Genomic DNA, 258,231 nt, shown 5'->3' with positions numbered 1-258,231 from the left:
CAGGACTTCTGACTGAAGAACTTTTCTGTTCTGAGCCAAAATGGTCATCACCTCACTGCAGGTCATATGTTCTAGTAGCATCACTCTTTTTCATGGCCACAATCATATGGGTCCAAAGACTGGCAGTCAACACACTTCCCATTCCACTACTCACTGTTTACATAGGTCTTCCAGATGACCCTTGGCATTCAGCTCAATTACATTTGTTTTTATGCAGTGTTCTTCTCTCCAAAGTGACACAGAGCACTGAACAAAATTAAACAAGGTTACTGAAAATAATCCAAAATTATAGTTCTAATACATATAAATAAATGACAATCAAGTAAGACAGCTTGCAGCATGACTGAACAGCTACAAAGACATAATTTAGCATATACTGCATATTTCGTGGGGGGTGCAGTGGCACAGCGGGTTTGGCTGGAGCCTGCTCTGTGATGAGTCTGGGGTTCAAGTCCTGCTTGGGCTGCCTTGCGGTAGATTGGCATCCCGTCATGGGTGTGTCCCCTCCCCCTTTGGCCTTGCACCCTGTGTTGTTGGGTTAAGCTCCGATTTGCCACGACCCCACTTGGGACAGGCGGTTTCAGTGTGTATGTGTACGTATTTTGTTTATGTAGAGATCATTAGTGAATTGGATTACTCAGCCAATAAATTTCTGAAAATTATAGCTGTACTGTCAAGACAAGGTACTCAGCCTCTTAATATTAATTAACCAGCAAATTGGCTTAGCTGTACCTTCTGCAAAACTTGGAATAAAGTTATTAAAGAGAATTGATTGAGGACGAGAAACACAAAACAGATACATTTACTCAACACTTTTCTCCAAAGCAGCTTACAGTGTTAATATTACAATTTTTCACCCATTTATACAGTTGGGTAACTTAGGGTAAGTACCTTGCATAAGGGTACTACAGCCAGAGATAGGGATTAAACCTGCAACCTTTGAATCCAAAGGCAGTAATGGTAACCATTACACTACCAGCTGTCCACTCACATGCCTTGCAGAGAGCTGTCAGGTCTTATACACCTATACTATATAAAAAATCTAAAAGTTAAGGATTTTTTTTTGTTATTAGTGTCCTAGTGAACAGGTGACACCTCATCTGTGAACCAACAAAGCATCTGAATATTGAATTCTTGAGTTAAAAATGTTCTAATTTACAAACAGGGCTATATGCTGATCTTATTTAATTATTTATTTATTTGGTCTATACTGTATTCATTTCATCACCAGAGGGCAAACTCAGCTCATGTTTTACTCTCCCTTTCAAAATGTATGATCCATAGTAATGTCACCATATAATTCTTTATGTGAATACATTTTTCTAATGTGTTTCAAAGATTATATTATTTGCTGATCTTTATGTGCAATGTAAGTTTTCACTTATAGCTGCATGGATGTGATTTGCTTTTATGGTTTCTCTTTGAACTTTTTTGTGCGCACACACACACATTTTCAGAACCACTTGTCCCATACGGGGTCATGGGGAACCGGAGCCTACCTGGCAACACAGGGCGTAAGGCCGGAGGGGGAGGGGACACACCCAGGATGGGACGCCAGTCCGTCGCAAGGTACCCCAAGCGGGACTCGAACCCCAGACCCACCGGAGAGCAGGACCCGGTCCAACCCACTGTGCCACCGCCCCCCGATCTTTTTTGTGCAATGAGCCAAAAATGTTAAATCACATGCATCATGAGCTAATGCGTGACAGCCACTTTTTCAAAATGATCTTACTTCAACAGTCTTTTTCTTTCAGGAGGAACTTTTTAAACCGTGCCATTCTCAAGAATCTTATTCTGTTTTGTCAGCATGAATTATGAGATAGTTTCATGGTTGTCTGCTTTAGTACAATGTACTTCCTTCAGGACGTGTCTGCCTGTGACTCACAAGAGGCTTTATTTTGTTTGTCTTGTGACGTTCAAAGAAATCCAGTCTATAACTGTGAATATGTCTGTACCTGTTACTCAGCTTGGACAGTGAGTAGTCCAATATACGCCTGTCAAATACATTTTGCAATATGAGTTAAAATACATATAAAGGTTTTACACATAGGAGGGGCGTGGGGGTGCAGTGGATTTGACCGGGTCCTGCTCTCCAGTGGGTCTGGGGTTCGAGTCCTGCTTGGGGTGCCTTGTGACAGACTGGTGTCCTGTCCTGGGTGTATCCCCTACCCCTCCAGCCTTGCACCCTGTGTTGCTGGGTTAGGCTCTGCTTGGGACAAGTAGTTGTAGACAGTGTGTGTGTGTGTGTGTGTGTGTGTGTGTGTGTGTTTTCTCCATGTAAGTATTCTGGTAACTGATCACTTATAGATTCAAAACAGCCAGGTGGAAACTGTGAATTGAGACAGGAAAGACATCATAGAAAACCAATTATACAGAATCAAGTCCCTTCATTTACTGATACTTAAACTGAGTTGTGTGAATAATGAATTATGATGCTAATTGTTTATAGAATATTTATTACTTGGAACTAGTACAAGCTGCTTTTATGCACCGTACATGAATGTAGGAGAACAAAAAAATGTTGGAACATGTTTAGAGTGAAATCTACAAAATGTTGCTGGAGAGGTGTGTAAATCACTGTGTTAAAAAGTGATCAGTCTTGTTGCGTAGCTTCAGAAACCCTTGTGACTTACGATGAAGCATAAGTATGGAATGTGTTAAGGGCTGGAAAGTAACAGGTGGAGCAATGAATGTAAATTGGATGATGAGAATAATAATGAGAACATATCAAATCTGACTAAATTCAAATGGCCAAAAAAGGCACTGTAAAGTGAAGTATAGGGCTCTTTGATGTAACTGACCTTTATTTAGCTAACATCATTTCCCATGGAAAATTAGAATGCAGCGTGTGTAACTTATCAAGCAAGGCCTTTTCACACTCAGTTAATTAACAATAGGCACCCCCGATCAGAGCACTGTATTAAGAGCGAGGCTCGAAGCAAGATCCTTTCCATTCCCAGCCCACAACCCGCAGCTGCACAGCTCCGCACATCGCACTTCCGCCCAGCCTGTGGATCCGCCAGCGCCATTTTGGCTCCCAGCGCGGCTTTGCTCGCCGTCGCTCGCCGTCGCTCGCCGTCTCTCCGTTCCTCCGCCCCGCAGGGTTTCGCTCTCGCTCTTCGCGCTCGCGCTCCAGACGCTGCGCGGGGAATTTCCGGGTCCTGTTCTCCCCATCTGCAACGTCAAGCCCTCGTGACTCTGCGCAGCCATATTGAGGCAGGACCATTTACGGCGCTTTGCTTCTCTTGTCTTTCCTTCTTGTCATTTCAGTACGGTTTTGTTTGCGGTCTAATAATTATTTTGATTAAACACTTATTCAGCGCGCGTTGATATCTGCGGGAATCCCGCTGCTGGGCTGGCCGTGTCACGTGTCACGCGTTAGCGTCGGTGTCCGTGTGTGAGCGGGCAGAGGAAGAGCAAGAAGAGGACTCGTCGGTCGGCAGAGCCCGTCGTCGGTGAGTGCGTGGGTTCGGCGGCTCCACATCAATATGATCCACATCCAGCTCTGAGCAGCGCTGCGGGTTTATACAGTTCTGTATACAACACCGTTACATGATTTCCCAAACGGTGACTGTGCGGAGAGCAGCCAGTAGTTTTGAGGAGCAGGAGGGTGCAGCGAGAGGGGGAGACCGAGAGAACGAACGGAACGGTACCGTGAACCTGCCGCACACTGACTGAGAAGACGGTGCACTTGCTGACTTCGCCGAACTCCTACGTGTACAGTCATACATTTATTATGTATATCTAGCCATATCCAGGCTCTTAAAAAGTCCGGTGGCTTTGTGTGAAACGCCCGCTCCTACCGTAGCCGGCGGGAGTCCTAGGACCTAGCTAAGTTGCTAGCCTAGTTTCACTTTCAGATTGAGAAGACTGTGTTGTTCATTTCACACAGCCTACCGGGCAGGCTTTCTTACTTTACTGTGTGGAGGGGGTTTTTTTTTTTTTTTTTTTTTTTTAAGGGGAGTGCAAGTGGTTTTGTGTTGAAACTGCATGTACTTGTTTGTCTTGTGTCCCTCAGCTCCCACCCACCGGTCCAACATGTCCTCTCGGAAGAAGGTGCTCCTTAAGGTCATAATACTGGGTGACTCGGGGTAAGTCGGTGCCAGTTGAGCTCTGCTCACCTTCACCTTTGTTTTGCTGACACCTCCCTCGTCCAAGACAACTTGCGCTTTATTTATACCCTAAATAAGTGTGCTGATGTGAAAATAAGTATACGATATTATTGATGTTCACTTTTCTTGTACAGCATGGTATTTAAGTTCCTGTTTCCATTGAGTCAGGGCAAGTACTTTATCAGCGGTTCCATGGCAACAGGGTAGTTTGAACTGGGGACCTTAGATTGCTGGACAACAGCCCTAAACGCTACACTCGTAGCTGCTACTAGCGTCTGTTTATCGGTTACAGAAAGGTTGTGTCGAAGTGATTTGTGCTATAAGGCTGTCACTATGTAATTTTAAATGTCATTTTGCTTAGGGTCGGTAAGACCTCTCTGATGAACCAGTATGTCAATAAGAAATTCAGCAACCAGTATAAGGCTACGATTGGCGCAGACTTCCTCACCAAAGAGGTCATGGTTGACGACAGGCTGGTCACTATGCAGGTTTGTCTGTCTTCTTCCTCTTCCTGACTCTATCCCAGGTCAGATTTTCTGACTTTTATCGATATTGACTCACTTTGGTGACTAATAGATTTTTCTCTCTCCAAAAACATCCAAAAGGAATTAAATTTCCTTCATCTTTCTAAGATGTCATCCTGTTGACGGTGTTCTGTTGGGTAGCAATGCAGTTTTTCTTGTCAACACCTGTGATGTGCTTTGATCGTGTAAGACTCCGAAAATCTTTCTCGTGGGTCAGATCTGGGACACGGCAGGTCAGGAGCGCTTCCAGTCGTTGGGAGTGGCCTTCTACCGTGGAGCAGACTGTTGTGTGCTGGTGTATGATGTGACCACACCCAACACTTTCAAGACCCTGGACAGCTGGAGGGATGAATTCCTGATTCAGGCCAGCCCCCGCGACCCAGAGAACTTCCCCTTTGTGGTGCTCGGCAACAAAATTGATTTGGAGAACAGACAGGTTTGTGCCCAAAGGCAAGATTCTGCCAGGCAGCCTGCTTGGAGGGTGTTACCAGTGTAGGGCAAAAATTTGATTGTAACTTTGCCAAATGTACAGTGATCCTAAACAATGTCCTTGACTTAATCTTGTTGAATTTGTTTGTACTGTGTTTTAAATCATATCTCCATAACACTGCATTTGGTGATGTGCATTATGCTCTATAAATGGTTTATCCACATGGGGATTATGGAAGTGATTCAACAAATGGATAAAGTTACTCTTGCACTTCAGCCATCAGTTATGGCAGTTCACACTAAGCCAGGGGGTCTCTACATTTGGCATCACCGATACATTTTTCACCATACTAGGTTCAGAGCACTTTTTTGTTGACACATCACTGCTTACTTTGCTTGGACAGGTAACAACAAAGAGAGCTCAGGCCTGGTGCCAAAGCAAGAACAGCATCCCTTACTTTGAGACCAGTGCTAAGGAAGCCATTAATGTGGACCAGGCTTTTCAGACAATCGCCCGCAATGCCCTCAAACAGGTATGTGGATTTTAGCCCATCCTATTTGTATTAACCCATGTAGCACTTGCTCACCTCCCAGGACTATTTACAGAAAACTTTCCCTCTGAAGAAAGTCTTGCGCTGCCTTTTTCTTCCCTCCACTGCAGGAGTCAGAGGTAGACACATATGATTTTCCAGATCAGATCAAACTGAGGGATGACAAGCCAGCCTCAACCAGCGATGGCTGCAGCTGCTGAGTATGTGCTGGGAAAACAGGAGAATGGAAGAGCAGGGAGAGGCATGAGGGGAGGGGCTACTACACAGGTGGACATCCTTTTTCATCTGACATGATTCTGGATCAAAAGCAAAAATCACTAAATATACATATGTACATTCACACTTTTTTATCTACAGTGTTCTCCCAAAAGACTTTAGGCTTAGACAAACGGAGCAACATTTAGAAACCAACAAAAAACGGTTGCATAGTCTTTGCTTTCCAGGCATCACTATTTTATTGCTACTTCTGAAATGCTGATAACCCAACTCCAATCATTTTATGCAGTTCTCATTTGTAGCAGATTTTTTTTATATATTTATAAAACCTTTTTCCCCTCTTTAGATTCTGTCCAGGGCACAGTCATGCACACCAGTGTCTTATGAGTATGTCTTTCATTAGCGTGCCTTGCATCATCCTCAATCTTGGATTTTTTTTTGTCACATTATTGTTGTGGCTGAAAGACTGATTCTGACTACCTGAATCATAGCTGATGCATTAGAATAGTAGTATCTGCCCTTAAACTGTACACATCTGTTTAATTGCATGTTGTAAAGGAACACACAGGAAAGTTTGTTTGGCAAGTTGTATGTAAAAACCATGATAACATGGCATGTGGGAGTAGCAACTGAACTCCCCTGGGAAGAGCTGGAGATGGGTATTGAGGAGGGATGTGCAGTCTTTGCTTACACCATTATCAGAAGTACAAGTAAGGCAACATACACACTGAGAAAAGGCTGGTATGTGGAGTTATTACAGGCATGTCATTTGCCAGTCAGTTTGGCTTATGCCTCATCCATTGCCTCTGCTTTCCCTTCACCCTCATTCCTTTGCGGTAACACCTCAAAGAACACAAGCAGGCTTTTTGCCAAATTCTTAGAAACCACTGCTATTCAAGATTATTTCTCCCCCCCATTTTGCTTGTCTTAGTTTGACACAAATACAAAGAGGAATGTGTGATAGAATATCTGTTGCTGAACTCTAAGCAAAGAGCAGCATTTTCATTCCACACTGCACTTGCAAGCACAGCCTTTCCTCCTCTCTCCTTGTTTTGTATTTGTGTATCTAGTTACTGTATATCAATATCTGTATTGGTTTTATATATGCCTATATTAAAACAAAATGAACTTTATTGTATGTAGTATAATGCCATATCTTTTGGCAAAGCTGCCATATCACCTGTTAATATAATTTCCATGGAAAAAAGCAAGTTAAATAAAAAAAAATTTATGAACAACTGCTTCTGAGGTCTTTTTACAGACAAGTCCAGTTTTAACCACTGCTAGCTTCACTTCAGGCCAGTGTTGTGTCTCTCTGTGGGCATGGGCTATGTACCTCTGGGACTAGAAGAGACTATAAGGTATTGGCTGTTTACTCCTGTTTACCTACTAGCTTTTCACAAGTGGGAGAACTCTCCAAAAGCAATGTGTATACTTTATACAGAGTAGGACAGGGCTTTTAATTCATTGTCATGGAATACAATCATTTGTATTCCATGACATGTCTTTGGTAGGCTGGTTGTATTTGACTGGACTGTGTGAAGGAATCTTCTGAGCAATTTTTGTGATTCATAACTCATAATACAGTCATCTTAACAGCCAAGATATTGCATTTTACCTTTGTAAGGTTCCAGCTGTGTATTGCTGACTACATATAGTCCTTGCTAGTAAAAACCTGTAATAGCTAGTTGGTTACTGAAGATTACCTGTGATAATCTTTGATTAGTTACCTTCTTGTAACTGAGTCACTGGGGTTTGAATCCCTGTTCCTGCCATAGCCCCCTTGATCAAGGTTTACCCCAAATTGCTCTGGCAAAAATGCTGTTGTATAAATAACACACCATTAAATGGCTGAGTAGCTTAATATACAACCATACCATTGTAATGGGTCAATGGGGAGACAGCTAAATTTCAGTGCACAGTAATTACAATTTAAATGTCATCAGTGCCAATAAAGTTTTGTCCTTATAAGGAACTCAGTTTTACTTATGACCAAGCATAACATGATCTGGGACTCTGTGCTATAATTAGCTCTGTAGTTGATCTTAGATGTATATTGTTTTAGAAGTGCACACATTTCCTAGGAGTGGTAAAACTCATGCAAGCTGAGCTGTATCCTATCTTTCAAAAAAAGAAATCAGTAAGACTGGCATACTGGCCACTTCACATTTTAACAAGGATCATCACAGAACTGGTCTTTTACAGCACTGCTGGAGTGGCATCTTAGGAATCTTAGACATCAGGAAGAAATGTAAGACAGATGGGGTGGGGAACAGCACTGCAACATAAGGGCAACCTTGTTGACAATATTGTGCCCTGCACAAAGAATCTGGGCGATGGGTGCAAAAACAAAGGACAAGAACTACTGAGGTGAGCGGGCAGGCAAGCTCCTTTCTTAACGCAAGTGCCTCACTCTCCATGTCTCATCATTTGACTAACAGCCATTTTTGCTGTAATAATTTATAAAGAAATGAATAAAATGTAACTAAGTCACAATCATTCAAGCACAGATCTATTTTGCAGCAGTTTGGCATCAAGGTCAGCACTAAGAGTTCAAAGCTGCATAACTTGCATGCAGACACATTGACCAAAACCACTTGTCCCGAGCAGAGTTGCGGCAAGCCAGAGCCTAACCCGGCGATGCAGGGTTGGAGGGGGAGGGGACACACCCAGGATTGGATACCAGTCCGTCACAAGGCACCCCAAGCAGGACTTGAATCCCAGACCCACCCGAGAGCAGGCACAGGCCAAACTCACTGTGCAGCTGCATCCCACCAACTTGCATGCAGTTCTAAGGATTTATAGCCATGCCATTTTTTGACAAAAAAGGTGGGGGGCTGCTTTGCTGAATTGTTACCTGGCTAGCAAAGCTACAAACCCGTTGCACCATACCACTGTGAGATCTGGATGTTATTACAGATGGTAACACTGGACTGGTCAATTTAATTTTAATTAAAAAAAAATCACTAGACAGGATGTTTTATAATGTGTGAGAAGTTAAAAGTGTGACAAAACATGTAAAGGTTTAACTTACATGAGTTTCTTGCTCAATGTAGGAGGACTGAGCTTCAAATCAGTGAAAAAATGGTGTTGCGCATTCACAGGTAGGTGCTTTATCCCCCGCACTAGTTAATAATGACATACAATCATCCTCCAAACACTTTAATCTCAAAGGAGACAGTTCTCTATTTTTTTTTATGTATATAAACAAATACAAAACATAAAGGGACAGCTTGTGCCACCAGAAAACACATAAACCTGTGCCATTACATGCGAACTGCAGCTTTATCGTCTTCGTCTTGCCTTTGTCTTCTTCCTACTTCAACTTTTTTTTTTTTTTTTTTTTAAAACATTAAGTTAAATTATACTTCATGGATGTAGTTCAACTGATCATGGGACATACTTATCAGATTGTGACCAGCTCTGTCTTCTGACTATCTGGGAGTCATCTTTGATCAACAGTAGTAATATATTCTTGCAACACTGGATTGTGGGTTGAAGGGTACAGCTTGTATAGTGTACAAGACCAAGAACCCTTGCACTGGGCATAGTGAGGTGCTCTGCAGTGTTCGCAGCTGAGCAAACCATACTCCTCTGTGCACATTCTTTTTACATTAAGCTGGTACAGATAAGACTATATGCCCATCTCTTGTGATTAATAATTCAAAGTCCATTTTTGCTGCACTGTCCCCTCCCAACCATTCTCGGCAGTTCATCACAACTTAAAGTGGACAGTCACAGCCCCAGATCAGTATCCCTCAGTGAGATTTAGTCCATGTAAGAGGTGTCCATGCCCTCTGCGTCAGGGTGCAGCAGCCGGTCAGCCAGGCGCTCGATGTCATCCAGACTGAGCTGCCGGAGCGAGCGTTCATAGTCCTTGGGGAAAAGCAAGACACTAAGTTAGCCCCATGCACACGTACCCAGGATCACTAGTTCTGCTCCCTATGCCAAATTATGGTGTAATGAGAGATATACTGTAGCATGAAGTGTTCTTAACATTCTGAGCCGATAGCCAGCGTGGTGAGACCAACACTGAGTATGGCCATCTCCACAGCAGTAGGCTGAGTGTCTGTGGAGGCAGGCAGTTGTGGGCAGCACGGTGTTCCTTCCGGAAGTTCTACCTTAATGAGCTGCTCCTGCACCCTGGCTGCATCTGTGGGGCTAAAATGTCTGGCCAGCACTGCTGAGAGAGCCTGCCACACCCCCACACTACTACTGCTGCTGCTGTTGCTGCTGGCTCCCCCTGCTGCTCCAGCCTGCTCTCCTACTGGCCGCACCACCAGGTTTATCTTAGCATCCGGTCCAATGGAATAGTCGCTGAGTCTGTGTTCGTCTGGCAGAAAAGTGAACACGTTATCAACATGCCGAACACTGAACTGCAAATTCTGAAAGGTATGGGTGGCAAATGGCAGTGGCAAGAACATGGGTCCAAAGAGCTTCTGATTATGGTTTATTTTTAGGTGTCCAAAACTGTACCTGCTAGAGATTTCCCCTTGTAAAGAAGCCGCTGTTGACTCGGTGGTATGTTCAAACGATCCGAGACCAGCTCTTTTACAGTTGATACCTTCTCATTCTCAGTTACCTGCAGATGAGAAATAAATAAATGTCCTTGATCGAGCCTTTTGTAGTAACATCTGCATATCCCTCTCACAGTATTCATTATGTATACACATTTTAATCTCCCTCTGTCAGAATGTCATAACAGACAGCTTTCATAAAATAGATTTTTGTAAAATAAATCAATATGGTAAATAAAGGTAAAGTTCTATGCAATAATAGTAAGGTGAAGTTTGGTTCATTTTTCAAAGTCCAGCCATTTAATTTGGTTCTTATCAACTAATGACTTTTACAGATGTCTTCAGTAATTAACCAGAATGATGAATGTCTTTATGGAGATTTATTCCACATAAAATGACCCAGTTATACCATAATTTAGCAACAGCACTAAAAGTCTTGCAAAGAACCAAAACTACTTCTGCCTGTAAACTCAGTTTAGTAACTCATGGCTCTGCATAACATTTTAGAACGGCCAAGTCTTCTATTGAAAATTAAACTGCAACCAAGAAAACATTTTATCTACTTGCCACAATCCTCCTTGTCTCTGCTGATTACAAAATTTACAGGTAGGAAAAAAGTGGAGTTCTACATTTCTCACATCCAACCTCCCTAAACAGCTATCTTGCATCTATTTTAAATAACCTCACTAAAAGCAGATTAATTTTCAGCATTCAAGGGTGTGATGAAAGTCAGCTTACATTTATTTAATGTTAACCATTTTTAACAATCTGTCATGTTTTCTACTTGAAATCTGGCAATATGAGTTGGATATATACATATAAATGAAATTTTTGATTCAGATCATCTTTAGCACATGGAGTACAATGGATTTTCTAAAAGTGAAGCACACTGCAAAGGTACTGCTGTGAGGCAGGTCTTAGGTAAATGGACTCAAAATAATGTAGTTTGTCTATGCAAATTCACCTTTAAAACTGTGGATTTTATGCATGAGATAATAAAGTACAAACCTCATGTACTGTGGCTTCTTGCACTCCAGCGATTCCTAACTTATTTTAAAAAAGAGCAGTGCATTCAGTTCGTCTACTGCTGACATATTCCAACTCTGGATTAGAAGGTTAAATTGATTTCCGAACCAAATATTTACATGAATGCATAATCAACAACTCCTTAATTACCATCTTTCTTGAGGTACTGGAGCTGACGTAATTGTAGATATTTTTCTGAACATCTCCGTAGACATCTTTTAATAACCCTTGCAGTGTACTCTAGACAAGCAGATTTGCATAACAAAAATAAATTCAGCATTTCAATGTTAGCAAAGAGGGATGACAAGGGTTAAGTTGGCACAAGCTCAGAAAGTCTTAAAGCTGTTTCGCTAATCTTGCACAAGTCTTCTAAAAGCAAGTTCTGAAATAAACAGTGGCTTGAAAAAAGCATGCACTGCCAAAGTGTGTCTACAGAATTTTGTGGCACAAAATTGCTATATCCAGTGCCTTAAAACCATATGACGCTTACAGTTGCTCCATGTGAACGATCTGCATATTAAGGATGGAATCACACCATTCATGTAAATGGGGGTGAGGTCCACATAATTTATGTACCAAGTATGAGCACCAGTTTAAGTTTCAAAATGTATGTCAGCCTCTAAATTCTCTAATCCAAGATATCCAGTGTGGAAAGCTATTGCTGGAAAAATGTTGCCTGCATGGGAAACCTGTTGGCCACAACATAGAAATCATAAATTGCTTTTCTTTAAATAAGTAAATAAATAAATAAATAAATAAATAAATAAATATTGTGGATTAAGTTACAAGCTGTTTGGTCTTTTCCAGCAGCAGTGGCGTTAATTACACATTTGTGCTTTTTAAATACCAGCATACATTAAAATTACATAATTTGACAGACTTTCAGCAATGGAACTCTTTTAGAAACATTGCACTGCAATTGATGTAAGTTCTTATATACATTTACATGTTAATTTTTCAATGCAACATCAATCAGTTTTCAAAAAATTAAGTATAACTTTCCACCACGGATGCAGACCTGCAGATGAGGCAACTAACACGTTACAAGAAATTTATCAAAATTATCCTTCTCCCTCTGTTCAGTCACTGCTGTCAATGGACGAAGTCCTGCTGAATTTATAAACCTTCATTAAACTTGCGATTTAACCGTTTGATGGTTCACCCACACAGCAGTTTACACAGCAGGGCCATCTTAGCATATATGTATTTATATTTATTAATTTAGCTGATGCTTTTCTCCAAAGCAACTTGCAATGGGCAGCATGGTGGCACAGCGAGTAGCGCTGCTGTCTCACAACACCTGGATGGTAGGAGAGGACAGGGGTTCGATCCCCGCTCGGTCTGTGTGGAGTTTACACATTTGCATGGGTTTCCTCCCACCATCCAAAGACATGCTGTTCACCCATAGAGTGGGAGTGAGAGTGTGTTCCATGGATGCAAGTAGTGTATCTAGCAGTGTAAGTCACCTTGGTGAATAAGGTATGTGGGTTCGTAACACTACGTAGACTTCATTGGAAGTCACTTTGGAGAAAAGTACCCACTTGTACAGCTGGGTAATTTCACTGGAGAGACCAGCTATCCCATTTAAAGGTAAGGGCACTGCAGCAAGTGGTAGTGTACTGGTGAGAGCTGCTGCCTTTGGACCCAAAGGTGGTAGGTTCAAAGCCCACCTCCAGCTGGGTATAGACCCTAAATTGCTCCAGTAAGAACTGCCCAGCTGTATAAATTGGGGTAGCTCAACAATGATTGTGTAAGTTGCTTTGAAGAAACACATCAGCTAAATTAATAAAGTAAAAATGGGATTCAGACTAAAGAACTTGGCTTCAGACTGGAAGATAAAGAGGAGAATAGCTGGAAACGCTCAAGACCAACGTTACAGAACTGGAGAAAGCCGGAAAAGAACTCGGGTCGTTGATCATGAGCTGCGACCGAGATGTTGTCAACCGTCAGTCAGTGAACAGCACAAGCATTACTGTGTTTAACTTCTCATGCAGTAAAATGGCATGTTTATGTTAAGTGGCTCAGAAAAACAGCAAATAACCTTGTTGATAGTAGGGATATAATAAGACCCAGATCATGTCTGACACTGCGGAACACGAGCCTGTCTGTCCTCTGCGCGAGGATCACTGAGACACACTGCGCTCCTCGCTAAACCAACCGTTTCAGTTCACAAAATTAGAACACCTGCATGATGACATGTTTCTTAAAAACTGCTGAACACATCGTTGACAGATTTGTCAAGCAGCTTGGGTCGATCGTGGGACATGCCACATGTCATATGATCATGGCATCATGGTTAGCTGTATTTTTTAACACCTCAAAATTACGACGCCATGGTGGTAACATGATAAAAACAAACGAACACAAATACACGATTGTTTGAATTTGCTTAAAGTACAGAAGCACAATGAAACTTGCTAAATTTACAGATTTTACCAGCCGTACAACACTCCTACAGGGGTAGGCCGCTCATCCCCGCTCTTTCCAGTGCCTTCGACCCAGGCGCGAAAGGCCTCTTCCCCCCGCTGAAAGGCAGCAACGGGGTCTTGCGACTCTGGCTTACCTGTAGGCTACACTCTTTTCCCTGAAGTGGCTTCACAGTGACTATCATTTTGTCATTCGACCTGCTTTAGGAATCTTTCAATACTGTATAGAAATGAATAACTGGACTCGAACGGATAAAGACGCTGTACCCACTAATAACGTGGCCTGTAACTCAGTTTAGCGGCCTGTTAGCAGAGCCCAGGACAGCGGCACTTGGCGCAGAGTACGTGACGTGTGTGAAACGTCACGGCGCTGCTTTTAAAGGGACAGAGCGACATGCGCTGCGCTGCGCTGCCCAGCGACACGGTCGAGCCCATGTGTCAGAGTGTGCGGAGGTGAAGCACCGAGATACCTGTGGAAGCACATGTGCAGCTGGACCTCTTATTTTAGCGAAACTGGACGACTTGTTTGATTATTTTCGTCTATCCGCAAATCGCTGAATTATCTAGAATCATACTAGAAAGACAAAACAACGGAATCATGATAACTCTGCTTCACATGTAAATCAAAGAAACTCGTGTATGCTGTGTGTTGTCCTACCGTCTGAAGTATAGTGGAGGGATCATGATTGTAAAGTTAAGTAGGGTCCTGAATACCAACTTACATCATTTCATGTAACACAATATATTTTAAAATTCCTCGCCTTGCAATGCCTGTTTTTTTTAATGGGACTGTCACGTCTTGACATAAACAAAGATATTTTTAACTGAAATTGAATCTTGAGTCTACTTAACGTAAGATGCGTGTTTAATTAATGTGTACGTTTATTCATATGCTTTTTATTTACATATAAAGGTTTCCGGGGGTGCGGTGGCGCAGTGGGTTGGACCGCAGTCCTGCTCTCCGGTGGGTCTGGGGTTCAAGTCCCGCTTGGGGTGCCTTGTGACGGACTGGCGTCCCGTCCTGGGTGTGTCCCGTCCCCCTTCGGTCTTGCGTCCTGTGTTTCGGGGATAGGCTCCGGTTCGCCGCGACCCCGCTCGAGAGACAAGCGCGGTTGTTGACACCTTACGGTTGGTTAGTTTTCAGTCTGCAAACTAATCAATGAACAGCTTCGTTAGCGCGTTTCCGAGATCATTTAGATTTATGTTTGGCGCTCATCTGTCATACCACATAGAATCAACGTGTACGTTAGCGCTCTTGAGCGTGTGTGCGGTCCCTCATGTGTCATATTCCAGGTACTATCCACAACCACAGGGCGTCGCGCTGTAGTGTGTGTGTGTGTCCTTTCCCTCACTCTCCGTCGCTCCTTTCCCCCCGTGAGATGCGCCGAACTACAGCACTTCGTTCGTCGCGCATTCCTCCACCGCCCCGAAGACTAAGTGCGTGAACTGCTTCGTTGTGGAGCTCCGCCGGCGCGTGTATTGGGATATTATCTGCCTGTGCGAATGTGTTCAAAAGTATAACAGCATGGACACACGGAAAGACGCCAAATTACCGGTGCGACCGGGGACAGAGAAGAAAAGCCCTTTCCTCTCTCCTATCTACTACACGCGTCAGTAACCGAGCCGGAGGGAGCGCGCGGCGGCGCTCCGCGTGAAAGGCGTGACTGACAGTCAGGACTCAACCTGAGACGGAGTGGACCAGGGTGGTGTGTGAGGCGTGTGAGCTGTGTGTGGTGTGTGTGTGTGTGGTGTGTGTGGTGTTAGGTGCTCCAGCCGGCTCTGCGCTCTCTGACCGCGGCGATGGGCAGCGAACGCAGCAGCTCCTGCCTCTTGGACTCTGCAGCAGCCCGGAGCAGCGTCTCCGGCCAGTCTCCACCTGTCCGCTCTGAGGTGCATGAATAACATCTCATTTTCTCATCCTCGTTATTTTATCTGTATCTGCTGGAGGAGCTGCTCCGTGGGATCGTCAGGAGTGTGTTCTTCTTGTATCCCTCCGAAAACACACGCTGTGACTGTACAGTAAGCGAGGTGTGTCGGCTCTGGATCCCCGAAGGTATCCGACACAGGACACACAGGTAAGAACTGCATCTCGCTTTTTTATGCTGTGTTTTTATTTACCGTGCCGCGAATTAATTCACTCACCTGTCAATGAAACGCAGACTTATTAAAAGAGCCCGAATGGATTTGTATAGGAAGCCAGAGAATGTGTGGGAACTCCTGTACCATGTACTCTACTGTACTGTACTGTACTGCTGTGGAACTTGATGCAGAACGATGTTCACCGCCTCTTCATCTCCTGCCTCAATGACAAACCGTTATTTTAATGTCACGTATTATTGCTGCTTTACAGTAACCAACCAGGCACAGTGAATGTCCATTGATCATGGCAGCTGCTCCACCTGACTGCCGACGCAAATGCAAAGTTTTACAAATGCAATGCCAGCCCTGTGTTCCCCAGTCAAAGTTTCAAAAATGGACCAAAATTGTATCTGCCATGAAATCCATACCTCAACATATTAATGTGCATGCTGGAATGAAACTCTACATAGGCTGCAGAAATGAAATCATTATTTCCGTGGGCATGATTTTTCAACTCCCACATCCCATGTAATGCAAATGTGTGATAAAGAGCCCCTTTTGCCCAGTGTCCACACTGCTCCTCTCCTTCCTGTGCTCCTCAGACAATGGGCACACTGCGGGACCTCCAGTTCGCCCTGCAGCTGAAAATCGAGGAGCTGCGGCAGCGGGATGCCCTCATCGATGAGCTGGAGCTGGAGCTGGACGCAAAGGATGATCTCATTCGGCGGCTGCAGGGAGAGCTGGACCGCTACCGGGCGACCCTCGGTCCCCTAGGGCCATCTGCAGCCTGCCACGGTAGCTTTGCAATGTTCGCTGTCTGAACAGCAGGTCCCTGGATGCACAGTAATCTAGACTCCACATTTTCTTAGTAGATGCTCTTTTTGGGCAGACTGACGACTACGTTATGATTTCTCTTCTGGGAAACATTATTTCAGTTTTAAGCTCAGCTTGGCCATCATTCTATTAAATTCAACGTGTGCATTACATTACGAAATTGTAATATGGTATGCTTGTTGGTTGCATAATCATGGTTTTACTAGTGATATTTTGAGAAAAGCCAATACCCAATACAAGGATACTGCATAATGGGAAATATCTGTGATGTGTCTATTGCAGGACCATCTAAAGTCTCAAATGAGCCCCAGCGTACCAAGAGACTGGCCATCTCGGCAGAGCCCGCTGCCCTAGACCCCACCCAGCTCCCCAATGTCACCCTGACCAGCTACACCAAGAGTAAAGCGTGAGCAACTATTACTGGGACTTTGTTCCACAGGCAGCTGATGATACTATGAAACAACTTAAAATTTCCCAAGGTTTTCATTAGATGAATAACAGACATGCAATCATCATGCCACACCTATAGCTCAACTGACAGAGTATGACAGTTAGTCTTTTAGACAGTAACAGGCAACATCTTCTCCGGTTAAGGTCATTTGTCTGACCATACTAATACCACATTAATACCACACGGCATATCAGGACATTTTGTGCCTTGTAAACCTTATGAAAGGGTTTTTTACTGGTTTTTACTTTTAGCTAGAGATGATTATCCATGGCACGTTACCGACAATAACCCTTATGTTAACCCTCTCAGCATTCACCCTTAGTCCCTTTACAGTAATCGGTGTCAACAGTGTCATATAACTGAATTTCAATGGACTCAGTATTTCAAAGACTTGCTTTTTTCCCCGAACGGAACAGCTTTGTGGGAAAAATCCTTCACTTTAACCAAATGACTGTTTTCTAAATAGTTCCTAGTCTAATCAGGCTTGCGAAGATTAAATTCAGCCACCGTAATTTTCCACTTCTGCGACTGCCTCGATAGCTGATATTGTGCTGTTGCGGTGAGAACTAGATGTGTGTGTCATAACTTGTGGATCTCTCGTTACTTCATTCCCCAGGTCACAGGAGCTAATTCAGAATGCTCTGCTTGAGAATGACTTCATGAAGCACCTTGAAGTTGGGCAGATCTTGGCCATTGTAGATTGCATGCACCTGACCACCATCTCCCAAGGGTGCTGTGTCATTAAAGAGGGTGACGATGGTTCCCTGGTGTACGTGCTGGAAGGTGAGAGGCCAACAAATAGAGGAAATTATTATTATTATTGTTATTATTATCATTGGTGATGATGTTGTTGTTGCTGCTGCATAAATTACACTTTTATTCAGTGTGACTTGGATCCTCACCAATCTTATAACATTTTTTCAAGGGTAAAACAACAAGGTCCCACACGAGTACACGAGCGACCTTCAAGTTTCAATGACATCTGCTTAAACGAACCTCCATGACCTGCAGCCATTAATCATTTTAATAACGTTAATGACATTTTAAGTGTTACAAAACTGGAGATGGCTGGTTTAGAAAAACATTGCCTGTTTTATGGTGTCCAGGTTGTACTCATGGCCAGAGGCATTCTGTGCAAAACATGTTAATGATGCATGGAATGTCCAAAGTGCAAACCATTGCTTTGCAATATTATTAATGTATTCTGCTTATCGGCTTTTCAGCCAGGGGGTCAGATATACTCCTTGTGAGTCTAACTGTAGCGCTACCTCTCTTCTCTCACATGCTGACATTACAGGTGCCAGCAGCTAACACTGTGAGGTCACAACGGAAGAGGAATGTAAGAATAGCATGTTTGAGAGAGGAGAGATTTAGCAGCGACAAGACAGATGTGCCAGACCCATGAGTGACGGAGAAACAAGGACACGGAGCATGGCCCCGTGCAGGTTCTGCTTGAAAATGAGCTCGCGTACCGGCTTGCTCACTGTTCTGCGACTGGGGACAGACGTAATAACGTCCCCCCCCGCGGTGCGACGTGACATGTGCAAGCAAATGCTTACTCACTGTACTCCTAGGTGTCCTGATCCCAGGGATGTCCTGCTTGATCGCCGCTGTCTGTTGCAACTCTCCTCTTTTGGTGGCTGTGACAGTCAGGTGTCATTAACCTCTATGCTTCTCCTGTTCCTGTGAAGGAGAGCCGGAGCAGCTGGATTGGCAGCCGGCTGTCATCTGCTGCTGACACCTCGCTTAAGTTTCTCTTTTTTTTCCCCATCTTATTTCTGTTAATCACTGTCACCCACACACTCATACACAGGCACAACTCAGACACACACACACACACACACACACACACCAGCCCACACACTCATTCACACAACAGTGGGGACAGCACTTTTTCTCTCACTCACACACCTGCACAGAAGCACTCTCAGACACATACAGTAACCTACTTACTGTCTCGAAAGGCAATGCTACAACACACTTTCCCTCACAGAGATTCACAGACTGCAACTACCCACATACAGGGTGAAATGAGACTCCTTGCATTTTTCCAAAGCAGCTTGCAATTATTTGCCCATTTATACAGCTGGATAATTTTACAGGAGCGGTTTAGGGTAAGTACCTTGCTCAAGGGTCATTTGGAGGCAGGGACCAAACCTACAACCTTTAGCTCCAAAGGCAGCAGCTCGAACCACTCTGTTATCAGGTGTTCCTCTTCTTTCTGCTGCTTCTGCTACACTCTTGCAGTGATGTATGTTTTCCTGCCTAGCCCTGATCTCTGTGCTTGTGTTGTGGACCAGTGTAACACTTTTGTGATGTGTCTGTGTTCATGCAGAGGGTAAGGTAGAGGTGACTAAGGAAGGCCACAAGTTGTGCACCATGGGGCCGGGGAAGATATTTGGAGAGCTAGCGGTCCTGTACAACTGCACCCGCGCTGCTACAGTCACAGGTAACGGGGAAACCGTCCAAACCTGCATGGGGGCTTTCCGAATCTCATTCCGATATCCTTAAATAATCATAATGCATTCATTACAAATCCCATCGAAACCACTGGCAGACGACTGTACATCTTCCATGCTGAGGTGTTTGAGCTTCTCACATGAGGGTGAGTCATAGGCATAGACATGGGGGGCAGCACCCTATCAGAGCAAGAAAGCAGTGCACTGACACTGAAAAAACTCAAAAGTCAAACAATTATTGAGCTCTTGCTTGTCTGAAGACAGAGGAGATCAATACAGTTTTAAATGCCTCTTTACTTTGGGCTGTAGAAAAAAAAATCTGCGATGATTTTATATCGTAAAAGATTTATTCCAAAATGCACTTTTTACATGTGCGCAGACACGCACAGGCTCCTTCTGCACCAAAATCACCAATAACAATAGAATTCTAATAAGTCTGCTTACATTCTGTGTCTAAAATGGGCACTTTTTCTCGCTCGCGAGGGGGGAAATCGATGCTGGGTGTCACCTCAGGAGAGTAAGATCAGCAAGGCATCATCCTCAGAGCTGATGGGGGACAGTCGATTTTAGTTTCTGGCACACAGAGACTCATACTGTAGTATTAGGCTGAGCTCATTTCTCTGACTTATTGGTATTTAAGCCCATTTCTCCCGAGTTTCATCCAACGTCTTGCCTCTTTTCTACTTTCTCTTAAGTCTTATAGCCCGAAACATGGGGTATTCCAGCGCTTGTTATTTTGTGTAGTCAAGGGAGGATAAGACAGCCTGCAGGGAACAAGTTAATGTCACGGGCAACAAGCACCGGGGCAGCATAGGGTGAAGTTAAAAGGGATTTATCCTTCGGAAAACAAAGAAGCTCTGGAAAAGTGTCACAGCATTGTAATCCCTCACAGCCCTTAGTTCCTCGATTAAGAGGCGATGGCCAGCTGCGCCTCACTGGGGAGTGGCTCCGCTCTGTGTCACCAGACTGTGGGCCTGACAGGAGCGTTGAAGGCCCACATGAGTACTGTCACCTTGTGTGAGCGTGATTTACCCTTACCGTGGCCTTGGAAATCAGAGTGAATGACTGCTCTCTCAGTGACCGTCATCACTGCTATCAAGTAAGCAGAAGATGTCATTGCTTCAACATCCACGTCCATAAATTAGCCCTAAGTGGATTACGGTAGTGTTTCCCTTCAGGGTTAACGATCCATTTAAAAGTAATCTTTATTGTGTTTATTTACCACTGCAGTTCCAGATCGTATGTACCATTCATCTGTAGCACTTAAAGCATTCCCAAAACCATGACTTTTACGTTCACTCGGGCAGCAGGTGGTATAGTGTTGCCAGCTTTGGCCACGAAGGACGCAGGTTCTAATGCCACCTCATGCTGTAATACCCATCATTCAAGGTACTTGCAATGAATTGTTCAAGTACAAATTGCCCAAGTGTATCAATGGGTAAATATTTGTGAGCAGCTTAATGATGTAAATTGCTTTGAAGAAAAAGCTTTTCCTGACTTGAGACTTCGGTCAACTGCTTGTCTTAAAGAGAAAAGGAGGAAAGACCATTGGAGGCATCGAAGAGTTCGGAGTGCTGTGTAAGGTTGGGTTTGGCATCAGGCTGTCTAGATAAAATAAAATAATTGATGAAGAACAGATGCACACCTTACATGCTGCTGCGCAGATAATATTCCATGTTATGATGCATGGCTACAGAAGTCTCTCATGCAAGCGTGGAACATTCCTGGCTATCATGCATATTATTCTTCTTACAGATCTGCGGAATTTGAAATCAAAGTAACTGTCAAGGTTGCCCACTTCAAACGTTTTCCTCTATGAGTCAAGAAAAAAAAACGCTTGGCTGTGTTGGTGGTGGATTTTACCTCGTGGCGTACTGACCACCTTCACATGAATATTTTAGTCTGTACTCATTAGGTATCTTTTGTCCTGCTTTCACTGTTAAAAATCCAGTCGCTGTTGTCTGAAACGAACATTTTTTTGATGGCGTTAGTAAGTTGAAGATAATGAAAAGGTAGTTGTCGTTCCCTGTTGGCCATCAGCTCGCCGCTGCTGGATTTCTCCTCCTGGAGGAGCCCAGGGTTGCTTCCCATGAGCCCGGCAGCCACATCTACTGCCTTGCGGAGAGCTGAGCACCTCCTCTCACAACTGACCTGCTTTTTGGTACGAAAAACTAGGTTGAGTGTGCTGGTGCTCTCGCTGGTGCCGAATCGTTGCACGTACAGGGCCGGCTCGGAGCGAAGAGAGCGCCTTCTCCGCTCCGCCCCGCTCTCCCCTCCGTCTCACGTGTGACAGCGCTGGGTCGGCCCTCCGGCTCTTGGCGTCGGCCGGAACCCGAGTCGACGCAGAGCCCGGAGAGCCCTCGTTCCCGTAGCGGCAGTCCCGCGACACTGCGGAATCGGCGGAATAACTCAGAGAGAATTCTTAATCTCTTTCTTCATCTCCCTCTCTCTCTTCTGTCTGTCTCCCTCCCCACCCCCACTCCAAGAAATCCTGTTTTCTCCCCCTTCTTCATTCTCTCCCCCTCCCCTTCTGGCTTTACACGGCTCCTGTCTTTAGCGATGACCTGGATTTCCTTTCACTGTTTATTTTTCCAGTCCTCCGATCCTTCTGAGTATCGTGTAAATAAATCTTTTTTTCTTCTCCATCACACGTAACAGAGCCTAGGAGCAAAGTGCAACGGATGGAGGATGGCCGCGGTGTGCGGCGCGTGCGCGTGCGCTTGGGCGGTGTGCCGGGGTCACTTTCCGCGCAGGTGGGCACAGAACACGGAACGCATCCCTGAGATCGCCCCTGTCATCGGGCTGTTGATTGCCTGGAGGAATCCGTGTGGCTTCTAGCCTATTTGAAATAAGCCGTGCTTCTTCATCCATATAAAACATGTGCACTTGTGACTATATCAAGTGCTGCAAAAGTGCACGCTAGCTGTTAGCCTGTTTGAACTATGGTAATGAGGTACCATACAGTATATTACCTTGTGGAGTAAAACATGACGGGTTAGAATGAATATTTACATTAAGCGACTGCATAACCCCGCAATTACATAATTGCGTTTATATTAGCTTTAGTTAAAACCGAACGCTCAAACGGTGTCGCGAATGTCTCGGAGTATATCGGCCGGAAATGGAAATTTATGCAAATATTGGTCGAGGTACTCCAGTAATGAAATCAATAGCGGCTGTCAGGTTTCAGGAGTGCCGCGCTTTGCGGAGCGTTAAGTGCATTCGGCTTCCGTGCGGCCCGCTGTTGCCCGCGTGGGTTTCGGCTCTCCGTTGTGCCATTATTGCTTCTCGGCTGAAGTTCGGAGCGACGGAGCGAGTCTCCGCAACCGCTCCCGTTGTTCTCGAGCAAAGTCACGAGGGCGGTTTGCGTACTAAGCTTCATCTTTTCCGTGTTTCGCGGCATCCGCCCCGCACTTGTGTAATTCAGCTGCTCACGTTGCTGCTTCTCCAACTGTTCCGTTTTACTCGTGTCATATTAAAACTTACTTTTGCCTGCAAACATCTCTCAAGCGCAGGTTGCATGGGATTGTGTCTGTGGTTCAGAAGAGAAATTATGTTTTGAATGTATTCTATTCTCAGGGCTCTTTTGACTTTTGTTATAGCTGCGGCGATTCGCCACCGTGGTACAGCTGTAGACAAATCCTACCAAAGGAGCGCGTGATGTTGGGTCAGCAATGGGCTTTAGCCTCTCGTTTCCAAAAAGAGCAACTGAATCAATTAATTGGGTTCATTATTAATTCACAACATCTCTGCTAGAGTTCTGCTCTCCTACTGCCCACAGCACAGAGGAACGGAGAGAGGGGGAGGCGGGAGGAAGGCAGAGACGGAGGGAAAATAGCCTTGAACCTTTATTCTGCGCTCAATTATGTGCAACGCTGACACAGAACAGTCCCCAGATACTCAGAAATACCACTCGGATTGAAGAGAATTTCATTTCTGTTAATGTGTCTCTATCGATAGCGAAAAATGTTTCTCACATGGCTTTCGTTTTAAACACAGAGGTGTAAAAAGACCGGAATGCCGTTACTCTGCTGTTACTTTGTTTGACGGTGGTACCGCACCGCACTGGGTACTCAAGAATGCCCGTATAAGTTGGGCGCACAAAATCTCGATGGCAAGAAAACGCATCTTGGTCACAGCAAGTCCACATCGTGAACCTGGGGTACATGTTGAAAGTGACGATCTAAAAGCAAGAGAGATAAGAGTGAAATGTATTCAGGTTAAAGAAACACACACACACACATGCAGTTGCATAAACAAAACGAAAAAAATCTCCTTTTGACGGGCAGCTTTTTCTGGTTTGCTTTATGTACCCTATGTTTGCACTCACAGAACTACATACCGTTTCCTAGTTTTTGTGTCTAAGTGACACATATGATTTTTTTTTGTTAAAAGTGACATTGCAGGCAGTTTCAGTTTATCGGTGTCTCTCCGCCTGCCTTTAACTTCTCCCTTTTTTTCTTTTCTTTTCACTCCTCAGCCTTGACTGATATCAAGCTGTGGACGATAAACCGGCAGTGCTTCCAGACGATCATGATGAGAACGGGTTTAATAAGGCACTCGCAGCACATGGAGTTCCTGCGCAGGTGAGCGCCGCGACGGCTCGTGCGGCAGTGCACGCGTGCGTATTTAGCAGCGTCGCTCAAGACCGCCTCGTCTTGTGCCAACAAATATCTCACGGCCTTGCGGTCAACCTCTGCGTGTCTCCAGTGTGCCGTCCTTCCAGTCCCTGCCGGAGGACGTGCTCAGTAAGGTGGCCGACGCTCTCGAAGAGGTACGCCGCTCTCGCACCCTCATACGCGGGTTGTCACGGAACAGCTCCTTATTAACTCTTGTCTGCAGGCCGCTGGGGCAACAGCCGCCACGCGCCATCTGAGCATGTAAACAGTAGCAGCCTCTCACCATCGCATTGAGCTCACAGCCAGTGAGTCCTTCCAAGAACACAACATGTCCTCACGCTGAAGATACGTGTCGTTACTGTCAAAGGCCGAGCTGGAAGAAGCGCTGGCAATTCCACATGCCGCTGACCTCTCTTTTTCCTAATCGTATCGCTCCCACCACCCTTCATATCACTCTGACTCCTAGGCCCGCTACGCCGATGGTGATTACATCATTCGCCAGGGTGCTACCGGGGACACCTTCTTCATCATCAGCGAAGGCCAGGTGAGCATCCCTGTGGGGAGAAAGCTTGACCTCGCAGTTACGCAACGCACAAATTATTCATCCGACTCACAAAAGCAGAGGTGGGTGGTAGCGGGTTATATTTACTCCATGATGTCTGATGTGGATTTCACAAGCTGTTGTCAGCTGTCAGTCACAGCCTCTTTTCAGGTGAGTCATTAAAAGTGTCTCCTCACAGTCAGCTGACGACTTTCGTTAAGTTTATTGGCCAGATTTACTAGCGGCGAGGACAATCCGAGTTCAGCGCTGACCGGTCAGCGTTTAGTTGAGCGTCGTCCCGCCTTATTCGAAACCTCGTTCGTTCGCTTTCAGTGACGCGAACTCAGGAAAAAGATATGAGTTTAAATATGTTTAAGAATTTTCATTGTTCTCTTTATTGAGAATTGAATTGCAGTGTCAAACAGGTCTTTATTCTTGAAATAAGTTACTCGGTGAATCACTCCATTTTCTTTCTTTAAGTGTATGGACTGACATTTTTGTCATAAATGTCACATTAAGCGGGATCACATGTTTGAAAAGAACTGAAAAATTATCCAGGTTGAAAAATAACAAATGTATTGATATTGTCAGTGTTATTGGTATTATTGGTCTGAGGTATCTCGGTTTACTTATGATAAGTGATGATATGATGGTATGTGAACTTTTGTGAATGAACATCTGGTTGTAGTACTAAGGACTGGGAAATAATTGTTAATGTTTACTGTTTTGTCCATTAATACACCAGTTGGAAGTGCCAGATAAACCAGAGAATGTGGAAGTCACCAAATGCAGTAAAGAGATATTTTTTGGAGATTGACTTTATTTCAGCTTGGTGTATTATCTATTTCCATTTGCTAAAAGGCAGCACTTAGGGTAGTCTGACAAACATTCACTTTTGATAATGTTAAAACAAATGAGTACTAATTCTATGAACTTACTTGCCATCTACTGTAATCTAATATTGAATGTAACTTTCGAATGGTGTCAACACATTTTCCTAATTTTATAGTAAAGCTATTCCGTATGTAACCGAAACGTTATATTGAATTCACATTCATGTACACTTGACACGTGCGGTGTTGTCCAGCAGCAGATCTCAATGTCAGATTGAATAGAAAGTGAAATGAGCACCTTGTGGGTTTGGAATGTAAGTGATGTAACTGGTGATTTGTTCATGTAAACTTTCTGGCCCAGACATTAGCAGGCGGAAAGGACAACGAAAAGCTAGGGTTAGGGTTGTCGGTGGACCCAACAACAGGGTGTCTGTCTGTACTAATAAATTTTCAGGACACACTTTCCTTTAAACTAAATGAGGCTCCTAAATTAGTGAGAATTAACTGGAAGTGCAGATGTAGCACTCATTTATAGCTTGTCCTCAGCAACTGGCCCATCGGTCCATTATACCCTACAGTTACTGGTTAACCTTATTTCGTCCACTTTGAAGATACTTTACGGGCAAGAAGGAAAAGCGGAGTAATAACTGAGCTCAGTGATCTAATATTAAATTCAGATAAGACAAGGAGAAAAGAAAATTGTGAATCTTTGTGCTTAACTAATTTGCATTTCAACAAGGAATAGTAGTTTTCTACAAAAACTTATGTGAAATATCAATATATTTCTGTGCAGTAACACTTGGAAGCAATATTACATTACCAATGACTCTCCAACATTGCATTCATTGTACTTTGTGAATGTCCTACCAAAATGTCATCTTAGTCACCTGCATGAGTATAGCTTAAGATAATGAAGAAAATCCCATTAAAGTGAAGTAAAACTTTTTAGGTAAAGTGAACTATGAATGATCTGTCTGTTCTCAGAGTTTTGATGGAAATTTAATGTAGGTGACATACTAGAGGGGAGCAGGGTGGCACAGTGGGTTGGACTGGGTCCTGCTCTCCGGTGGGTCTGGGGTTCAAGTCCCGCTTGGGGTGCCTTGCAACGGACTGGCATCCCATCCTGGGTGTGTCCCCTCCCCCTCCAGCCTTGCGTCCTGTGTTGCTGGGTTAGGCTCTAGCTCCTCGCGACCCTGTATGGGACAAGTGGTTCAGAAAGTGTGTGTGTGTGTGTGTGTGTGTGAGACATACTAAACCAAAACTGGTTTCTTGTAGTTCTGTTTTAATCTAATTGATTTGACAGTTAACAACTACTGTGATATGATTTTTTTTGCCAAATCATGTCAAAGCATTTATTTTACATGGAAGCCTTAGTTGCAAAATCAGTTGGGTTTATGATCACAAATCTGCTACTGTATCTTGAATGAAAAAAGGTACACAGAAAATGAGGAAAAACATTTTTAATTCATATATAGTACTGGAGTGTTAAAAGAAGTGGAAATATTAATATTTCAATGTTCTTTTGCAGGAAATTCTTATGTGATGGGGGGGAAAAAATAACATTTAATTTTTAAAATGAGCACACAAACTGCAATATATTACTATCAATCAGATAATGTTTTCAAAGTTCCAGTTTGCAGGGCTGTGAAAAAAATTAGGGGAATTATAATAATGAAAGACATGCTGGAAATAATAAATTTAAAATAAAAATTTTGCACCTGCACTACCTTGTAAAAATTATTTAAGAAGGTTCTTAAAACTCACCTCTTTTATACTCAGTTCTCCCCTGATCTCGTAAGTTCATGATTAACTTTATAAACATAAAATTTTGTTTAATAATTTTTTTTATATGAAATTGTTGAATAATGGATAAGCCTTTATACAGCTACTCATGTAATATATACTGGTTCATATGGTGGAATGTGACAAATGTATTGTACTAAAGAATCACGTGTCTGCATCCAAATCTCTCCTAGTGTTGATGTAATTCCGTCTTCTATTGTTCTTTGAGATGTACGTTGGTTTGGAGAAAAAGCATCTGCTACACGAATAAATGTAAATGTCAATTATAAAATACAGGTTTCCCTCACATAATGAGAAGAATTTCAAGTTTCCCAAAATTTAGCATCATAAACTGTCAACTCTGACTTATGAGACATGCCTTAGGAGAAAATACAGTGCTGCTGGAAAGTATGTGGAGCCCTTGTGTCTGTTACTTAGTTTTACCACGAAATGGTTATTTAACGAGAAGCAATGTTTCTCATGTGATATAGTAGGTGTGTAATTACCAGTTCCATATTTTGCTTTAGAGGAAATCATGCGTGTAGTAGAGAAACGGTGGGAAATAGTGCAGGTGCAAAAATGTGAATAAATCGAATTGTTCAAGCTAAGTAGGTAGAATCAGGTGTATATATCATAATCATTTCTTCGTTTTATGAGTTTAAGATTTAAGATGTAGAGGTTATAAGTTAATAATTTTATATGTTTAATGTTTTTCTTATGTTATATTTTATACGAGAATAACAACCATCCCTACAGGGTCACATACTTTCATGCAGCATTGTACGTACAGCCTCACACCTAGGCGAGTTTAAAATCACAAGTTCACCTTAAACACGTGTCTTTGGACTGTGGTAGAAAATTGGAGCATGCAGAGGAAAGGCATACAAACATGTGGAGAACGTGCAACGTATCGGGTGAGGTGAATTCAGATTCACATCCGACGAACTGTGAAAAGCTCCGTGAAGCTTCTCCCCTAAAAACAGCACGGAAAAAATAATCCCTCATATTTTGTGCTTTTTTGTATCGTGAAAATTAGAATTTATTCAATTTTTTAACATAATAGCAGCTCATCCTCCCCCAAAAAGTTCAAAGGGCCTCAACCCAGCTCAGTCACTTGTGCTGTGGATGTTTGTGAAATCTGAAATAACATTGTAGGAGAATAAAAAATGGAAAAGTATAATAATAGTATGATTATTATAATAGCACAATAGTTATGTAAATGTAAAAAAGGGGATATAAAATGAGTAAAGGCAATTTTGAGCATGTCAATCATAAGATTGGATTTAAAGGTATATGGAGCAGCTCAGTTATTCTAGACTGTTTTGAATCAGATCCGATGAGTGCAGCACTAGATTTACTCTAGCGTTCTACTCATTTAGCAGCTTTGGACTGTAAAGAGGGAAACGTAACACAGTCGCACTATGCACCATGTTGCTTCGTATTTTTTGTTACATCTATGTATTTACTGTCAGTTTTACATTTATCCATCCAATTTCAATAACCACTTGTCCTGAGCGTGGTTGCACTGATCCTGAGCCTATCGCAGAAGCACTGGGCACAAGGCGGGGGGGTGCGCTATGTGAATGTGAAAGCAGTCCGTCGCAGGGTAGCATCCGCCTTACATACTAAGGGCACTTTAGCATCACCAGGCTACCTGAACAGCATGTCTTTGGACTGTGGGAGGAAACCCGGAGGAAACCCACACAGACTGAGAAGAGAGCAAATGCACATTGTCTCACGCTACCCAGGCGCTGTGAGGCGGCAACGCTATTTGCTGTGCCGCCATGCCACCACATTCATGTTTATACGTATATTTATTGTATTGCATTTCCAAGCTGTTTCGGTTTCTCTGTATGTGTCTCTATCCTGCTCTCCAGGTGAAGGTCACAAAGGAGAAATCAGGCGATGAGGAACCAGTGCTGCCGTCTACTTTGTCCAGGGGGAATTGGTTTGGAGAGCAGGCGCTGAAAGGGTGAGAACAAATGATGTAATCATGTTCAGACTTAGTGAGATATTCATACTCAGCTGCAACACTTTGAAACTCATCACTGAAAAAAAAAACGAGTGTTATGCTTCAAGATGATTGAAATTGCGGGAATTGAACAAATACCCCCTCGCCCCGTACGTCTGCGGTTTCGCCGCGGGTGCAAATGTAGAAAAAAGGGAGAGCCCTGAAAGGCTGAGCACGCAGGGGTTTGATGTGTACAGATTAGTCCATCTGCTTCTGTGACATATTCTGTCGGTCTCCGCGGCACCTGTTTGATTTCCGGAAGGCTGGAGGACGCATCATGTAATATAGAGTGACGCTCCCCTCCCCCTGGCCTTTGTCCAGGGAAGACGTGCGGACAGCCAGCGTCATTGCAGTGGGGGATGTGACGTGTCTGGTTGTGGACAGAGAGTAAGTACTTCTGTGGAACCGCAGTGACATCCATCAGAGGTGATGCCTGCAATGACCGTAAATTACTGTAAGTCAACGTTTATGAAGCATTTTAACAACCCGCCTTTCACTCTCTTGCTCTGTTCTAATTCTGTTTCGTCTTTTGATGCCTTCTTTAAAGGACTTTTAAACAGTTGATAGGGGGTCTGGAAGATGCTAGCAAAAAGGTACACGAAAGCAATGAGACTAAATCCAAGTAAGCGCCCATTTTCGTTACGTGTCGTATTGTAGGTGCGCTCTGACACTTTCATATCTTGTAGCGCTTCTTAGACACATGTTGTTCTGAACCTTTCCTAGTATGAGTTGACCCAGCCATTCTTATCGGTCACCTCTCGTACAGTATTCTCCCAATCATTTAAACCCATCACCTGATTTTTTTTTCAATCTGGGACCAGGTTAGAAGCAGAAGCTGCCTTCTTCTCCAGCTTGTCTCTGAGTGACTTTAAGGTGGTCACCACCCTGGGTGTGGGGGGCTTCAGTCGTGTTGAATTGGTGAGTAGGTTTTTCAGGGGTCGGGCTCATCCCAGTGTGGTTAACCTTAGAGGAGGCTATCCCATGCCTTCCTCTTCCTAGGTGCAACTGAAGAGCGACCCCAGCCGCTCATTCGCCATGAAGGTTCTGAAGAAGCGCCACATCCTAAACACCAACCAACAGGGCCACATCCTGTCGGAGAGACAAATCATGATGGAGGCCCACTGCCGTTTCACTGTCAGGTCTGCACACAGCACCAGCAGCCCTCAGCACCAGCACCCTTTAGAGGAGCTCAGACACAACATCAAAAATGATCTCATCTTCATCTCTAATTCTTGAAATACTAATTGCACCTTGGTATTACAATGACATTTTCAAACATGCTAGGTCACCAGTGATCCTCAGAAGTTCATAAACAGTACATCTCCTGGGCTGGTTTTATTTCAGGCTTTACTGTACCTTCAGGGATGCAAAGTACCTATACATGTTGATGGAAGCCTGTCTAGGTGGAGAGCTATGGACCCTGCTGAGAGACAGGTATTGTCAGTGATTACACCTCTGTCAAGAAGAAAGGTCTTCGTTGCTCCTTTTTCTTCTGTTTGTATGTGTGGACCATGTTTGCATCTCTGAAGAGTATGCGCAACTCAACTATGTGTGTACATACTTATGTATGTGTCCATGGCGCATCTACGGTGTGCTTATGTGAGAGGGTCTACCATGTGTCTGCTGTGCGTGTGTGTTTAGGGTGAGTGCCTAGAGTGTAAGTGCATTAATTCCAGTCTTTGCCTTCCTCAGGGGCTCCTTTGATGAGGCCGCCACACGCTTCTTCACAGCCTGCGTGGTGGAGGCTCTGGCCTTCCTGCACTGCCAAGGCATCATCTACAGAGACTTGAAGCCAGAGAATATCATACTGGACCAGCATGGATACGCCAAACTGGTAACCACGATGAGTACAAAGCAACTGTGTGGCACCGCAGAGGACAGGCACTGAAATCCCAAGGAAAAGAGTAACTCCTCAGCCTTGAAGTGAATGATTGCGCCTCTTTGGGGGAGGTGGTGTGTAAAGGCACTGTACACCACTGTGTAACACTAACAGTCAGTTAGTTACTGACACTTACAGTCAGTAACGACTAGTTTCATGCAACGAGTGAATTTATGCATTTTCACTGCTGGCCCCACAACCACACCAACAGTTCTTTTAAACAGTACTCCAACCCTGCTGCCTTAAACACATCCGAGTGTAGTTAAATGCTCAACGCGGTAAGCCTTGGTAAGTGACGTTCCAGGCACCTGTTGCTTTTCCACAAATGTGAACTGTAATGAATAAGGAGCAGCATGGAAACCATGGTGTTTAAAGACACCTGTTGAAAGTCTGACAGGTGTCGTGTTTAATAAATGGGGGGTTTGCCTTGAGGAAGAAAGAGAGATGTATTGTTCACTCTTTTCTTCCTGAAGATTCTAAACTATATCAGAATTAAAGAAAACTAAATGGCTTGAATGTACAAATAAATCTGCCGAAGATTACAGGCAGAAAACTGCAAAGGTTATTTACTAACCTTTTCTGGTTTTGCATAATGAGTTCTGTTTCATGTTTTGTGAAAGTAATGGTGTTTTTACCATTGGGCTCTGGTCATTATCAGCACTTTTTACATCATTTCTGTTCATTCAGACAGAGCTACATTCAGTGTTAATTTTTTATTGACGATAAAACGGTCATCGGCGTGATCAGTTTACAGTTAATCCACATGTGATCCCTGAATGAGCAATAAAGCATTATGCATGCGCAGAACTGGGAAATATATTTAAACATTTTTTGGCACGTGCTGCTGAAAACAATTGACTTCCGATTAGGTTTATTTACTACATTTCTCCTATGTTCCTAGTAAATAAAAAATGATTAATAATTTTTATTTGAGGAGACTACATGGAATTCAGTGGGTTTTGCTGAGAGTCTTACATTGCACAGATCACGATTACAGCATGGTATCATTGTATTTGCTGGAGATATGTCTCTATATTTTCTCCATGTGCTTTTCTCAATTTCATCCTTCTTTTTTGACTCCATTCGTTTTTTGTGCTGTCATCGAAAAATGTGAGATGTATGTGATGTGACCGTGCACTATAGCAGTGAGTTTGTTTTCTCTGGACTGCCTGTGATAAAAGCCTTTAGATATAAATGTTTGTGATTTAGTCATTTGGTTTTTGATCATCATTTTAATTGCACGTGTGCGGTAAAATCTTGCGTTTACGTTTATGTTTACACTTATTAATTTAGCAGATGCATAGTAATGAAAACAATGTACAGATTATGATTATGATCTTGTCAGGTCTTGTCATTTTATCTTCAGAAGACAGAATTTTATAAAAGACCCCCTCACTGTAATCTGCCATATTTACATACCTTTCATCTTCTCAACATTTCTCGACCCAGTCTTTAACTCTGTTGTGTAAATGTATTTCTTGAGCATCTTGCAAGTTAACTAATGTTATTGGCTTGCTGGGACGAAAGAAGACATGTTAATATTTTTTTTATTAATCGAGACTGTAAATTAAACTAGATTTGTAGCCAATGAGGGTGGAGAGAGAGGCCAGGAAAAAGAATTGTTTGTAGGGTGAATCATTCAGTAAAATGTTTTGCTTCATTTTTTTATATGTGAAATATATCTGAAGAATAGTTTTAGATATTTTCAGATGCAATTAAATTATGTAAATACCCTCAGTTTTTCAGATATATTGTGGTCTTGGGCTGAATACTCAGCTTCTTTAATGGACTTTTGCCATTTATATCTTCTGCCCATATGTGATTAAACAATGACCACTATTTGTATTACATCCTTTAGTGCTGTTTTGAAACTTTCCTTCTTTTTTTCATGTTATTGATGCTTGTCCATCCGTTTTCTCTGTTGAATTGTGCAGTGTTCTTTCAAGTTGAAATTTCAGACACATTTCTGTTTGTTTTCAAACTGGGGGACTTTGGATATTTGTTGATTCTAAAAGCTGGAGCATTGTAGATTCCTTATGGCTACTTAGAATCATTACCATACCATCTGCATTCATGCCACAGTGCAGTTTTGACCCTCACATGAAGTGCAAGTACAAAAGGTAACACAGAGGGCAACCAGGCAACCGTTCTTCAAATACAAATACAGAGATGTCGCTTTATCAACCAACAAACACACAGAAGGAAGAACTTGAATCTGTGTGTGTGTGTGTGTGTGTGTGTGTGCGCGCGCGCATGCATTCTCATCCTTCACAGGCTGATTTTGGCTTTGCAAAGAAGGTGGGCTTGGGGAAGAAAACCTGGACTTTCTGCGGAACCCCAGAGTACGTGGCCCCTGAGGTCATCTTAAACAAGGGCCACGATATCTCTGCAGACTGCTGGTCCCTGGGAATCCTCATTTTTGAGCTGCTGATCGGAAGGTAAGACTGAAGGGCAGCTGAGGATGATCGCAGTAGGTTTCAGTGTCTGTGCTGGGACATGGCATGCAGTCCAGCTATGGTGCTTCGCTTAGACTGGTAATGTTATAATGCTTCTTCCTCTTACACCCACATGTCCCCACTCCCCCACATCATCCTCTAACTCTGAGCTCATCCCTCTAGGCCTCCATTCTCCGAGTCAGACCCCATGAAAACGTACAACGTAATCCTGCGTGGAATCGATATGGTGGAATTTCCTAAGAAGATCACCAAGAGTGCGATCAACCTCATCAAGAGACTGTGCAGGTCTGCCACTCAGATGCACAGGGGATGCATTCAGCATTCCCGTGCACTCGGCGCAAGTACTCTGTACGTGCGTGTACGTGCGTGCTGCGGTTTGCGTGTATCATGGTGCCTCCGACTTCCGTCCCCAGGGACAGCCCAGCAGAGAGACTTGGCAACCAGAAAAATGGAGTGAAAGACATCCAGAAGCACAAGTAAGATGCATAATGGATACCAGTAAAACCATCACAATAACCTCTTTTATTATGACAGCATGGAAAGCAGTAAGAGGTAACTGGGACTGTTGTTGTTAAAAAATTGCCCTGTGAAATTTTCAGAAGTAAAACACTTAGTTTATCCTTGAGGGAGAAACACTAACCTGATCAGTCTCAACAATTGTCCAGACACCATAAATGTAAAAAACATCATTTAAATGAATAGAAAGAATTCCATGACAACTGAAAAAAACTGCAATTGTTTTTTATAGGTGGTTCGAAGGATTCAACTGGGAGGGACTTTGCAAAGGCACCTTAGCCCCCCCATTCATTCCAAATGTAAGAGAGATGGGGGAGAACATGTGGGTGATGGCATTATTTACTAATTATTGTCGATCGAACCCATCTTTTGTGCTACAGTGTGTGTTAAATTGATCTCAGTGCCGATAATCAATTCCACATACCTGTCTGAGGTGTACAAGACTAAGTTTAAGGTATGGACTCCATACATAAATAAGTAATATATATAAATAGGTGAATTGTCATTAGCTATTCTGCACTGAAAATCCTTTTTACTCCAAGACAAGGCTTCATCTGCATCTCAGAAATTGGCCACAAATATTTCTGGTTAATATTTGTATTTGAAGAATGCATACAATAGTTAAACACACACCGGCTGAAACCCCTTGTCCCCAGCGGGGGGTCGCAGCAAACTGGAGCCTAACCCGGCAACACGGGGCGCAAGGCTGGAGGGGGAGGGGACACACCCAGGACAGGATGCCACTCCATCACAGGGCCCCCCCCAAGCACGACTCGAACCCCAGACCCACCAAAAAGCAGGACCCGGCCAAACCTGCTGCGCCACCACGCCACCTTAGTGATTTAAGAAGTCACTTTTAAAAGATTCAGTGATACATGTGGTATCGCTGTGAATGAAGTGGATGTCAAGTTCAGGTTTCACGGTCATTTGGTGTGTATGGTCAGTGAACAGTTTTAGTGAAATCCAGAGGATGCAAAAGCTGTGTATCCCAGCTGAGATCTCGGAGTGGAACACTTTCAGACGCTGATGACGTTCATGTTTGGGGAAGTATGAGATGTTGCTGCCCTGTGAGAAAATACTACAAAGAACTTGTGAGAAGAGCTGGCTGCCTCGGGTTCTAGGGGGGGAACTAGCGTTTGTCAATACCTGTATCAGCACTGCCAGCTTCACTGTGAAAGTAAGGCTCCAGGTTCGGCGACCCAGTGGCTCACTGCAGCTCTTCATGTGTCCCAGGTGAACGGCCCCCTGGACACCAGCAATTTCGACTGCTTCCCAGAGGACAACGAGGACCCGCCCCCAGATGAGGAGTCTGGCTGGGACATCGACTTCTGAGCGCGATCATCTGAAAGGCCTTGTTGTGGAGGGAATGGAGGCCAGCAGGGGGAGCCACTCCAAGAAACCGAAGTGGTCCCCTGCGAAAGAGGACAGCATTTCGGCGTTGTAAACAGACCTTCGGGAAAACAATGCAGCGTTTACATGGCAGCGCAGTGAAGGGCTTGGATTTTAAAGTCCCCCAAACATGGGGAATGTTATATAAAACATGTACATGTTTTATAACATATCTTATGGCTATATTTAATGCTCTTATTTTATGCTTTTGGCAATACTAAATATTTTAAAATGATAAAATTCTACTTTTTTTTAAATCAAACAATTTTTGTTTTGGCATCAAAATGTAAGAGCCCAATTATTCTGTGTAACTGGCTTTGTACAGTAAAGTATAAGCTCTATGCCCCTGGAAGTATTTACAAAATCGGTTTACATTTTAATAAACTTCACAGAGTACCCTGTGATGTCCAGGGTGTAACCTCCTCAGCGCTGCGCTCAGTGTTTCCTGGATGGGCTCTGGATCACTGCGACCCTCATCAGGACAAGCAGGTTCTTGACCCTGGATGGATGGATGGATGGATGGATGGATGGACTTCACAGAGGCATTTTGAACATACAGTAAATGAAAGTTGCTGCTTTTTCATTTCCATGATACAATACTCCAAGTTTCTCACTCACTATCAGGGTCAAACTACTTTATTTTTTGTTAAGATATTGCTATGCATAATAAGATTGAATAAAAAGTACAACATATTTAAACCCCTTCTTCACTTATATGTATATTCTGTATTTTTTAGTCTGGTACAGGCAGACATCATTCATTCATCCATTATTAATAACTGCTTGTTTGGATATTACAGCTGATGATTTAAACGGGGAGCACATTCTGCAATCTACTATTTAAACTGCACACCGGTTTAATATAAATGTATAATAAGTTGCCAGTAATATTCTTTTGTATTCTGTGTTATTTGACTGTGTTTCTTTCTTCATTTCACATAGCAAAGACAGAATTGGTCTGTAGGTGACATAGCTAGGCACTGAACACTTACCAGTGAACATTACCACACATAAAACCATATGCTGGAATGCTGGGGCCGTTGCACATGTTCAGATCCCCGGACACACTGACAGCTCCATTCGGAGCCCTGCGGAGCGTGAGGAGAAATTCTCGGTGGGATCATGTGTCTTGAGTTCAGTTCATCCAACCGTTATCAATAATTGTTTGTTGCAGGGTCTCGAGGACCAGAGCCGATCTGGTACAAGGGCTCATGAAGGTTATTCAAAGGCACGAGCGTTACGTGGGCACAAGAAGGGCATGCAGCGGCTACCACCGGAAGCATAGTGCAATGGTGCAAAATGGACTGTTTGTGTTGTGCTCCTCACCAGCTGTCAGTGTGTACCCCTTTGTATTCTGAGCAGAACCCCACAGGAAAACAAGGCAATGGAGAGGAAGTGCTTGTGTAAAAGGGAGTAGCAGTGAGTGCGACTAGAGAGTAAACGGCAGGATATCGCAACATCACCTAAGGATCCAGCATCATCAGCACCAGACGTGGTACAAACCAGCAACAGCGATGTAGGGGGCAGCTCATAGAGCTCATAGTGTAGTGGTTACAGCTACTGCCTTCGGATCCGAAGGACACCCGCTGCTGTTGTACCCTCGAGCGAAGGCTAAATTGCAGCAAAAAAAAATAAAAAAATACCCAGCTATATAAATTATAAGTAGCTTAACATTGTAAGCAGCTAAATGTAAAAATATGTGTCAGGAGAAACCAGCACATCTGGTTTCCCCCTTGCTAGAGGGTGTGTTCATATGGTTAAAGACAGAGGAAAATATGCAAGTCTTTTATGTTCAGACCTTGTGATCAGATTCAGTGTCATGTGCCCGTATGACTGATGCACAGCCTCTGCTACTTTCATTCTGTCTGTTGTATGTTGGTGTGGTAACGCTGTGCCTGAGACATCGGTGAAATCCTGTTACAATAGAGCAGTCGTGGGAGAGGATTATGCAAGACACAGGGAAAAAAACCCAGAAGTTAGTCTTCTAAAATACAAAAAAGCATATAAAGGTTTTGCATTAGAATGCTGGAGTGCAGATTCAAGGGTTTTGAACAAGATACACGGAAAAATAAAGATGTGGATCAAACTGTTAAGAAAATAATATTTAGGAAGGAAACATGTAAAGAACTCTATTTAAAATATTAAGTTCCTGTGATCTTAACACAAATAAAAATCTAGAGCACTGGGTGCTAAAACGTTTGTTTTTATCCAAAGTAATATTTTTATGTTCAGCATTTCCTCCAACTAAGAGATTTACTGAAAAGATTAACAAAGACTTGCTGAATAATCCGGGCCACAGAGAAGTAACCAAGCGTGAGTTATTGGTTAAAGGGCAAGAAAGAATGAGAGCACCAACAATAGGGATTAACCTCTAAAATAGTGGCTGTTAAGTCATTACAAGTGGCATGAGACAGAAAACATGGGCTGAGGACTGAGGACAGGGGCTGTGCAGAAAAGGCAAGGGACGGCGGTAGGAGACATAAGGCAGAAGACAATGCCAAGAAGGACACGTGAAATAGTGCAAAGATACTGGTTGCCAAGAGATACTAAACAGATGTGAATAAGTATGATATTCCAAGAAATCAATATGAAGATGTGGGAAAATAACAAGTAAACCAAATTTCATGTAAAACAGAACTTAATTTTCAACCCATAACACTGGTGTACAGCCAAAGTGCTTCCGAAATAAATGTAGTCACACGTTACTAAATCTTTGTGAGTGAGAACAAAAATTATGCTTAAAAATGTTGATTGGCTCTAGTTTTCAAGATATACTACCGGTTCAGTATATGCGACCCCTGAACTGGGAATGGCGAAAGATAAGCAAGTTATTGAGGGAAGGATGTCTATTTAAACCAGAAATGACTGAAATACAAAATGTATAATAATAATAATAATAATAAGAAGAAGAAGAAGAAGAAGAAGAAAATCTGTGTCTGGGTTTGAACAGTACCTGCTTTGGCAAAACAATGAATAATGCAATATGAAGATATTATTTACATGACATAAATTGCATTAGTTTTATTAAGTAAAATGTGTCAGTAGCATTTGGACTGTGAATCAGTGTATATCAGTGTTTCATTTTTCTTTGTAATCACAGCGGGCAGAGAGGGCTCGTACTTATGTGAAGAATGCACATCGCTTCTGCTGTGTTTGTGGTGAAGTGATTTTTGCATCACAAAAGCAAAGTATAACCATTGTTCTTAAGAAACTCTTCCACTTTTACTTTGGCTGCAAAACTGGAGATTAGGACAGAGTTGAGCCCCACACATATGCTGCAACACTTGTGCAACAAACCTTCGCCTCTGGTTGAACAGAAAAAAAAGGAAGTCCATGCCTTTTGCAGTGCCAATGCTTTGGAGAGAGCAGTTGTTACTTCTGCATGGTGCCTCCTGTTGGAAAAGGTTTGTGAAAGAAGAAAAAGTGGACTGTGCAGTATCCAAACATTCCATCAAGTATACGCCCAGTACCCCAACAGAGAAGGACTGCCAGTTCCTGGTGCACCAGGATCATTCTCACTTGAGTCAGATGACAAGGAGGAAGAGGATGAAACTTCTGGTCCTGAACCATCAGTGTCACATGACCCAAATTTTCTTGTTTCCTCCTCCTGTGAACCATACCGCGTAACAGAGGGTGAACGGAATGACCTTTTCAGGGATTTGGAACCACCCAAGAGTATGGCAGAGCTGTTGGGCAATGCAATGCTACCACAATGGAATCTCCTGGCAGGTGATGTTTCCATGTTCAGGGAGCATCAAAAGGATCTTGTCCCATCCTTTTTCATATAAGGTCACCTTGTAGCCTGCGACAAAAATTGGTGGCCTGATGGCAGTCCTCAACATCTTTCATAATTCAGATGAGTAGCGACTGTTCATCAGTTCATCAAAGACAAGTCTTAAAGCTGTTTTGTTGTATAACTGCAAAATTTTGCCATCGAATCCAGTTGGTCATGCAGCCCATATGAAGGAAAGCTATGACAACATAAAAACCACTTTTGAGATGCATAAGCTATGACCAACATCAGTGGCATCTTTGCAGCGACTTGAAGGTTGGTGCTCTCTTGGTTGGTCTGCAGATGGGATACACGGATTTCCACTACATCAAGAGAGACTGGCCACTGCAACAGTCATTGGAGCCTGGGAAGAGAAGTGTCCACCATCTGCCACTTGTTGAATCAAGGAAGATTTTGTTACCACCTTTACACATGAACCTGGGTCTAATTAAAAACTTTGTGCAGGCCATGGACAAAGCAAAAGCAGCTTTCAAGTATCTCTGAGAAAAATTTCCAAGGCTAACTGAAGCTAAGATAAAGGAAGGTATATTTATTGGTCCTCACATTTGTGGACTTCTTGGAGATTATGTATTTGAATGTGCACTGCATGGCAAGGAAAGGATGGTGGGGGAAGCCTTCAAGTTAGTGGCAACAGATTTCCCTCGGAAACAACAAGGCAAAGAACTACAGGGAGTTGGTGTGAAAACTCCTCAAGGCATACAAATTTATTTTACAGAATAAATTATACATGCTGTTATGGGATTAAATTATGATTAATGTAAATATATTATAACGGTTCCGGTGTTTAAATATTTCCGCTTTACCTGGTACTCTACAAGTTCTGCTCCTTTCTGTAGAAAGCAGCAGCTTTGTTATGCAAAATAACTTAATAAGTGTCTTTTAGCAGAGGGTGTGGTGGTGCAGCAGGTTTGGCCTGTGCCTGCTCTCTGGTGGGTCTGGGGTTCAAGTCCCACTGGGGGTGCCTTGCAATAGACTGGTGTCCTATCCTGGGTGTGTCCCCTCCCCTCCAGCCTTGCGCCCTATGTTGGCAGGTTAGGCTCTGGTTTGCTGCTACCCTGCGTGTCTTTTAGCAGTATTTTGAGGAGAAAGAAGTACGTTACACTGTTATTCGGCTGCGCTGTAACACATTGTAACACTGTATGGTGTAAAGTGTGTGCTTTCTAGTGTATAGTGATCAGTGTGTGGTGTAACTGTAAATTACACAGTGTACAGTATACACCAATCAGCCAAAACATTAAAATCACTGAGAGGTGACGTGAATAACATTGATTATCTCATTACAATGGCATCTGTCAAGTGGTGGGATATATTAGGCAGCAAATAAACAGTAAGCTCTTGAATTTGATGTGTTGGAAGGAGGAAAAATGGAGAAGCAGAAGCATCTGAGCGACTTTGAAAAGGGCCAAATTGTAATTCCTAGGTGACTGGGTCAGAGCATCTCTGAAACAACTGATCTTGTGGGGTGTTCCCTGTATGCAGGGGTTAGTACCTACCAAAAGCGGTCCAAGGAAGGACAACCGGTGAACCGGTGACTGTCATGGGAGCCCAAGGCTCACTGATGCACGTGGGGAGCGAAGCCTAGTCCGTCTGGTCCGATTCCACAGAGGAGCTGCCGTAGCACAGATTGCCAAAAACCTTAATGCTGGCCATGATAGAAAGGTGTCGGAACACACAGTGCATCGTAGCCTGCTGCGTATGGGGCTGCGTAGCCACAGACCCAACAGAGTGCCCATGCTGACCCCTGTCCACCGCTGAAAGCGCCTACAATGGACACGTGAGCATCAGAACCGGACCATGGAGCAATGGAAGAAGGTGGCCTGGTCTGATGAATCACGGTTTCTTTTAGATTGTGTGGACAACCAGGTGTGCGTGTCTGTCGTTTACCTGGAGATGAGATGGCAGCAGGATGCACTATGGGAAGAAGGCAAGCTGGCAGAAGCAGTATGATGCTCTGGACAATGTTCTGCTGGGAAACCTTGGGTCCTGGCATTCATGTGGATGTTAATTTGATATGTACCACCTACCTAAAGATTTTTGCAGACCATGTACACCCCTTCTTGGCAACAGTATTCCCTGATGGCAGTGGCCCTGCCATACTGCAAAAATTGCTCAAGAATGGTTTGAGGAACATGACAAGAAGTTCAAAATGTTGACTTGGCCTCCAAATTCCCCAGATCTCAATTTGATCGAGCATCTGTGAGATGTGCCGGAGAAACAAGTCCGATCCATGGAGGCCCCACCTCACTACTTACAGTATTTAAAGGATCTACTGCTAAAGTGTTGGTGCCAGTTACCACAGGACACCTTCAGAGGTCTCCTGAAGTCTATGCCTCAAGGGGTCAGAGCTGTTTTGACTGCATGAGTGGAACCTACACAATATTAGGTGGTTTATCATGTTGCGGCTGATCGAATGAAGTCTGGCAGCCGGCGGACTGCTGCTGTACAGTGTGGGATCCAGAGCTGCAGGGAGCCCGGGGTGGTGGTCGGAGGGATGAACGGAGACTCGCCGCAAGGATGACTGCAGGGATGACCGAGTTCTAGTCGGGGGGATGAGTTCGGGGGCGGGCGCCGTTTCAGGACGGAGGAGGAGAGGCATTTTGCTACCCCACTCCGGTCTGCAGGAGGAGCTGTAGCAGCTCTCTCTCTCTCTGAGTCTCTCTCAGTCTCCCTCCCCGTCACACGGCGAGTCGGACCCGCAGCAGCTCCTCACTCGCTCAGGTAGGAGTGTTCGTCCCACCGCACCGGAGCCGGGAAACTTTGCGAGAGTAACTAAGTTTCGCGCGTACTCTCCGTGTGTGTGTGTGTGTGTGTGTGTGTGTGTGTGTGTGTGAAAGACAGAGAGAGACACGACGTGTCTGAAAACTTAAAGCGCGGCGCGAACAATTCGGAGTTCGAAGTACGTCGTGCGGCTCTGACGTGAAGCTCGGCACACAAAGTCTCACTGACTCACACACACCGACCGAGCGGGTCGCTGCTGACGTGTGTTTATGTCGTTGCGCTCAAGTTTGCGTGCGAGTGTGTGTGTGTGAGAACTGAGTCCGCGCAGAAAGCCGGGGAACTCTGCCTGTATTCATATTGCATTCGGAATAGTGTTTAAAATGTAAAAAAGTAAAAATGGCCACGTCAAGTCGTGTGTAACGAGATACTTTCGTTTCGTGCGGTGAAGATGAGGGCTTTGGGGGGCTGCAGGAGCTCTGTGTGTGTGTGTGTGTGTGTGTGTGTGTATATATCCCAGATCTCGGTCCCTACACCTTAGGGGATACACACAGGTTATGGTTCCCTTGGGCCTGTCTCATCATGCAGGACACACCACATGATCTGTGTGTGTTGTTGTTCCCCTCCCTCCTGCTACCTGTTAGTGAGCGTACGCCGGTAAAGCAAGGTACTGTAACTGCGCTCCCCTGCCTTCCTGACGAAAGCGTGGAGCGCACTGTGACGGCACAGCTTCGGAAGGGTGCGGAGAGAGGAGTTCTGCGGAGTTCGCCGATAGATGAGGAGCGCGGGACACCTCGGATGTCCAGGGTGAAGAGTGTCTCCGTTGGCGTAGCTGCACACGCTGGTCAGCGAACGCAAACCCGTCTCTCGCCCGTCTGCTTCTTTCTAGCAGGCATCCGATCTTCATCTTCTTCTAGCCGACCCTTTCCAGAGCGACTTGCGGCATCAGGTTTGCGTTCCGAGCTCCACGAAGTTACTCGCCCCTTTATACAGCAGGTCGGGGTGCGAGCCTTGATCGGAGGTACTACGGCAAGGCAGGAATTCGAACCCGCGTCCTCCCACGTCAAGGCAACGCTCTAACTGCTGCGCCCCCTGCTGCCTTGACGGTGGCTTGCGGTGGAGCTGTTGTGTTTTATTTCCGTAATCTTGGGAGGAATTTCGGTGAAATTTGTACGCTTGGAGATTACGGGCAGCAGTGCGTGTTGGAGGAGGGGCTCCTCAGTCCCACAACGGTTAACGCTCCACTCCGCAGCCCTTAATCATGACGCAACCCCAGTCCTCCGTGGCCCCCCGGCCCCTCTCCTCCGTCTTTATTGTGACCGTTTTTGTGCTCTTCACGGTTCATTTAGGAATCGCAGCCGGAGAACACCCGGCCCATTCACTCCCCCCCACCTCCGCGGCCGGACTCGCTTGCCAACCTCCTGCGTGCTCCTTTCACAGCTCAGCCATCAGCTTCCACTCCCTTTGCCGACCATCCTGTGCCGTTTCCGTCTCACACGACCACTTTGCTTATGTTTTTGGTTATGGATCCAGGTGGTGTCATCCTCTTCCTCCTCCTCTCTCCGGGATGCGGGTCGCCCCTCTCAAAGCTCACCCCTTGTGCCTTCCCGCCCCCCCAGCGCACCGTGTTGTTCCTGACATTGGGCTGTAGTCATAGTCAAGGGAGGCTAACTGACCATCAGTGTGTGTTGCAGCGTTTGGTCACCGAGCAGGATGCACCGCGGTACACTGTAAACTTGCAGTATCCCCTTCTCCTCCCCTCTTCACCCCCCAGAGCCCATCGCTCTGGGTTGGAGGTCCCAGTCGCCCGTCCCCCACCCCATCAGTAGACACCCCAGTAGACAGACAGGATGGGTCCCCACCGACGTGGTCACATGGGTGGCTTGGTGGTGGGAACGCAGGAGCTGATGCAAGCAGTGTGTACTGAGAGCTTCTTGTTACCTGTGTCCCAGGCGGGGGCCTTGGGGTGCGTCCGCTGCCCGGACGTCCACGTGCACGAGGACCAGGGAGGAAACAAAGTGCTCTTCTGCATACTGATCTGCACGCAGCTCGTGTTTCTCACTGTGCGTGTCTGTGTGTGTGTGTTTCCCTGCGTGCAGAGAGGACTTGTTTGTCGGCACAAGAGCTGTAAACCCTGAAGAAGAGACGAGGGAGGGACGTACCCATAAAGGAAATGCCGCTTGAAAAAAACCAGTCTGTAGTCGACATTCACGTTTTCCGATTGCTTTGGGCCGTCGCCAAGGTGACTGTTTAACCCCCGGGGGCTGTTTCTGTTATTTTCGACATGTGTGAACCTGCGCGGTCAGGGCAAACTGCTCCCAGGTCCCTTTTTACTGTGTGTCGTTTCCTGAAACCCAACTTTTGCTGTCACCTTTCAGATCTCGGTGCTTTCGCGCTACAAGAGGAGACCCCGCTGGCCCCGCGGGCCCTTCTCCCCGCCGTTCTTCCCGCTGTGTAAATTTGCACTTTGAACTGATCTCCGTGGAGTCGGTACCTGTGACCATGAGCAGTAAGAGCTGCTCGTCCACATGCGTGACCCTTTGATCGCAGAGAAGTGCAGCTGTCTGTAAACATTGGTTTCGTGCTCAGTAAACCTGTGCGACAATATGTTTGTTTAAAAAAAAAAAAAAAAAAAAAACTGCATACAGCTACTCATGGTGGTTTATACTGTGGTATGTGACAAATGGACTGTACTACAGAATCAGGTGTCTGCATCCAAATCTCTCCTGTTGCGGTAGTGCACTCTTTGTATTGTTTTCTGAGCTGTACGGCACTTTGGAGAAAAGCATCTGCTGGAGTCAATCATACGTGTTAAGGTGTAGAATCTGCCCTTTTTCACCAGTGTGTCAGCTTCCTCGCCTACAGTGGCATGTCTGTCATCAGCCCTCGCACCCTGAGCACTGCTGCCGCCGCCACTTTGTCTTGTAGAAGGCAGGGAGGAACGTCCTGCTTGATGGCTGGGAGACAGGTCTGTTTCCATTAGTTGTTAGTCAATAATGAAGGCAGTGTCTCTCTCGTTCTGAGTGATCTAGTGTACCCTCACCCCCACTGAGGGGCCTCGCACTCTTCCCTCCAGTGCCAGAGCCACACAATGGGGCCTGTTGGGCCCTTACAATGGTCAGTGTGCACGGCAGGGTGGGGGAGCCTCGCCACAGAAACAGGGAAACATCTTCTGCGGCCTTTTTCAATAAAAATATACGACTCAGCCCACGTAATGTTTGACTCGATTATAGCCCCGCGTCCTTCTTCACACAGGAGAGGCCCCCGTCAGAATGTGCATGAAGTTCTGCGGGGCCCGAGGTGAAGGGCCCATGGGTGCAGCACCCTAATGCTGCACAGGGACTTCTGTTCCACCTTAATCAGGTTACTGGCACTGTGAAAGGAGCCTCAGGGAGCTGCTCGGGGGATTTGGCGGGGGGGGGGGGGGGGGGTAATGGGAACAGGCTGCCGGGCTGCGGGTGCGGAGTGACTGAGGGAGGGGGTGACATCACCCTTTATTCTCTGTATTTATGGAGCTGGGGGAGGGAAGTGGGTGAGAGTTGAAGGGGGCGTATTTTGTGTGTGTGTGCACGCAGTCGGAGTGGGAGGGGCCTCCTCTAGCGCAGGGGATCGAGGACCAGTGGGGGCAGCAGCCGCTGGCAGGATGGCTCCGTTTTTCCGTCGGGGCTCATTCTCCTCCCTCGCGGATTCTGTGCGGTTCCACTGGGCCCTCATGGACACAAGGGGAACATGGAGCAGTGGGCAAGCGCCCCGTCCTCGGCTGCCCCTCCCCCTCACCCCATCTCGCCACCAGGCTGGGCCCGAATGGCATCGCTCGCCACCCCTTGTCCCTCCCTGTGAGCCTCTTGCTCTGGTTCTGCCACTGTCTCTCATTCCCTACTTCTGCTTCCATTGCCTTTCTCTCACCTACCCCCAACACACACACACACACACACAGAGTGTACAGAGCGTACAGAGTTACTGTTTTGTGACTGTCCCCGTGTGTCCGAGAGTAACCTTAACGCCTGTTCCTTCTCAGCCAGTTGGATTCATCCCTCCGCCTCCTGGTGCCCAGCCAGAGCCCGCATTCATTCACTCGCTCATTGACTTCATTCATTCATTCACAGGCTGCCCTTCTCATCTTTCTGTGTTTTAGAACTGAGAGATGCCCGGCTTGTCTGGACGGTTCTCTTTTCTCCCGCTTGTGGGAATTAGAGCCACGCAAGACCTCGGCTGACAGGTGTCCTACTTTTTACTTTTGTGTCTCACTTTACTGTAATCTAAAATGCCCCCCAGCGTTTGTAGGAATAAACATGCATAAATAAAGGCAAAGGGGTCCTGTATGAAATCTTTGCCACTGTCCCCACGGTTTCCTCCAGTGTCTGCTTGGCAAATGGCACCGTTCCCTTGGGGACCACTGCCCCATATTGATCACCATGGGCTGCGCTGTGAATGGGTCTGTGCTCTGTCACTGACCCTGGGGCAGCAGGTGGTGTAGTGGTTTGAGGGGATGCTTTTGGACTTTGAGTTTTCAGATTTGAATCCCACCTCTTGTCCTTCAGTAGGATTCTTACCTTGATTGCTCCAGTACAAATGACCCAGCTATATGGGGGGGGCATGGTGGCATAGCAGATTTGGCCAGTGCCCACTGTGTGGCGGGTCTGGGGTTCGAGTCCTGCTTGGGGTGCCTTGCTTGCAACAGGCTGGCATCCAGTCCTGGGTGTGTCCCCTCCCTCTCCAGATCTGTGCCCTGCGTTGCTGGGTTAGGCTCCGGCTCGCCGCGACCCTGCTTGGGACAAGCGATTGTGGACGTTTGTGTGTGTGTGTGTGTGAGTGAGTGAGTGAATGGGTAAATAATTGAGGGTAGTTTAACACTTTAAGTTGCTTTTGAGAAAAGCGTCAGCTGAATGAATAAATGTACATATAACAAACCTTGTGCTCCACTTGTCACTGGGTCTTCCTGCATGGTGGATTCCCGTCTCACCTGCTCACCTCTCCTTGTGTCTCCTTTGGGTGCCCAAAGAATGGCCCTGTGCTCAGGGTGTCTCTATGTTTCTGTCCCAGACATGCAGCTCCAGGAGTGGTTGCGCTCGCTGCGCCCCAGCGGAGGGCTGCGCTTGCTGGAAGCTGAGGAGCTGCGGAGCCTCCTCCCCGCGTTGCCCTCTCTCTCCTCCCTGTCCCTGTCATCCTCCTCACTGCTGGGCCTAGGGGCTTTGGCCTCCCTCACCGCTTACTGGCTGGTCACCCGTCCCCGGCCCATCCGGCCACCCTGCGACCTGCATGCCCAGTCCATACCTGTCCAGGTGAGCAGGGAACACTACACTAACTAGTCCAGTGGAGGATTTGCAGTTCAGACTCAGCCAGTGGAGGATTGCATAAAGCAGTGTGTGTGCAGTGTTTGGAGCATCACTGCACTTCACTCTGTGTGTGTTACAGGCATGGAGAGAAATCCGCATTTGCAAACAGCTCCTATAAGATGTGTGTTTGTTGCAGGGAGACCCCAGTTGCAGGCGCTCTGCTCTGCTTAATGATGAGACTCTGCTGGACTTCTACTATGAGGACACCAGGACCGCCTACGACATGTTCCAGAGAGGACTCCGAGTGGCGGGTGGGTGTGGCCAGTGTGGCTGGGGTAGTACAACTGGGTTCAGGTGTGTGTACGTGTGTCTGTGTACGTTTGTATCCAGGGCCATGGGCTCTGCAGTAGGCCTGGCTGGTGTATGGCGGTCAGCCCCCATGTGAGCTTTCCTACATATGCTTCATTCCCATGGTATCCCTACTGGCAGTAAGAGAGAGTGTTAAAGTGCTACTCCCCTCTGTCCTGATATCCTACAACAAAGTGTGGTCAAGGATGACTCTTGCTGTAGTGCACAGATGTTATAGCAGTTTCTGCAACATGTTGCCCTACTGGGTGGCACAGTGGTGCAGTGGCTAAAGCTGGTGCCTCACAGCTCCTAGGCTGTGCATTTGGACATGGGTTGAAATGAAGCTCAGTCTAGCTGGTGTTTGCATGTTCATTGTGGGGTAGTTCCACATGCATTCAAGTTTCCCCCTAATCCAAAGATGCCTTGCAGGTGGTTTGGTCACTCTGAACAGCCTGTGTGTGTGATGGACTATCTTGTCCATGGTGCACCCTGCCTCATACTCTATGCTGAATAGGCTCTGGATCACTGAAACCCTACTCTGGACAAGTGGCTTCTGATGGTGGATGGATGTGTGGGTGTTGTTCTGTGTCACGTACAGGGGGTGGACAAAATACATAATGAATATCAATTGATGGGACACCTTCAGTCCTGCTTGCAATGCTGCCATGCAAGCCCTGAACTGTGTGCAGTGGGATATTACAACATTCTTCAAGACGAAAAGCCTCCAGATCTGTGAGGGACGAAGGAGGGAGAAATATACTTTGCATTTTGCACTCCAGAACTTCCGAAAAAGGTTCAGTGACGCTTACATCTGGTGATTCGGGGTGGCTAGGGAAGGCATTTGACTTCATCCTGGTATTTGTGAAACTAGTCATTGGTTTTGCAGTCAGTGTGGGGGGCATTATCACAAGGATATGGGAACATCATGCATGAACAGTGCTTACACCACAGAGTGCACCTGGTGCTGTAAAATGGCCTCATATTGCTTGGCAATTATACTATATGACCATGCAAAGCAATAATGAAAAGAATGAGTGCCATGAGATGGCTTTCGAAACCATTACAGATCCCCCACCATGTTCAACAGTTGGCAACAGACATTGTAAGTTGAAGGCCTCCTTTGGCTTTCTCCAAACAGTTAGACCCTGTTCACCACCACAATAGATCTGAAATTAAACAATCAAGGTGTGCTTCAAGTGTAGACTTTCTGCTTTAATTTGAGGGTATTTACATCCAAACTGGGAGAATTATGTATGAATTGAAGCACTTGTTATATGTGCCCCCCCCCTTTTTTTTTTGAGACAAAAGTATATGGACAATTTGCTGCTCAGCTGTTTCATGGCCAGGTGTTATTCCTTCATTATTTCAAGTACGTGTAAGCAGATAAAAGGTCTCGAGTTGATTTAAAGTGTGGCATTTTCATTTGGAATCCGTTGCTGTTAACACTCAATATGAAGTCCAAAGAGCTATGGTTGCCAGTGAAGCAAGCCATGATTAGGCTGAAAAATCGAAACAAACCCAGTAGAGAGAGCAAAAACACCAGGTGTGGCTAAATCAACTATTTGTTAAATTGTTAAAAAGAAAGAACAGACTGGTGAGCGGAGGAACACCAAAAGGCCCAGGAGACCATGGATAACAGCTGTGGTGAATGACAAAAGAATTCTTTCTCTGGTGAAGGAAAAACCCCTTCGCAGCAGTCGGCCAGATCAAGAACACCCCCATGAGGCAGGCGTGTCTGTGTCAAAGTCAAAAATCAAGAGAAGACCTCAACAGAGTAAATACAGAGGGTTTACCACAAGATGTAAACCACTTGTAAGCCTCAAAAACAGGAAGAGCAGATTAGAGTTTGCCAAAAGACACCTACAAAAGCTTGTACAGTTCTGAAAAAACATCCTATGGAGAGATGAGACAAAGATCAATCTGTACCAGAATGATGGAAAGAGAAGACTATAGAGAAGGGAAGGAACTGCTCATGATCTGAAGCATACCCCCTCATCTGTGAAGCATGATGGAGGAGGTAGTATTATGGCGTGGGCACATATGGCTGCCAGTGGAACTGGTTCCCTGGTATTTATTTATGACATGACTGCTGACAAAATAAGCAGGATAAGTTCAGAAGTGTATACAGCTATATTATCTGTTCAGATTCAGCCAAATGCTTCAAAACTCATTAGCGGAGCTTTTACAGTGCAGATGGACAATGTTCCGAAGCACGGTGCGAAAGCAACCCAAGACTTTAATGCAAAGAAGCAGAATGTTCTGCAGTGGCCAAGTCAATGACTTGACCTGAATCCAGTTTAATATGCATTTCACTAGCTGAAGGCCAATCATCCCAAGAACAAGCAGCAGCTGAAGACTGTTGGAGTGAAGGCCTGGCAGAGTATCACCAGGGAAGAAACCCAGCGTCTGGTGATGGCTCTGGAATCCAGACTTCGGGCAGTTATTGACTGTAAAGGATTAGCAACCAAGTATTTATAACAATATAATTTGATTGTTACTTTGTCCAATAACTTTCAAGCCCCTAAAATTGGGGGGGCTCCATCTATCCATCCATCCATTTTCTTGCCTACTTGTCCTTCTAGGGTCGCGGTGGCAACAGGGAGAGCAGAGAGCCCCAGCCGCCCCTGTCCCCCGCAACTTCCTCCAGCTCAGGGGAATCCCTAGCCATTCCCAGGCCAACTGGGAGATATAATCCCTCCAGTGGGTCCTGGGCCAACCTCGGGGCCTCGTCCCAGTTGGCCGTGCCTGGTATACCTCCAAAGGGAGGTGCCCGGGGGCATCCTTATCAGATGCCCGAACCACCTCAGCTGGCTCCTCTCAATGTGGAGGAGTAGTGGCTCTACTCCGAGTTCCTCCTGGATGTCCAAACTCCTCACCCTGTCATGGAGAGTGAGCCCCAACACCTTGTGGAGAAAACTCATTTCAGCCGCTTGTATCTGCAGTCTTATTTTTTTTGGTCATTACCCAGAGTTCATGACCATAGGTGAGGATAGGAACGTAAATAGAGAGCTTTGCCTTATGGCTCAGCTCCCCCTTCACCAATACAGTCCGGTACAGCGACCGCATTACTGCTGCCGAGGCTCCCAGTTTGCGGCCGATCTCACACTCCCTTCTCCCCTCACTCATGAACCAAGACCCCAAGATACTTAAACTCCTCCACCTGGGGCAAATTTTCTCCCTTTACCTGAAGGGGGCATGCCATCCTTTTCCGTGAGAGAACCATGGACTCAGACTTAGAGGTGGTAATCCTCATACCAACCGCTTCACGCTCGGTTGCAAACCATTCCAGTGCGTGTTGGAGGCAACCATGTGATGGTGCCAAAAGGACATCATCATCCGCAAAAAGCAGAGACATCACCTTCCGACTCTCACATAGAATGCCCTCCTGACCTCTACTGCACCTTGATATCCTGTCCATGAAAACCACAAACAGGAGTGGGGACAAGGCACAACCTTGGCGGATTCCAGCACCCACATTGAACAAGCTTGATTCAATGCCGAGGTTGCGGACACAGCGCTCGCTCCGTGTGTACAGAGACCGAATGGCCTGTAGTAGTGGCCCCAGCACCCCATAGTCCCGAAGCACCTCCAACAGAATTTCTCAGGGAAGAGTTGTAGGCCGTCTCCAAGTCCACAAAACGCAGGTAGACTGGATTAGCGAACTCCCATGCCCCCTTAATTATCTGTGAGAAGGTAAAAAGCTGGTCCGCTGTTCCATGCCCAGGAAGGAATCCGCATTGTTCCGCTTCAGTGCAAGGTTCAACTATCGGCCAGAGCCTCCTTTTCAGCATCCTGGTATAGACTTTCCCAGGGAGGCTGAGAAGTGTGATATCCCGATAGTTAGCACACACCCCTTTTTTAAAGATAGAGACCACCACCCCAGTTTGCAAATCCAAAGGCATTGTCCCCAAGGTCCATGCAACATTGCAGAGGTGTAGGGCTGTCATGGCTGACACAACATCCAGGGCCTTAAGCAGTTCTGAGCAAATCTCATCCACCCCTAGTGCTTTGCCACTGTGGAGCTTTCCAGCTACCTCAGTGATTTCCACCAGGGAAATGAACTCTGATACCGTGGAAGCCTCTGGCCCTGACTCCTGTGAGGCAGGCATATCTCTCGGGTTTAGGAGTTCCTCAAAGTGCTCCTTCCACCTCCTGTCAATGTCCTAATCTGAGATCAGAGTTTCTTCACTTTTGCTGAGCTCAGCTTGAGTGAAGATCCTCCAACCCCTCCTGAGCTGTCAGATGATTCTCCAGAACCTCTTTGAGGCCAACCAATTTTCCATGGCCTCTCCAAACTCCTCCCATGCTCTGGATTTTGCTTCTGCAGCTGCTGCCACCCTTTTTTCCTGCAGGTACCTATCTGCTGAGTCTGGAGTCCCCAGAGCTAATCAGGCCCTAAAGTCCTCCTTCTTCAGCTTGACGGCTTCCCTCACCACCAGTGTCCACCAGTGGGTTCTCGGGTTGCTGCCATGACTGGCATCAACAAGCTTTTGGCCACAGCTGTGCCTGGCTGCTTCCACAATGGAGGTTTTGACCAGGGTCCATTCAGACTCCATGTCCCCCACCTCCTCCAGGAGGTGGGAGAAGCTCTCCCGGAGGTGTAAGTCAAAATTATTCTGGACAAGGTCCTCCGACAGTCATTCCCAGCACACCCTCACTATACGCTTGGGTCTACCAAGTCTGTCCATCAGATTTCCCCGCTATCTGATCCAACTCACCACCAGATGATGATCAATTGACAGCTCAGCACCTCTCTTCACTCGAGTGTCCAGAACATGTGGCCTCAAGTCAGATGAAATGACTACAAAGTCTGTCACTGACCTTTGGCCCAAGGAGCTCTGAGCCCAAGTACACTTATGAGCATCCTTATGTTCGAACATGGTGTTTGTTATGAACAAACCATGACTAGCACAGAAGTCCAATAACATTTCACCATTCGGGTTTAGATCGGGCAAACCGTTCTTCCGAATCACCCCCCTCCAGATTTTCCAGTCATTGCCAAAGCGAGCATTGAAGTCTTCCAGCAGGACTATGGAGTCTGTAGATGGGACCCTGTCCAGAACCCCACCCACCCTTTCCAATAAGGTTGAATACTCTGAACTGCTGCTTGGTGCATAAGCACACACAACAGTCAGTTTTCCTCTCTACGACCTTAAGTCACATTGAGGCGACCCTCTCGTCCACCGGGATGAACTCCAACTGTATGGCAGCCAGCCGGGGGCTTGTGAGTATCCCCACACCCGCCCGGCGCCTCTCGCCCTGTGCAACTCCTGAGTAGGAGAGAGACCACCCTGTATCGAGGAGTTTGGTTCCAGAGCCAACACTGTGAATAGAGATGAGCCCAACTATATCTAGTTGGTATTTCTCAACCTCCCGCACCAGTTCCGGCTCCCCCCAGTGAGGTTATATTCCCCATGCCAAGAGCCAGTTTCTGCCATGAGGGGAAGCGACACCATGCGCCACCCTGTCCCCTTATGCTGCCTGAGAAGCATCACACCCGATATACTTATGGATCTAACAATAAACTTGCCTGAATGCAGGAATTACAATGAAAGGTGGCTCATGAGACCATATTCTTTTTCCATTGGCTGGGGTCCAGGTTTTGTTTTTCCCTTATAGTAAGCTGTGTCTTTGTGCGCTGGCTTTGTATCCAAGAGGTGTCCGAAAAGCAGTTCTGCCATAAATTCCAGCTTTTTGAAGGTTACAGCATATAGTTTCTGGTGAGACAAATTGTTCTTTTGGTGCTGATTCAGTTCAATGGTCATTTTTGAGGCTGTAATTTTGGGGCATTTAGCAACCATCCTGCAAAGTGTCCATCTAGCCCTATCAGTGAACTTTGACTTGCAGCCGCTGTTCCTCTTTATTGACACTGTTTGTCCATGTTTGGCATATGCTCTCATTATTCTTGAGACCATTCCCCTTGACACATTAAGTAAGTTTGCAGTGTTTGTGACTGATGCACCTGCAATTGAGGCATTGGCTATTTGGCCTCTGTAGAACTCTAATCCAGAAAACTCACATATCAACATGGTAATTGTCAGACACCTCTTCTATATCTGACACGTACTGCTAGTTGTCAATCAACCAAATAAGACTCACCTTTGCCGCTGAATTTGTAATTGCGATTTATTGACTTCAATTTTAAACTAGTTTTCCATGTGGTGTTTCTCAGATTTTTGTCCACCCCTGTGCCTGTGTGAATTGTTCAGCTGTGTTGCTGCACTGCTGTGTGACACCACACCAGATTGCTGGGTCCTCAGTGAAACGCCACTGATGTGACCTAGAAAACTGTGTTGCCAAGATAATCCCCACCGTAGTGCCTTGTCTTGAGCTCAGCTCTTGTTTTGGGCAGGCACTGGGCCCTGCCTGGGATACAGGAGAGCGGGGGAGCCGTACCAGTGGATCTCCTACACTGAGGTGAGCCAGGATCAGGGCCACCCCAAACATCCATAATCACTGGTCGGTATTTAGCGGATTTTACACAGTGTCTTGCATCACTTACAATTCCAGCTATGCGCAGCTTAATCAAGGCTGTTGAGTGCGCTAACACACTTTCGGAATAGTATCCCATTACTGCCAGGCAACGCTGACACTCCCATCCTCCATTGTCTTCTTCTTTCTCAGGTGTCTGAGCAAGCGCAGGTTCTTGGCTCTGGCTTGTTGGCCAAAGGGTGTGAGCCCAGCCCCCACCAGTTCATTGGGATCTACGCCCAGAACAGACCCGAGGTACGGCACCGCTCACCGTGCCGCACGCAGCCACCTGCCTGCTCTCTTAGCTACGGGCATCACCAGGCAGCTAGAAGACTGTTCCTCAGACAGTTTTAGGCCACATAGGCGGAGCGGTGACATAACAGATGTTTTTGAAATGTAGATTGAATTTTGTGCGTGTGTGCGTTCCTTTGTCTCCCCCTGCTGGCTCCAGTGGGTCATTGCGGAACTGGCGTGCTACACCTTCTCAATGGCCGTTGTGCCACTCTATGACACACTGGGCCTCGAAGCCATGGTGCACATCCTCAACCTGGGTGAGGAAGAGAAAACGCCGCTTGCCTTCACGCTGTCGTTAGGTCACGATGGGCTCTATGTAGCGATGGACCATCACAAGACGCTTCCCTTTCTTTGGTGTCTGTATCATAAGAATGTTCTTGCTCACCCATCCCAGCTGAGATCTCGCTGGTAATCTGTGACCGGGAGGAGAAGGCGCAATCGCTGCTAGACAACAAGGAGAAAGGTGTGACCCCCAAGCTTTCCTGCTTGGTGCTCTTTAATCCTTTCAGCGTGCTCCTTGCGGAAAGGGGGAAGAAGTGCAGCGTAGAGATATTGCAGCTGGCCGAGATCATGGTGAGAAGGATGAGAGGAGGAACGAACTGCTGGTTCTCCCATTGTTATTTACCAGTGTGGTGTACGCTTCAGAGCACTGTGTGCTTTAATAGCATTAGTAGTGTGTCTAAAAGTAGCATGTGGTTTTTTGCACTCAAAGCCTGGTAGTAAGTTATGTTGCATTTATGTGAGAGTGTGTTTTTCTGTGTTTGCGTGTGTATTGCAGGATCTCGGACGGCAGAATCTCAGAAACCCTGTGGTGAGTGTCCTGTGTCTCGTGCTCCCTCTTCCTTTCACCCCGATCCTTGCCTGTGAACACTATTGGACGTACTCGCCTTCCGGGAGCCCATCCCTGAGTATGTGTCTGTCTCTTACAGCCACCCAGACCTGAAGACCTGGCAGTTGTCTGCTTTACCAGCGGTACCACAGGTACACACACTTACCCAGTATTTTCTCGGGAAACACACTCCATACGTGAAACAAACGTGTGCGAAAGACAATCCGGCGAAGGCCTGAGGTTGACGCCACCCCCTGGGTACTGCTCTCCCAAAGCCTCCTTTTCTCACATTGTCCGCCAGGAAAGCCCAAGGGAGCCATGATCACCCATGGCAACATTGCGTCCAACACCTCATCTGTCATCAAGATCCTGGAGGTCAGTCCACCTCGTCTCTGAGGATTGATCCTTAATCGCTTGTCGCTCACGCGCGTCTCTACCCTCCTCCTCCTCTCTGTGGTGTCTGTATCAGCGCTGATGCTCAGGTCCGGGCAGCACATCAGGGGATCCTTTTCATTTGTGCCTTCAGCTCATTTTGTAATTTCTTTGAGTCCCTGTGTAAAATCACTCTATGGAACTTTGTGATGACCTGTACAAACGTAAGCTCTGACTGGCAGTATTTCTTTATGCTTACATGGTATTGTTAAAGCCTGTGTTTCGCTGCCACTTGTCTCCTCACAGGTAAAGAACGGTAAAATCGGGGCCTTTCTTTCTGTTTCCTCAGGGGTCCTTTGTGATTCGGCAAGAAGATGTTTCCATCTCCTACCTGCCCCTCGCCCACATGTTCGAACGCATGATCCAGGTATCTCCACCCCCCTTCTCCATCGGGGGTGCTGTGTATTGTCCAGCAAGTTGTGGTTCTGCTATGCTTCTCGTCCTCCAGGTCTCCATGTTCTGCCACGGCGCCAGGGTGGGCTTCTACCAGGGGGACATCTCGCTGCTCATGGACGACATCAAGACGCTGAGGCCCACTTTCTTCCCGGTGGTCCCACGGCTTCTCAACCGCATCTATGACAAGGTGGGGCTGTAATGGTGGTCCTGGGGTGTGGGGCACAGCAAAACTGGACTCTTCAGTTCCATTCAGCTGAAGAAAACTTGCTGAAATGGATCGTGCAGTGACAAACATGCTTTTTGTGGGTGTAGATCATGGGCTCGGTGACGTCCCCCCTTCGGCGGGCGGTGCTTCATTACGCCGTGCGGAGAAAGCAGGCAGAGCTCAGCAGCGGGGTGGTCCGCAACAACAGCCTGTGGGACCGACTGCTCTTTAACAAGATTCAGGTGGGACTCTTGAGCTGCAGTATGGATATTTGGGCTTCACGCCGGGGAGAAGCATGTTGACAGCACACAGCCCTGGGGAGAGGAGCAAGTACACAGTCACTGTTGCTCTGTGTGTGTGTTTGTTTGCACAGGCCAGTCTTGGGGGAAACCTGAGGTTCATCCTCACCGCCTCGGCGCCCATCTCCCCCACCGTGCTCTCCTTCCTGAGGGCCACGCTCGGCTGCCTGGTGAGAGAGACTCCGGCTACTGGCCGTATCCATTCGTCAGTAACGACACGCAGGGGAATATTCTTCACATCTAGTGTTGGGGACAGCTGGTAGTGTAGTGGATAGAGCTGCTGCCTTTGGAGCCGAAGGTCACGGGTTCGATCCCCACCTCCAACTGTAGTATCCTTGAACAAGGAAGGTACTTACCCTAAAAAAAAAAATTTGCGCCAGTAAAATTACCCAGCTGTATAAATTGTAAATATCTTAACATTTAAGTCACTTTGGAGAAAAGCATCAGCTAAATGAATAAATGTAGTGTCCCACTCTAGTATTTTTATAATGCCTGTTTTTTTTGTGTTGAGTCACTTTTAACGTTTAATGTCAGGACAGAGCAGGGTTGCAGTTTAACACTCCCTTATACAGACCAGGGGGATACCATGGGAATGAGCATAACGTTTTAACTTAATCATTGTGGAGTGGATGGATTTTAAGAAATTTAAAGTTGAGTTTGACGGATTTTTTGCTTTTCTTCAGCTGCAGCTGTTTTGATATTTTCTGATAATCAGGTCAGTTTGCATGTCCTAGAGATGGCAAATGAAAGTTTGTTTTTGGCTTTTGCATTTCAACATTTATTTTAATGAGAGGCTGGATCTTGCTTGTGTCTGAACATGTTTTTGTCATTCATTTGTGGGATTATGTTGTTTCTGAGTATGGAAGTACATCTCATTGTGATACGTAAGAAGTGTTGGCTTTTTGGTGGCCTGTTCTGTTCGGTATGTATGTTTGTGTTTTAGGGGAGTAATCGTTTGGGGAAAGTCATGCAGTGTGCTCTCTGCTCTGTCCCAGATATTTGAGGGCTACGGACAGACTGAGTGCACGGCTGGCTGCACGTTCTCTATGCCGGGAGACTGGACGGCAGGTGAGGGAGGCACTCCAGACAGTTCCCCGTTCTGCATTGAGATCAATGGTTCTCACCAGAGACACACTCTGGATCTAACGCGCTACAGTGTACTGCACTATGGTGGTTCTTGTCCACGCTGGTTACAAACCAGTGGACCACATAGGGAGCAGCCTGCAATACCGTCCAAGCTGCCTGCCCTCCTGGTTTGGACAACCTGATGTTTTTCCTGAAAGAGGATTACTGCTCAAAGCTCGTTCGTACCCTGTCTCCTAGTAGTCACGTAGATGAATGAGTGAATTCATGGTGGAAGGGGGGTACTGTTTATGCCTGGTGTTCCTATCTCTCTCTGACTGTGACCCTCTGTTTGCCCAGGTCATGTCGGTGCTCCCCTCCCCTGTGCTGTGGTGAAGCTCGCAGACATCCCCGACATGAACTACTATGCTAAGAACGGCCAAGGAGAGGTAGGGGCACAGGGAGTGTAAAGACCAGTCTTTAACTGCTTGTCTAATGTAGGGTCCTTTTGGTCTGGAGCCTGTCCCACAAATAAAAGGTCTGAGGCAAGGTCCACACTGGAAACGACGCTTTGTAGAGTTCCAGGTTCCTTGTATCATTAACGTAATTAATATAAGTAAATTTGAAAAATTGTGTGTCTTCATCATTCCGTTTTCTAAATTGCACTGTGAAGGTAGAAACAACAGGTGTGGGACACCTGTTCTCCAATTCCATGCACTAGTAATTGGAACAGGCCTGCAGTTAGTGTATTGACGTTTTTATTTTCAGTCATTATAAATTAGTCTTACTATGTGATGTAGCTCGAAGTTAAAAACATATGTTATAGCTTCATCCAAGATTTCTACACAACCTTACTGAAAGCTTATCAAGGGACACCAGCTTTACTAAGCTTTTATTGATAGTAAAGAAGTCAATAAAAGCATGAGAAGATGATAAACACTGGACTTGCTCAGGTGATGTCCTTGTGGAAATGGTGCAGCATTATTTTTACTAAGTTTGAATCAAAAAAAGTGACATGGGTCCAGAGGTTGAACCCTGTCTGGGGCAGTTTTTATTAATTATTGATTTGTTTGGTTTTTCACAGAACCTAACCTGTTAAAAGGGGGATAGACATATGTATCATTCAGGTTTTACTGATTCTGATGTGACGAAAAGCTACTTTTGTGTTACAAACGGTCCAGAGCCGATGAGCTGTAAGGCACCCGTGCCTCACCTCCTTTCCCTCTCTTTCTCGATCTTACACCCACGGGAAGATCTGCATCAGCGGTCACAGCGTCTTTCGGGGTTACCTCCGGGACGAGGCGCGCACAGCGGAGGCACTGGACAGCGAAGGCTGGCTGCACACTGGGGATGTGGGCCAATGGCTGCCGGTGAGTTGCCTCTGTCTCTGAAACGCCTCTCACCCATTACATCCAGCAAGCCTTCGACCCGTCTGTTGAATGACAACCTAAAACAGGCTGAAGGTTTCCTGTGGATTATTCCAGCTGACTCTCAGTCCTTGTCTACCTCCCCCTCTGTCTCTTCCTGTTCCTGTGTGATCACCACTCAGAACGGAACGCTGCGAATCATCGACAGGAAGAAGCACATCTTCAAACTGTCACAAGGGGAGTACATCGCCCCGGAGAAGATTGAGAACGTGTACATGCGGAGCGTGCCAGTGCTGCAGGTCTTTGTGCACGGAGACAGCCTGCAGGTACACTGAGCTGTGCTCGCACCCACGCCCTGCGACTGCCGACCAGCAGTTCATATGTAATAGCGAATTCTCACATGCGCTGCCACTTAGCAGCAAGACACAGAGACATTAACACATGAATTAAGTACCCTGAGCACATTTATTCACACTAATGCATATTTATCCATCTCATAATTGAATAACTTAGCATAACATTTCCAAACGGCCCTGTGAACACCCAGTACCTCATTCCCTGTGTCTTTCTTTGGCTAGTCTTATCTGATTGGCATAGTTGTCCCTGATCCAGAGGTGTTTGCAGAGTGGGCCAGAGAGAGGGGCATTGTGGGATCTTATGAGGAACTGTGCCAGAATCCGGTGAGTGACCAAAAAAAAAACCTTTGCTTGAACATACAGGATAAACTAACTAGTGTGAGTCTAATTTTTTTGGATAAAAGATGCACAAGTAGACAGGAATCACCAACTGCGAACAACAAATGGTATAATTGTAAACATACTCTGGTGAAGGAACAAGTGCAAACACTAGACCCTGATTACTTGCAGTATGTGCCCATGTTATATTCCTCGAGTTTTTTCCCACCCCATTGTGTTTGCTGTGGACATGTGGAAACTGTGTGTGTGATCAACGTGGCAAGTGCAAGATACCAAGAACAGCACCTATGTCACACTGTCACTCCCTTTAGGACTGAACCCTGGGCCACAAGTGTCCATGTTTCTCAGCCCATCTGCAGCTCCCCATTTTATTAGTGTAAGGGTGTTGAAAGTGTATGCAAAGCAGCTATTCAACCTAAGCCTGAGCCCAGAAAGCATTCCAGTTTCCAAGAGGTTGGCTTCATGAAGAGCCACGGAAGGCTGGTCCACCACGATCATATGGGAATGTACCTGTTAAACAGAGCTTTAGACAAGATGGGAAGTACAGTAAGGATTACTTTAAAAAAAAGTACTGTTCTAGTACAGTCAACACCACAAACTGCACTGCAGCTACTTACAGGTGCATGTAGGACTTTGTCCCTAGAGAGGCTGCTGGACATGGGCATGTCTAACAGTGTTGGCTCTGTCCTGTACATTTCAGACTTCAGCTAAAACACAGTCAGGTCATCTCTAGAGCTTGTCAGAAACATGCAAGTGGAGTACATCAGCTTGGTGAATTATACTTTTATGCTAACCATCTTGACCCCATTGTAGAGCTATATGACCTGTAACACACAACTTCTCACATCTGTTATCAGGTACCCCTATGACAGTATATAGGCCTCCTCTATGAAACATTTACTTCCTCCATTAGGAACAGTTGATCTTTTCCTAAAGGTTCAGGAGTTAAGAGAGAATGCGTTTACCTTCTGTCAATCGGTCTTCCCGCTCCAGGATGTGAAGAAGGCAGTGTTAGAAGACATGACTGCAGTGGGAAAGGAAGCAGGGCTCAAGTCTTTCGAACAGGTGCACAACAGTCTTTTTGCTGGATTATTTTCTATCAACTTTGTTTATATTTTACTTTTTTGTAAACCCCAATTTGTTAATCAGAGCATGGAAGGATTCGGACAGGAATTTCCTTTTTCATGAAGCGTACTACTGCTGTGTAATGTATTCCCTTGGAATAGTAGGAAATGGTTCAAGTTACTGGGGCAAAAACAGACATCCATCCTCATTCACAAGATCACTTTTTGCCTGCTTCACTGACTAAATGAGAGCGCACTATCTAAATGTGACATCTCTGCTGTCCCCCAAGGTGAAAGATCTGCACCTCCACCCAGAGATGTTCAGCGTGAGCAACGGGCTACTCACCCCCACCTTGAAGAGCCGCCGTGCTGACATCCGCCGCTTCTTCCACCAACAAATCTCCCACATGTACAGCAAGACGCCCATTTAGATACACACATACACAGGCACAGAGGAACCTATTTAGAACCCACAGCCACGTGTACACAGGAAACTCCTCGATCATTACTGCAGTGGATAGTAGTAAGTATAACCACAGGGTTTCAAACTCAGGTCAGTGGAGGTGTAAGTGTATGATGGTTTTCATTTGAAACTCTGCTCCTAATTATTTTCTTAATGACTATGTTTCACATATTTAACATTTTAGCAAAAGAATGTCACAGATTATCATCTAAAGGGGGACTATATTTTGGAATGTAGTAAACTGCCACCATATGGTACCAATACTGAATCAAAAGCAGGCATTGCCAGTAATATGCTTTTGTATATTTCTGACTTCATTTCACATAGCAAAGACAGACTTAGTCTGTAGGTGACATAGCTAGACACTGAACACTTACCAGTGAACATTACCACACATAAAACCATATGCTGGAATGCTGGGGCCGTTGCACATGTTCAGATCCCTGGACACACTAACAGCTCCGGTCTGAGCCCTGCTGCACAGCTGGGTCCTGGTGGTCCAGAACCTATTACAGAGGTACAGGGTGTGAGGCCAGGTCCACGCTGAACAGGACACCAGTCCGGCACAGGCCACTGCGCACTCCTTTAGTCACACATACGACTACTAATGACAGTTTAGTCAGCGATACACCTGAAAGGTGTCTTTGGATTGTGGGTGGCACAGTGGACAGTGCTGCTGCCTCACAAGTTCAGCTCAGTTCTGCTCTTCACTAAACAGCCACAGTGAGCAGGGTTCATCAGGCAGAGGACAGAAAAGTGCAGGAAGAAACACTCACTGCTGGGAGCTGAGCATGTCTGTGGTTCCGTAGCGCTTCCAAATTTGATGCATTTGTGTGGTTTTTGTCTTGGTGACAGGATGTTGTTGTCAAAGCCTCCTGGTGAAAAACATTCTGGGGACACATGGGGCTGAGGGACTCACATTCCAGGACATTCTAACTTATCCCTGCTGTGGTCCCCTTTAAACAAGGAAATGACAGGTTACATAAACTGCTGAATTTATATATGTAATTTGTAAATGATGGGTGCATTTTAAACTGTAAATATTCAGAATGACAAATTGTAAACTAATTCCCATGGTTGTAGGAACTGCTGGTCTGTACTTTAAAAGGAGAAATAAAAATACTGTTATTTGGATTTAAAACAGTGGAAATGTGCAATTTCTTTTTACTGCAGACTAATGAGGACAAAAATTAAATGAAATTGGAAACACCATCTAGTAAGGAACTAGACTTACAACATGCCTGTTGGTAATACGTTAATTTTTTTTAAAACAAAATACCAAAAGCCAAACTGTCTCTCAACAGCTACTGTTAAGCTAGAGCTTCAGACAATAGATATACTTACCAAACAGAGAGTATTACTTAAGCAGAGTTACGATAAATGACAGTAAATGTTTCCACCACATTCTTAACTATACTGCGTTAAGGCAATTTACACTCTGCTGTACCAGGAAACTGACATTTTCATACTTGTGTCTTGCAGTTTCCACAAACGAGGGCTGAAGGGTTGGTTTCTGTTTTGTATTTTGGCATGCTTGATCTGCCACTGCCAACAATTCACTGAAATCATTTTAAGGTAATTACCACCAAATGACAGACAGGGGTGTTATTTTCAGAAAGCTGCTTGGTGCCACTTCGCCAGCAGAGGGCGCCACAGTCAAGAGCTGCAGGAGACCTGTGGTTTATGGACTGGCTGGCATTCTCTTGAAAAGCACAAAAGGTGCTGGAGAGGCTGTGATGATCTGGGGCAGCAGCAGCAACTCAGAGTAAAAAAAACTGTTGGGGTAAAATACCAGACCAACATATTAAGCAGTGTATCCAAAGTCTTACATTTTAAAAAGGGAAATTAGAAACCAAAGCACCGCTCTCTGCCATCCCTCAGTGACTGATATCGAAGTCATCTACATGTGCCGTGGAGAAAGGTATTCAGGCAGGAGACCATGGTACTGAAGAGACTTGGGTGGCAGAACATGAAAACCAGGGGGTGAGGGACATTGCAAAAGCATAAGCTCAGGGGGCGAAAGGCACTCGGGGGGGTGTCTCGTGGGAGGATCAGGACCCTGGGCAGTGAAGAGGACAAGAGGGGGCGACAGGGACATGAACACTGAGTGGCAGATGGTGAACCGTGAATCATCGCATCAAAAAACAATGTTCTGCAAACAGGAGAGAACTGCAGGGCGGCTGTTGAACAGAGAAAACCGAGATGGACTGAGTGCCAGAGTCCTACCGTGGCAGGGGACTTCTTTTACACCGTTCTCCAGAGAAACACCACACAGCTTACTGCACAAGTCACAAGAGCACTTGTATTCATTTACTGCTATTTATTGGTACATTCTGTAAGTAAAAATAGACAAGTCAGATTTTCTTGGAAGCTGATTGTGGAAAGCAGTTTTCTTGTAACAGACAAGACTTAACAATGGCTCTGGTCAGTAACACATGAACACAACACAAAATACAAACTTGAAAATATCCTTCAATGTAGCTAAAAAAAAAAAACCTGACACATTGAAAGAACTATGCATCCTAGCTAAACATATGGCAAACAATGAACAGACTATTTCAAGGATTATTGCTGTTAGCAGAGGTAAGATCTTACATTGAGCTAATGTCACAAAGATGACTCTCCCACAAACCACTGTGAAAGTGTAGTAAATCCAGACTGATCACAAGTGGGTAATGCTGCTTGTAATTGCTGACAGTACATTCACAGAAGCATTAAAAATCCTGTAGTGTTACATTCCAGTGTTTCACAAGCGGCAAAAAAAACAATTCATTGTTCCTCATCTTCAAACCAAAACGCAACACTTGCATTGACACAGCATTGATTTAAAAAAAAAAATTAAAAATAAAGAAAAAGAATCATTTAGATCAAGTACATCTGATTGATGTGTGTAAGAGAAAAAGTTTCTCAGCAAGACAAGTGAAGGAATTCTTACAGGCCTTTAGTTGGGTGATACGTATTGAAACTGCAGAACGACTCTAATGCAGCTCAAGGGATACACACGTACGCCCGGACGACAAAACGCCGGTCTGTACACACTTGATGGCAGTTTAAAAGGCACGCACTCCTGCCCCCCAGCACTCAGCACTGCCACCGGCCCCTGTTACCTGAGCGACAAGGGGTGCAATCAAAGGCCACTGGGACACAATTGGAAGGGACAAGTACTCTGTATTTGGTAAAGAAGCACAAATACAAAACATTAATAGAAACGAAGACACGGGAATCCTCCAGTCACTAGAGGGCACCAGAGATTTGCGACAGCTGCACAAGTGGCGGGGCATTTGGGTTTCTACATGCACGTTTGCCCGGCTTTGTCACCGTTGGCTCCGCAGCCCTAACTCTCTCCTTCCTTCCTTCCTTCCTGCAACAGCCTTCCGCAGGCATCGCGTACGGAGGGGACCTAACACACTGCGCCGTTTCTGTGAAAAGGTGACGGGAGGCACCAACGGGCAGCAAACCACGCCGGTGTCCAGCAGCCCGTGCGAAGCCCGAGACTGGGCTAGATGCTCCATGTGCCTTGGAGATCACTGCTACTGCGGTGCCCACATCTACAAAACCGAGGAGCAGCAGTGAGACTGAGAAGTGTAAGCTCCTCATCTGACATAACTGGGTCACACGTTACTTTAATGGCCTGGTTATACCGTTATTACTGTTGTATAGCAGTTATGTTGAATGCTGACTAAAAGGATTAAGAACACTAAGCAGGTTGTAAACCTTTAAAATTAAAAATCCTAATGACTTATATTTAGGGCACTGACACCACACTGAAGTCGCCTAATTGACACAATTCAAATAGTACCATAATGTCGGGATATTTGAAAATGCGACGACTACTACTAGTAAAGAACAATTTAAAAAAGGCCGTTAAAACAACAAAATCCCTAAAAACGGTATATGCATATTTTACATATTCTCTAATGGAATTGTCAATATAACAATGCAGGCTGTTCGCCTAGAATGGCTACTTACTGATGGCTTTTTGAACGTGGTCTGAAAAGTTTAAACAGGTTGGAGTCATTAGTGGACAAGGGGGGGGGATGTCTCTGAAGAGAAATGAGGACTAACAGGGAGAATGAAGGAGAAAGGAGGAGGAGATGTGCGGTTTCAGTCGTCGGCCACAATGGACAGAGCTCGCAGTTCATTCAGCTTGGCCTCGTTCTCCCGCTCCCTTTGCTCGTCCGTCAGGTTGGCCTGATCAATCTGCTCCGTGAGCTCGCTGAAGATCTTGTGCATCTCCGTGAAGTACACCACCTGAGAGAAGAGGAGCGGCGAGGCAGCGCTTTACCAGACGGCTCAACTCCAAACCGGGACTGACAAGAGTAGACGGACAAGAGGGCGTGCAAGCGTCCCACACGAGGCCCGAGCAGAGGCGGAGCAAATCGAAGGCAGTGGGGAGTCCAGCTGCAGGGTGTCGCTTAGGCAACAAACGGGCTTCCCACCAGGTCCGAATTCAAACAGTATTCGGCAGACTGAGGCACGAAAAGTCAAAAATCCAAGATGCAGAATGCCACACCTCCTGGGGGCACAAGTGCGCTTCTCCGATCCTCTTGGCCTTTTCACACCGGCCCCCCACTGCGCAGTAGAGCAAGCGACCCTCTAATCACATGCAAAGCAGCTGGAACAAAAAGCCTGCTCCGGTGGGCAGTGACCCCGTCTCTCCTCTCCCGATTGTTGCGGCAGAAAGCCACTGCTCGCTGAGAGCTTTTTTGACACGTCCCACCTCTGCTTCTTCCCCCGGTTCATGAGTCAGGGTCCTGGGAGAGTTGCTTTGATGATTAATAGACTTTAATCACATTACAAGACTCCGGAGGAGTGGGCTGGGAATGAAGGCACTGGGAAGTACAACCCTTGAAACCCACACATGCTTGAATATTTATTCATGACCCAGTGCACAGAGCGCAGGGCTCTTCTGTGGACGCAACATGCGCTTCCAAGGCAGCGCGAAGACAAAGGGACCCGAAGCACTGACTCCAGCGCTGCTGCCGCCGAGTGACGCTGAGTGACACGAGCAGTTTATCCACAAGGACCACACCACCTATATTCAGCCATATCAACTACAATCTGACATGACATACAGCTGCTCACTTGTACGCCTGTGTGGAGGCCAAGTGCTAGCAGCGTAAGCGTGAACGTGAGGACTGGAGTAAATGAGACAGTCGGTCCGAGTGCTCCGGTTCAGGTGTAGTAAAGGAACCTCCCTTAGAAACCATACGCTGGATAATAAACCGCTTATTCGGTTGCCAAAGGACACTTCTTGCGGATCCACTCAAAACCTCTCTTCAATGGTCAGCACAGATCATCTCACAGTTAACTTGCATTTGTACGTTTATCATGTAGCTGACTATTTTCTCCAAAGCTACTTACAATGTTAACCTACTTACAATTATTTACCCATTTATACGGCTCGACAATCTTACCGGAGCAATTGTAGGGTAAGTACCTTGCTTAAGGGTACTACAGCTGGAGTTGAGACTCGCACCCGCGACCTTTGGGTCTAAAGACAGCAGCTCTAACCACTATGCCATCAGTAGCCCTGAAGATTTGTGCTTGATGGTTTGAAAATTAAAAGTTAATTTTTCATAATATGAATGCACTTTTCCCCTCATCATACATGTTTTTTAATTTTAAAAAAAAAAATTCTGAATAATAGCTGTTAAGTGACTATATGCTGGTAATATGCTGATCTGGTTCATCGCGGAGGGGGAAGATAAGGAATAGCAAAGATGAAAACCATTTGTATGTTGCTTCAAAGAGTCCCATTTGCTGTATGCTCGGCTCTGACAGCGAAGCAGTAAACAGCAGACGGGCTGCGTGGCAGCAGTCCTGGCTTGCGGTGCGCGAGGCTTCAGCACAAAGGTGTTGTGCCCTGACCCTTGGGCCTGCACAGTGATGAGCTCCTACAACTCAAGAGTCTCTCCTCTACGGCCGCATAATTATTAACAACACGCTCAGATGTTTCAGTAACATTTGGACTAATTTTGGCAAGCCGAGCCAGAATATTTGTGCCAGTCCTACTGGCACAATTCCCCCCACAGAAAGAGGACTTCAGTCTCCAAAGATTTCTTCGCCTAAAACCTGCTTGCATGTAAAAGCTTATGGCAAAGGCTACAATTTGCTATATTTACCCAGTCCCAGTATTCACTGCTTCTAAGTGCTGTACGTGAGTGACTATGTTCATTATAAGGACGATACCACGTACGCAGGAACAGAAGCGTGGAAACAACAGCGATGCGCACACTGCAGCGGGGGCAGGGGGCGGTTCCCGCTGCCCAGGTACGGTGCGGCCGGACCAGGGAAGTGGGGGGAAAGAGCAGTGCTTCCTGCAACTTCCTGTCAGTGGTGCTAGAGCCTCACGGCTGAGAAGGCCAGTGAAAGTGCGCAAGAGCCAGAGGCAGACCGCGCTAGCAGGGGCCCGGGGCCCGGGGCCACTGACCACCCAAGAATGACTGTGGGGGTGAGAGTTTCCTCCACCGGGGAAAAACAAAACAATAGAAAATCCTGGGGTCTTGGTTCACACGGCTGGCGGGTGCGCAAGCCCCCCCATCAGCGAGGAGCCCCCGCACACAGAGGGGACAGCTGGGGTGTGTCCACACAGCACACTTCCCATTCATTTATTCCTCCCCTTTTAAAAGCCCCACTTAGACCAGCTTCTTCCAGCAACCTCCCAATGGAGCCGATATAATCTGAACAGCACGGTTGTGCAGAGCCCCACACACACACACACACACACACACACACCCTGAAACTGTTCAGAAACTGAGGTTTGTAAAGAGAAGATACAGACCTTGGAAACAATTCAACACTGAAAACAATAAAATTAAAAATAAACACAAGCGCATCCCTTCTAGTTTCATTCTATGGAAGTACACATAAGCGGCGTGCGGAGAACCCTGCGTACGAATGCAGCACAGCTCATCATTCTCAGTTGTGCACACAAAAGATACGCACTCACTGGGTCCAGCTGCCCAGAGGGCACCGCTTCTGGACTCTGGCCTCCCACCACATGGGGAGGAGCACCCCCAGCAAGCACACACAGGCCAGAGGCTGCGAACGTGCAACAGTATCCCCCATTAACCTGACACACTGGGCTATGACACAGAACGCGTCACGGTGCAGACCCCACTAACACAGGTTACTGACATGCAAGAGTAGTTAAGTGAGCTTCTGAATGTATGGGTGTAAATAAATCATAAAAGAGAACGATGATCATAATGAAAGGGGCATCTTTTACCATTGCCTACATGATTTTCATCCATGCACAGGCTTCCCTCGTATAATGAAGGCTCCTTTCACAAAAATTCCAACCGATCAGTGAATTTAATTTGCACTCTAAAATTTGCGTGTTGAGCTATCATCTCACACTTACGAGAAACACCTTACGAGAACAAAAATTTCAATTCGAAACACAAGCCTTGGAGACATCAAGTACGACACAAGGCAAGCAGCCTCCCCACGCGAGGCATAGCTTCTGCTCGTCTCAGTTGTCAGCCGTGTGCCTGCTGGCAAGCATCTCTCCGAAATCTTGCGACTATCATCTATAATAATAATGAGCCCTAAAGCAAAAAAGTTTTTAAGAAAGTGCAAAGTGCTAAAAGTCAAAAAGTCTTACATAAAACTTGAAGTGGGAATACTGGATTCTCTTGAAAGACAGCATCATTACATATTACTTTGACTTGATGACACACTACCAATTTCTCAGCGGGCTGATTGAAGGAATTACCTTGTTAGGTACCATTATAACAATTATAATCCTTTATTATATATTGCACACTTAATAAGAGCTTCTGAAAGAGATTTGCAATACAGACAGATTATGGGTTGTGCTTATAAAACAATTTACAGTAAATATCAGCATTTCGAAAATGACAACAGTTAAAGTTCTACTGAATTTATCCATTATTAATAATTTCCTGTATAATGCATGGCTGATATGGTCGAGATCATACCGTGGAAAGAAACTGTGTGAGGCAGGGTACAGCCTGAATGGGATGCCAGTTTACTGCGCATTCACACACACAGGTTTCACTTTAAGTGACCGATTCACCTGAAACATGTCTTGGACTGCAGGATGAAACCAGAGCACCCAGAGAAAACCCACACGAAGATGGGGAGAACACGCAAAATCTACACACTGATCTGAATTTGAGCTCATCTCCAAACCCACATCCAAGGAGCTGATAGACAGACACCTGCTGCACCAACGTGCCACACGAGAAAAGAACAAAACAGCAAAACGAAAAGAGAAAATTATTGTAAGACAAGTGATGACGGAAAGAGGAAATGTGGCTAGAAAATAAGAGCATCTAAACGTGCAAACCATTGTGAACAAGTAAATCTGAATCCTGGATTTAAAAATGTGCAGAGCAATTAAATATTCTGGCCTTGATTCCAAACTAGATTATTTATGCCTTTAAAAGATTTGTAAAGAAGGTTGCGTATTTCGTTATAAAATCGTTGATTCTTTTGTAGCTCAGGAACATTATTTTTCCAAATTTAATTTAGTGGTAATGAAGACTTCTTTTTAACGAGAATTCTCTTCAGGAGAAGATGTTCAGGAATGAATTGAATTATGTGAGGGAAGCCTGTACTCACTGAACACCACTAGTTTCTGCCACCATTGTTTATGGTAAGAAGTCTCCCGACTTCATAAATCTCCCCTCTGGCAGACTCCACTTTAAGCTCCTTAAACCTGAATAAAGTCTAATCGATGCTTGACCCCACCAGGTGACTTCTCCCTCAGGCTTTGTGTGCTCTGACCCAACATTCCACCTCTTTAGATACTTCCTCCTCGATTACTGCGTTACGTAAACGACCAAGCACCGCTTGGTGTGTGACCTGAGGTGCCCGACAGCAGCAGAAAGCTGGTTTTCCACACGGTGGGCACACAAAGTGGACTACAAAGCATGAGAGACTAGTTCTCTTAAGCTACACGAGACACAGAAAAAAAGGCCAGTTGAGTGATACAGGAACGCTTCCATTTTGAGAAGAAAAAGACTGTTTTACCATGGTAAGGAACAACATCACAATAAAAAAAATAAACAGCAGCAATAACAAAAATAAAGAGTCATATGTTGCTCGTACAGGAACTTGTTGTGGAATATGGGTTAAAAGGTCTATGATGTCTCTACTCGTGAAGCTCATCTCAGAACCACAGAGTTTTGTTCCCAACCAAGGAGTTATGTAGGGAGTGCACTAATGCCGAACAGAGACGCCGTACCATGGCTGAGCTGGTTAAAGCGAGACTTCGTCCGCTGGGACTACGCAGCCTACAGAAGACACCAACTGGGGTCTGAGAATGGCTTGGCCCAGGAGCTCAGGAACCCGTGTGACCAAGGCTTATAGCATCCGAAGCAGCATTTCCCCATCTGGGAAAACGGGCGCGATCGCGTCAGGGCTCAGCAGCAAAAAAGCAAGAGGTTTGAGTCCCACAAATCCATGCGCTCTGCTTAACCAGACAGCTGCAGGTAGTGAACAGATCTTGTGGAAGAAACCTCTTAAAACAGGCAACAAAACTAGGCAATACTCCATCACTTTCATTTCAAAGAGACATACAGAAGAGGGCATTATAATAAACAAACCAAATAAATAAATAAAGACTTTAAAAAGGCAGCTTTAAAACAGAAGTTAATGGATCAAGATGACTAAGCCTTATAAAAGGATTTTTCTTTTATGCTTCGTGATTGTTCAGGATGCATTCTTGTGGTTGGACTCAGCGAAGCCCACTCCCTAAGACCAATGACCACAGAAAACATGAAGAACGGACAGCTGCCTACATGCAAGTCTTTTATAAACAACAGCTGGTAGCGCATTAGCTGACCTTCTGGAGCGATAAACTCAAGGGTTTTCACTTCAAGTATAGGAGGGACCTTCCTGTTGTTTATCAAGGACTTAACATTAAATGTTTAAAAGCATAAATAGGAAAAAAATTAAAAATAAGTCATGTTTGATAAATTTTATTAAATCACAGTAATGCTCATCCTCTCCACAGTAATGTCAGTGGTGTGCCTTCCTAATATTCTTGCACAGTACCGTGTTACACTGGACTCTTGCTACCAATAGACCACCAACACTCACCTGTGCCCGGATCAAGGCCTCAAAGCTGGGCTGGAAATAGTCGATGCGACTGTTGTAGAACTTCGGCATTTCTTCAAGAAGCTGCTTATTTTTGGCTTCAAAGTCATCCTTGACCGGCCTGAGCTCTTCCCTGGCCTGCAGGATACAGAGGCCGGACGCACGTCAGCAAACTCACAGCTTGCATCACTTCTCCTCTTGCAAAAAGCAGCACCAATGCTATCTATTAGGAAGGGGACTCTACTCCTGAGAAACAGTACCGTCACAGCCTCTTGCAAAAAAAAAAAAAAAAAAAAATTCTACGAGATCATGAGCAAAACATGAGGGCAGGAGTAGGCATGAGATCTGTGGGTACTGTTCTCAGTCACTGATGTGAGGGAAGTCTCAACATTTCTGCGTGTGGGTTCTTCATGAAGTGGGCTAACTTAAGGAGGAGTCCGTTGCTTCAACATTCACCCATTCATGGCTCGCTGCAGTCCACTTCACTCGGAGTTACTCAAGAGCCTCCTACATATAGCTGCTGAGTATGCAGTCATTCGGAAAAAAAGTGAAACAGGCTTCTCCCCACTCTTTCTGTCTCCGTGACACGATAAGCGAGCTCACGCCCTCGCTGTGTGTGGGTAGGTGTGTATGCGGGTGGAGGCAGTGCTACGCTTGTAATTGTTTGTTTGTGTGTGTGTGTATGTATGTATGTATCTGAAGCACGTTGTGGTAAAATCTGGCTTTTAGTGTGTTGGTACATGTGGGCCTTTGCGTATGTCATTGTGCGAGAGATTATCTCAAGAATCTTCTATTGTTCAATTCTATTATCAGCTTTGAACATCCATCATATATCAAAGCAGACAAACACATGAACAGCAGGGGGTGTAGCAATTAACAGCACAGGGTTTTTAAGTGTGTGGGGAGGGGGACAAGACCGGTCACAATCGAACAAAAACCAGCTGTACTAATAGGTAAAATTTTTTTTTTTTTTTTTTTTTTTTTTTTAAAAAAAGGAAAAAAAAAAGAGAAAAACACAAGTAAAACGGATGAGTGACAGCATTACCTGGTGCAGTTTGACCATGTTAGGCCCTGTCTTCTCCTTCTCCTCATACTTCTCCACCTTGGACTGCAGTCTCTTGTAGTCCTGGAGTGTTTGCTCCCGTCTCTTCACAGCCATGTTCAAGCTGGGGAACACACTGCTGTACCTGTAGCAGGCCAAAAGCAGAGCAGAGCTTTATTTGACACTGCTGCTACAGGACAAGCCGGGCAGCCGCTCGCGTGGAACGTTTGGGTCCGGAGGAGCCATGGCACATCGTGTTTCAGAGCTCTTGTTCCATATTCCATATAACTCAACACATTAATTGGTTCAGTTACAACTATTTGTGCAAAATAACAGTTGGGTGCCTGAGCGGAACCAGTGCTGCGAGACAAAAGATCTGGTCCCATGAGCGAGGAAATGTTTTCAATATTTAGTAGTGAGGAAAGCTTGTGGTGGACTCATGATGCCTTCAGAACTGCAACATCGCATGTTACTTTGTGGAGCTGTGGGATTTTTTTGGAGAAAGTGCAGCAAGCAAGATTCTGAGACCATGTGAATGCAGCCAGCTGAGCAACAAAGACTGAGAAAGTGTACTCGTTCAAACACAAACGTGGCCCTGCCTAAGGCATGCAACAGAGACATCAAGTATGACAATACAGCCACGGTAATGCAGCTCCTGAGCTAATTACTACAGCACAGGTGACACAGCAAAGCTAATTTAGGGGCATTTCATTTATTAAAGAACAAATATAGGCTTAAGGAGAGAATCATGAAGTTCAGCAGACACTAAAAATAGGAGACACTCATCTGTAACTTAGCAACAAGAGGCAGCGCCTCATCCTGGGACTTTGCTCTAACACACTGGTTTTCTGCCTGGATTTACTGGGAAACACTGTCAAAGGCAAGTCAGCTGCTTCGAGAAGTTAGGATGGAGGATTTTTAAAGAAGCTCGAAAAGTACCACCTTAAACATCAGCAGTCACACCGACAATGACTCGAGTGGGAACGGCACTTGCCATCAGCGTTCTGAATGTAACGTGTTCTCGTGTGTAACTCCACGGTTTTGCTGGAAGTTGGCAACAAACATCCACATGTATTTGGTTCACTCCAAGAGGTGCAAAGTCATAAAATCCACCACATAATCCAGTGATCAGCAATCCAACATTACTTCCAGCCTTATTTGATGGCTGAAAGAGTAAGAATTGTATACCTATAAAACAAAGCAATGAAAATACAAAAAAGAATTGTTTGAAGTTAACAAAAACTGCAAATATTCACTTGATAAAGGTACAAATCAATTCCTACTTATTTTACATGACTACATTATATAGTCTTACTAGAATACAGAAGTTTTTCATTTTACGAAAAAAAAACCTGAGATATGACAGGCATTATAATCTATTTCATCAAATACTTCTCAAATTTGCACTTAAAAAAAAAAAAAAAAAAAAAAAAAAAAAAAGTCTTTTCTTAAATGAGGTCCCTTATCACATACAAAATAATATTGCAACATGAGACAATAACCCAAGAGGCCAAATGATTGGTACCCATTTGTACCATTCTCATAAAAACTGTCAAATTATTTAATGCATGACATTAATGCAGTGAGGAAACTACTGAGAATCACATCAACATGTTTTATATGTATACTCTTTGATGTATCACGACAACAAATGAAAAACTTAACTGTAAGAGTGTTCGGGCAGCTGGTAGCGTAGTGGTTACAGCTGCTGCCTTTGGAGCCAAAGGTCGCGAGTATGAACGCCATCTCCAGCTATAGCACCCTTGAGCAAGATACTTACCATACATTGCTACAGTATACATTAACCGAATGTCTAAACGGGTAAGTAATTGCAAACAGTTTAACGCTACCCAGGGGACTTTGGAGGGAGTTTAAGAGCCGCCAACCAACAGCCTTAAAAATTACCACTGAACTTAGTCCACACCTCTGTGACCAAGTCTCTACAAAAACTGTAAAGCTGGTCAGGCTCCCCTTTAGGAACTGTTTGTATCCAAGACCATTGTGCAAAGACACACTGTGGCGCAATGGGCACAAATCCCGGTTCACCAAACAGTGGATGAAAGTAGTATGGTAAGACTACTGCTCTTTTTCTCACTCCATCATTCAGAAGGGTCTTCTTGGAAAACAACCAAAGGACTTCCTCAACCTCCACTGTCTGTTGCTATTAAACGTGGCCCCCTCATGGGAGCTCAATGAATGTTCAAGGTCAAATAATAGCCTAAATATAAGCAGCCATTCTAAGTGATCAGGTGAACCCTCTGGGCCAAACACCTTCCCCATAACATTCAAATATTCAAAGATTTAAAACGAAAGCAAGACTCGTGTCATGTATACCAAGACATAGCTCTTCCCTGGACTCCCAAAATTAGGGGTAGGGGCCTGGTCCTCATTACTTTATATTATTTACTGTATATTTTTATTCTGTACAGGAATGGTAAAAAATACCAGAAACACTAATTCAATTATGATGTTTTATTGCACTGGCAATTTACACCATATAACTGTAACAAACTCTTGCTTTTCAGTGACTCAGTGCTGTGACATATATTGAAACCGTTCAATACACTGAATTAAATCGTGTTACAGCTCTCATAATTGACCCCAAACTTTCCAGATAATGGAAAAAATGCCGCATCCAAGAAGAATTCTTAAAACCAGTCATGCCATGTTCATTACTTTTTTATGGAATAAATCACTTTGAACAATTTGGATGCCCACAATACAAAGAAGTTTAGTAAATAAAAAGCCTTATGCATCCAACGTGAAAAAGAGCCCTTGTTGAAATAAAGAAAAATAACAATAGGTTATGTGTATATATGAATAGTACAAAACTAGAGATGGTAGCCAAAAGTAATACAAGTACTGATAATATGAAAATTACTTGAGTAAAAATACTTGTCTAAAGAGCTACTAATGTATCAAGTTACTTTAATTTAAATAAGGCTTTTTCATATTCTTTATCACTAACACCATTAAGATGCTTCAGCATAATTTTAACTCATAGGAAAAAAAATTATATATTTTTTTTCCCATTAATTAAATCTGTTGAGCCCATAAAATTAGATATTGTTAACCACAGTCTCCTAGGTATTGTACTTACCCATTGTATCTACTTACCCACTGTAAGTAGTGTATCTAGCAGTGTAAGTCACCTTGGTGAATAAGGTGTGTGGGCTCATAACACTACATAGAGGTCACTGGAAGTAGCTTTGGAGAAAAGCATCTGCTAAATGAATAAATGTAAATGTAAAGTTATTTACTGTTAATTAGCCAATGTCTCTACCCAAGATAAATGACAAAGTTAGCTACTAAGCTACTTTAATTACTTATCATTTACAGAGTTAGGAAATTTGACCTTGTTCAAGGTTACTACCGCAAGGATTTGAACCTGGTACCCAAAATGAAGGGTTATATCATACGTGTGCCATTTAGCTGACAACCTTTATCCGAAGCAATTTACAACTGTTTTCCTATTTATACCGCAGAGTATTTATGCTGCCGCAATTATGGGTAAATGCATTGCTCAAAGGTAATATAACAGTAGCAGGAGCAGAATTCTAACAAACAACCGTCAGGCTACAAGCCATTATATTTCATCAAAACAAAAAACATTCAACCTCCAAAAAATACATACACAGACGAAAATGCATGTATTACTCTCTCGATAATGCGACATTAAATTAGTAAATTAAATGTGATCTGAACGTATTAACTGTTAACACGGCTTTCCAAACTTTATAAGCTCAGTTCTAAAATGTAATTACAACACTCTATGAGCAGTTATAAGCAAATAAAAATACTTCTGTCAGTAATGAGAGGGTTTAAATGACTTTGTGTTTCAACATGAATAAAGTTCTTCTCAAACACTTGCTGTTTATGTTACTGAAATGCAAAATGCTACTTCTGTTAAACAATCAATATGCTTAACTTAAATTCATAAAATGAATTAAAAACGCTTAAAAGCTTATATAATTCAGTGCTCAATTTTTGAAAAAAATTGGGAACTCAGCTGACAAACAGTAGCTCTTAATAATGGTTCACACTAGAAGTGACTTGATTGGTTTTTCAGGAAAGCTGAAACATTAAAGGCGAAAAATTCTAAATTAAAAAAGATGGTGCCAGAAAAAGTACATTTTTTTCTTTACAAATGTACTTAAGCAAAAAGTATTGTTGCCAAAAAGTATTCTGAAAAGCACAATTTCTCCAGTAATGGAATAAGTGTAAGTGATAATCACCTCTGTTTCAAAATCATAAATCATGTTTTAAAGGTAAATGTTTTTTTTTTCCCCCGTGTGTGATGTTTTTACAGGTATGCCTAGTATATATGTAAAACATATGCCTTTAAAAATGTGTCACTTTCTACAATATGCGGCATGTATGATCTCCCGTAACACTGTAGTGTGAAGGGGCATTTTTCATATTTCATTCATAAAAATATCCAGTAACAACCAGTTTAATTGAGGGGTGGGCTCCACCAACATGGGGAATGCCTGTGACATAAGAGGCCTCCCTGGGGCCCAATAATTGAAAGTGGGCCCTAGGGTAGAGGAAGGAGGAGGGCGTCTTGGGAGACGACCTGCGCTGCTTGCTCCGACAAGCCGAGAATCGTTTCCCCACAGGAAGCAGAGAAGGGAGCGGCCCTCTGTTGCCGCGGCGACGTCATTGGGCCGAGCCCGGCCCGGCCCAGCGGCCCACGCTGCCTCTATTTATATGCCGCTCCCGCAGGTTGTGTGCGTTCCTGCACTCTCGCTCTCAAAAGCACACAAACACTCCAAGTACCTGGGGATTACGTAAGCACCCTCCTGGCACGGGCGTACTCATCACCGGTTTCATCACCGCTCGTGCAGGTAGTTGAATTCTCCTCAGCACACCTCGCTCCTTGCTGCCTCACTGTTTCATCGTACGCCCCAGCGCAGCTGAGCCCCCATTGATGCTCCCGCAACATTTTACAGCTCATTCCAGACCTCCGGTTAACTTGGACAGAGTTTCCCTCCAGTTGCTTTGTTGTCATAAACCACTACACGGATCTTAATTCTCACTGCCGGCAGGGAAGGAAAAAGGAACTGGAAATGCCGTTTCGGGAGTTACTTCATTGTCGTTTGTCCTGTAGGACTCTTTCAGGGAGACTCAGCAATTTCATGTTATCAAGCAGCTGTACCAATTTCAGTGGCGGGACCATCAAGGCTCAAGACTGATTGGCCCGGACTGGCAGAACCACAAAGAGAAAGACGGTTCCAAGAAACTGGGCCGTCTCATAAAAACACTGTGCTTGGCGAAGGCACAGGGAAACACTGGTGAAGGAAGCACTGCACTGCGCTGCGCTAACGGGCCGCAGACGTACAGGCCTCCATGGGACAGAAACAAAGGAGTCTGAAAGACAAAACATGAACTGTGTTAGTCCTCCAAACGGGATGAGCACGTCTCAGAGGCAGCGTCGTCAGAGTCAGTACCTCCACAGTCTGCACGTCCCGAGGGCTCTCTGCTCCGTCTCCGACGGCCTGCGCAGACGGTGCGGACAAACGATCGCAAACTACTACTGGGAGAAGACGGCTAACTAGATTAGCCGCAATCCCCAATGTAGCCATTGGATGTAATCCTTGCGGGCTATATCAGGCTCTCGTACAACTGCTTTTGTCAGCATTGGACGAGAACCCAGGGGAGAACAGTTAGTAGAAGGGAACGGGCCCCAGGCACCAGTGGGGCGGCCGGGATCACTCGGCTAAGCGACAGTAACACTGTACGCACCGACAGGGCCCTGTTGCAGGCACTGCCTAATGACAGCCTGCACTCTACTCTGGGCCAGTCAAGCCACACCATCCCTGGTTGATCCCTGCTCTGGAGCACACCCATGGGCCAGCCTGCTGGACAGCTATATTTACACCTTGCTATTTGGACGGGAGTGCGTATCTCCCCGCCACGCGGGCCCGTGGAGAAAGAAAAGAGCCCAGGTCTGGGTGCGTCAAGCAACAGGGTAGAAATAGTGTCCTTTTTTGTCTGCAGTGGCCAAGTCCACAGATCACAAACCCACAGGGCAGCAGTCTGGGTGCCACTCCGACCACATGAGCGTTCTATCTAACAGAGAACAACCAAAGCAAGTCAAACGGAAAATAATCCCCTAAAATAAACACCCAGACTCTTTGCCTTGACTTCTGTAAGGGTACTTTCTGCTGTGCTGCAACTTGTCTTTATCCAACTCCGATGCAAAGGTTTCACACCAATGATAGGATGACAATGGACCGTAACGGTGTCTGCTTGGAGGTGAAAAACTGCTTCTGAATAGGGCAAAGGTGTACATAACAATACTCAACGATCACGTTTTTCAGGCTTTCTTTTTTAATATTTTCTTTTGTAAGCACAAGTCATGCTTTTCTTTAACTTTTCAAAATAAAAGTTAGGTCGTCAAATGATAAAAATCTACAAAATCCCACAGTTCACTGAAATAGATCTTCCTTGAACTCTCTGCAATTAGATCACGCTCACAAATTATTGTATTTACATTGCTGACATCTTTCACTAAGGCCACTTGCAGTGTGAAGTTTTATTCTCAGCTACCTGCAAGAATTTACCCATTTATACAGTTAGGTAATTTTTACTGGAGCAGTTTAAGGTAAGCACCTTGCTCGAAGACATTACAGTGGGAGCAAAATTCAAACCTTCCCTTCGCAATGACCCTGACCTCTACGTTACAGGGTTTACCCAGGTGCCAGAAAATCTTTGTAAAATGCTCGAGAAATTCACAAACCGCATCTACCCTTCAACACAAAACAACCCCCAGAAGATCATTACAGAACTATTTTAACAGATATTTAATTATGCCTTAAACTCAACACAAGAAAAACTTCCATTGAAGTGGAAGAAGTTCCTCTTGTCAAATGTAAAGGAAAATCATCACTGGAAAGGCCATGACACTCTGGACAGTTATGCTAGAGAGACAATCTCATCACTAGTTCCCAATCAAATTGCTCTCAGGGATAAATCCCAAAAAGCAGGGTACACTGGGGCAATCATTAGCCCCACCAAACCTGTGCAACTGGAAGGGCCCGTGTCTGCCAGCTCTCGTTGGAGTTAGTCGCACACCCTCTGCACTTCGGGAGCAACAGCGCTGAAAGGGTCTGGAGCCAAACCCCAGATAACACACAGTTGTGTGCCTACGCACCCCCTGCCCTCCCTCTTCCTTGTAAACATGGTGATGTCATCGACCAACCCTGAGGACAGCAAGTGTCTGAGTATCCCAGAAAGAATGAGAGAGAATGTGCATGACAGAGGTAGCAAGAGATAAAGTAATGATGTTTGGTATCCGAAACTCAGAACTTTATTTTTTTAGTGTGGCTCGGTATAGCTTGCGTTCAGCCAACATGCAGGGATGTATGTGTGTTTGCAATTAGGTACTAAGTTAATGCAAAAACAAGACACCAGCTAAACATGTAAATCTGTGTGTCAGAAGCACTGGCATTTATTTCCCCCCCACAAATGTATTTCTTTCATTACAAAAAAAAAAAAAAAAAAAAAAAAATCACATTAGAAGTTGTTGTTACTGAAAGAGCCAGTGGCGCAGTATTTCAAGAACCATTCATTGACTTATTTAAGATTTTAAAAAAAAAAAAAACTGATTATTTAACTAAGAGCCACAGCAGAGAAGGGTGGGGACTACTCAACAGCCAAATTAGTGATTGTAATTAGCAGACAAACACGCTTGTCCATTAACAAGCTACTCTTGCCATGCTTGGTCAATTTCTACTCCCATTAAAGATGCTTCACCTTTTCTTGCAGACAAAGAAAATGAGGGGGAAAATATTGAAAAACAAAGGAAAACACAAATAACCAGTATTTCCTTACTAATGGAAATCTTTGTAAAGAGGGAGGACTTAATGTATGGTGGCTTAAAGTACACAGTTATTTCTTAAGACCCTGCTTTAACGAGCCACCAATGAGCCAGTCATCGGGTCTTGATGTAAAAGGTTTATCTGTGTTATGCTGCAGGAGAAAAGCTGGTTAACATGTCTGTTCATCAGCAATCTGATTTACCTTGATTAAGTTCCGAATATCTAACATAACTGCCGAGAGGAACTGGGCAAGTTCCAAAGCAATGCTGTGATTCCAGAGTCAGAGTGTTAAACCTCTGTACACAAACCCCCTCCAGAAGGTGCGTGTCTGTGCACGTGTGTGTGTTGTCCTGGGACAGTCCCATCCTCTGACCAATCCCCTGATTCTGGCCCAGGAAGCTGGGCCTGCTGCCACCTTCATAGTCTGCCCACACGTCCGCCCGCCGCCCACCAGGAAGAGGAAATTAGAACCATTCCATCCTGTCACAGCACCGCCACCAGAACACGCAGAGAGGGGGAGGGCACTCTGTGTGTGTGTGTGTGTGTGTGTGTGTGTGTGCGCATGTGTGCGCATGTGTGTGATTGCACACACAAAGATAGAGAGACAGGCAGAAAGCGATACACAGAGGCAGGCAGAGACAAAATTCCAAACAAGAGACAGATACACACAAAAGAACGCAGAGAAGAAAATGGAAGAAGGACAGACAGACAGACACACCCTAAAGCTTATCAGTCCTTAAAAGTAAAGCAGTGCTGCTTGCTTCGAGTATTGGATTACAGTCATGAACACACTGCAGGACAGGCATGAAGCGAACTCTTGCTCACATGTAGACTGCTGACAACATAAAGAGATATTAGTTTTCTCAAGTGCAGAATGCGCGCGCGCGCGCGCGCACACACACACACACACACACACACACACACACACACACACAGGGAGACAGACAGAGACACACACGCAGACAGACAGTGCAGGGGCGGTGGAGGGAGTGGTCAGGCCGACAGAAGGATCCCACGCCTGTCTTCCGAACGCTCGTTAAGGCGCTGCTTCCTCTTCCGGGCCCCTCCCCGGAGGCCTGCCTAGGGAGGGCAGTCTGACAGGGAGCGCACGGACACGGCTGAGGGGCGGGGAGCCAAATAAACTGTCTTTCCAGACACACCACCACCGCAGCGCTGCTCCCTCTGCTGTTTTACTGTCCCCTCAGCCTCATTTAAAGGCCTTTCTTAACCCCAGCCACCCCAGCTCTCATCCTGCTCACATAGAGAGCGAGAGCAGCGTAAAAGGCACAGTGTGTTCGGCAACTGGGTGCAGAAGAATGTGACAATATACACACTCACTTTTTGAGAGGATCGATTACCGTCTTCTGGATCTGGTTCACCTGTGGAGCAGATGGCACAAAGGTTAATAATGGAGAGAGCTGATACAAAACACCGCACCAAACAGCCACCACAAGGACGACGACCACAGAGAGTGGTTTCGCCTTTGAATGAGAACCTCCTCAGTTCAGAAAACTGCACTAAACTTGATGAACAAAGGCTCCACGGAGCTCTGAGCACTACTCAAACGCTCACCGACAGACGGATATCACAGCCATAAACAATTAGCAGTTTTGCTTTTCCGTTTTATTTATTTATTTCTTGCTCTACTCAAAGGCTCAGCTGTATTCTCGTAAATCAAGGGGAGGGTACAAAAACTTTTATTGCATCCAGTCTTCTTGTACAGAGGCCCTCAGGATCAGACCCTGAATATTCATGTGCCGCATATAACAAAAGGACCCAGCTGTCTGGGGAGGGACATGAAAGGAAAGCCCCACTGATTCCAAGCCCTGCGGAGGGCGGGATGCTTAACAAGATGAAAGTTTTCTTGCAAACAAACATTTTAACAATAACAGTTTATATTTTCTGCATTTTCTTTTTTCTTGCCTGAACCAAATGAAGCATGTGCAGAGTTTAGGAGAAGGTGGTGTGGGGGGATAAATGGAGACAAACAATGTATCTGTATGGGAGCAACAGCCCATGAAGGCCATCAATTACCCTGAAAACTGTTCTGAGAACCCCTCCAAAAAAAAAAAAAAAAAGTGATATAAGCCAAAGATGAGGCACTATGAAGTAAGTCATACAAGTATTTAAGGTAGTGGTGACTAGGGAGGGGATACACGAGTACAAAGCATAAAACATGCACTTAATAATATAAACTTACTGGCCATCATTATGAATGTGTCATCATATACATAACCCAGGACCCTGACAACCAAATGTTCGTCTGCTACGCACTGTTTCCTAACAATGAACAGGAAAATGGTAGTCAAGGGGGGAACTTAAGAAAAAAATCTGAATGTGAATGTTAAAAACAATTCAAAATCTAGTCCTGGAGAGGCGGGGGGGGGGGTAAGAACGCATGTTATAAATAAATAAAGCCAATCTTGCTTATCAGCACCAATCGACATTTCAAACAGAGAAAAAAGCTTGGTGAAATGAAAGCTCATGCTGTAGCTGCTGCGCTGAAGAGAGAGCAAGCGAGACAGAGCAAGAGAGAGAGAGAGAGAGAGAGAGAGAGAGCCAACATGCAGATTTGCCAGAGCAAGCCAGTGCCCTTTTAGTGTGGAGAGCTGGGGCTGTTCCAGCGAGGGCCCAGCAGCGCCTGAGGCCACTGCTCCAGCAGCAGTCTCTGTGAGTCACAGGCCAGAGGCCGCCCGGGCGCGCAGGCCTCCCAAAAATACACCCCCCCCCCCATCCGCCTGGCGAGGAGAAATCGATACCCAGCGTGCATCGCAGCCCCGGCCGCTGCGCTCCTCGCCACTTCCACTTGTGAGCGTCCTCGAGGCGCCGGCGCTGCGGCTGGCCAGCACGGCGCCGCAGGCCCAACGCTTCACCAGCGGCTGCTTTAAACACACAAATAAACATAGAGCTGGACCCCGCTCCTGCCTTCATTATCTCTGCACGTTCTCCTGCTTGTCCCCCCCCCCCACCTCCCACCCTGCCTACGGCTATACATCTCTGTTTGCAGCTGTGAGGTGCTGTGCTTGAAATCTGCCGCAGCACCTAGAAAGCAGCGCATGCTGCGCAGCAGGGAGCCTGGGCTGCCTGTGAGATTCAGAGCCATTAAACTGACAGCTGAGACACTGCGGGTTGGTGGAACCAGTAATATGGTCCATTCTCACCACACCTCACTCACACAGTGGCTGAAACCAGGGTGTAGGGCCTGCACATAAAAGCTAGAGAAGCTGATATTAAGATGGGGTAGCAGAAGTACTTTACACCATAGATTGAATGAAGCTTACAAACGGGTTCTTCTAATGCCGTCATGCTTAGAGATCAAAACCCCTTAAAAAACATGGACAAATAAGAATGAATTCACATTTAGCTGACACTTTTCTCCAGAGCAACTTACAATGTTAAGCTACTTACAATTACTTACCCCTTTACACAGCAGGGTAATTTTACTGGAGTAATTTATGGGAACTCAAGGGAACTGCTCAAGGGAACACCAGCTGGAGGTGGCGTTCATACCAGCGACCTTTGGATCCAAAGGCAGCAGCTCTAACCACTACGCTATCAGCTATCTCATAATTTGTATTGTTTATTGTATTATTGTATTGAATTTGTATGCATTTATGGAGTATTTAAAGCTGCTTTTCTGATAACCTAGAAAATTGAGCTTGGCCAGATCTGACCTGCCAAGGAGAAATCCAGAAGATCTGATGTCTACATCAACCCTCCATGTGGACATCTGTGGTCTGGAAACACCTGCACCACACTCCTACTCATTCCTGTCCAAGAGCAAAGGTCCAGTCAGACAGGACAAACTCTGCTCTGTGGATTTCAAGCCAGACATAAACTCAAAATAATAACTTGGAAAACAAAAAATTCCTTAAGATATGAAGACCTGCAGTCAAAAATTTGGACTATAAGCAAGCTGTTGCAACTGGCTGAATTCACGGGCGGCAGAAAACAGGAGTTCTGTTGACAGCGGACATCCACAGCTTGAACCGTATGCATATAAGCAAACTGGTCCCAAGATGATGAGCAAGCTCACGGCTGGCCTTGCCAATTGACTCAAACTGTGCACAACTCGTGACTCTAACCCCAGCCTTCACGGGTATGACTGCACTGGGCTCACACTGGCTGAGTCCATCACGAGAGGAAGACCAAACCCGGCAGAGCGAAGTGGGAAGCCCAGTCTTCCGCTCCTGCGATACAGCACGGGTGGACTCACCTTTAATCGGCGAACTACGCAGCGAAAGTGATGCATACATCCCGGCACCGAAACACACGGTCCACGTCTGCTGAGTGGCAGAAAATCCATTCACGCTTAAGACATCTGCCTATAAGAATCCACATTCCTATGCTTAGGAGATGGACTTTCCAGTTTGGCAAAAGTGGAGGTTATGAGGGTTACGGGAACTCTGGGGAGAAGTGAAAGAGGCGGAAAAAAATGCCTTAGGATTCTGACCCAAGAAAACGTCGGTGGAATATCAGTGGAAAATGGAGGAAAAAATATCTCACTATGAAACGAACTGTACTCTCTGCACATGGTGTGGAGTATTATTCTTTTAATAGGCGCTATTTTATTTTGCACTGAATTGTAGGTGTGTAGAACACGGTACACAGCCTCCATGTGCTGCTTTACCAGATTTTCATCTATAAAGGCGGATGACGGCTGATTCAAAAATCTGCTGCGAGAACGTTTACTCATACCCAATCTGCCCAAGAAGAGGAAGTGTCGGTTGGGAGGTTTCATTATTTATTCGCAAATGTACTTTGCATAACAGTTGCCCGTGCAAGTCTCTAGAGTTCAGCCGCATAACGATGCAATGTCTTGGACTTTCACAGTTACACATATCCTTCGGGCGGACAGCAACATTTACATTCTGCAAAGCCAGATCTCATCCAGGCCGTGAAGCCATGCCTTTCTTTACTAAAGCATTGACTGAGCAGCTCTTGTGGAGGGGATTTGGTCTCACTTAACACAAGAGCCTAATGGGGTTACCTTCCTCCTACAGGAGGAGGGGTTACATATAGAGTTTGAGAGATTTCTGTCTCGATGATGAAATACGAAATAACTTAAGGTGCCCTTTTTGTCACTAGAGCTTCCCATTGCCTAGATGTAGCACATGTTTTGAGTCTGGATGGAGTCTGTGTGTTTGGATCCTGTAATAACGGGTACCGTTTCAATAAGGGAAGGGATACCGCAGTGTTGCGTTGAGTATAACAACAGGAATGTGGTGTCAATTCATTAAAGGGAAACACTAAAGTGAATCTGCAGACCTGCAACATACTTGGGTTTTTTTTTAAAAAAAAAAAAAAACTACTCGGTATGCCTATCACAGCTATAGCTGGAAAAGTGGCGAATGTCAGTAGGTTCTTCATAACTGACTTCATATGCATCTTCAAAAGACCCAAGATTATTTCCTCTGCGATTTCACTGGCTTTTAAAAGAAAAATGTCTGATGCCCTGCAGATACTTTATTTTCAATGTTTCTACAATTCCCTTTGCAATTACCTTTAAGTTGTGAGTTTAATCAAATGCTGCAGTAAACAGTACTTATTCCTAAAAAAAAAAAAAAAAAAAAAAAAAACACAACAGAAACAAAACCCCAGCTGGTGGGAAAAAAAAAGAGAGCTCTTGGAAATGAGTACAGCTGATCCGAGGGACACCCAGATCCCATGAAACTGTACTGTGACACTATGAAGTGGAATCAACGGAGAGCAAGTGTTATTTTAAACTTCCTGAGTGAGTCACCAATGCATTAAGCCACATGTCTCCGTCACACTGACATGCCACTAAAAGATCAATGAAATGCAAAGGGACACCCCCAGACCCACCTATCAAAAATAAGGTCAAGAGACTAGTGGGGATGGAAGAAAATAGAAGAGGCGTGAGTAAGATGCTTTTTCGATTCAGAGGTTTCGCAATCACATTAATGTACTAACGTAAGGTGAAGCAATGCCCAGTTACTGGGTTTAAAAAGTCTGAAATGCTCTTCGTAGGGGACACAAGTCACAGTGTTCAGTGACACTGACGGTATGAACACCAACCTTCTCCTGGTTGAAGGAATCCATCCGTCGCATGGCCGTGTCGAGGGCTGTCATGGAGTCCAGAAAGGCCTGGTCCTGCTCACACAGGGGGTTGCTCAGCAGGTCCGCGGATATCTTCACAGCAGCTTTGGACATGGCTGTAATAAAAACAGCAGGCTATGAGGCTTCATCTGCCCTGCTTCGCTCAAAACCAGACTGACACATCGCAAGTGGTCCAGAGTGTGCCTGTGATGTGGTCCTCCGGTCTGTGTGTCTGTGCTAAACCGGGGCTGGATTGGACAGGAGCAGACACCAGTGGCCAGTAGTGAGTACTCGAGTGGAGGGAGTCGGTTGTTGGGAGCACGGTGGAAATTAATATTCACAAATGCACTGTGAATCTGTATAAACATTTCAACAGTGCCAGGCCCAATTAGAGATAACATCTGCACCACTGCCATTCCATGACAAAACTTACACAGAGCATGTAAGATCACTGCTTCACAGTGAGAACTAATGAGGCCAACGCTGTGCTCTTGCACCGCTTCTTACAGCTTGGTCACCCCACTTCTGAGAGACAGTTCTGCGTGACTCATCAGAAGAGCCATGGTGCACATGGAATCCAGCCTGAGACAAATACTACTTTGAAGCTCATCTAGGTTTTGCCAGGGCTGTTTTCGGTCAGGTTTCTCATTTTCAAACTGAACGCACAGAGCCGGAAGTGGGCCTGCAGCTGACAAGGACAGGGTGCGATATTTACATGGACTACGAGGCCGAAATCAAGAACATTTGGCTTGGCTCAGATAGTGTTTTTTTTTTTTTTTTTTTTTTTTTTAAGGTAAACCTTTGGGTTCTCCTCAGCATACTAATTCTGGGTATAGAGGGCAGAATGAAAACCATACACCTGATGTGGTCAGTTAAACCATCTTAACTAAAGTAGTCAGCTATGTTTGTCTTATATCACTGCTTTTTCTGTTTACTTGCTGAACTAGCTGTAATTTTAACTGCCTGTTCAGTTTGTTTTCCACATCCATTGTTGACAGCAGCACTGCGGTTATACAGAAAAGTAACAAATCAAACACTTAACTGCATCCACGCACAAATGCTAATAATGGGAATACACACGTCCGAAATCCACTGCGTCCGTAAATTTCCAAAACTAGCTGTCCATAGCCAGTGCTGAACCTTAAAACTACCTGAAGCAAGTTCCAGACTTATTTTGTCTTCACTTTTAATTTTGATTATTTTAACAACTATTTATAACGTGTTCACATTTATTCATTTATCTGACAACTTTCTCAAAAGAGATTTACAATTATTTACCATTTTATACAGATGGGTAATTGTTACTAGAGCAATTTAGGGTAAATACTTTGCTCAGAGGTACTACAGCCGGAGGTGGATCAAACCAGCGACTTTTGGATCCAAAGGCAGTAGCTCTAACCAGTACGCTACCAGTTGTCCAAGTTTACACTGAATTCAGTAACAGAGACAGACTGCATGTAGAAAAAAAATTAATGGGCTCACAAACATGTACAGTAGACTGATTTTCAGATCACATTCTGGACAAACTATGAGACTGATTTAGATGGCAGTCAGTTTCTTTTTGAAAATTGTTTACGGTAAAGCAGATGCAATTAATATCATCTTCATGATAAAAATGACTAATGCCCAGTGGGGGGGGTCTTTAAAAGGTTGCTGAAATACTTTGTTTTCTCACTTAGTCTCGACGACATTCCTTTCAGAAGCAGCACTGACTGAAGTGGAAAGATGATGAATGCAGCGCTGGGTAAATGGGGGCAGAACGGAAGTTCAGGGACAGATCTGCAGTAAAAGGGGGGAGACCTGTGCAACAGATGGGCTTCATTAATTAGAATGACGGAGATGACGCCTCAGTTACTTTGATGAGGCTTCCCATATTCCAGAGCACAAAACAAAGGAAATTAAAAAGCCCCCCCTCCCCACACAAAATACTCCACCCTCAGAGTATAGACGATTGATGTATCGACCAAGGGCATATCGTTTCTTATTCCAAAAATGAAAATAAATCTAGGACAAGAGCTTCTGTTCTCTATGGAAACAAGTTGCTCAGAGCTTGTGTATCAAAGTAGAAGGAAACATACTTTAACCTTTGATGTCAAATTTGACACACCCCCCTCAAAATAAAAAGTTTAGATTTTATAAACAGGGAGAAAACCCACAAGACAACTTGTAGTAAACAAGGACTCTGCCTGAATTATGCATGGTAGTTATATGAGCTAACGAGTCCGGTTTCAGCTGTCACGGCAACTCGGATGAGCAAATACAATCATCCCCTGCTGTCAAAATCTAATTTGCTCCCGAATATCTTTCCGTAAGACAAATGTCAAAGAAGCTATTCCCAGTATTTTTTAGGAAAATCTTAAATCCCTTCCCAGATTAGTTAGAGTTCACTGAAAACAAACACGAGAATTAATAAAATTAGTTAAACTTTACAAAGATGGTCCTCCCTGTCAAAAGTTGCCTCTATTATCAAGTCTCCCCTATGAGGTGCAACTATCCGTGCAGCTTTATGACACTAAACTGGGTGTTATGAATGTTCCAAGTGTCATGATAATTTTGACAGTTACTGGAAAACAGCAGGAAAAGATGGCCACAGACAGAGTATCAGTTCTAGATGATTTTGATGACTATAGCATAAGAAAGCTTTGGGTAGGGGGAAAAAAAACGTGAGAAAATCAGACAAGTGTTTTTACAGCACTTTATATGGTCACTTACCATTACCACAACTCTGTGTATCAAAATTCTCAGTACTCTTCAGTTCTTTCACACTTTTTAAGTAACAATGTAACAAATTTTATTATGTCAATTTTTTTGGCATTTTCCATTCAGTTTTGTTAGAATAAGCATACTTTTGGAGTTAGTTCGTACTATGTGTCAGTTTTAAAAAAAAAAAAAAAAAAAAAACTATTCCACATTCTTGAAATTTGTAAAGTTTGGCAAATTTTGGCACTAGGTCCCAAGCATCAAGTATTCCAGTACTTTTTAGGATCTGATGCTTTTTACAATGTTCTGGTGCCTTCTAGATTCTTCCAATGGATGTAAAGTGCTCAACTAAAACTGGTGGTCTAGAAGAACTAGTGATATTTTTGAAATCAGCAAACTTCAACTATTCATAATCATCGCAAAAATCAACATAGCTACAAACTTAAATTTGTTGCGTTATTGCCAATCTAGCTCATGCCATTTTCCAAGGTGACTTACAATGTCAGATAATCAACTTTATGATGATCCACCTATTTACATAGCAGGATATTCCTACGCCGTCAATCCACAATAAATACCTTGATCAAGGGAAATGCAGCACGAGCGGGATTCAAACTGGGACCCTTCAGACTGCAAAGTTAGTAATGAGCAGTTTCAAGATTTTCAGTTTCTGACAACATTCCTTAAAAATTTCAACTTCCTTTGGGCCCATAAAGAGGGCAAAATAAATAAACGGAAATAAGGGCGTGCATGTCCTCACAATGCAGTTTTTACGTTAACATGAAATGAGGTGACGTTCATTCTTCAATGTGTATGAACAGCTGTTTGTGTGAGACTGGTTAATGGTTTGAGTGGGTTACCCGTTTGGTTTGTACAGACGGTTAGAGACATTTCACACCAGATCTGGTGCACTTATGGACCAAAATGTCAGGGTAGCAGTGTTTATACCAGGGTGAACAGTACACACTAAAAGTTTGGATCAGTGAGTTTGTATAAGAAGATTGTGTATAATGGGTGGGAGGGTGTGTTAGCTCTCCAAAGACAGAGAAATAGGATTCATTAAAAAAAGAATGTACTGGTCTTCAGCCTACAATCATCCCCTCCCCCAAAATCATGTCAAGACCAACCTGTATCAGCTTCTGTACTTTTCTTCATGTCTTTATAAAGCTTCTTAGTCTGATCTTCCAACCTGTCAACAAAAGAAGCAAATGATCAGCTGTTAAGGCCGCTATATAATTCTCTGTATAACTGTCACTGATCACAAATTTCAAGTACCATTGCTGCCTGTCGCAAAGACATTTAGTCTGTGCTTCTGACAAGAAATAAGAGACTCCTGCTTGAACTGTTCCACGGTGAGTTCATTTTGAACTTCGGGGCAGTTTTTGTTTAAATTAGCACAATGGTAATCCATAACCACAAATAAATCGTATGATAAGCCAAATGCTGAAGCAGGTGTCAAAAATGAAAAGGCAATGTTAGCTAAAAAGATTTTAAAAAATTGTATAAGTCTCCAGTTTAATTGCAAGATCTCCTTTGCTTAAGAACTATCAGCAACAGATGAGTTTATGCATTTATTCTTGTTATAGGCCTGACAATACTTCAAAAAGCAAATATTCATTGCTGAAATTCAAGTTATAAAGCCCTACATATATCTAGATTAATCCCAACAGTTCTAACTACTATACGTTCATAACTCAGGCTAATGACAAGCATCATTTATTTTGTCAAATAATGGAAAGTTGACACAGATCCTTTGACTGGTGTCACATGACAAATGATACACCAGCCTTCAGACTATGCCTACACTCAGAACTACACAGAACCCTTTGCTTGGGGTGTTGGGTTAACCACATACCCAGCTGTCATCCTAGAGAAAGGTAGCACACTGGCTTACAGCTCCCCAGAGAGCTGGAGTGGTTTGGGGGGAGGGGTCACTGCCCCCAGCGCAATCCATTTCACACTTCTGTCCAGCGGGACCCATCTTCAACTCCCAATGTGTAGCGCAGTTGGAAAGCCCGTAATAGTTAATGATTAGGCTGTTAGACTCTGGCAGACACAGCATGCACCTCCATCTCAATTAGATGTGTTAACACTCACACCTAAACTCGTTCAAATTGTGGATGTTAGCACTGGCAATTACTTGATTACTGGCGCTGGGGGAGCTGTTGCTTACATCAATTAGGAAATAAATTAAGTGCTCTTTAGATCCTCCACAGAGGTTGCTGTCACACTAATTGTGAAGATTTGATTATTTAATCAGGAAAAAAGACTCAATAAAAAGAGGGGGGAAAGAAAGGAGGGAAGAAGAAGAAGGAAAAAAAAAAAAAAAATCAACTCTGCATGTGGTAAGAACCAACATTCCAAGGTCTCCTTGGTGAGTTCCAGATGTGTGTAGTGTCCATTTCCTAAAGGACATTTCCATTAGGACAATGGCACTGAGCACCACCTTCTTTTGCTGTGGCCACGTGTTCCTCACACTGAGCCCTTGACTCCCAGCACCAAACTGTGGGCAGAAAATGGCTCATTCTGGTGCCTGATGAGCCAGACTCAAGGCCCTCTAGAATCCAGAGTATGGGGCCACCCACCACAGTGACTCCCAGACAGGGGGGCACACCAAAGCCTAAGGCCCAGGTCATTAGGGTTTTTAAAATTTAATTTATTTATAGGTTACTTCTTATATAATATTCAAATACATAAATATACATTTTCAAAATTTGACAAGCATGTCATATATAAAATTTTTTGAAGGAACTAAAAGATTAAATCCCACAGTAAGATGTTTTCAAAATTAAATTAAAATTTCTGCTAGGGATGATGAATTGCAGTGTCACCATTGCAGCCATGCTCAAAATTGTCCTCACAAGCTTGGGCTGTCTGTCCCTGACACCCCCACACTACTCCTCCTTACTCATCTGCAAGGCATGTAGCTGTGCTGTTATCTCTGTCTGTATGGAGAAACCGGCGTGAAACCCAAACCTGCACACAGCCCACTCAGTCTGAAAGCCCCCTCCTCCCCCCCCGTCCCTGGGTGTCTCTGAATGCTGGGAGACAACACATGGCAGAACGTGAAAACGGGGCTTCCCGCTCCACGCCACATGACTAATATTGTGGGGTTTGGTCTTTATGTTGTTACAGGCTGATGGCTAGATGTGGCAACACCTTGGTGAAGGAGCCCACGTGGTGGATTGAGTCCATCGAACACTGTTCCCCTTATACGGTGACACAGCGAGTAGCACTGCTGTTTCACAGCGCCTTGTGGTGTGAGGGGACGTGGGTTCAATCCCCGCTCAGTCTGTGTGGAGTTTGCATGTTTTCCCCATGTCTGCATGGGTTTCCTCCAGGTGCTCCGGTTTCCTCCCCCACTCCAAAGACATGCTGTTCAGGTTCAGCCACAGTGTGTGAGTGACAGAGAGAGTCAGTTACACTGATGTATGGATGAGTAACCCAGTGTAAGTAGTGTATCTAATACTGTATCTAGCAGTGTAAGTCACTGCAGTGAATAAGGTGTGTGGGCTGATGACACTACATAGAGTTTATTGGAAGTTGCTTTGGAGAAAAGCATCTGTTAAATAAATAAATGTAAATGTACAGCGGGCTGTCCCGCGATGCTCAGCTTCAACTGCAACCCTCGTATGACCATGCCCCAACTCAAGGGCTATAACAAAACAGAACTCAGCGTAAAGACGTGAAGATATCAAATTAGGTGGAACAAATAAGTCTTCGGTCAGAACGCTAGGCCAACCCTGGAGGGGAAGGTAGACTTGATCATCCATGCGTCACAGTGCACCCAGAAGCACGTTCAGCACCGGTTATACAACATACACTTAAACAACGACTGCGGACCAAACAGGGTTCCTTTCCGCACCCAACTTTTTTTTGCTACAGAAAATTCCAGAAAAAGTAGAGTTTCAGACAAATCATTGAAATTGCTGAATTACAGATACTGGTCCAGGTTCTCCTACAACGAGCTAAAGGAAGCACTTGAGCTTGAGCTCCTATGGCCAGTCCTCCTTCTCCCTGCCATTGTTAGCTTCCAGTTTCCTCAGAGGACGGACGCCTCCCCCCACAAAAGAAACTGTGCGCTGAAATACTTATGTGGGCGGCTTCTGACACGAGCATTCAAAAAAGCAATCTGACACACAAACTTACTTCTGGAGTTTGTCATATTCCCGTTCGAAGTCCCTTTCAACCTGTGGACACAGAACACACACACACACACACACACACACACACACACAGGTGAGAAGGCTCGTCACTGTGCTGCTTTCAATACACTCTTTGGACACTTTGCTCTCCTGGTTAAATGGCTGACATGGCTTCTCTCGCTCTCCCTCCCGCTCTCCCCATCGAGAAAGATAGGCCTTTGCCAGGGCAGTGGGAGGGAAAGGACTGCTGCCAAGCCCCACCTGCTAAATGAGTCAGCACAGCCAACTCACATGTACACACAAACACAAAAATACAAAGAGACATGTATATACACACACACAGCAATACATACACAAACCAATATTTTCTCACACAAAACATTCGCAGATATACATGCATGCAGAGACGTGCGCTTTCTCTCGCAGAGAGAAAGATGAAGAGGCCAGCACTGAAAGGAAGGGAAACGTACGAGGAGAAACAAACAGTCACGCTGAGAGAGACAGATGCAGACACACGCAGCAACACACACAGTTACACAAAGGCATACACACAGGCAGCCACCACCCACAGACATATGTTGAAACACAGGCAGACACTCATGACCACAGACAGAATGGCAGACTCACACACACACATATAGAGCAATGGAAATTTCTAATTACATTAAGGAAAACATACTGAATCAGCACATCTCCATTCTGAAGAAAAGGGAAATGAGAACAGGAAAGGGACACCAGCACTTCTATACTGTAAACCTATTAAAGTGCTATAGGAAAGCATTGCTTTCACTGACATTTCATTTCCATAATTTCATTGTAGCTTTCTCATTTAAAACAACAGGAAAGGGTAAGACAGTGGTCCTTCAAACCAATCCCTGCATGTCAACGCATTCGCACTGACTGATCCTCAGCGCCAGCACCGACACTCTGTTGTGCCTAATGCTGTGTTTGCATCTGATAAGTGCAAACTCTCTCTGGTGTTACCTAGCTGTCTTTATTTTGTAAACATTTCATCTCAGAAAGACAGTATTTAACAGAAGATTTTTTTTTTTTTTTTTTGTCTGCTGAAAGAAATTCTCTCATGGATAACTGGAAATATTCTTTGCATGGGAACACAGTAACGAACAGGCAAATACTTAAAATGATCAGATCTCGTCACAGTTCTAAATATATGTGTGTGTAATTTTTTTTTTTTTTTTAACCACTGGTACAATTCCCCAAGGACCGAAAAGCCTAAACTTTTTAGTACAGCAATAACTTGGCTCTTGAGTCTCCACTCTGGTCCTTACCAAGCTCAGCCCAGAGCTGTGAACGGAGTGCTCTCACTGCATATTGCATACAGGAATGTCATACATTTGGAGAGGCGTCGTGCGCTTTCTCCGATCTGCTGCATCTCTGTGATGTACCCATTCATGATCTTGCCTTTCCGGTTCAACAAACTAAGCAGCCGAGCATACAGGCGTTTTCTTATACTCTGAATGAGAACATGGAACACGTCCCCACTACGAGCAGCCTTCATGTCTGAGTTCTCTGCCACTGTATGGAGCTATGCACTGGTTCTTGGCTGCGCTTGCTGAGGCAGCTCTCGCTCGGCCTCCTGCTCATTCAGTTCTCTACTTTGGTCCTGCCTAAGTGCCAGCGCTGCAGCTCCAGCTGCCCGGACTGCCGGGAGGGGCGGCCGGGTCAAAGGGAGCGGGGGCTCCTGTCTTGAGGTTCTGCGGGATCTGCAATAAACAAACACTGGAGCAGGAAGTGGCCAACTTGTCACTGGAGCAGCTCCAGAGGGGCTGCCAGGCCTCCTGCCTGCCCACCCGCTCCCAGGGCTTAGGCCTCTGATGTCACAGGAAGCCAGGAGCCCGTTCCGGCGGAGTGGAAGTGGTTTACCCCAGCGGAGAGAGCGCCCACACGCCGGCCCTGCCTGCTACGCTTCCCCACATAGAGGCCCTGTCCCCAAAATTTATGGTACTAGTTCACAGCTTGGACTCTCCCATTTAAGTGGTACAAAATAACACCGAAGGTTATGTAAGGAACAACATCGTAAAAACGCCACACATTTTTTTCCTCCTTATGATCATGTCTAAAACTAGTAAAAGTAAAAAGCAGAGGCCACCCATCGGATGTTGCCCTCCATGCCCTGTGCAGGCAGCAGCATTCCTTCACGTCTAAGCCTGGTTGTTTGAGCCACGATTGCGGTTGGCCCTTGGTGAACCGAAGACCAGCGGCCCAAGCCACCACACAGGGAATGGCGGGGCAGCACCGAAATCTGATAAAAGTCAAACTGGGACATGTCCAGCAACAAGATTCCACAGCAAAAGTCTCAACTTATAGGCAACACGCAGGTTCCCAAAAGCTGTATTCTTTCACTCTCTCTCATTAGAAGGGGTAATCAAATCTACGAAGGAACTCTGAAGCCTACTTCTAGAAGCAGCAGCAGAAAGATAACCACCATGTAAACGTGTGTGTATACAGTACATAACCATAAATTCATACATATATGTAGCACACTAAAATGTTTACCATACATGTTTGTGTGGCAGTGAAATGAAATATATTTTTGAGAAAAAAGATTAAACAGCAGTATGAAGAACTAGCTTACCATATTATAGAAAAGCAGCTTACCGTTTTCGAAACAATCTGCTTCTTCGGTTGTCCAATCTTGAATGGAATCCTAGACAAAATAACGTGAATAAATACCATGAGTCAAAAATAAATAAGCTGCGATGACAAACAAGTGACTAAATGTGCCATACGTCATTGCGACAAGTGAGAAGATGTTCCTGATGACAGTTCAATCCAGTTTATCACATTCACAAACTTGAGAGAGAGGTTGGCCAGCAAAAATCAAACAGAGCCACAATAATATTTCATTTACTGCAGTACTATGATAGTCATGTATTAATTTCAAGGTGAAATAACACTTCTGCATAATCAGAACTAGGAAATGCAGTATGTCCATTTAACCACTCCACATTGAACCCATTTCCAGATCCAGGTCATGGTCATATCCCACCTGGACTACTGCAAGCCTGCCCTGTCCCGTCTGGTCTGGTCTTCCTGTTTCTGCCATCAAGCCTCCCCAGCCGATACAGAATGCTGCAGCATGAGCTGCGCTCAACTTGCCAAAATACACATGCATCTTCCTTCCTTGACTCTCCTTTGGCTTTCTGTAGCTGCCTATATCAAGTTCAAAAGTATGGTTACCCAGAGCTGAAGGACTTGCACCCTGAAATCTACGAGAGTCCCGTTCTCAAAGGGTCCAAACTCAGAAAGACCACGGGTCGCCTGTTTCGGTTCCAATATCACGGAGTGAGCCTCCTTCTTCCCTCAGAACTACCGAATGCCTTTCAGCGTTCAAGAAGAGCATCAAAAAGTCATCTCTTTCAGACCCACTTCTCTCCACATCTCCCAATAGCAACATAAATTTACATCGCACCATCTGTCTCAATCATCTTCATAAGTCCTATCTGACTCTCAATTCTACATGCAGCTACTTGGGTAATGTGAGGTGGCAAAAAAAGGTGGCATGAGGAAAAACTGCTTTGATAATCGCTTGCTTGCTCTGAAGCTCTTTGTTATGAAATGCACCTTTGTATAATCAGTTGTATTCTTCTTTGGAGAGAAGCTTCCTCTAAACAAATAAATGCAAATGTAAACACAACCCCACAAAAAAAAGGCAGCAAAGCACACTCTGAGACTTACAACCTACAGCAACTTCAGTTCACTGTTGTGGAAGGCCCGTTTTTAAAAATGGTCGAGAAACTTCAGCCATCCTAAGGCTGCAGTTGAAGACAAGTGAGCAAGGGCTTCTGAAGAGAAAAGGCACCAGCAAGGGAGCATCTTGTACTGTCCAGGTTCCATTAACCCCAGCCCTGCCACAGCGCAGCCTGCGGTCCCCGCACACTTCCTGTCACCACGCTGCACATCTGGCTCCCATTGCTGGCGGATGTCACTAATTAGAAGTGCCTGTCCCCTCTGCCCCACATCCCTCTCCTCCACAACCACTACGTCCTCCCCCCAGTAAGCCTTCAGGCCCCCCAGTCTGGCCCATATGCTGCAAACACCAAGTGCTGTTGGTTGTTTCAGCTAGAAACCGCAGCACCCGCGGTACACAGTATACCCCACTACCAATCCCACTGCAAGGTTTGATGATCCCCTAAGGGCCCAGCTCTTAGGAGTCTACTGCTACAGGCCTGCTGTTCCACAGAGCAGGATAATATGTTTCCAGGCTGCAATCGTCTCTTATTCTCATGGACATCTAGGTGCCCTCCTTCCTCCTGGTACTTCATTTATCCCAATTAATGACAGGAAGAGCAGTTCAATGCAGCAGGACTGCAAAACACTGAAAACTGCACTGGCTATGTTTTCACTAGGCCAGCACACACCACACAACTTCTAAAGAGTATTGCAAAAGCCAAGAGAAAGTTGTGTAGGCCTCGTGATGGTCACGGCAAGGAAACGGTTTGGGAGTGTCAGAGAGATTTCCAACAAAAAAAAAAACCAGGAGTATTGCAGAACTGAAGGTGCACCCTGCCCGACTGACACATGACGTCAAATCTATGATTCCACTGGCAACGGAGTCATGCCTTAACGAAAAGTGCTTGCACTGAACTACTGGTTTCCCCAGAAATCCCGTTTGACAAGAGAAAGTTTTCATATGATGTACTTTTGTAAAAAGGTAACACAACAGCAATATTGGAAATAAAAGAAATAGTTCCCACCTTAGCAGCGATTTAAAGGACGGTGGCTTTCAAAACTCATAGGCCACGTGGTGTACAGTTCAAATGTGACAAAGAGCCAAGCCTATAAAATCTTGCAGGAAATCCAAAACTTTCCAATTACGGGTAAGCCTTAGCCGTGCAGGGTGTGTTCCCCATCCAAAATGGCTATACGGTTTTTGACTTTACACTGGGTGAAGAGATCAAAAAAACCTGACGGAGCTCCGAAAAACCGTTTTCACGTTCTACTCCATGTGATAAGTTGCTTTCTGATCACTACAGTGAGGGTGGATTTGTGAGAAAGATGACCGACCTAAGGGTGCCTGCAAACACTCATTGACGTGAGACTAATAATATCCAAGACGAATGACAGATGGCTGCTCCTGTCATGCCTGAGGAGGAGGCGGCAGCGTCAGAGGCAAGGTGTGTAGACTAATGAGATGGAATGGCAATGGTGAGAGGCTGGGCAATGTTGTGCAATGAGGAAGTACCAGCAAGCTGTGTGACAGCTCACTGTGAGGGCGGCTTCATCAAGACCCCCATCATGCCTCTAGAAAGAAGCCAGATTAGACTCCAGACTCCTCAGACCAAGGGACGCGGTGCTCCCTTCCATGCCTCTCCTCTCCTCGGGCTGATTTAAACTTTGTTAAAGTTAGCTTAACCACGCTGTCACCATGCCCATTTACCGACTCCATGGCTCTATTTAAAGCAGTGACACAGCTAACGACCGTCCAAGCCAAATAAAAGTATTTAAGGTCGATAAAAATAAAAAGTCATTTGACCAACTGGATTGAAAAGTTGCGTTTCCTGAGGAAAACTACATTCACCTATGTCATACTTTTTGTACGCTAATACCATCATGGAAAAGTACTTTGTCACCCACTTGAAATTCCTCAAGGGCAGAGGGTGATTCATACTTGTACCAATGCGCTGCACCGAGAGTGTGTGCCAGTGCCTCTGTCGAAACAGCAATCACACACCTGTCACAGATAAGGGCTTGATCTTAATTTATTTTAACATACGTAACAGTATTTTCATCTCTATTGTCAGGAAGAAAACATGTAGCTGCGAGCCTTGCGCTGATAAGCGAATACTTCACGTTGGTACAGAAGGTGTGTTTTCTTAGGAAACAAATGAACACCACGAGAACAGAGGTCACTGCCAAACCGACACTGTATTCACACAGCCGAGTACAACACATCAGCTCATTTATCATTTAACGGCTTAACACAACCTTCTGGCCTCAATGACTGAAAAACATAAAACTCGACACGCACAACTTGGTTGCTCATGATAGTTGACACAACGTGCAATGCAGATAGAGGTGAGATGCATGCAATGCGAGTATTACATATTCTTTGCTTATTTCTATATTTTCCCTATTTATTCCCACACAGATTAACCTACAGCATCTAATGAGCTCATGGCTACTGTGGTCACTTGTGCTGCCCTGGAAAATCTATTAGAAATATTGATTTCAACAACAAACTGTAAAACAGTAAATACAAAAATAAACCCACAGCTCTGGATGCAATTACTGCTCTTCACTGACATAACTTAACTCAAAGGAAGTGCATCCAAGGACAGTCAGATTAATTCACTGTCAAATAGCCAGTCGTCGCTACTGTCTTGATATCTGAAATATCCTATAAAAGTACACTGCCGAATCTGTCAACAATGTATGTTTGAGGGGGATCGATTGTGTAGAAAAACAGAATACACTACATACAGTAATGTTTTTATATCTGTGTGTTTACATGTGTATGACGTACATCAGTGTTATGAAAAAGCACTCAAATAAAGCAAGGCTAAAACTGGCAAGAAAAACACGTATCTTGCTGTAGATCGAGCAAAAGCCAAAGAAAATAGTGGTTTTTTTTAAGAAGGCATTTTAGAGATGTTCTATAACTGGAGGAAACATTCACTTTGTAATGATTCAACAGCCTATTTCTGAGAGATTTCCCCATTTCCAATTTTCCTCACAATAATTAAGCGTTTAAACTATTTTGCGTAGCTATAATTATGCCAAATTATCCTGGAAATGCCCAAGCACGAGGTAAGGGCATGGACCAAGTTTCTAAAAGAGCACATCGTAGGTCATGCCAGTGCAGGTAAACAGGATGTCCAAGGCAGTTGCTTTGCCCTTTTAATCAGCTAATCATAGGTGTATGTGCCATCTCGGATGTTTACCTCAGAGCCAGAACAGAAAAAAAACCCTAACCCTAAAGCTCAGGCCCCCAAACCTGTCCAACCATTCACAGAAAACTTACTCTGAACATCAAGAAGTTAAAACATAAACAACAAAAAAATTACAAGTATGACACTTGAGCACAAAGCACTCCGGGTTTGCGTTAAGTGATAAGTTGTTCCGTGGTTGCCGTCTTAGTTATGGCCCTGTAGCCATTACCATCCCACAAACTGTGGGCACCTCCAGTATTTTCTCTGGATCCTGAGCGTCCACACAGAAGGGAATGACTAACATGTCTTCACCTTTAATCGGGCAGATGATTTTTATATATAAAAAATTTAAAAAAAAAAAAATCTGCTAGTGAGTGGACTGGAATCACACATTAATTACTTAGCACAAAAAAAACACACCTTATTCAAGTTCATCTCTAAAAATGCCGGGAAACCATTTCATCACACTTCTTACTGGCCTTTCACACGCAATGACATTTATGTCATCAAACCTGCATGTCCCGTACTCAGACACAAAGGTTCTACTTTCAAAGCCCAGCGGATCCTCAATTTACAGACAAAACTGGGACCAAAAATCCATTAGACTTGTTTGTAGCTCCCAAGTCACGTTTACAACAAAAAGTGTGATAAACAATCAAGTTCTAAACAACATAAGGTACATGACACAGACATCATTCCATTTACTCACGGGACATGAAATTTCAAGAACAGAGTGATGAATAAAATAAAATTAAAGATAAATAACCTGGAACATATCTTTGAAAATTCTCGACTCAAAACAAGAGATGCCAGTGTAATGTTCTGTCAGGCCACCAAACAGTATCTGACACATTTTGTTTGGTTGAAACGCATCAGCAGTATGTAGTTCTCGTGTCTAGAGTGAGCATAAACCCCAGGATGCTGTTACACACAAGTACTGTGCAGTCCATTGTGCCAGATTGGGAAGATGAACAGGTGATGGCAGTCATAATCCTGTTTTTTGGGGTGGCTTATGTCCAGGACAATAAATTATCACTTCATACCTTTTCTTTCAGGGTGTGGATGATGCCAGCTAAAATGCCAGGAAGCCACAAGAGCTGGTAGCCATCAGCCAATCAAAAAAGGAGTCTCTAGTAGTACCATTAGAAATACTACTTTCAAGTTTCAGACAGCGGAATAAACGTCCATTCTTCGAGCGTAAATCTGACTGGCGTCTTGTGTGAGGTGTCCTTTGATGGTTACTGGGGAGACTGCAGTCTGGTGTAGAGGCTGGGGACAGCTAAAAATATCACATTTACACCAAGCATCACAGGGCAGCAAGGTGACGCAGTGGGTACCACTGATGCCTCACAGCTCCTGGGCTGCGAGTTTGAATAGGGCCCAGTTTGTGTGGAGTTTGCACATCCTCCCTGTGTTCGTATGGGTCTCCTTTGGGTGCTCCAGTTTCCACCCACAATCCAAAGACATGTCTTTAATGTGAATTGGTGACTCCAAGTTTCCCTTAGAGATGGTGTGCGTGTGTGTGTGTGTGTGTGTCTATGAGAGAGAGAGAGATTAACCTGACACAGAGCTGCCAAAGACTGGTGTCCCATTCAGGGTGCTCCCTGTCTCATGCGCTCTGTTTCCAGGACAGTTTCGGACCACCGCAACCCTCCACTGGACGAGCAGCTAGTGATAGCTAAAGACAGAATTAATTGCAAAATTCAAGGTTTTATATTTATAAACCTACCAGAACAGTCATTTGTTCAAGGACTGCAGAACACAGTGCCATATCAAAAAGACCACAGTTTGGCTGAGATCAAATCCACACTATTGACTGCTCCTTTTCACACATACATTTCAGAACTCCATATTGAGTTCCACCAATAAGGTTAATTGACTCTAAAAAACAAATGCCAAAATCACAAACAATCCTACTGGCATTAGTGTCATGCTGTCCATTCGGCATCATAGCTCTAACTGGATATGAGATGTGTGAAAAAGAAATGATGGATGTTTCTTCAGGACTCAGTTCATTACAGCCATCAGCGAAAAGAAAAGAAAAGAAAAGGAAAAAAATGAGCTGTCATTTCACTGAAAGGCCTTAAACTGAAAGACTTCCATATTTGATATTAGCACAGAGACAAAGACTTCTGCTATGCAGTGACATGGCGTTTAACCCAAACAGATATGAATCTAAATGCACAAGGGAGACCTCGGGCAACAATTTCGACATTCTTCTTTCCTGAGACGACTGTGAAGCACAGTGACGGAGATGGTCCGTGAACATGACGCCACAAGGCAGAGGTAGTGAGAAACTGTTGCTTTTTCAAGCTGATCAGCAATCAGCAACGGAGGTTTTTATCACTGTGGGCCGAGGCCCGGTCTGAGACACACGATTGTTCTCGTCACTGACCTCAAGTCCAAGAGCTCACGTCACTGGGTCCAGCGTAAATTCCTAGCTGGAACTGTTTGCGCACTGTAGCCCATAAAGGGGCTCTTTGACTGAACCATCACATCACCCCGACCTAAAGGCTGGCTGTACAGACAGACAGACATGCAAGCTGCCAGCAACTCATTCTCAAGGCTTGTCTTGTGTGACACCATCTTGGCTTCTCTGTTCCTTATTCTGTTTTTTTTTCCTTTTTCCCCCCCTCTTTCCTACCAGAACGTAAATGGGGGTCAGCGGTAGACGTATGCACTGACGATGGTAGGAACAAGCAACATGTACAGATCCCCTCCTTCCTCTGCGATGGCTCCTTGCGACCTGGGCTGCTTCCGCAGGCTTTGCTGGGCACCCTGCACTGGAATGTCAAGATGAATCACTCCCCTTGTGTGCACTACAGGGAAGAACAGGGCAAAATGCTGCCATCGCTGTGACCATACGCACAACCTGGCAGGCCTCCACTCTCCATTCCACATGGAGGACACTAACAATGCAGCAACTGCTGAAACAGCTTTTTCGATTCTATGACTCATGTCAACATACATCAAGATACGGAGGGCAGAAACATTTCTTTAAGAGGCCAGAGTCAATCCATACCAGTGGCCAGCAACTCGAGTCTTCGAGAGCTCCAGGTTCTGATGCTTTTCAGATCGGCCATGCCTGTACCCTGGCTCTGGAAGTTGCTAAGGCCTGGTCTGACTGCCGGTGACAGCAAAACTGAACCTGTTACACAACTGAAACCACTGACACAAATGAGGGTTGAAAATTCAGGCTGCGTGAGATACGATGAGAAGGGAACATCCAAATTAGCACAGAATAAATTTGGCCTACACTGAAAAAATGTAATCATACAAAATGACTCATTGCAAAAGGGTTGGCATTTTCAAGCAGTTTGAGCAACCTACTACTGAAATGTAAGAGGTTTCTCCTCGTCGTGGTTATTCTAATCCCCTAAGCCTCTGGTTTAATACAAAACATCCTGAATTCATAGGATAGGAGAAAACAATTATCAGGACATCAGAAAGTTACTAACAGAAGAGCAAGGCTGATCAAGATTAGTCAAATCCCTTATGGAATCATTTAAATTTAATTAAACTACCTTCACAGAATATTAAAAGAAAAAATATTTGGGATTTTAAACTTCATACAGAATATAAAAACTGGTTTAAAACATTAAGAAATATCTGTCAATCTTTAGGCTTACGCAGTTACAACCTGTAATATGTCTTCCAGAAGCTTTCTTACCATGTCACATAACTAGGACAGACGACACAAGTTACAATTCTTAGCCATCACCTAGTTGTCTGCTGCAATACCAAAATATTCATGTTAGACTACATTCCTGGTCGAGTGACACATTAGCGCTTGCAAGTATAATAAAGTCCCTGTGCTCTTTGAAATTCACATAACTTTAGTAAGATTTAACCCATCTGTAAAAAGCAATGGGGGGGATTTTATCAATACAAATAAAAATTGTTAATGATTCATTCAATCCAATTTCTTTTATTTTACAAATAAAACACCCTGCACCATGCTGAACAGCTTCTAGTGAAGAAAAGGTCAGTTGTGTTCTCTGGCCAGCTGAGCTGAAATCTGTATCAACTGTTGGAAGAACACTGTGAGCTCCCCAGATTTGTTGCCATTAAATTTCTCCTGTGAGGGCATGTTAAAACCACATATGCTCAACAAAGGTTTGCTCTCCAAACGATCTATGTGCTAGGATGAAAAATGTGACCAGTGCCACAACTGAAACAACTGCAGAACTTTAAAAGCCAGGCCATGCTTTGTATCCAAATGATGGTGGGTAGGTTGAAAACTAAAACTCCTACAATTACATATGCTAAAAGCTGAACGAATATCCACCCTTGTAGTACATTTATAAAGGTGTCCTTATATAAAAAGTGAACTCATGAAAAGTTCAAGTTGCACAAGGACGTTACCTTGTGTATCCCAATTTTCCATATGAATCTATTTTAGGAAGACCGAAAAACAGAGAAGTACATCTTCAGAGCACCTACTTCGAAAGATGCCAATGTGAAAACCACATCACTGAAAGATTCTACAAAGAATTACACTTCAGTGGCACAACAGTTATTTTTAACATTGATGGTGAAAACACAAATGTCTGACAATTTGACTCTTAAGATCAATAATCACCAACAATGGAACTAGCAGTCAAGAGGTATGCTGAAAGCTAGCACTTGACATAGTTGTAATGAAAGATCTGGAAGTGGTTCATAAAAGTACTGATATAACCACAAGAATGAAGACCAGAATTTTTCAAGCACTTGGATTTTTTTCAAATTCTGGATTTTCTATCCTGGATGTGAAACTTTGATTTAAAAAAACAGAATCTTTGAACTGTGATGCTGGAGGAAACTCTTTTCTGTTGAGCAATGTTTTCCACACAACGAGACCTGAGGAGACCGGCCATGAGAGCAGCACTCCATGTTGATGGAAGCTGATGATCGCATGCCCTGATGGAGAAGCTCTGCAAATGTGAACTGGGGCAACAACTCATGAATCTATCAGCATATAGCAACCATAGAAATGTTAAAAATAGCTGTTTAAATGGGCTTAAAAGTCTTTTTCTATCTAGAATGCCGGAAGAGGGGTGGGCAGCCACGAGAATTTGAATGCCCAGAGTCGCCCCCCCCCTTACCTTTCAGTTGGGAGTTTTTTTTCATTCCTTTCCTCCATGGCCAGTTGGCTTAATTATAGCTTTAATACCTAATATAGTTATTGTAGTCATTTAATGTACAATCGACCTTTTATTTGTATTATGTCTCCAGATCCTGTTTTTCAGTGCTCTGTCTCACCGCTCTATAAAAACAAAATTAAATCAAACTGAATTGAAATTAATACTATAGGCAGCCAGGAAAACAAAGAGATGGATCTTGGACCAAATGAAACCAAAACCCTCATAAGAAAGACAAATTATGAGATGGCATGTGAATACTGGATTACCTGGAACAAACTGTACTGCTTGGAAATGAATGGGTGGGGGGAACGACCGGGAGGATGGACTGGATCACACGGTCAATGACCACACCCCTTCGACACTAAAGACACAACTTGGTGGGCATTTTGGAAGGACTCTATGCGGTCGCAGAGAGTCGAGAGCAGATCAACGACAAGTAACAAAAAGCATCTGGCGCCGTTGTCCTGCAACCTGTAGGTTATTTGTTCGAACCCCATTCCTGCTGTGATGCCCTGATTAAGGTACTAATCGAGAATTGAAACAGTAATACCCTGCTGATGTATAAATAGGTGAATCGCTTCAGTGTTCATTAACACTGTCAGTCCCCCTTGACAAATGTGTCAGGTAAACAAAGGGCTGTTAATAACCATAATCACAGGCCATATAAGTGTCGTGGAGCAAACTGGCACAATACATGATGAGGATCACATGCCATAGACAAAAAGTTGTCACACATGATCATATACAAGAGTCATGCAGTGGCACTGTTGTTGAAAGATACTTACAGGGAGTGAGTGCAAGCTCAGACAGAGACATTTAAAAATGGCCGGTTTTCTTGGTTTCGCGGAAAACACTGTTAATAAACGGAAACAGGAGTTTTTATGGTACTTTTAGCAGTGAGTGACTGGAAATGAAGTTGAGAAAATACATCTCCCCAAATTTTATAATAATGGAATACTAGTAAGTGTTTCGCTACAACTCAGTTTTACGACTCCGGCACGTAGCTAAAAAAACTTCTGTGAGATAATGATAATATTATTAGCAATTTCCAGAGTTCGAAAGCAACAAATTTGAGTAACGACGACGTCGTTGCTTCGGCTTCACCGTTTCGACACAAGCTAACAGGCTAAATGTAAAACGCGGCACCAACGAAAAAACTGTGTACTGCCGTCATAGAAATGACCAGCAAAGTGCCAAACAACACGACTTAAAACATTAACAACACTTACCAGCTCATGTCGCCCTCGCTTTTAACGCACTTTTAATACTAAGACACTTTTACCGGCCTCATTAATACTTGGTCCCCACAATAGACAGACCGCAGCGCAGTTTCCAGGAAGTGGAATAATCGGTTTTCATCCAGGGGGTCAAAGGTCACGCTCTAACTACGGCAAGCGAACAGGCCGCTGCACCAGCTCCGGGGCGACTGCGCGTGACCGGCGAGCGAGCGTTTGAGCGGCGCGCGTGTGAATTGTTGCGCAGACGGGCTTTCCTTCTGCATTCGGGAGAAATTTAAAAGCGACATTACAGCCAGTGATTCCAGTGGAAACGTTTTTTTGAGTGCGCAACACTTTAATCTAATTGTATACTGCGTGATCCCTTTTCCTTTCTTTAATAATTCATATTATAGTGGAAGGAGACAAGTAGGAATAAAAGCCAGAAGGCCAGGGTGTGACAATTGGTTACAGAATGAACCCTTTCACTGTATCTGTTAGTCATATGCATATAATCATATATGCCTAAAATGTGCAGATTCAATGTGTCATTTGATTTAAAAAAATTAAAAAAAAAAACAACAAAAAAAGAAAAGAAAAAGACTGGATGTATGGAATAAATAAGGTGCTAGTGGACCGAAGTGCCACATTCCACCTGTGAAATGAACAGTGATTGCGGGGGACCGGACACACACGGCACTTTGCACGAGAGCTGCCTACAGCAGCCAGTGGCCCGGCGGGTCTCCTGTTCGCAAAGCCAGGGAGCAAAACTCGAGGCTGCAGCAGATGAAAATCGGGCCCGAAAGTTGTCACGGCTTAAGGTGTTTCTCAAAACGTTTTACGCCGTGAACTACCGCAGGCCAGTTAACAATCCTAATCTTCTCGCGCTTCGTTTAAACAAATTATGAATTGCTATAAAAAGGATGAATCAGACAAAAATTGATTGTCAGCAACACGATATATTTACTGTCATATTTTTCTTTTCTGATCACAGTGCAAATGGTACACAAATACAACTTTTCATTTTCTTTATTCAAATGCTTTAGTCATTAAAAACGAAACATTTGCATTACAACAAATTTAAGAGCCAAGTAACCATTGGGGTAAATTAATCACCCTTCCACAAAATAATAATATTAATAATAATAAACTTAATTACAATATTCAGAGTCAACAGGATGTATCTGAGCACATTTTACCTTATTATAAGGTAATAAAAATGAAAGCAATCAAGTAAAAATATTCACACAATCTATAACAAGATGTTTTGTACCCTTAAAAGAAAAATTTAAATTCTGCTGCAATTACCAAATTTCCTTAAAAAGATTGCATTTTTGTTAAAGTTCGTTTAACAAAACTTTGTTTTTTTATTTTTTTCTATAAATAATCCTTTCCTTATCACCATGCAAAATGAAATTATTTAGCCCAACCTTTTGGTCCTGCTGGCTGATGCTAATGATGTTAGAAACCTTTTCGTGCAGTGACATGCAAAGAGGATTTCTTTAATTAAGGAAAATATTTTAAACGTGAAAGAATCCAAATCTTGGCGGGAAAAAAGGTGCAGCATGTTTTTTCACTGAATAAAGTAACTTCGCACCGGGGCAGTGAAATCGGCAATCGGTGTTGACTAACTGACCGATTTCAAAAAAGAGATGCCGCCTTCTCCGATGTGATGATCGTTCATTTGGTTTTCTCTGGCTCTGGTTCAAATGGATGCGATGAGACATGTCGTTTACACATTTACAAGGGTTCACACATTAGGACTCAGGCTAATATGTGGAAGGTTCATTCCGGCCTCCAAAGGTCGAGCAGAGACAGCTTCAACCGAAGGTCAAATTAAACGGTAAACACGGACACCAGCACAGGACCGACGGTATCTTTCACTGGACCGAGGTCACATTTACATCTGGTTCATCCTGTGCAGTTTTTGTGTTATTCCTAATCAGCCAACTTTGCAGCCCAGTTTGGCACACGCACACGTCTGTGGGATCCGGCGCAGGGCCAGGACTGAGCAGTGAGCAGTCAGGTTGGGGCCAAGAAGAAACGAAGGAAGAGGTAAGTTTGCTTTCTATTGAGGCTTTTCATTTGTCCAGAATCATAAGTACAATAGAGTCATTCTTCACCATGATATGTATACACGCACATACACACACGCACGCACACCTTGATGTTTTTCCTTTTCAGAAATGAAGTATAACTGCAAACCATAGTTATCTCTGTATTCATGATAACCTGATGTGCTTGTAAAACTCAAACTTCTACACAATGAAATTCACCTCTTTTTGAATCCATCGCTGTTTTTAAATGGAAATCGCTTCAATAAAAGTCTTAATCTAACAAGACCAATTTGCTGCTCTTCAACAACGCTTATTAATTTCTGATCTCGGTATTGTGCATGCCGTGGATAAAGTAGTTCAGAAGAAATTATCACGGTGTGAACATATTCCCTATAGACTGCAGAGCGCTAAATATGTTTTTTTTTTGGAAATTTTGGGCAAGAAAACTGTCGGCTAATGTCAGATTATGATTCCCAGCATACTTGAGAAAGCATGTTATCTAGCAGAGCTCTGTTATTTTTAATAGCCATATTGAATCCAGTTGCATGTCGATAACAGCTGACTCGGTCGCCTTGCATTTTCTGAACTTTTACTTGTACACAGCATGATTAATATAATACATTGATCTGTTTTTACCACTGACATGTACTGATGCATGTAAGTGGCAAAATGAAGGAATATAAATCTCCAGTGTTCATTATATAATGTCATGTATTCTTATGCACATAAAACTTGAGAAACCTTAGAAGACATGCCTAAAAACAATGGCGAGTACATATTTTTTTTTTGCTTCTTGGGATGTAGGTTAGGCGCAGCAGATGTATTTCGTATCTACCCGCTATAAAAGAAGCGCGAGTATTTGAAATATAAAGAGTGGCTCAGCTGCATAGAGCTCCTTTGCATCTTTAACTACACGGCAGGTAGTTTGGCTGCCAGATGGAACATTCTGGCATTTTTCTTTTCTTTTCTGAGATCAGCTTCCACCCTGTACACAACCTAAACTACCTAAACACAGTTCTCCTTCGACGCTGAGCCACATTCCTTTCCATAAATCAAAACAGTAGCCTTCACCAGCAAGCGGCAAATCCACTGGGCCGACTATATGATCTGTGAGAACTGACCTTTCTATTTATACGGGTACTCCTTGGCCCCACTTTCTGAACCTTTTTGGCTAAGCGCGAAAGTTTGAAAAAAAGAAAAGCCAGCAGCTATTTTGGAAAGTAGGCTCTACTAAAATGCGGTGTATTCCACACCATAAGTGCAGCTGAAATAAAGACATCACTCCAAACCATAACAGGCTAAAACAGCATCCCAAATCTGGCGTGATGATAGTCAACACGAAATCTACTGAGACAGCAAAAACATACTGATATGGATTATTCTTTTTGCCCTTTCCACCTAAGAACCAGACCTGTCTCAGCTATTTAGAAGTTCCTTCCCGAAATCACTGCACACATTTAAATCAGAAATACACTACTAACTAATCAATTGTGACTGATTTTGGGAGTTATGATTCTGGATAAAATTTAAAAAGACATTAAAAAAATTTTAGGTCCAAAGCAAATTACAGCACAGACCAAAAAAAAACTTAGTTATTGCTTAATGACAATAACAATTGCTCAGTAACAAGACAATGACTTTGTCTTTATTTTTTTTTTTTTTCCAAAAGTCAACTTCTCTACAGTGTTGAAATTCTTTGAAAATAATGCTGCGTTAAAAGTAACTCAAGAGTTTCAATTTTGCAACTGTAGAAAGTGCCATATTCTACACAGAGTCATATAGAACATGTCTTTTCAGTTTATTAAGAATGAAGCGACGGTAGAAATAAGCATTGACACTGGAGTGGAGAGATAAAATAAAGAAGGTGCTTCAAGCTGAGAATTTCTAAAGCCGCCGCTGCTTTTACATAACCGATGGAAAAAAAAGCGTTAACTTGTTGAGTAGGCTACCAAAGACAATGTGACGGAGTTATTCATTTATCCATTGAAATGAAGAAAGAGAAGAAGATGTGCGGAGCCATCAGGAGTCAGTTAATTGGAGACAAGATGGCGCCCTGCCAGGAAGCGCGGCTCGCGCAGGAGAGCGGGAACCCACAGGGACGCATGCGTTTGATGGTGCCTTCGTGCCCTCGCCTCGCCGAGCTCTCTCCCGTAGCCCTCACCCCTGCAGGGGTATTTTCAAGGTAGAAAGCCACCCGTTGGTTCAAATGTTATTTTTAAACATCCTCCTCTTTACAGTTTTGCAGATGAGCCAGTAATTAAACTGAGAAGGAAAAAAAAAAAAAACATTCAATGCAAATGCACACTGACAGTATTTGTTAATTGAGGCGACATGTTTTTGTAACTAAATCATAGTAAGCATTGTATTTTTAAGCTTCTAATTCATGTTTTATACTCAGTTGCTTTTGCTGAATGTTGTCCTTCTTGCATTTAAATATTGTTTTTGATTTGATTGCATAGCACCCTACTAATCCCCTGCATCTACAAACCATTTGTGGGTCGAATGTTCGGCAAGAAATGAGTAGCTGTGCCATTTAAATTAATGGGAAAAAAATACTGGGAAGGACGCGTGTAGCAGTGGTGTTAACATAGGCCACGGAATATTTTTTACGCCTCCATCCGATGTGACTTTATTTAGGGCCAACTAGCGACCCTTCGACACCTGAACTCAACACAAGGCGAACAGAAACGCAACAGGGTGTCGGTAAGCAGTAAAACTGACAGCACAGAGAACATGATCATAAACCACTCACTTCTGAGGGATGGAGCATTGAGAACAGCGTATCAGGGCTGAATCAAATCAAATTTCAGAAACACGCTACGTAAAGCTGTTCACATTACAACATGTATGTCATAGCACAAAAGAACAGATTTTTTGGTGCGTCACTCATGGCGATGTATATTGCGGGTGACCCGGCAGAACGACTGCTTTCATTATGCCAGCGCATGAGGGAAAGTGGTTTGGCATGCGTGTAGCTAGGCTACGGAACTTGGACTATTCTCACCGACGTGAACAAAGACAAACACGTGTTCGAAGTTTAGGAATGTCCCCCGCCCACACTGCTAGAATCTGCCCGTAACCCGGGGTATTAACTAAAATGTACCTACATCAGTCTCCAAGAACAAAACTCAGTAAACGGCACATGGCTGCACAGTTCAGCACAGCAGGGGACTGCTTTTCAAATACCATGCAATTAAAATACACAAAAAGCATTTGTCAAATATTTCTTTTGTTTATTCATTTTATGAACACTTCATTCAGTGTATCTCCAGTTGGCTTTGTTTTTGTATTTACATTTCGTAGAACATCTGATGATTTAAAAATAAAAGAAAACGCACCACGTTTGACACTGTCTCAATGCTCCACGCTGACTCGGACGCAGCTGTGCTGTACACCTGGCTGTGTATTAGGGAGGCAGGTCCTAGTCCATTGTGCAAACACACACTCATTACCATAGAACATTCCGTACTCTATGTACAAATATTTTTGCTTTGTCAAAAAAGCATTTTAAGAAATCAGTTCTTATAAACATTCAGTCAGTTTGTTGTGTTTGTATAGTTATATACATACATACATATGTATGTATATATATATATACATATATATATATATATATATATATATATGCGCGCACACAATGTTTAACACTAAAGACAACCATTTTACATTCTGGGTATAAAAGTTGTAGTAATATATCTGTATTTCTGTCTGTACAAAAATTCTCAATCCCTCATCTTGTCTTTCAAAATTCCTCCCAATGTTTCCAGCATGAAGTGTAACCGTGGCAATACCCTGCAAAACCAGTACCATCTCACTTGCCTAGTCTTTAATAGCTTGGAGTTGCATGGAAAATTTCTGAACCATTTTCCTCGAAGAAGGTCTCAATAGGCAGGCGCATAGCTGGCGGGCTTCACTCAACAGTTAACGCACATGAAGGCTTTAAAATTCAGTTTTCTTCATATCTGCAGATTCTGTTGATTTGCAATACAGTGGCAGATATGTTAGATTCAGTCTCTTTTAACATGGCTGCAGTTGGTTTTACTCGCTGGAGTATTTCAGTCTAATGCTGGCTATTTAGCAGTGTACCTAAGATACGCATGAACGGAGCCAAGAGGAGTTCTCAGAACTGAAAAAAGATACAAAGTGATGAAAACAAGATATGTAAAAAAAAAAAAAAAAAAAACATTTTCCTTTGGAGATGATGATTCAAGCAACATAAATCTTTCTGTGTCACAGCTTCCTTCTGTTCTCTTAATATCACATAGATGCGCAGTGGCAATGACACCCGGGCAATCTGACAACAGTTACTCTGGATCTCTGAATCTGGCCATGAGGAAAAATCAGACATTAGATACAGCTGACGGTCTTAAAACACAATGATTCTTATTAAATTAGGCTACAATTTTATGTTGTTTGCAAAAATTCAAGATTCTCATTGGCAAATAAAAGACAGCAATTTGTCAAAGAGCAAAAGCTTTTTACACACCAGGTACCAATAAACAGAGATGGCACTTCTGTACGAATTGTAAATGGAAACATGAGCAACCATCCCTGCTTTCAGGGTGTGAGCTGGACACGTAACACCTATTTAAAATGTAAAGAGCTCTGAGCGCTTTCATGTAGAAGGCATAGAGATCAGCCACAAAATCAGCCTCTTGAGCGCAATTCATATCCACGGGATTTTTAGCTATTCCCAGGCACAATTTAGAAGTAAAATTGGATATATCATCACACTGCATGTTTGGCACATTATGTTTTAAAACAAATATTTTAGAAGCATAGTTTTCAACACAAAGACAGGCAATCAGAAAAGTTTTGTGAATTATGTAGAATCAGTTGTACCCAGAGTATGCACTTTACTTCGGAAACAAAAAACAAAACAAAAAAAAAAAAAAAAAAAAACATGTCAAACAACACAAAATAGCCCTAACGTACAAAGAATAGCTCACCTTGTTTCTGTTAATTATTCTGTTTGTTTGTTTGTTTGTTGTTTTTTAAGCAATATCATTACAATCTGCCTATTATGCCAAAACTGGTCTTTCTGGCTCCTCGCCCTCCCCACTCCAGATTCTTTGTGGGTTTTCTGGAGACATGAAATGAAAGCTGCCGAAATCAGACTGGTCTCCGCATGGCTCTGACGCGGCCCACAAAGCAGTGCAAGGCCACTGGGGCGTGCCGTCCTCAACCCCGCCCGTGGTCTTCCACTGGCGTACAATCGGAGACAGGAAGCCTGACCCTCGGGTTTCTCCGCTCTGCTCTGTGCGGACTGACTCATCTCCCCCTTTTCCCCGTCGCGCAACAAAAAGAGTTTGCCTGGGTATTGAGAGGACAAATCACCTGGAAACAAAGCGGCGGGAGGAAGAAAGAGAGATAGAGAAAGAGTGAGAGAAAGAGAGAGTCCCATATTTGTCTCACTGCAAAAGCAGGTTCCAGTCTGCTCGAAAGAGACGGTGGGCTTGGCTCCTAAGCACAGGTGGTAACAGTCATGATGCTCCCAGTGTTGGCTCCTGCGGTGCCACAGGAGCTGGGGGGAGAACTGTGGCTCGTTGACGCCCCGCTCCCCTTGTCTGACAGCTTCTTGTCCTTCTGCTTGAGGTGCACCTTGGCGTGCCGCTTGCGCTCGTCGCTGCGGGCGAACTTGCGGCCGCAGAACTCACAGGAGAAGGGTTTCTCCCCCGTGTGGGTGCGGATGTGGGTGGTCAGATGGTCGCTGCGGCTGAAGGAGCGCATACAGATGCGGCACTGGAAGGGCTTGTGGCCCGTGTGGATGCGCAGGTGGCGCGTCAGCTCGTCCGAGCGGGAGAAGCGCCGGTCGCAGTTCTCGGCCGGGCACGCGTGTGGCCGCTCGTGCACCGGTGTCTTGCTTGGCCGGTTCGGATACTTCCGAGGCCGGATCGGCTTGAGGGTTAGAGTCTGTGGGGGCTGGTGGTGCTGGGTCGCGTGCTGCTGTCCGCCTATGAAACCCGGATGGATCTGCTGCTTGTCTTTGAAGGCCCGGATGGTCTCCAGGGGAGTGATGGGTGGAGGGTTGAGGCGGATGGGGTCCATCGTTTGGAAAGGCTTGTGCTCCATCACGCCAACCTCCCCCTGGTGGTGGAAGAGGTTGTAATCGGGAATCATGGAGAAGAGGCTGCCGTCCATGGAGGTTTTGGTGGTGGTGGTGTGATAGTCAGTACCGGGGTAGGGTAGGGGGGTGGTGGTGGCCACCGGGCTGTGGTGAAAGGAAACCTGCTCCTGGTACATGTCACTGCAAGTGGAGTACGCGGGCAGGGGTGCGCCGTAGACTTGTTCCAGCTCTGAGGACTGGGGGCCCATGCTGCCCGAAGATGCAGAGGTCTGTGTGGTGATGGTGCCCGGCGACGGGGAAACGCCTAAGATGCCCGCGCTCACCAGACTGATGATATTGTTGTCCGAGCACCACCCAGAACCTCCGATCCCACCCGAGGGGGGTGTATCAAAGGCAAACTTCCCCAAGTAGGTCACCGTTTGTCCGCTGCGGTTGGACTGGAAGCCAGAGCCATACTGGAGTTCTGCTGTGCTCTTCTCGCTGCCCATGCCCAAATCCATGATATTATCTGGAACACAGGAGGGACATGAAAACAAACTGTAAAGAACCACATTAATCCTCTAAAATAACACAGGTCAGCTGCTGAAAATCAGTCACCAGTAAAAAAGGAATCTATGTGTAAAAAGGCAACATGAATGAATAAAAAAGTCTGCTGCTACAGTCTTGCGTGGCTTCAAACAAGTCAGCAGTTGATCGAAAAAGCAATGAAAATCTTCCATGTTTCCCAGACACAGCTGTATTCTTGTTATGAGTCAACATCAAGAAAAGTTTTTCATTTCAAATTTAAAATAGTAACTATACGCCAAAATGTGATCACTTACAGACCTGCAAGCGTATCGCCGAAGTCCAACCCGAAGACACTGCTTGTGTTGCTGTGAAAGTTTCCTCACTCAGATCCCGCGAGCGCACATAAATCAAAATCTAAACACCCCCTACGATCCAGTTGCCTCACCGCTTTCAGGACGACGGCCACATTTCGTTACGAGCCGAGATTCCTTCCCAATGGGGCGCCAGGCGAACGCCACTGCTGTCACTTCGAGTGACTGGTGCTACACTCCAGGTAGGACTGTCCCTACTGTAACACAGCCAGAATTTCCATAACACGCCCCATCCACTAATTCTTTTTTCTCCAAGGGTACCTAGTAGAACTGAGGACTCAGCTTTGCTCCATTTAGAGAGGTGTGCCAGGGCAACATATAAAATGATGAAAATACTACTGATTTTGTATTATCTTTGCAACTTTCGATATCAAAATAATAATTTAAAAAAAAAAACACATCACTGGTACATTGTTGCACAAGCAAAGTCATTTTTTTATGGTACTCACAAGACATCCAGTGCATGATTATTATTGTATATATTTCACAGTGCTCTCACATCATTCCCAGCTAAATTTGGACATCTATTCTTGTATATTTGCAGCACACTATGGGTTGGGAACATGGGTGTACAGTACAGCCTATTGCTCATGTGGACTATCTTTGGATACCTCTTAGTGTGTTAAATTCTTTATGATAGTCACACCTCCGCAGATACCAGCTTTTACATAGCAGTAAATTTTACTCTGGCACCACTTATATATCCAGACACGGTAATTACTATCTGTTTACCAAAACTTGGCTAAGTGGAAAGCACAACGAAACAAACAAAACCACAATTGCATACAGTCCGCAGTATTTATCCAACACATTGGGTATTTGAGAAAACCTTGAGATTTTAGGAATTTGCTGTGTGTCTTGTGATTTTTTTTACCCCCCGTTGAAATACCATAAACTTAAATAAACTAATAAATGCATTAAATGATGGGGGGAAAAAAAAAAAACTGACCATGCAGCTCAATGTCAGCCTGACACTTGTAACAGTTAAAAAAAACTGAATTAACACACTTTAAGGTCTTATTACACTAAATTAAAAAAAAAAAAAAAAAACCTCTTTTGGAAGTGATACTGAGCATGAAGAAGATAAATTAAGTTATGATACATATGAATAAGCGATACAGGCTGATATGAAGTACTGAAGTATGGAGCCCTTGTCAGACATCACATACCTACTAAGAGGATATGGGACGTGTTTTTCTCAGATAATTAATATATTCCCACAGAAAGCAACACCTAGTCATATTTCAGTGAACACAGAACTTGACTAAACAAAGTGTAAAAATATACGGAACTGGTCAAACAATTATTTCTTGCTCAAAAGATAAAAAATCAGCAGAAGACAAGGGCATTTAGTAAAGAAAAGCTGCTTACTGGCCCACGGACAAAGAAGCGACGGAACAACTGTTTCAGTGGGTGGTACAAACACAGGAGAGTAGAGTGCAGTGCAGTGCAGTGCAGTGCAGGTGTGGTACAAGTTACTGAGTGCTTTAGGACACGACACAAATCACATGGCATCTTTTCCCTCGTGCAGACAGGTATTACACATGTTTATGAGGGGGGGGTGACTGGAGAGCGCAATGACAAAGGTTAGAGAAAAGGCCCGTTAGTTACAAAGAGCTCCGGCGTGTTTGGTCCTTCATTCATTGTCTTGGAACTTCAGCTGAATCGAGCCTTAATGATGCTGGGCGTGAAGGTACACAATTCGGTAAATTAATTCATCTTTTACTCATCATTCTAGGGATAAAATGAGTCCAGTCCCCAGACTATTTTAAACGAAAAACATCGATGAATTTCTCCAGAAATTATCATCATGTGCCAAATTGCGAGCGAATTTGCGAAGCGCTGAGCCACGTCCACACCGATTCCTACACGTGATTCCGCTCACTTGGAACTGAAATGAATCATGTCATGCAAGTTAAAGTTAAAATTTTTGGATGAATAACTGAGGCTTGGGCTAAAACTGCGCTAAGAAGTAGTGGACCACAGGTACGATACCGCACACACACGCGGCTGACGCTCTTTTCGTCCAGAGACGCAGACTTGTGTGTTTATATTATACGGTGGGACTTTTTCCAACGTCTTTCTCTTCCGCCACCCCAACGCTTTTCTGCCTTCTTTATTTCCAGTCATCCCTTTATTCGCACCTTCATTCATTTCTTTATTCTAATGAACTTTTCATCATCCCACTGCATTGTTCGCGGGTCGGACGAATTTTGCATCACACAAAAAACACTCCCTGAATTTCATCATGAAATCATTACTAATTTATTATCATTCGTCCGTGACTAAACTTTTCTGTTTAAATTTCTCGAATACGACACAGAACATACTTAAAACTGAATTTCACAGCAAATGTAATCGCGCTAAAATAATGAAATTAATATGAAGGGGCCGAAACAATTTTTGTTCAGAAAATTGGAACATTGATTCATTGTAAAGCAACGCGACGCTTGCACGTGTGTTGAGAGCAAGAAACGACTCTGATATTGTTTCAAGAGAAATGATAATACTGTATGATCGGCAAGTGCCAGTGCTTCACTAACTAACACGACTCTGCACTGTCCGTGTGCATTTGGAGGCTTAATCACCATAAGGGCCAAAAGTCCGTTGTGAAAACCTCTTCTTGTCCTGGTGTGTACGGGACTGTAAATACCCTCATCGTTCTTATGATGTACACACACTGTCATCGCAGTATATTTCAAGTTGCCCGTTCCTACGGGCTGCCTCTAAAGTTTGAAATGGACTTACCCGCCCACCAGAGAACAACGGGAAGATGGAGAAAGGTACCAGGAAAGTACAAGACTGCAGTATGATATTAATATCCAGGAAACCAGATGTACAATGTGCAGTATTACATTTTTAGCGCAAATGGAAAAACATCATTCAAATAGGCAGGCACAGTTCGGCCAGATTAAATTAGGCACGGGTAATGTGAGCAGTGCTGTTTAAGTGTAAATATATGTAGACACTTTGTTTAGGATGGATTGTCTGTAGTCACTTGTCGAAGAAACTTGTGTCACGACTTGTATCATTATTGCCAATATCCATAGCTACGGAGCAGCACCAGTGTGGGCGCACACACCGAAACACACCCACTGACAAAGGGGCCAAATTGAACGCTGTGTCAGAATCAAGATGCACATTTCTGTGCGTGATGGTGTTTTAAAAAATTCGGTGAGAGCAAACATTTTCACAGCTACAGGTCACAACGACATATAAGCGAGCGCACGGTCTCAAGTTTAACGGACAAGATAAAGGCGCGCAATAAAACGCGAACTGACTGACTGGGGGGTTTGGAATAACGGAGGGAGAAAAGCGGAGGTCATGAAAATGCTAATAACGTTCTTCCACAGGTTTTGCACTTGTTAGATGTACCTGACTACAGGGTACTAACAGCCCTCAGGCGTCCGAAATGAATAGTATCTCGAAAGCAAAAGTAAAACCGAAATGCGGTACAGTAGGCTAGCTCGTCTGGTAAAGGGAGTGCGGAGGCACCGCATGGTGGTGGAACGCAAACAGGTGTCGGCGGCTCCAGCGCTCTCCAGCACTCCGGACAACTGTTGCCTTTTCTGCGCTCCGGAGCTCGGGCGACGCACACCGCAGTCACACACACATCGCAACATCACGGCACACGCACATTACTGTACACACCTGACAATATTCCGACATCGCATCGTAAACGTCGCATTGATTTAACAGCCGCCCTTCAGCGTCCACCCATCCTTACCTGTGTTCATCTGCGAATAGTGAGAAATAGAATCCGTGCTGGTGAAAATGTTCATAGACGTAGGAATGTCCTCTTCGGGATACAGGCTCTCGGGAATTGTGTTTATTAAACTGCTCATGGTAAGAGGGAGCTTGTCCGCTAGTTTCCCTGTCATAGCAGTCATTCAGTCTGTCATCAGCGTGAGCGCGTGTGTATCCGTACAGATACAGCGGGGTTCTTCTCCGACTGACAGCACGATGATGAAGTGCGATCTGTAAAACCACTAACACAGATGAAGGAAAGAAAGGAAAGAAAAAAATCCAGGTGATATTGTATCCAATAGAAGTTCTTTACGAGCGCGGCGCTGAATTCTCTTTGTTGTCGAAATGTACTATATAGTTGATATTTTTTAAAAGTTAATTTCTTCAGAGGTAATTATTTGCTTGTTGGTGTTGTTTTTTAAAAGTCTGTTGATCAATGGAGCGGTCGTGTTGGTTGAACAAGTGCTGCGCCGCTCGGTGTATTGCTCAGACAGGGAACTCCAACGCTTTGCTCGTATTAAATAGTGGGACGGAACAGAGCTGTGACGTAGATGACCATTTAAGGACACACAAAGCGAGACGGCGCAGCTCACGTCACCAATGGAAGCTCCTCATAGTGGAACATTAGACTCGGCAGCAGGAAGACGGTGTGAGAGCAGCGGGCTGCTGCTCGGGGCAGCGAAGCGCACCTGCCTGCGCTGATCTCCTCTCTGATTTATGGGTTTCCTTATGAGCCCTCGCGGGTTACATGCACCTGCCAAGTTAGATAGCGGTTGTTTTTCTGGTGCCGAAGCGCACACATTCATAACTCACAGATACAAGATACAGACTCCACATACATAGGATCTGCAAAAACATTACAGTGTGCTTGACTGTCTTTTGTTGTGAGCAAACTGATGTTACTTTGACTGAGACAAAAGTGTACGGAATGTCCACTGAAGAAACGGGATACAATGGGATACACACACCATTCACACTCAAACTTTTTGACCTACGGATTTGGCGGACTTCACCAACTGAATGTTAAAAACAATGGTGAACTTATAATGGTCTAGAAATGTTTATTACATGGCACTACTATGTCAGGAAGAACAGCGAAGCTGTTAGTAAAATAGAAGCATGTAATAAAATAAAAGCTGGTAAGGAAATCATGCAGCGGATTACTGCCGCTCCTTTAACTCATAATAAAATGATGGATTCATGTAGTCAAACCCCATCAATGTAGCCGCGACGGTATCAATGGCAACTTCAAAATATATTCGACGACCTTTCTATAAATGGATTCCAAAAATAGGCCCACACAACAGGAATTTGGATTATTATTCTTAATATTGTACCGGCTTCCTTTTTCCGATTTCTTTGTGTAGGGCGATTTACAAGGCTAATTAAATTTATAATGATTTATCCATTTATCCAGCAGGGTATTCTTACTGTAGCATCTCACTAGTCTAAGGATCTTGATCAAGGGTACTACAGCAGGAGCGGGATTCGAACCGGGCACGTTCAGATTTGTTTGTTTGTTTGTTTGCTCTAGAATGAACGCGTAGGGGTGTTTGCTAACCAAAAAAGGCTCCGCATCCATCGCACCATACAAAGTCTAATAATAGGAGGTAAAGAATGAATATGAGGGTGGTTTCCAACAAGGCTTCAACCAGGGAATACAGCACACTGCAGCGCACTTCTAAATCACCTCAGGAGGACGGATCACTAGATGACTGACTTGGGCCTGGCAGACACTCCAGCGTCCTCCGCGCACATTTGGTCACTGTGTGCAGCTCACGGCCGGGCTGCTGCACTTGTTACACTCGCGTCTCCTGCTCCGGGGGAAACTTCTGGCTCCAGTGAGGAAGCGGGACCTCTCCACAACCCCCCCTGCCCTGGCAGGCTAACAGAAAACACTCCGTGCCTCCGTGTTCACCTGTCGTATAAAACACGCCATGATTTGTTACTGCCTTTAAGCCTTTCCGTGACTTCGTTCACTGTATTCAGCAGGCAGGCATTTGGCAAATTTGGGAGTTTTCAAAGTGTTCTCCTTCCAACAGGTTTTCCTCGCCGTGGAGGCGTTAGAATATACAGCGCAGTGGGCGCGCTTGCTCAAGAGCAAACGGTGCATAAACATGCTCCCGTGAAGCGAACTCGTTTCTAAAATCTGACGACGAGCACCGCGTTCCGGACAACTCGCCGCCGGTCAACTGCACGCGCACGGCGGACGAGCGGACCCTGACTCGAGCCGCGAGAGCCGGGCGCGCGGCCGAAGTGGAAACTCCAAATAAGGCCAGGATCCGGCTCCGCCCCTCCCTTTCTGTATTTGGTTAGCGAAGTTCCGGTTAAGCAAACGGCAAAGTGGAAAAGACATCGGAACCCACAGCCATTAAAGGAACCGCAGAGGGCGAGACGTCATGGGTCGAATTTCACCAGTTTGGAAACCAGAGAGAGAAAACATCTTATCTGTTTCTTTTAAAAATAATATATTCGCAATGGGAAGCGGGGTCTCGTGTTTGTAGTTATTGACTTTGTTGCTGCCGTATGCTTTTAATAGCAGCAGGGAAAGTCCTCCGGACTCGCGAGTGGAGACTCTTCTTCTTAAATTCAAGAACTTGTCATACTTAGTTATAACCTCATCATCACGGCAATGCTGCTGCTACCATCGCTACCGCAACTGCTAGCGCTACTACTAATAGTGAAGTTTAACTGAAGAAAAAATACAAATATACAGTACACCTCCATGATTACACAACGATTTTGACTCTAAATGCTGCTTTTAAGTACACGTCTGGCTGAAAAGACCACATCTAGTGAGAAATTACAGTACTTTGCTACCCACTGACTGTCCGGAGCAAAGCAGCACACCTGAGCCTGTTACAGTCACCGCCTTTTCTACAGTCGGCCGAAAACTGATCGATGGTGCCGGATGTGACCTGTTGAACATCCGGTCAGTCAGCGGCGCTCACATGGTTTTTACACTTTAGCTTCCAGACTGCAGTCACCTGAACCCAGAGGGGTTCAGTTTCATCGGATGTAAGCAGAGAGAGAGAGAGAGAGAGAGAGAATATTTATTACTCAATATTTACATGTAACTGCTAAAATAGAAAAGTATATACATATTTAAAAAACTGCTTAAGTATTTGTTTATAATACAAGTCCTCTATTCAGCAATATATTTTTGAAGATTATTTTATAATGGAATTAAACAGGGTTGTTTTTTCTTTTCTTTAAATTGACTGATACTCATCAGGACACAGCCATGCACATGCATGACAGTTAAAAAAGCTGAATTAAACCCCTGCGATTTGGTTGGAGTAATAATACGACTAGCAAGTCCACATCCAAGAGGCCTAAGGAGCTTAAGTCAGTAAGCTTTTCCATCCCATTCCGATATGCTTTAGACTGAGCAGAAGACATCAACAAAGGACCAGATACAGAGGAGCGAGCAACAGAGGAGGGCAGTGGGAGTAAATATACACCATTTCTCCAACACACATGAACTGCTACCAGGGACTGGTCCAGTGTTATTGGAGAGCTTGTCATCTGACCAACCCCCCTCCGCGTGACACCGTCCTTTCCAGATGTTTGGCCCCGCTCAGGTGCAAACGTGTGGCAACACCTGCACACCCTTTGTCTCCCCTAATGTCTCTTGTAAATACAGAACTGCTGACTGCAGCACTTTGCCTTTTCTATGCAATCTTTTGGGAAATTAAACAGTTCGCAGATGAGAAATTTAACTGTTTTATTTGAAGGATTCCTTTTAAAGATCCCTTTTTCCTGGACTGGCTGTGTGGGAAACAATCTGACTAATGCGGGACATTTATGGGGGCTGTGGCAAACCGAACGAGCCGGAGTCCCCTGAGGGCTACCTTGCTAATTGGGCTGGAGGTGCACTGTGTAGGTGAGGAATGAGCAAAGCAGGATCATTTGTCATACGAGGGGTTCCCTCAAGCCCTTTACCCCGGGGGGGTCAGACATACCTTTCCTTAAGTGAAGCACATCATCTGAGCGCTGTGTCCTTCAGTGTGTATAGTGATCCTGCAATGGCCTACTGCGAATGTCAGCCTGTCTTTGTCATTATTACAGAGGACTGAGCTTCTGCACTGATACAGATCCACTGTGAAATACAGCCAATACCATTTTAATAAAAGGCAGCGCCAATGTGGAAGTCAAAGAGCAAACAGCAATCGCCCCAGGGGAACTGTCACATGGTGACACAGAAAATGAAACCTGACGCTTAATGATATATACTAAAAAAAGAGGATCAGACAGAGAGGTGCTTTTTCCACAAGCAAACAGTTCATTTTCCATTTCTTCGCATATGCAGCACACAGACAGACGTACTGTACTTTCAACATCCGTTGTGAACTGCTATGAATCTTGTAAAATTACACTTTAATAATCATGTTATCCCATTCTCTTTTCCCCACAAAAAACAAAATGTGATTGGAAGATTCAATGCAATTTTTTCATTTACGGGCCTAAGGACTGAATTCAGTTATTCTACTCTACGGTTAGCCCTTAGCTTTATTTAAAATTCAAGCCTCTGTTGACTTTGTTGACCAATGAAGCCATAATTCTAAGAGAGCAGGTTGTGTAGTGGTTAAGGAACTGGACGTGTAACCAAATGATTGCAGGTTCACATATGAAATGGGCAACTGGTGTACTCTTGGGGAAGGTACTTATCCGTGAACTGCTAAATATTGTGCTGTATAAACAGTGAAGTGATAATCTTTAAGTATATTGATTCAAAATATCTGTTAACCAAACAATACAAATAAAATGATGATACTAATAGAATGTAAAAATACCAAGACCAGTAGGAGCAATGTAAACTGCAAAGTCATGAGAACAGAAATAGGCAATAATGGTTACACATGGTGACTCAATGAAATAAGAAATATAGGCCTCTTCAAGCCCAGTGACAAATCACTGTGTAGGTGTCAGAGTCTAAATATTACACAATACTGCCAAGAAATTCATTTGGTAAGAGTGTTTTCCATCTGACATACAACTATTTTATTTCAAACCTTGCAACATCTCACTTTTCCACATACCTACGAATGTCTCTCGGACGCCCGTTAAAAGGACATTCACAGGAAATAAGCACTGTATCCACAGTGGACAAACTGCAACGAAGAGAAAAGAGTCAGGCAGCCACAATAAGTACCAGTTCACCTGCATACTTGGCAATATCCCGGGCACAGCTGCAAACCAGGAGCTGTCCAATCAGCTGGCCCTCTCCCCTCAAAAGACGTGTTCAAGATGAGACCCCCCGTAGTACGCTCTTGCTGCAGATTGGTCCAGCACCCCTCCCCCCCACGCCCTCTAATTGCAATTGTTACAATGTTGAGCTCAATTAAGCGTCCAGCTGATGTGCGCTGGTGGGTGGCACTGACGACAGAGGAGGAACCTGGCTAGACTGGACATGGTCACTGGAAGCCCCATCATAGCCCATCAGTTACATCACGTTAACCAGAGCTCCCCAGCTCGTTTGCATGGGGATTCCATGGAAGCGGTGGCCCATCCCAGATGGCTATCGGACTGATTTCAATACAGTGTGGAAAGACACAAAGCCGCTATGGGTATCTAATCAAATCAGCTGTGCTTTTTTTTCCAGCTGCACAGAGGCCAATTCAAATGGCTGTTCCTCGTTGTTATTATATCCCAAGGCAATGAACGCTACTTATTCCTTACCGGAAGGGATATGATAAGATAATTTATATAAATTAAGAAACGATTATGAAACGATTGCCCTCTGTCACATTTCATAATTAAGGCTTTATGATATTAAAGGGCAGGGCCTACACTGCATCCATGTGACAGTGCAGCTGATTTAAAGTTCATGTTTCACTACAGAAAAATAATAATTTGCATATATAAAGATAATCCAAGAATCAATAGTAAAATCACAGGCAAAGAGCCAAAACCTCAAGACTTTTTTTTTCTTTTTTCTGAAGAGATGTGCCCACCGAACCAGGGTACGGTTCTTCTCACGTCCTGTCACATCTGATCCATTGCCCCTGGTAGAAACCTGCAAAGCACCATGAAGTGGTCTGCCATTGGGTCGAAAGTCACAATCCCATTTGCGTTGCCTTTGTCAGGGAGAAGTGCGTCACTACAGCACTGTGAGGCTGGCACACCACAGCTAGCCTTCAACCTGCCTCTCCCTCTGCACTTGAGTCTTTCTGTACCTGGAAAGGTAATCCCTTCAACACATGGAATACATGTGAAGGTCTCCAACATTGCACCTTTATCTGACACAAGATGGGTGGTTCTTGGTACTTCCACAGCCCATTGTGCCCCCAGAGGGTAATTATTTTGCCGCACATGAGCTTGTCAGCCATTTCGAAGGCTCTGATCAGCTTTTAAAAAGAACACACGCTTAGTATAGATGGTTGAAAATATTTCAATACATTCCTCAGTGATAATGATGAATGCACAACAGAGGCATTGAAATGAATTTTTAAAAAAAAAAAATACAGATGAAGACAGAAAGAACAACTTGTAAATAGTGCTTTGTGCATATTAAATTCCAAATACAGTTAGGCAATTCAAGTAATTAAACAGATTCTTTTGAATTAATGTCAGTTTGAATAAATTAAACAGTTATTAAATACTGCTTTCATATTGTCAAGGGAGAAAAAAATATCAGAGCACTCCAACAGTTGTTACATAGCTCTTTTTGAAGGGATAGAATTCATTTTGAATTATAAAATCTCTTCAATGTCACTGATGGTTAAAGCATTTACTTTTTCATCCCCCTGACAAACGGTTCATGAAATGAAATGGAATCAGTGTCTCCCGCTGTGCCCGATGATTACTGAACAACAGAACTAAGGCCGTTTGGTGAGTCAGGGGTAGTAATCTACTGTACACCCCAGCCTGGCTGGAGGGGGAATGAGAGAAATAAGAGAAATATGAACCCAGAGAAGGGGTGTGTCTAGCTCTTCTCTGGCCTTCCCCTCACATGCCCCCGTCGGAACCTGGGGGTACATGAGGGGAAGGCCAGAGAAGAGCTAGACTTTCGGCTCTAAATGAGTAGCCTTCAAACTTTTGCCTCTAAATTAATAAACAAATTATGGATACAATACTCACACTTTAATGACCAACCAGCAGTGATAAACAAGGCTTAAATAACCATGTCCCCGGAAAGGCCGTTAGTATCCATTTTAGAGGTTTAATGGCCTGGAGAGTCGGAATCTCTTAGCAGAACTAAAGAACTGGAGGGAACCTGTGTGATCTGTGGACTGTAATGTGTGTGTGAATTCTGAAAATCTGTTGGTCAGGAAGAGATGATGACAGACACAGCATGTTACAAATGGAAGGGACACTATAGAGAGGGCAATGCAGAAGCCTACTGGACTTTGATGATAATGCAGCCAGTGCTCCATGGCACATGTTACCTTTTAAATAAGTAGAAAACCTGGGCCACTTTTTCAGGACCGTGACTACATCTCATCCATTCATCCATCTTCAGCAGCTGTCTACCTAGTCAGGGATGCTGTGATTCGGAGACATTTAAAGACGCACGGGGGCTAAGACAGGACACAACATGAAAACCATACACAGGCTGATCTATGGAATGGTTTGACACCATAATCCCAGAGATACGAGTCACCATGCCATCCATATGAATGATAAACACAAAATATTCTTTGGTACAGTATAATAATGTACAACAAGTTGTTAATGACAATGAAAGGTGTGCTGCACCATGCACTGCAGTTCTGGGGGGACCCTTCAATTACTTTTTACATGACTTGCTGAGAGAATGTAGAAAATGGCATTAACTAGCCGAGGTCCACAGCTAATCTTACCATGCTGCATAACAAAGAGTCTCTAGCAGTAATTTTGCTTTTCAGCTCCTGCATTATTTTCAGCAAATCAAGGAAAAATCTGAAGCAGGCTGAGGATCACAGCATTCTCCTTTTGACTTTGGCCTTGTCCTCGTTTGCTCTGAGTGTTGAAAATTGCTCAGCAGCACTCTGGGCACCTCACCTAAGAGCGAAGCTGAGCAAACCGTTAAGCGCATTTTTCGCTTAGAGCAGCTCTGAGCATCTCAGTGACTTAACGCGCCCACGGCCAAGACTGATGCTTTGCTCCATATTAGGACTGTTTTCTTTCAGTATTCCGAGCCCCTGAACGTAAGGAAAAACTTTGCTTAAAACATATTCAAGGAAAAAATGTTAGCTTTAAAATGACGAAGGTCTATACAGAAAAATGTTCAGCACCTTGTATAAAGTCATAGCAAAAAACTAAAGCAAAAGCATGGGAAATGGAAGAAAAAAAAACATTAAATATATTGTTAATTTGGGAAGTTTTATTTTTATTTGAGAAAAGAAGTAAACACTTAAGTCAAAGACAAATAAGAGCAAACAAGAGACAATTAAATCAATGATCTCCTGGAGTTCATTGAGAGGCCACCCAAAGGTTTACAGGGAATGGCTTAGCCTCCATAGGAACAAAGACCACCATCACCTTATGCAGGCCAGCCATCTGATGAGACACCATCAGGGGGTCAATGAAACCTCCGATGAGACATTGATCATCAACACATCAAAGTCCTCCTCACAAATCCACCTCCTTTCCAGACAGCAGTGGTATTGATACAAACCTCTCCTTAGAGGATCAGCCACTGCTCAGGAACATTAAAGCTTCAATACTCTGTCCACGGTTGTGCCCGGCGCACCCCCGGAAGCCTCCTCCCTCCACCCCTCAACCTCCACAGAGTCCCATGTCGGGCCTGAAAAATGTACGCATGTCCTCAGTGGTGCACTGTATCCACAAGCCATCACCCTCAGTAGGTTCACACGCTCCCATGCTTCCAAATAACGTCAGGTTATGAGTCCAAGAACAGTTTAAAGCAGAGCATTGACTCAGCATTGGCAGAAAGTGATAAATCCGTTCTACTATTTGTGTCTGCGGTAAATGGAAATATAAAATTGACGTTGACAAACAAAGTGTTCCTTTCTCAGACAATAAATACCATTTCCCCTCCTCCCTGACTTGACCCCCCCCGCCCGCCGCATACACCACTCTCTGGCTTTAAGTAGTTGGTGGAGTATTTTGGTTCAAGTTCCACTGTGGCTTCCGGCTCTGTTGCGGTCTTGGTTCTACCGCCCACTTCCCTTCTGGGCCTGACGTATTTCCTCACTGAATTAGAATAAACTCTTTCCGCACAAAGACCTGTCATATTAGACCCTCTTCCCTTTGCTTTCATTAACAACTGGAAAGTAGCAAGAAATCCCCCCTCCCCACCCTCAAGTGGCCATAGCAAGACCTCTTGGTTTTTATAGAAACAACAGGGGGCACAAATTTCTGCCCCATTACCCGTTATGGAAGATGCTGTGAGGGGAATTCAAGTCTTTTTTGCTCATTAATAAAACCAGTGAAAACATACATGGAAAATTCAATGAATCAGTCGGTCAAAAATTATTTCAATATTAGTGTCCATCACAAGGAATTTAAACATAACTCCTAAAAATGAAAAGAATAAAGCACTTTATTGTAGGTAAATGTATGAATTATACATGTCAGAACAAATTTGCTTTTATTTTATTATATACCTTAATTTTAAATTCCAGCACTATTTCTTTTTAAAACACTGCAGAAGAAAATTTTCCTTAGAGAAGAAACTGATTAATGGAATTAGAATAGCTGACATCAAAAGTATTGAGTATGTATGCTGGCAATATGGCAGACTAGCTAATCAGGTCATGTTTTTCCAAAATACCTGAACATTCACCTTTTCCCAATGCAAATCAAGAAGCAATATTCATAAGCGTGGCAAAGTGGATATATAACATATTTTGCATAATGTTCTCAGTTTGTTGAAAGCTGCAGTGTGAATTTCAGGGAAAACACAAAGAAAAACAGAAAAGATAATAAAAAACTGAAAATCTGAAAGGGGTCTGTTATGTTCCGAGATACTCAGGGTGTTGCGTTCAGTTGCCCATGGATGCACCCAGGTCAGCTTCTTCCTCAACAGCTGCATAAGAGGGAACAGTGAACTCGCCAAACATTAAACAGCCTTAGAAGAGTAAGAAAGACTTGTGTCAGTTCTTCGTAAGTTATGAGTGCACAACAGAGCAGTTAACAATACAGTCCCAAGTCAATAACTGAATTCCGTGAAGGAAATTATTAACCTTTAACATAGATATTACCGTACATCATCAATCAAAATTGCACACCAGTTACATGCAGCATATTAGACATTAACTTGAATTCAGGTTCACTGCAGCCATCATGAGTTATCTAATCAAAAGTGTATTTTTTCATTAAAGCCAGTATAACAGTTGTTCGGATTGAATTTTAGTGACTAAAAGCTATCATATCTGAGAGCTAATGCAAGATTCCATATGAAACTGAAACTGTACCGAAGAAGCATTTCAACGTAATGCCAACTGGGTCCTAATTCTTATTATCGGAACTTAAAGCTCTTGCAGGAGAGCACATAGACTAAGGCACGCGATCCCATAGGAAGACTTAAGAGCTTTAAGAGCAGTACAGTAAACATTCCTTGTTAATAATAGAGAGGGAAATGTTTTTTCCAGCAGAAACAACACCTAATCTACTTCTCAGATGGCATGCGCCAATAGACAGTTGGCCAGGCTGCATCCCTACTGTCGCTGGCTGTGAGCCAGGGGTCAAAGGTCACAAAAGGCACTGCCAGGCTGATTCTGTATCTCCTAGTCCTTGGCGTTACGAGTGAGGAACTGCACAGCGGCCACAGCGCTCCCCAGACCGAACCTCTGAGCGAACGCCTGTGGATCCCAGTCCCCTGGAAAAGAAACAAAGTCCTGTGAGATCAGCTGCAAACGCCGCAGATGCAATCGCCGCCCCAGCAGAGCGTCCGATCCACGGTGCCTTGCGGTGGGGCGGCCTTCTCGGAGCGAGCCCGGGCGATGCTGCAAGCTGCTTTTGGAGAATAAACAGATCGGGTCAGGTTACAGGAGCACCCCTTCTTCCCTGCGGATCTGCCCACCCATCCAAAGAAGAAAGTATCATCCCAAGGCATGTATGTTCACCGTGCCTGCACCCAGCCACAGACACACCTATTCCCCAATAAAGATTCCCGCTGAAAGGCATTACTCAAGTGCCCATGTACTCCACAGGCACCTTCCCCGCGTTTTCAAAGAAACCAGACGCGAGAGCGGAGCACGTGGCAGTGGGACGTGAGTCACGGAGAACAGCGCTGCTCAAAATAAAACATGTTGCCGTAGCGCCGGGGGTGGCAGCGCAAGGACGTTTTGGCAACGGCAAGACTATTCGATCGCCTGGACTGCTTTTTTCTTCCCTTTTTTTAAAACAAACACCAGACGGCCGTCCGGCTGGTATGACAATATCACTTCGTGGATTTTTTGACAACCGCCCCATTCCCAGCCCCCTCCCTGCAAGCACAAATCTGAATTAGAAATCCAAGACGACAAACCGATTTTATTTTCTTCTAGCATTTGAACATGAACTTTTTCCTTGGTAAACAAAGCTTCGGGGGCTGTGGAAGGAGGAGAGGCTTGGCCTGCTGTACGATGGTAATGAAGGCTATTTTAAGTCTTATGCGCAGAGCACATTTCTTAACGCCTGGACTTGTTACAGCATTATCCCCTCTATTTCCAACTGAACCAAAGTAGTTATTTCTATAAAGGTTTAAAGTGAGTCCAAGGCATTTCTAAAATCAAAACAATGTAGGACATGGAAATTTATATAATATGTACTGCATCAGGGTTTATGCTGAACAAAAAACAAAAGAGTGGCTATGAAAGAGAGCTGCGTCGGTGCACTCTGGAGGGGACAGAAATTGTGAAGGGAAAAAAAAAAAAAACAAAAAAACAAAAAAAAAAACCAGCAAATAAGCAAATGCAGGCACGACAAATTCATCACTTGTGAGGGAAACCCCACTCACTTCAAAGCTGCAAAGCTGACCACATCCTGGAAAGAGCAAGCCAGCGCTGCTCAGTGTACGCATGTATCTGTGTGTGTTTGTTTGTATCACTGTGTGTGTGTGTGTGTGTGTGTGTGTGTGTGTGTGTGTGTGTGTGAGAGAGAGTGTGTGTGAGAGAGAGAGAGAGAGACCGTGAGAGGGAGAGAGCAAGAGGCAGAGGAAAAGGAAAAAAGACTGATAATGTGTGAATGTGTTAATGCATGCATATTTCTTGTGTCTGCATGTGCTCGGGGTAACGGCGTTCCATTCATCGGCACTATTCTGTAGGTACAGAGCCTAGATAACAATCGGGCTTGGTTGCATAGGAAACAACTGCGTGACCTCACAGAGAAATGCTTTTATGGTGTTGTCCGCATTAGCTTGCTGTGAAGGATCACATTCCCCTATAACTCCAGCGCTGAGGAGTCGCAGCCCAAGCAGCTATAATCCAATAGCAGGAGCAATAACAGCTCCCTGGCAGTACCACAGATAACCATTACCCTTAGTTTCCTAATAACATCCCAGTCATATTGTCCCTTCATATGAGACAGGATACACTCACTGGAAAATTCACTTGACCTCAGACTATCATGTGGTAAAATCTATAACATATTATTGTTGTTATTATTACTATTATCATCATTATTACAGATACGATAGATAGACACAGAAAGTTTACCGTTATGCACAACGCACGAGGCCACAGTAGGACATGCAGAACACGAGATACAGAAGACACAAATACAAGTGTGCAAATGATGTGCAAGAGAAAAACTAGGGCATGTACTAGAATACTGGTTAGCGTTACTGCCTTTTGACCCAAAGGTCACAGGTTTGATTCCCACCTCTGGCTGTAGTACCCTTGAGCAAGGTACTTACCCTAAACTGCTCCAGTAAAATTATCCGGCTGTATAAATGGGTAAGTAATTTTAAGTAGCTTAACATTGTAAGTAGCTTTGGAGAAAAGCATCAGCTAAATGAATAAATGTAAACGTAACAAATGAAAAGCAGCACTGACAGCTTGAGTGTTCGCTACTATTACATCGACATGAAACAGACACTACAAGTAATTTAAATGTTATAAAATGTCTATATATTGATTACTTATTTAAAATGAATATAAATACACACAAAACTCAGACTGTATGATAAAATGGACTAAAGAAAAGCATCTTATTCCTAGTTGATACGCAGATAGCGGGAACCATTGCGATCCTATGCTGAGCCTATAATCTAGCTTGGATCATCTGCTGTGGAGCGACACAACTCATCTGTAGGCCTGTCTAGTCATAAAAAGTGCTGATGAATTGCACTCGATTGTGGCTCGTTTCTCAGTTATACAGCTGCGCTGCAGACCTGAGCAAAAGCGTCCGCTGGGTGCCACGCAGGTAACGCAAAAGGCTTCTAGCCCGATTCTGAAACTCAAATACGTGCAGGTAGGTAGGTAGGAAACGAAGACGACAAATGGAAATTCCCATAATACTAGATGGAGATCTCAGCCTTCACCTTTACGAAAAGGGTGAGCAAAACTTCAAAAGCAAGTCAATAAAAACAAAATTACAGTTTTATACCTCTGAATCAGCACTCAATTTATCAACTGTACTAGAAGCTGGCACTGATGCTGCATAATTAGGAGCAAATTAATTACCTATATATTACCTGAGAAAGAATATGGGAAATTGGGAATATGAGTAACCGTGATTTGGCACTGGCAGAGGGGGGAGGGCCAGAAGGGGCTATAATTGAGTGAGGGAAATGGAGTTGAGTGACCTGCTGTTATGAGGTGACAGGGCCTCGCACCTCCCTTGCACTCCTCCACCTCCTTAGGGAAGATACAGCACCACCTCTGCCAGCGTACATTCCAGTACGGGTTCACAGGGGCCACACTGCACCCCCAGGACCCCCACCTTGCCCATGAGCCACGTCATTGCAGCTGATGGATTTCAGATCATCTTTGAGCCACAAGCACGGCACAACAGGTGTAATGGAGACCTGCACGGAGCCAAAGACAATTTCAGAAACTGATTATAGCCAGGCTGCTGAGGGCCCTGGACTGAACCGCACGTGTGCTCCGATTCAGAATACTGAAACATACAAGAAGGAAAAAACCTCTAAAATATAATGAACTTTCTTTGAAACTAAGTGGACCATTTTTTTAAAAGAGGGAAAAAAAAAAAAAAAAAAAAAAAAAAAAAAAAAAAAAAAAAAAAAATCACCTCATTGCCTTCTGGCTTTTTTTTTTTTTTTTTTTTTTTATTGTGGTGGTCTTCTGGTAGATTTCAAAGATGCTGACTGAGAAAATCTGATGTCTAGCAGACGATAAGCCCGTGTGTAAGCCTGCGTAGCAACCTCTTCAAAGCCAGCTGACATTAACATTTTTCACGGGGACCCTGCAACTTGACTTTTGGCATTTACGACTTACTACAGTTTAACGTTCCACTGGCTTCTCTGCGTTCTGAGCATTCTCGAGCTGACAATGACCGACCCATATTAGTGGAGCCACGCGATCTAGCTTGCCTCGATCATTAACACAGCATGCAGGTGGGACGTGCAGCAGGGACGGCAAGGTGTGTGTGGGTGGGGAATCCCCTCTGGAGCCATGCTTTAGTAGGGATCTGCTGTGTCTTAGGCATGCGTACGCATGCACACACACACACACACACACACACACACACACACACACACACACACACACACACACACACACACACACACACACCAGGCGCAGACAGATGACAATAGGACCTCTTTCAGTCATCCAGGCTGGGGAAGGGATACCGCAGGTGCACAGATTGGCTAATCTCCTATAAATAGTCGCGTGCCTGTTCCTGCTCATTTCCATTTCCCCTGATCCACCTGCTAATGGAAAGTGCGACGGAGACCTACGGGTGACACTGCACTTTTCGCTCGCTCTGCTTCTCTCGCTTGCTCGCGCAACATGGGAAGTGAAAGGTCTGACTGTTGGCACTAGGGGCGGAGCGGGAACGAGGAGGCCAGCGTGGAGGCGTCGCGGCGCCTTAACTCTTTTGGCGGCGGAGCTTCCGTTAACCTCTTCTGTTTGTTTGTTTGCATGCACCGTGTCGTTTCTGAGTGGGTGTGTTTGGCTGGTGACCTTAGATGTACTCCGTATCTGAATAGGATCGGCGTGACCTTTAAGAGTGAGAGGAAGCAGGGGGTTTCTTCTGCTGTGTAAGGTATTACTCATCACAACACGGCCGACCACAGCCCTGGGGCTGCCCACTCACAGAGCTGCACTCCCACGTAGCCATCTGCAATATCACTGTCACTGCCATGTCCCTGGCGGCTGCCGTGGACTCTCTCCCAAGCTGATACGTCTACATTACCCGGCGCTGACACGGCAGCTCAGGTGTGCTAGCGTAGCTGCTGCATTCGAACAAGCAGATGGTGCCCCGCCACCAACCCTCCGTGGCGGAGTGCCTTCGGCGTGCAGAAGCTTCCCTGCTCGGATACCAGAGTTTGACACCATGCTTGTCTCTCTGGCTTTGGCACAGTGTTACTATGGCTCCCAGTGTCAGTGCAGCTCCTGGCTGTGACTCAGTACTGGTGTACCCCCAGTGTGCCCAGCCCCTACGCGCTGTCAGTGCGGCTCCTGTCTGAGCTCGCACTGATTAATGGCAGGGGCCGTTGGTGGGTGGGAGACCAAGGCCTGCCCATTACCACACTGCAACATTGCAAATGGCTTCAATTACTGCAGACCACCACTCTGCTGAGCTGGCACTATTGATACTGGGTCTGCTGGAGGGACCCAGCTCCTGGAAGGGTTATCTTTCATGCTCAGTGATTCCTGGTTAATGGACCATCTCCTTGACGCTGGCACTCAAATGTCCAACAGGACAAAAAAATTCAAATACATGTCAATCCACGTGCACCACAACTCCTTGGTCCACGACTGCTTTGGCCACTACCATGAACTGCAGCAGAATTCAGCGGTTGAATCGATACTAGGAGAGTCTCTACGGCGTTGGCCAACTCCCTCAGAGCTGATTTGACACAGCCAGTTCCATTGTGTGAAAAATACTTGTTGTAGCAATAACCTGATAGCATACACATACATGACTTCAGAACTGCTGTTCATGCCCTAACCCAGCACTGTTTAAAACAAAACTTTTCCCTCTTCCGTACACCCTGACTATATAAGGTGAATATGGTTTGAATCTTCCAAGTCAAGCTGGTCCTTTGATGTATAAGTACTTCACACAAGCCGCTGGTGAACCTTTAACTTCTCCTTCAGAGGAGGACCCACCTGTCATTCAGCTATGCATCTCTGAAATAATGTATTTTCAAAAAAAAAAAAAACTTTCAAAGTCATCTCTATACCTAGATTGTTTTTGTCTAGATCTGGCCCAAATTTGGTAGCTTGTGGGCATTAGAAAAACTGACTAACTAAAACACTGGGGTTCCACGGTATATGCTGAATATCCATTTTTACAGGATGACACAAGGGCCAGGGTCCGACTCCTGTGCCACAAACAGCCTCTAGAGCAAAGAAGAAAGGAGAAAGACATCAGTGCTGCACTGTCACCTCTCCATTGGCAGAGCGGCGCAATGGTATTATGTCAGTGCCAGCTGGCTGTGCTTGCTCCTCAGTGTGCCCACGCCTGCCCCCACTCTCTGCCCCCGTCCCCGAGCCCCCGCCGACCTGACCCGCGGCGCGGGGAATTCCCGTCATCGCCGGCGGCAGGAGTGCGGCCTCCCACGGGTACCAGCTGTCCCAGTCTATCCACTGAGATGACCCACATTCGTGCCAGCGAAGCTGGCGATGCCCGCTCCCCGGCCCCTCGGACTGGCCCTGCCCCTTCTCTCGGGGAAGCAATGAATCACCTCTGAGCCGCTACACCCGCAGTTGCTGCAGCCGCACTCATTAATTCCTTCATTGATTAAAAAATGGGCAAATTGGTTGCGTTGAAATTGAGTCAGCGATTGAGGCACTGGAAGTGAACAAGGCCATTAGGAGCCTCCTACCCACCACGAGCAGCTCTTCCCCCAGTCACTTCAATTAATGTCACTGGCCATGAAAAATGCTCCTCGAGTCAGCGTGCATGTGGAAAGAACGGCGTCTCATAAGCAGACGACACTTCCTGAGGGGTAGCCGTGCAGTGTCCCCCACTCTGCTGTCACAGGACGGTGAAAAACCACAATCTGGGCCCACACCTTATTGCTGCTGTGGATCGTGACCAGATGCAGCTTCCAGGTGGATGCCATCCGAGCAAGTTCCCGAATATGAAATGTGTCCTCAAGCCGGGTACTGAATGAAAATGAAGTGCCATTTATTTTGGATTAAAAGTTGCCAAGTAGACTGTAGCAGCAGACCCTCGCCCACTTCACAGCCACACACACACAGACAAAAAACAAGACGACCTGCACACGGATCTACACACAACCCATCCCTGGCCATCAGAAACCCACATGTGATCACCTCCTCAATTCCCTTCCATTGGTATAAGATCAGCGGCATCTCTCTATGGAAGAGAAGGAAGGTCAGGAGTCGCAGAGAAGCCACACCGAGACCTCCGGCCACTGACTGGTGTGTTTCCGAAGAACAGTTTGTGTGGAAGGCCACTGGACGCACAGGATTATCCTTGCAGCAATGTCAGACAGTTGCCACCAAACAGTCTGCTCATAAATTATGGACTCTTTTTTTAGTATCAATAAGCAGTTTATATTACAGTATTAGAGTGGTATTTCAGCTGTAAATGGTAACATTTTACATTATATGGGTGATTATGCCATTAATGGGGAACTGTCTGCTTCTCTTGCCGCATACCATGCATCAACAGGGCAATTCAAGCATCACAACAGGCACTGGCAGAAGGCAAAAACAACGTTATTACATGTCAACAACAGCTTCAAAATAACCCAAAACCAGGCACATTAATCAGCGCTGATAGTATAATGACATGTAAATGAAATATAAAGCCAAATATATGTAAATACTCAGAAATGCAATTAAACAGAAAGACTTTGAAAGCATGAAAATATTGTTTGCCTCACCATTCTCCTTTCTAAACTCATTTTGACACTTCCTTCACACCTTGATAAGATGTGAGATTTTCAGATACATCTCCCCCAATGCCACACACACACACACACACGAAACTCTCAAAAGTGCACATATTTTGATGCTCCTTGCAGAGGTTTGACATCAAACGAGCTTCACCGTAATGTAATGGGATTGTTTGCTGACAAAGCTGTCAAGACTTCAAACGGCACAGAGACTGGCAGCTGAGCTCACCCGGTGCCGCGATCTCTGAAGTCTCAACGCGCTCGTCTCTCCTCCAGTCAACCCCCGCCTGCCTTCAGCGGAGCCGACAGCCGGACACACCCCGCGCCAGCGCCGCCCTGCACCGCGCAAGTTTTTGGCACCGTACACAGAACACAAAGCAAACTCCACTTTCGTGACACGAACGCCGCCACGGGAGCTGGATGCACAGCCGGCCCACCCACCCACAGAAGAAAAGTCGTTTCGGTGACAGAACAGATTACAGTGACGGGATTAAGGTGCTTGTTATCACAACATAGGATGTTACGGCAGCAGTGGGAGCCCACCACCGAGATCATGCTCACGGTAGCGGAGAGGCCATCTCTCGACATGCTTCTGAAGTGACCCTTCTTAGAAGGTGCCTAAGACACCGAACCACAGCCTCATGCAGACCGCCTAGTTTGACGTAAATCAAAGGGCTGCTGGGTCGAATCCTGGGAGACCATCAGGCCACTGTGCACTCCTAAGGGCCGTGACACCCCGAGGAAGCCCCTCCCATCCCGGGCGGCAGAGCAGTCTCGGACGCTATGGGCTTGCGTGGGCACCAAACACTCTGACCATGACCTGGTTAGCGCCAGTCCTGCGATGCTCACTGACTCGCTAACTTCATTAGCATTCCCCTTATTAGGTTCAAGCACTTTGGGAAAATAGTCTTCGGAAACTGAGTCAAGAAGCCTTGATTAAGCGCCTCCAATTATGCGCGGAGCTGGTGATGTCCCTTACTGGAAGCAATAATGGCCAAAGAGCAGCCGGGCAGCGCAATAAAGGCACCGCTACAGAGCCACATCTCATGAGCCACTTCTAAAAATGCATCGCTTAAGGATACTTTGGGCCCTGAAGCAGAGGGCCGCTGTTAAGGATCTAGTGCTGCACGTGAGCGGGCATGCAGATGCACGATGGGGATGGCAGAAGAGAGCAGCGAGAAACACTAAGGGCCGCTAAGCGTGCTCCTTGTTCGCAGAGTTTTCAGTAACTTCAGCATGTTGCAGACTTGTTTTTGGTGCGATGACTGTTGCTCAGCATGTGGGGAGTCACAGCGTGAGGTGTTGGGGCAGCACACTGGGGCAGCGAAGGACTGTGGGGAAATGTATTTAGTGAACGTGCGTGACCGATTTGGGTGACGAGGACCTTGTGAATATGTGTGCGCACGCGCAAGCACGTGCGTGCGCGTGTGTGTGTAGATGCTGACCATGTGGAAACGCACCAAATGAGGACTTCTCTTCTTCACTGAGGCTGATGGCCCTGTCATCCTGCTGCTTAAACAGGAGGAACTGGTAGCGGTGGAGACCAGTGTTGGATGGAGGAGTAGGGCGCCGATACTCTGTTAAATAGTAAGGTATTAACATTTGCTTACATATAAACCACATTCAATAGCCCAGTACAAAATTCTGCAATGATAAAATACACAAAAATGTTAAAAATTGAGTCAAACCAATTTTAAAAAGTTTGAACTTGTAACTCTGCTCCATTCTATTCGTTAACATGTAAAAGTCGCCTCGGTTGGTAACGCAACACAATTTTAACTAAACCAGCAAACGTGCAACTTGGTTTTTACTGTTCACAGTAATTGTTGCAGGTGCTTTTTCTATTTGTGTGAATTTGCGACTCTGTGAAGCACCCCGAGGCGACATGTTGGGAAGGGTGCCATACAAAAAGAAACTGGGTTGCGCTGATTCGAACTGAACAAGACCTCCTTCTGAGTTACGCTGAGGGGACACTGAGTGGGAGCACAATTCCAGCTATAGTTTTATTGTTCATTTTATTTTCATATTATTCTGCTTTACTCACCTGTGGTGTACTGTGCTAGGTGTGAGAATACTGTTACATTAAGCTGTATAAAAGATGAAAAATTAATATGCGTTTCCTTCCCTTTCATTCAGTTGCCACGGAGCTTGTGAGAGGGGCCCCAAGTGGTCCTTGGTGCCACCCCACAGACCGAAATTGGGGAGGAAAAGCCCACTCTGTGGAGTACGGGCCTCTCCGCAGCTTATGCCGTTTCCAGATTGCATTCCGTCTACCGGAGCTGCAGGCTTTTTGCACTGACTGCATTACAGTGGGACCACATAAAGAGCGACAGGCTCACTAGCGGCAGACAGGCCAACTGTGGACCGGAGCATCACCACATGATGCAGCGTGCCCCCAGTCACAGCCCCACGGTGCCCAGCACCACTGTGGGTCGCCGGGGGATCAGGGATCATCCGCCGGCACTGTCAGAGATAGAGACGACTGCGCTTCACCTCTACCCTAATGCTCCTCGGCTTTATTGTGTTTCATTATCAGTTTCCGCATTTGAAGGCTCAGGTAAGTTGCTTAGAAAACATTATCCATGTCTGTGCTTTGCATAAAAATTTTAGAAGCAGTTTGAAGAGCGTCCTTCTAGGTGTAGAATCCCATTAACACCCACACAAAACAAACAAAGAAACAAACAAAGACACAAAACACAAACAAACAGGGAAACAAGGAAAGAATTCCTACCAGACAAAACAGAGCCTCTGATGTCCCCTTTCTGCAGGTCGCTGCCCTGTGGGTTTAGAGGACACTGACATCAGCACTCTGCGACAAGGGTAGAAGGTAGCCTACTGGTTAGAGCTGCTGCCTCTGGACTGGAGGCCATAAGGATGGATCCCACCTTGTGCCGTGACACCCTTGAGCGCAGCGCTTACCCTGAATTGCTACAGTAAAAATCACCCTTATGTATGAAGGAATATATAAACAGGAGAACAGCATCAGCAAAATGAATTAATGTAAAGGTGTTCCAAGTGCCAGGGGGGTGTAATGGTGCAGTGGGTTGGACTGGGTTGGACTGGGTCCCGCCCTCTGGTGGGTCTGGGGTTTGAGTCCTGCTTGGGGTGTCTTGTGATGGACTGGTGTCCCGTCCTGGGTGTGTCCCCTCCCCCTTCAACCTTACGCCCTGAGTTGCTGGGTTAGGCTCTGGTTCCCCGCGACCCTGTATGGGATAAGCAGTTCTGAAAATGTGTGTGTGTGTGTGTGTGTGTGTGTGTGTGTGTGTGTGTGTTCGTTCCAAGTGCTTCCTGTAAGGCTTCCTCTATGCTAGCATATTACAGCATGGGGGGCCACAGGGAACCATTGGGAGCCACTAGCCATTTGTCACAAGTGCATAGTAAAGCCAGGCTTAGTGGGAGCCGGTCTTAAGGGGTGGCTACGCACTGGGCTCCAGCCTGCAGCAGATGAAGGCTTACATGGGTCAAGTGTCCTTTCTCCTGGGCCCGTCGTTCTGACACCTTTACCACAGAAGCAATACCTAGTGAAATCACGTCTGTGTATGGTAAATTCCCATTTTATTAATTGCCTACGAAGCCCCGGTTGCCTAGGAACATCTACAGTGACAGAGGCGTGCTCAATTAAGCGCATATTTTTTTCCCGCGGACATTCCAGCCCATGTCACGCTAAACCCCGTGCGCTTAGAGCCCTCGTGGACGGGCACTCCGCTCCGCAGCGCTGGCGACCGCTGGCTCAACAGAGGCGATTATTTACTGATTTGAGCTCGCATGCTTGTGTGGGAGGGCAAAGTGCACCGCGTACCATTTGTGAAAGTGCCCAGAACCCACTCTTGCGGTGCACGTGGAAGTCCCCTCTAAAACCTTAACAATGTGTCAGCCAACCTCACTTCAGCAAGGCAACGCGAAACGTGCCCGAAGCAGCACATCGCTCTCCGCACACCTCGGCCCTCCGTTTGCCAGACACACGCACCCCCTAAAGGGCGCCGGGGGAACTGCAGCCAGGGAAAACCTTGCTCGCGGCCCTCTCTCTCGTCGGGTCCTCATTGACCAAGGAGGGCGAGCTCATTTACGTTGCATGCCAGAGACAAACCATATGCAAAGTTTTACCGTTCGCCCTCATTTCCGTAACTCCACCTGGAGGAATGATTTTCTTCCGTAAAAGCAGGACTTGCGCTCAGCTCACTGCTGCTGCCCTGCTGAGGTTCCTCGTGCACGGTGGCTGCGCCGCACGTCAGCATGCCGTAAAACGCAGCGGTCGCTACGGGTTCCCTACCACGCTGTGATCGCAAAGTTTGACCGATGAAGACAAATTAAGGCTGAATTTGCAGCCATTACCAGCAAAGGGGGACACACTTGAGGGCGATGTGAAAACGGGAAAACTTCATGGCCTTGACAGGACTGACTGCAGCCCTCATGTACCATTATTCATCACTTCATTCACTCTTAGTATGGCCTTGCACACTGCAATACGCACAAAAAAAAGGCTCAAGTACGGTACAGGAACAGCGCGCATTTATGAGAGCAGAAAATTTGACCAACACTCGAGGCACAAAGAAAGGATGGTGTTTTCCGAGCATATGAAGCAAACCAAGTTCTACATTTGGTTCTTGATTAACCACATTTACTTTTCTGTAAAACAAACGTTACTATTTCGATAAACACCGAGTGACGAGTGCAGATGCTAGTCAAGGAGTGAGAGAATGCTGTTAGATTTTCACTTTCCCAATGCTGAAACCCCCAGCCCTGTCCAAATATGGCAATGCCTACACAAGAGTCACGAGGAGAAATTACTCTGGGGAGTTAAAAGCAAACTGCTGCATATCTGATCTTTTAGCAGAGCCTGAATAATACTGTCAAGAGTCAAAATCGGAGATTCTCGTCATCACTCTCTTCGGTCGTATTCTCTATGACTTCATCTGTGACCAGAAAAACAGTCAAATCCATTTCATACATGAGATGAGGAAATGATGTTCAATTTTCTCTGCATTGGCAATTTGTCTTTTTTCTCCCCCCTTTTTTTGATTCCCTCCGAAAAGTATACTGGGAAGTCCTCCGAGACGATTTGCTTGTAAAAATTTGCTATACACTTCAATTGGATTGACTGAAAATCAGTCAACCAAATAGCCAAAAAAAAAAAAAAAAAATTACATCCAGAAAAAAATGTCATATTTCAGCAAGACAATACATTACATTGAGCTTAAAAGTAAAGAGCACTTTTATTACAAAGGTATACATTTTCTTCTGTGATTACAGTGTTTCTATATTACTCTTTGACATGGTTATGCTTGACAGTTCAGGACATATGTTTCTCTATTATCTGCAGATAACAGGTTTATTTGGCTTATTGTGACCATTGTTTGACCTCACACCCAGCCTCTTTAGGGGAGTGTAATGTAAAGGCCACACTACGAGATGATACAGGGTACTGACAGGATCCCATGAGGTTTGGCTGAAGCAATAACATGAATCAACAACAGGGGATAAAAACTGTCCTCACCACTTTCCCATGTGGGGAAGCGTGGTGAGGATGGTACGAAGAATTTACCTCTGGGATTTCTCTTTTGTTTACACCAAAAGATAAAATCGCAAAATGTGACCCGTTCAGTGCCGATTCAATTTTCTCTGTATGAATGTAACTGGCTGTTTCAACTTCCTAATAATGTGTCCTTGTAGGTCCAGGGGAGGGGGGTAGAAAAAAAAAAAAAAAAAAATCCGTATGGTTTAACAGTATAAGCTGATATGCGTGAATGTGATTATAGCATGGCGTCACCCTGATTTCCCATCATTTTCTTTTTATTTCTTTGGCATCACTTAAAAAGGAAACATATCCATTATCCAGACTATTAAATTGGAATTTGTCTATTTGTTTTATCCCTGTGTAGCATAAGTCTGTTTTTTTTTTTCCTAAATGTTACTGTCTAAAGAAATTCATCTTTTATCAGAACAACTTGACTCTTAAGGGCCGCTGCTGTTAGCCATTTGACAAAAATATCCAGCTATATTTACTTTATTCCAGCTTCTGAAAATATTTCACTGACATCTAGTATTTGCACTTTCTTTACTAAACATTATCTTGCACTGCGGCAAACAAGAAAAGGTATAAAAGAAAGTGGAAAATTTGGACAACAGATATTAAAATGGAAATAAAGAAAAGGTTTTCAGCAACGTTAGGTCTTTTAGAAAAAGTCCATAAATAAGTCTGTAATTGAGATAACACTACTGAATGTACTGCTGAGAAACGTAATCTCTGCTAAAATCACCTACGTTGATTGTAACTGACCAAATGTACCAAAATTACTGTGACATCTGCTGTTTACTAAACACTACAGGTTTTTTTGGACTCAGGAAGAATGCTTGAGTGAAAGTTTCTGGAATGATTCACTTTTATTTTAGCCCAGTGCGGGTGTATCAACAAAGAGTGATCTCTGGGGACCTGAAGCAATGCAGTCCTGTGGCAATTGTATAATGGGGATTCTGAACAAGAAATCAGAATTAATTTGAATTTCAAAATTCAATATTAATTTAAAGTTTTCTTTTAAGTTTAAAATATCAACATTTCTTAAAGGTCTAGGTATCTGCGTAGCGAGGCTTTCCAAAACGTGAAGCTCATTGAGGATCCATCATCGGGTTCACCAGTACTGTGTCCAACTCGTGGTACTTTCAAAAAGACAAGAAAACTGATGCCCAGGGATCAAACAATGGCAAGTCAGCTTTCAGGGATGCTATCTGCACACCTAGGCGCTGATGAGGAAATTCACGGCGGGAGATGGTGCTGAGGGTAACGTTTCGCTGGGCCGTGCCACTGCACACGAGCAAGGCAACTGCAACGGACTGGACAAGTACCTGCAAAAGACCAGACGGTCAGCCGCGAGCGATCACCTGCTCACATCCGGTGCTGCACAGGGCCACCTGACTCGCACTGTCCGAAGCAACTGGAACTGCATGCAGAGAGGGTGGTGGATGAACACATGGAGAGCACCCCCACCAAGTCTCTGTAAACGTCCACATCGGAGGGCAAATGCACAGCTTTATCTCCTACTGTACATACTTGTATTGTAAGCTACTGTAAAATTATTCTTCAGTACAGAATCTCAGTTGCATAGTCAATCTTCCGTTAATACATTTAACATCACCATCTGATGCTGTACTCAGGTTATTAAAACAGTTCCCAAAAGCCAAAAAGACAAAATTAAGCCCAAATAGATATGCAAAAATGTTCAAGTGTGAATGACTGTTGCCTAACCCCCTGTGTTCAGGGGAAAAAATGCTTTATTTAGAATAAGCAAATAAAGCCTGCTGAATCCAAACTCATTGCCATAGCAACAGGTAGTCAACATTTCAGAGCGAAAGTCACAGTTTCCTACTGAGACCGCTTGCACTGATCTCTCTCAGCATTTCGCCAAGCATGCTCACACTGAATCTCTGCCCTTTCGCTCCACATATCTCAGGGAGCTATTAATGATAGTTGCCAGAGGACCAGGGGAGAAAACATGGCATTCAGAAGATGTGCAGCAATAAGCAGATTCTTGAGCAGAACCTGGCCAGAAATTGACAACTAGATGTGCGCATGTGATCTTACTGGCTACCGCCCGTTCCGCTGCGCAGGGCAAAAGGTGCCTTCGGAGCTGTGCCCAAATTCCTGCTGAACCCGCCAGGGCAGCGGCTTCTTCGGTGGCCCGCGATCTGGCCTCGGACAGGAGCGCGCCATCCAAGAGCTAGGCTAGCGGCGACATTATCCGGGAGGCACGCAGACTCGCCCTCACTCAGCTTTTTATCGTTTACTAGGAAGTGTTTTGGCAAAATGGGAGAATCTTGCAGGGGCTGGCGTATTGGCCCCCTGGAGCGAACAGCTCGGAACAGCTTTGGCTACGGGTCTTGTGCCTGTTAACAGGACGTTTTTTTCCATGACGGCGAGGCCTCCTGAAGGAGCGCCAGAGCAGGGCGTGGCCACGGCAGGTGTCGGAGTTGCAGGATCGCGTGTGCGTCGTCCGCTGGAGAAAATTTTCACGACACAACCGCCACACCGTGAACGTGTCCCAGTGCATGTCATGGTCAGTCATGACAAACTCTGTTCCTCTAACGACAGCTGCCATAACCTGGTACGAAGCATGACGGAGCGAGAAGCCTCGGGACAAGGCAACACGAGAATTTGAGCTGCGCGCACAACGGTTTCTATGACAATGCCTTAAGGTCTTCAGTCACCGCTTTCACACGTAGTGTGCAACGCCGACTGACAGTCGGTACGACAGTAGTGTCACAGGCACTCTTTCTGAACACGACTTGAAATTATGTAAGCAGTGTTACATCTGATGTGTCATGACAGGAGACATAAGGCATTGTTACAGAAAACAATACTGTGCATGTGGTGCAAATTTTTGTGTCAGCTTGCCCTCAAATTTTACTGTCATATCATACAAGGTTATAAGGGCTGTTATAATAGTTATGACAGCTGTCACAACCTTTTATAACCTGTCATGACTCGCACTATGACATGTTCATAGAATGGTAATTGCACGATTATGAAGAAACGATAAAAACTGCATCAAGTACAACATTTTGGCTTTCAGCAGCTGGTTTTATCAAGAGTGACTTAGACGGCTTTCAAACGCAGCTATTTAAACATGAAGATACTGCAGTTAAATTAATCATCTTAAAGAGCACATTTCAGACGTGACTCTTCAACAACTTGGCCGGAAACACAGCTCCGAATCCAGCAGGTGACTTCCGGAGGACTGTGTGATAATGAAGCCACAACGAATGGCACCGAAGCAGCAACGTGACTTCACCAAGTCTTGAAAGTAGCTTAAAAATGCATGAGAGCTTCTGTCCGTCTAGAGCAGAGAAATTGAATTACAGGTGGTACTTAAGAGATACTAAAGAAACGAGAACAAGGTAATAAAGATGGGAGCTAATCATAACTGTGCTCGGGAGGAACACGTTTGGAAAGAGAGAAGCGGAGGTGGTGTAAAGCAAGCCTCTTCCCGTGTGGTGGAATAGCTCATTTACAAAACCATGAAACGCAGCTTAATGGAGGATCCATCCCACACAGTACTCTGCTGAAGTAAAATGCATTGTTGTCTTTCTGTTTCTTTTGTGTCTGAAACAAAATTTACAAGGGAAACACAACATGCCAAGTTGAGTCTACAAAGCACAACAGGCTTCCTATTTTACCAGGAATGAAAACAAAACGCATCTCTTATTAGCTTAGGGAGGGGAAGAGCAGAAAGAAGAAGAAGAAAAAAAAAAAAAACATTTTAGATGGAATGCAAGACTCATTTTTTAGTAGATAACAGTGAGTCACTCAGATTAAACAAGTGACTGTTTTCCAGAGGTTATCGCTAAAGAAACAAAGAAGACAACTGTATTGTCTTGTATTGTGCTGCATTGTATAGAGCACTAATAGTACAGTAATATCAGCCCATCCTCAGAGGGGACTTTAATCATCACCGTTCTGATTTCTCATTCTTCCGTAATTCTCCAACAAGAACAAGAAAAGAACAATTACGGAATTAATGTTCACATTATGCCTCAATCGGCATTCGTAGCCAAGGTGGCGGAAAACATACGGATAAAGCTGACAAAACTCCAGAAAGGGACTAGACAAATAATGATAAAGGGATTTTAAAGGGTACAAATGAGCGCTACGCAGGGGGACAGCGGATCATTCCAGTTTCTGAATTTCACCAGTAGACCGGTTATTGTAAATGCGCAGCACAGACAGCGCGGTGTACTTGCTAGTGACGTACCAGAAAATTCTTGAAATGCGCACAGGCTCACCATCTGTGTTGAGGAAAATAGCAAGAAGCAGCTGAGACAGAAGACACTCCACGGTGCACCGGGTATCTGCTTGCGAGCTGAGGTTATGTGTGAACGCGTTGCATGGAATATGGCATGCGGCGCTTGTGGGAACTTACGGGGGGAAATAACTCCCTCTCAAAGCGGCACATTTTTCTCAATGTGCAGTACTGGAAAGACGTTGCGCTTGCGAGGCAGCGTTGGACTGAGCACCTGGCGTGGCTTTGTCACCGTCCACCAGGCAGAGGGCGGCTGTGTTCACCCCCCAGTTCCTAAGGCCCGACCTCCAGCGTCGGCACATCACAGCATTTGTTTTTTTTTTTTTTCTTTCTTAATCCAGTTTCAGTACGCGTGCTGCCACACGAGTATCTTGTTCACTTACCGTACATTTAGCAATTCAGTGAACGGAGAGCTCACTTTGTCTCAAAGCGACCAATTGCACCGATTTCAGTGACGAGCGACAGTCATTTCATGACTGATTCAAGACTGGTAAACAACACTCTAAAACATGTAAGACTATCAAACAAAACTAAGTCAAACTAGTTTCACTGGGTGAAGAAAAGCTCTTAATAGAAGGTATTAGAGCAGGACAAGGACAATAAGAACTGCACTGACACTGATTATCAAGAGCCAGTAATGTGCTGCACAACTACAGCAGTATAAAGTGTCTGTATGTGTGCTTCGCATGCAAAATTACATGACGGAAAGCACTATTAATGTTACTGAGCAGTTTTATTCACAAGAAAGCCATATTTTTGCTCTTACAATACATTCAAAGAGAGCATTTTTCCTGAACTGGTTCACATTAACCTAATGGAATTATAGAACAAGAGCTTCTCTAAGACTAGAACCGCTAACTTTTTTATTATAATTCCAGCTCTTTAATGACTGTGCTCCATAGGAGACTGTCGAAAAGGTTTCGAAAGGACTGCTCTAAACGGATAGACGAGCTCTGCTGACACATTACTGTGTCTGTTGTGATGACACAAAGTCAAATCCATTCTGTAGGAGTCTCCCGAACGGAATCCTCCTGCAGGACTCACCTGGTGGGAGGGTGAATGGGGTAGGTGAAGGGGGAGGGGCTTGCCTATGCGCCCACCCACCTCTCTCTTTGCCTGTGTGGGTGAGAGCAATCCTCTGTCAGCAGGGCTTACTCACGACAACCCTCCCCCCCCCCAACCCATCACTGCTCCTTGCAAACCCACACCTACGACAACGAGCACCCACATCCTCCCAAGGCTGGGACGAGGGCATCGCTTTCTGCCGCTTTAATCGCAGTCAGGGAAATAGACGAGGAGAGAGCGTGACAGATGGCGTTCACAGCTCTATTTCTGAGGCTGGACTTTCACCACCCCTCCCCCACCCCCACTCATACCCGAGCCCATGCCAGCCTCCTCTCCAATTGCTTTCTGCTGAACCGAAGCCCATTCTTCACAGAGTTATTGTGAATTAGCGCAGCACAGGCACAGTTGCCTGCGTGCGGCAGGACGACATGTCTCTAACCATTGGTTCTGAGAAGCGTTCCAATAGTGTGACATAATCCACAGAGCAGCATAGCGGCATAGCACTTCCTTTGCTCTGCTCGTGCTAACTGTACCTAGCAAGACGCAGGGACGTTCTGTTCTGATCATTTTACTCATTACGCTATTTTAATGCCTTTCAGCTAAGGGACACTTGACGCGTTTCTATGCAAAACTAAAACTGCGATGATTTCACATTCGCTTGCCATTTCATTTTAATACCAGCACACTTTAAGAATTACTTTTATCTCACCGAAAGAGAACGGTGGGTTAAGAGTGCTGCTCTTGCGCACGTTATGTGTCACAACGCGTTTCATTTCCAAAGTGCCGTGACATTTTTTTAAACTTTTGAGCAGAAACAGTAGGCCTAATTAGAAGGCAGCTTTTAACCAAGTTTCCAGACAATCACAGTGAATATGTGCAAAAACCCTACTACTACTCTCAAACACTCAAGAAAGAAACTATTTGATCCCAAAATCTCTTCCTTCCGCACAACTGTTTTTACAACTGGTACCCTGTTCCCGGTACCTGTGCTCGCAACATCGCCAGGTAATTGCCTGTAAGTTGCTCTGTGGCTACTGGTCATCACCTTGCTGTGCAAGATGTCACAGGCCTGCAGAAGTCACTTTCTATCTTGACAAAATACTGCTTACTAAAATGCCTCCTGGCCTGGTTTCAGCCCTGTCTCCACACTATAGTTAAAAAAAAAAAAAAAAAAAAAAAAAAAGGGTATCACATAATACTCCTTCCCTTGTACGTCAGATACCTGGGGCCTTGTACAGCTTAAGTTCCACTTAAAAAGTGTCGCTCTCCCTTCTTCACCACCCTAGCAGAACGTTCAAATTCTCCCCAGTTGGCAAGAAGCGCAGGAGGACGGTCATTAACCCTTTCGTGTCTTTCCCCACAGGACTCACACACTTAGTTCATCATCCGAGCCGTGCTGCCCTTCCTGCTATGTAACCTGCAGCTATCCAGCTATCTTCAAATCCTTCCATGCCTCTCACATAGCGTGTCATCTACCTTCCTACAATCCCCTAGCGCCCCACCCCCCTGCCCCCAGCTTCCAGTCTCCCTCCACAAGTTTCTTATCAGTTCAAAATTTTGGCACTGACATATCATATGCCTTTATAAGCCCACTAAATACATCACACTCTGCCAGCACTTTCTGTACTATCCTTGGCCTTCTTTCTATCTCTATCCTCTCCAAACCCATGACAAAGTTTTGCTGGTTTTCATCTCTTGCCCTTCAGCAATAGAATGAACCACCCACAGCAGTCAAAATACTGATGGGTGAGCTACCTTCAGCTGCACTCAGCTGTAAATATATTGCTTTAAATAGTACCTGGGATCCTTTAGCTTGGGCCTGTCTCACACATCTACAGTAGATTCTCTCCGTATGGTTTCGGTGTACACTCAACTGCAATTGCTGCTTCACAGTAGCACACACGCAGTTTATTGTTAAAGTAGAAATGGCTGGTTTCTAATTTCACTTGCACGCAGCAGTTGGAGCGAGAGGTGCTGCGACAGTGCGCTATTGCGCCGAGGTGCCGTTTCACCGAAGGGTCTTGGGTTGTCCGCGTGAAGTCACGCTGAGCGATCAGTGAGGGTCTAGAGCGAGACGACGTGGGCAGGACAGAGGTGAGGTTGTGGGGGAGCTGCTCTAGATCTGCTCCAGTGCCTCATCAGCACTACAAATTAACTCCCCTAACAGGTCCCCGAGCAGATTAATCACTTCGAAGGACAAAATCATTTACTCCTGCTAATGAACATGGTTAACAATGCAAACAGAGCACTTAATGAGCGAATTGCTTGTTAACTAGTGTGCCGTTCTGGACACCTCAGTACTCTAACAGAGTATTAAAGTTGCCTCCAGCCCTGTATTACTGTATTACTCAAGCTGAAGAGCATCACTGGGGAACTAACTACTCAGGATCACTGCAACCCCGAAACACAGGCGATAATGTGAAAAGTAGCAGAAGGGCTAAAAATCAGAGCGCTGCAGCGTGCTCAGCTCTAAAGTAGCCCTGCTCTGAGGATGACCGTTGACAGAGCCCCTACCGCAGCACACGGCCTCCCAGGAAGCCTTGCATAAGCACTCGATAACACCAAAATGCATCCACGGGCTCGCTCTACCTCAGTGCAGGATGTGCTGTGTGCGAGGGAATAATAAAGGAAGCCTCCAGCAGTGTAGACTCATTAAAACCCTTTCAAACTGACTGCAAGTCAGTCTCCCTATCGCACTCAGAACATTTAAGTCTATGACTTCAGCGGGACGAACTGATCTGAAATCGGCGTAAGGGCCAAAGTAAAAGAAGCGCCCCCAGCCTTGGTTCCCAAGGTAACAGTCAGTTAGAGCAGGGGCAGACTGACTCATTTGGAGGGAATCCTGGAACAACGCGGCCCACTCAGCCCACCCCCAGCCTCGGCAACACAACAAGCAAACAAAAAGCTGACAAGTCCCCGCGCAAGGACTTCCCACTGCTGGGGATACCGTGAAAGCACCCGCCATCCCCTGCGGCACTGCATACCCGTGGGATACGGTGAGACGTGAGGTCTAACAACAGCACGGGGTTACACAACGCTAAAGGCTGGGCTATTTTCATAGCACACAAGTTATTACCTTATGTTATTCAGCTGCTCAGCAGACTCTGAGCTAAAGCAATATTTGAAACCACCCACATAAGGATAAAAGAGCAGCGATTGTCCAGTTCTTTAAGCAGCGCACCGGTACAGTTCTGGGGGGGATCGCAAACACAGGTCCAATCTGAAGGGCTCATCCTTTAAAGACAACGTAAGATTGTTTATGCCTGTCGTAGAGATGGCACTTAGTTATGTGGCTGCAGTAAAAAGAACTTCTAAGAGCCACTTGCTCCATCTCCACTCAAAAAATTCAAACACGTACAAGGACACAAAGAAATACATCAACAACTGTAATGAATTTTACCGAGATACATTCATTCAGCCTAATACAGAAGATAATTCCGCAAACAATATTTAATGTTTGCTTTTCTTCCGGCAAAGGCTAAGCAGTGGAACACAGAAGTTAATGCTTCAAAGTTTATTTTTGCAGTTATAAATTGACAGACATATGACGACTCTCATTAACACCAAGACTTACAAGGGTATGAGGGTGGGTGGCTGGACATGAATGAAGTAAGGAACGAAGAGCTGGAAGAGGAGTAGGAGGAAGATCATTTCAGGTCTGAACCCCCAACAACTGAAGGTGTTTCAATTAAAGGGTCTGTCAAAAAGGCTCAACAGGCGTGTAATTAATCCCCTAATTAGTTCAAGGTCAATCAATTCCCGTGGGAGTGTGAGGGACAAACTGGGGACGGAGACACGTGGGGGTTGAGGTACCTCACGCTACATGTGATCCCCGCGTACGTGAAAACGCTTTAAGCTCCTTCACAATGGTACACACCTACAACATAAACAGTCCACATCTTGGTCACTCGAATATGAGAAATGGCAGCTTGTCAACAGAAATGTTTAGCTGGGTACGAAAACGTGTACAGAACGGCGGTCCACTCTTCCACAACTGAATGGACGTGGAACCGCAGCTGGTCGGCTCACGGTCTCTCTTTGTTCTTTAATTCAGTGAACCAGGAATTTAACGAGGCCACATATGATTGATGCGTACATTCCGATTCCACGATATTTATAGCGCTAATCCCACAAGATAATGACCCGGCAGTCCAGGTTTTGCACATTTTACATACATTATCAAGACAGCAAGGGAGTCCGTTCTGTTCTGTTTGGCTCACTTCATTATGTCTCGTTAGCGTAGCGTGTGCTTCAGTCAGCGTCCTTCGTGATTACCCACAGAGAGCTGGCGCACAGGGATTTAAGAGGCTGCATTACTTTTTTTTTTTGTAAAACCGCTAGATATTTAATTCTTCTATTATAATTGAGATTCAAACAGACCAGGGGTTATGGTAACTGCTGGAAACCGGTCCTACTTCACAGAGAGGTTAATGAACCGCAGTTCCTATGGGAGATGGAGTATGCTGCTAATTTGACAAACGTGGGAAATAAATGCTTTTATGCTTTTATTGACGGTGACCAAATATGGCCTTTGCTGGAATGAAAGGTTTCAGCTTTATAGGTGATTTGCCATCCGATGCGAGATGGCAAAAAAATAAATAAATTATATTAAAAAAAAAAAAAAAAAAAAACTGCACACTGATGCAGAATGCATTTGTAGGACAGGAATAAGTACTTAATTGTTTCAATAGCAATTATGAGGTACAATATTTCTTCATTAATCCCTTTTTTCATGGAAAACATACAATAAAACATAAAACATAAGTGGAGCAATCACACTGTTTGATTAAAAAAGTCACAGCGATGATAGAATTCTACAGCAACATAGTTAGATAATCTCTTTTTTTTGGTTTCCATATTCAATTAGACACCCTCTCTTTGTAGCGAGGCTGTGGGGACGGCAGCTGTGAGATACGGAGTGGCTCAGTATGCCCTGGGGATGATGGGACCAGGACCGAGTGGCCAGAACCTAGTGGAAAAATGGGCCTGGGCACAGACCTCAACACAGACATTATGCATACCCGCACCTATGCAACCGTACAACCGCAGCCCAGCATGTTTACCGCACTCATCTCGATGTGTCTGCACACGGCGAAGGGCCCTGACCCCAAGATCCTCTTAACCTTTGAACGCTGCCAGGTCCTACCTGTGAGCAGTTGCACGCAAAGCACACTGGGCCACAGAGCTCTGGAAGCTGTGCATGTTTCACTGATGATGGAGTTTGGGGGTGGGGAGGAAGCTTGGGGGAGCAGCACTGGGTGTAGAAGCAAGAGAAATTTAATCCCCCCCAGAGGAAATCCCTTTCCAACCTGCATCGTAAACTCGCAGGCAAATCATGTAGCTGCAGGGTACATTACACACAGTATGATGCCTTTTTAATTTTAACGGTAGTAAGAAATCCATACAATGATCTGGAATTTAGCAGTGCTGCTGAGATTTGTGGATTATTATAGTTTTATGTATGCCATGATTCCTCACCCAACGTTGTGCAAACAGACTGCTTGGTAACAGGGGTCAACTGAGACCTGTAAGTAGAGTCGGATATGAAGATCAATATGTTCGCATGAACATTCTGTATACTGAGTAAGGCCAAACGAGCTCTGCATATGTTTCACTTCTGTCTCGGCTTTTCAGTGTTTTCTAGCGCAACATATGATAGCACAACTGTGCATAAATATGAAATTAGTCAACCAGTAATTTCCTAGAATCGGTTTTCAAGCAGGACAATACCTGAAGGATAGTTCATACACTTGCCTGAAAAAGTATCTTTAGCTTCTTTTTCTGGCACGTCGGTGTCGTGAACCCTCGCTCTCACAGAGAGCGCATCTGATGAGGCAGGGTGGGACCGCTTTTCCTCTCCCCGGGGGAGACCGCCTTCATACCCAGTGCCCTGGACAGCCCTGCGAGTTCCTGACTCACCCCCATGGAATCAGGGTACAGTTGGTATAATAATGAGAGGCTGGAGGTACAGCACAGCCAAGGCAATCTGGAACGGACGATCTGTTGATGGGGTGACTCACTGCGCAACGTCTGCAGCCAGTCCTTCATATTACTAACATAGCAAAACTGCACAGTCACTCAGCACACTCCCAAAAGGCATAAACATAAAACAAAAGTTTGTGTACAGGAAGGACAGCACATACCCGACAAATTATTCTGAAAATCACAGCATGCATTCAGTTAACAAATTTGAAACTTGCGCCTCTTATTTTATTCTAATAGGTAAACTCAAGCAGCTAGCAATTTGAGTGATAACGTGGAAAAGTAGTACTGTGCGTAAAAAGAACACCTTAAATTACTGTTAGTACAAAGTTCATCAGTTCTCATCTTAATTCTTCCATTTGAAGAGAGCCCAAATATATTTCTTCTTTGTTACCTCGCCCTAATATTTTGGTTATGCAAATAAAGACAACGTGTCCAAAAGTTTCTGCACCAAAACTACGCAGACAGTAGAAAACGAATGTATTTAATGGAGTGTATTCATAATTATGTACATAAATATCTGTGATGACTCATGTACCGGTACATATTTTTTTAAGGCACTGCTGTTTACCTATTTAATTTTTTTAGAAAATGATATAATTGACATGTATTTCTGTATTGCTGATTTTGGCTGGCAAAAATACACTGGAGCCCATTTGTCTGCCTATTTTAAGTCGGCTTAATTGTGGATGAAGTGTTTGAAACAGCTTGGCTTCCTCCCCCTCGCCGTGCCCTTGGAGTGGTCACACTGCTTCCACGTTCAAAAAACGGGCTTTCCTCGACAGCTCCAGTCTCTCCCTCCTCCGCGCTCCTTCCTCCACCTTGTCCATCTCCGCCAGGATTGTCCATCTTATGCAAACACAGGTAGGCGGGCTTCTCCCCCCCAAAGCCCATCGCCAGAAAATGCCACTCACATCCAAAAGATTTCAAGAGATCCTGCTTAGCTGACTGTTAGTGCATAATATGTGTTTGTATGTATATATGTGTGTGTGTGTGTGTGTGTGCGTGCGTGCGTGTGTGGGGTGACAAAAACCAGAGCTTGTGGGAGAGCGTTGTCTGTCGCGGCTCCTCAAGATCTTTTCAAGGAAAAAGCAGGATTTTAAAGACAATAGAGGTGGGTGTGGGGAAAGAGGGCGCTGTTTTAAAGAAATCTCTGAGCATACAGATGCTGGTTTTAAACTCTGCTTAGGTGGATAAAGTCTAATTTGTTTGCTTTCTTAAATGTCTGCAGTATGACGGACTGGATTAGAGCATTCTCCACCTAAAATTCCCTCCTTCCCGGGTAAGCAAATGTATCTAGGACACTACGACTGTGCAAATGGCGAGATAAAGCTCTACAGAGATTAAACCGGCGTCCAAAGGCCCATGCTTTTGGCATATGTGCACGGTCACTAGACCAGACTCACAGAGGTTTGACCTGCTGCAAGCAAGCAAAGAGATGCTAATGAAAGCACATGGCGGCACTCCTCGGTCACAAGACCGCATACTGGAATGTTCCTGAACACCAGCGCGCTCGGCACTCAGTCCCCAAAGCCTCAGGGCAGACCCACGTGCATGCAGACGGCTATCCCCAGCAGGTCCCAGGCCCCTCTCGTGTCGTTCGGGGTCCCTCCCGCACGCCTCTGCCCGCCTCCTCGCCCGCCTCGCCACGGCGACGAGACCCAGGTGCTGTGGGGAGCGCGGTTGTTATGGTGATGGCGAGAGGCTGAGAAGGTTACCGGCACGAGCAGCGTGTGTGTGGACGGGGGATGGAGCCAGCGAGAGAGCGGAGGATTCTTATGTAATTTCCCCTTTAGGTAGGAAAAAACCAAACGAAAAAAAGAAAAAGCTCCCAGCAGCAGCGGCAGCCACAGCAGCCCACACTCGGCATAACCTGCTTGTAAGTTAGCTGACAACGAGGGTGAGCCGCTCACAGTAATTATAATGTGATTACTGCCTCTCCAACAGTTGCCTGAGGGGGTGTGAGCTGCAGTGCACAGGAAAGACCTGCACCACGCACTATAAATACAAACATTACGTCCACACACTGGAGCACAGTCCCTGCTAGGACAGCGGAGGTGCGGAAAGAGGAGTGCCGAGGCAGGTGGGAGCTGGGTGGGCCCGGAGACCCCGAGATGAACTCTCTTCACGGGGGTCTGCAATGACTTTCGTCTGGCCTTGAGCAGGAATCAAGGGATGGGGTGGGTAGGTGGGGAGGGGGTGCTGAAGGGAATGCTGGACTTCAACCCCCCCCAAGAGAGAAATGTGGATGTTAGAGGGCTATTGTCATGCATGCCGGTTCCGGAACAGGGAATGGATCAGACATGAGCGCACACAGTACTTGGCAGGACCCAAATTCAATAGGGCACCAGGGAAAAAAGGACGGCTGCTGAACTGCTCAGATTGTGGCTACAAGTCATAAAAGGAAACTACATTAAGTGCAACTGCGGTAGTTTAGAGGGAAATAAAATGCTCTCTTTCCTACTGATATCATTGCAGTCTTAATTATACGGTAATAATCGGCAATGGGGGGAAAAAAACTGATTCACTCACTCTTGATAACTGCTTGGTGTGGAGTCTATCCTGGGAAACACATGGTGCTGGAGTATTAAGGGTGCAACCCAGATGGGATGCCCATCCATCACAGAGTAGCCACACACATTCACACACTACAAGTTATTGAAGGTCACCACTTAAAACATGTCTTTGGACTGTGGGAGGAAATCAGAGCACCGAGAAGAAAGTCACACAAACATGGGAGAACATGTAAATTCTGCACAGACTGAAGGGGTATTGAACCCACGTCCAGTCGCACAGGCTAGGCACTGAGAGTGACACACACTACCTGCTGCACCACCCCAAAAAAAGTGTTTGTAGCTTTGTCTGTAGCTTTCAGTTCTTCTCAGCTGGCCTTTCAATTATTATTCTTGTACTACAAAGAAAGAACATCTATGCACGAGGCACACACTCTGAACATGCACCAACAGAAAAGGGACTTGACACATTCCCCAGACACTTGACACACACCTGACATTTCACTGAATTTCACATCAAGCAGATTGCCTTTCACTTGGGTCCAGGCGCCTCACTTCTACACACCGAGAGTTGCACTCACTCTACTTGTGCCCTTCTGAAGACACTTATCATCCTGTTCCATCACTGCAGTGAAACTTTACCTGGAGCGGCCGAAGGCGAGAGGTGACGACAAACAGCGTCCAGACATCCCTCAGTTCCTTCCCGGTGCTGCCAGCACACAACCAGGGCAAAGCGGACACCTCACATTTCACACCTGTGTTTAATGGCCACAGAAATGTGTCCTGATTCTGAACTCTGATTATGTGGTGCTTTTCTAAACCCCAACCCTGATTCCGTGGCCATTTTTTAAACCCCAACCCTGATTCTGTAACCAAACCAAATCCCTGATCCTGGGGCCCTTTTCTAAACCCCAATCCTGATCGCAGGGCCCTTTTCTAATAGAGCTTCTCAATATTCCCCAGTGCAATGAAATGCTTTGCACACATTCCTTAAAAAAGCACTGCTAATCCCAAAGACACACTAAGTGAAACTTGTACATAAATGTTACATTTAGTACAAGTACGGCATGAATCACTCAGTTCTGCTGCTCACACCTCCGTGGGAAAAAAAAAAAAAAAAAAAAAAAAAATAAATGAAAAAAGGTAGGTAGGAATGTCCCATAAGGTTATTTGTGCACACAAGCGACCAAAGTGCCTCGCTGGAATAAAAAAAATATGCTGCATATGTTAGGAAATCTGTTTCGCCGGGAGTGCGACAGGAGCGCGGCGCGGGGAGCGGCGACCCGCGCCTCCTGCAGGAGCGACGAGAGGCGCGCTCATCATTAGCCGCGCGAAGCGGCGCGGCGCTGCGCTGCGCTGCCTGCTCTACCTGCCTGCGCCAATCTGCGGAGCGCGCGCCGCGTGCAGACGCCGGGCAGATGTTTCCCCGCGCGAGGCGCCGAGCGCGGGAGGCAGAGACGGCAGCCCCACGCAAATAAAGGAGAAGAAAACATTTAGCGGAGCGCGCGCGCGCACACGCACGCGCACACACACACACCGAGAAACACAAACAAAAGGCAGCAACTATGAATACGCACGCAGAGACTCGGCTTTGTTCACAAAATAAATAAATGCATAAATAAATAAAATATGCTCCTTCGACGTCTGCCCGGCTTTGTGAAAGCGCTGCAGATGTGCCGCTTTTGGGGGCACCGTGTGGAAATGAGAAGGAATAAAAATGGTAATTGCCCGCGTGTTCTCCACAAATCGGACGCAGGTTTGAAGTATGTACTGTAGTATAATGTAGTACTGTACATGACTTCTCATAGGGACTTGAGTGCAGAGGCAAGTAATGAAGTATCACTTTTGCACCGACAAAGGAAACGGCAGTTTAAGCAAGAAGCTAGAGAGCCTCTTGTAAAGCATGCATAGCAGAGGATGTAAACACAAACTTGTTGCATTTTTTTTTTTTTGCAGTGTATTGCGTGAAAGTCTGTTTTATGGATATATATATATATAAAAAAAAAAAAACAAATGGACTTTTTTTTTTTTTTTTTTTTTTTTTTTTAAGTGATAAGGTGTCAGTTTTCTGCAACTCTGCTTTCGTGTGTGAATGCTGGTGGAAGAGCGCTCACCGTGCTCGGGTACTCGGGTGTGTGAAAACACACACACACACACACACACACACACACACACAGATAATGTTGAACTTTAAAGTCTGTGCAAATTCCACACAGCAGCAGCTGAGAACACAAAAAGCTCCCGATGCTGCTCTACTCTCCTTATAATAAAGTCCCCTACAACAAACTGAAGAAGTGACAGCTGTCAATATTCAACTTTTGAAAAACTGTTAAGGAATGCAAATTTTCCTGTTAAAATCCACTCTCCCTCCCCAAATAGTTACAATTTTGATCAGTGTTTTAGGGACACCTCTAAAAATTCACCAGTTCTTTCTGGTTTAGTTTCAGAGAGAAAATGTGCTCATTCACTACTGAAAAATCACACTAATAAGATTATAATGAGACTTGGATCCTATCTTGCCTCAATAATAGCAAATAAGACAAATAGATAAAAATATACAGTTTAACCTTATACGGAGTGACAATACCATTAATATTGCTTTTTAGCATCAAGCTTTGCTTCCTTGAGGGGAAAAATATGTGAATCCTTATGCATGTGCAGGAAGTGTGCTGCACCAGGGTGCTGTATGTGCAAGTGGAGGATGCCTCAGGCAATAAGCTGGCACCAGTCTTCAGGCCCCCCCCCATAGAGAAGCCCAAACTCAGACTAATTATGGATCACAGACATCTACATGCCTGTTAAAGCCAACTTCAACATTAATGATGTACATTCTCTCAGTTCTGTGCATGCCCATTTTTAATAAACTCTGTATGTCTAAAATCATTTCAGTTTGGCAGCTGCAGAAAAATATAAAAAAAGCTAAGTAAACCTAAATGCAGAGGTACGGCTTAGATTTTACATACGACTGAATTTGATCCCGTTTCACGCAGTGTACAGGTTAAAAAAACTGCCAAAAATTCTCGCCTATGTCTAGAGTGGCTTGTTCATAAATGTGCTCTATTATATTAATGTGGGATTGAGTAGCATTAGACATCAAGCATTATTGAATTTCAGGGACAGATGGTAGCCTAGTGGTTAGAGCTACTGCCTTTGGACCCAAAGGGTGCAGGTTCAATTCCCCCTTCCAGCTGTAGTACCCTTAAGCAAGGTACTTACCCTAAATTGTTCCTGTAAAGTTACCCAGCTCTATAAATGGATAAATAATTGTAAATACCTTGATGTGGTATGTTGCTTTGGAGAAAAGTGTCAGCTAAACAAATAAAATATAAAAGTTGCTTGTTAAGTCAGCTGTTTGAGGTTTTACTGAACATAGATTTTTTTTTTTTTTTAAATTTAAAAATGCCCCCACACCCACCTCACTGACATCACAAACTGTATGGAATCCAAAAGGAATTGCTCCCAGAACCATTCTTTACTCCTCTCTGAGATATAAACCACCATCATTGAATTTCATTACTATCGAGATGTCCAATTAGTATTATCTGGGGATGATTTACTCAACTTTTATTTTCAAAGTTGCCATTTATACAACTGAATAGTTTTTTGATGCCAGTGAAGAAAAGTACATTTCAGCATACTTTTCTCCCCTGGCTGAGATACTACAGTATAATCATAACAATAAAATGTGATTAAATGCTAATGTCATTGTAGGTTGACTTACAGTATGTTTGCATGCAATGTAACTATTACTTACCCATATATACAGTACATCTGTGTAATAATTACTGGAGCAATTCCAGATAAATACTTTGCTTAGAGATATTACAGTGGGAGTGGTAATTCAAATCCTGCTCCTTGGGTTGCAAGGCACTGACTCCAACGTTACACTACCTGCTTCCTCAGGGACTCTATGATATGATCAAACTTACTATTTAGGACAGATTTTTCCCCAGCAGAAAAATACATTTAAACTAAACATTTCCTAAGGAAACCATGAAACCGATATGCTGTGTTCATCTGTTTCAAAAACAATATTGTTAATTTTACAATGCAATGAACAGCACATGACAATAATTACTCTGTAAGAGGAGTTACACACACTGTCTGAAACTGCTTGTCCCAAGCAGGGTCGCGGCAAACTGGAGCCTAACCCAGCAACACGGCGCAAGGCTGGGGGGGAGGGGACACACTCCGTCACAAGGCACCCCAAGCAGGACTCGAACCCCAGACCCGCCAGAGGGCAGGCACAGGCCAAGCCCCCTGTGCCACCGCACCCTCAGATGATTTACAATTCATATTAAAACAAATTATCCAAGCGCTACTGCACAACTTCAGAAAATTGCAAAACATAGCATTTGGGTTCACTATGTATGTAGTTTTCCAAAGAGAGCTAAACAATCCATCAAACACACACATACTCCAGGCATCATATCCCTCTTTTGCTTATATTTCAATTCTTGGTATCTTTACATTTTGCACAAATTTAAAATTTAATATCTGCTATGGATTTCAGTTGTCATAATAATTACGCTGTAATCATTTCTACCTTGAAAGGGGGAAATTAGATCCTCTGACATTTTCTTAGGTTTCTAACATATCCTGTAACTCAAATACTATAACAGTTACTTGCATACATTTTAATTATAGTTTAATACTCCTACCACACATATAATTGTATATAAATATAGGGAATACAATTGTTAGAATTTTTACACCAGTGATTTTTTTTTTCCCCATTTTCATGAAGACCGATTGTATTTTATTACAAAGACTTGTCAGAACCAAAGTATCATTTAATTGAAATAGAGTTTTGTTCCAGCAGCATACATGCAGCAAATGTGCTATAGATACCTTCTATAAAAATAAGAAGGATTGGGGTGGATCTTTTTTTTAAAACTGAATCAAAGATGACACATTCTCACATAATCTCTTAAATATTGAGAAAATAAAAAAAAAAAAGAAAAAATAGAAAAAAAAAAATACACGCATACTTCAGTCCTCCATATGTTCGTGACCTCGTAAGAGAAGCGGACCACATTTGAAAAGATCAGCGATGCCTCGGCAACATCAGTGCCACTTGTTTTGGTTCTTTCAGAGAGCGGAAAAAACATTCTGACTTTTGACACGCTGCCTCCTTGGAAGGCATGAAACTCCGGGAGGAGAGGGAAAAAAGGCATAATCGTATCTGCGGAAAAGGAACGTGTTAAAGCGCGGAGCCGAGAATCCCTATAGGGGCCACTAGCTTACATATCACCACGGCAGCTGTTCCGACACAATCACAATGCCTCCACTGTTTGCGTTAGCGTGTCCTGAAGCTGGAGCACAGCCTTCCACAGGGAGCCTGACTAAAATAGGATGATAGCACACAGTTATTCTCCCCCATGCACAGCCGTGTTCACTGCACAATGGCTGGCTTTTGCTTGGTCTGTACATCTGTCCTGCATGAGGCCCCTGAACCTGACTGCGCGATGGGAATTAGTCTGTCTTGTGCAGGAAAATGGAAAGCAAGATATGAATCAGATTATTAAACTATGATCTTTAAGGGCAAGTTAAACACCAGAGTCACAGCAACAAATCAGGATCCACCATGCAACCTAGGCCCGTCTTACGAGAAACGTTTTTTAGTGCCCATCACAAAACAGTTTAACAGATGCTTTTCTCCAAAGTGACTTACCATGGATACTATGTAGAGTTACCAGCCCACACACCTTATTCACCGTGGTGACTTACACTGCTAGATACACTACTTACAAGGGGTCACTCATCCATACATCAGTGAAACACCCTCTCTTTCTGTCACTCACACACTATGGGGGAACCTGAATGGCATGTCTTTGGACTGTAGGAGGAAACCAGAGCACCCGGAGGAAACCCACGCAGACATGGGGAAAACATGCAAACTCCACACAGACTGAGCAGGGTTTGAACCGATGTCCTCTTGCACCACCCAGGCACTGTGAGACAACAGCGCTACTCCCTGTGCCACCACAAAAAGTTATTACAGATACAAGCTTACAATTATTTACCCACTTACACAGCTGGGCAACTTTTACTAGAGCAATTAAGGTGAAGTAACTTGCTCCAGGGCACTACAGGCAGAAGCAGGAATCAAACCTCCAACCTTTGGATTCAAAGGCAGCAATGTTAACCACCACACTACCAGCTATCCCTGAAAACACTCATTGAATTCTAAGATTTACAGTATGTGAACCCAGGGAAGCAATGAAACCCTGCACGATCATCCCAAGGATCTGCATTTCATCTCATTTGTGTATTTTAGAAGTCCATTTACCTAAACCTGTAAGAACATACTTATATGCTAGTGGATATTCACGGGGGAATGTAATTAAAGTATCTCCATGTGTAGACAAGTAGGACATGGACTAAAAACCTGTCAGCCATAAATTCAACTGCTTGCATACTAGAGCGCAGCCTTCATAGGACTGAGAAGTGTTTCTCCCCTCCTTTCCTAAGATAACCATCCATAACAGCAAGAGACGTGATGCTGTCTGTCCCCTTGTGTGTTAAGTGTATCCGAATGCGAGAAGTGCTGGTGTCTGCCTTCCATACGATAACCTTCTATGAGAAGGAAAGACGTTGCTCCCAAGCCCTTCGCGTGACAACTGACTGTAGAAGTGTTAGACGTCACTGCCTGTCCTTTAAGAGTTAACCTTCCATAAGAACGGGAGTCATGAGAAACCTCTTCATAAGAATGTGAGATGTTGCTGTTTGCCACCTTTCATAAGAACGGGAGACATGTTGCTGTCTGCCCCATCAGGAGATATAAAATTCCATAAAAGGTAGGGACATGTTGATGCTGTCCCCTCCAGAAGAACATGGGTTATGTTGCCGAGTACTGAGACGGGTGCCGCACTGCAGCACGCTGTGCCTACAGCTGAAGAACATGCCAAAATACACCTACCCACCAGGCTCATTACCCTCTTCCACAGCTAATGCAACAGGAGTAATAAGCGTAAGCGAGACACTAATGAGCTTTAAAATTATGTTCACTTCCCTTTCCACATGATATCTGAGTGGTTCATGTAAGCCAACTGATATGAGTGTAATTGTTAACCCTCTGAATTGTTCCCCATACCCAATGAAGGCAAAGGTCTAAAGACAAATATTTCAAAGTTGTTCACTGGACAAAACATCCTACTATTCACACAACTTAGATGTGTGATCTACGTGTGTTCTCTGCCTATTTAAAAACTCTTCATGCAGCCTAGTTTGTGGATAAGAAACATTTCAACATGCCAGGAATGAACTACTGCTCATTCTTGCTCATTATTATCCAAAATAATTATGACACCAAGGATATGAGACACACAATTTTGATTCCTAACTGTTTTACTGTCTTTGATTTTTTTTTCAGTCTTAAAGGGTTAAACAACCATAAACAAAAACTGCTTGTGCTCTAATTAAATCTTTAACAATGACTTAACTACCTGTAGCCCCTCCTTCCTGGGCCTCAGATTCAGCTGTTGCGAAGTGGAGAGTTGGTGGGAGGATGGGGGCGTGGACACCAAAGAGGATCTGCTAAAACCTAACAGGTTATTTACATAAGCAGACTGTGCTTTTTAAATTCCGACGGCTTGGCTCTTAATTACCGGCGCGAGAGCAAACAGGAACATCTGCATCACTTAAGACACTGGCAGGAGGCAAGCTGGGAGAGGAGGAGAGGAGGAGAGAGAGTGGCACGCAATCTGGACCGCCAAGTTGGGCTATAGGTACAAGCTGTTAGAGTGGATCTGTGTAATTGTCCAAGATTGATGGGGAAAAAAGGAAGGAGAGAAAAAAAAAAAAAAAAAAAACAATGCAGGGTTGGAGGGGATCCTGAATTGCAGTCACGCTGGAGGGTCGAGCAGCAAACTAGGGAATATAAGTTTGGTTTGCTCAGTGTATAAACGTAAACTGATACCTTGCCACCATCTGCTGCACCGCAATTATTTCTTTTTGCAGCTCAGGCGAAGAATAAAAGAGTGAACGTTTGCACCTAGACGAAATAAATGAAAAAATAAACACAAACAATCGTCTCACAGGCCCATCGTCCCCGTTAATGGGTTTATTGTAGGCATCCATTAAGTAAAAACATAAAATTTAAGTGTAAAGTCAGAAAAAGAGTTTCTTGTGCACTAAATTATCTTGCAAGGGAACAATAGCTCTACATAACTCATGTCTGCCTGTTCTAAGCCTCTCAGCCAATTTCTCAGCTACCTGCACAAGAATGAACACTTGTGCACCGTGATGTTTGAGGAGGGTTGGTATTGACCACGTAGTGAGACCACAGATACAGTGAAGAGCAGGGAGATGAGACAAAATGACTGGAACTGAGACCAATTAGAGTGAAAGATCTCAATCTACAACAGTACATGCTGTGAACAAGATGTACTTAAGGAAGATGGGTACACAACAATACGATTACAGCCCAAGTTTTCTGGCTTTTATTTTTTCCCCACTTAATTTTTCCATTTACCCAGACAGACTCATTTTCACAGATTTCTATTGGCAAAACTCAGAATAGATGCCACACCCTACAGGAGGACCTGCCCACAGCTGAAGAATTCATAAATTTATAATAAAATATAAAATAAAATACACAGACCACACCCTGACTTTATTAAATATGCAAAAGAAATTCCTGAAATGACACAGACCCAACAGCAATGGACCTGATTCGCCACAGACCTAAAGAAAACACAGGTTTCAGGTATCCAACCTCTACCAAGAAAATCAATAATAATAATAAAAAAAAGACATAAAATGACAAAACACCCTGAGCAGGTACACAAAAGGTGACCTAGTACAGACAGAAACTTGACCTAACCCTAGCCCTAAGAGTAACATGTATGATAGAAACCTGGACCCACTTATAATAAATAAAATAGAGAGCCAATTTGACAGAAATCTAAAAGGACTCCACAAAACCTAATGCAGACTTGAGTAAATGAGTAAAAATCAGTCAACTAACTCTAACCACTACACTACAGGGACAGCTGGTACCGTAGTGGTTAGATTTACTGCCTTTGGATCCAAAAGATTGCAGGTTCGATCCCCACCATGCCTGTAGTACCCTTGAGCAAGGTACTTACCCTGAAACTGCTCCAGTAAAAATTACCCAACTGTATAAATGTGTAAATAATTGCAAGCTTGTAGATTAAATAATTGTAACCATAACACTATAAGCCACTTTGGGGGAAAAAAAAAAACATCAGCTAAATTAATAAATGTTAAACAAATTGAACACCATACAGATCAAAGTGGAGCCAAAAAAAAAAAAAAAAAAAAAAAAAAAGAAAATAAAAAACTCTATATATATATATATATCTTACAGTCCTGCACACAAACCCAATCCAAACATGCAGACGTGAGCAGATGATGGCCTGAAAACACCGTACCAGGACCTAACCCAGATGAGAGTACATTTTCGGCTCTGAATGAGAGTCGATACTAATAAGGGAATTAGGCTTAAAGAGAATCCAAACAGATCTAAGCAATATCTTTTCTTCCAGAATTGATCATATTTTGTTCATACCCGAGACCCGAAGTACTCTAGTCTTTATCATCTCTTAGTCAGATCCTTAACGGCAGATTTAACATGAAGCTGAATATGCTTAGCTCCTGGGTGACCCTTGGGTGTTCTGCATCAGATGGCCCTGTGAACACCTCTACTCCCCAGGCTGTAAGGAAGTGTCCTTATACAGTACAGTACCTGTTGCTTATTAAACAGAAGGAATACATACAAAACTGGAAGTTAACCTTGTGGATACGGTTTGTCATATAAAGCATTAAACTGAAATATGATCCAAATAATACCTCTGCCATCATGCAAAGACAGGCTAAGGCTCTTTGAAAAGGATGCCTAACACATTTTCAATCATCATGCAGGTGTCACCCACAAAATTCATTCAACCTTCAAATCTATGTTCTTAAAGTGTAAGATTATATAATTCAAAAATCAGAGGGAGGTAAGGGATATAAGTCTATCTGTACAAATTAAGATTTCTACAGTTTAAGGAACCATTCAGAAATCTCCAAGTATGGAGGTATAATCACCCATTGCTGTGCTCCAGGAATGAAAAAAACATTTATTTTATATCATGGTTATTTGTGTTTACACAGATGTCATTCAGACTGTTTTGAAAACCATGGTGCAAGTAACTTTTCCCTAACATTTATGTCCAATATGAGATGACAGGAATGAAAGTCTAACAGCATGTGGAATTCTGACACAAAGGAGAAAATTTCAATGATGTACACCGTGAACCAGAGGCAGCAACAGGCGATGATGGGAAAACAATTTTGACACAGTAAAATCAGACAGTCAAATTAGATTCCAAACTCCGGACAAAATAAAATTCTCTGAGACTTCATTCAGCTCTGTGGTTGTTGAGGCTCACATTCATAAAGTGATTATTAATCAGACAAAGTCTGCAATATATAGTGTTGCTTAAAAGTATGTGAACCCCATAGGGGTGGTCATCTCTCACACACACACACACACACACACACACACACACACACACACACACAGGCTGAAACCGCTCGTCCCAAGCAGGGTCACGGCAAGACGGAGCCTAACCCGGCAACACAGGGTGCAGGGCTTGAGGGGGAGGGGACAGACCCAGGATGGGACGCCAGTCTATCACAAGGCACCCCAAGCGAAACTCGAACCCCAGACCCACCAGAGAGCAGGACCCAGCCAAACCCGGGTGGTCCTTATTCTTGTGTAAAAATACTGAAACATACTTAAAATGAAAATCCTTTGTGGTAAAACTAAGGGACACAACAGGTGCACATGCTTTCAAGAAGCACTGTACTCACTAAATGAGTGCACAATGACCAGTTTACTTGAGGGAGCTGGTTGTGAAAAGGGTATGAGCCGCTGACGAACACGTTCATAAATCCCAGCCTAAGAAGGTAATTAACCTTGTTTCAGTGAAATATCCAGCTGTGTGAATAGGAGAAAAAGTCACTTCCTATTTATTCTGCTAACTAATTGTGCCTCATTTTGAGTTAGCCCTGCAATTTAGATTAGTGATTGCTCCAGTGTAAACCACCAGAATATATATATTTTTCCCCTTTACCTGACACTTTAGAGCAGTAATCTGAATTTTGACTCTTTAAACAACTACACATATTTACTGGAGGGTAAGAATTTCACACAGCCATATTACAGCAGTCGCGGAGAGTGAGGTTTGAAGCACCAGCTATCAGGGTATAAACCTGTGACTTTAACCATTACGTTACCTGCTGCCCGTAATTTGAGACGGGATTATGCAAATTGAGACATAGTAAGGGCTTAATGAGGTTTATCAAAGCTGAAAGTAACAGTAGAAGTAACCTTGTAGGAATACTATTTAACATGTTGAAACAAGGAATTACATGTCATCAAATATTAATAACCTGGAAAACAACCTGCTCTGAATCCATTTTTAAAAACCCAAGATGAATTTACACATCAAAAAAAATTAAGTGAACACAAATTTATTAAACAATCCCCTTTTTACATTTACATTTATTTATTTAGCAGACGCTTTTCTCCAAAGCAACTTCCAGATACTATGTAGTGTTATCAGCCCACACACCTTATTCACCGCGGTGACTTACACTACTAGATACTCTAATTACACTGGGTCACTCATCCATACGTCACTTTTCTCACAACGACGGCACATAGAGTTCAGTAAATACAGTATGTTGATGTAGCAAAACATTAAATAACATATTTAAGGGAATAACTTATTTTAGAGAATCAGGTCTGAATATATTAGAAATAAAATGCAAAATTTAAGTCACGCTGGTTATGAAAAACTAAATTTATTCTGCTATTCTGTGTAAATGTTCATGCACCGTAACTTCATGAGCATCATCAGATAAAGCCTTTATTCAGCCACTACTCCGGCATTGTTTTTGCTTGCTTGTGTATCTCATAATATTATTTAAAGAAAAATTTGGTATGACGGTATCAGGATTCGTCTATCCTGTGTTTTATGCACCTTCTCGAACGATCAACCTCAGTTTAGTAAGTGGTAGGGAACAAACTAGGTTTGCTTGAGACTTTCATGTCTGCAACTATGTCTCCTTCTCTTAATGTAATGCGTAAATTGTACTTATGCTGAGATGTACGTCGCTTTGGACGAAAGCATCTGCTAAATGAATAAATTTAAATGTTAATGCGATGAACTACTAATTATGAACTAACTTGGATATCAATCATTTCAGGAATCTGTAGACAGATTTATTCAAATACAACTTCATAAGTGTTTCGTTGTTATTGTTAATTCGATATGTAAGGGTGGATGGTCGGTGAACCTACACAGATTCACTGTGACACCAGAAAGGCCGTGCAAATTGCAGCAATGAACTGAAGATATAAATCAAACAAATCCTCGATTAGCGTTGTCAACGTACTTCCAAAATTGTCCTTTGATTTGCAAAGCCTCAAATTTGTGCCCACAAATACCATGCCACGTCTACTGCTATAGATTTACATGTACATTTATTCATTTTTAGGATGCTTTCACACAAATCAACAAGCAAGCAGCTTTATGACAGAGTTTCCTACCAGGTGAATTATGAATGGCTTTCAAAATTTGACAGGTGCTGTCTTAAAAGATTCAGTTTCCTATATCCATTTGGCTCTGGAACTGAGATTATGTTGTCAACCAAAAAAGCGTGGGTACCTGACCTGTATAACACACACAGCGGAAACTATGTTTTTATGAATAAAGTATGACTGTATAGCAAAGAAAAACCTAACACAGGAATAAGCGTGCATGCGTGCGTGTGTGTGTCGTATATATTATTCTGTAATCCGTCTGAATTGACAGCCCGTGGAGTTGCTCAGTGAATAATGGCACTTATCCTTTCTCCTTTAGCTCAGACATCAGCTTAAAGCTTGAGCTTTGTCAGTTATCAATTGTAACTGGGAGTTCTGGAACGGTCTGTGTTACATCTGGATGGGTGGTGTATCAGCTCAACTGTGCCGGGCTGTTGCTCTATGTGCCGAACGACTCACTGCGTGAAAAAGCTGCGGGGTGCACGACCCCCTTCGGCCAACCTGGATAAACAATGAGTTTATTTGGGTTATTAACCTGTTATTCTGGTATTGACACAACTGGCAAAATTCCTGAAAGAAATTATATCACACAGGCAGTTGATCTGAACACAAAAGAAATCCATATTTAAAGTTCTGCTGAAAACTGCCATTTCAAACAATAGTGCAAATTATCCTATAATACTTGAAAGTCTTGAAAGTTTTTCAGTGTGATGCCAGGAATGAGTGTTTATAGACTGAGCAACCAAACTGTTGCATAGTGCATTGCCTGTTACACTGCTTGTCCCATCAGTAGGGACTAGATTCTAGAGGTCACTGGGGCTATATGTAACTGCAAAGACAAAATAAAGACCATGCTGTTTCTGCATTTTGAAAATGCACAATGTAGAACCATTTTTTAAAAATTAATTTACACTAATGGTCTATAACTCTAGATGGCAGAGTGGACTGGATGGATGGTGGACCTGTAATATAAAGGTTGTTCCAGTCCCAGGATGGGTCCTGCTACTGTAGCACTCCTTTGCTCCAGTAAAAATCCAGCTGTATACATGGAAAAAAATCCTAAATTCTTCCACTGAAAGGGTTAGGCAAACAAATATATTTCACTGGCAATGCTGTTACAATTTATCAGTGTGTCTGGAATCATTGTTAATGTCTGTAAAACTGAATTTCACTATTTTGTCATATGACCTTTATAAATTACCCCTACCTTGAGACATGTAGTGCTGAAGCTATTTTATGGCAGAGACGGGTACTTATACAAGACAAAATGTCTTAATGACAAATCCCACTTCAGCCAGTCACTTTCCCACAACACCGCCCTGCACTTTTTTGCAGGTTCATCTGAGAACAAGCAAGAACTGTAACGGTTGAAAATACAATAGCAGCTCTGAGATTGGAAAAGCAGAGACATTCTAAAGAAAGGAGCAATTCAAGAGACATTAAGATACTCAACTGGGACACATTAACGTATGCCCCCCAAGGAATTTACGGATAATTCAACACATTCTCAGGCGTAACTATTAAAAACTCGACTGAGGTCAGGAGATGTCATTCAGCCATTCCCAGCAATTAAACACCTCCCACTAGGGATAGATATCACTTGGAATCCTCATTAACCCCTTTGACCAAGTACCATACCTGATATGGTAAACAACGCACTGTGGCATCCAATTGCAGCACAGAGCTTCCTTGTCAACGCCTACACAGTGACAGAATACTGAATGGCAGTGGAGAGGTTTCCTGTCTGAGCATCTTGAAATCCACCCTCTCCCGTGCTCTTCGCGGCAGTGTCGAGACAGCAACGGACCTTTGGCGTCTGTTCGAAATGAAGCGCTACGATCCCAGTCGAGGGAGAAGAGGTGCACGTAATCTCATATTACGTTAAACAAAGAGCGATTTAAAAGGAGGGAATTGAAAAAAAGAAAAAGTATGAAACTATTGATCCAGTACTTCATTACGCACAACGGTCAAATTAAGGGACAAACAGAAGAATGTAGGACCCTGAGCTCGGCTTAAAGCTCGAGATGCGAGTTTTCGGGTCTGCGGTTCACGGTGACGTCGTGGATTTCGTACGTTAGTTACAAAAGCACCGCCGCACAGTAAGATAATCCACCGTGGCGCATGAGAGATGTTCCGATGTCCATCCCGTTTATCAGCACTCGAACGTAAAGCTGTGAAACTGTGACAAATGTTGCCTGTAACTGTCTTTTGTCTCCTCCCTATCAGATCGCCACACGTGGCAGGGCCTCCTCCAGGCAGCGCCACTGAACTGTGGCTCCGCTCTCCGCGCTTTCTGCCGTCTCGGCCGTAGTTGGAATATTAGAGGCAATCAACAACTAAACACGTACTGGCGTGAAAACACAGGCGAGCTTCAAAAGGCGCTAACAGCTCTCAGCACCCGGACGGGAAGTGCCACATGAGGAGAAATGGAGGGGAGCAGGGGGGGTGTGAGAGCACGGGGGAGCGCGAGCAGTGGGAGCTGGGGGCCTGGGGAGCAGATGAGGGCCGCACGTGCTGCCAAGGCCTCCTGGGCAGGTGGGAAAAGAGGGGTGCTGCTGGTGGCGCTGGTGGCCTGGAGCCCCGTGGCAGTGCATCCGTCTCACAGGCTGCGCCTCCTCCAGCCAGGGCAGTCGAGCTCCACCGCCCCACCGAAAAAGGACGCACCCCCCATGCTCCCGTCGCTGTCACATGTGCTTCCTGATAAGTGGGCTTGAGCTAGTTCTAACATCGTTTGGCATTTTTTTTCCCTCTAATGAAAATATTTTGGCGCACAGACAAACACATCTACCCAGGGAGCGAAGTGTCCTCAGGGGCATCAAAAATGTACATATTAAACTAATAAAGCAATATTCAAGCTAGGTGCTTAAACACAGCTTGCCTCTGATGCAGAGGGAGAACTGATTCGAGATATTTCCAATGCGGCAGGGATGATGACTAATTCGATATTTTTATTCCGCAATTATGTAACAAATCGGAAACACAAGTGTGAAGCGCACAGGGAGTGGGGAAATTCACAATTTTTTCCCCAAAGTGTTTTTAACGGCAGTTTTTTTTTTTTCCCTAGAACATTATGTGAAGGGCTTTCTCTGCCAAGCTCCTGATTTTAAATACATCTGTGTTTAGTAAGCCTGAAGGTCTTCAATTAAAAACCCAGCAAGCAGCGACTACAGCAGCGGTGGGCAATTCCGGTCCTTGAGGGACAGAGTCCAGCAGGTTTCAGAATAGAGTTCAATTAACACCCGATTTATACCTGAAGAAACAGGTCAGAGACTCTGCCACACACAAAACGGCTTCAATAAGATGACAGAAGGGCTGTGAAAGAATAAGAGTCTCGTGGCCCTGGAGACCTGGGATTGCCCACTCCTCAACAAGGGCATCCTCGCCGCAGCGGATAGGTAACTCCTCCCTGCGGCTGCAGCCCGAACCTCATGCGATGTGTTCGGCAACACCGTGTGAACAAGGCCACTAAACGCGAGGCCATGTTTCTGCGGGCGTGGCCTCGGCTCCTTGGCACGGCTCTGCGGACGGGCACTTACCAAAATGTCCACCATCAGCCAGTGCCTCCAGTGGCATCTGCTGGGATTGTTGCGGCTCGGGGCGTCCGGATCCACCATCATGAGGGTGTACTTCTTCGCCTGGTAGCAGGGATGACATGAGCCAAGAGACTAAACAAAGATGCATTTCACTGCAATATCTACGTAGTTCACTGTAAAAGTCACATGTCTGCCATTAACATATTTCACCTCAGCACTGTGTGCATCAAATAAGCACATGCATTATGGGATAACCACATTGATTAGCTACAGCAATGCTACTGGCAGTATCAGATATTTTCACACGCTTATGCTCTACCACTTTCGCATACTTTCCTCCGTCAATCTGTCAGTGAGTTTTTCTTTCTGCAAAACATTCCTCAGTAAAGATTCCATCACAGTCACTGGGCTCCACATTTTAACTTGCCAGCTTAATTGCATAAAATATTCCTCTCTGTCTGTCTCTTAAAGTTGTAGAATTATGAGAGCAGATTGAATTGTTGCGATGAGCACATTTGCCATCCCTGGTCCTCTGCCCAAAATCTGCCAGACCATATGATGGCTTTTATATTTTGCACACTTTCCAAACTAACGGAGATGTCAATCACAGTCACTTCGATCCAACAAGGTCTCAGTGCAGCTAGAAACCAGACACTTCAGATGAGCTGGGATCAGAGTGGGCATGGACCAAAAGAGATTGGTGGGGGGGAACCCCAAGTGAATATGGTACCCCGAGTGTTGCAAACAACTTGAACACTTGATGCCACCTTCACCACTCTCGCAGCTCTAAGCACCTTGCAGAGGCTGGAGACAACAGGCTTTTACAGGTTCTACACGACTTATCATTGAATGTTCATGCCGTGTCCATTTTTTTGCACGGATCGTCAGTCCCCTGGTGGTAATGCTTGTGGTGTATGAACGCTGAGAAACTAAAGTGCATCTAAGTATGGTGTAGAAATTGCATGGTGCTCACATCTGAAAAGTAGAAAAGCAGTTTAAAAGCCGCTTTGGCAGATCAAAAATGCAAATCAAAAATTTTTTTCACCATGAAAAAAACAAAACTCGGGAAGGCAGACCTTCTGACGAGATGTGCACAACATGCAACAGCAGCACAGATCCTAGCGCTCGTCTGTACTCTCATACTGGGCTCTTCACTGCTGTACATTATCTAACGCAATTTTATGCTGCGGCTGGTTAAGAACAGAGTGCGTGGTTTACATTTCCATGGGAATATTCATTTCCTTGGTGGGAGATTCTGCCTACCTGACACTCAGCAATAAGCCTAATAATTGGATCATTCCGAAAGATCCTCGCCAGTGCCTCCGAGTCACAATCAGCACACACAAGCGACAACTGCATCTGCCCACCGCCTGTCAGAAGAAAGATTGGGTGGTGGTGGGGGGGGGGTTGAGAGGCTGTCCCTCACTGACCCCCTGGGCAGCTTACACGCCAGACGTCAACCTGTCGGCTTGAGTTCCATCATCCCCGCCTGAAAGAGAGACAGTCTTTCTCTCATGCAAAGTCTGGCTTGGGCCTGCAGGCAGAAGTCGCGGTCTGAAGCGGAGAGCGCCGACGCAGCGGGCTTCCACAAAACGTTCCCGCCATCCTGACAGCCAACACAGGGTCTACGCTGGCTTGATGACACCGAGGAAGTCAACAGTGCCTTCTGCTACAAAAACACCATGAGTGGACGCGAATCCATTCCACACACTTCGTCTGATCACCAGGCCTTGATTTCTGTTGGGGGGGGGGGGGGGGGGGGGGGGGGGGGGGGGGGGGTCCTGTTTTACACACTAGCATTGCACTCCTTCACATGGCAATGGTCAGCGCCTACTGCAAAAAACACTTCCCTGTCACTATGGTAGGGTTAGGCACTTTCACAGCCCGGCTCTTATTTTAGAAACCGACACACCATTGGCCATACTTACAACACAATGTGCCAAACGCCACACAAAGGGAAGAAAAAACAAAACAAAAAACAATCTTATTCTCTATGGTGTTGTCAAGGTATGATGAGTGAGTGAGTGTGTGAGCGTGTGTGTGTGTGTGTGTGTGTGTGAGTGTGTCAAGGATGATACCTGCAAGGAGCTGCCTGGCCCAGCTGGTACCTCATGATGAGAGAGGAGGAGAGAGACTCCTTACATGCCTTCACTTCACACATGGTGCCATGGTGCTTTCTCCCCGCGTCTCTCTCTTTCTCTACCGCTTTCTCGCTCTCTCTTTGTTACAGGCACACTTTTTACTTCCATCTGTCAGGGTGCACATTAATTGCAGACAGATATGCATGGGAGACAGGCTCCGGGGAGATGTCACACGCATATTGATATGTGTCATAATCACGCTCCTGTCTCATAGAATTGTTCATTTGGTCAACATGGAAATAGCAGTGAATGAAGGGGGAGAAAAAAAAAAAAAAAAACTACACTACCTTAAAATAAAACAAAAATTTAAAATATTACTTAATATGTTAAAAAAGAATTCTTATTTCACGTCTGAAAACACAGCTTTCTTCGTTATCTATTCACAGTGAAATCTCATTAAGAAGTGAGCTTATGTATAATCACTTTAAATGATCTTAAGACATTTCAATTTTAGGAAACATTAAAAAAAAAAAAAAAAAAAAAAAAAAAAAATATTTAGCGTTTTCCCCCCCCTTACGTTAAGAATGAAGAAAATCCCTTCCTTCCAAGAGGATGTTTGAGTAAAGCTGGCGGACCAACCTGCTTTTGGTACGGCAGTAGTGCAAAGAAATGTGTCTCTAAGCGAAATTCTCTGCCACTATCTGGTGACACTGCGATAATGGCACCGGATAATAGTGTTGTGAGGCTTGGATGCGAGGAATCGCCAAAGGGAGCGGCAAGACTGCACACACGGCTTCACCAGCAGCCAGAACTTTGTGTGGAACAGACAACTTTAGAGCTACAGGAATCTCTACAGGGAGCAAACACTTTCCCAATGCTGTCGGCGCCCAATAGCGCTGACCGCTGGCTAAAAGCGTTACTGCAAAAAGGCAACATCATTGCATGATGTCTTTGAGAAATTCAGTGGGAAATTTACCGTAACTCAGCTCCTACCAATTGCCTTTCTGTGGAAAGAGGGCTAAACCTGTGGCTCATGAGAACACACACACACACACACACACACACACACACACACACACACACACACACACACACACACACACACACACACACACACACACGTTGCTGCTCTCTGATTACTCTCATTAACTTGCAGAGATTGCCAAACCACTCCAATCCATAACTTCAAACACTCCTGATCTTCTGCTTTGATGGAGACCTCCCTCAAGTGCATCAATTACAGAAACGGAGGGAAAGATGGGGGTTGGGGGTATTTAACATAACGCATCCTCCCCGAGCTCTTACCCAATAGTCCCTGAAAACAGAGCAGTCGCGCTTCCTCACTGGAGATCCTTTGCCATCACCGTTACTAGCTGCCGTGACCATTCAGCAAGTTCCTCCACCTTAATCCTCTAAACTTTTCCCCCCCACTTATTCCTAAGAGTTATGAGCTTGAACTCCTTCCTGGGCTCCACAGGACTCTTGTGCTTAATGAAAGAAAGAGAAATTGAATGTCTTTTCTGATGGCAATTTTTAGTGTTGTTCTTAGTTAAGCTGATGGCTGCTACTACTGTGTGTTTTATTGCATTGTCTCTTTCTGCGCCTCATTGCTTTCTGTGTTGGACCACTGCACACACACCGCATACCAGGTGCAAAGGGTCAGGCTGCAGAACGGAGCTCTCCCGGAGGCCGTGAGCGGTTAACTGGTCGCTCTGCCTCCCCCCATGGCGGCTGCTCCACACACAACTGTGCTCTGATGAACAAGCCAGGATGAGGTGGGAGGGTAGAGGAAAAGCATTAGCCTAGGACCCTGCTGCTCCAGTGTGCCATTACAGGGGCCCAAGGGCCCGCTTGGAGGCGGACAGGCCAATTTTGGAACCTGTATGAACTGACCTCCAACAGCCAGGCTGTGATCAAGACCAGTGCACTGAGGGAAACTCCCACCAGGCCCTGGGGCAGTATGATTGCCTCTGCTGGAGCTGGGGCACTTAGGAGGCTATTGCTACATGGTGTTTGTAGGAAGTCTAGCTGGGTCAGCTGCTCATCAGCACTGGGGTAGATGGGCTCTCCTGAGGGTGTCACTCCATAGATGGTGAAGAAGTCAGCAGCCATCTTCCCCATGTGAGGTTTGAAAAGGGCAATAAAAAGACGGGAAAGAGTAAAGCCATCAGTTCAGCCCAGCTCATCATTCCTAGTCAGGCCATTTCAAGAGGAAGACGTGAGCCTCACTTCCTGGTTAACGTCTTTCATCGTTGCAAAGTAAAATACAAAGCCGTCCCACGCTTTACTGCAGCGCATCATAACAACTGTGAGATGACAACAGTAGAACCAACAAAGCACACAGCAACAGGGTTCTACATTGCTTCAAACTTAAAGCTTTTGTTTCGAAGAATCACACTAAAAAATGCACAACAGTTGTGTGGGAATTCTTACTGGAAAAAAAAGATGAGTCACAGAGGGGGCAAATTTATGACCCACCTTGTCAACCCCTCATAAGACTGATGAGTTTTGTGCTGGGACCACTTCTGTAAACACAGCATTTCAATGGAGGCCTCTGACAGGGTGCAGTAAATCCTGACACCTCCCCTCCTAGACAATGCGGCACACGTGTGGTGGTTGGAGATAGCGCGCTTAGACAAAGAGACTGCAGGGCAGGCCATTGGAAACCGTCGGATTGCAGCTGCCCCTGTATCTCCAGCCAGGTCGAAGGTCTGTCCTGCCATCCTATCACATCACATAGCTGTGGCTCTGGGTAGAAAGAGTGCAGCACCCCCAAAGCCCACTACGGTCTAATGAAATCTGGCCTTTTAAGGATATTCCTCCTTTAGAAATGAGTCAAGTGGAACAAACAAAAAACATGGGACTCCATCAAAACATGATGCTACACCAACAAATTTTACTTTTAGGTGGTTAAGTCCCAAAACAAGATTTTTTTTTTTTTTTTTTTAAGACCCAGGTCTATAAGTAACAATATTGCCTTTAAAGAACTTGTTTTGTCTCTATAAAGTTGCAAGCACCATTGAATTCATGAAAAGTGGTATTTTCAAAAAACTTCATATAAGATCTGAACTCAGCAAGGACTGGAGTAAGGCCTCTGCCTGGGGCAACTTAAGGGGTTCGACTCCCAGAAACCCTCTGTCTGGTCTAATGAGTTCAGTACATCCACAAAGGACTATGTACAGAATAGACTACCTGAAGGCAGGTGATCCATCTCTTGGAACAGTTGTCCGAAGCCAGGATGTTTAGGGAGAACAAAGCAAAATGCAGAGAAGGCACAGACTGCTACTTTACCTCTGGGTGAACCCGACTGGGGCTGAGAACCACAGGGCTGCCTAATCACCGAGCTCGCAGATCCGGCTGGGCCATAGGCCTCTAAAGGAGCCCGGATGTTGCACTCTCTTACAACAGCTGCTCAGAGGGGCCCCTCTGTGAGTTTAGAAGTTCACCGTTTATCCCCGACCCGATATCAAACCAGGCCGTTCACGCCACTACCAGTTAATTGTCCCTCCACCCCCCCACAAGCCATGCTGGACAGAGTCCGGCAGGATCAAGTGGTTCTTTATAAAAGTCGGCTGCGCTCGCTGCTCGCACCAGAAACCAAGCAACAACATCGATATGAAATCCCCCCTTAAGTAGCAAAAAACACTTGAACTCGTTTGGTAATTAACAGGTATCTGTGTTGTGATTAAGAGACAAAGGTGGCTTAACAAACTTCGACTGATGCTCAGAACAAGGTCGACTGATCAATAACTTAATGGAGCGATCACTAAGGAAAATAATTGTAATCCCAGAAAACACCTCAAAACTGCTCGCATTTTTATTTGTTTTTCTTTATATATTCTCCGATCGGGCCCTTGAGTGCCTACGAACGGCACTTGTTTCCCCACTTTAATTTGGGCTTTTAGTTACGGTTACAGACAGGTGACACCCTTTAAAATTCCGATATTCAATCATGTCTGACAACACCATCAATGGTATAACAAACCTCGCATACTTCATAAGCAGCCTCCAACGTTAACCTTACTGCATACCAATGGGTTCATCAATTTAACCCACTTACCTGTTTTTGGCGACTTTTTAAAAGGATCGAGGAATACGATTAGCGGGCTTGAACTCGGTAGACAATAAGTTATTGGCAACTTCACAGGGAGATCAAGGTGGAAATTTGGTGTTAGATGAGGCCAGAGAAAGGGGTTAAACGTGACCCACCCGGCATGTCAGCACGGAGGGCCAGGATGAGGTCTCTCTTGGGGAGAAGGGGTCGGGGGGTCGGCGTGGCAGTCGTAATTGAATCCTGTCCCGAGAACGGTAGGCCGAGAGATTAGAGACAGAAGGAGGGGGACAGGCTACGTGGTCCTGACATCGTCGGAGACGTCCACCTGCTGCTGGTGGCCGACATTGACCTGGGGGTCAGCAGCTTGAGGAGAGAAAATGGCCGGAGGTGGGGGGCAGTATTACTGTCATTAATAATACCACACAGACCTTCTTACCTCGACTCACCCAACCCCCTCCTTAACCAGCAATGCACAGCAACCCTCCGTTGCTGCCAGTCACAAAGGGCAGCACAGTAATCAGTCTAAGTGGAATTGGGTGCAGGAATCCATTCCGGCAGCAAATCATCCAAACGGTGCCTCGATCATAGTGCCATCTACCCTGATCAACGCTACGCTCTTCTCTGGTGTTAGGCCTGAGGCTTAAAAATGGTTTCTAATAAGGTGTTTCGTCACCTGATCTGAACATCTCATGTTGTTGAAACCCGCTCCCTGCCATTGAACTGCAAGAAAAGCTGTGAAAACCCATGAGAACATTCACTGCGCACCACTCTTGCGGCTGCTCCGTATCCGCATAAACCGATAAACCGCAGGCCCCTTGTGCTTCTAGGGCTGCCTGTGGGCCTCGACACCCAGACAGTCATCCCTCCTGGCATCAAGCAGTGCATTTGGTTTGTTAACACAGAGACCTGCTTACTGTCATTAAGAAAACATTGCCTTTGCAGCCTTTATGGGTAATTGCAGCTGTACTGGGCAACCTCAGTTGACTATACTGTCTGACAGGCTGACAGAAGCGTTCAGAAAGAAGGAAAAAAAAAAAAAAAAAAGAGCAAGTAGGAATCAACATAACAGGTGGAGGTACAGGTCTATGCAGGCAGAAAAAGCAAAGAACTTGTTGAAGTTGGTGTGAGTCCCACCTTGTGCATACACGTGTGCTGGACTTCAACAAGAACAGCATGGAACCCCATCGCGGCCCAATATACACCCACTACTGCAACTTCCAGGGCCACTTGTGCACCTCCACTGCTGCCCATTACGATCTCCACCTCCCTTCTCTGTGGGGAGAGGATGGGAGAGGTTCCTTCTGAGATGCTCCAAAGCGGGAAGCAATACTCAAAAACAGCCATGACTGAGGCCGGTACTGGGGGGAGGTTCAGGCCCAAAGGCTGGGACGGCATGACTCACGTTAAGAATTTGCAAGGCCCACACAGGTCTCTTCGAGCTATTGACTTTAGCAGTCTTCAAAATATAAATGCCTGAAGACAATTAAACAAGGTTTACAAAAGCTCTACACTGCACAACCTGTTAAGATGTATATTCAAAAAAAAAAAAAAAAAAAAGAGAAAAAAAAAAAGAAAAGAAACACAGCTGCACGTACAACTAAGCAGAATAAATAGGGGGAATAACGGTGCCATCTCCAAACCAGGCAGCCGAGATCCAGAGTCTCCAGCCAAGAACAAGCTATTCAGAGGTTAGAGGAAGATCCACAGCTACTAATTAAACTGCATTCGGCAGCCGTTATCAACAGCCAAATTCTGTGCTACAACTATACTTACAGTTCTTGCTTATTACCCGCCAACATGGTATTTAACTGACAATTTATGTGTAGCTTACTGTATATATGACTTTAGATTTTTATTTGTAAAGCTGGACTATTTTGCAGTAGTGAACTCTACTTAAAGCTGAGGATGAATAAAATCGTCTGATCTGTCATCGGGCCGTAGCTCACGTCTACTGCACCGCATGCATCTCACCCAGAAAAACCACAGGTCGGACAAGAGTTTCTCCACAGAGCCGCTTCCATTGGATTGATATGGATCTCCGCAGATCTAGAGGGATGCAAACATATCGGCAGTGACGCAGACATGCTCCTCCTGCCAGACGCTGCTAAGGATGTGATCTAGCGATCCTTCATCACTTACTTTCAAAGCTTTTCTTTGAGCTACACGCCTGCAAAACACCTGCAGCCACAGATCTCGCTTACGCTCGACCAGGACAGTGCAGTCCATGAACTCCTACCTATGTGTTCATACCAAGATGATGCGGCAAGGACACCCGTGACAAGTGCTGGGTACATTTCACAGGGGTTAACTGCTATGAGACACACTGGTGTATGTTTCTTGTTAAAGTGGTGTGAGGCTGGTAGAAGCCCAGAGTGAGATCCCTGTGTTCCTCTCCACGTAAAGGACTCTTTTCAGCACAGCGTGCTTGTGAACACAGCCGCGCTCATGTTAAGCTTGTTAGTCACCCTGGATGCGATCTTGTTAGCTGCGCCTTTCAACACTTTCTAGTGTTGGCTTTTACACACATACACCTACTCACAGCCACGACAAGCAGCGCCGCTGATGCAGAGGAGCGCACACATAGACAGAAGCACTAACACCACAGGTACACACACACACACACACACACCACAGTCGTACACAGAAAAAGATTGCGAGTGTGTTTCCTTATGCAATCTCTACAAGAACAGATCCAAAATCTTATTTGTTCATGCAGTGCGACGTGGCTTACAGCACACTGCAGAAAAGACCTTTCCTCTGCCCTATTGAGCTTTCTTGAGAGAGAGAAGGCACGACAGAGTAAGTCACTCCACAGGACCGAGTCCACGCTATCGCGTGCCTGTGGGGCGTCACCAACCGGTAAACTTTTACTCTGCCTCTTTGTTTCAAAGTTGTGGCTTAGCGCGGCAATTAAGACAAACACCAAGTACTAGTCTCTGCAGCTCTTATTAAAACGGAAACCCGGAGCTTCTGCTAAAACTCAGGACACTGACGATGCCAGCTTTCGCGCCAATCAAACTGGAAAGACAAGTCTATTCAAAGGCAGCAAGCTGTTCTCCTCTTCTTTCCAAAAGTCACATAATATCGAGAAAGATTACATTTCAAAGCTATAACCGCCTGAAGACAATTAAACAAGGTCTCTAAAAGCCATCTGATATTCAACCCGTCGAGAAGGATATTCTAAATATAAACAGATATTGGAAATAGGATTTTAGTTTGACTTCAGGCAGCTATATGGTTTCCATGGCAACCCTTTTTTGTTTGTGATAATGAGGGGGAGGGGGTGGAATGGCACATTGTCTTCAACACTTTACCTACATACATTTACGCAAAGACTTCAGCTTAACGGTAGACCTTCACTATAAATGCACGGTTTGAATTTGGAGCCCATTTTCAAAGCACTGCACTGAAGTTGGTGTATTCAGCTCTTGCACTTGCCTCCTCTAAGGCTGAATAACCATTTAATACAAGGATTCATTCCGTCTGCACAGTCATGGGTTGCAAGCACATTACGATCTCCATTTGCCAAAAATCACAAGTGTTTCAGTGCCGTTTAATATGTGAGGTCCCATTTGTACTACTAACACGACCGCCGACTTTACATCTATCTTTGATGGATTCTCGTAGGGAAATCCTGAAGAGGACCGTTAACTGTAAGCTGTACTTAAACTCTCCTAACTCCACTCTGTCCTCAGGTCACATGCCTTAATTTACACTGAAACCATCCATTCAAATCTCCCCATTTCCTGGCCTTGAAAATCAGTCTGGATCATTTCACTAGGTACACTCTACTTAGCCATTCTGACAAAATATTTCACAGTTTTCCATTCACACTTTCCACTGCTTTCTGTATTTGCGTGTACTGTTCTTTCAAAGTAAGAATATCACCCACACTACCCTTGTATGAAGAGAGCCTCTTGTTTCAAGCACACTCTTCTCCAGTGAAGGGGTGACTGCGATGTGCCCCCCAGACTCCCAGTGCTCCCAGATCATGAGTCCCTTATGGTCCGTGGGGATCACGGATTACCGTTGCTGGCGAACCATCTCAGCGGACGATGCAGCCGAAAAATATATAGGGGATGGCACGCGAAGCAGGTGGCCGCACGGACGTCAAACAGTTCAGTCTGAAAGGAGGGAGGAACCAACTGTCTGCATCACTGCTACTTGACTGCTGTGAAGGAGACTCAAAGTGAAGGAAACTACAGCAACCAAGGGCAGAACCTCCTGCCCAGTGTAGGCAGGGACATCAAGCACAAGGTCCGTCACTACCAATTGACCCTGAAGGTATCAATAAAAAAAAGTATATAAACATTCACCTTGGATCACACACAGTGAAGTCAACGCTGACTTGGGAAAGAAATTTTGTTTAGGTGGCCCAAGGTTAGAGCAGAAGCACTTTCCGCAGCATTCCCCACACTGCGATGCCCCCGGCTTGCACTTTATGTGGGTGAGGACCTGCAGCTTTCAGGGAACTGCAAGATCCTTTCAGACAGCTTGGCAGGGCTGTCTTGATGTTGACACTGGCTTTGGATGCAGGGAAGCAGTTCTTCAGAGCAAAAGAGATGTAGGCATCACGTGTGACCCCATTTCCACGTACTTCCGGTGACAAATCTGGACAACTTTACCCGCAGCAAGGTTATCGCCTCAAGCAGACGCAAGCATTGAGCCCAGTTTAGCAGGATGACACACTGTCATCCTGTTGGATCCAGAAAGGGGGCTCAGTGCTTAGGGGATGCTTGTTCCAGCTACCTGCTCTTCTCATGAGCTCAGCAGGGCCTTGCCGCACCCCCGGCACGCTTTGGACCAACAGTCATTTTGGCTCGCCCAGTGCGCGGCCACCACTTCCCTGTGCAAACAGCATGACCCCGCAGCTGGGTTCCAGGCAGCGCAGAAGAAGCCCTGCACCTACGACGAAGAATCATTTGAGCGAGCACTGAAAGGGTTACATGTAAACCAGCAGGGCTGAGCAGCGCTCCTCAGTGTGTGCGGAGAGCCACAAATCCTGTTGAGCCGAGCCGAACAGAGATACCCTACACGCCACCAGCCCTCCCAGGCACAATTAGGATTTCACGGGAGGGAGAAATCCACATTCCTGCACACATAAAACCTCTTTCTTCCTTTCCCTCAATCACAACTTTTTTTTTTTTTTCTCTAGGAAGAACCTGGAGCGCCATTCTGTAGGATTTGGGAAGGAAAAATGAAAAAATAAAAATAAACAGAAATTGTGAGCCTCTTTTGGCACAAGATGTGTGGTTAAGCTAAAAGCTTAGGTATTTCACACCCTTTCAGTTTCAGTCAATTTTTTTGAAACAGCAAAGGGCCAGTTGGTGAGGGAGTTTGTTTGAAGTGTCAGTGCGTTGCAGTGTCGATAGCACTCAGATGTTCTCTCTTTAAAAAGCCAGAAAAATTGTCCTCAGTTTCTCTCAACCCCATGTACTTCGGAACGCCCTACAGGTTGTAAGTAGCAAAAGGACTTACGACTCAGCGTCGGCAATCAAACGACAGACTGGGACCCCGAAATAGCACACAAAAAAAAAAAATGTATAAAGTGTATAAAATGTATCACGCTAACCCCAATATAGACATATTCCTTATAATAAATCAATTTGTCAGCCATTTTAACCCCAGAAATATTACAACTCTTCAGCAAAGTTTTGCCCTGCTGGTTTATGAAGAATGAAACAATTAAAGAAAATGGAAATTTAATTCACGCAGAGAGTAATTACAGCACTTTTTTCTGCTTGAAATACTCTAACTTCCCAGCAGGTGCAGATTCTGACCAAAAAAAAAAGAAAAAATTGGTGTAATCGTACTTCATCTGATGTACTAAGCTTAAAAGATGCACTCCCCCTTGCAATTCAAAAGAAAATTAATATCATTATTATCAATAATCTCCTTCAAGCACCTGAAGTGAGCTATCTCAAAAATGAAAAGAGTTTAGCGAGCGAGTGACAGAGACAAATGCGCTAAATTTCCTAAGCACAGCCCTCCCACAGAGATCTGTGAACTGTGAAACTTATGCATTTAAAAGGAACATCTGAATTATATAGAAGCTATAACAAATAAAAGAATGCACCTGCTACTGGGGCATTAGGTTTCCAAAGAGATTTGTAGAGAAACACCATGGGAGCATCTTAAAGCGCCGTGTCTGAAATCTGATTTAAAAATCGACAATCAAAGCTGATGGACGCAGAGCGGCGTCGTGGAGGAGACGCCATGTCCCAATTGGGGTGTGTGCAAATGATGGAATGTCAGGGGACACTCTTCTAGGTAATCGAGCTAATTGGGGAGCCATGGGCTAACGCCAGGCAGAGAGATCAGAGCCCATCAGCCCTCATGCCGAGGATCAGTTACGTGCTTTGACACTGACATTTTGGCTGCCTGAACGGAGGAGATGGGAGAGCAGGGACCACATTGCGGCTGTCGCTGCCGATAGGAAGACGGGATCCTCCCCTGTCTCTTGGAAAAGGTTAAAAACATCTTGCCGTGAAGGAACGCCCGAACCGGCCGATTGAAAGAAGCGAGCTAATTTATTTGTAAAAGTTCTGTCGTTAAGACATGCTGACATCTTTTCTCCCAACTCGCTTCCATACCTCCAACTTAAATGTTCTGCGAAGCCATTGCTCTTTTTTTTTTTTCCTCCCCCCTGAAGTGAACGACCGGATGGGGGGTGCGGTGGTGCAGTGGGTTGGACTGGACCCTGCTCTCCAGTGGGTCTGGGGTTCGAGTCCCGCTTGGGGTGCCTTGCGACGGACTGGCGTCCCCTCCTGGGTGCGTCCTCTCCCCCTCCGGCCTTACGCCCTGCGTTGCCGGGTGAGGCTCCGACTCCCCGCGACCCAGCATGGGACAAGCGGTTCAGATGTGTTGTGAACGACCGGATGACAGAGTGGCAGTCGCCTGCAAAAGAGTACGGAGCCGTGCAGGTATGGAAGCAGTTAAGGATCCTGCAATGTCATCAGCAAGGGAAACCGCAAGAGGCGCAGAGTGTCGTCTCCTAGTCTTCTTTCGGTCCCCGAGCAGGCGGACCGGCGCACACTCTGCAGAGGAGCGAGTAACTCAGCAGCCATGACTAGAGCTCCGCACCTACAACCCACCCCACCCTCGACAACACCCTTTTAAATGACAAACATGAGTGTCCACATCTCTTTCCAAGTCCCGGTGCATTGTGGGGGAGGAGCACGATTCAGCTTCAGTCACTGCAGGGTAATGCAAATCACTTTAATATGTTAAGGAGATTAAACTGGATAAATGTCTAGATACATTTTTTGTAAAGCCATATAAACCTCTAGTGTTTTTATTTTGGGGTGGGGGGGGGTTATGTGAGTCAGTTGAAATGATCAACAACAAAACCCCCCAAAAAACGCAATGCGATTGGCTGAGGAAAATTGAGCTTATTTGAGATTTTGCTTTTTAAGCTTCTTGGATGTAAGACCATCCCACCACCTTCTTATTATTTTTAACACCAACCCTAAGGACAACAAAGACTGTACAGCGACACGGGTCACAATCCTGTATCTACACTCTGCCACTCCTGAATTAGGCTTGGTTGTCGCTTCCTGCTTTTGTCAAACAAGTTGTCTTAATACGAGTGCAGCTCTGAACTACTTGACAAGCTTGTGTTACAGTTTACTGATTTATCGGCTAAAGTAAAAGTACTTGAAAAGTGAGAAAAGAGATTATGGTGTTTTGCAGAGATAAATGGCATACTTACAAAGTACTGTAGCTTATAGCGAATTAATTCTGTGGGGGGGAAAAGAGGGGAGGGGGGAGAAAAAAAAAAAAAAAAACACAAAAAAAAAACCATGTTCAGCAACCAAGATATAGATTTCGTGCTTGCATTAATACCCTTATAGGTACGCTCGCTGTTATTATATTTGTCGATTGTACCACACTGCATTATATAATTATTCCTTCAGTAAGGTTTCTATGGCCACGAAGCTGGTGGCTATTTGGAATTCATTCCTTACATGCATGGCTCACATCAACTCAAAACGCTGCGTAGATTTACTTCGTTAGTTTTGTTCCCAAAGCAGGGCCGACGGATAGGCAAGCAGAGCGGGACCGGAGCGGCCGCGAGCTATCGCGCCGCTCGACGAAAACAGGCGCGCGGCGCTCCAAACGTTTCTCTGCCGGAATGAAAGGGAGAGACAGAAGAAAATAACGCAAGGGATTAACAGACGATTTGCATCCCATTTCCATTGCTTCCAAACCGTGGGATCAGAGGAATGACAAGGAAACGACGGCTGCCGTATTTTATCACACAAAGTGTTCTCTTTGGGGAACAAAGGCCGATAAGATCATCGCAAGTCTGACTGCGTATTCGCGGTTACAAGCGTTTTAAAAGCGTGTCTTGGACAACTCGGCAAACACGGAAACCCCTGTAGGTGACCTAAAAACGGTCTCCGTCACAGGTGTCCACTGGATTTAGAAGGGACAAAAAGGGGTTCTTTTCTTTTTTTTAACCTTTAACGCTCAGTCCAAGCAGCGTTCGCTCCTTTCAGAATCTCTGGGATTGAGTGTTGATGTGCGATAGCAAAAACAGTCTCTTATCACGAAAATTGCAGCCTACTGTTTCCAAAATAACTTTCTCTTACAGTTTTACAAAAACCTAATCTGCCAGCATTCCTTTGGTTATCAGATTTTTTGATGAAAAAAATAGGGGGGAAAAAAAAAAAAAAAAAAAAACACTTTTGATTAAGCTATTTTTTCCATGTGCAACTATGTTAAAATATATGTTTGCTCCACAAGGATAAGACATCAGAAAAGTTACATTTTAACTCTCAGGATAACTCCCAGCTAATAGACAATGTCTTTACAAGACAAATATTTTACTGTTCATGTTCACTGCAAAGATTTAACACTTTTCCATCACAGAGTTGACCCTGCTTAAATGCAGGCGGGGGGGGGGGGGGGATGTTTTACCTTAATTCTGTATATGGTCCAGTTCTTCCTCTCTACAAACAGGGTGAGCGTACGTAAATGTAACATTTCAGATGCCCTCTCTGTCTAGTAAAAACATTTCGCAATTACACTGAGCCTTTTGCACACGTGCATTTAAACATACAATCAGTAACCTGGAAACATTAAAAAACGTACTTTAGAAAATGGTGCCTTCTACCATAAACTCCCTCGGGAGTTACATGCCTGTGCCTTGTATTACTATAAATGGAATTCGTAGTTCTATTTTTTGATTGGGTCTGGAGTTTGAAGAGACTAGTGGGAAGGGTGACAGTAGAAAATGGCAATGAGATTACAACACAGTAAATTGATTTGTTTTGTCCTTTCAGACAAGCGCCCACAAGGACAGCCGGGTGCCAAGTCTCCCTTCACCCCTTTATTCCCCTTTCTTCTCCACCCTCTCCATCCGCAGCCGGGACAATAACCCCACTGAGAGGAAACGCTGGCAATTTCAGAGCAGCCCTCACAGCTATATTTAAGAAAGGTGAGTCAGGGGGACTGGGACAGCACTTAGACCCACCCCATCGCTCAACTGCGAACAAGACTCACGTGGCGTTATCATTTCTGCCAAACCCATCGAGGAAACCTTCCGCATTTCACGCAACTTTGTCTTCGTTCCTCAAGTAGAGCAGAAGACCACCTAAATGAGCATCTGTGGCGAGATTTATTTCTGTGCTGCAATTTAGAAGCACAAGGCAGCGGAGCAGGGGGACTGGATCAGCCATCACAATGCTGTAGGTCAGCGCTGATTGGTTTTTATTATTCCTTTGCTTATCACACAGGTATATCAACATACAGGAAAACACCAGCATTGTGCTTATTTTAACACACGCACCCTCTGTAGCGCTGAAGATACCATATTGACGTGAAAACGTGAACTGGACACATCCTCTGACTAAGAACATGTGGATCAGTAGAGAAAGGTTATTTTTCCGTGTGCAGACTATTAGTTCCCATCCATCAATTTCGTACACGGGTGGCACGTTCCACAAGGGCGCCACGAATGGGGCACGCAGAGGGACAGCAGGGGTTAATGTCACCAATCCCAGGACCTACAGAGCCCGAAAGCCTAACAGTGGCATTAATTACCCAGGTTTCTCCTGAGCTGCAGCTCACGCTACAGTGACTTCTCCCTCAAACCTTATATGGTTCTTATGGTTTCGTATAAATAGAATTTAATTTCTGTATGTTTATTCTAGCATCCACAGCAGTACCTTCCCACCCAGATTATGAATCCAGGAAGACGTACAGGTCGACTCCCCAGTTCTATATGAACTTATACTTTACTCTCCCGTTTTAATGAGTTTTGTAACTTGCAAATCTTGGGTTATTAAGTGGATGTCTCTCTTCCGCTCTATTTCTGTCTCTTTCTCTCTCTCTCACACACACACACACACACACACACACACACACACACACACACACACAGCTCCATGGGACTCTTGTGTGAGTCACCTGGACAGACAAAGAAACAGATGAGTGCGAGCACAAGAGGATGACACGTGTTTGTGGTGGTGGGGGGGGGGGGTGTTGAATAAATTCAGAAAAAGTACCACTCTAAAACAGACTTCCCATCCAGGAGGCTCCTTGAGAGGGCGTGAGGAATCCCCTTAAGAGCCAGAGGGGTGCAAGTGGAACCAAGGGGATTTGTCCCCGGTGCTTTAGCCCAGCGCCAGGCATCCATCCTGCCTTCAATGCTTGTGGCTGCCTACGAGCGTGGCTACAGCCATTCACGGCGCCTGGGCATCTCCAGGATCTGCCCTAATCCCCTCATTGATGATAAAACACATTTTCATGGTAATTGAAATCATATTTTACTCTCCCACAGCCAGTGGAGGTTTTACAGCCTGAGCTGTTCCCACTCCCCCCCCCCCCCAGAGAGAGGCAAGGAGAAAGAAGGGGGGTGGGGGTGGGGAAGGAGGAGGAAAGAGTAAAGGCACACGCCACGCTCTCGGAGCAGTTGCTCCAGCCCCAGTAGGTGCACACTCACTTGAAGTCCCTGAAACCCATTCCCACTTCAGTCCAGCTCCTTGGCTACCAGAGACTCCACTCAAACTTTTACCACTGGAGTCAATAAGGGGGCAGCATCTTACAGAACATGTAAATCACTCCCTCTGTGCAAGTGCGGATTATGTGTCTTATTGCCTTCCTCCCTTCAGCTGAATTTGTGTTTTCAATGCAAGGCTTCTAGTAACAGGGGCGATAATTCTTTGCCTCTTGCAACCCAGCGTGAATCATGCATGTAGTGCCAGAAAGGGAAACAAGGGTGTTCCGGGTCAATTTAACGCGACTGTTGCTGCGAGAACCAGCAATGTTAAGGGAACGGAAAACACGGTCGGAACGAGTTGCGGATGAGCCCTAATCCGAAATGGCAATGACACCCACCTAATAATGTCCAGATTTACGACTAAATTGACTTATATTGACTTACTCAGGAGAGTGACACAAGCTTTCAAATACACAATACATTTTGTGTGAAAGCACGGATTGCTGGGAGCAAGGAAGTGACTGCGGAGGGATGACTTCTCCAGCTTCTCCCTCCTGCAAGCCCCTGTAGGAGGACCTCTGAGGAATCCTCCATGGGTGGACGTGTGGGCTTCCCGGGGAATGACGGGGTGCTCTTTAGCGGAACCCCACCCGCGCCTACTTTCGCTGTGCCAGGGCTGCGGAGAGTGGGCAGCCTGGAGACGGCAGCCTGCCGTGGGCACTGCCAGGCTTAGCGCTGCCCTGGCGTCATCAGCATCTCGCAGAATAGAACATTGAAACTCAAGAGAAAATTTTCAAAAAAAAAAAAAAAAAGAGGGAAGGGGGGGGGGGGTCGACTTTAAATTAAATCCTCTCTCACCGCCCCCATACCTATCTATTTAGCAAAGCATACAAAATCATTCACACGCAGAGTGAGAAAGAGAAAGGGAGAGGGAGATGGAAAGAGAACAGCTATTAGCAGCAGTAAGCAAGCTCAAGCCTGCAAGAGATCACAGTCAGCCAGTCTTAATCATAGCAATGCTTTAAGCATTCATCACCTCCTCTTCCTTGGGCACCATGTTCCAAAGAGTCCAAATATATATAAAAAAAAAATAAGAAAAAAATTTACAAAAAAAGCGGCCACTTTGAAGTCTCTGATCCCCACCTGATCACTGGTGCTGCTGCCGCCATTTGGGTCCCACACGGCCGCTCCACACATTGCCTGCCCACAAAACAAATCCCCAGTGGCTGTCACAAAAATTAAGAGCACCAAATGGCCCAAGGCTGTAGCTGCACACCCAGCCCTACTGCTTGTGCGCCTCGAGCCAAAACAGATTGCTGGACTGCAGCGGATATGCACTTAGAAGGGGGTCAGGAGCAAACAGCTGTCACCAGACAATAGAAATGTCCTCCAGAAACAACCGGGCTTCACCAAACCAAGATTAGCTGCGTGGTCTCCATAACCAGCAGTGCCGACCAGATGGCGAACTGCTTCAGGTGAGGTGGGGCTGAAGTGCACAGCATGGAACTGAACCTTGGGCAGCGTGACTTCCCTCCGTCACTGTCCTGCTCACTAACGTTCTCCATACTCGCTTCTCCTCAAAGACAATAAACTGTACAATAGAGCAAGCGCAGACCTCATAATACTGGCATACAAAGAACTCATAATACTGCTGCTGTCAGAATTATACTACACTTACCATAGTATACGTTTACAGTGGCTTTCTCAGACTACATAAACCAAAACTGACCATTTTTAGTAAGTCCCATTTTACATTTTCGATTGATACTTAATCTTTCATCTCATTCACAGATCATCATTAACCACTTGTCCAGTACACGGCTGCAGTGGCCCGGAGTCTATCCCACAAGTTGCGAGCCGAGGAGCAACCTGGATGGGACTCCAGTCTATCCCAGCGAAAATGCACGCACTCTGGGCAATTAATAGTCACCAGTTCATGAAGCACATGCGTTTGAACTGTGGGAGGAAACCAGAGCGCACAGAGAAAACCCACACAAGTACGGGGAAACCTGCAAACTACACAGGCTGAGCTCAATTTGAAGTCACACCTGGACCCACCGCCCAGGAGCTGCAGGGCACCCGCTGCGATACCGTGCTGGCCAAGACATCGTTTGTGTCAAACAGAGAAAAATAAAAAAAAATACAGTACAGGTGCAGGCACAGTATTGTCACAGGCAGCCACGGTGACATGGGGATATAAAGAGCGCTGAACAGTATAAGAATTTCCCACGAGATTTCAAAGTGCACCCACACCTTACACAAAGGCAGTGCCTTAACCACTTATAGAACCTTGTACATCGATCGCCCCTCCGGCAGAAATTGGCAGGTGTTACATTATGAGCAACATAGGGTGCTCGCAACCCATATTGAAATTCTCACAGTTAGGTCACTGTCACACTTCCATGTTGACTAATGCTTGTGCATCATGCTTTCTGCGTATGCATTTCCGCCCACATGCGCCTATCATGAAGTATGCTACTGCCCGGGTTGGCAAAACCTGGTCACGTGAACCGTGACAAAGTACTTTTCACCTTGGAAATGGCTGCCAAAGGAGCACGGATATTTACATTTAACTCCGGTTCAGGTGCTCCTTCTCTCACGGCCGCGCTAAGGAGCACGAAGAAGCAGCCGCTGCCGCGTACTCTGTGAGGTCAGCAGACATTTGCACATTTTACACTTCAGTCCCATGTTAGTGGAACGCTCATATTTGTGCCTTGGAGTCATCTGCCTGAGCCACGGACGGCTCCGATCCGCTTTGTTTTACACCAGCGTTGCCACTAAATAGCAGATACGGAAACGTGCGTGTGAACGACTTTGACGCCAGTCACCCATTTGCTGGGAGAAAGTTTTTCCGCAGCTAAATATTCCAGGCGAACGCGTACGCGCTGAGGCCGCGCGCAGCTTTTAAATAGAGGGTCCTCCACCTTCTCCACGGAACGAGCTGACAAGCAGCATCACGTGAGCCACCTGAAGTCGTCTCGACAGACACTGGTGACCGGAACAGTTCAGGCTCAAAGTGTTGCCCAACTTCCAAAATATTCCCGAGTGGGGACAAAACCAAAGTGCAGAGCACAAGCGATAAAAGAAGTACGACATGGTAAGCATGGTAAAATAAACATGCGGACATCCCCCCCCTTCAGAGGCATATTTTTGTGACTGGTGGTGTCAGAGTTCGATGTTGTTAGGATCACGCGGATCAGGCTTTACCGCCATAGTGCTGGACTTGCCAAGCCACCTACCTTTGACGGTCCTCGAAACTACCTGTTCCTGGAGAACTAGAGCCACCTGTTGACCGCTGTCAATTAGCACATCTGTCCTTTACGGCAACACACGTTAGACAACTGTGCGGTACTGCAGTCAGAAACATACGTCAAAGCTAATTATGACACACTTTTGTCACATTCTTCTAGAAGAAACAAATGGTTACTGGCATCTGTAGTCCTGCAACTGACACAAGGCGTTACGGTACACAAAGCAAAGAGCAGAGGAATGCATAGGAGAGCCAGTTTGGTGGCTGTTAATATGAGCATGACTACAGCAGAAAAAATTAAGCTTTTAAAAAAAATTTGTTTTTTAAAAAAAAAAAAAAAAAAAAAAAGACATGCAAAACAGACCAGGACTTGCCTATTTAATTTTTATTTATGGCATATTTACTTGCAGTTATACGATATTAACGGACACCTCAGAAGAGATTAGGGGGTCTTTCTGAGTTTTTGCCCCAAATTCAGATTGTAAGGCCACGTTAGCTGTAACGATGCGTGTGACAGGTGTAAAAATCTAGCAGTACATCAAGTCCCGGGAAGGAGCGCACGTTCGAAGGGGAGCGTCGCCGAGTGAGCGTCGGCTGCTTTCGCGCAGCTCACGCTTCCACGGGCACTGCTGTGCAACACGTCGCGGTATTCGTCACATCCGCTTTCAACGTTTGCTACCATGGGGGCAGAAGTGGAATGACTAACAATTACATCCCATTAACAAAAGCACACTGCGATCCTGCGGGACCTTCTGCACACAGTGCACACACCTTAGTGCGTTTGTGACACGAACAATAGCGATTGGTCTTTAGCTTGAACTTCACGGGACAAGCCGGCGCGCTGCGCGTGCAGCACACACGTGGGCCAAAGGACCCTCACTTAACTCCAGAAGACGGCATTCGTCACTCTGCATTATTGCACCCCAAACTGAGAACATAAAGTCACCACAAGAGCAGCAAAATCACACTTCATCCTGTTACTTCGCAAGCTCGCTTAAGTGAGAAGCGATTGTTGTGATCATTGACTGTCTCTACAGTGTTGGGGAAAACATCATTAAAAAAAAAAAAGGATGAATTTATTGTTTGGACGGTGCAATAATAATTTCAAAGTGCACCATAATAATAAGTAGAGCTTCCCATCCAAAACAGCTTTAACTAATGCGGTGAATCATTATTTCTAGGCAAAGACAAGGAAATCTGCTGTGACTGTGGCCCTTTGCTTTTGTTTTTGGTAATAAAAGCCCATTTAGAGACGGTTCTAGCTGGACCACTGCCCAGTACGGCCCATTACAATTACCCAGCATGCTTCCAAAGGGGTAATGAGGTGGGTGTCACAGTGGGTGGGTGTGACGGTTAGAGGCCGCCGCTTTCACAGCGAACGCTGCCTGATTCTGGAAGGGCTGAAGGAAGAGAGCACAGAGCCGAAGCCCTGCTGCAGAAGCAGCTGCTGGCCAAAATGCCCAGAAGCCGTAGGAAATCCTGCTTTACCCCGAGGTACCGTGAGTTTTATAAGCATCTGGGGGACAAAAAAGGAATTGCGTTTCAAAGCCCAGTAAATAAAGTTCGTATTGATTTGATCTCATGTGTAATCTGTTTTGCTGTCTGCCACCAACTCCGGCAATAAAACAGAATCATGTAAGACAGCATTATAGATAATACGACCATACATCAATTGGGGTTTGGGAGACACAGGGGTGATATATCATGTTCAAGTCAGACTGCTTAGCTATGGAATTTATAAACTGCCCCTTAAATTGAAGCAGCTTTCAATTTTAGTTTTCAGCTTATAGATACGGGGGGTTTTCTCCGAGTTGATTTTATTTTTTTCTTAGTTTACTATAGTTATCCCCCGGGGACCCTCCATGGACCGCGTCCTCCTCTAAAGCTGCAAGGCATCAAGCAATGAACTTGTCCCATGATGCATTTCTGGGCCCTTAATCAAGCTTGCTGCACCACAGCTGGCAAAATGAAAATATCCTGTTATACAGTTATCTCCTAATAGTGCTACACTTCTCTAATTCAAGTAGCAGGGAGAAATAGCAACAAACCAAGACAATTCGGTATCAGTAAAATTTTAATTATAGGAATTGGCTGAGTGGAGAGACAGATTACGCCAATGATGTGCTGCGTTATAATCTCCTTTACACATCCACTTAGACTGCGTGTTTCACCTGCTAGTGCCAACGAAACAACTGCTAATTAACTTTTTTCTATAGGAAATGTGTCCAGTTTCCAGCGCTGAAGAACTGTGAACTAATGAAATATCCGTGCTGGCTTGGCCCCGTTTCAGAGGACCGTGTCTTCACATGATGCATGGGTTCAACACTTTGTATAGGCTCAGCATTTCCGCAAACAATTCCCACCCAACTTAACAAGAACAATGAAAATGAGTTACGTGCACAACATGGAACCGTGACCAATGCATACAAAAAAAAAAAAAAAAAAAAAAGTTTGCAACATCAATGCGATGATCCCAGCTTGCAACTTTGCACTTCAGACCTCCTCAGAGAGATCAAGCTAGTATAACTTGAAATTGGTGAAAATACCCCACGACCACATGAAATGCTAATCTTTGTATGGTTCTGTACACATACAATTAAGAGCTGGCCAAAAAGACTGCAGCAGAAAAAACACCACATGGGACTTTACGGAAGGAACAAGATAAATCGCACATTATGCTATATAGTTCACAATGTGCGTGCCATTATACACTATGTAAAGGATATTTCAGCAGCTTTGTGACACCATGTCAATACTAAAATTAAACGGAAGCACAAGATTTATAAAAATTTAGCTAATAAAAACCCCTAAAAAGTACATTACAGGACACATCAGTAACTGGTGTGGTGTTCCCACACTGGAAATATGGTGCTCCAGCACCACCTTGTGGTCAATTGTTCAAACTGCAGCGGAGGCTCAATAAATGGAGAGTGAAACGGGCTGGAGATTTGGAAGCTGAAGACCATTATTCACTGCTAAATGCACCAATCCCTGAGGACCAGGATTAAACGTGATACACAGTCATTTCAAAATCAGCAAAACAATAATTTGGGAAAATATTCTTTGAAGAACACACAAATATGATTCGAAATACAAGTGGTGTACATGAGAGGACAAAAAGGGCAGAAAAGTATAATAATTAGTTTCATGTGTGGGAAATCAAAGGCACCGCACTTAAGACATGATAGTGGTGCATTTAATTTTCAGATGACAAGAGTGAAGTTCACCATTTTCAAATGTGACAAACAGGGCAGCTGCTTTCAACGTCTAATATTTCACCCTTGATAGCGCATCTTGTACAAATTTTAACAAGTTGCGCTATTTTTCTCTTCTCTTTGCCAAACAGATTCCAACCGCTTCTTGTACTTCCTACCCGCGTTCGGACACGGAAAAGTTAAATTACAGGTGAAAGCAGCACGAAACAGCGCAGCGAAGCGCTGTGGAGAATCCAATCCACTGGGTTATTTTAGAAAGTCGGACCAAAGCGACTTTTTAAAACAATCAAATTCCGATCAAACAGAACGGCTGTGAAACAAGCACTCGCAACCCATCGTTCCACGGCACTGCTGGTCTGGACTGGTAGGAACGCAGCTCCTCCTGACACCTGTAAACTGGGGGCCTGTTTTTAGCGGACACGACGTGTACATCGATCCCACACAATCCTCTCCTCTCACGAACTTATGTGAGAAAGAATCATGCAGTGGAGGAACGGAATGCACTAAAATGCCTGACAGTAAGTTACAGTCAGGGATACTGCGCGTAAGCCGGCGGGTAACCTGAGCCAAGTCCATCAAATTCATGTAAATAGTTTAAAGTTCTCGTTCGTGTCAACACGACAGTGAAACTTGGGACAGGCGGTTCGATAAACCTCAGCAAGTCACTTTTCCGCGCTCGTTATTAATAACGTACTTCGACACGGGACCCTATCGGCCGGTACGCGGCAGAACGAGGACGAACGCGCTCCACGTCGCCCTCAACCGTCACGCCCGCGCACGTGCATACCTCTTCCGCGCGCTCGAGGCGCACGCGCGGCGCCCCCCACTCCACGCTGATTTTCTCCCGAAGGCGTTCCGTCCGTGGGACGACCATGCAGCCGTCGACCTCCAGCTCCGGGTAAATCACGTGCAGTCCTCCGCTGCGGGGCCGCAGAGAGACACGGCTGTCAGCGACCGGGGTTGTCCTCGCGTGGGACTTGTGTCGTGTGCGTTTACCTGTCAGCTCCCGTGGACTTCCAGTCCGTCCCACTTGGGGAAATAACACCCGACACGCACCCAATGGTTACACCTGCACACTGCTCTTTGGTACATATGAGTTCATATCCACAGCAAGACTGACACGCACACACATACACACACAGTCACGAGTGGGTTCAGCGCTGCCGAGCAACACCGACTGACTGGGCGGACAGCTGGGGGCCTGGATTCAAGCGGGCGAGAACACAGGGTTCCTTTAGCCACAGCTCTGTGTGTGTGAGTGAGAGTACTAAAGCAGCCACACCGTACTGCCACCTTAGTGTCACATTACCTTGGAGTACCACAATAAAAGGACACAGTCGTTCGGGAGAAGTGAAAGCAGTACTTTGAAAACTGCACAGTACTCTGAAAAAGGTGTGCAGTACTTGTGGTTAGACGCAGTACCCTGAGTACCTACTTTGGCAAAAGAGTACTCACTGTACTTTGAAAAGTGGTTTGGGGAGATGATTACTGTATGATGCTCTGACATGATGTGATATGACTGGTAAATGAGTACTGTACTTTGATAGTAGACAGCACTGTGGTACTTACTGACAGAACTGGGCATCAGAGTCGCTCAGAGTGTCGACTTCTTGTTGAGTCTTCTTTCCGCAGGCAGGTCGCAAGTTCAGCACACCGGCCCACATAAAGAGGGTGAGACCCCCCAGCAGGCGCATGGCAACCTGAGCGTGGAAACACACCCACATTATGCCCTTCACAGGTACTATACTGCCAGGTGCTGCTCTACCTTCACAGGTACTATAGTATAGTACCAGGTACTGCTCCCCTTCACGGGAACTGCCAGGATAGTAGACGATGCTACTGTTCTAGACAAGCTAATTCCACGGACTCAGAAGCAGTTACACACTGGAGCAGCAGGCTGTACAGTACCTGTGGCAGGTGTTGTGGGAGTGGCTTTATATGGACTGGTGGTGGTTATTATACTTTAACTTATCATGTAATGAATAAATGTAAATGCGTAAACCTAATTTTATACTTGGTCGTGCAAACGAAAAGTGTCAGTGATCATTGTTACTATAAACACGCACGCCCGCCCGCACGAGTTAGTTGCTGGAATTTATTCCAGCTAAGTTATGAGGTAAACCTTATTACCTGTTTATTTGTAGTAAGCTTCAGCTGGTTTTGACGCGTCGGTGTCGGTGAGCCGCGATGACGTCTCCTAATTTTACCGAGTTAATTTTAGAGCCGCTTTTATAGCTTCTCTCAGGGAAACACTCGCACTGGACTGGTCCTCCGGCTCGTCACTCACACTCCTCCTTTACACACGCGTGGAGTGTGCGGGGCGCTCAAGTTTCAGCCGCTGCTGGGGGGTGGGGGACGGAACAGACTTTATCAATAGTGCAGCTGCGCTCAAATATTGGCAGGAAACGCCGCCTTGTTGCGCCCGTGGAGCGCAGGACGCAGCGGTAACACACGGATGCGTGTCACGGAACTCAAATATTAGAAGGGCGTAACAGGGCGCGCGCTGTGCAGGAGTGACGTGCGGCGAAGAGCTCGCGGACACCGCATCTCCCGCCCTTAGCGCATTGCGCGAGGCACGAAGACAAGAAAGAAAGGGGCGGGAAAAAAAAAACCCATCCGGTTGCACAGCTTAATCTGTTTAATAAACATTGTACAATTTCATGGTCACATGCTACCCCACTCCAGGTTTACAGCGCCTGACAGAAGAACAAAAAAATATTACATTTGTACTTAGCCTTGCAGAGCAGTGAATCAGCTGGGCTTCAGTTCACTGCCCGGGCCTGATTGTACAGCAGGGCCGCCGCCCCAGTGCTGCTACAGCTCCCTTTGGTTTGTGCTTCTCTGCAGCGCTGCTTTTAGCACCTAGACACATGGAGAGGGGCCCCGAGAGCTCTGAGTTACAAGTGGTTTCATGAATATTTCCGTTTGCTTCTTTATGCCTTATATTTTTTGCACTTTAGCACCTGACACCTATTAGTAAAAGCTCAGAGATTGTGTTTCACATGGCATGTATTTACTATAGCATTCTACTGGAACATGCCTGGTAACAGTCAGGCTTTGTCTGTGTGTGTGTGTGAGAAAGAGAGACAGATGCTAAACTGATCTTGCAGCTACCCCTTATTGAGTCTTAAATACCTTTGCTATGCGGAGTATCTATGTTACGCCCACCTCCTTTTAAATTGTGTTCCCCCTCATCTAATCCATCATAGGTCCTACTGAATTAAAAAAAAAAAAAAAAAAAAGTCTTTGTAATTGGGATGATGCTCAGGAGACACAAATTAGGTGTGGAATTCCCTGTACTAATTATTTGGAGCGTGTAAAATGCATTTGAAGGAGAAGGGGAGGGATAGTGAAACGGAGGGCATCGTAACACAGTTCTGTCTGGGTGCAAAAGGATGAGTTGCATTCAGTAGTGCATCCTCTACATTCGGTGGACAGTTTGTACTAACGCACAAGTACGATAAACGCGCACGCACCTGTGTGTTTCCACACGGACGCTGTGTAGACACACAGCTATCAAGGTATCTGCACATACAGTATATTCACATGACCAACATTCACAATCATGACATTGTCATGCATTAAGGCATGAGGTATCCTTTATGACATCAGGTGCGAGTAGGCAAAGGTTGAGTACGAGCGCTGAGACGAGCGGTGAGTCTTCGCTGCCTACGCCAAAAGTGATCGCGAACATCTGAAAACCTACGCATTTGCTTTGTCCACCCCTTCTGTTTGTGTCCAACGTGTTAACACTTTCTGATCCAGTGCAAAGATAACTGTGAACCACACAAATTAAAGTTAATTTTGTCAAAGGAAATAGTACGTGAAATGTGTTGCTGTACTGTCTTATGACTGGAGTGGAAATTCACCGTGTGAAACGCTCTAACAAGTGTGCACAACTTACAGTACTCCAAAGCCAGAGTCCAGCAGGTTACATGGAATTTTTTTTTTTTTTTTTTACAGTAATGTAGTTTACTCTTGATATTCAAAGGGAGATGATATACTGTTCATTTAACTACTTCAATATACAAATCAAGAGCTGAAACTCAGAAAATCTAGTACGCTTTGACTCTTGAGAACGGGAGTTGTGCGCACCTTTTCGGTGGTGTTTTGTGAATGTGGCAGCATGCCCTGCAGGTGGAAGAATGTGTGGGATGCCTGTAGAAAACCATAAACCAGAGAACGCTGGTTTTAGATTGATTGACATAAAGATCCTCTGCAGTTACATATAGGCACAGTACAGTATATCTACATTCAGAACTTAGATGTTACAGTAGCACTGCATGACAAAATATGAGCCACTATATCGACACCAACCTTTAACTTCCTTAAAGACTTCACTTTACAATTAGACGACCTCTGTTTGCCTTTTTCTGAAACATAGCCTTTTAAGAAATGCTTTCTGTGAATGAGTATATTAAATTATATTCACGCAAATCCTTTCTTGCACATGCATCCTACCTTTGTACTCTGAGCATACAAGCAGAAACATGTCAAGTTAATATGTTCATTTTGTTGCCAATAAGGGAAATTTAATAAGGTACTATTTATAAGTATTTCTACGTGCAGGTAACTGTACTTTCATTTTTGTTGGCATACACAGTGCAAGGAAATCTGTTATTTCTTACTTAAAAATAGGTATAAACTATATTTTCCATTTTAAATATGCTGAGTGCATGAAGCCACCATTTTAAATATGTAACATAAAAGGAGGCTACCAGTGGATGAATCCTGGCACAGTAAAACAAGCTTTTGCTGTAAACAAACTACCTTCAAAGTATAAACAAAACATTGTACTGTATGTGCTGAAAAAAACAGCTATGCATCTATGATGAGCAACATTTAAGAATATGTGTGAAATGCTGGACCCTTCTTCAGCCAAAAGAAGTCAAAAACTCAAAATATGCTTGGGGAAAAAGCAGTATACTCAATGCAACCGTGTCAAGCATTTGCTGCCTGAGAAGCATTTTACATGGTCAACGTACTGATGAATTCATCCCTGGATCCTCACATCTCAGAGACTGAGTGGCTGGCCTATATAGATGGCTGTCTGATAGACAGCACTTGACAGTCCTTAGCAGTGTCTAGTTGGAGATACCCATGGAGACAGTGGATGATGAAAAGGAGCCCAGAATTGGAGGCAGCATGGAAAAGCTCAGCTGCATGGTGACCATTCTTACAAACACGCTTCCATCAAGCAGAGCAGGAGCTTCCAGACCTAGTCTTTTAGACACCAGACGGGGCAAACCTGGAGCCCTGTTGACATCCCATAATAAAAAAAACAAAGTTTGAGCCCACAGACCATCCTTGATAGGACATGGGACAGGAAGACAATCCCATCAAAACGGGTCATCTATCAAACATTTTGATTAAAGCTCTGCAGTTCAAGATATGCAGGACACATATCCAGTAGCTTTAATTACATAAGCAGCTGTAAAAAACCCGATCTGATTGTGCACAGTATATTTAAAGAAAATATACTTCACTGTTTCTACGTGGAAAAGTTTTTCTCTTTGAAACTATACAAGTTTCACTATGGGTGTTGCTGAAGGAAGCCCTCGTCTGGCAAGGTGGACACACACCATAAGGAAAACACAAGGACACGTACACTTCAACTCAACATCTGCAGAGCCACCAGCTGGACAGGAACACTCACATGTGCACACTACAATCACAATACTACGACTACAGAACTGAATTCCAAACTTCAGTGAGAGCCATCCAGGATCGGACTTTTTAGCCCATCAGATATGAGCCGCAGATTCTAAAAAGCCGCGATAAACGTGTGAATAACTGAGATTGGTTTTCATGTGTTTGCTGGCCGTTTCCTTCACTGCTGCAGGTGCTATGCACATTGTTCTCATTTTCAGGTTAACAGTTTGAGAGCCTAAAATATGCCACGACACAGAAATCCCTTGCGGTCGGTCTGGAACACTTTAGTCCCTTTGGTGGCATATGCTGGAACTGCAACAAAAATATGTCAGCAGCAGCATCTACTGCCCCTTATTTATACAGCTGGAAACTTCCGAACTCTGAGGACGAAGTTAGAGTCCCAGCATTTCAAAACTTGCATCTGCTGCAGAAGTGCGGTAAAAATTGCTAAGCGTTGGAAAAAAGCAAAATATCCTTACTCGGCCCCATTCCCTCATCCCATATCGGTATTCAGCAAAGTCTGCGAGACCTCTTCAGGACCAGTGCGAGCAGGGCTCTGCTGCAGATAGCCGACATTAACTGCGGACGCTGTGGCCTGAAGAAATTGGCTTGCCTGGCCAGCCTTTCTGAAGCTCCACGGTCCACAATTCAGCCAGATCCTAGGATGGGCCGGCACCTTTCCCAGAAAAACTGCTCAGACAACGGCCGAGGGACCGGAGGAGGAGCTTGATGACGGTGAGGAAGGAAGGTTCCAGAAGAGCCATTTGCGCTTGCATTGACGCTTCTGATACAGGAAATCCTCCTTCTCTCTTTCCTTACGTGCTCTCTGGTAATGGTCATCTTCCTTCAGGTACCAAACTGGCGGCCAGCGGTGCTTCTCAAAGTAGTCTTGGTTCTCTGAAAGATACCCAGTAATGTGAGTCAAAAAAGCCAAAACAAAATATTCAATAAAAGACGAAAATGACGATATTTCTCAAACATAAAACAAGACCTTCACAGACAGTTTCTGATGTGGAGGGGAACTAACCAGCAGATTTGGCCTTCATGTCTCTGGGAAATTTACGGCATACGCTGTTGTAGTTGGTGCAGATATGGTGAAGGCACCAGTCAGTGAGCTGGTGGGCGCAATGGAACTGCTCAAAGGGGAAAGATAGAGACTGTCACCCAGAAATAAGAGTAAATTACAGAAGATGTTTTTGTTTTCCCCAGAAAATGGGTGAAAACAACATACATCCACCCTAGCATGACAATAGTGTATTAGGCCTGAGTGCAAAGATCAGGCTGTTGTTGAAACATGGGCTTTTAAATATCTCCGTACAGTGCATGGCTGAACAGCAGTGAAAAATTCAGTGTAACACCTACAATATTGCTTACCCATAGTGCAACTTAACTGGGTGTCCTTAGGTGTTTCAGCTATACCAGGTATATCTGTGGCCGTGGCTCAGTGGTAACAGAAAGTAGTTAGTAAAAGTCTACGACTCCACCCGCAACCCTGCTGTTCTACTATCCTAGCTTGGCTTGTTAGGCAGTGTGAGTCAGCAATGCCAGCGAGGCATGAAAAATGATTCCGCATGATCCCTCACAAGAGATTTGGGCAGGTGCCGACTCCCACTAAAGCCAAAGACTGTACTCCGCTGTTCATCAGAATATCCTAAAAGAGACCATCACGGAGACCTATAAATATTACTTTTCAAAATATATCTCATGTATAAATATATGTATATTTAAACTCCAGTCAAAACTAAAAAGCCAAGCAGGCTGTGCTTAACATGGAAAAGGCAGATGGCAGTGGGAGTATCGGGAATACATGGTGCAGTATGTGTTTATTTTCTGTATACTTCTGTATACATAGTTATTACTGGTGAGCTACACTCATATTTTGTCTTTGTGCACAGAAAACCCGTGGTTAAATGATCTCATATTTATTTGGTTTGCTTGTTTGCTTTTAAATTCAATGCTTTAATTTCCTGGAACCTTTAACACAAGCAGTTTATAGAACAATTTAAATTATGGACAGTTGTTAAAATCAGAGCAGTCAAATTGTATAACAAATGCACACATTCTTAATTTTACTCATGCATTAATTTTCTTTTTAAGTTATTAATCAGTAATGGCATGTGGTGTTTAATTCTTTCATAGTTATACTTCTTTTTGTGGATTTACAGACAAGCTGTCATCTTGGCCAAGAGTCACTTGAAAAAGAGATGGAAATATCAGTCTGAATACATGGGGGAAAAAAAGATAAAACAGAGACAAATACAACCACGTTCTGGTGCCAACTACCTGAGCCATCTCAAGGTATACCAGCACATCCCCGTCAATGTCAGCACCCATCATAGCTGCCTCCATCAGAACAGTCACTGTGTAGAGTTCTGGAACAAGGGAGAGGTGACTGCCTTTATTCGCTGCTGCAGGCTATGGGATCTGCTCCAAAACACGGCTGGCTGCCCCTGCCATCCACCCGTGTGACCAGAACACATCCACTGTCAGCTTTAGCACATACTTCTCTGAACTCCGTTGTTTTCAGCTTCATTCTCCTCCAGCATTCCCAGATATATGGAGACTCAGAGCGAACAATCACAAACAGTAAATGCAGACTATTGATATACATAGTAGTTGATATAAGACCAAAAAAAAAAAAACAAGATTCTATCATATATAGTATAATAGTGTTTCTACAACATAATATAGCACTTTGTACTTTTTAAATAGCAAATTTTTAGTTGCATGATTCATTATAAACATTAATCAATATTAGAAACACTGATGCTTATACTGCACTGCACAGAAAAATGAAGTAGAGTCTTCATCTGACAAGTATACTTTGTTACTGGAAATCTGCTTGCAAGTTGAACTCTCATAAAACAAACGAGTGTGACTGCAAACATTTCTGTCAGCAACAATGGGAAAATGTTGCATTCCTGAGCAAAATTCTTGCCTTCTTAGTGCTGATATTTATTGAATTTTTTTTGCTTTACAGTTGCAACCCTTATATCTTTGTTCTTTAGGGTTCTTTGAGAAGCTACTCAAAAAAACGCTCTCCTGAGCTATTTATAAAATATCGTTCACATTAAATTAAATTAAAGTAATTTGTAATGCTGTTTATGTTATTCATTTAGCTGATGCTTTTTTCCAAAGTGACTGATACATTTTGGAGAACAAGAGAAAAATCGCTTCAGGTTTTCAACAGAGACATAAAGCTTTCCGTTTCATTTTTAGCACTTCCTTCAGCAGTCATTATTATAATAAACATAGGATTTAAAATGTGATAAGAAGTCATAAAATTTCTGAGAGATGCTTGTGAGTGAGAACATGGCTACCAGACAATTGAAATGCACAGGAAAAACCACACTTTGTACAGTGATTGACACCATCAAGGCTTGTATGTCAAGTTGAAATCTGGTCTTATAAGGCATTTCCCATACCTGAGTGAATTATATAGCGTTATGTGAATTTTGGGGTAGAAATTACGAAACTAAAAATGGTTGTAAGTTTGATTTCTCATCATAAATACAGGGAAGACCATTTATCAAAGTGAAAGCAAATGCAGAATGTTGTGGCAAAAAATGTAAAGAATTGTCTGTCATGAGAATTGTTCTTTGGACCATTCGGTCTCCGTACACACGGAGCGAGAGCTGTGTACGCAACCTTGGCATTGAATCAAGCTTGTTCAATGTGGGTGCTGGAATCCGCCAAGGTTGTGCCTTGTCCCCACTCCTGTTTGTGGTTTTCATGGACAGGATATCAAGGCGCAATAGAGGTTAGGAGGGCATTCTATGTGGGAGTCGGAAGGTGATGTCTCTGCTTTTTGCGGATGATGTTGCCCTTTTGGTACCGTCACAAGGATGCCTCCAACATGCGCTGGAATGGTTTGCAGCCAAGTGTGAAGCAGCTGGTATGAGGATCAGTACCTCCGAGTCTGAGTCCATGGTTCTCTTACGGAAAAGGGTGGCATGCCCCCTTCAGGTAAAGGGAGAAAATTTGCCGCAGGTGGATGAGTTCAAGTATCTTGAGGGCCTTGTTCACAAGTGAGGGGAGAAGGGAGCGTGAGATCGGCTGCAGACTGGGAGCAGCGGCAGCAGTAATGCGGTCGCTGTACCGGACTGTAGTGGTGAAGGGGGAGCTGAGCCATAAGGCAAAGCTTTCTATTTACCGGTCAGTCCACGTCCCTACCCTCACCTATGGTCATGTTACCTCTAGGTAATGACCGAAAGAATAAGATCACGGATACAAGCAGCTGAAATGGGTTTTCTCCAAAAGGTGTTGGGACTCACTCTCCATGACAGGGTGAGAAGTTCGGCCATCTGGGAGGAACTCAGAGTAGAGCTGCTACTCCTCCACATTGAGAGGAGCCAGTTGAGGTGGCTAGGGCATCTGATAAGGATGTCCCCTGGGGGCCTCCCTTTGGAGGTATACTGGGCACGGCCAACTGAGACGAGACCCTGAGGTCGGCCCAGGACCCGCTGGAGGAATTATATCTCTCAGTTGGCCTGGGAGTGGCTGGGGATCCCCTGGGTTGAGCTGAAGGAAGTTGCGGGGAACAGGGGCGTCTGGGCTGCTCTGGTCTCCCTATTGCCACTGTGACCCTAGTAGGACAAGCAGGTAAGAAGATGCATGGATGGATGGATGGGTGGATGGATGGAATTGTTCTTGCCTTAACGTTAAATATGTACATTTTAATACTGTAGACTTACTATCCATACTGTAAAATTAATTTCAGCATCTTAGTCAGATGAGTCATCTCTGCTGTGACTATTACTTATTTATGGGCATCCCTTGATACCTCAGAAAATAACCTCCTCCTTGAAGGCTCTACCAAAAGACAGATATATTTGGCCATGTAAAATTTATTCACAAATACTTCTGCCATCTGACTGGGTATAGAAAAATTATTTGGATGTATTGTGGAATTCAATATTCCAAGGTCTCTGCTATATGTAATTTAAACTTTTCTTACTGTACATTATACACTTCTCTTATATACTATATATACCCTTTGTTGCTGCTCGCAGTCATGTTTGCAGTCACATTTACAGGTCCTGTAGACAATTCACTATTCAGTCAGCTCACACTTTACTGAAGGCAAGGAGACAATAAAGGCATTATTGGAGCTACTGAAAACGGTATTATTAGTACACATCTTGTTTTCACACCATTGGCCAATCATAAATATTTGTTTCATACACTTTGTTGATTAATATGTCACTTCTTCACTAACACAGTACCCACAATGTTTTACTCCTGCTGTACTGTTGTTACTGGAGGCTAACCGAGTAAAGTGATATTCTTTTGTCAAGGAGGGATCGGACTAAGCTCTTTAAAAAGTTACTGCAGTGCCATAGAGAAAATCAACAGATGTTGTCAACAACTGATATTGCCTCAAAGAGGCTGCTTAGCGTTTACATTTCTACATAAAGACAAATCAAGAACTATAAGAATAGGTTAATTACACAGGATTTGTCTGAACCTCTGCCCCAGTATTTGAAAAGAGAACTGTCTAAAAACTGTAACTGGTGAATGGTGGCCATACCTGTAAGAGCAACAAGGTGTGGTAAGCAGAGACGATTAGCAAGAACGATGAGTTCCATGGGGTCCAAGTCAGGCCGTGAACAGAATCGTCCAGTGTACAGGTATTCCATCACAGCCCGCATAGAGCTGCATGTGGTGTTGGGGAACAACACCTGAGAAAACCAACACAGACGTCTCCTATGAATGGACCCTGTAATTGTTTTCTCTACTCACACTTCTACTCATTAATTCTTTTCACTTCGCTCTTTTGTATAAAATGATCAAAGCCACTGTAGGAGAAATGAACGGGCGAGAAGGTGAAGCATTCCCAGCAGCTGGAGATGTACGCACCTCCTTTGTGCAGCTCTCTACGAAGGGTCCCCCAAACATGGCTGCCATCCAGTCACAGCTGGAGATGAGCAGTGGTTTATGAGCCAGGATTGTTCCATCATCCAGTCTGAACACCACATCTCAAAGAGAGCAGCATATGGACGGCGGGGTAAGGTGATTACGTTAACCAACACTTATGTGAACGACTGTCTGCAGGCAGAAATGTTAATCTCACCACAGAAGATACGTGTTCATTTTACCTGAGAAGGTTCCCTTGGCCAGGCACTCTTTAACCCTGTTAGTGCGGCGCACATGAAAGGCCTTGGTGATCTCCTGGTTCATGAAGGCCTCGTTGTTGAGGATGTTGGCAACCATCATCCGCAGATCAAAAACCTCTAGTAATTCTGCAATATGTGCAATGTGCATCAGGTCCTTCTCATGAACGTCCAGTTCACCTGTGTACAGGTAACGCAGCACAGCCCGAAAGGGTCCCAGCTGCACCGAGGGGTCCATGCGCACCACCGTCGTCAGCCGGGGGCTGTATGTGGTTGGGTCCTCTACCATCTCCTCTTGGATACTGACGAAAGCCCGGCTCCAGGTAGAGAGCAATCGGCCTCTCCGGCTGCCCTCGGAGCCACCTCCTTTCAGGGCACCGTCGCTGGTGCAGGCCCGGGGTCCGGCACGGGCAGCCTCCTCGCTACTCTCACGCACGTCGAAGCTGGCTGCTCGCACCGGAGGGTCCCGACTGTGCAGAGAAGGTGCCCGAGGTGGCACATCTTCTTCTTCCTCTTGCTCCACCAGTCCGAGGTCCATGAGGAAGAGGTCATAGAACTTCGACGAGGCTGTGGCCAGGTAGATCTTGTGGGCAAAGAGGCGTTGGTGCTCCTCCAGGACCAGGATGACATCGGCACACAGTGGGTCCTCAAGCAGGCGGCCTGGATGCTCTTCAACCGTAGACGGGGGGGCAGGCACAGTGATTATGGGAGGCGGAGGCTTGGGTGGCAGGAAGGGTGCCTGCAGGAGGGGCCGCTGCACGTTGCGGAGGTGGGACTTCCAGAACTGCAGGTGGCGTCTTGAAATGAGTGCTGCACGGATGGCGTTGTCAAAAACATCTTTTATTCCAAACTGTGCCACAACGCTGGTCTCATAATATGGTACACCGAGCTCCTTGGCCACCTCACGGCCCTTCTCTGGTGCCAGGATCTCATTGGACTTTATTGGCCTGCAATATGGGATGGTAAAACAAATTAACTTATTACAAGGCATCCATTCTCTGATAGAGGTGCCATTTTGTACAATAAAATTAATTTATTGATTTAATAGCAAAAAAAAATTAAAAAACAGTAACAACTTCAAATGATAGGGGAAAAAATATATTTGCTATTACAGTTTTTTTCACATGCTCATTCTATATGTGCTTTTTAAACACAACTGCTTTGACAAAGAAGAGAAACCCATTAACATTCTTTCTACAGATCACACTTGGTAAAAAAACCATAGTTTGTTCTTTGTGTTTATTTCACGTAATGATCAACCTAAAACATGTTTGTTTTTTTTTTAAATTGGCACAGAGCAGCCGATAAAAGTTCTTTCCAAACGTGCTGAGGTGGAAGTTATGAACCCTGATGAGGTTAAATTAGCTGACCTGGCTAAGGGGCGCCGAGCTCTGTTTACAGCCTCCAGATCAGCATAGCGCAAGTCCAGCTGGCAACCCACCAGGATGACAGGGGCACGTGGGCAGAAGTGTTTGATCTCTGGGTACCACATGGTCCTCACATGGTGCAAGGAGTTGGGGTTCGCGATGGAAAAACACAGCACCACCACGTCCGACCTGCAGCGCAGAACATTAGCAGCGTCTACTCTATGTCACATGTTCTGGTGCTAAAATGAGCCTTGTCATGAACACACACTAAGCACATTCTAAGCACATACTGACACACCTGCCATAAGCAAAGCGGCGGTCTTTGTGGTGATCCCCAAAAGTGTCCCAGAGACGAAGTGAAACGCTGACATCATCCACCACATCCCTGGATCGTTCCAGAACCTGACCAGACACAACCATTAAAAGTAATAACACTCACTAGTGACATATACAGAACAATTCGGCACCAATGCATTTCAGTGCATCACACGTCATCGTTAATAACGGCCGTACATATGTGAACGGGGTTCATTTCAGATGTAAATGTCTTAAACCAAGAAAGCACCTCTGTAACGCACCGGTTTTAAATGTCTCGATGTAATCTAGCGCACAGCTATTCAGAGAGCGGCGCTGCGTGTTTGTGTTTTGAGCGTCGTGCCACGTCGGACCTGAAAGCGCCGTCTTTCATTAACCGCAGCGCTAGCGGATCGCGGCATAAAAATTGTACTATATAAAAATGTACAATATAAAAATTGCACTTCCAGAAATTTTAGTCACTGAATTGATTAGAACTGATGTAAATGCAAGTTATAATCTCGGATTAAGAAGGTCCACTTCCAGTGATGGTGCGCTACACTGTTTGTGGAGTGTAAGAACTCTTTAGAAAGACAGCAATGTCAATTCAGGTAAAAAAAAAAAAAAAAAAAAAAAGGTAAATTAGTCAGTCAGTCATTTTCAGAACCGCTTGTCCCATACGGGGTCGCGGGGAACCGGAGCCTAACCCGGCAACACAGGGCGTAAGGCCAGAGGGGGAGGGGACACACCCAGGACGGGACGCCAGTCCGTCGCAAGGCACCCCAAGCGGGACTCGAACCCCAGACCCACTGGAGAGGAGGACCCGGTCCAACCCACTGCGCCACCGCACAACAAATATTTGTAAAATGAAACAGCTCAACTGGAACAAAAATATCACTCATATATCATATATGAGGTGTGAGGCACTGTGTATGAGTGTGGCTATCCTGCCATGGACTGATGTCCCATCCAGGTCTTGTCCCTGCCTCGTATAGTGTCCTATGCTTTGAGGATAGGCTCCGGACCACGGCAGCCCTGCAGCGGGATAAGCAATTATAAATAACGAGTGAGCGACGATACCAGGTGTAGACAGGGGTTTCCCTCCATTAGACAATTCACTCGCAGTTCATTCTGACTAACTCATCTGTTGAAACACTACTCATTTCTGTAGCAGATTTATACACCATGAGCAACCAAGGAGAACCTTGAGCCTCTGTTCGTGTCAATAATCAGCAACTACTTACAGCCCACTGCGAAGTGTCGTCAGATGAGCGGGCTCCTCGAACTCTGACATTTGCCGATTCTCAAGAATGTTCCTGCTCAAACAGCATGTTCCTCCTTAATGAGCTCATTACAGAGATAGCGCTTAGTGCTTTTCCTCAACGCCTAAGGAGGCCTCTGGTCTTGGGGACAGTTTAACACTGAATTTTCGCTACAACTACGGCAAGAAGAGATTAGAGTAAGTGCGGTGCATAGCATTTAACTGCAAAGACACTTACAAGCTTCAGCTATCCTCAAAAAAACCTTTTCATCATTAACACATACGGTGGGTTAAAAGGTCAGTACTTTGTTTCACTAATATTATTTACATTCAACAACAGAATAAATTGGAGAAGATTTTTGGTTTTATCTGAGGATTAGGGAAATTAAGAAACTCACTCGTTCTTAATAACCATAGGGTCGTGGTGGTCCAAAGCCTATCCCTAGAGCACTGGGCATTAGGTTTGTCAAGATATACCATGGACTCCAGTGACTCCAGTCCATCACAGGGCATCCTTACAAACAATCATGCGCATCCTCACACTCTACAGTCACTTCAGTGTCACCAATCTACCTTAAACACACGTCTTTGGACTGGAAGAGGAAACTGGAGCAGCCGGAGGAAACGCACACAAACATGGGGTGAACACAAGAACTCAACAGAGACTGAACAGATGCTCAAATCTATGTCTGATCACACAGCAGTCGTGAGGCATCAGAGCTACCCGCTGCAGCATCATGCCCCCGAGTTAAGAATGTTTCACAATTTGCACAGTTCTTACAGTTTCATCCGAGTGACTTCGATTAGCAGTGCAGAATCTTAGAACCTTGTCATAGAGACCTCTCTGGGTCCAAAGTCACTCACCTCTTGGCACACGCGATACTGGTCGATGGCCCAGACAGTTGGAACGTGGGTAGCCAGTAGCTGGTACTGCGTGAGTGTTGCGTTACAGGCTCGGGCACAGATCAGCCGGGTCTTGCCTACTGCGTTGTCCCCCACCACCACGCACTTGATGGTCTCAACGTTTGGCCTCTCATAGTCCATGTCAGAATCCATCAACTGGGACCTGATTGAAATGTAGGGGCAGTTAATATTCTGGGAAGTGCCAGAGAAGCACTTTACATGGCTTGCAGTCTCATAGGGCACTCATTTCACTTTGCCGTCTCGAAAGCTGAACCTCTCAACACATCTCCAGCACTGGAACAGGAGAGTACGGCAAAGGGTCATTACTCCAAGGTTCCTGCTTAGTATGGCACTGCAGCCCTACCAACGAGCGGACAAGCAGCAGCATTTCCGAAAGCAGTGGCCACTGCCTCCCCAGCGGACCTCTGCTGAGGGCTTTGCTCTCTTCCTACAGAAGCTGGAAGTGGAATCCATTGATGAGCTCATGGCCCAGGTACCGATTTTAAAAAGAAATCATGGTAAAGTGGCAGGCTTTTAGTTCGCATGCCAAAACAAAGACAGATTTAAATCTCTGAGAAAGAGCACAACTAGAGGAGGGGCAACTTGTCATTATGCAAAAGATTTTTTTAAGGCGTACAAATACAGACAACTAGAAAATGACACGGGACGTATATAGTTCACTGGTGTTTACATTCCGTAAATATTGCAGTTGAACACCTCTGCATACACTTGTGAGTCTGTCCCGTTACGTAAGGTCTCCTTTCTGCAGCTGACTGGTTACTAATTACTTTGACCTCAGGAATTCCATTTGAAATCCCCAACATAAACCCGAACACACCTGGCAAAGCCAACACCTCAATGAAACAGAGAGCACCAGAAGGTCAGCAGTCAGTGATGGAAATTCCAAATATTAAGGCATTAAAACATTTGCTGTGCTTGAATGGGGAGTTTAATATTTGCAAAGCTCATAATGTCCAATATGTACTCTTTTATAAACGTTCCTCAGTTTGATGCATTGGGCTGAAACTTTGCAACATAAATTACAGATTATAATATCATATGAGCCCCATGACCCAGACATTAAGCTTCTTCCTCTGTTACAGCCAGAGTAGCCTGCCACATCCCGCAACCATCTCAGCTCGGCTTTGGGTTCAGGACCAGGTAAACCGTCACGTGATTTACACACGGCCTCTCAACTTGTGCAGCCGGATCCCTCTCCATCGTCCCTCCCCATCGACTGTAGCTGCTAGGCTGGCCTTCAGCTTGCTCAGGTATACAACTGTCAGAACCGTCTCCCTCCAATGGCTGGGAGCCACGTCTCGTATCAAGTTTACAACCCCTGCTACCGGCTGATATAGCAACAAAAAGCAGTAGATCGACAAGTCTCTACCCCCCGGATGCCATCAGCCAATACATCCCAGAGAGGTCTCCTCACTCAGCATCTATCTGACAGATTCCTTAATGAATGAGCTACAGCTCCAGAGCTCATCCGTAGTCCGTCTTGGCCCCTCACAGGTGGAACGCTTCGACAGATACTGTGCTGTCAGCCACTTGCTCTGTTCTGTTGCTCCCTTCCACAGATGATAGATGTTTCCTCAGGGCCCACTTGTTTTACAAAATGCTCTGCCTTTTGGACTTATTTAGAGTGGCAAACAATTATAATCAAATACATGAAGTGTAATGTAAAAGCAATGTCTGCACACATAAAAAACCATATACACTTATCCCCCGTTAAGCGGTCCTAATTCGTTCAAAAAGCTGGATAATAAAAATACTTATTTTTAGTGGGAAAAATTTCCTATTTTTTCTAAGCCCAACCCCAATTCACCCCAAATTCACCCTAAATGATAGCTAATATGGTAAAGAAAATATGTAAAATTATTTACACTTTTTTTGTGGTTTGTTTAAAGAATATAATTTTTTAAATCATTTTTTAAATCTCATCGCCTTTGCAAAATAGTTTTTTTACTGTATGCATATCTGCAAAGTTTTTTAAATGTATCTGGGAAGCTTTTTTGAAATGCAGGTAAAGTTGTAGTAACAAATATGGGCCTGTACTTGGAACAGAATTAAGAATAGCGAATTTTCTCTTTATTTGAGTGTATTTTACTTTTTTCTACACTTTAAATATCAATTTCATAAATTAGTTAAGTTGTTATTGTATAGCTGGTATTTTATATTCTTAGCCCTCTAACTCCAGCTCATTAATGATGGAATCAGGTATCAGGACTCCCATGCAGCGCAAATTTGGGTCTATATTGTAAAGGTGATCTATTTACAGAAATGTCATTCATGAAGGGTCTAGCGTATTTAAAATAAAAATAGTTTATTAAAATGATTTTATAAAGATAACTTACCATGATAATGTGCGTGGACTGTCTTGAGGAAGACAAAGGCTGTCAAATAAATGAATAATAACAAATTCAAGCACAGTGTATCTTACAGTCTCTCTCACACAGCCACTTGGCACAATTCGCAAGACCGGTCTATCAAATGCGGTTTATTGTGCTGGACCAAATGTCCCGGGCCTGGACCAGATGCAGCAGACCAGAAAAATAACAACCCAGACTAATTAACAGTAAGTGGTATTAATATTCTTGGACCAGATCCGTGGAAAACCAGATATTGGGAGACTGAATAATGGGGGTGAGTATACATTGTACCCAAGGTTCTAAATTACCTAGGCCAAAGATTTCACTTTTATATACTGACCACAAAATTCAAATTAAAAAATTAATTAATTTAAATTAAGTTTAGGTCTGAACAGCATTTATTTTACTGTAGATGTTATAAAAGCCACAGCAACATCCACACAGTGTTAACCAGCTGGCAAATAGCAATAAACAGCAGTGACTTACAAAGTCAGCAACCCTGAAGGTCACAAATTCTAGCCCTTTTGTAGTTATTAATGAGCCATTTACTTCCTAAGAATTACTAAAGCAAAGCACACAGCTGTCTAAAGGTGTCAAATACTGTAAATCACACCACATAAAGGGTCAGGTAAAAGTTTACAATAATGGTGACCAGAAAGATTTTCAATTGTGGAATAGATAATGTGTAACTCAGCTGTTTTTACAGATGCTCATTTAATGCCATTTGAAGAAACAATAGTGTCAATGGAATGGTTGCAGCAATGATTTTTTTTTTCCCCAAATTTTGCCCATATTTGTTGTAGTGTGATGCCAGTGATACCAATCTGAGTGATACCAGAAGATAAGTGAATTATATTTTCACGAGAAATTGAAATTTACACCTGTTTTATGCATGCAAAGTGCATCCCTACCTTGGTTGCTCATTAAGACCTTAATTCTGTGAGTCTGCAGTTTTCGGTTGACTAAAAAAACATGCCCTCACTTTTAGCCATTGGAAAAAGGATCAACTTAAAAAGAAGTACTTCTAATTTGGTTATAAGTAGATTGCTTTGTGTGTTTTAAATACTGTTTACTTGCATGTTTATGGAACTCATTTTAAGCAAATTATTGAAAAAATAATAAAAACAAAAATGTCGAACAACATACAATAAGTGTAATGGCAGAGTACTTTGGAGGGTACAGAGGGGCTCTAGTTCCTGAGGTTCCAGAAGAGCAGAGCCTCCTGGTGAGAATGGGAGCGTCCCTCATACTGGACTCAGCAGCTGAAGGACTGCAACCTACAGCGGTCTGCTAATGACTTCTCAACATTTACATCAAGAGCGAATTGCATGTAAATGACGGCAAAATTCAGTGGGGATCAAAATCAGCTCCCGTTATTACACCTACAAAGGAGTTTATAAAACACATTACGTGTATTCATTTTAGTGACAGTTTTATCCAAGACGACATGCAGTGTTACATACTAAACTGCACAATGTTTTACCCATTCACACCGCAAGGTTTTTTTTTTCCCACTGTATCACTTCATGTCGGGCACTGATGGATGGTATCCGAACCAGAGTGGGATTCGAACCCATAACCTTGGGAGTGTAAGAGAAGAGCCCTGAACAATACATGGGCTATTGTCCTGCAGAGGTAAAAGGGTGCAGCTGAACGAGGATCGTCTTTAATGAGTATCAGTATGTTCTCAAATATGAAGGTGGTTTGAGAATAAGTGACAGCTTCAACTTTTGTTTGCTGTAACGGTCATGTCTGTACAGAAAACAACAGTAGCCTACAGGGTAAAGCGAGGAAGACGCAATAAAAAGAAGACACTAATTAAAAAAGACAAGGAATCGGGCATTTTTTTTCAGTCACACCAAAATCTGTGCTATATTGACCTCACCGACACATGATGATGATCTATAGACGTTTTTCCTCCCGTCACTCACTGTACCTACTGTTATACTTGATCAAAAGCTATAACTCATAAGCGCCACTTTATTATAAGAGACTATTTAGAGAGAGCAGACACACGAACTAAGGAGTTGAGTGAGGAATCAGTAAAAGTGGCGCTGAAAACGGGAGAGACGAAGATGTTTGTCACACAAGACAAACCGCACACCACCAAGGACCTGAACCCCCCCCCCCCCTCCCGCCCCCAACCATTATTTGTGTGTGAATCCATTGAGTCCTGTACTATTGTCAGTATTTTTGATCCTCCTTCCAAAACCTGGCAAGCTGCTACGCCCCTTGACAACAGCTACACAGAGCGACCTCTACTAAATGATTCATGTTTGTGGAACCAGAAAAAAAAAAAAAGAAAAAAAAAAAAAAAAAAAAGACACGTGTTTCAGTGACACGATTCAACGCTCGGAATAAAAAAGCCGCCCCTCGGTGGCACTGACACTACACTTTGCAGTAACTCTCACTTTCCCCTTGACAGCTGTGTGTGTCAGAGCATCACCAGTCCAGTGTTTAACATCAATTCACTATTTGCAGAACACAAACACTCTGCATCCGTTCGAAGGGCGAATTATTAATAATAAGCTGGAACTCGCGGGATAACAGGTTTACCTGCGCGTCCGCCGTGCTTGTTGTGCCTCAGCGCCGCTCTCGACTCGACTCGAGTGTGTAGTAAAATGGCAGGAATAATAAGAGGGAAAACACACACACTTTGCTCACCTCTCGTGTGGAAAATGGAGGTTGTTGGTTTCGCTATCAGGGCTCCGGTTTCCAAGGAAACGGAATGTATTTCTGCACAGCGGCGGTGCCGGTCCGAGTGCGCATGTGGCCGCCGCTACTACAGACACACTAAGACTAACTAAGGACGTTCGCTAACGGCGCCTCTTCACACACGTTTCTTCAGCCGATGCTGACAGTCACAGTGTCACCTACGTGGTTCCGCTCCACTACTAGCAGCATATCATATGACCATTTTTTTTAAAGCAAAAAAAAAAAAAAATTCCTGCCTTTGTTTGACTCCACTTCTAATTCATTCCGAACAGTAGTAACGGGACCAAAAATCATTACATTAGCAAATTCATATGCGCATTACATGCTGGTGAATACGAGACATTGACTTCGAGGGAAAAACTAAGCCAGAGTTAAACAGGTCGCTGAAACAGGAGGTCAAAACACGCATCGCTGACTAAGTAACGGCCGTTTCCCCAACTGCTGAAGGTGTGACATGTACAAATGAACACGTGGTCGATGGGGGGGGGGGGGGGAATGGGGGTGTGCGCAATGCCCAATTCCTTTAATATTACTGCGATTTGTTTTTTTTGGGAGTTTTTTTGCGAGTTGTAACGCCACTGGACTGGAATATAAATAAATAAATAAATTATATTTAACACATATAACTGCACTGTAGGAGAAAACTATACAGGATGTAAAAACGCAGTCACGTCAAATGATCCCAGAACGAAGGGGGACTCGGCGGTCCAGTCTGTCGAGGGCGACCTTTGGGCCAAACGGGACGGGACGGGACAGGACGAGAGGGGACGGAGGTGCGCTCAGCCCTCTGCCGGGCCGCTGCCCAGGCTGTCGCACAATTGCCTATTTCGCCGTTCTCGCCTAGTCACACGGTTAAGGTGGCACTGACTCTGTAGGCTCGAGCCACGCGTGTGGTGTCACGCTACAGCACGGACTGTCTCTGGCCCCCCGTGGGTCTTGGCTGCGTGAGATACTACCGCACAGGACATGCAGCCATGGGCATGGCCTCTGCGCAGCCAATACACTCGCCTACAGCCACGTTTTCTGCCGCTACAGCAACACGACAGATCCCTCATCATTTTTGAAGCACTAAAATGCTAAATTTGCCACAAACCGTCAACGCAGAGTTTGGCCCGCGCAGTAAAAGGAACTTTATTTTAAGCTTCGCGTGCGTTCGCCAAGTGTACGAAGGACTAAGTAAGTCACGTGACGCGAGGCCGAATTGGCGGCCGCCCGGTGTGACACCGCGGTGAACTGAGCACAAACGCGCACTCGGTGTCCTTCCTCCGCAGTCGGTCAGCACTCAGTCATCAGTCAGCACGTTTACAGTCCTGCTGCTGCACATCACAGCTACGTGTATTACAGAGAGAGACCTGCAGGTACCAACAGCGAGCGTGTGGTTGAAAAGCAGAGAGAGATAATTACACATTCATTTATTTATTGCAAATAATGTGTTCCGTTGGCCACAAAACAAGCCGATCGCTTCACCGAGGCGTAAACAGAAACTCCGGTAGCATTTGATATATATAGGCTGTATTAAATACAGCTACCAGGCATGTATTGTGAAAAGTACCAGTGTGCGGGCGGGTTATTTTGGCATTAAAGTTTGTTGAGCCAGTTCCCATTTCCGGTATCGCCGCGCTGTCATTGCGTGTAGCCTACAGCTTTGACGCAGGGCGGATTTATGCTTCGTCTCGCCACGCTGCCACTCGAGAGAAGGCATTTCGCGATCGTTTTTAAGTGTTCCCCGTGGGGGAAGCGGCTCGGCTCGACGATTCCGCATCAGTTGTTATGTAACCCAGCAGGTCTCCTCCTCATCTGACATCTCTTACGTTCCGTTCGAGCAGCTGCACCAGCCAGAGCCCCGATTGCTCCGAACGCGCTCCGAACGCGCCCCGACCCGCGATGCATTTCCGAAAACGTCGTCGTTTCTTACCGCAGCCGAGCGAAGTGGCGCATTGGGCTGGTCGATGCCGGAAAGCGAAGGGACAAGGCGAGGGCCATCGGATGCGCTGTGCACCTGGAGGAAGCCGGGGCTGCGCTTCATTTTCCCGAGAAGAAGCGGACTTAGATCAGAAGCGGTGCGCAGTCAGCAGCGAGTGAGCAGCAGCAGGCATCTGTGAGCGCTCCTTTTACCGCACGGCAAACGCTGGAGGGAGGAGGACAAAGTCAAGTGCCCCTTCAGGATGCTGCGGCGAAGCGCGGGACTGCCGCGTACGGACAGTTTCCCGAGGAGCAGCGCGGTGGGTGTGCGTAGAGCGCGCACGGACACACAAGCGCGTGTGTCTCACTGCTCAGGAGGGACACATGATGACATGCAGCCACATATGATCGCGCTGCTCGGTGTGGAGAGACACATATTTGAGGGAGAGGTGGGGGGGGGCAAATAGCTATCAGTGGAGTTACATACAGATACTAGTCCGGGGAAACACTGTGGTCGCTGGCATGTTGAGGGGCCACAGCCCCGTTACCTCCCCACACCCCCCCATTCCATTCCAAAAGTAATTACTTTCTATAAACCGCCGCTTAAACTTTAAATTCCCCAACGGCCTTAAGCAGACCTTTGTGCATTTCTTGTCTAAATCCCAACTCTGAAAAGAGATTTAATTATGGAAGCTGGGAAATGCTTGAAGTCAAAATGTTCTTTAAATACCTTAGACAATACCGGTAATTAGCGTCTAGGAAATCAAGTTTCCTGAGTGACCCTGGGCAACTGACTACTAACAATAAGAAGAGAACAACCCATTGCAGCGAACTCCAGGCTACAAATTCACACTGGGTAACATACATATACACCTATACATACAGTATGTATGTCTATACACTGTATTGCACTTTTTCTAAATCTAATGCTTTAACAGTTTTCACTGAAATTGAAGGGTTAAATGACCTTAGTAGAGTGATTCTTCTTTTCTTTGCTGCCCATGTCAGGGATTTTCTGTATGAGACCTGCTTAATGCATCTTTTTGTTATTGTGAATGAGTGTAAACACTGCTGCATGAAAATTTTTAAAAAAAAAACACAATGTTACAGTGAGGAAAAACATTAGTTACATTTCATTCACTCTGAAGTTTTAACTTTGTGTCCTTACAACCAATCCAGTTACTTCTACAGCATAATAGTGTAATAGTGACACCTCCTCTCTGTCTGCTGAGGTCTTCTATATACATTTCCCTTTCATGTGTAACTCACATAATATAAGCAGTCCATTAATACCATGAAAGGGTTAACATTTTTCTGTACAAGAAGAACAAACAGAGACTGGCATTGACCAATAAGAGGTTAATATTGAGTTTAGCCCTGGCTTTATTGACAATCTGGTTCATTTTTGGACAGAAGTAAACGCTGATGGAAAAAATGTGACTTTAAATATTTCTAATAAGTTAAATAAAAAATTTTCGTAATATAGTGAGAATTTCATTTTATAAAAGACAAGCATGCGTGCAGTTTCTTTTATTATTGTCATTGTAAATAATATGGTAAGAATAGCGCAGCAGAGAAGGATTACAGGTGTTACGAACGACTACAGTAATTAAAAGAATTACCTGGGTAGGTAATGTTCTAATAATAATCTTTCTTTTTTCGACCTCATTTAGAAGCAGCTTCTAAAAGCACTTTACTATAAACTAGAAAGATATACGGTATAGGTTAGGACTTTAAAACAATTTGCAATAAATATCGGCATTTAAGAATTTAAGAGTAAAATAACAGAATCCAAACAGAAATCCAGCTAATTTATTTGTGCTAGGTTTATGGTTGTCACCACCCAGAACGATTCAAACAATCATAAGAGACGCCACTCCAGGTTCACCCAGCCCCATCACCGCACCTGATCCCAAATTAATGACAAACCCTATAAAAGGGGTGATTGGCGTACCATCAGGTTGCAGATTATTAATCAGCATTACACTGCCTTGCATGCGTTCCCCTGTCCAGGTCCTCTGTTCCAGGCCTGTTTCCATCACGCCTCTGCGTAACCTCTCTGGTCCTGTATACCTGTTTCACTTTCCTTGTATGAACACTGCGTGCATCTCTTTGTCCCATGTTTCTTGTATCACTCGTGCACTTCACTTATTAATCTGCACTACGCACTTTTATTTGAACTCTGCATTTGAATTCTCACTTTGTGTCAGGATGTTACAGTAGATGTTTATGATGTTCAAGGTAATATAGTACAATATAACAACAAATCAGTAAGAATCAATTATCGATAGTGGTATTGTAATAGAATAATCCTAAGATAAATGTTAAGAAGAAAAGGGGATATAGAAAGAAGCAAATGTGTAAAGGTGATTTTGAAGCACGTCAGTCTTAAGCCTGGATTTAAAGGTGTTTCTAACAGTTCTGATATTTTGGACTTAGTTTTGAATCAGATTTTGCGTTTAAAAGATAAGGCAGGAATTTTTCATATTTGGTAAGCACATACGAGCTTGGGGAGACAGCAACAGCAGGCATTCTTTTATATTGCTCTGCTGTTCAATTCTGTTTAATTCAATTTATTTTTATAGAGTACTCTCCTTGCAAAAGTGACTCAGAGTACTGAAAAAAGTCTGGGATACATTAAAAAATACAGTAAAGATACAATACATACAAAGATACATTCTAATGTGATGACAGGGGACTTATGTGGATGGGCCTAGAAGAACATTTTGTTTTGTCTTTACAATGAAGTACATCACCCATACTCCTCCTTTTCCTTTGATGGGACAATGATAGTTAAACAGCTGGACTTTGAGTTAAGGTCTTAAATTCCATTATATATATATATATATGCATATATCATTAGTTAATGTATATTGAAGATAGTAACATTGCTTCAGAACATTAAAAACATGTTTTAAATCAAAGTAACTTGATACTTGTTTTTAACTTATTCGTTTTTACTTTTACTTTTTAAGTTTTTGGATGAGTGAGTATATTTTGAAGGTAATGGTACTTTTACTTTTCTATTGTTTTCAACTACTCTATACACTTCTGATGGCAAAGAACAACATTTTCCAACATACTGTTTTTGAGCCATGTTTTCACTGAAAATATTTTCTGCGCATACTCTATGGGCAAAGCCTGTTAATAAAAATGAAGACGTAAGTGACTGCTTGACACAATGTAAAGGTTATAGAATACAGAAAAAAAAAATCAGAAATAAAGAATATACACACACACACACACACACACACACACCTTCTGAACCGCTTGTCCCATACAGGGTCGCGGGGAACCGGAGCCTACCCGGCAACACAGGGCGTAGGGCCAGAGGGGGAGGGGACACACCCAGGATGGGACGCCAGTCCGTCACAAGGCACCCCAAGCGGGACTCAAACCCCAGACCCACGGGAGACCAGGACCCAGTCCAACCCACTGCGCCACCGCACCCCCAGAAATAAAGAATAAAATACAGAAATTGTTTAGGTTACCCACGATAAGTTTTTCCCACTGGATTCCTTTCATTCACTAATCTCTCCACTTTTCAATAGTTATTAAATGCTAAACTTACTCATAGTAATGTGAGTCTTCCATGCCGTTTTCAGAATTATCCTCCTTACATTCTGTTGGGAGTATAAGAAAAAATGTTAACCAAACAGACATTTAACAAAACTTCTGGTATAACTCTGATTATGGTTAAAATTGTTTAAATCTCATTATTTCTGACAGCCTAAGGCTCTTTTACCATTTGTGTCCAAAAACAACCAAATAAAGTTCAGTTTTTCATTTAGACTCTTGATAAACACTGCGGACAGTAAATATTATAGCCAAATAGGAGGGTCAAATTATGTTCCAGTCATCGCATATCATTCCACCCTCAAGCGGTATATTTAGATACACATAATGATTAGAAATTAAAATGTGACAAAGTAACATTGTTCAGATTTCAAACTTATTATCAAGAATTTTACTTACAGAAGCAAAAACCTTCCTGTTGTCTGGTTAACAAAAATGATGTAGGAGCAGCTTGGACAATGTACTTCTCTGGTTCATGAAACTGCCTTTGTTTCTGCACAAAAGAGCATTTGAAGATGATACATTTACAGAGCACAATATGAGATAGCTAAGAGGCAGGTTTCTCATTCACCTAATTTCAGTGGAACTTTGACAAGGTCGTACAAGCTGACTTACCTCTGCTTCCATCTTCTAAAATACTGCAGGTACAGTGTCTCACATGTTTAAATCACGCTTCAGTACTTTGAAATGACTTATCTGCCCTTTGTAAAAACAGCCCTTCGGCGTTCATTCCATTCTCTACCACGCAGCTCTAATTCCACACAAAAACATGCAGGTATGTACCTTTGTTAGCTTACATTTCAGACCACATGGTTAGACCTTTGCTCTTTTTCCCCTCGTTCTCTCCTGTCTCTCAGTCTGTCTCTCTCTGCTGTTTCTCTGTTCTGTCTCTGTCCTGTCTCTCTCTCTCTCTACCATTTCTCTGTCCTGGCTCTGTCTGTCTTGCTATTGTTTCTCTGTCTCCGGCTGTCTGTCTCCTTCTGAATTCTGGTTCACGACACTAGAAAAGCATCCACTTGTGCTACTTTGGTTTAACGTTGTTTAAATTGATTTTCTCAAACAACCAACCAGAAAACCATGACAAAGGTGCAGTAAAATGCAACAGACACATTAAATATAAACTCAAGGACACCCACGAAGGTGCCCTTGTGTACACAATATTGTTAAAACAAGGAGGATATGCAGACAGTAGCATGTTTTCTTCTGTGTTAAATATACGTATGTGGATATATACACACACACACACACACACACACACACACATTTTCAGAACCGCTTGTCCCATATGGGGTCGCAGGGAGCCGGAGCCTACCCCGGTGACGCAGGGGCCGGAAGGGGAAGGGACACACCCAGGACAGGACGCCAGTCCATCACAAGGCACCCCCAGTGGGACTCAAGCCCCAGACCCACCGGAAAGCAGGACTGTGGTCCAACCCACTGCGCCACCGCACCCCCCCATGTGGATATATACATACTATAGTATTATGTACCATGTAGAGCAATCTGGTTACCTTGTCTTGTACAATCAATGTTATGCAGTTTTCCCCCTACTCATTGAAAGTAATGTGTTCCTGGGCAACCCTTCGTAACACGAAGTCTCCAGGCATAATTGTCAAGTGTATCCATGGTCAAAATTTTATAAGTTCCTGAAACCCCAAAAGCGACCCCCATTTTTTTATGCAAAAATATCACCAAATTCCACTGACATGGACAGAACTACCAATAGTTACCATTCGTTATTGTATCAAATACACCCACAGCACGTTAGTTTCCCTTCCTTGATCACTCCATGACTTTTTAATATTATTAATATACACACACAGAGCTGTATGTGTCTAGTGTAGCCAACGCTCTAACTCTAAGTCACCTTGGACAAAGTACCCCCAAAAACTAGGTAAATTCTAGTTAATACGAGGTCATATTCACAGCAAATCGCTTTGGAAAAAATCATCTGATTCTGATGCCGGGAGGCGCAGGAAACACAATTCGGGTCCCGAAAAGTGTGTCCTTCAGGAATACGAACAAAAACAAATTTTCGGAATGTATTTGCACTCTGGTGATAAATAAGCGAGTGCTCAGGCAATCTAAGCAATGAATGGAATTACCCCCCTCGAATTATAGTAGAGTCAGCCCCCATACACCCATTCGAGTTACGACAACGCGAATTTTGGAAGAGCTTCATATTACTTGTTCTTATTTATGAAGGACACACTGACTGTCCATAAACTGTAATAATTGTTAGAATATTACCTGAGGGAAGGTGAAATGCAGCGTCCCAACTCCGATGTAAAGTCCATAACGCAAAGAGGCAGATGCTGCCCTATCAGACAAGTGCTGATGTGCAGAAAAATGCAGTACATGCAAAGCCAGGTTTGCTAGTTTGTCTTTCCACACCTGTGTTCGTAAGTCCTTGTTTCGACTAAGAAAGAAACTCGTGTCGCTGTTTCTCTCCTGTCCAACTGAACTGCCACTGTAAGTTGTGTTCACCACCAGGAGGTGGCAGTGCCACACTATTCTTTTTACTTTCTGCTTCACAGAGCAAATTATTCTGTGCCCTTGGTCGCTATTTCTTCATGCCTTTCTGTTTTTCCACTTACACCAGCAGCCAGAACATTAAAACCGCCCTCCTAATATTGTGTAGGTCCCCTCATGCAGCCAAAATAGCTCTGACCTGTTGAGGCATGGACTCCACAAGACCTCTGAAGGTGTCCTGTGGTATCTGGCACCAAGATGTTAGCGGCAGATCCTTTAAGTCCTGCAAGTAACGAGGTGGGACCTCAATGGATCGGACTTGTTTTTCCGGCACATCTCACAGATGCTCGATCAAATTGAGATCTGGGGAATCTGGAGGCCAAGTCAACACCTCAAACTCTTTGTCCTGCTCCTCAAACCACACACACACACACATTTTCAGAACCGCTTGTCCCATACGGGGTCACGGGGAACCGGAGCCTAACCCGGCAACTCAGGGCGTAAGGCTGGAGGGGGAGGGGACACACCCAGGACGGGACGCCAGTCCGCCGCAAGGCACCCCAAGCGGGACTCGAACCGCAGACCCACCGGAGAGCAGGACTACGGTCCAACCCACTGCACCACTGCGCCCCCTTCCTCCTCAAACCATTCCTGAGAAATTTTTTGCAGTATGGCAGGGCCACTGCTGTCAGGGAATACCGTTGCCAAGAAGGGGTGTACATGGTCTGCAACAATCTTTAGGTAGGTGGTACATATCAAATTAACATCCACATGAATGCCAGGACCCAAGGTTTCCCAGCAGAACATTGTCCAGAGCATCATACTGCTTCTGCCAGCTTGCCTTCTTCCCATAGTGCATCCTGCTGCCATCTCTTCCACAGGTAAACAACACACACACACACCTGGTCGTCCACACAACCTGAAAGAAACCGTGATTCATCAGACCAGGCCACCTTCTTGCATTGCTCCATGGTCCGGTTCTGATGCTCACGTGCCCATTGTAGGCGCTTTCAGCAGTGGACAGGGGTCAGCATGGGCACTCTGTTGGGTCTGTGGCTACGCAGCCCCATACGCAGCAGGCTACGATGCACTGTGTGTTCTGACACCTTTCTATCACGGCCAGCATTAAGGTTTTTGGCAATCTGTGCTACGGCAGCTCCTCTGTGGAATCGGACCAAATGGGCTAGCCTTCGCTCCCCACGCACATCAGTGAGCCTTGGGCACCCCGCCACTGGTTTACCGGTTGTCCTTCCTTGGACTAATTTTGGTAGGTACTAACCACTGCATACAGGGAACACCCCACAAGATCAGTTGTTTCAGAGATGCTCTGACCCAATCACCTAGGAATTACAATTTGGCCCTTGTCAAAGTCGCTCAGATGCTTCTGCTTCTCCATTTTTCCTGCTTCCAACACATCAGATTGAAGAACTGACTGTTCACTTGCTGCCTAATATATCCCACACCTTGACAGGTGCCATAGTAATGAGATAATTGGTATTATTCACTTCACCTCTTGGTGATTTTAATGTTTTGGCTATTCGGTGTATACTGAACTACTGTGTATGGCTCTAACATGTAGATCGTAGATATTTTCTAGTATAACACAAGGCCTGTTCGACAAGTCTGGCATGTATGACAAGAGGTTCTTATTTCCATTTCTGCTGGGCCACGGAGCAGACAATTAATTTACATTTCTTCATTTAGCAGATGCTTTTCTCCAAAGTGACTTAAAATGGATACTATGTAGTGTTATGAGCCCACACACCTTATTCACCAGGGTGACTTACACTGCTAGATACACTACTTACACTGGGCCAGTCATCCATACATCAGTGGAACACACACTCTCTGTGTCACTCACACACTATGGGGGAACCTGAACAGCATGTCTTTGGACTCCACACAGACTGAGCGAGGATCGATCCCACATCCTCTCACACCACCCAGGTGCTATGAGACAACACCGCTACTCACTGTGTTACAGTTAACTGATTTCAGTGTTTACTGTTTACATTACACCATCCCAGAAATGTTAGAACAAATCAACTAGGAAATAATCTGAATTACATTTGCCTTTATGCTAAATATCTCTGAAGGTGAATAGAAGCACATTTTTCTTCTTTAATGAATAATACAGTGGTCACTAAATTATACTGTTCTTACATTTTACTGGTGGAAACACATCTATTACGGTTTTCTTAAAACAACACAATTTTCATTTCAACAGACAAGTATACCTGGTGCAGTCAATAAGTACTAAAACTGGCTGTTGGGTGATAGTCGTAGAATGTATTGACTATAGCACATGTGTAATATCCTCTGTCAAGTGCAGTTTAATGTGTTTTGTATCATAAGGCTCAATGAACAGCTGTCAAGCATATAGATGTCAACTGCTGCAAACCACTGCTTTTTGCATTTATTTCATTAACTGACTCAACAGCACTTTACTAGAAAGACAACAATCTTAAATATTAAGTTTGTGCTATGCATCTGTGGAAAAGATTAAGCCAGTGACAACTCACACATTATTTTCAGATCTCATAAGAGGGTCCTGTACAAGTAAAAAAAATATTAGAACAGTTCTTGAAAATATATACCGTTTTTCATTATCGGGCTTATTACTCAGCAGAGTTTGCTACATTTTTGCCCCTTATGCAGTAATTCTATTTCCACAAACATAAACTCAGACCCCAAAAACCGAGTGATTCAGTTTCACACTCGCAAATTGACCACAGCATTACTTTATGTCATTGTATCTGTGTCCGCCTTGTGTCCAGGGAACTGCCTTAAAAATAGGCCACTCTACCATGTGCAAGCCCTGTCTTCATGCACTAGGGTAGGTTTGCGCAACGCTTGTGGCTAAAGGTAACTTGGTGTCGTGTCACTTAAGGTTGGAGGGTGAGGGTCGTGCGGACGTGCCGGCAGGGGTGTCTGAGCAACAGGATCACGGTCATCCAAACAAACGCCTCTGGGCTCCTTTCATTCTTCAGATAGCCTCCGTCCAGGTCCAGCAGAGCACAGTTTGTGTTCCAGTCCGGGCCAGCGGCATGTCTGTCCCACAGCAGCCCTTCTCTCTTGACCGCTACCATGTCTCTGAGGAGTACGGTTTCATTCTGCCTGCTCCACTGGTAAGAAAGAAAATTCACTTTATGGTGTTTTGCAATGAGCTTCAGACCGGAAACAGATGTATTAAGAAGGCACTCCTGTAGGATTAACATGCCTTACCTGTCAGTTTCACTTTGCTGTATCTAGTCGGACTATAGATCATAAATGGCTGCTTTGCACTTCGAACATAGTGTTCCTAAGATCCGATAAAACCAGCCTTTCATATTCTAGTGTTTATCTGTTTATGAAAACTGCAGCCATAAAAATTGTTTTCTAAGTACTGGTAGTCATAGTGAGAATGAATAAAAACTGTTACGTAACTTGAAACCAGTGAAGAGTAACTGAATTTCGTCTTTCAGAAGTGCTTTTGACGGACGTCTACATTACTAATTGCTTTGCTGGTCGCAACAATAAGAGTCAGCTTCTTTGAAATGTTAAATTTCACCTCTATGAGGATCTACAAATCTACATGTGTTATTCCACAGGGTCTTCTGCCGCATGCTAACACAGGTGCACATTTTAACTACGGTCTTTTTTTAGTGATATGCAGAATTCAATTTGCTTTGGAGCAAAATGATTCTGAGATGTTTAAGTACTAAGTCTTTTAGAAGCATAGATAGAAACTTGGGAGCAGTGGGAGTACGGCTTCACTCTGCCTGCTCCACTGGTAAGAAAGAAAATTCACTTCATGGTGTTATGCATGTGTTCCACACTTGAATGAAACAGACATTTTCTCTTGTAAAAGAGATTTCTTAATGAAAAATAATCATTCTTGTCCTCAAAGCACAGTATTAAGTAAATTACTTGATAGCTGCTCCATCTATGCAAACTGCAGTATTATAAGGACTTAATCTGGTTTATGTTAAAGGTCATTGGTAGACTATGCTGCTTATTATGGGCAATTCCCCCACACGGTATTTATTTTTGCGAGGGGCTTCATGGTTTGACTCAATAAATTAAGCACTATCATTTAACAAGTCATTCAACTTGTTGTTTTCCAAGTTACTGAAAAATTTCAAAAGAAGAAAATGACACTGCCCAAGCCAAAATAAATCTGCATAAAAATAAGTAAAATCTTGTGCTACAGACAGGGTCTGCAGCAGTGCCTAAAAGAATGTTACAAAACAACTAAAGATAACATTTCTAGGATCTTTTGTATTTGCTCTGCGGGTGAACTTTATCCTTGTCAGAGTATGTGACAGTGCACGTTATGGTGGCTACTGTCCAACTTTGTGCCTGTGAGTCAATGGAAAATGACTTGTACTTTCTGTGAATAATTTTTGGAACATATCATCACAGAAAGTACAAGTCATATTTTAAAAAAACCATGAAACCTGCTATCAATTAAAGAGGCAAATATATACTTTTAATATCTGTGTAATGATAAGCGAAACAAAGCTTTACCCATTTATCACAAGCACAGAGGGGGGATATGTCATTCATTTACACAGATGAACAATGGTATCTATGTCTTCAAAGACAGAGTTGCCACCATACTACAAGCCGTGGATGGACATTGCTCAGAATATCCCCAAGCTCATCCAATCCCACTCTCTGCGTTCCCATGTCCATGCGGTAAGGCATGTCCTTTTTGTCCATTAGTAGGTTGCGTGTCTGCAAGTCTGACCTACAGAACCGGCTCTCTCCAATGGATGATTACTTATAATTGATTATTTTCTTGTTACAGATTTTACAAACCACGTTTAAAAAACAACGAGTGAGATTAAATAAATCTGACTGTCCAAAACTATACAATCACAGGGTCCTGGAATACTAGCTATTACACATCAACTGCTCTCTTTATTATTTCACATATTGATTCCTTTACTGGATCAGTCATTTCACACGAGTCATATCCGCATAAAACAATATAGATAAAACTGATGAGGCAAATCTCGCAGTTTCCTTTCCAGCTTGGCATTGAAGAGGCATACCATGAACTAAGAAAAATCCTAAGTTCTCTTTAAGTGCCTAGATCAATGGGTAGGGCACCGTGTCTAAATTAACATGCAGCCTCATTCTCTCTGTGAATCAAAACAGCTAAGATCTCTCTCTGAAAAAATCTGGCAGAAGCCTCCCCTTAATTCTGATCAGTATAAAAAGAAACTATGAGATTGTGGCTACCAGTATTTCTCTGGGATAGGACTTTGTAGCAGGTTTGGTTTAGTTGACCTGCCCGCTTTCCCAGATGCCCCTGCTGGACTCCCGCTTCCTGGTGAGCCATAAAGAGTTGCGGCTTGCACATCTGGCCCTCAGCATGATGACCATGGGCTACGTGTGGCAGGAAGGTGAAAGCGGTGCTGTGAAGGTACTCAGTGGTTTGTCCATTAAACAAACTGCTATAGTACACACACTCTCAAATATCCCTTCACACAGTGCAGGTCATTCTGAGGAATCAGTCCTGGCTGACAACCCACTGGGGAAATTTGTAATGGCTGCTCATGTTATTTCTGCTGGTAAAATTATTGCCTGGCAATAAAAATGCACATATGTTACTGGTTATGGTTCTGTTAAAATTTTTCCATGTACGGTATATATAAAATTTAAACCTGTAACGAAATGCGCTTTTCACTGGGAGGTGCTGCCCCGGAACCTGGCGATACCCTACTGGGATGTATCTCAGCGACTAGGGCTTCCCCCAATCCTCACTCATGCAGATGGAGTGCTGGCCAATTGGAGAAAGAAGAACCCAGAGGGGTAGGCATTACACACACACACACACACACACACACACACACACACACACACACACACACAGAACCACTAATGCCAAATATTCCCAGAACTCACACTGTCAGACAAGTGAAAGTGGTTAATTCACAGTTACAGTATATTTCAAAGGAAGGCAGCACAGCAGTTAAGGGAAGAGAATAGCTGCAGGTTTAAATCTCAGCTGGCCCTAATATTATAACTTAACTGTACGGTATTCAGCAAAGCTGGATAAATGAATGCAGTGTCTGTGTGCACTTTTTACCCCTGGACAAAACCAAAAAATTTACATGTATTCATTTAGCAGACAATTTTTATAAAGTGACACAAAATTCAGAGTAAATAAAAGTGCATTTCCCCAGCGGATGGAGAGATGTAATTTATTTCTCTGTCTACACCTCAGTGTGACTGGTGGTCTTTGTGGGACCTGTCTCTCTGAGGTGCCTGATGAGCAAGATGAGATTACGGTGCCTAGGGGACCCACACAGTACTAAGCATAAGGTATGACTTGTGCTTCACTCTCAGATCTGTTAAAAGGGCTAAATTCTTTTCATTTAATTTCTTTTCATGTCACCTCTGGATTCTTGCACCAGCCCCTTTGACATGGAGTGAGTATTCAAAACCGATGCACTTCTTTTTTCTGCATAAACTACACATAGTACACTGGAGGCAGAGCTCAAATCCTAATAGTTTAAACAAATAAAATGGCCAAATTGACTTCATTAGTCTCCTCGTGTCGAATGTGTACATTCAAAGCAAAAGCAGGAAAGTAATTCCTTGAAAAGAAAATTTAATGAAAAGTGGGAACTTTACAACAGTTATTATCTAATGGTGTAATAGTATGTTGTCTTTACCCGTGCCAGGAACCTCGAGCTAATTGCTACCATCCCAGGAGGGGAGAGCGCCCGTGGCTTCTTTATGGTGACCCTGTTGGTGGAGCTGGCGGCAGTGCCTGGCCTCAGGGTGAATGAAGGCCCATCATGAGCTGCAGTACTCATTTTGGACAATAAAATGTGGCAATGAAAAATGTAATTATAAATATAATAATTGAATGCATTTTTCTTAGGTAGCACTGATTGTGTGGTGTTGCAGGCCATCCCGACGATAATTAATGAAATGCACCGCGGGAACAAAGAAGGGGTGACGAATGCTCTGGAGGATATCACACAGGCACTGGGCAGCATGACAGAGGCGCTCAAGTTGATGCATGGTACCCTGACACCGCTGGGACAAACGGCTCACACAACAAACGCTTCAGGGAGTCCTAATGTTCTGTCTACACCAGAGCCATCAGCTCGTCATCAGAGTCATCTCAGCGCCTTTGTCTTGTGTCGTTCCAGCGTACGTTGACCCGTCTGTCTTCTACGGCATCATGCGGATGTATCTGTCCGGGTAAGTTTTTACAAACTGTGAAGCGGTTGCCACCTTCAGGACAGACTGTTGTGAGACAAGTGTTTGTGTGATTCAGGTGGAAAGACAACCCCTCGATGGCGGAAGGCCTGCTGTATGAGGGAGTACGAGAGGAGCCCATGGAGTTCTCCGGGGGGAGCGCTGCACAGAGCAGCTTGCTCCACTGCTTCGACGAGCTGCTGGGGGTCCGACACGAGGGGCACAGCGGTAAGAGAAGCCCTGGGCTAGTAGCAGCATTGAGGACTGAAACCCCTAGGGCGATGTCCTGCCAGAACCTTACATACCAAGCAGGATCTGGCAGTCTATATAGCCAGAATGTTGCTGGTTCAAGTTCCAGGAGAAACCAATGTGTAGTACCTCTGAGAAAGGTATTTAATCTAATTTGCTCCAGTAAAATATGTTACATTATTGTAAGCCACTTTCGATATGCAAATGAATAATAATGATAATAATAAGAGAAAAGAAGCTCTGTGCATGCCTTACTCAAAGACTGTAAGAAAGAAAGTGACAGTGCTGTCTGTATGGCCAGGTGCTTTTCTGTCCCGAATGAGAGAATACATGCCACCTACCCACAAGCAACTCATTCACGACATTTCACGGAGCATTTCGCTGCGGGGCTACGTCCAGAAAGAGGCAAGTGTCCCACTCACTGAAGCATACGGACGCTGTGTGTCCCAGCTGCTGGCCCTGCGCAACTACCACATCAATGTAGTGGGCCGTTTCATAACAGTGCCTGCCGCTCGTGCCCGCCAGCTCTGTGGCCAGGGGCAGCATGCTGAGGAGAGGGCCCTTGCTAAAGCCCCTACTGCCCTGGAAAACAGGGGCACCGGTGGCTCCGGCATTATGAGCTTCCTCAAAACTGTGAGAGACCGGACCCAGGAGGCCCACATGACAGCCCCCATTCTACTCCCATCCTTGAGCTGCAGGGCTGACAACTAACAAGGTAGTCAGCTGTACTGCAGATATGAACTTAATGCGGATTCCGCCAAGAGTCAGATGTCACATTCACTGCACTAAAAATGCTTGAAATGAAAATGTGAAAGCCGTTCTATATTGAGATAGTTCTTGTGGTGAAGAAATGCTAAGGTTCAGTGAGTGAATAATTTTAAATTAACGTTGTGTGTGCACCATCAGGGCTAAGAGACACGATGATTACAAACCAAACCACAATCTAAACCATAACTCAATGATTTCTGCATAATTCAACCACTAATCTCTTCATTTATTGTAAACTGCAATGTGGAAAACATTCTGTATGCCTAACCAAAGCCAATTCCCATCATACCAAACCATTTGATTCCTGGACACCATCTGGTCACCACAAGAATGCTCCAAGATACAAGAAGTGCAGCTATTTTTAGAAACAGCTGCGAAAAATTAAGTGGAGAACTCTCTGTGTATTTGTCGCAAAGGAGCTACGGCATTCTTCAACACCTAGCAGGACTGACACTCAGATGTGTCCCTCCGCTTCTTGTCCAGGTGAGTCAGCACTGAACAGCAGTACTGCAAGGCTCCAGGAGAGGGTATCGTAACACATTAAATACCCAAGATGTTACACGATCAACCCACGCGCACACGTGCACACGGTTCCCACGGGGAACTCGTGTTTTTGCCGGAACTTTTGCAGCAGCTTATGGCAAACAGAGATTTGCAGGGGTTAGGACAAACTTTTTGACAGAATTAGCACACTTAACTACATAGAGACAGGTAAAAGTATATCATTAGACACCCAAGTGTATAATGATACATCCCATCATAAAAAACACAATTTGCAATAATTTGCATCTGTTAAGGTAGGCATTTGAAAAATATGTGTAAAACAATGACATTGCTGTGTAGACTTTGTGAAAGAGGGTTAAAGTTGCACTTTGATAATTAAGGCCTTTGCTGATTGATAATTAATTATGTATAATTTCATTGTATTGTACATTCAATTTTAATTCAATTCAAGAGCCAGTCCTGAAAAACACAGGGTGTACAGCACTGGCATGTGCTGAAAGGAAGACTGAGATGGCAAGTAACCCGAAAAGCATGTCTGAATATACAGGAGGAATCCCATGTACAAAAAGGAAGGTCATGTTGCCAGAGTTGGGGAAAATTCAAAACTCATTCAAGCTGGCTGAACTACTATACCACACAACTCAGAGATGAAATACTGAAAAACTGTATTTCTGCCTTTCAGAAGTGTGCAAAAATAATACGCAAATATCAACTAAAAGTACAAATGAAAACAAACTATCTTTTTTTTTTAAAAACAACACACTCTTCATCAGATCGATGTCCCAGCACTGCACACAGCATGAGCAGCATACAGATATTTGTACGGTGTGAAATTTTGAAAAACTCACAAAACGCTTGTTGGATAATATAAAATCTGTGTTCTTGCACTGGTGAAGGTTCTGTTCTTTTTTCAAAATTGAGGGTTTGGATTGTATTGTGCCATCCTGAAGCACAAATACCATCACTGGATAGGCAAACATGGCTGAGTGTGGAAAACAAAGGCCCATATGAAGCATTTGAGTGGTCTTAGGCCAGTTTCAAGTTATCTTAATCAGTAGACTGATACAAAGCACAATGCACAATGCAAGCTGAGGAGATCCAACACTTATCAGAGCAGTGCCCATTTACCTCTCCCAGCTCCCATGATACTTCCTACTCCCACGTATAACCATGCTTCCTGGAGCAATACCAGGAGGTTAGCATGGAGCTGCAGTGCAACAGGCCATACAGTGGAGTTTTGCCAGCTTGTTCCTGTCACCTTCCTATCCCAGCAATAAGCCACCGCTGTCAGATAAGGCTGTAATGATTTGTAGATGTCAATCATGGAAATTTAGGTGCCACAAACCACAACAGATAGCCATTTCAGTTCCTCAAACTGAAAAACATTCCAGCAGGAGGAAATCTATGCAGGTATTCACCCTGCCACATATTCACCATGGGACTAAACATTCAGACGAAGGAAAACCCTGTGCGTAGGTGATGACAAGTGTTCCATGATTAACTTACTGAAACATGTGAGGATTAAGATCTTCAGCGTTACAGCCAGCTCAGCTGAGACCCTTAATTACACAATCACACAAAACATGTGCCCCACACAACAGGCAAAAACAGGGATAAAGGCCATGGGTGGGAGCCAAGTGAAAAGGGAGAAAGATAACGACTGGGGTAGGCTGGGGTTCCTCAACACATAAATGACTCACTTGTTGCACTTATAATATTAGAAACCCCAAGAGCCAACGCAAACACAACTCTTCCTCAGTCCTGACAACCTCAGAGGTAAATAGCATCCGTTGCTAAGGGAGCATGCGATGTGTGCCGTAACAGTTGCATCCTGTCCCAGAAGCCAGACAAGGCCCCAAGATTAGCCAAAGGAAAGGTCTCCCCACACTATAAAGCTGCCGTCCTGCTTCTACATCTCTTTGTTTGCTCATCATGGAGCTTTAGGACACTCTCTTGCTCCACCACAAGATGCCATATCTGAGCAACACTCTTCAAACAGTCTTCTTCTAGGTGAAGTTAAGTGTTAACAGGAAGAAAGTGTAACATATTATACCTGACCCTAGCATGCTGGAAAGGATGTGGCTTCGTTGCAGAGCAACCCAGCCAGGAAGGACCAGGAAAGCCCTCCCTGTAGGAAACAAGGTGGAACTCTGGAACCAAAAGGGAGTACTGGAGAATACATGGAAGCCAGTGAAGAAATAAATGAGCATCTCGCTTCTTCTACCAAATGAGCGACTAACTTCACATTGTTTCAGATCCTCCTGGCTGTATTATGAGCTACCTAGTGACAGTCAATGACTGTGAATAAAGAGAGGTAAAGTATTTTGCCAAAGGGAGCAGAACTGCATTGACACGAATCAGACCACTTTCAGACAATGGGTGAGTTGTAGCGCTGTGAGTGAATATATGTAATTTCAAGTTATAAATGAATAATGTCCCATATCTATAAAGGTGCTAATATTCCATTCTTCGACAAAAATCTAAACAAAATTAGTAATTTTAAACCAATTAAATGGTGCTTGTTAAGATAAGATCACTGTCACTAAGATGAAATTTTTACTAGAGAAAGTTGTTTTACTCTCCTTAAAATGAGTCCTGGTACAGCTCCATTTGTGAAATCAGGATGAGCATAGTTGACATTTTGGGTTTTTCCTTTTGGTGTGGAACGTAACAGCCAAGCCTTACGTGAGTTTGCGCACGTCAGGGCCTTTTGTTGGAAAGGTTAACAAAGCTGAGAGCAGTCAGCGGGGGCTGTGACGCACGCTGACATCAGTGGTGAATCATGGCAGGGTGGGTGGGAATCACTCAAGGGCCCTGGGGGTCATACATATGAGCCAAGGACCTTTCACACCCTACTCAAAACAGCTTTAACCTGTAACCCACCCCTATTCATACGCTCACTCACACCTTGATCCTCATCCAGAATGAAGCATTGCTCCTGGCCAGCTTGGCACTGCCTCTCCTTCCACTTCCTCTCAACCTCGCTCCCCTTCCTTCTACCCAGCAATGGACTTCCTCCTCCAACCGCTAAAGGTTGTCCATAATGTCACCTCCCCTGCAGGCACCTGCAATCTCTGCTTTATCGCCAGCTTCCCATCCGGGATTTAAAACAGGCCTGTAGGACACTCAACCTGGTCTCCTAGGAGCGAGGCTGAAAAAGACCACACACACAAAGACACAAACACACAGTGACTGAGTCAATGACATCGCATCACATGGCTTTGGAGGGGAAATCCTGGGCTAAAGGGCAGATTACAAAGGAGGTATTCGAAGATAAAAAGAATCATCCATCTATTCAGAGTGCCATGAATTTGCAACTGCTTAGACTCCATTGATAACATTGGGGTCATACTGTATTCACATATTTCAGTGCCAACACTTAACTGAGTGACAGTTGTTTAGGACTGTGTCAATGTGTGTTGAAGATGTCAAAATTTATACTTCCTTTTTGTAACAGTCTTGCTGCAATATTTCACTCCAGTTCACGTAGTTTCGGGCTTGGCATGTGATACAAGTAAGCTTATTGGTTCAACAATAACTGGAAAGCAGCTCTTCAACCCTGGACTTGGGTGTGACTTATAGTGTATTTGGGAGCAACAAAGCAGCATTGCGAAACACTTCACATTTCAAATGAGGTAAAGTGTGCCCAGGCCACACTGGACATCCATCCAACAGTTGTGGCGTAAAGCTCTCCTGGAGTCTGCTCATCCTTAATTTCCCTGGGAAAACGGTCTCACGCATTTTGGTTGTTGCACAAACCCCCACCAGCCTTCCTGACAGGATGAGGATACTATGCATCAATAGCTAAGGAAGTGCTGGTAATGGGGGAGGGCCACCATCCCCACAGTCCCATGTAGGCTACCATGCAGAAAAAAACCTGCTATCCAAAGTCAAGCACCGTTCTTCAAGGTTCTTCCTCACTGGTGAAAGTGGGTTCTCGTTACTTGATTTCTCAACTTGTAATTATACTGTCAAGGTTTGTGCTCCGTGCACTACTCTAGTGTATGTACACAGCAAGGTGACTGCTCTCTTTACTCAACGCACGTAACACAAGTGTTCCTTTTTCAATGTTTGTTTTAAATTAAATGACATGAATGAAAAAATGTTGTCTAGAAGATAATGCCACAGTTATTGCTGTAGCCGAGAAGTTAGAATGCAGATGGCTATTGCACTGATGGCTTTGAGATTTACAATAACAGAAGCATATATGGCTGATGTAAATCATGTAGTCATGAAATAAAGGCTGACCTTTCTCTCAATAGTCAAGCCATATGGTTGGCTAGGTCTGTTTGTTTGTTATAAGATATCTATATTCCTTTTAATAACCTGCTCATTGCTCAAAGCCATTGCTATATATTTAATTTTTCAAAACTTACAGTATAAACTATATGCTGTAAGTATATAGGTTAGAATTTTTAACTCAGGTTATGTTCTTACTGTGTTTTTTCAAAGATGGCTAAGCACTTTAAAAGGGAAGTTTCTATTATTCAAGTGTTAAAAACAAGATCTGAGAAAAGCCTTGAAGAATTAATGCTGTGCTTTGTGATCTGCAGAATGTAAAGCAAGCAACAGGCTTCACTCGTTACTGGTGCAGTGAATAAATGAAGGCATCTGAATGAGCATGAAGAAAAGACATCTGATAAACAACCTAACTACAGTGAAAAAATGTAAATGTTTAAAGTTCTTGTAAGAATGATTTTAGTATCTTTAATTAAGTTTCACTGATACTCAAAACAGCTAAACTCCTAGAAAGTATAATTCTACATCAAGGAAAGTGACAAAAGGGTAAAAGATTTTAACAAGGCAATTAAATACATCATGGTCTTAGAGAATACCAAGTCACACTGTTGTACCACTGTTTTAGGAATTGTGTGCACTGTTGTTTTCTACTACATTTACATTTATTAATTTAGCATATGCTTTTGTCCAAAGCGACGTACATCTCAGCAAAAGTACAATTTATGCATTACATTAAGAGAAGGAGACATAGCTGCAGACATGAAAGTCTCAAGCAAGCCTAGTTTGTTCCCTACCACTTGCTGTACCGAGGTTCATCGTTTGAGTAGGTGCATAAAACACAGGATAGACAAATCCCAATACCCTCCCACCAATTTTTTTTTTTTTTAATATTATAAGATACACAAATAAGCAAGTACAATGCCAGAGTAGCGGCTGAATAAAGGTTGTATCTGGGGATGTTTATGGAGTTACGATGCATGAACAGTTACACCATAGATGATCTGAAGAGATCTTGGGCGAAGTGGATCTGGAAAAGGTGGGTTTTCAGACCCTTCTTGAAAGTAGACAGAGTTTCTGCAGTTCTGAGTGACAGGGGAAGGTCATTCCACCACAACGGACCCAGAACCGAGAACCTCTGAGCTTTACCTTTCATGCGCGGGACCACCAAGCGAGCAAAAGTAGACGAGCGAAGGGGCCTGGCTGGGGTGTAGCGGTTGATTAAGTCTTGTAAATAGCTGGGAGCAGTTCTATTGATGCATTTGTACACAGTAACCAGGGTTTTGAATTTGATTTGGGCAGCTATAGGAAGCCAGTACAGAGAAATGAGTAGAGGAGATACATGGGAACGATTTGGCAAATCAAACACAACTCGTGCAGCAGCATTCTGTAGAAGCTGCAGAGGTTTGATGGGATTAGCAGGAAGGCCACACAGGAGAGAGCTGCAGTAGTCCAGACGGGAAGTCACCATGGCCTGGACAAGTAGAATTTACTAGAATTAAGAACTTAAATATGAAAAGTAATTTACAGTAAAAAAAAAAATTGCTGCACATGAACATACAACATTTTTTCTTAATCTGATGACAGGACTAAGATTATGTCCAAGGCTGATTTATAACTGAAAGAGTACCTTTGTAAATGTTCTTACTTAATGATACATTTACTCAAAAATTCACATTTGTGGAACAATGTTGAGAAAAAAGTCTACAGTACTATGCAGCACACAGATAGATTTGTGTTGTTTGTGAAACTGAGAGAGATGGGTGAATCAGCCAAAAAATTATACTGAAGTTAAAGTTCTTTTATTTAAAATAACAAATTACTCAAGTTAAAGTATTCATTGCAAAATTTACTTGAGTAAAATTAAAAAGTACCTGGGCAAAAAAACTGCTCAAGTGTCAATTTACATTTATATTTACAATTACATTTATGCATTAAGCAGAAGCATGGGATATCCCCATGGCCTGGACCAGGAGTTGTATAGTTTCTCGTGTGGTAAGAGCTGATCCTGAAGATGTTATGCAGGATGTATCTGCAACACTGGGCTGTGGGTTTGATAGGCTGAGAGAAGGACAGACTTGAGTTGATGAAGCTAGCAAAACTGGCAAGTTTTCAAGTTTCATAGTAGCTGATAAAGTAGGCAAAATGAACGAGTTATCCACCTCTCAATCGGAAGTGAATGAGCTCTGTTTTGCAAAGGTTGAGTTGTAAGTTGTGGTCAGACATCTAGGGAGAAATGTTTGACAGGGAGGCAGTGTAAAGCGAGGATCTCAAATTTACTTTTCCATTGAAATGTTTTATTTAATTATGTGTTTAAGAGATTCAACTTACCATTAGCATTATCCATTATGTTAGGAGCTTCAATATACAGTTTCCACTTCTAGAAAAATATATCTACATATCTCTTCAAATAAATTAAATCACACAGAATTTACCTTAGTGAAAAACGAGCAAACTAGGTACACAACATGAGAAGAGCAACAACTTCATGTAACAATTTTAGAGTGGATGTGGAGTCATTATTATTATTATTATTATTGTTACTTTAATATGTCACTGGGCCCTAGATTAAACATTAAACTACTGTACTAGGCTTTAATCAAGGCAGGATGAAATTCAACACTAAACTCTGATTGGTCTCACTGCTAGCAAACTATGGCCAATGAACGGAAGAAAAAGCAGTCAGCTGGCAGTGACACTTAACAGTTCATGTATAAATGACTGTCTGACAGCTGAATATGGCCAATGAAATCCACAAAAGATGCAATGTTTACAGTTCATTATAGTTTTCAGGAGAGAAAATTGAACATGAAAAATTTTAAAAGAGGACGACAGATTTAACTGAGTAAAATGTACCTATGCCAAAAACTATTCTGAAAAGTATATTTTTTCCTGAGACATTCATTGCAGCACATCTCTGCATACTGAACACAAAAAACTCACAAAAAAAACAGAAAAGAAAATTAATGCATAAAATATTCTGTGGGGTAAAATATTTGTTCTTTAAATGATACAGTTTGCAGTCATTGCTCTAATTCAGTTTTTCATTTCAGCAATATCATGTGAACTGTAGGTCATTTGGGTCACTTTCACTAGCAGCAAGCCAGATAGACAGCAGATACACCTCTCCAGACTGGTCAGAACTGCAGATTACAGATACAGGATAGACTAAAAAATTAGATACCTTCAGCTTTGCAGTGAACTTTCATCACAAAAAGCTTTCCTTGAGGCAGAGGTCCATGACTTTTTAAAAGCTTTCCATGTCTACATTCATTCCTTCCTATCACATCTCAAATTCACTTGCACATTAAGCCTTTTAGCAACCTGAGCTGTCAAAACTAATTCTCTGAAACTATTCTCCACTGTGCAGCATCACTACACTGTCTAGTCAGATGCAACACACTGATTAACTGCAGCCTCTGTTTTACGGTACAATTACCTGATGGGTTACCACATTTCCTACCTCATTAATGTTTCAAAATCATTCTTGTACTGGACTTCTGCCTCCACTTTCCAACAGCAGTATTCAAGCAGAAAGCTCCATAAAATGTAATTACCCCAAACAGAGCCTTGTAACACAACAGTAAACTGTAACCTGTGGGGAACTTTTGTAATTTCTGTTATATAATAAACCAAACGCTAAACTAGTTCTCTTGAACTCTGTTTTTTCAGGAATTCATTTTCAAACAGTTTAGCTCATTAACTCCAATGGAAAATTCTTTTCAAAGGTTTCTCACCATACTACATAAATGCAACAAATATTGTTTAATCCACTTGAAATTATTGAGGCTGCATGTAGAACACTGGCTTCTCATGTTATAAACATTTAAATTACAAATTTTCAAAGATACAAACACTTTTACAGATCATTTACATATTTACATTTTCTTTCACTTGTTTTCTTCACGCATCTCCTTCTTAAAATTTCTGCTGCAGAGCAAAAGGAACCTGCATTTCCACAGCCACCTGTTAATTGACAATGAAATATACCAAAAAGTACAGGAGTGTGAGCCCGTCGTAATGCAACTTCCTTCCACAGTGTTTACTGCTCGTTTCTGGTGTTTATGCATGCCCAGGATCAAAAACAAGGTAAAGAATATTGCACGTTTATAGGATGTCAACAGCTATCATTAAACAATAGTTTGTGCAGATTACGTATTTTTACATTGTCATTTTAATCATTTTAAACTTTAATTTTAATGCTGTCACTCAAACATCGCCAATAACTGATTGTCCTAATACAGGATTATGGTGATTTTAATGTAGTTTGAAGTTAATACAAGCATTAAAATAAAGTGTCTACATATTTTTATGCATTACAGTCTTATCCGAAACCTAATAAAAATGACAAGAGACGTCTGTATTATTACTTTTTTGATTGTGTAGATATTAAAGAGAGCTGAAAGAAGCCAGAAACTGGTGAATATTCAATATGCTTATAGCACACATCAGCTAACCATCAGGATTAATTAAGGGAATGAGGAAATAACAGATGCTTTTTTCAGTCATTTTATATTAACTTTCATTTTAATGTTCTTTTGAAATTAAGAAGAATTTTGAAAGTTTTGTAAATTTGTGATTTATCATAGTTTTATGTGATATTTTTACAGAATCTAGGGTGAAAAAACTGACAGACATTGGTATTATTAAGCTTGTTTTGACATCTGACTGCAGTTTTAAGTCTTCTGGATGAGACTGCGTTGTGTAGGAAAGTGGTTCCGACGTTTTGCTTCCCCTGTTGGAAGCATCTTCAGGGGGCTTCCAGATCTTGCGAAGGCTGGATGTGAACTGGAGTGTTTGATGAGGTTGGACGTATTTATGGGCAGGGTCGGGGTCAGAGGTCATCGCGGGTGGTCCCATTGGGTGGTGTCCCTGCTGTTTTTTCCACCTACACTGTATCTTTTGAGTTACTGGTCGGCTCGTTGATCTGAGCTTTCGTGTGAGGCAGTTGGGTTGTCGTGGGTCTGGAATGAAGATTCGAAATGAGGGGTGTCCAGGTCCTTGATAGTTTGAAACCCTCTTCTCGATTAAAGTTATCGGGGTGCTTCTCTATCTCGATCGCTTCTCTTACTACGCGGCTCTTGTATCTCGGAACAGGTGCAAGAACTGTGGTCTCTTCAAAGCTGATCACATGACCGGTCTGCAGTGAGTGTTCAGCCACTGCTAAATTCATGTTATTGTTTTTCATAGCTCTTACGCCCAGCCTCGCCAAACACTCCAGTTCACATCCAGCCTTCGCAAGATGTGGAAGATGCCTGAAGATGCTTCCAACAGGGGAAGCGAAACGTTGGAACCAGTTTCCTACAGAACGCGGTCTCATCCAGAAGACTTAAAACCCCAGTCAGATGACAACAGCCGCGGAAGCCTACATGTTTTGTTTTGACATGTCAAGGTAATTTTGAATTTATGGAAAAATCAAGTTACAAATACACTTCTGGTCCCAAATGTGTTCAAATGATGAGGAGCCATGATATGTGGAGTAATATGGCAACGAGCTTGTGGAGAGATGAGGATAACACTTCAGAGGTGAGCTCAACCAAGAGAGACCCCTGCTGGAGACAGTTTTTGCTATGATTGTTCCCTAAGGGTTCCACTAGATTTGGAGAAGGCAAGATCAGGCCCATGTGTGATGTCATTTGCTTGTCATTTGCTGTCATGGATCTTTGCCTTCAGGGTGCAGTTGTTAAATTTAAACGTAGGACAGATGACAAGTGGCTCATCACTCATGCAACGACGAAAGAAAACTGTCTAAAGACACCATCCTGCATGTGAGCAGTAAACTCTCAAAGGGGGGTGGGTACTTAAAATTATTAATGGGCTTTGAATTGCTTTTTTGTTTTTGAATTGTGTCAGAACAAAGTATGTAATAAAATGGGCACAAATTAACTTTCCAGCTGGGTTTTAGAGGCAGAAACCTTGCAGTCTGTGCTTCTGAAATGTGAAATATTGCTGCAATAAACTTAAAGAGGACAGAGAAAAAACTAAATTGCAAAACAGTAATAATTAGCACAGGAGCAGACAGCCAAAAGTATTTACAGTGAAAGAGTGAGAGGCATGTTCTTTTCATCATAGTGGGCAGCAGGATTTTCTGGCAGTTTGCCTATGCTATGCCAACAACACTCCACTACCACCCTCATCCACTGCTCTGGCACCAGCCTAGCCTGAGTTAAATTGTCCATTACACCGCAGCTCTGGATCAGCTTGAAGTAGATGGTCTCATGGAGAAAAGGCCACTTCATTAAAGCAGAACAATGGAGCCCATCCTGTTACTGAAACTGTGCTACAGCATTCATAAGATACCTCAAGTGTAAATTGTTTGACTGGGGGGTAATAGTATTTGACTGCAGGACAGCACATCAACTCATGCAACTCTCCACACAAAACAGATGTTTGGTCTTTCTGACCAAACTCAGTTGATATCTTTAATGGATGGAAACAGACTGCAGAATGGAATTCTTCAATGTGTATCATTTACATAAGCAGACAGTTTGAACAACAGAACAACAAGCCTTTCTACTGAAACCTTAAAACTGTGCTGCATTTTCAGCATTCCCAAAGAACATATGAATTTACATGCTCATGCAAATATTTTGGGACACTACCGAATTAAGTTAAAAAAAAAGATTTTATATACAGTATGTAACATCTTAACATGAAAGAAACAATGGAACTGATGACTCAGGCACTGCCCTCTTTTTACACCACACACTCTATAAAACCACTGTTTTCACACTCCCACAAAAACCACAGAAGCACTTGTATACCATATCATAAGATAACAATTCATTTCCTAGTTATAACTTTATCACATACTGTCATTCAAAATTAATTTAGCACTCTCTAGATTAACATGGGAAACACATGTGAAAGAATCTGGGGGGGGGGGGGGGACTGCATGCAGGCAGTTCTGCGCTAACAAGCAAAGTGCTTCTTCAGACAACATTTGTAATTTCACCAGATAATAAATCCTGCTAGATCAACTGTCTCTGCTGTATTTAACTCTACCTATCCATGAAAACACCAAATATTGCATCAGATAACTGAAATAATTCAAAAAGTCTCAGTAATATTTTTAGGACTTAAACCTGCTACATTTGGGTCCAAAGATCATTTCCAACGCACAAGATAAACTAAACTGATTACAATTTTTTTTTGCTGTTGTCATGTTTCTTGTGTGATATCTGTAAGATAAGCATGGAGATCATCTGAGCAGCTGTGCTGATGGCACAGGGAAATGAAACTGTTTGAAAGAGCGCGGGGCTTGGGGAACTGACCCAGGGAATGACATTCAGGTGGTAGGCCTGGGTCCGAGGGGCTTAGTCAAATATGTGGTTGTGGTTCAAAGAGTGGGGTCAAGATCCGAAGAGGCGGGGTTCAAATGTGGAGATCGTGGTCAAAAGAGTTGTAGTTGTGGTTTGAAGAGTAAGGGCTGTGATCCAGAGAACAATTAACAAGAGTAAGGAGTAAAGCTGAGCACAAGGAAAGGCAAGGTTTCTCAATGAGATTCTGCAAATGCTGCAGGCAAACATTTCGGAGATAATTCCTTTGAAAGTCCCGTGCAGACAGCCACACTCTGCCCGACTTGGTACAATACCATACACTGTCTTCTGTCTGCTTGGGTCTTTAGATTTTGGGTGGCTTATTGAAGTTGGATATGGGTGGCTTTCCAAACTGCCTCACTCCATTTGTACCACTCATCCATTACTGGTAACTCACTGGACTCAGCAGTCCAGGGCAAGAGAGGTGGCTGGTACCCTAGAAAGCACTGGAAAGGAATCAAGTTAGTGGGGGAGTGGATCAGGGAATTCTGGACATATTCAGTCCAGTAGAGGTACCGGCTCCAGTCAGTCTGTCTTTCGGCACAATAACAGCAAAGAAACCTGCATAACTCCTGATTCAGTCTCTCCACCTGTTCATTGGATTGGGGGTGGCATCCAGAGGTAAGGCTGACTGACACTCCTCATAGCGAACAAAATGCCTTTCACACACTGGATGTGAACTGGGCACCTCTATCCAATACAATGTCTTCAGAGATGCTGTAGAGCTGGAAGACATGCTGGAACAAGCCTTCCACTGTGCCCATTGCATAGGACAATTTTTTCAAAGGCACCGGACAGCAAGCTTTTGAAAACCAGTCTTTCACCACCAGGATAACTGTATTCCTTTCTGAACTGGACAGATCTGTGATGAAGTCAACCACAATATGGGACCAAAATCTATTAGGGACAGGTAAAAGTTTGAGAAGTCCAGTAGGCAGCTGTTGTGGCACCTTAGCTTGTCCGCGCAAGGTAAAGGCCAGCACAAATCCACATCCTGCCTCATAGTTTGCTACCAAAACCTCTCCAGCACTAATTTCAGAGTCTGGCCTACCCCAGGATATCTTAGAATGGGGCTGCAATAAAGTACCTCTTGAGTTCCTTAAACGCTTGGACAGTCTTCCTGTTCCAATGAAGGCGCTGAGGTTTTCCCTTGAGCAGAGCCATCATGGGTGCAGCAATACAACTAAAATGAATGAAACGTCTATAGAAGTTCGCAAAACCCAAAAATTGCTGCAATTGTTTAATTGACTTAAGGTTGAGGGGGGACAGGAAGTCACTGTTGCAACTCTCTTTGGGTCCATCATGACACTCTGTGGGCCCAATAAAATGCAATACAAACCCTAGGAATTCCATGTATTTTCATGAAAATGACACTTCTCCCCTTTGAGAAAGAACTGGGGTCCAGAAGTTGTTTTAAAACTTCCCTAACATGTGAAACGTGGTCTTCATAGAAACATGAAAATATGTCATCGAAAATACACTAAGATGTACCAACTGATCATATCACAAAGTACATTAAGAAATGCCAGGAACACTGCAGAAGCATTAGACAGACCAAATGGCATAACTAGGTACTCATAGTGGCCCAGGGCAGTGCTAAAGGCAGTCTTATACTCATCCTCTTCTCTAATTCTAATCAAGTAGTATGGACTAGTAGATCTAGTTGAGTAAAAATGGTCATACTGTGAATCTTTTGAAGAGTGGTGGTAACCAGGGAAAGGGGATGAGGACATTTTACTGTTATGGCATTTAGTCCCCTATAATCAATAGAAGGCCAAAGGCCAACATCCTTTAAAGAAAGAAAAATCCGGCAAAGCAGGGGAAGTAGAGGGTCAGATAAGACTGGTTTTTAGAGCATCGGTAATATACTCTTCCATTGCTTTTTATTCCGGCGGGCGGAGTGGATACACTTGATCAATAGGGGGTTCTGGTACCAGGTTACAGGTCAATGGTACAATCCTAAGACCGATGTAGAAAGAGTCATGAAGCCTGTGGCCTACTAAACACCTAATAAGTCTTGATACTCTAAGAGGACTTGCAAAGGGGCCTCTGTATGTAGGCTTTCTGTCTAAGTGGCACCACAAGACATATTAAGATATCTTTGAAAACACTGTTTTCCTCAGGAGCACAGTTCACCCGTGTTCCATGACAAAACAGGATCATGAGCTATCAACCAGGGGAGGCCTAATTTGATGCGGTTATAGGGAGATTTAATTAGGTAAAAATGCATGATCTCTATATGAAACAATCCCACCTAGATAGTAACCGGCATTGTCCAAATGTCAATAACTCCCGTTCTAATGGGTTCCCCATCTAGTGAGATAATGTGTAAACTCTGCATTATGGATTTAATGATATTCCCTAGGGGGTGCAGTGGCGCAGTGGCGCAGTGGGTTGGACCACAGTCCTGCTTTCCGGTGGGTCTGGGGTTCGAGTCCCGCTTGGGGTGCCTTGTGATGGACTGGCGTCCCGTCCTGGGTGTGTCCCCTTCCCCCTCCGGCCTTACGCCCTGTGTTGCCGGGTAGGCTCCGGTTCCCCGCGACCCCGTGTGGGACGAGCGGTTCTGAAAATGTGTGTGTGTGTGTGTGTGATATTCCCTGTGCTATAGCAACTGCAATATCTAAGAAGTCCCCTGCAGCTCCAGAGTTGATTAAAGCCTCTACTTTCCTTGCCTATTCTGACCATGCAGCTTTGACCAAAAGATAGAATTGGGATGCATGGTTAGTCACACAACTCACGACTAGTGGCTCTGTTCCTGTGGTGGGCATCTGGAAAAGAGGTTAGGAGATGGTCTGGAAAGCCACAATAAAAGCATAAGACTTCCCTGCGATGCCATTGCCTTTTTTGGTTGTTAGATGCCTGCAGTTATTCCGGAACCTTTAAGTTTCTTCTTTCATGACACAGTATCAGTTGTGAGCTTTAATAGGAAGATTGTGTGGCTGTCTTTCAGCTGTGTCTATAGAGGTGATGCAGCGTGCGTCTTCTGTGTAGTATGGGTCCGTCTACAAACCACCTCCGGGAGAAATGAATGCATCACACATGGTTCTGGTTTGTAGGAGATAAAGGATCTATCCCACTGAACCTGTGAGATGTTGGATTTCTTTTTTATTCGCAGCAACTCTGCTGCATTCAGGTGTGAAGCAGAATCTTACGTCATGTTTCTTGTGTATATTCTGTCAGAACTCAAGTCCGAAAATTGTCTGAGCAGCTGCGTTGATGGGCATCGGGAACAGAAGCTGTTTGAAAAAACACTGAAATGGTGCTTGGGAGAACTGACCTGGGGAATGACACTCGGGAGGCAGGCGTGAGTCTGAGGGGCTTGGCTGAGTTTGTGGTCGTGGTTCAAAGAGCGGGGTTCAAATGTGGAGAACGTAGTTTGAAGAGTCGTAGCTTGAATAGTGAATGCTGTGAACCGAAGAGCTGTAGTTCAAATGTAGAGATCGTAATCCAAAGAGTCATAATTGTGGTTCAAAGAGTGACGGTCATGAGCCAAAGAACAATAAACAAGCAGTAAGGAGCAACGATGAGCACAAGGAAAGCCAAGGTTTCGCAATGAGATTCTGCAAACTCTGCGGGTAGGTCTCCCTTTAAAGGGTGGTTTTTAATCAGGTGCAGGTGTGTGGCATGTAGCTGGAATTAGTTATGATGACCATCTGCTGTGGTCCTCTGGTGGTATTTATCGTGATTTACCTCAGAAGTTGTGACAGTTCTTTATTGTCAGCAGGGTCTATTTATTATTCAGTTTTGCTGTTAGTTTTTAGTTTGTTAAAACTGTAATTTAGTTGACGATTTGCCATTTGTTACATTCTGAATCTCCAGTTTCCTACCGCAGTCCAAAGAAATGTGCAGTTTCCCATAGGAATCAATGAAATTTTCATTCATTCATTCATTCATTCATTCATGTGTTTCGGGTGAATTTGTGACACTAAACTGCCCATAGTGCGTGATTTCAGAGAGGCTCTGGACCACCATGAACTTGTATGGAACAAATGGTTATTGATCATGGAAGGATGGATGGCTACATTCTGAAAACCAAGTATCCTAGCTTGACACATGGAATTTTAAAAAAATCACCGGTTATTGGAATTTTTGTGTCACACAGTTGTGATCCTCCCACAATGTGGCTTTGATCAATGCAATAATTTGCAATCTGGAAATCAAGTGGATACCAGTGGCTCTCAACAAAAAATCTCATGTTTATTTTCCAATCAATCAATTTACCAATTTACCAATTTAAATGTATCAAGGAAAAACAAAATCCTTGCAGAGGTTTACAGAAACTGTCTTTAAACATAACTTGAAAATTTCAAAACATTACAACAAATGTAAAATTTCATAGATTTATCCTAGGAATTCATAAAAAAATATTTTGACTCAATTCCAAATGTAGCGACAAAGTGAGAGAGTAACCACTTTCAAACAAAACTCTGCTGACTTCGAAGAGTACTAAGGTTTATATAATGCTTGACGGACCAGTTTTATGACCATGCAAAATGGGAATTTCAATGTGTTTGCATCAGTTGCAGGTCACTGTTAAGCAGTGGTACACCCACTGTACTCTCATGTGTTCATTTAAGTCTGGAGAGCTGCCAAATGTGCCAGGTTCCTATATTCCATCTATAATGTCTGGTAAAATCTGGCTCCAGTATTTGCATGATCCTGTAAGTGGTGAGGCAGTGGGATTGGCTCTGTTTCTGTTCACAAATTACTCATCATATTTAGTAGGAAGTCATGTTTCCTGAGAGATAAAGGCTCGCATTCTTACACAGGACTCAGTCTCTGTGTGAGAAAGAGACCTCAATACTGTGTGTGAAAAGGAAAGACAGATGGAGTGACGGGGTGAATTTCTGCTGTCTTTGATGTATCACAAATAGATTGGATTTTTTAAAAATTAGCTCTCTTTCAAACTGGTATGGATGGAACAAAAAGAATTTTATTTCAGATAAAAGTCCAGATATAAAACACAAGTTGATATCTGAACATTTGCTCTGATTAAGAAAAGACTTTCAAAATGCCAAGTATATAATCTGACATTTGTGTGTATTTCTGTGTTCTTATAAATAAGCCATTTATCAGTAACAAACTTTTTCTAATTGTTTATTGGCTTTATTTTAACGTCTTTAGTATTTCTTTTGACTTCACTTCTGTCCGACATTTACTCTGCAGTGTGATAAATACCTATAAGACAGTGGCAAAATGTTGTTATGACTCAGTGAAGCTCTAAACACAAGGTCATCTTTCTACATGTCCATCAGTACTAGTTTAGCAAACAGCCATTCTGTAGCACTCTACTAACTCCTTATTATACCATTACCAACCCCACTTTCTACCAGCCCTGAGGGAAACCTTTGTTCAGGATCAATATACCTCTAGCTCATAGCAATCCCAGAAGGCTCCAGTTCCAGAAATAGTGTCAGCATGAAATGTACTGGCCTCCTGCTCTTGAAATAATACTCTGGTTTTCACCACCATGTTAACAGGAGCTAAATTTACTGTTATCTCTGGTAGGATATTGCTTCCAGTTGGAGGATGGTTGAGCAGCTGTTTGTCTGAGTGATGGGTGTGTATATGAACAAGTGAGAACTGAGCAGCCTTGAGAACACATAGGAACCCAGTTAACACAGCATGAAAAGAGGAAAATGGTTAAATCTTGAGCTGAGGGAGGCCATCACAGGGCACTTTGAAGAGAGGGTTTATTGATTGTCCCACAATCATGAGAGAACTGCACCTTCTTTTAAAGCTGAATAAATATGCGTGTGAACAGAAAATAAGCAAAGGGCGGAAGAAACAAGTTGGGGGGAAACAATGCTTCGGCAGTAGCGGGCAGGGGAAATGGAGTCAAGTGAATAGGAAGCGTGCTACTTTCCTGTCCAGAGCTGGGGATGATTAATGCTGGCCATGCTGACGGCTGCCCAGGCCAGGTGTTCACATGGCTAGTTCCTTTCAATTAGCCTCCCTATATAAATATTGACCGAGGATTCTGGGTTTCTGTTGTGTGTGATTCACACAGGCAATGACTGTGCCTCTCTAGAGCGGCAAAGGTCTGCGGATACAGGATCCAAGCTTGAGCAACAACTCACCATCCTTCTTCCACATACAAAACATCAGCTTTTAGAAATAAAAAAAACAGAAAGTGCTGTTAAAGGGGAATTTCATCCAAGAATGTGTTATGTGTGTGTTTTTTTTTTGATTTACTAAATGTATCATGAACTGATGGAGTCAAATAAATAGGTATTGCATGTACAAGGTAATGAGAGCTGAACATTTAGCTACTCAAAAATAATCCTTCCTTTTCTCGAAGGTGAAGCTATAATGAACCTGTTACCTAATGAAGTAGATTAATTCTACATTTCCAGGCTCTTACCCTTGCTATTAATGGGCAAGTTACACAAGAGCTTAAAGCTATGTTTCATTTAGTCCAGAACAAAACAAATAAAATAAAAGAAAAAACTTGAAATACTACCAAACTTTAGCTTTTCCCACATACTACACAATTAAAAAAAAAATAAAAAATTACTGTCTACCTGGCACAAATGCACTTAATCGCATGTAGAAGGACTTCATGCACTTTTGCAACACAAATTTATGTAGAAAGTCTCTTTGAGGCTGAAAACAACTAAATAGTTACTTTGGAAATACTGTGTTATAACACTTATGCAGTGTACATTGCAAAACTTCATGCATACACAAACAAAGGGGTATCCAAGGTTTCTCAACACTGGGAGATATACAGTAACACCATTATTTTTCATTACAGGTTATGTGGGACAAGAATGAGTAATTGCAAAGAGTATTAAATTCAGATGTAAGAAAACCAGGCCTCTGGCATGCACACACAGATACACCACACACACTAACACACTGGAAATAAGCATACTAATGCAGCAGACACAAACACACCTGTTTGTTGTCTGTATTTAACATCTGTGTGGACAGACAACATTGGCCTCATTACATTACATAGTTCATGGACATTCTGTGACAATTGTAGTTATTTTTTCCTCTACCATCTGCTGGTTTTTTGTTTGTTTTTACGCTTTGAACAGACATTTTAGTTTGAAGAGCTACAAAATGGGATGCAATATTGCAGTACACTCATCGCTCATATAACACAGACCCATTCCATACATTGTCAACAGCCACTTGTCCCGAGCGGGGTCGTGGCGAGCCGAAGCCTACCCGGCAACACACGGTACAAGGCCGAAGGAGGAGGGGATACACCCAGGACAGGACACCAGTCCGTCACAAGACATCCTAAGCAGGGCTCAAACCCCAGACCCGCCACACGATGGGCACCGGCTGAACCCGCCACGCCACCACATTTACATTTATTCATTTAGCAGACGCTTTTGTCCAAAGCGACGTACATCTCAGCAAAAGTACAATTTATGCATTACATTAGGAGAAAGAGACATAGCTGCAGACATGTGACTCAAGCAAGCCTAGTTTACCTACCACTTGCTTCACCGAGGTTCACCATGCCCCCCGTAACACAGACCCATAAAATGAAAAATTGCTAATGGCTTATGGACCCATTTTGTCATACAGCAGGGTTATAATTTTGCGTTTGCAGGCTAATAAATAGGATTTTTGTCCATTATGCTTTTTACTTTCATAAATGTACTTTACACAATCCTAACAAAGATATAACATATAGTTCATCTATACAGATATGCTTTCAACAGAACTCAGGTTCCTCCATAGTGCGTGAGTGACACAGAGAGTGTGTTTTCCACTGATGTATGAATGAGTGACCCATTATAAGCAGTGTATCTAGCAGCGTAAGTCACCTTGGTGAATGAGGTGTGTGGGCTGGTAACAATACATAGAGTTCATTGGAAGTCACTTTGGAGAAAAGCGTCTGCTAAATAAATAAATGAAAATACACACACACACACACACACACACACACATTTTCAGAACCGCTTGTCCCATACGGGGTCGTGGGGAACCGGAGCCTACCCGGTAACACAGGGCGTAAGGCCGGAGGGGGAGGGGACACACCCAGGACGGGATGCCAGTCCATTGCAAGGCACCCCAAGCGGGACTCGAACCACAGACCCACTGAAGAGCAGGACCCGGTCCAACCCACTGCGCCACCGCACCCCCCTAAATGAAAATAAATAAATGTAAATAAATGTAAATGTAACTCTCATCCCCAGTTTTGGATACTAAAAAGTTTCTTTAAACATGAAATAAACACTCATGGGGAGATTTAGGGAAAACTGCATAATACAGTAAATTCACTGAAGCCGTACAGAAAGTTAATGATGCAAACATAAGGCTATGGGAAAACAACATTGACTCACACTGACAACCTGAATCAATCACAATCATCGACTAATGTCACAACTGAAACAGCAGATTCAATTTTATTATTGTTATTATCATCAAAAAATAATGTTAATTTGATAGGAATTTGCCTAATATGGTGATTTCACTGAGTTAATTAACCCTGTTAGATGATGGATGGGTGTGTCACGTCCTCCTGTTGTGTCCTGTTAATACTAAAAAAAACACAAATTTCACCACTGCAAGTTGTGTCACAATTGCCAGTGTGACTGCAGAGACAATCAGATGTACAAAAATTACATTTTCAGGGCAACCTTTGTTAGACTGTTTTATTTACCTAGATTACAAAGGATGACTCATATGAAATAACGTTACTCAAAAGCCTGTATGTGTTGAAAATAAGCCAGACGTTGCACAAGAATGAGAATGACAGAACAAGTAATACAGAATTATGTCTGTGTTGTCCAAAATCCTGAGCCAGGAAGATATCAAGTAAAACAAAACATCAGATATCAGATAAAACAAAGCTACTCTTTGTCATACACTCACCAGTATTTGTACAATAGCTTTAATTTTGTCTGCTGGTATTTTTTAGACTTATCTGAACAAGAAACCTGAAATTGTCAATGAAAGAATTATACACTTTAAATATAAAAAAAGAAAACCAGCAGCCAATGCTGACACAACACAATCCAAGAACTTCAGCACTTTCCAAGAATTCCAAAATCTACACATTTAGTTACCAAGAAAACACTCTTGTACTTGAATTAATCAAGACTACAGTAAATCAGAGGAGTTCAGGTGCACAGAGGTTAGAAAGATGCTAACACCAGCAATAAAAATGAACAAAAGAAACATAAAAATCTGTACAGACAGCTTGTAAGTACCAGAAAGTCTTTAGAAAGTGTCTTACCAGTATGACTCAAACCCACTGGCACCATAAAGGTTTAATGTTCAAAAATGTGGTCTTCAAAACTGCAGAGATTACAAAGTCCTGGATAGTTTAGTGACTCGACATCCTGTCATCCATATCAGAGACTTTGATGGCAAGACTCCTTGAGCCTGCAGGTGCAAACCCACCTAAACTCACGCAGCTGGGGGCTTTGGTTTCACTGAGTGAAAGATAGGGTGGCGTTAGGATGCATGTGTGTTATCCCTTTCAGTACCCACACACAACCAGGCTGCTGGGCACACTTTTGTGTGGAAATATTCACAGCTTCATTTGTTTTATTCACATGCAGTCTTTGGTGCTCATTCGCTGTTTACGACAATGTGAAATACGCATTTATCAGGCAAACATTAAAACCACCTGCCTAATATTGTGTAAGTCCCCCTCATGCTGCCAAAATAGCTCTGAGTCGTTGAGGCATAGACTCCACAAGACCTCTGAAGGTGTCTTGTGGTATCTGGCACCAAGACTTTAGCAGGAGATCCTTTAAGTTCTGGAAGTTGCAAGATGGGGCCTCCATGGACTGGACTTGTTTTTCCAGCACATGCCACAGAGACTCGATCAAACTGAGATCTGGGGAATTTGGAGGCCAAGTCAACACCTTGAACTCTTTGTCATGTTCCTCAAACCATTCCTGAGCAATTTTTGCAGTGTGGCAGGGCACATTATCCTGCTGAAACAGGCCACTGCCATCAGGGAATACCATTGCCAAGAAGGGGTGTACATGGTCTGCAACAATCTTTAGGTAGGTGGTACGTGTCAAAGTAACATCCACATGAATGCCAGGACCCAAGATTTCCCATAAGAACATTGTCCAGAGCATCCAGAGGTATTGCCCAGGATACCAATGCAACCTCAGAACTATGGTATGACTGGAACTGTATACTTTCAACAGTGTATAAAACAACATTATTGCTCATATTCTGAGAAACATAAATACGTTAATACTTATAAAGAATATTTAAATGTTATGCATTTTAAATTCTTTTTTTCATAGTTCAGTAGAAGTGTTTTAAATGGCAGTGGAGAACAGTGTATATTGTTTCACCTCAAAAGCCCTTTTTTATGCCTTGCTGTCGTCCACACAATCAGAACAAGTCCTCCTACCCCTCACCTTCAGAGTAATACTTGTAGGCTAATGTCTCTCATCATGGAAACCTTTTCAGCTCTCCTGATGTGTTCTTATGTTAAGATCACTAGCACTGACAACTCATCTCTGTTTTTCAGATTTCAGATTTAGATTTTATAAATGTACTTTCATATTTTATACAAGAATAATGACCATGTCTACAGGGTTCACATACTTTCAAGCAGCACAGTACGCATGATCATATAGCAGACTCAAGCAATCACACCATTCTGCACTTCTGCTGTGGTCCGAACTACAGAGGACTGGTCCCGTAGAGAGGGTTAGTCTTCCCTGCCCTCCAATTTTGTAGTCCGTTTACTAGTAAAAAGAAAGAAATGAGATGTTCCTCTTCATACACTGTACAGTGTGCTACAGACTCCAGCACTGAATAGTAGCTATCACAAACTACATCAAGGGTATTCAAGTTTTACAGTACATTGTGGATAAAATGTACATTTTCAATGTCAGAATCAATGATGTGGCTGGCCACTTCATAAGACCCAGTAGTGCTCCTCATCTCACGCCAAGCAGCCAAGTATCCATGCCGACATAATAAAACTACAGCAATGACATGAAAAACAATAGTGATGTCAAACACGCGATGTAAGTGGAAATGTTGACAGAGAAGGGAATTGTAGAAAGGCAGCGATTTCAGATGGTGTCCAGATTATGGAGCTGAGAGATAAGGGCACTGTCCATTGGAGGTGACGAACTGTGTGAATCACTGTGTATCATGTATTGCAGAATGACTACAGTCATTGAGGGAATTCACTGGGCTACACTGGATCACACAGCCCTTTAGTTGTGCTTTTCAGGCCATGCTCCCAGGTCACCACCTTCTCTGTAAAACTCAGGCAGACAGTTTGCTTAACAATTATGTCCATGTCTTGTGAAGTAAGTTGGCTGTTCACCAGGTAATCATCACAGTAAAAGAAAAAACTAAAACAAAAGCTGACCTGAAGAGGCATAATTCATAAAAGTAACCCCAAATGACACACATACAAATACAAAGAGAATAGGAACTGACACACAAATGATTTATCACATCACAGAAACCTCAGAGCATCAATCATCCAGAAAGCTCAATAGATACATCTTCAACATTCCTCCTGGCAGTAGTCACTAAAATATAGGATTGATTTTTCCAGAACAATTAGAGCCAATAGTTACTCAAAGGTAAGCTCAAACCACCTCACTCAGCTTTAATCCACAGCCTGACAAAGATCTGATATAAACTACCTCACCCAGCAGGGTGAACATAGCATGAATTTAACTACCTCAGGCAGTCAGTGAAGAATGTTAATCAAATACAGCTTTCCAATGTTGCATATGTTATTTTATTCATTTACCTGATGCTTATACCCAGGCAGACCCACATGTCCACAGTATGTATGTATGTAATGCAAATCAAAAGCTATAAATTTACTTGCCTATGCTTAGTCACTTTTTTATTACACTTACATTACATTTACATTTATTCATTTAGCAGATGCTTTTGTCCAAAGCGACGTACATCTCAGCAAAAGTACAATTTATGCATTACATTAAGAGAAGGAGACATAGCAGCAGACATGAAAGTCTCAAGCAAACCTAGTTTGTTCCCTACCACTTGCTGTACCGAGGTTCATCGTTCGAGTAGGTGCATGTAACACAGGATAGACAAATCCAATACCCTCCCATCAATTTTTTTTTTTTAAATATTATAAGATACACAAATAAGCAAGTACAATGCCAGCCAGAGTAGTAGCTGAATAAAGGTTGTATCTGGGGATGCTCATGGAGTTACGATGCGTGAACAGTTACCCGTAAATGAGCTGGAGAGATCTTGGGCGAAGTGGATCCGGAAAAGGTGAGTTTTCAGACCCTTCTTGAATATAGACAGAGTTTCCACAGTGCTGAGTGACAAGGGAAGGTCATTCCACCACAACGGACCCAGAACCAAGAACCTCTGAGCTTTACCTTTCGTGCGCAGGACCACCAAGCGAGCACAAGTATTACATTGCGCTTTAAGCGCTTTAGGGTGTAAGGTGCAACTCTTCCAATAAACTATAAGAAAGGACCTGCTGCCTTCCTTGTAAAAACCCTTCACACTCTTTCATGTTCCAATTGGGGGTCAACAACAGTATTCAAAATGCCAGGTGATAGCATCCCAGCAAACTCCAAAGCAACAACAATAACCTAGGAAACAACTACCTATCTACCTTTTATGTTAGACAAAAAACATTAGTATTATCTGACAGACATAGAAAATGCTCTTAATTCATTGTAACAATAGACATTACTCTAATGGCACGTGTCTTCTAAATCCCAGCCCAAGTAAAGTGACCACAGAAAAGCCAGTGGGGATGGGTTTATTACCGCCCAGGTACAGCTGCTGCTCTCGATCAAAGGCTGCCAGGGGGCAGTACTTGAATGCAGTGAGAAACCACAAGCACCTGAACACAATGGAGGACGGATAATGAACTGCTGGCTCTGTGTCCTCAAGGGCGCTCTCACAGGAGGGACCGGATGTTAAGGCCCGTCCGGGAACTGGGGATGAGGGCTGCCAGGAATGTTAACGAGAAGATTATAAGGACCTCCTTGTTTCAGCTTTTGTGCTCCCTGCAGCCACAACTACAGAGGATGCTTGGTCTGAATGAATATTGTCTGTAGAACATTAATACTGACACATTACACAGAGCTCCTGAAATGAGTTGAGTGAGCAGGTGTTTATTTTTCAGTTATAAACCGTGCATACTCTACCTGACTGAACACCAAACTAATACTACTACTATTCAGTTTTATGGCATGTTTTCCATGATGATCCAGGTGTGGTCATTTGACCTCCAAGTGCTGTAGCATTTAGAGGTG

The 258,231-nt window shown here is 44.2% G+C and overlaps 9 protein-coding genes across 18 annotated transcripts; 4 read left to right on the top strand and 5 right to left on the bottom strand.

Moving 5' to 3' along the window:
• The first annotated feature begins 3,104 nt into the window (after window positions 1–3,104).
• Window positions 3,105–7,068, top strand: rab7b (RAB7b, member RAS oncogene family). 2 transcript variants are annotated; one of them, XM_018744182.2, is made up of 7 exons: window positions 3,105–3,216; window positions 3,321–3,451; window positions 4,018–4,091; window positions 4,474–4,600; window positions 4,854–5,072; window positions 5,470–5,598; window positions 5,727–7,068. In XM_018744182.2, the coding sequence occupies exons 3-7, from the start codon at window positions 4,039–4,041 to the stop codon at window positions 5,814–5,816; spliced, it is 618 nt and encodes a 205-aa protein (XP_018599698.1). In that variant the 5' UTR covers window positions 3,105–3,216; window positions 3,321–3,451; window positions 4,018–4,038; the 3' UTR covers window positions 5,817–7,068. The 2 variants fall into 2 exon arrangements, with proteins under 2 accessions (XP_018599698.1, XP_018599697.1); XM_018744181.2 differs by having other exon boundaries at window positions 3,176–3,455; window positions 4,019–4,091.
• A 1,910-nt stretch (window positions 7,069–8,978) lies between these two features.
• Window positions 8,979–14,140, bottom strand: ubl4a (ubiquitin like 4A). Its single transcript, XM_018744018.1, has 4 exons — window positions 13,939–14,140; window positions 10,309–10,414; window positions 9,954–10,165; window positions 8,979–9,708 (listed from the first exon to the last, which is right to left on the bottom strand). Exons 1-4 carry the CDS (start codon window positions 13,984–13,986, stop codon window positions 9,601–9,603), a joined length of 474 nt encoding a protein of 157 aa, XP_018599534.1. The 5' UTR covers window positions 13,987–14,140; the 3' UTR covers window positions 8,979–9,600.
• Window positions 14,141–15,554: 1,414 nt separating this feature from the next.
• Window positions 15,555–36,197, top strand: prkg1l (protein kinase cGMP-dependent 1, like). 2 transcript variants are annotated; one of them, XM_018744010.2, is made up of 20 exons: window positions 15,555–15,876; window positions 16,483–16,675; window positions 16,997–17,120; window positions 17,782–17,948; window positions 19,501–19,614; window positions 24,105–24,210; window positions 24,335–24,398; window positions 24,710–24,787; window positions 29,277–29,371; window positions 29,732–29,797; window positions 29,958–30,032; window positions 30,232–30,328; window positions 30,410–30,549; window positions 30,755–30,844; window positions 31,103–31,244; window positions 33,564–33,727; window positions 33,908–34,030; window positions 34,159–34,221; window positions 34,494–34,560; window positions 35,495–36,197. In XM_018744010.2, exons 2-20 carry the CDS (start codon window positions 16,486–16,488, stop codon window positions 35,591–35,593), a joined length of 2,064 nt encoding a protein of 687 aa, XP_018599526.1. In that variant the 5' UTR covers window positions 15,555–15,876; window positions 16,483–16,485; the 3' UTR covers window positions 35,594–36,197. The 2 variants fall into 2 exon arrangements, with proteins under 2 accessions (XP_018599526.1, XP_018599528.1); XM_018744012.2 differs by lacking the exons at window positions 15,555–15,876; window positions 16,483–16,675; window positions 16,997–17,120; window positions 17,782–17,948 and adding an exon at window positions 18,561–18,610.
• A 5,872-nt stretch (window positions 36,198–42,069) lies between these two features.
• acsl2 (acyl-CoA synthetase long chain family member 2) lies at window positions 42,070–62,465 on the top strand. Of its 2 annotated transcripts, XM_018744128.2 has the most exons (22): window positions 42,070–42,161; window positions 46,294–46,377; window positions 47,202–47,440; window positions 47,631–47,745; window positions 54,135–54,199; window positions 54,407–54,508; window positions 54,705–54,804; window positions 54,942–55,120; window positions 55,326–55,358; window positions 55,477–55,528; window positions 55,678–55,751; window positions 56,098–56,175; window positions 56,257–56,391; window positions 56,517–56,651; window positions 56,783–56,878; window positions 57,704–57,776; window positions 58,131–58,219; window positions 59,024–59,140; window positions 59,320–59,463; window positions 59,716–59,817; window positions 60,826–60,897; window positions 61,187–62,465. In XM_018744128.2, the coding sequence occupies exons 3-22, from the start codon at window positions 47,204–47,206 to the stop codon at window positions 61,325–61,327; spliced, it is 2,139 nt and encodes a 712-aa protein (XP_018599644.1). In that variant the 5' UTR covers window positions 42,070–42,161; window positions 46,294–46,377; window positions 47,202–47,203; the 3' UTR covers window positions 61,328–62,465. The 2 variants fall into 2 exon arrangements, with proteins under 2 accessions (XP_018599644.1, XP_018599643.1); XM_018744127.2 differs by lacking the exon at window positions 46,294–46,377.
• An 812-nt stretch (window positions 62,466–63,277) lies between these two features.
• Window positions 63,278–106,559, bottom strand: bin3 (bridging integrator 3). Of its 4 annotated transcripts, none has more exons than XM_018744122.2 (9): window positions 106,449–106,559; window positions 106,005–106,072; window positions 95,820–95,868; window positions 90,183–90,244; window positions 86,335–86,471; window positions 81,634–81,674; window positions 72,476–72,617; window positions 71,434–71,568; window positions 63,278–65,610 (listed from the first exon to the last, which is right to left on the bottom strand). In XM_018744122.2, exons 4-9 carry the CDS (start codon window positions 90,208–90,210, stop codon window positions 65,464–65,466), a joined length of 630 nt encoding a protein of 209 aa, XP_018599638.1. In that variant the 5' UTR covers window positions 90,211–90,244; window positions 95,820–95,868; window positions 106,005–106,072; window positions 106,449–106,559; the 3' UTR covers window positions 63,278–65,463. The 4 variants fall into 4 exon arrangements, with proteins under 4 accessions (XP_018599638.1, XP_018599635.1, XP_029112629.1 ...); XM_018744119.2 differs by lacking the exon at window positions 106,005–106,072 and adding an exon at window positions 93,205–93,245; XM_029256796.1 differs by lacking the exon at window positions 106,449–106,559 and adding an exon at window positions 93,205–93,245 and having other exon boundaries at window positions 106,005–106,021.
• A 3,555-nt stretch (window positions 106,560–110,114) lies between these two features.
• On the bottom strand, window positions 110,115–119,685 carry egr3 (early growth response 3). 2 transcript variants are annotated; one of them, XR_001965766.2, is made up of 3 exons: window positions 119,163–119,685; window positions 113,440–115,065; window positions 110,115–110,752 (listed from the first exon to the last, which is right to left on the bottom strand). XR_001965766.2 is itself a non-coding variant. In XM_018744147.2 (2 exons), exons 1-2 carry the CDS (start codon window positions 119,323–119,325, stop codon window positions 113,954–113,956), a joined length of 1,275 nt encoding a protein of 424 aa, XP_018599663.1. In that variant the 5' UTR covers window positions 119,326–119,685; the 3' UTR covers window positions 112,849–113,953. The 2 variants fall into 2 exon arrangements, 1 of the variants encoding a protein (XP_018599663.1); XM_018744147.2 differs by lacking the exon at window positions 110,115–110,752 and having other exon boundaries at window positions 112,849–115,065.
• An 8,953-nt stretch (window positions 119,686–128,638) lies between these two features.
• On the bottom strand, window positions 128,639–198,307 carry pebp4 (phosphatidylethanolamine binding protein 4; the record flags this gene model as incomplete). The annotated part of the gene is made up of 7 exons (XM_018743997.2): window positions 128,639–129,950; window positions 138,575–138,691; window positions 139,846–139,891; window positions 172,564–172,662; window positions 196,893–197,025; window positions 197,675–197,805; window positions 198,236–198,307. Coding segments are annotated over 7 exons (690 nt in total), but the record flags the coding sequence as incomplete, so codon positions are not given.
• A 1,893-nt stretch (window positions 198,308–200,200) lies between these two features.
• rhobtb2a (Rho related BTB domain containing 2a) lies at window positions 200,201–219,014 on the bottom strand. 3 transcript variants are annotated; one of them, XM_018743976.2, is made up of 10 exons: window positions 218,698–219,014; window positions 211,657–211,858; window positions 209,536–209,639; window positions 209,241–209,426; window positions 207,856–208,817; window positions 207,617–207,735; window positions 207,288–207,438; window positions 204,041–204,129; window positions 202,785–202,890; window positions 200,201–202,654 (listed from the first exon to the last, which is right to left on the bottom strand). In XM_018743976.2, the coding sequence occupies exons 1-10, from the start codon at window positions 218,763–218,765 to the stop codon at window positions 202,452–202,454; spliced, it is 2,190 nt and encodes a 729-aa protein (XP_018599492.1). In that variant the 5' UTR covers window positions 218,766–219,014; the 3' UTR covers window positions 200,201–202,451. The 3 variants fall into 3 exon arrangements, with proteins under 3 accessions (XP_018599492.1, XP_018599494.1, XP_018599493.1); XM_018743978.2 differs by lacking the exon at window positions 218,698–219,014 and adding an exon at window positions 216,732–216,879; XM_018743977.2 differs by lacking the exons at window positions 200,201–202,654; window positions 202,785–202,890 and having other exon boundaries at window positions 204,055–204,207.
• Window positions 219,015–227,539: 8,525 nt separating this feature from the next.
• ido1 (indoleamine 2,3-dioxygenase 1) lies at window positions 227,540–233,702 on the top strand. The gene is made up of 11 exons (XM_018744008.2): window positions 227,540–227,568; window positions 227,623–227,860; window positions 229,317–229,412; window positions 230,026–230,145; window positions 230,416–230,534; window positions 231,140–231,154; window positions 231,410–231,509; window positions 231,639–231,756; window positions 231,887–231,938; window positions 232,015–232,163; window positions 232,486–233,702. Exons 1-11 carry the CDS (start codon window positions 227,540–227,542, stop codon window positions 232,893–232,895), a joined length of 1,446 nt encoding a protein of 481 aa, XP_018599524.1. The 3' UTR covers window positions 232,896–233,702.
• The last annotated feature ends 24,529 nt before the right edge of the window (window positions 233,703–258,231 follow it).

The sequence above is a fragment of the Scleropages formosus genome, chromosome 12 (assembly GCF_900964775.1).
Source record: "Scleropages formosus chromosome 12, fSclFor1.1, whole genome shotgun sequence".
Classification (NCBI taxonomy): domain Eukaryota; kingdom Metazoa; phylum Chordata; class Actinopteri; order Osteoglossiformes; family Osteoglossidae; genus Scleropages; species Scleropages formosus.
Note: the sequence above shows the minus strand (reverse complement) of the source record. Positions and strands in the feature narration are given on the sequence as shown.

What these genes read in the sequence shown, in the direction of transcription:
- rab7b (XM_018744182.2), top strand. Translation starts at nt 4,039, where the DNA reads ATGTCCTCTCGGAAGAAGGTGCTCCTTAAGGTCATAATACTGGGTGAC. An exon ending in ATAATACTGGGTGACTCGGG is followed by an intron (nt 4,092 to 4,473) that starts GTAAGTCGGTGC and finishes CATTTTGCTTAG; the next exon opens with GGTCGGTAAGACCTCTCTGA. An exon ending in CCCGCAATGCCCTCAAACAG is followed by an intron (nt 5,599 to 5,726) that starts GTATGTGGATTT and finishes CCTCCACTGCAG; the next exon opens with GAGTCAGAGGTAGACACATA.
- ubl4a (XM_018744018.1), bottom strand. Translation starts at nt 13,986, where the DNA reads ATGATAGTCACTGTGAAGCCACTTCAGGGAAAAGAGTGTAGCCTACAG. An exon ending in GAAAAGAGTGTAGCCTACAG is followed by an intron (nt 10,415 to 13,938) that starts GTAAGCCAGAGT and finishes TCTCATCTGCAG; the next exon opens with GTAACTGAGAATGAGAAGGT. An exon ending in CAAGGGGAAATCTCTAGCAG is followed by an intron (nt 10,166 to 10,308) that starts GTACAGTTTTGG and finishes CTTTTCTGCCAG; the next exon opens with ACGAACACAGACTCAGCGAC.
- prkg1l (XM_018744010.2), top strand. Translation starts at nt 16,486, where the DNA reads ATGGGCACACTGCGGGACCTCCAGTTCGCCCTGCAGCTGAAAATCGAG. An exon ending in GCCATCTGCAGCCTGCCACG is followed by an intron (nt 16,676 to 16,996) that starts GTAGCTTTGCAA and finishes TGTCTATTGCAG; the next exon opens with GACCATCTAAAGTCTCAAAT. An exon ending in TCATCATCAGCGAAGGCCAG is followed by an intron (nt 24,788 to 29,276) that starts GTGAGCATCCCT and finishes CCTGCTCTCCAG; the next exon opens with GTGAAGGTCACAAAGGAGAA.
- acsl2 (XM_018744127.2), top strand. Translation starts at nt 47,204, where the DNA reads ATGCAGCTCCAGGAGTGGTTGCGCTCGCTGCGCCCCAGCGGAGGGCTG. An exon ending in ACGCCCAGAACAGACCCGAG is followed by an intron (nt 54,509 to 54,704) that starts GTACGGCACCGC and finishes TGCTGGCTCCAG; the next exon opens with TGGGTCATTGCGGAACTGGC. An exon ending in CTGTCATCAAGATCCTGGAG is followed by an intron (nt 55,752 to 56,097) that starts GTCAGTCCACCT and finishes CTGTTTCCTCAG; the next exon opens with GGGTCCTTTGTGATTCGGCA.
- bin3 (XM_018744119.2), bottom strand. An exon ending in GTAATCGATCCTCTCAAAAA is followed by an intron (nt 72,618 to 81,633) that starts GTGAGTGTGTAT and finishes GGCCTGCTACAG; the next exon opens with GTACAGCAGTGTGTTCCCCA. An exon ending in ACATGGTCAAACTGCACCAG is followed by an intron (nt 71,569 to 72,475) that starts GTAATGCTGTCA and finishes TGTATCCTGCAG; the next exon opens with GCCAGGGAAGAGCTCAGGCC.
- egr3 (XM_018744147.2), bottom strand. Translation starts at nt 119,325, where the DNA reads ATGACTGCTATGACAGGGAAACTAGCGGACAAGCTCCCTCTTACCATG. An exon ending in CTATTCGCAGATGAACACAG is followed by an intron (nt 115,066 to 119,162) that starts GTAAGGATGGGT and finishes CCTGTGTTCCAG; the next exon opens with ATAATATCATGGATTTGGGC.
- rhobtb2a (XM_018743976.2), bottom strand. Translation starts at nt 218,765, where the DNA reads ATGGCCCTCGCCTTGTCCCTTCGCTTTCCGGCATCGACCAGCCCAATG. An exon ending in CGCCGCTTTGCTTATGGCAG is followed by an intron (nt 209,427 to 209,535) that starts GTGTGTCAGTAT and finishes TCTGCGCTGCAG; the next exon opens with GTCGGACGTGGTGGTGCTGT. An exon ending in ACACCTTGTTGCTCTTACAG is followed by an intron (nt 204,130 to 207,287) that starts GTATGGCCACCA and finishes CCCTTGTTCCAG; the next exon opens with AACTCTACACAGTGACTGTT.
- ido1 (XM_018744008.2), top strand. Translation starts at nt 227,540, where the DNA reads ATGTGCAAGCCCTGTCTTCATGCACTAGG. An exon ending in GTGAAAGCGGTGCTGTGAAG is followed by an intron (nt 230,146 to 230,415) that starts GTACTCAGTGGT and finishes TTTCACTGGGAG; the next exon opens with GTGCTGCCCCGGAACCTGGC. An exon ending in GGCGCTCAAGTTGATGCATG is followed by an intron (nt 231,757 to 231,886) that starts GTACCCTGACAC and finishes GTGTCGTTCCAG; the next exon opens with CGTACGTTGACCCGTCTGTC.